This window comes from Plectropomus leopardus, chromosome 23 (genome assembly GCF_008729295.1).
Source record: "Plectropomus leopardus isolate mb chromosome 23, YSFRI_Pleo_2.0, whole genome shotgun sequence".
In the NCBI taxonomy this organism is placed as follows: domain Eukaryota; kingdom Metazoa; phylum Chordata; class Actinopteri; order Perciformes; family Serranidae; genus Plectropomus; species Plectropomus leopardus.
The window spans coordinates 11393231-11681588 of NC_056485.1; the positions used below are offsets into that span (position 1 = coordinate 11393231).

General features: G+C 38.6%; 2 protein-coding genes across 2 annotated transcripts; both read left to right on the forward strand.

Annotated features, from left to right (window-relative positions):
* The first annotated feature begins 8137 nt into the window (after positions 1-8137).
* Positions 8138-180305, forward strand: LOC121961901 (phospholipid-transporting ATPase ABCA1-like). Its single transcript, XM_042512000.1, has 49 exons — positions 8138-8203; positions 13219-13312; positions 13960-14101; positions 14213-14340; positions 16459-16586; positions 18366-18563; positions 22691-22777; positions 22900-23074; positions 33777-33916; positions 34601-34717; positions 40207-40404; positions 43782-43987; positions 45250-45426; positions 56906-57128; positions 57811-58032; positions 62451-62655; positions 62957-63073; positions 64670-64841; positions 66987-67118; positions 67830-67969; positions 69449-69586; positions 75368-75582; positions 77743-77821; positions 81625-81827; positions 83980-84028; positions 85935-86042; positions 86235-86264; positions 87711-87850; positions 91938-92065; positions 98121-98219; positions 98990-99179; positions 112689-112783; positions 113452-113557; positions 117771-117845; positions 121005-121174; positions 126773-126950; positions 128004-128119; positions 130653-130797; positions 139174-139297; positions 142175-142304; positions 142708-142828; positions 149579-149641; positions 151068-151174; positions 154134-154275; positions 157129-157263; positions 159726-159829; positions 161077-161169; positions 172952-173195; positions 180109-180305. Exons 1-49 carry the CDS (start codon positions 8138-8140, stop codon positions 180232-180234), a joined length of 6720 nt encoding a protein of 2239 aa, XP_042367934.1. The 3' UTR covers positions 180235-180305.
* A 40426-nt stretch (positions 180306-220731) lies between these two features.
* Positions 220732-227133, forward strand: LOC121962251 (caspase activity and apoptosis inhibitor 1). Its single transcript, XM_042512479.1, has 6 exons — positions 220732-220880; positions 222609-222800; positions 223722-223806; positions 224676-224733; positions 224847-224914; positions 225042-227133. Exons 1-6 carry the CDS (start codon positions 220776-220778, stop codon positions 225533-225535), a joined length of 1002 nt encoding a protein of 333 aa, XP_042368413.1. The 5' UTR covers positions 220732-220775; the 3' UTR covers positions 225536-227133.
* Positions 227134-288358: the final 61225 nt, after the last annotated feature.

The following is a 288358-nucleotide window of genomic DNA, read 5'->3' on the forward strand; positions in this document are numbered from 1 at the left end:
AATTGTCAGAACTTAAATTGGTATTTCAAAATGTATCTAGTTGCATATCTTCTTGAATAGAACTCTGTTATGAAACCAGCACATTGTTGACAAAGATAAATTGGCTTATTCATTTGAGATAACATTTTGATTGCAGAACACATTTACTTTTTAGCACTGATCCATAACTGCAAGGTGAACTGGTTGGTTAACATTTACATGCTATTGAATAATATTGGCCAATTAGCTGTAATATTATTCAAAGTATGCAGACATTCTTGTGAGTCACAAGATTGCTGATTTGATTTGTCCATCTTGGATTGTCATTTTGTAACTTTTTCGAGTAAGAGACTCCTGAGACCAAAAATAAATGCAGAGGCTAATGCACTTAGCCATGCTACAACTGATGCTGACTTAGCAGATATAGGCAAGCACACATGAGAGAAGACCCAAAGAATACTCTGTGAATTTATTATTTTTTAAAAGTAAAAAAAAAAACAACAAACTATTCAGTATTATAAAGTCATTGAGTCATTTGAGCTAAGGGATCCTCGGCCTAAAAAACAAAGAGGAAGAATTGTTTGTCATTCATTAAGGTTTGTTAGCTATGACTTTTAAATTATCATTAATATTAATATTAATAATAAATAATAATTAGGGGGGTGTGAGGAGTATCTTACCCATGGTACCAAATGTGTTAGGAACAGCTGATTCCAAAGTTTTTCAGTGACATTAAGATTTACACTCGAATGAACACAGACATATCATCTAGTGTGAGGCTTCCCTGTTTATTCCCAGTCTAAACACTCATCTCATCTACATAATTATGTCCTCCCTGTGCAGCTTTGGTATTATTCTTTATCACCTAGCATAATAAACTCTTAGCCCCCTTGTTACCAAATTATATAGTTGCTATAAAACCCTACAGTTGCACTTAGCTGCCCCCCCCCCCCCTGTGACACATTCAGTTGATCATCAACATCATCAACATTTTCAGCTCAGCCCTGTGTCACAGTGACTAAATACACTTTCTGTGATTCCATCTGGTCTCTGACCTCTTTAACTGACACCTCACTCATTTAAAAAAAGGATTAGTTTTAGGTCTAATTAGCTCATGAATAATTTGTGTTAATTCAACAGGTGACTAAATTTCAAAGTTTAATGCGAGAGACCCTTCGAGACAAACTTACACAGCTTGTGAATGCAAAAACAAGGCTTGCCAAATGTAGGGCAAAGCTCCTGTTCACCCCCTTCGCCTCATCAGGTGACTCAGACAAGACTACAAGGAGCAGACATATGTGTTCTGCTACAGGGCTAAGCTTAAGGGAACATGCTGTGCAATGTACACCACCTGTGTGCTTCCTGGCTCTGATATTACCGTGGCTACAGTCACTACGACAGGCTCAGCAGAGGTCATTTGCATAGTTTATGACTCTAGGTAAAAGAGGATAGCGCCATGAGAGGTATGCAGGGAGTGTGTGTGAGAGGGAGAGGTAGAGAGAGAAGGGGGGGAGAGATGGTAAAAGTGTGGCTTTTCGCGTGACTCATAAAGGCCGGCAGTTAAAACTGGTCAAATCCATCTTAAGGCCCTAAGATGTGCTGATGGGTGAAAACCAAACAGCTTGGAGGTAGGTTGTTTTTGACAGTTTGTTTGCTCCAACAGGACACGTTTTGTAGCCAAGCTTCCTGTGATGCTGCCTCTCTTCTGTAGCTGTTGTTGTTATTGGAGCTTGCTCTGCACTCCCGAGGCTAGCTCGGGCTCAGGCCTGGGTGTCTGTACACTTGTCTCTGTTTTCCTCTGCTTGTCTTGTCTGTAGTGGATCAAATAGAGTGCCGTGAGAACTGCTTATCTTATTTGAAAGCATTTAATAAACTGGTCTCCAGGCCGGCTGCTTTTAAAATGAAAATAAAGAAGCTGAGAAGGAAATAAAGGATTTCAATGGATACCTTTGTGTTCCACAATAGCAGGAGAAAATTAAGCTTTCAGTTGTGAGAGTCATAGCTGACTACAGATCAGGAATTTAAACAAGCTCATGTCCTTATGGCTTGTTTGCTGAGTCAGAAGGGGACTAACGTTGAACTTTAGCCCATGCTGAGCAACATTACTCCAATGCTAATGATTTACACTGAACCTAGACTGCTGAAATGAGTAGTAAAGAGCTAGAGCCACATATGGTGTACTTTTGTACTGTATACTGTATATGTAAAATCATTTCTTCTTGAATGACATGTCTTAATGATTCATTAAGTGCCAACGTTTATCCTATAATTTTTTTTATTTATCATTTGCATTTGTTTCTAATGAATGAGTAATTAGCTGTTAAAAGTGATTGACAGGTTGCCCCAGGAAGCACAGTTACCAGAGCTTATAGATATTACTTCTCTAAAACTAATTATGTGTAATGACCGACTTAATATCAGTGATGTCATGTTGACAGACTCCAATATCACAGCTTGACGTCTCTGTGATTAAAATGAGTCTTTAATGCAAAAATGTTGTATTAGTGACAGAAGTAGATACACTTATTTTTAACTTAATAGCCTATATTTTGTCAGTACTTATTCTAGACACTATTTACACTACTTGAATTTTACCACAGCTATGGTTTGATGGTTTGTGCTGCAATATGTGGCGTATTTATCATGGCCACTTATTATGTGCTTTCACTCACACACAAGGACAAAAACAATTAATTTTGTTAAAAGGCTCTTAAAAGAAATCTTTAAGCATGTGATATATAAACCAGCTGTTACAAACCCACCCAATTAGTCTACTCATTTAAGGGTCTGTGTTAAAGATATATCTAATAAGCAGGTAATTAAAGACTTTTGATGAAAGGCGGCACGCTTGCTTTTCACTCATGCTCAAAACAACCCCAGATGAATAGAGATCCTTCACTGAGTGATTTATTTGTTATTTTTGAAACAAACATGCTAACAAACTAGTGTCATGGAGTCTCACATCAGTGTGCAGCGACATAATGTTGTCTCATTGACCTTTCAAGCATGGCATAATATATTGAGCCCAAACAATTAAACAGTAATTACAGTATAGGACTATGTCACTATAGCAAGTAAATGAAAAGATGCGTAATATTTTTTTTATTTTCACGGTGCATAACACTAGTACTGCTTTTAATGAGCATTTGTTTATATGTTAATGTTGACACTGATGAGGTTCAGATCTGCATTTTAAAAAACATGTTTATGTAAAATAAATTAAAAAAGAACGAAAAAAACATTTTGGCATTAAAATTGTTTTACTGTGCCCCCAGCCTTAAACAATACTTAAGTAAGGCGCAGTTTAGAATATTTAATAAATCATAATTCAATTATTCAATAAATCATCACAGTCTTTAATCATTATAATCTCTCCCATTCAAAAGTTCACTGTAATAATTAAGGTCTGGAGAGACTTGTAATTTAGTCAGGTCATTAGATCATTAGTGATATCTACAGTAATATTGTAAAAGCATATTGGACGTGTTGCCATTTCAAAAGACACCAATGCACACTGTAGATGCTCACCACTTTTGTAGGTTACAGTATAAGGTGGGTGGGTGGAGCCCACGTTGTAAAGCAATGTATGTGTATTAAGTAGTGTTAATGGACTCAGGTCCAAATCCTGATATTTTAGTGCCAAGTTTTTAAATTCTACATACTTTGTTATGAATACGCATAACCTTTCACAAGCTGGACAAATGTGTAGCTGGAGTATACCGAGCCTTCTGTGATCCTCCCACATTGCACCAAATGGAAGCTATGTGTTTGAATGGAAGCACCCCAACACATAAAAATATACTAAGCATATGAATGAAAAGAAAATAAATACATTGTGGAGTAAATTAAAGATTGATTTAGCCGTGAAACTGGGTCAGCGTTTGAATTTTTTGTTTCCGCCTTATATTCAACCTTCAGTTGCTCCTTTGCTGCTTGTTATTACTAGGCATAAACTTGAAAAGTGATAGATTTTTCATATAGTCTTCAGATGTATCAAATATGATATTTTTATTATATCTGTAAGTGTTTGAAATTTGCATTTGTTTTTACTTTATTTATATGCCTTCTGTTGCCACCTCCAGCCATCAAACTGAGTTCAACATTAAAAGTGAACTGACAGTGAGCTATAGTGCGGCTGCTTTTCATCTGTTTGAGCCATTTCCATTTTAATCCTTGATTAATATTGTAGAAACTATGGATATCAGTTTTAAGGATCTTTTGTCCACCATCATTCTGTAATTCAGAATACTATAGCTTCCTTCCTGTCTAATTTTAGAACATTTAGTCACTTCAGATTATTGTTGAACAAAGAACTAAATCAGCACGATCAGTGGTCATGCTGGTGATTAAATTGTACATCAGTTAAATCACCAGCATGATCTTGGCAGCGTTTGAAAAAAATAAGTATAAAACCAAGTGCTCACATGTAAAACTGAATGTAACATCCAAAGAAAAAGTGTTGAGGTTTGTCATGATGTATTATCTGTAATTAAAACAAATAACACAAGTATCTCCTTGAACCTACGCACACAGTGTACATTATGACTTCCTGTAGCAGTGAGGTTGCAGAGGAGCTTATGACAGAGATAGAGGTAGAAAGAGAAGGAAGACAGATTGAATGAAGGAGCACAGGGACCATTATACCCTTCAGAGGGCTATAGTGGGCCCCCTTGTAACGGATGTCGCAGACATTCTCTGCCGTCCTCTGCTCTCAAGCTGTATGACAAATATTTGTGTACTCTTTCGATCATCCAAGGAGCTGAAATAATGCACTTTGCTGTCCCAAGTCCCCGAACGCTAGGCATGCATCAGCACTTATATCATCTCAATACTTTGCTTTCCTTTTTTATATCACTACATTCTCTCCCTGTCTGCCTTCCTGGCTCCTTTCGCGGGGCTTTCTTTGGAACTAATGATACCGTGATGCCAGTGCCTGATGGCCACACTCTTTTGAAAAACAAGCCCAGAAAGTGGAGAGACAAACTTATTTCAATTATTTTTTGTGCTCCTAGTCGTAGATTAAAATGATGATCTGGAAAACACTCTTCACAGTGTATGGTTTTTGTTCTCTGGAGAACTGTGTTCATTGTGTTTTGTAACACTGCGGCTGCAATGCAAATCACAATCATACCCTCTCTTGTTACTTGTTATCTGTTCTTTAGATGTGGAATTGAAAAATAGTCCTTGAGCTGGGCTTTTCCACAACGATCACCCACACCCACACACACACACACACACACCCACACACACACACACACACACCATCTTTTACAGACACATCTCTTTTCTCAGATATGGCCGTCTCACGCACACACATTTTTGACGTATGGGTTGAGTATATTCTTAGAGATGTTGTTTACCCTTCATGCTTGACGTGATTTCAGAGTGGAGGTGGTACCAAGCTGTCCTTCTCTTGCGCATTACATGTTTCAAAAGACAAGGCTTGAAAGCAGTGCAAGCCAATGCAGCACATACTCAATTATACAAGGATTTGATGGAGTCGAGTGTTCATGCGTATAGGCCATTTTACCCTGGTACAATTCTGTAACAACCATCTCCTTCCAAAGATATTCAAGGTAAAGCATGAAGAGAAGAGAACACTACTAGAAAAACAACTGTGTAGGTGGTAGTGTTATTATTGTGCATGCAACCTACAGCAATCTCTGGTAAATGTCAAAAATATGGAATGTGATAGCTTAACAGATTATAATGCATGATTCAACACAGTTGGCATATACAACAGTACAAACTGGAATTGCCAATAAAAAAATGTTAGAAAAGTCTATGCTTAGCCAGTTACGTCTCTCAAATATTCTGTAATAGATAATTCAATTGCCTTGAGCGCCCATTAGAGCACTTATTTGGCCATTTGGAAGTGAGGGAGCCTCAGCTTTCTCATGACAGTAAATAAAACATCCATGAAGTAGCAGTAAATAATGTAAACACACAGAGGGAAGATGGAACCTGGACAGAAAGAGGAAATGGAGCGTTAAAAGGTGGCACATTTGTCAGGACTACCCTTGGGCAAAAAGCCCATCCCCTCCTGACCCACCTTGTACAAGTACTCTAATCTTAAAGGACTCCAGAGAGCATCAGCTGAAGTGTTCTGTAACATGTTTTTATGCACAGCTAGGTAACACACCTTGGCCATTGGATATAAACAATTAATAATTATATTATTTGATTGTCTGGGGCATTTAAAAAGCCATCCTTGCATTTGTACCTGTTCTCAAAGACATGTTCTCAAATTTAGCTTTCACTGCAGAACATTATGAACATACATTCAGTCACATATTTTGAGCTAATTATGTACTTACATAGCAAAATTCCAGATTTGTTTACAAGTTAGTGCAGGATATACATTTTTAATATTTTCTATATATTGCAAGGCATTATTTAATTTCCATATACAGATATCTGCATATGTACCTGAATCTGTAGGCAATGGTACAGGATTTTGGAATCACAAGTGTTTTGGTTCCTGTTAGTAGTATGAGTTCTATTGACTGCTCAGGTTTGAGCAGGCATTGGTTGCCTGCATGTAGAGTCTGTGTAGAAAGCAAAAGAGGCGAACACATTGGCCAAAAAAGCAATCTTGGAATCCACCTTCTTGAATCTGATGACAATTCATCTTTTTATCAGCTTTTTATAATTTACCTGCATTCATGTTCCGATATCTGTTTATAGAGACTAAGTAAAATGATGTCTGGACCCGTCTCAAGTTTTCATTAAACTGTGTACAATGAGCAGCGCATGAAAGTGGAAATCTTGGCCGGAATACCCGCGAGCTCCAGCAGATCTCCTCAGATAGGGGCTATATATTAAATTTAAATTCTTGATAGGGCTGCAACCAACAATTCTTTTCACTTGTTGAATAATGTGTCTCTTATTTTCTTGATTAATAAATTAGTTGTTTGGTCTACAATATGTCAGAAGATGGCGAAAATGTAAGCGTTTCTTAAAACAGAGATAAAGTCCTCAACTGTCTTGTTTTGTCCCAACACAAAGATATTCAGTTATCGCTATAGAGGAGTAAAAGTACCCAAAAAAAATCACATTAAGAAGCTGGATTTAGAGAAATCTTTTCTTCAAAAAAAGTACCTTTGTATATATTCAGTGTATGTCAAAAAGTGTTTTGCAATGGGTTAGACTAGCCCCAACTAACTGTGTTGTTATTATTATTATTATCAATAAAGGCTTTTCTGTAACTGATGATTAAAAAAAAAAGTACTTATATGTAGTGGGGTTAGGGTTAGGGTAACCGCAACCCCCTACAGATTTTGGAGCTTCTGGTGACATACATGGACTTTAATCAGAAGACATCACAAAACTATATGAATGATTTGAACTGAGGCTGAAACTTTGATTTACTGAGAGAACACGTTACTGGAACACACTTTAAATAGCAGCTGTAAACTGGTAAAGCTCTCCATTGTCTTAAAAACAACCTCATGGGAGACTCCACGGCAGGCCACTGAATGAAATGTAGTCAACGCAGAGACTGTTAGTTGTGGAGTTTTTAATAAAGGTCATACTTGATGTAGCAGTGTAAAAACGCCACGGCAGATCTATTTGTTTATTATCTGTGTAATCAGTGTTCAGTGGCTAGTTAAACCTGCAATAAATATTTTTTACAGCAATCATTGGTCCACATAAAAAGTGAGGCAGTTGCCTGTGAAGTTTTTGTCTTTTATTTTTCTCTGGCCACTGAAAAAGACTGGTTAATTGGCAGAGCATTTGTAGCACAGTGGTGGTTAATGAGACAAAGAGCAGAGTTTACATTGCCTCATCCCCCTTTAAGAGGAAAAGAAAAGAGATTTTGGTTTTGACCTAATAGTTTTATATGCAGAACATTAAGTAAAACAACCACATAGTCTTTAATAAAGAATTTTTACACTCTAGATCCAATTTGCACAGCCTCCATGTGAGACATTGCCCTGTCCTGAGATTTGCTGAGTGTAGGTGATAATAATTCTTAGAACAGGTGCTGCACCATAAGCCCTAAGGCCTGGGGAAGTGAATGATTAGTGGCACTCCCCCAAGATGCATTGCTCCTCTGTATTAAAACCAAACTCTGCCTTTTATTCCCTCCAGGGTTTATTAAGTGGGCCAGTTGCCATAGCGACGCTTTGGCAGGATATTGCCGGGATAAGCCATAATGGGTCTCCTGACGCAGTTCACTCTGCTCCTGTGGAAGAACTTCACTCTACGGAAGAGACAAAAGGTACTCTTCTGCTCACCAGCCCCCTTTTCAAATCAACGTATATCTGCTAAAATTTGTCAGCAACGGAGGGAAAGTGAGGATATGGTCCCAGGGTTGTGTTATCAAGGGCAACTAAGTTATTCATGAGAGGGAAAGGTAATAGGAGGGAATTACTACGAAAATTGTCTCCTATAGAAGTAAGCCGCCTTTAACTCTCCCACTAGAGAACAAGAACAATCTTACTCTAATGCCGACCAATTCAAAGTGTCACCTTCAATTTTTAGAGATCTATCTCTGCACGTTATGTCACATTGCCTGTGTTTTAGTTCTAACAAAGCCAGTCTTTGGCCTAATAGAATGGGATAGGGAGTGACGAATGCTAAATGCTTTGTTTGAAGGGCAAACACTCTTTCTGACTCTTCTTACAAACTCACTGTCACAGCCTGTCCTCGGCAAAGTGTCATTGCAGTTTACAGAAAAATATTGCCAGACATAAAGGTTCAGTATGCAGTTCTGGAGAAAGAAAGTTGATTGTTGAGTGTCATTTTCAGGTTGTCATATACTGATGACTTTGTGTTGGTAGTCAGACAGAACCACCAAACCAAAATATCAGTGTCTGACAACCAGTAAATCAACTGTCTTTCTCCAGATTTATATACTGCACTGTCAAGTATTAATAATATATACTCCTTAACTTACAAATAACCTTACTGATGTTTTAACTGCTGTCACTTCTTACATACCAACTGACACTTTAGCTTTTGCACCTAAAGGGTTACTTCATCAATTTTCAACACGCTTTGTATCATAACAGTGTGGGTAGTATGTGTAAACAAACTCTAGTAAACCCAAATTTCCCTGCTCATCTCTTAGCTCAGATCCACCGAATGACGTATTCTGCTGGCTCTAGGGCTGTCGCTCAAACTATAGATTGTGCATTTTCATATGCCTACAACCACAGTTGAGATCAAACTGTATAACTAGGCAGTGCTGTTTAAATGGAAACCAAGAATTTGTTGCTGCATTGCCTATTTCACACCTATAATGTCCTCAGAAACATATTTCAGTGCACTGTTTGGCTGTTATATGAGAATTTGTGAACTTAAAGTGGGTGCCCAATTGTTTCCTGTATTGTAAAAACAAAGCCGAAAATAAATTTGATTTAAAGTTGCAACTATGCAGCGCTGATCAAACACAAACCAAGATTCTGTAATGGCTTGAAATGTTCTCAAAAACATACTTTAGCTTCCTGTTTAAATGTAATTAGATATTGTTTGTTGTCAGCCAGCAATCATATTGTTTCCTGTGTCAAAACAACCAAGCAAGCGTGATGATGACAATGACAGTGTTTATTGGACCAGTGCAGTGCAGTACATTGGTTTTTGTAGGTTTTCTACCCCATGAGCAAACAATACCACAACCCTTTTCTCTGTTTTCTCTGGTCATGTAGCAACAATTTCAAAAGGTCTTTTTAATGAAAAAAACATCTTTCCAGCAGTAAAATACTTATTCAAACTATCTCTGCCACTCAACTTAAAGTTCAAGCCTAAAGTTCAGCCGCTGTCATAGTTTATAGTTTAACTAAGAGTTCACTTAACGGTTCAACTGCTTCCACTGGTAGTGCTGAAAATATTGTACTGTCAATCCAGCTGTCCACAGGGATTCAATTTGAAACAAAAATTAAAATGCTAATTAATTTGAAATAAAATTACACTTCAAAACATCCTTCAAACCCCTTCAGTGACTCAGCCTCAGCTTATGCTTCAAATGCTGTAAGTGCCAAAAATAACAAGGAAACTCCTGTGCAACACTGCTGATTCAAACAATTGATATTTGTGTACATTTTAACCTATTTGACTTTTGATAATCAGCGTAAGCAAATACATAACATTTTACACACATAGCATTTTTTATTTTATAATTGTCTTTCTTATTTGTGTACGCCAAACAAAAACAGAGACAAGAATCCTTTGGTCTAGCTTAAATACAAGTACTTGTTGAAATTTAATGATTTATATATAAATCTCAAACTATGTTAATATACGGGGTTCCCGTGGATCCTTAAAGTCGTAAAATGAAATGAATCCATTAATCTAAAGTAGGGCCTGAATTGTTGTTAAAATGTCTTTAAAAAATCTTAAGTCTTAAAAATGATAAGAGGTGGAAAGTGAGGTTTTTTGAATTTTGTGTCTGTTGCACTGTAAAATCTCAAAATAATAAAGAAATTGATGCATTGATGTCGCCAAAAAGTCATGTTTTTTGTAGCAATAATATTTGGGCAACAATCTCCCTTATCTTTAAGTAAATGAAGCTGATTTATGTTTATTTCCTACAGTTTTGGCTACTGTAAAATTGTTCTTAAATTCAATTCTGAATGGCTTTAAAATAAATGTCTTAAAAAGTGTGAAATTCCACTTTCTTAAAGTTGTAGGAACCCTGATTTAAATCTAGATTTTTAATCATTAATATTGGTATCGCTTTTGTAGCAATTCAAGCCAGTGCAAGCCTCATTGATTAAGAACCTTTCAGATAGTATTTTACCCCTGCTGAAGTCTCTTAGGCATTGTCCCTTTACCCTGGGCAGCTCCCTTAACTGTCATTACTTCTTCATTCTCATAACAGACAGAAGCCTTCACATGATCAGTCAATGATACATGGCAGACTTTATTGGCTCTGATGTCCCCCACACTGGCCAAGAGATCACATGCTGTGGGAAGATAACAGTTACACCACGCATCACGGCTGCATTTCAAGGGTCAGAAACAGTTATCTGGTTAGCCTTATGAGTTATTTTTGGGGCAGATATAGCTGTAGATAGCAAAGAGCTGCAGTGTGTTCTTTGATTTATATCCTGGCGGTGATGACAGGAGTCACATCCACCCACTTGTTTTGTTAGGGGTTCGAACGCAGCAGTGTGCCTGTTGCCAAAGTAGAACAAAAGACATCTTCACAAAAAAATCTGCTTTCATCAAAGTTCATACTTTCTTGGAATAACTCAAGGCAAAGTCATTTGCAATTTTACAACTTTGTATCTGGGAAACATTCCCCTTGTTAATTTTATCAGGGTGGTATTCTTTTGTATCAGGGAGAAATATGCACTTACTCTTCCTCTAGAATGTGTGCGAGGACAGTGGTGGTTTTGTGCGAGGAATGTAGGATATTTGGCCAATGTCAACATGAAATATTGGTATTAGACAAAACCAGTGGGAGTTAGCAAGGACAATGGTGTTTCTGGAGGGCTTGTGGAGGTTAATGACCAATTATATGAATGCCTCACCAAGCATTTTAAGATTTTATAACAGGCATGAAACTGATTTTATGGTCCAGTATTTCACATAATTTCATAGGAGGAGATTATCTATTCACAAAGACGCTGGTGTCCAATGGCAAATGCCTAGGGAGCCAGACATTGAGAAAGTCCCCATGATCTCTGTGTTCCCTCTCCATGCATTTTCTTTGGAATACATTATGATAATTCACCCTCTCAGCAGAACTACATCCTCTCTGACACACAGACTGCAGGGAATTAAAGGGACCAAATTTGAAATTCTATCTAGTTTCTTTGAAATATATGCAATGTGATTTTCTGCAGTTTTCTCATCTGTAATTCATTGACAACATTATAAAAACTGATTTACTATATGCCTATATACCAAACTGAACTAAATAAAAATGTGTTCCACCCCCACCCCTCATCTCTGTGCTGCTGCAGAAATCTTACTTTAATTTATAAGGTTTTCATAGTGCTGTGGCATTACAAGCAATATGTATTATTGCATTTCTCTCACCTCTGCCTGCCCTCCAGTTTAATTACAAAGACAGCAACCTCAGTGTAGATGTTTCCTCTTATTTTTGGTGCTAATGTGCGTCATCATACACTAACATCCGAACATGTTATCAAAGCAGGAGCAAGGGATCGGCTGACTGGAGCTTTCTAGCTGATATCCTGGAGCAGGTCGCTCCAGCAGAGATGCTGAGAGGGATGAGCGTGCAGGCAGACCAGGTCAGCTAGGGTTAGCGGAGAGGGCTCGCTGGGTGAGTGCAGGGCTGCGGAGGAGTGGGGTTGTTGAGCGATTGTGTGTCTAGGGACGCGTAAAAGCCTGGATGGCAGAGGGTGTGGGGTTGAGGAGTCAAGGAAGGATGATCTGCAGTATTGTGAAATCTCATTGGGAGTTGTCCGCTTCTGGAAATTACTTCCTGCTGAATTATGAAGTGAAATCTACCGTTGCACAAATGCTATGTGGACCTCAGCTTTCAGAGGTGCACGCTACCTTGACTTATGTATAAAGAACCTGCGTTACTTGTGTTTCCATAGTGATAGAAATTGTAAAAACAAGCGTGTAGGTGTGTTTGGTAAATGTGGAATCTTAAACTTGGAATAACCCAAGGTGATTCAGAAACTCTAAGGTCTTAGTACTTTATCTCTAGAATATCCCTCAAAGCCAACCAAGGGGAAAGAAATACGAGAAACAACCAGGTGAAGAAGTAAAGCCTTGAGGTCATCAATTTGTGTTTTGTCGGTTTCTCTCTTCACTCATTCCCTGAGGTTGAAATAAAAGCCCGGGCATGTCAAATGGGGCGCTACCTGCTGGCAGGTATTGAAGTGGTTGTAGTGGTTGGTACTCTTCATCCAGAAGAGGATTAAATGTGTCGAGGAGATGATAGTGAGTGTGTGATAGCTTCGGCTTGGGGAGTCACAGGCAGAGGTTTCTCTCTCAATCTAGTGAGTGCCGAGAGTAAAAGGAAGACGAAAAGCAAAACATATGGACTGTGACGTGCAGACACATTGTAAATGCTCACATGGATAAGCACAGCCTCATGATGTAATTTCAGTTAATCATTAAGTGCATCTCAGCTGCAGACACTCAACTTTTCTATTTGTCTTTTAATTTGAGAGTTGCTTTGATTTTATGACTGGTGACGCATATTAAACTCATGAGAAAACGATGCATGTGATGTGAGTCATAATGTGTTACAAAGATGTATTTCATAAACAAATCGCTGCATGAAAATAAGAACTTTTATCCTTTGTGCAGGTGCGGCTGGTTGTTGAAGTGTTATGGCCTCTGTTTCTCTTTTTCATACTGGTGTGGGTGCGTTCCACAAATAAGCCAATTTATAAAGGCCAATGTAAGTACAAACTCAGCTGTAATGTTTTATTGTATTTTACATGTCACGACATGACTGTTACGAGGCATCTAGATCGTAGGGCTTGCTCACCGTCACCCGGGGTCAGACCCAAACATGAGGAAGCAGATTGCAGTTATTATGCAACAAAGATCTGGAATACACTAACTGAAGCCTTTATTTATTTATTTTTTATATTTGAGGCTTAAAACTTTTCTGTTTGCCACTGCTTTTCCCCAAGGTCACTTGAAGATGTTTCCTCTTAAATCCTTTAAATCTGCTGTTCTTGTTTGTCGATATTTGTTTTGTCTTGTTCTGTAAAGGTTCTCTTTTTTATTTTTTTTTATTTGAGTTATATGCTTTTGCTTATTTAAAGCACTTTCAATCGTCTTTGTGTCCAAAATGTGCTATATAAGTAAACTTGTATTGGATCTGAACCTGTAGAACAACTCCTCAGGTTAATGTTGTGTATTTTAAAGTAATTCAGAACTCACAGCTAATGCATGTACCAAAATTTTGAGGAATCCAGCAGGGTCATAAAAAATACAAGCCTCTGTTTTGACATCATTGCAGCTATATATTCAAACAACAATGTGTTAGCCGTGCAGTCGGGAGATGCATACTGTGAGAATTCATCTCTATTCCTTTAGGTCACTACCCAAATAAAGCCATGCCATCGGCTGGCGTGCTGCCCTGGCTTCAAGGTATGATGTGTAACATCAACAATCCCTGTTTGAACTATCCAACGCCGGGGGAGACACCAGGCCAAGTCAACAACTACAACAACTCCATGTGCGTACTGGCATTTATAATACACAAAAGGGAACCCTTTTAGTATTCTGAGAAAATATACATTCAGATTTCAGAAAGTTTTGGATTGTTTTTGTCTGTCTGTTAAACCAGAATTGCTGGGATGTTGATAGAGCTGCAAACCCTCCTGGTGAACAGATCTATTCTCAGCAAGGCACAGTTGCTGGCAGATGACCTCAACCAGTGGGATTCAGTCCTCTCACAGTCTAACCCTGGCAATGGTAAGAGAATATGAATACCAAATTGTTGATGCACTGACTTTAACACAGTAGCACTCGTCAAAAGAGGACCTTGTTTTAAGGCTATCATCATGATTATCATCATGATTATTGAAATTGGTAAAAAGCAACAGGTTTAAAGTGCTGACTGGTCTCTGTTGATAGACAAGTTTTATTTCCACTTGGTAACAGTTCATAAAGTAATAGGTATGGAAAATACTCAACCTCAGCAACATCACTCTGCTACGTCTTTTGTTAAGTACTCTCCATCAAGGAAAGTATCCCCTTCACGTGGATGACAAGTTGGAGGATTTGTTATTCCCCTTTATCCCTCAAAAACAATGGCGCGTGATTATTTATGATGCAATTTGCTGTGCAGACTGACAGATCGTTTGTCTTGATAAGTTGCTGCTTTGCATTAGGCTCATTTAGCCTGATGATATTCAGATTTTCATACGGCACCTAATTTGCAAAGAGACAAAGAGGGAGGGAAGGGAGGGGGGACTGCTGTTCAACAAACGGCTCGTGGGCCATTTGCATTTTGGGGTCGCTGGCTTGTAATATACAAGATTAAATCCATCAAAGATCTAAGCCTGGGCATAATTAATGGGATTCGCTGTCGGAGGCGAGAGCACAAAAGGTCATTAACAAGAATGGGGAATGGAGAACTATCAAAAGACAAGGATGGCAAAGGTGATTGTGTTGTCCTTCTTTTTTTGTTTTCACCAAGTGTTGATTAAAAGACTCAGGTGGTCACTTCAATCAGAAAGACAACAGTGTACAGGAAGAGTCTAGATCATGTTCAACTTCCCCATGATCTAACCCTTTCCACCCTGCCAGATGCTCCAGTCATTATGGGCATAATAATATGTGTTTAGTAGGAATGAGGAGGTGTTGTGCAATGTAAGCAGTGCCTAAAATAGCATAATTAATTCCAGACAATACTGAATGATTGTTATTTTTACCCAACATTTATCTTAATTGAACCTTTAATAACCCAGAAGAAGTCACTTCCTCGCCTCATCTTGATAATTGACTGACTTGCATGTATTACACTTGCAAAAGGGCTAATCTAATTAAATTACGTAACCCCTTCATCATCTCAACAGCACATGCTGAAGTCCCCGAGAGCAGAAAACACATGTCGAATAGATACAGGGTGTGAATATACTTTAGCGAGATCTGTGCTATGCTTTTGAGAGAGTAACAATAAACAGTCGATTGGTTCTGAAGCTGTCTCTTTTAAATCCCGACTATCTGTGGGCAGCTAATCAGGAGAAAATGGCTGGTTAACAATCTGGTACATGTTTAGCAACAAATTGTCTCCTCTCACACGCTCGTTCAACTAAAGTGTTCAACCTCTACTTGCACCAATGAAGGATTTAATTGCAACAGTCATAATTTCAACTAAAATTCATGCCACTTAAAGCAACTTTTAGACAAATCAAAATGCTATCAGGAATTTTTTATTTCATTTTTTTTCAAGGGCATGCACACATGAAAAGTGAAGGATTTCTTTTCATTATTGCTTTCTTGGTTGGCTATTGTTTCTATCAGTTAGGATAATATCATATTTCTTAGCAGCTGCACTGCAGTAATTTCAAAGATGTGTGCTTTAGCTTTAACCTTTCCTTTCAACAACAGAATAAATCATCCAGTGCTTTGATTAGACTCATCTTCCATTGCAGTAGAAGGGCTGCTGTCCTATTAGTTACACAGTAGGCTCTCCGTCATGGTTGGCATAGGTGTCCATCAGGGCAAATGACACACGTCTCACCCCTGCTTCTGCATTTTTGAATAGTAGAAATCAAATGCAAGAGGATAGACAAAGAAAGGAGGCAGAGACAGAAAGGCTGCAGGGCTGGCTGCAAAATATCTGCAGTGCAGATGGCGAGTGAGGAGGATTTATGGCTAAAACAGAGATAAAACTATGAAAATAAGACTCAGGTTAAAAACAAGAAGATATTTTTCCTTTTCAGTTTCCCATCTCTGATGTGTTGTCAGCCATGCACATGTAAATGTCCAATACGCTGCTGTACACTGTATTTATTGTGTGTTCCTTTTTGCTGTGTATCATTTTCTGATCTGCAAAAGCAGTGATTGTCCATCTTTATGTTTCAGCTCAACCAGTGATACTAAGGCGTATTCTAAGAGACAATGAAACTTTCTCCACTCATCTGAAAGGGAATTTGTCGGTGCCACCAACAGTGGTTGAAAGCCTCCTGAATGCTGGGATTAAACTCAATCCGGTGAGTACCATTTAGCTACACTGCTCGTAAACCAGGGTAATACATCGCTATTGTTTTGATATCATGACATGAGACTATACACTGTCTTGAGGCCCAGACACACCAACCTGACATCAAGAATTGATGAGTTGCAGCACACAGAACACAACCTGATGTTCAAAAATTAAAATGTATTTACTGTGCAGTAGTTCACAACAAAACAAGCTATTGCAAACCATTTCTGCTCAAGAGCTTTATGGTTAAAAAAAGATGTTTCCATATAAATAAAAATTTTCACAATGTCACATGCTTTTGCCTTAAGTGATTTTTGGCTTTCCTAACTTACATTTTTCTTCTTGTCCACTGAACTGAACTATTGATGAGAGTGATTTAATTCACTGATGGTCTCTGCCACCTCCAACCATCAATCAGCATGTTAAATTAGCTAAAAAAAAAATCAACAAAAAATGACGAGGGCGAAGTAGCACTAATGTTCCAGGACACACTGTAAAAGAAAGACAACAGATGCTCACCGACAGCCCAACGCTGACCGCTGGCTGACTGTTGACTTGGTGTGTCCGAGCCCTCAGGTTTGGGATATCGTATATTGTAAGTGTTGTTTTTTTTTCTGGTGTTAAAGGCTACATTACAGTTAAGTGATGTCATATTTTGAACTAACCAGAGTGTTGTGCTTTTACCCACTTAGTCATTTTATCTACAGATGATGATTAATCAAAAATCTCATTGTGTAAATGTTTTGTTAAAGCACTAATGATCAACCCAACAATATTGTTGCAGTCTCAATATCAAGGTATTTGGTAAAAATTATGGTTATATTTCATTTTCTCCACATCTCCCTTCCATAACTGCTTGCAGGTTGAAAACAGCAAACAGTCTCCAATAAGAATCCCAGCTATTTTGACACATGATTTTCCACCTCCTACTGTAAATGAAATAATTTATATATTACCAAAATGTTCAAAAGACTAAATGTGCCAAGAGTGTTGTGCTTGAGCATTTAAAATGTAAAATGTCCTGGCCAAGAGCTGCCTCTGGGACTCCTTGTCTTGACAGTCATAATCAAAGCAAACTCAAGCATTTGCTAGACATAAAAAGTCGTTTGAAGCCGCTTACAGTAGGTAATTTGGAATGAAATAAACTCGCAACAGCAACAAGGCTGTCTTGTCTGTAAATGCTCCCCAATTGATACCGTGGTATGTAAGTAGTGAGTGAGCTATATCAGATGAGCTGCAAGAAGGTAATTATGTTTCCCTGACTTTGACAAGGATGCTTAAATACAATGTGCACTGATTAAAAGATCCCTCCTGTGTATGAGGCATTTGGATGGTTGCAGTGTGCTCTGATGCAAAATGTACTATGTGTCCAGAAAGTAAAAGTTCCTAGTGCAGTTTGAGAGCTATTCTCTGTCATATGCACATGCCTCCTGTCTTGCTTGGTGTCACGGTATAACTTTCTGGTACGATTCAAACTATCTGTGTGTATGAATCTGTGTGAGGGGGTGTTAATGCTTATGTCTGTCACATTTTTACTTTTGTTTTAAGTCTCCTTGTCGGTGTTTGTGCATATGTAAAGTATGTTAGTATTAAGTAAAGTGTTATGTAAGAAAAACAATGCGTAAAAAAGTAAACCTTAATTTATTTCTGATTTTGAAAATGTGATTTGGTATATGATCTGCCTGCATAATGACCCAAAGGACAGGGCACATGGATAAATAAAATATGGTCCAATGCAAAGTTCTCTTGTTTGTGAACTTTTACCAAAGTTGGTAATGTTTTTCAGATGATGGGCGGCCCGAGGCCAGGCAACCTGAGCAGCATCCTGTGTGAGGGGACAGATCTGGATGAGTATATCCAATTTAGCAGCCAAGCTGAAAAGGAGGCTTTTCAAAATGTCAGCTGCTCCCGCAATCCACAGCAGCTGATTAACGCCCAGCAAGTGCTCCTGCAAAACCTGGATGTGAGGAAAGTGCTTTCTGAGGTGAGCTTTTCTCACTGTCACCAACACCACTAACAAATCTCACAACTCATCTGGTTTGAGTTTCAAGAGACATAAAGGAGTTTTGCAGAGTAACTTGGTCTCGATTGGTTTAATTTTGACAAAAGTTAGAGAGTGACTGCATTTGGGAGCTACAGTATGTTTACATTAATTGGCCTGACAGGGACGCTGTATTGTTGCAAGCCATTATAGTAATATAAGCCCACATTCCTGCACAGCGAGGTCACCCACATCTACCATCCTTACAAATTACACTGTCTGGACTAATGAAGGTGGCATTAGAAATGTAAATTTGAAACACTTGTGATGTCTCAGCCACCACTGGTGTAATTAAGGAATAACTTGGGAGGATGCATTTGAATCCTCTGGCAGGCACTTGTAAGTCAAATTGATGCTGCAGCTGTTGTGTGCATTTTTCCAGTTTTCAAAAGAGAATAAAGTTGATTTTGGGACATTTTTGTGGAAAAAAAAGCATCTAAGATTGAGGGCCTTTGGAAGGTATTTCCTATTACTTAGATTTAAGAGCTGGTGCTGCTAGAAGGTGACTTCCATGTGCACTACTGACTGGAGCACATTGTAGCATGTTATAACCCTATACAGCCTCAAGACATTGATTTTTTCAACAAGCAAATATAGCTTTGGTTATGTACTGATTTAACCTGTTTGTGCAATGGGTACCCTGTAAGTCACATTTTTAGAAGAATAATCACAATTCTATCTCATTTGGAAAGTGGACACTTGCAGACCAGGCTAATTAGCTTCCACTAGAGAAGTAGGACCACAGCTTTCTAACTTTTGAACTTTTTGAACAGTCATTTTATATGGTATGTGATTTATTGAACCTGAGTCATGGTAGCTCCTGAAAAGCTCAGGGGTGTGTTCGACACAAATCGTCTAGCTGTGATGATAAATAACCAGTCTGTTAAAACTCCCAACAAAAGGTTGTCCTGTGATCTCACCACTTAGTACTGTACCCAGTGATGTAATTCTGACACAATTTTTGTTTTTTTGGAAAAGAAAAATATTTTGAATTTCAATTCAGCTTCAGAAACGGCTACAGAAACAATCTTCATTTGCAAACTTTGAAGACGGTGGCATTTGCTTTTGCTCAAAAGGTAGAAAACTTACAACTACAAGAATGCACTGACCAATAAACGCTCCTGCTGGTGGGGGACGTGATGGGACCTTGTCCATTTGACACAATGCCTGCCTGCTGTTAACTAAGGAAACAATAGGCTAAAACATGTTTCTTTTTTTAAATTTTTAACATTTTAGGCAAGAAACAGGCAGCTAACAGAATCTTGATTCATTTGATCAGTGTTTCCTAGATTAACCATTACATCTGTTTTTTTAACCCTCTGTTTTCACTGCAGGAAGCAGTATGGCACCCACTTCTGGTTCACAAACTCTCGCTATTACAGCTAAATAGGGCAGTAAAATATCTTTCTGAAAACTTTTAAGGCAGGAAATAGGCATTGCAGTAGCATAGTCTTGATTTATTTATTTTTTTACCCTTTGATCGGACATCTAGGCACTTGTTAAATTGAGAGCAGGTTACCACAGTTCATCTTCACATGCTACCCACATTGATTTGATTCAAAGCTGGTTACAAATTAAAATGAATTATCCCTTTAAAAACATTTACCACACATTTTCCTAATTCCATCAGTAATGGAGAAATGTATTGTTTTGCAAGACTTTGTGTACCTTTACATCATTGTTCAGTGTTTTCTGACACAATCTGATTTCTACAATACTGAGTAGGCCTGAAAGTGAAGGGTTTATTAATTGTACAAATATGGTTCTGAACTGCTGAGCAAACCATTTTAAGATACAAGTTTTAGCTATCCAGTCTGCCTATTGTTGCTTAAATTGATGGCGTGGTCTTTATTTATTGGGTGTGATATTGTGAACCTTATGCCTAACCAAAAAGGAAATGCCAACGTGTATATGGGTTGTTTTTTGCCAAAATTACCTGTTCAGCTTTCTTGTGCTATTTGCTTTATGGACGTTATGATAGATACTGTAAACTGAGAGATAAATAAGACAAAGTAAGCATGGCTGCACAAGGTCATTTTAAGCATGGATATTCAGTCAATTACATACTGTCAGACCACAGCTTCATACAATTTTAAAAGTATCTTAGGAACATTGCCTGTTCTAACTATAATTCTCACATGGCTTGCAGTAAATTGAATTGAAAGACAATAATTTTCTGTGCCAGCCAATTGACTTGGAAAGATGAAGACATAGCTTTTAAAGTTAAAACTTGCTAATGCATCCACTTTAAGGTAAAACCTACGGGCGATGTGTTATTACTGCACCATTATCTTAATGTATTTTCATTTCTTTCATTTTGAGTGGGAAATTATTTTCTGTCCCATAGGGTCTAAGCTTTAAAAATTGTCATTGTCATGTGCACCTCCGTGTCTTCCAGTAATTTTACTAGAATGCGTGCAATCAGGTGGGAATTATTTATTAGAACCAATGTTTTGTTGAATTCTTTTTAAATCTCTGAGTTCCCTTTGGGATGATGAAAGCCTGCACTTTTCTTTGAGTTTATCTTTGAGAGAAAATATATGGGACAGCAAATCCAATAAATAAGTGATAAGGCAGGAAGTTCGTAGGAGAGCGCATTTGAACAATTTAAGCCCACAGGCATTTTCAGACACAGGGAAAAAAAACCAGAAAGCCCAGACAAGATATGGTGCAAAGGCTCTTCAGTGCCGCAAGCAAATGGATGGAAAAGAACATCAAGCCTTCACACTTAAAGCTTGACGCTGCTGAATGATTGTGATAGCAACAACAACATAAAGAAAAGGACAAGGGAAGAAGTCAGGGTTTATCACTGAGGTAGTGAGTGGCAGAGACAGTGGTTCCACAACTTTATTTGGTTTTCTGGAAATCATTTCAAAACACGTTGCACAGGGAAGACAGGGAAACAAAAAGCATATGTGGCACTCAGCAGAGGTCATTCAAATGCCAGAGTTTTTACTCTGCTTTGATCACATCATCTTCCCTGCAGTTCATTGGAACAGCTAATCTTATCTTTTTTAGCCTTTCAAAAAAATCTGTGTTTATGACATTCTTGTAGAATTATTTTTCTAATTAATTGTTCCTGGTTTGCAAAAGCAATGCAAGCACTGTTCAAGGGTACCAGTGAAATTTGAGTTCAACAAATGAGATAAAGAAATCTGTTTTTGTGCCATGGTTCACTTTATCTACCCCCTAATATAATATTACTGAAATATCTGCTTTCATTGTCTGATGAATTTTAGCTGCTTTGCTCAAAATTGTCTGAGACTCCTGTGCTTTCTTACTAAGTCTCCTCCTTAATGCGCACTCTACACACAGAGAGAAGAAGTGATCTGTGAATGAATGTATTTGAGACTCAATCAATAGCCAGGCTGTTGTCCAAAATGTGTCTGAATTGGCCATTATTTGAGAAAAGTTTGAGTTTTATTTTATTTCGTACATCTCTTCAAATGTCTGATCTGCCCACTGCTAGTCTTTATGGACCTACTGTATGTCTTACATACATTTCTAACCTCTGCAATGTTAATTACTGAAAAAAAACAATACAGGTGCTCCTGGTACAGCCTTTACTTGACACTTGATACATGAAAATGACAATGGTTAAAAGGGCACGCCATTTAGTTCTTGCAATTAGAGTCATACTGTGTACCTCCAGAATGTCACCGTAACACGCAATAACACTCATCATTTTAATGCAGCTTTTATTAACCCGTGACGGGGTTGATGATGTTAGGATATCATTTACAGGTCAAGATGCACAAATGAGTGTGTGTGTATTGGCATCATTTAGTTTCTTTAGTGGAAAGGGGGATATAAAAAGGCATTTTTTTAGCTGAGGTGTGGACACCACAGGTCTTCTCATAAAATCTGTGGATATGAATAAATGTGGAAATGACAAATATAACTGCAGCCACTGACTATGCAGCACAGTATTGTATCTTTCATGACATTGTTTTTTTTATAAAGAGAGAACTTTGAAAAGATTTGAAAAAATTCAAAACGGCAAAGTTTTGGCCATTCGCGTGATTGCCACAGTATTGTTCTGTAAACCAACTGTATTTAACCTCCTTTAGGTGCCTTCAGCTTTGGATCTGAATGTAACAGACACAGCAACCCTGATGAGGAAAACCACTCGAGATGCATTGCCAGTGATTGAGGGGGTAAGTGTTGCTAATTTGTAAGGGACACGAGACAGGAAACCACATCCATACTCTTTGATAAGGTTATTTTGTTGCGATTTTAAAAAAATCCCACTCTCCCACTCTCCCATTCTTGTTTCCAGATAGCCAGGTTGCAGAGCTCAGTGAACTTTAAGGCTGCTACTTCATTGGATTTCCAAGAGGACATGTTTGGCAGTATCAGTATGCTACTGTGTGGAGAGCAGCCTGACAACAGTTCAAGCTCACCTAGACAGATGAGGAACAAGAAGTCAGTCTTCATCAGGGGCAACAGTTCTGGTAAGCCTCCTTTTTAAAGCAAAGTCTTCACACAGTTCTTTGTGTCTCAATCATGGATCTACACTCTACCTTTGCAGAACTGTATGTAGTCACACTAGGTAGGAAATCTTTTTCTACAAACCAGTGATGCGCAGTATCACAGAACATGGCAACAGATTTTTGGAAACTTTGAGCCATAGGCTTACAGCATAACTGGGTTATATTTTGAAAAAAGGGAAGGACTGGGATTTATGTTGGATCAGTAGGTGGCAGAGGATGGTAATGAATCATGACGAATCAGATCAAATCAAAGTTTTTCTCCCCTTCAAAATAAGTTGTTGTCAGAGTGGTGTTTGACAACTTTACAGGGAAAACAGTGAGTCACTGTTGCCCATGGTGATCAGTCCAGCAAAGAAGCTTTGGTCTTTTGGGATTAGTTTAGTTGTTTAGTAGGTGTGTAAATTGATATTGTACTGTTTCTTTGGCCTGCTGGTATCTTAAAAGCCCTTTTTACACATATATTCTGCATTGGCGCTGCAGCAAAGACCTTTTGCATGCCGCTTTTGCTGTATTGTATGGAACCAACCAACACCAGTATAATGCCGCTCCAGTGCATTATTTGATATAGCAGGCCGACATTACAGAAACACAGACTGTGCTCTCTAAACAATAACAATGGCATAACATGGCAATAAAAAAAAAAAAAAATAGATCGCAGGCAAAGCTACAGAAACTATTAAGCTGAAACATGTTTGTTTCAGCTTAATAGTCTATTTATTTTCGCCAATATTAAATAAATGAAATTTTATGATTGTTGGTGTTCTATTTGTTCTCTGTTCTGTGATGTTTTTGCACTGTTACTACCTCCAATGCTGGCTTAAAGGCGCGACAACTCTGCCCCTCCATTTGACAATTGTACATTTTAAACAGAACGCAGAGGTGAAATAAAGGCATGACATTTCCGTCTTTGACAGGCAGCCTAAAAGGGGATCAATCCAGCCACAATTAGTTTCAATTCTATTCAATTCAGGGGCCCGCGACTGATGTGAAACCATATCGGTAGATATCCTCATTGTCTTTTTCTTGGCTGCTTACCACTGTCTCCCTGGTGCAAAGCTGCTTGTGTTATTTGAATGTTTAGGAAGGAAATGTTTTTGGAAGAAGCTAGGGGGATTTCAAAATATCTTAACGATAGTGATATGTGTCAATGTTTTTACTTTGCAGTGGTAATATTTGATCATTGATTTTTGAATTGATATATAGATCCAGATTTTTACAGCCCTGTTGTTTTATGGACATTGACATGTATTATAGCAAGTATTTTGCACAGATTTAACATAACCCCCCTAAATTCCCTGTAGTTAAAATGTGCATGTGAGTGAAAAAAAATACAGTGGTGCACAGTGCAGTAAACTGTGCGGGATGCACAGGATGTAACTACTTTTGCACAGGCAGGGACAGCCACCTGTGGCACAGTTGGCACCTGTGCCAGAGCTGAAAACTGGGTTGGATTAGGAATACATTATCAGCAGCTGTGTCAGGGGCTGGCATCAATCGTAGCCAATCAAATCAGCTCTCCTCATTCCATTTAAAAGCTGTGCAGTCACTCCCCACCCTGACATAATGATGCTTTCTTAATGGAGAGGAAAGTCCAGAGCAACTTATCCCTAGTGGAAATTGATGTTGTTGTCTGGGTGCTGCACTCACAAGGTGCAAATATATAACATCCTAAATAAGAACATATGGCAACCCAAACTTCTGGCAGAGGACAGATGGTGTCACTAAAACACTTTTTTGAGTTCTAAACTGGTATTCAGCAAGGAAATACACCCATGGCAGCCATATTGTCATGTACTCAAATTCCCCCGAGGCTGTATTGATTTCAGTGAACCGGGCTTAGTTTGTAAGAATTCTGGATAAAGGGCAGTCCTGATGGAGCTCAGCAATGTCTGTTAAAATGTCCTGGAGCTCTGTAAAATGCTGGTTCCAGTGCATCCCCAAGATGCTATTGTCTTCCATACCCCTGATCAACAGGGTGCAGAGGATATCCCACAGCTGTAGCCATCCAAGGATTGTGTGCTTTGCAAAAGCCTGGTGCAACTTGTGAAAGATTTTCATCAGGTCACCACATTGAAAAAACCTGTGGTGTATTCACCCTGCTTTGAAAGTGTGGACCGCACCACCCACCTGCGGTATGGTTGTAAGTGAATGAGCGTCCTCATGGCTGCAAGGATTCAATTAATAAAACAAGTGAGATTCAACAAGCATTTGTGGATGGCAGATGGAGTCGAGTACTGATATGAATCACCCTTTGATCTAACCAAGTACACACTGCATCAAAGTGTTTTTCTGCTGCGTAGATTTGTCTAGTGGTTAAGAACTCTCTATCAAGCTATAATACGCACACTGTACATATACATAAAATATGATTGGGATTTATGTGAGTCAGATCTTCAAGAGATAAAATGTTACTTTTTGACCATAGTGCTTGTAGTATAAGTTCTTGGTAAGTCAGGTATAGTACATGCTTACCACTGTCATCAACATTAGAAACAGCGTTTCCCCACTACTGTTACTACTGTTGTAGTCAGAGGCGATGAGGCATTCCCAAACTACTGGATGATTCTTCACAAAAGATTAAGGATGATCTTTTCAAAGGCAGTGTTTCATTTGATCAATCATCTTACTTGGTACAGGAGGCATAGTTGTGTTGTTCTTTACACAAGTGTTGTCTAACAAACCTCACTGAGCTCCCATGTAAATCAAATTTGTGTTACAGTTAGGACTTTGATAGTAACAGTGGAAAGAGATGCCTGTACAGCAGTAAGTGTTACTCTGGATTTTCTTCACCCAGTTGAAGCATTTTGAAGTTGTTCAATGGATTGAAAGTGTGAAGATGACCTCTTATAAACAGACTGGCAGCAGTCTGAAATTCTCTATATTTGTAGAATATGTTTTTTACTTTCATCTCCCAGACTTGAAAAGCCCACGGGAATATTCCACACCTGAAAGTTTAAAATGAGTCCTGACCGTGTATCTGATCTTGATGAATTATAGACCCTCTAAGACTTTTTATCATTTGCACCTGTTTAAGTGCAGCTGATTCTATTTTTAGTTATTAAAGGGATGGTAACTTTTTCCACATGGGGATAAGCACTTTTGTTTGTTGTAGCTGCATAAGTAATTTCAAAGTAAAGTTGTCTGTCCTAATTCAACAAATATAATGTTATTGTCATTATATTCTTACATGAGTTACTTGAATTAGTTCTCTTGAAACCTCTCTCATATTCTTGACTGAAAAGAGTACAATGAAAATGAAACCCCAATGCAGTAAACATTAAAAGACATAAATATATTGTCAAATGTATGGCATAATAGGTACATATTTAGATGACAAGGTTGTGTGTGTGCAAGATTTAGGGGGATCTAGTGACATCTAGTTGTGAGGATTTCAGACTGCAACTATCTGAAACTTCTTCCATGTGCCACAAGTTATTACCGCGATCCGGATTATTCACAGAGGTCTCTATGTCTCTGAAACAGACCGAATCAGCAACTTACACCCCTGAAACTCTGAATAAAGCAGTTTCAAGTCACAAATCAGTGTTTCTCGAAAGCTGTTTGGCTTTTCACAGAGGCGCTGCTAACTATGGTGACTGACCACAAAGCACAAATGTCCCTATCTAGAGCCAGTGTTTGGTTTGTCTATCATTGGCTACAGTAGAAACATGGGGGTGGAACATGGACAAAAACACAAGACTTTTTATTTCCAGGTGATTATACACTATAGAAAACATACTTATTATATTATACTCCATTTCTGCCAACACATTCCCCTAAATCCTACACGCTGGACCTATAAATATACTGAAGGACTTGTCAGTACATGTTAGTACTTTGCTGTACTTATACTTGATGCACGAGGTAATTGTTAAAAACAATGTTAAAATATTTGACAAAAGAAAATTCTTACCAAAAATATTCTAAGCATGTTTCCTACTATTGCTGTGCAAAGAAATCACTGTTTGTCACTAAATTAAAATGAAAGAAGTAAATAAAAGTTGCATAACCATTGCAGGTGGTGGAGGGGACAGCTTTGAAAATCACTCAGTGTGTTTGTTCCATAAAATCCTTGAGAATTAGATCTTCGTAACTTCTTGCAGTGTCGCGCTCATTAGAGACCATGCATTCCTGTTTCATTAAATGGCTTTTCTTTGGAGACAACTGCACAAAATTAGATTTTAATAAGAAGCCTCTATTCCCTGGAAATAAAGTAACACTGCAAAGTGGAATTGCATGCTTGTGCCAGTGCAAATTAGCAAAAACATTGTTTCATCCATACAAAATAAGCACTAACATCTCTGTTAGCATGCTAATAGCTTTTTTGGATTTGCCGTAGCATTTCATTCTGTTGGTCTATGTACACTTAAATGAATCTGGAATATGCAGCGTGTCTGCATAATGGCCAATTACAACTCCTTTATATGTGTAAAAGTACACTCAAAGGAATAGTGGGATAGCAACAATAAAGGCCAACCCTGATGTTTTGTTAATAGCTCAGCAATGTTCCCTTCCCAATTAATTGTTGACAGCAAAGGAAAACGCCTGAGTCATATTTTAGAATACTCGGGGTGCTAACTATTCTTCCATAACAGTAATTTTATGTTGTTGCCATTTTTTAGATTTGCCCAGTAGATTAGCACAAATAAGAAATGATTACATGGGTCTTTGATGTCACATAGAAAAAGAAACAGGCAAACAGTTAAAGCACTCCAGCCATGCTTGTAAAGCTGGTATTTTGACTCAACCTCATACCGTTTTCAAAGTGAAACTTTGACTGTATTTTCTGCAGACTCTCGATTCAAATGTGAGTATTTTTTGTGTACGCACAGGAAACATCCACCTTTCAAATGAACATGTCTTCTTTTGATCCATCAAAATAAGCTTTTCTCTTTCGTTTAGCATTCCTCTTTTTTACCAGTATGATTTTCACTGACATTGCTTATAACATTTCCTAATTATCTCAAGACTTGTGCTGTCATCCTCTAAGTATTTGCCCATGGGCACCTCTTTGAATAATTAGTAATTGGTACCCTTTATTTCTAGTTTTAAGCACATCCTTTTAATATATACTGGAGCCAGTGAAGGCAGAATACCTGACTATCTGGAGTGAGAGAGGCTCGTTTTACTGAATGTCAAAGCGGTCTCTCTCTGTCTCTTGTGAGAGAGTGACTTCAATGACATTTATTTAAGCTTATTTGACTTTTTTGTTGGAATGCTGCAAGACGGCACTTGATTTGTACTGTTTGTAAGAAATCTCTGCTGCTTGATTGATGCATGGGATAGTTCACTATAGACTGGCATGTCATATTCGATGTATGTGTATTGCTGAGTGTGCACATGCTTGTGTGGCTCCGATTGTGCATTGCATGAAATGCCTGAAATATGAGTAATGTGAACCCAGAGTAATATCCTTTTTTGTGTGTGCGCGCACATGTGCACATGTGATTGCATGTATGAGACAGTGTGCATGTAGTGCTTGTGTTGGTAGTGTGTATATGGCACTGTCTCGCTGTAGCGCAGAATTGAGCCCATCTCCAGGGTGCAACTCAAATTGATTAAATTTGCCAGGTAAGTTGAGGGGCTGACTTGAGGCTCCAAGCAATTATTTGACTGTAGCTAAACCCGGTGTAAAGAACAGATTCTCTTGTTCTTTCATACTGCTTCTTTGTTCAAAAAAGAAAGGAAAAAAAAAGGACAGCTCTGTCGTCCAAAAGAACTACACAGCTCACAGCTCTGGAGAGTATCTTAACATCTGTAATATGATGGTCCCTTTAGCACACATAATATCGAAAACAATCAAATATTTGAGTGATATATATTTGTCACTGCCCCATACTCATGCTGTTTTGTTGACTAGAATGATTTATTCTATATGTCTTGTGATTGGCCCGATCATGTTGGTCAAGGTCCTCTGTTTGTTTGCTAGTTTAGTAGTTTATATATTTATTTATCCTTTCTGAATCTCTCTTTGTGTCTGTGGCAACTGTCAGACAAATACAACCACAACAAAAAAGAAATACAATTAAAGACAAACATTGATTAACAAAGTGCTTCACAACAACGTCACCAACAATCGAGAATTAAATACAACAAAATGTCGTGAAAAACACCTCTTATCACCCAAATCTGTTTTCTGAACCTATACTCGAAGGTTTGAAGGATCTCTTGGTATGGTTCGTTTGCAAAGGTGGCACTCTTTGCCTCCGTCCTGATGGTAAGAACTGATAATCACCATAAAGAAGGTGTGATAAATCAGGCTTTCCCCACCACTCACAAAGCAGTGTCACATGGTCTCATTGTTGACCCACAATATTTCTCAACATATTCACAATCTTGTCAAGCATTTGTATTGCTTTCTTTTCTCATAATCACTTTAATAATACAAGTTTTATCAAATACAGCAGCATGCTGTACACACAGAAGTGTATTGCAGACACATTGAACTCATGTGAAGTGCTAAAACATGTAAGCACATTTTGGCAAGGTTAGTGCATACCATAGATTTAGATCTATGTAACATTGTAGTACATCGAGTGCCTTGGGCATTCTTCTAGGTTAGGTGATGAGACAGAGGTTGAAGTCACTCACAGGTTCAGTAGTTTATCGTAGTCGGTTTTAAAGTTGTTGTGTGAAATAGATTTGAATTTATTTCTCTTCATTGGTACACTGGCTGCAACAGGTTGTAACATTTTGGAGTTGTATATGCAGTGTACTCAACTGCAAAGACTGTCTAGCTCTTCGAAACACTGACCTAAAATATACCCTTTGGATTTTTATGTGTACATGCTGAAGATAGCCATGGCCTGAAGCAAGTCTCATTCTCGTGAACTTAATATCTAGAGAAAGCCTTGAGGGTATTTCTCCAAATTTGGCTCAAATATCCACTTTGACTAAAGGATAAACTTAGTTTGTGATCAAAAGCCAAGGTCAGTGTAAATAACTCGAGAATTCATATGCTGATCATGACAAAATTGAAGAGAAATGTCTAATAGAATAAAACCATGAAGTGGTGACATTTCATATCCAAAATGTCAACTTTGCTGTGAAATCATAATGCTATGCGAAAACACTTTTTTGCCATTATTCAACAGAAAAAAACTCAAACGGAGAAATTTGATCAGATACAAAATTGCTGACACTAATCGTAGGTGTCCACCTTGAAACTGTGCTTAATGTATATTTCTTCTGCACTGCTTAAAAATATGTAGCTTCTTTGCAGCAAAATTTGAAGCACTATCAAGTGTCATGGCTACATATGAGTCTGGACACACGTGGATGTAATCTGTAACTGCAATTTGACTGGTTTGGGGAGGCATACAACTGCAATGCAGTAATTCTAGTTTTTGTAAACAAATAAGTAAAAAGATGAATAAATTCAGTCTATCTTGCCAAAACCCAATGTGTGTATTTTTGAGGTCTTGCAAGGCTGATATCTTCTGCATTGTTAACATCCATGTTTGCTAGTCAGATGTCTTCGTCTTCGCTTATTTTCTTGGCGCATTTTCTCGCTTTGTTGCAGATTACTGCCACTGTCATAGAAATAGCATCAAACTGTAACTCGTCAAAACGTTTCTCCCTTTATTCTGTCGTGGTCAAAAACTCTTCAAGGTACCTTTTTAAAGTGGATATGAGTTCTTAACAAGTTAATTAAAGAGTCGTTTTTCCTTTTCGGATTGAAGGATTTGTCCAGGCTCTGAAGCAATGAGCGTCTTATATTTCACCAGGAAAAAAGCAGGGACTTAAGAGACGCTGTATGGACAGGACTTTGTGTGACTGAAATAAATAAATGTTTTTTTATTTTTCAGCTCTTTAATCATTTTGTGACCCCTTCAGTTTATCTTGGCACCCCATTGTCGGGGCAGACCTCCAGATTTGGAACCACTGCTTTAAGACTATTCCGCCCTCTTGTGTTCAGCCTCTTTCAGTCACCTGATCAGCCCACTTTAGCTTGTCAATCCTTTAGAAATCTAAACCATTTTGTCTTTTATGAGAGGTCTACTTTTTTCATAGGTACAAAAATTCTTGCAATTTAGAGACCTTTTTTTTAACAGCGGAAAGCTAGTGAGCTGTGTATCACACAGATTTTCTTTCAAGTGTTTTGCTTGCAGGAAGTGGCATCTGTGCTGTCTTTGGAGGGAACAGCTGGCCAGACTCAGACTAAGGGGTGGCCATTAGCTGCCCGCACACAGACCTCCCAGGAGCACCTGGTAAAGATGGCCAGGAGGCAGAAAGGCTAACATTTAATTGCACTGAAAATGGCCGCTAAAATCTCCCTGATGGGGGAAATGGTCACCCTGGTGAGATGAGAATGAGAGGACTGTGGTAGTGGTCTTGACAGGGGAAACACGAACTTGGAGAAGTCACGCATGTAACGACAGGTGTCTGAACAAAAGGGATAGTCAGCAACAGATCAAAAGCGCACACAGTTATATTGACTGACAGACGACACACCCAACTGATCAATTCTCTGATGAACTACCACACTGCAAGAATCACATATTCAGTCTCAATAAGGAGCAGGCATGAGCCAAGCTACCTCAGGCTCCATTCCTTGCAGCGCAGGTCCTCGTGTAACCTATTCAGCACTCTCCCAACCTGGCAATATTCACGTTGGCAGATAAGTTAAATTAGTAATGATCGCACCGCTGCTGAGCATATTGACTTTTTCCCTCTGCTCCATAGAAGCTTTTCTTTATACACTCAGGTCTGAACTCTTGACTTGTGTTTTTCTCTACATGTGTGTATGTTTTTTAAAAGTAATAATCTCAAACTTTTTGTACCAACATCCACTTTTCAACTTTGTGGCCGCTGATGCATAATTAAGAACCAGTAACTGACACAATATTCACTTCATGAGAGCTTTTTATTCTATTAACTTAAGGAGGACATTCAGGAAAAAGTCTTGCTAATGTCTGTAAGAAGAAACTATTGTGTGCTTAAACAGACATAATTAACCTTTCTTATCAACAACAAACTATATGAAAACAGAATTATACAGTTATATAATAGCTCACAGTTTTAACTTTAGGTGCACTTTGGGATTTTGTTTTTTGTATTCAAGCATGTCTGTTTGATGCTATTAGGACAGTATGAACCCAAAATGTCTGCAGTTGACATTAGTGCATTTTTACAAACAAAACCTTGTGTTTTTGTTTTCTGTTTTAGTTGATTTTGGTGGTTTTGTATGTGTTGAGTTACAGTGTCAGCAATGTCTTCAAAAATATTTCCAAATTCCTCAAATTTAATTAAAACACCAATTTATCCATAATGAGGAAAATGATATTAAACTTTATTTATGTAGCTCTTAACAAATTTCAAAGAACTATAAACTGACTTTAAACTGAATAACATGTAGGCAAATGAATATACAAATTACAAAGTGAAACATTAAAAACACAGAACACCCGGAGGAAAAACACATCTTTTAGAAATAAAAGAAAATATCAAATAGAGTTCAGCCGTAAAACCAGAACAAACATGAACTATTCACAAAGGCTGTCTAATGAGTAATGCTTTTAGAAGAAAAAACAGTTCAGATGTTGAACTCATGTTTAAAATCATTATCAGTTTGCTAGAACTCTAATACGAGTTTATAAAACTAGTAATTTCATGGCTTTCCTAACAATATGCTACAATAAATCAACACTTTCTACTTCTAAATGTTGGAGAGTAATTCAGTGTCAGAAGCTGCTGTCAGTCCTGTTTAGTCAAAGAACTTGTTGAACTGTTACAAAGTTATAATTGCACAAACAAACATTAACACTCACTTCTCACAGTGGCAGCAGAATGGATCAAGAATCATTAATCAAGACTGTACAAAAAGGAGTTATTAGTAAAAGTTAAGTTAAAAAATGATCTAAAGCTCTGAACAACATATTCATTTCAGGCTTTAAAGGACATTTAGGTACGCTCTACATATTCCTGATTTAAGCTTGACCCAATCCCACTTTAATAACCACCTATTCCGACTATAAATACAGATAATTTAGTTTTTTGAACAGACACAAATAATAGTGTACTCGCTCATCTCCACTTTCCATTGATTTCATTTATTTTGAATGTTACTGGTACTGTGTATTCCATCAGCATAGCATGTAGTTTTTATGCGTCAATCTTATGTTTATTTCATTTTCTTTCAATAGATATATATGTATATATTAGATTTTCTTACTTCTGTTTGTATAATGTGATTTTCTCAACATTTGTCAAAAAAACATACAGAGTTTGATTTAAGAAAAAATTGTATTCAAATATTATTTAACATGCCATATTTTATCTAAGATACAGGAGAGATATCTAAATTATTCAAACCAAATATGTCTGCTTTAGTGATACATATGAAATTAAATGGTGAAGACTAATTCTTAATTTTATGATGTGTTCATATTTGCTCACTCTGTGTTGAGAAAAAAGTATTGCGAGGGTTGTTTTACTAGCCACATATGAATTTCAAGCTCATGTGCAATATTTATCATGTTTGCTTCTTGGATGCTGCAATTTCTATGATTTGGTACAGATCAAAAGGCTTGTTTCTCCTCTTCTCTCCTGTCCCAAGAAAGAGCAGACGTAAAGTATAAAGACAGGGTTTGGAAAATTCCATATTTTCTTGGTCTTGCCTTGACTTTCCCTGTCTTCTCCCCTCTCTACTTCTCCTCCATAGATGCTTTTTGTCAGACTCTTGTCGACTCCCTGGAGGGAACACCTGGTCTGCGCTACATTTGGAGCACATTCAAGCCGTTATTGAAAGGGAAGGTCCTCTACACACCTGATACACCCGCTGTTCGCCTCATGGTGAAAGAGGTAAGAAAGCTCTAACATATTTACATGCACACTGACTTTTCATGCACTTCAGAAGTGGCTGAATATCTAGCTCATATCGCTGTATGATATGAGAAAGTTTAGAGAGAGAGAAAACATTTTTTGGGGGTTTGTGGATATGTCTGAAGAAGCCTCCAGTGGGGGAGTGGATGTTGCACAAAGTTACCACCTGGGGTAGAAAATAAAAATAATACAATAGTTAGTCAGGAGGACTGTTCATAGAACGTGGTGGATGTTATGCATTTTCATGACATGACATTTCTCCAAGATATTAGCATCATTCTGATAACTGCATGAGCAAAACAAACAACAGGCAGGCAGTGAGGATTTTGCATTGAGAATACATAATGAGTATGAGCAAAAATGTGCCGACTTCACAGCGTGCGGCCCGGTGCTGGCGCAGGGGGCCCTTTTCACACCAGACATAGTCAGATTGTTTACAAGTCAATGTTCAGGGGTAAATAACCCCATTTACATTCATCACCATGGGGGGTGGCGGTGTTACAATGTGATGAGTTCCTCCAGGGATTAGCGGAAATGTGCAGATGTGGAGTTCTTTCATGTCTGGATTGGCTCAGGGCGAGGAGAAGAGGCTCAGTGGATATGCTTTCAGTCAGGGGAAGGTGAGATAACTATATTGTTAAATATTATTTTTCTTTGTTTCAGGCAAATGCCACATTCTACACTTTGGCTATACTTAAAGAGCTTGCTGATTCATGGGAGAAACTTGGGCCACGTGTCTGGGATTTCCTTCAAAGTAGCCCTCAAGTCAATGCATTACGGGTAAGCTAAGAAGCACTACAACAAAATAACCTGACTCACTGTTGCCAACATTTTTTTTTTTTTCATTATTTTTCTTTTTTAGGTTTTCAGAAAAGTTCAATATCTAGTTCCTTTTTTAAAAAAGTTACTTTTTGGGCATCTTTGCCTTGTAAATGATAGGACCGCTGTTTAGTTAATTTATTCAAATGAAACATGAAATATAAGGTCAGATTTCACCTACAGTGCTTTTGGCTTCAGTTGCATGGTTTCAAAAAACAATAGCGTAGCATAAAAACTAAACAGGCTGTCGTGAGGAAGGAAGGTAAGCACGTAATGTAAGCATGATACAGCACGATACAGCACGATACAACGATATCTATACATGACCCGCGATAATACGGTTGTGAATATGAATAATGAGGAAGTACTCAACGAGCTTTTCATTGGTTATTTCTCAAAGTGCACCGCTGATCTGTAAGTGGTTTATTTATTTGACGTGACAGGGCTCTATTTTAACTGAGGCAGTATGGACAGAGAATGTCTGATATAATGCAATGCGACACGATAGTCTGACTACTGTATCCAGTTAGGACACAGTGTTATCAGCGCACAGTCAAGGCAGAACTCATCATTTCAGTTCCTATATGACAGAAAAATCCAGAAATCACTTATTTGCTTCCCCACCCCCACCCCAACCCCCTTAAAAAAAAATAAATCACTTGGATGATTGATCAGTGACTCATTACACCTTTATTTCTTCACTTCTTCACTAAACCTCATTTACAATAGTCATAAAACAAGCTCAATCATGGTGTCAGAAAATGCTGCAACTATTTAATACATACATTTTGTGTGAGAAATATACATCAGCTTCTTTCAAGTCCTGGTATTTTTCTGTTAAATCAGTAAAAAATGAAATTGTGAGCCTTATATATACTGCAGGTGAGAATATACATGCCGTGTATATCAATTTGTTGCACCTTCTGTTAGATATGGAAACCGAGGGAGGAAAGTAATTATGGATAAGTGCAGGATAATTTTCATCCTGGCAGAAAGGATTATCTATAGAAGTAGAGGACATGGACTCTTCGCTGCCACTTCTCTCCCTCCCTCTTTCCTCTCTCTCTCTTTGCCTCTCGCTGTATTTCCTTGACACTGACATTACTCCAGTGTCACTCCAAATGAGCTTATAGGCAGCTGGAGGGAAGCAGACGTTGGGAGCTCCATATAGCCAGGGTATTCATTACCCTAGCCCTAACCTTTACACAAATGGGCCGGCAATCCTCCTTTGTCTTCATTTTCTCCCAGCCCGGCTCTCCCTCTCCCCACATCTCGCTGCGAAGCTGGTGGCTTTGGAGTTTTGTCATCTCCAGAGGTTCCTCAAGGTCGCAGACATGTTTTACAGTGATGCACCAATTACCATCCACAACACAACCACATTCGTGATAGAAGATCTAGAGTCTAGAGGTAGAGAGAAGGACATACTGCACAGAGATGGCTTGCAAAAAAAAGTGGTTGAAATTATGTTTGACACAACTACCCATGGCTTTACATGATGTTTACACATTATAGTTGAAATTCTTATGATAGCTCTCGTGGTTGATTTGGCAACAACCGCAGTTGTTACCATAGTAACAACAAGTGAAGGTCCTTGAAAGCCAGTACCACGACTTCACTGGAAATAAAGTACAGGGCAGCCAAAGAGATTCACCTTGTTCAAATACAGAATCAATAAAGAATCTGGCTTTGTCCATCGTGCCATTAGCAATATGATTTCATGCTGCACTCGGTCCAAGTAGTCTTCCCCACAAAACAGCACGGAACAGTAAAGTCGGTTACCTTTCGGAGAAGTTGAAGAATGAATCTCTTGATTTAACGGCAAACGATGATTTGTTCCTCTTGTTCCATTGGCCTCTATAATAACTGTGCTACTGTCTCAGTGAACGATTGCAATTAGAGTAACAGTGGTGACAAATGCGCTGCTTAAATGATTTTAAGGCTCATATAAACCCTGTTTATGTATGAAAATAGATCCGTTTATTCAACTGTCACTACCCACATAATTCCATGCATCCTTCATGTTGGTATAGATATTTTCACTACATGGCAATAGAGGGCAGAGTCAAAAGTTTCTAACAACAACAAACATGGCAACTCTGGAGAAGGTCATAATGTACTTTTTAACAGAGGCGACATTGCAGACTGGAGAGGCCATTAAATACATTGCAAGATGCAGAAAGATAATTCTTTTAATTATTTTACGTATTTGTTCCGTTCTACCATTTTTTAAAAAAATGTCGCCCACAAGCAGCAACCTCCAGTGCTGAAAAATTAAGCCCTCACAGAAGTACCAAACACTTCAGTTTCTTAAATGGTAACTTGAGGCTGACTCCAAAACAGTAAATCCCCATAGCCGCCCATCTCAAAATGCCAAACTTCACAGCAGAAATAAATATGTTTACAGCCTGGTATAAAAAAACGGGTTTGGTCTCTATAGATGAATTTTTACATACCAGTTTACATTTTATTAAAGTGTGAAGTTGTGCATAATTGTAAGGCATGGCTTCTGAAGTGACAGGCTGTCTGCAAGACATTGCTACAGTCTATGAGTAAGAGCCACCCACTCATACATATGATCACTACTAGCCTCAACATCCAAGATGTGCGCCCCCCCAAAAGATTCAAGGATTTTCAGGATTCTTTAATGTCATTCAAGCCATGCCATACATGAAAAATTAAGTACTCAGGTCTGGGTGATCATCGAATAATAACATTATAAAAAATAAAACACTGGGTTATCAAATATTTAAATAAATGCATAAAAAGATAAATACATAAAGTGAGCTTTGAAGTATGTAAACCATAAAATCTTAAAAACTGAGAAGCATTTATCAAAGCGTCCTGAGAAATATAAAATGTAGAAAATAATATAGTACGTGATATTAGATATAATTACAATATCAAAATCACAATAAAAGTCCCTATTAAAGTAGCAGCAGTTCAGCATGAAAAAATTGTCAGTCTTAAAAAATAAATAAACAATACAGTTCTGAAACTGAACAAAGCAAAACAGTAAACAGTCAGGCTTTTATAAATACATTTTAAATAACACTAGTTACATGCATGGTTCCTCGAGTGTTTAAAGTAGCTTGAATCTAGTCTACAAATGGCAGACTTCACCACTAACAACAAAAACTAGGATAAAGAGAGGTAGTTACTGAATCTTACAGGACCTACAGTCTTTCCAGAATCAACCTTTATATTCTTAACATTAAATTCGATAGTTTTCAATTGAGCAAATGTCAAGATGTGTATAAATCATGTAACCTGTCACCTACATAAACATTTTAAAACATGGAAAAGATTTGATTGAGTTTTCATTTGCCATTTGCTGCAAGGATCTGACCTTTTATGGAGGCAAGCAAATACATTTCTCTTCCTCACTGGAGGATGCTCCTCTCATGACAAACACTTGACACATGCAGTTGTAGTCGGATGAAGATTTCAAATACTGAGCCGGTCGAACAGTCATGGTCAATTTGCCAGCAGCATTCTGCTACAACTATTTCAGAATGACTTACAGACTTGAAGATACGCACATTTCTGATTGGTCGTGTCCTTAATGTAGCACCCACTAAGATGGATGTACTGATTTTTTTAAAAGGTCACATGCGCCATAGAGATTTCTTAATTTGACACTTTGTCCCAAGGTTAAGCAGAATATCATCAGAAGTGTTGACACTGAAATGCCACTGAGCACACTGGCCAGAATATATCTGAATCTCAACACAGTATAGAGGCTCAACTCTCAGCTGACATGCCGCGCCCTTTCCTCCCCGAAAGTCAGACTCCACATGGTCCACCTATAAATGTGCATCATATACATTCAACAGCAGGAGTGAGTAGTTTGGAGGGTTTGTTTTGACCTAAAATGGTTGATTTATTTAAATAACTTATCTCAGTGGTGTCAGGTTCCTTTTCTCTGTGTGCATGACAGATAAATTATCCCTGTTCTGTTTAGTTTAAGTTTATGTGGTAACACTGTCATTACAAAAACAATGTCATATTAATAATTGGGCATTAATTTTACAGCAGATTGAAACTCTGAGCAAACTAGGTGGGAGTGAGGGGAATGGCTGTGGCTACTAAATAGAGGGCAACACATTAAAGCCAATAGCTGGGAGTAAAATCATCTTATTATGTGAGAGCTATTGTCTCAAGAGCTTAGATCAGTTTATTTCTGGCAACAAAAATACATATACCTATTCATGTATTGTACATGCAGTGTGTGGGGTGTAAGTACTTACAGCAAGGTTACATTTGCTCACAGATAAGCTTATCAATTTCAATAATTAATGTATTATTAGAACAATCGCAGCTTGATCCATGACCTGACTAAAAGAGGCTTCACATACATGTTTGTTATCATGTTAACAGCAGGCAGGCAGTTCAAGAGAAGGAGGATTAATATTTGCTTCTGTTTTTTGTGCACTTGTATTTTGTTTATTTGCTCTTAAGTATGTGTCCTTGTGTGTACTTTTAATATGCACTCATTTTCACGCTCAGGTCCTTAATGTGTGTTCATGTAATTGTGCACATGCTGTGTGTGTATTGTACATTCTTATTGCATGCTGTTTGTGAGCATTCTTGGCTAGGAGAATGGTTCCTAGAGCCTGAAGTACAACTGTACCATCTATCTTAGAGAAATATTTAGCTGCTGGAAAGATGGTGTTTTATAAAACTATGTCTATGCAGTAGAAAGATGCAAATACTTAAGATTGTTTACGATTGATGCCTCATGAAAAGAACTCCGCAGAGAAAAAGTGCTGTGGCATTTGCTTTTGTTCAAGAGGTAGAAAAGCTACAGCTACCAGAATGTACCTAAAGCTCCTGATTCACATGTTATCAGTCCTGCTTGGTTTTACCATTTTATCTCAGTTTTTCAGCCTTTGGTATTTACAGTAGAGGAGACAGTATGGCGCCCACTTCTTGTTCACAAAATCTCTACAGTTTGATTGGAGTGTTGTCTGAGATTGAGAGAATACAATACACTTCTGCACTGTTTTGTTCATTGTGGCTGCAGCCATACAAAAAAATGTGGAAGTCCAGTCGGTTCTGTAGCTCCAGCAACAGCCCTAGAGCTAGAAAAAGTGACATCCGGATGAGGGCGAAGGATTTGGGCAGGGAGATACTGGTGCTGTCATAATAGAGGGAAGTTTACCACAGTTCATTTGCACATACTATACAATGCAAAGCTGTTTTGAAAATCTGAAAAGTATCCCATTAACTCTTCTAATTAATGGTGTAGAAGAAGGAATGACACTGCCACCAAACCACAAAGCTGACGTCCTGCTTTCCTTTATGAGGAAATGCTTAATGAGAAACTTGTGGTTTGAAACACCTTGGTCCTCATTCAGATTCCATTGCATTCATGCCACATTTATGCTAAACCCCTCAATAGCCACCAGAATAACTATAATTCAACCCAACTCCTTCCTTTTTGAAACCAGGCTTTGCTGGCAAATCCATGGTTTGCTGCTGCGCTTAACCAGCGCCTCAACGGCACAGGATGGACAGCCGAGCTACTGGCTAACTTCCTGTACAACGGGCCTCCTGAGGATCGTCCACCTGGCATGCCTCCCCGAGACTGGCGGGATGCTTACAACACCACCACTGAAATTCTGAAGCTTCTCTCTGACTTCCTTTCCGTATGTATTTGTTTTGTCTGTGTTTTTTCATGAAATGCATAGCACCTCACGAACCTGGCTTCCAGCTCACTCATGCACAGGAGGGTTGTGTGGCTTCTTTGGTAAAGTGAGTGAGTGATTTGAAAAGATGGGCTGGTCTCTGACATTTCAGGTTTTATAAAATATAATTCTCACCGGTGAGGAAATACATATTTTTTTTTCTGCCCTCCACTGTTTTAGGTTAGTTTCTCCCTTCTGTGTTATTTATCTGGTTCACCTTATATTACCTGTGTGATTTCTTTGGTTGGAGTTGGCCTTAAAACAAGTGCAGTATAACCTTTAAAGTGCTCAAACACAACTGTCTTTTGGTAAAAATAAGTTGTTAATTTCTAATGTATCAGCTCTCTTTTCTGGGTTGCTGGTATGCTAAAAACATGACCCAGATGAGCTCAGCCATGCCGAGGCAGTGCAGCCTCACACATTAAATATAGATTACAATTTATTTTACAGCGTCAGTGGTAATTTCCCATTCGGGTATGTAAACATTTGCAGTGTCAGCTATTCAATTACCACACATAACTTTAACTTACAAACTTCAGACAATGATCTAGCAAAAGTCCTGTATTGTTAACATGATTGCTGCACTTTAATTTACTCCTGTATCTTTTTGTTCACATCTGTGAGCAGAGTGCTTTGCATCTAAGACACAATGTGTCCATGCCAAGCACAGTGCATTATGTTTCTTAGTGCTTTAGCTGCTGTGTCTGTGCTCTGCAGCTGTTCAAACCAAAATCAAGACTTTTCCACGACATGTAGGTTTGTTTTTGGTTTTTTTGATCTTCTAAGTGCTATCAGCTTTTGTGTTTTTTGGAGAACAAGTGAAAAAGGCTTTGGTCTTTTATTCATTAAAGCTGAATGTCCTTAACTTAGCACACCGTGTCACACACACACACATTCACAAGAAGTTCTGTCACTACATCACTTCCATAATAATCATGAAAAAACATTGTTATGGGCTTGACTATGGTATATCTGTTATGGCATCACACGTCTCGAAGTAGGAACACACACACAAGGTTGACACTGACATATTGATCAGTGGCACAGTTTGCAGCAAAACCCTTCTTACTTTGTGTGTGATCAAACAACTGCGCAAAGCCCACCCTTCCTGTCAGTGTACCACACACACACACACACACACACACACACTGCCACACTGACATACACGCACACATGCTGCCACACTGACATACACACAATGTCAATCCACAGGCAGGGGCTGTGAGATGGCAGGTCGGGCCCTTGGGGTTTGCCATATATGGCCAATGAAATTCTGACATAATGCAATTTATTTCCTACCTTTACTTTGGTGTCCTCTTGTCTGGGTGAACACATCTATAGGGAAATAGAGAGCTTCTTTTAGTTTAGGGCTGTATAGTTTATGGTCAAGTGCAATAGCCATGAGGCAAATAAATGAATATAGAAATGCAAATTAGGCCCTCCATGAAACATTATATAATATTTACTGCTGGTTAGAAAAGGAAGATGAAAAAAGTTTATCATACAGACATAATGCACAACAATCCCTCTTTATAGCTAAATTATTTCTTTAGCATGCATGGATAAAAATGTACTGTATCTGTGACTGCACAATATTTTACACTTGATATCTTTTTGATAGTATGTGCTCACAAATGAGTAATTTGTATCTTTGAAATCATAATCTGTCCTAGCAAATTAATAACTCAAGATCAACCCTCAACAGTCTTTGGTCATTTAAAAATTGTCGTGGCTTCTCACATTGGTGACACCGCCAGTGAAAACACTGAAGAATCAGGCTGCATCTCTCTAATAGCACAGGCCCAAATTAGGGCCACAAATTGCTGCTGCCCTACTTCATTTATTAACTGCCCCACAATTCAATAGGAACAGTGTCCAAATGATGGAATTTATGGAAAATGAATAAGAATAGCAATAGTCATGTAAACTGCAGGTCATTATAAAGGTGTTCATATCAGCAGTGCCATTGCATCACCTAATAATCCTGGGAACAACACTTCATTACTAATTTCAGGTGACACTTGTGTGTTTCTTATAGTGTTACCATACTGCAGTTAAGCAATTCTTTGCCTAAGAATTGAGGACACTTGAATAATTTCTTCTGTAAGGACGAATCTATGTTCTGTTTGAGCTATTACTGATTAACTTTTCAACTTGAGCAGATAAAGTTGATTTGTCATGTGTGTAGTAAATCATCAGTAATCACCACACTGTTGCCACACTATTAAACAGTGAAAACAGATATATTTTGAAAAGGCTTGCAAGAGTTTTGTAATTACCCAGCTGGCACTGGATGTCAATATGACATCTGAAAGATGTTGGACTCTTAAGATTTTTGGTTGTAATGAACATGAGGTTGACAATCTTTTAAATGTCTAACATTAGAATTTAATTTGGGGATTTCAGGACATTTTTAGGAATTTAAGATGTTTCTAGGGTCTTAGGACTTTCCAGGAGTGTAGGACATTTCGAGGACTTTAGGAGGTTCCTAGGCTTGTAGGAAATTTCTAGGATTTTTAGAACATTTATAGGATTTTAGGACACTGCTGGGATTTTTGGAAATATTAGGATTTTAGGACATTTCCAGGATTGTAGGGTGCTTCTGGGATTTTTGGACATTAAGGGCTTAGCTAGGACCTCTGTCAGGGAAGTTCTCCACTGACACTTTTTTTTGATAAACAAGCTTTATTTGTATGCACTCTAGTGCTTTTTTCATACTAGAAGTACAAAGACAGTCCCCACTGTGAATCTGTTTATTGTTATTGTATTTAAGTTGAGTATCACTGATACAGATTTCATGTATTTTACTCAGCACTTGCCCAAACTTTGGGCTCATATAACCATTTCACTGTAGTGATATCCTCACTAGCTTGTACAGAACAAATGCTGTTGCTATGATTTTGTTTTGTTTGCCACCATAGCTTGATATAGAATACAGACTAGAGAATCCTGGGGGAGAAATGATAAAACTATTGCAGCACTGAGATGTGTGGACAGCTGTCAGGTGTGACTGCCTCCCAGGATGGCTAGCTCATTATCGTTCCATGAAACAGGGGGACAAGGCTACAGAACTGGGAGTGCTAGCGAGGCTGTATCTCATTTGCTTGTCTCTGCTGAAGCCCAAAACATTTCCCACCCCCTGGCAGCTCCAGATAATTTGGAACGACACTGTGCGGTTTAGTCAATAGCTGAGTGATACTTTTCGCTAAATATCCATCTGCCATTCTGTCAGCGAGTTCATGCATGCCCCTGTTTTGTGGATACTAAAGATTCAGATAAAACATGACTATAGAAAAGTAACTCTTTTTTTTTTGTGATACCTCTGTGTTTGTTGACAGTGTTTAGAATTGAATAAGTTCGAGGCAGCCTCCACTGAAAGCCACCTTGTGAGCAAAGCACTGGAGCTTCTGGAGAATGATACGTACTGGGCCGGTGTCGTCTTTGAAAACCTCGAGCCAAACTCCAGCGACCTCCCTCCCTATGTCAAATACAAAATTCGCATGGACATCGATGAGGTAGAGCGTACCAACAAAGTGAAAGACAGGTATGTGACACAGCTATGCCTCTCTTTTTAATACATATATGGAACGCCTGTCACACCTATTGAAATACATTTTCTTACTGAAAACTGGAGCCTTTTTTTTTCTTTTTGACTTTCCTATGTAACATATAGCTTTTGTGAAATGCATACTTAACAGGAAATGTCAGCTACTGTAGCAACAGTATCGCCAGCAACAATGAAAGTGAAAGCCAACATGTTTACAATGATAATTGGTTTTCAATCGACCAATCTCTGTAAGTAAAATATAAAAATCTATGAGTCTATACACTGTTTTTTAGGAAAGTCCTGCACAGTATACCTTTAATGAATAATATGACATTTCTGAAAATGTACCTGTTTTCTTTCTTGCTGAGAGATACACAGATTCTCATTCAAATTTGAACGTTGAAATGAACGATTTTGTGAACTTGATATCTCGCGAATGCTTAGAGGGAATTTTCTCAAATTTGGCACGAATATCCACGCAGATTCAACAATGAAGTGATTCGATTTTGGTCATCATAGGTGAAGGGCAAGGTCAATGTGACCTCGCCTGTCTTTTTCTTGTGAATACAATATCTCAATAATACCCTGAGAGCATTTTTTTCTCTCAAATTTGGCACAAATGCCCACCTGGACTCAACAATGAACTGATTGTAATTAGGTGGTCAAAGGTCAAGGTCACTGTGACTTTGCATCCATCTCATTTCTAAATGTGATATCTCAAGAAGATCTTGAGGGAATTCCCTCAAATTCTAGTTTCTTTTTTAAACCAGTGGACGCAGCTAGGCTAGCCATAGTTATATCAACTAACAGTCCTTTCTCTAGCTTGAAGGCTAGCTCTTTCCAAGGGTAAAGAAATTGCCAGCCAGCACTATTAAGCTTTGGCCAGAGTCAAGCTAGCTGTCTTCACGTCTAATTTTCACTTTTCATACTAAGCTCCCCTGCTGGCCTTAGTTTATTTTTTACCGACTAACATAAGAGTGGTATCTTTCTTCTCCTCTTACTCTCTGCAAGAGAGCTGAAAAAGCATTCCCAAAATGTCAAAGTAGTCCTTTAAACCCAAAGATGAAGAACATGCTGGATTTTTATTGTGCGTTCTATTAACTGAAAGATCAGCTCTTTTTTTTTTCTTTCAAAGTTTACTGTGCAAAAATATGACCTCTATAAACAGTCATGATACACCGACAGTATTTCTGACTATCCCGGTCGTAGTTTACCTGCCCTTTTTTAAGACAGATCACTGTGTGTCTGCTTTTAATAAGGTTATGGTCTCCCGGGGCCCGAGACAACCCCTTTAACGACCTGCGCTATATCTGGGGAGGCTTCGCCTACCTGCAGGATATGATGGACCACGGCATTATACGAGTGCAGACGTCAAAGACTCAACCCCTCGGTGTTTTTGCCCAGCAAATGCCATACCCTTGCTACGTGGATGACGTGTGAGTACAAAAGCTTTTATCTGTCAGCCTTGTGATTAGAGGAAGAGGGAGGAGGTATTACAGCAATAAAATTCTGCTCACTCTCAGGAGTTGCCACTCACTGCCAGTGCGTAGTTGAGTTATGGTCTTATCAGTCACTTAGGGTTGTGGCTGTGGAGGCTTCAAGATGCTTCTCCTTATTTGTCTAACTTACCCTTTCTTTAATATCTGTTGCTCTTCTGCTAGTGTTTTATGCTATCTCAGAGATGAGGGGGCAAAGGCAGGGAACTCTGCTGATAATGTCAGAGTTAAAAGTCAGTAATAAAGCTGTAACATCCCTGAGGAGACATTTAATCATGAATTGAGGGTCAGCAAGGGAAAATAAATGAATGAAGGCAGCAGGAGGGAATGAGTGGGCCAAAACTATTGATTTTTGTCAAACCACAGGAAATTCCTAAATAGTTGATGGATGCTGAATTATTTAAGCAGCCACCATGGGTCCCTTCCTTGTATTTCCGAGGCATTTCACTCTCAACAAAGCGAGCACACCACGTCTCACATAGCTCCAACATGTGCATAGATTGATAACAGGCCCCCATCTGTGTTCTGTATGTATGCATTGATATCACCGGCTTCTATCATGTTAGATCAGTCACCTAGGGACAGAAATGATGCGGTATCACTCTTAATCTTCCACAGCCAAGATTTCCTCCGAGTCTTGGAAATTACTCCCATCCACACAGCATTATGATCTCCATTAATAAAGCAAAAGCCCAGTGATGCCATCAAGAGAAGAGATAATTACCAGGGAGATTTAAGTCCAACAACACAATATGCCCATTTCAGTAGACACAAAATACTCCCCCCACCATTGAAAAACACAGTTCCAGATATTAGGGATTTAATTTGAAAATATTATGTGTTTTGGATAACATGGAATTTATAGATAAGCAAGCATCAGTGGGTGTTTGTATGAACACGTTTAAAGAAGCCAAAGCAAGAGGAAGCATTGAAATTATGACTTCATATTGAAGATGTATTTGGATTGCCACTGTCTACACGTTTTGAAAAATGATGCCCTATTCTGCATCGCGTTTGCCTTGGAGACATGGGAAACATCAGTTTCTGAAAACCATATTGAAAGTAATGGCTTTATTGATGTTTCATCATTAGGGTGTTTCTATTGGTGCTTTATTAAGTGCTTTGCTTCTGATTTATATTCGCATTGTGGCTTTAAGATTAAATGCAGCTCCTCTCCTTTGCATTTTATTTTGTAGCTGATTTAGTAAACTTGTTTTAAGAAACATATTTCATATTTGTTTTAACTGCCTAAGTGGGTGCACTTGCTTTGACATGTTAAGCAATAGGATAGTTTAAGGAGTACTAATTGGAGAAATGTTGAACTAAATCTTGCGCCGAGTGGAGATGTTCATCTGAGAGGAAATTTGACATTTTGAATCTACTGAAGCGTAAAATCATCCCCCCTATACATTTGGAGGCAGACAAACTGCAGCTGGAAGATAACTGACATCCCCACTGTTGCTTTTCTTGTCCATTTTCCTACTGTACCTGTTTATTCCACTACAACTGCAAAATCCTAACGTCGGATTCCTCCATTTTCTAGTACTGCACAACACTCTCAGATGAATATGGAGCATTACTGATCTGTTTTCTAATAAAAAGCACCGATTTCTTTGCATCGTCATTTGCAGCTCATTGTTGTGATAATGATCTGAAATTAGACAGTCATGGTACAGCTTATTTGCTAATGCCAGTCCCATTGCCTCTGCTTCATCTTCCTCACACAAAGGATTAATAATTACGGAAGATAAATTGGAGCCATAAAACACTGCAATACCCTCGCTCCCTCCACCATTTACTCTTTCGCCTGCCTAGCCATTTGGGCATTTCTATAAATTATTAACACTTGAAAACTGCTATTTCATTCATAAATAATTGAGAGTGAAATCACACAAAGGGAAGATGCGCTACAACACAGAGAGGCATGATGGGGAAGAACCTTGGTGGTAATTATTTTCATCTCAATTTGTGTACTGTTGCCCGCCTAAAGGAAGGAAAGAACATTGTGCATTCAGATGAACATGTTTGCAGTCTGCTGTAACTGTGCCTCATTTCAGAAAAGAATATTCAGTTGCTTTAAGATGCGCTTTTCAGAATTTAAAAGTGGTCTCAACTGTGACCTATGGGATGAATAATACACATGTATATGCATCAATTTAAAGAAAATACCCCATTGGCCACATAAAAAAAATTGTTTGGTTAATTTTTTGTGGACAGGAGAAGGACTTTATAAAATTGCTTTTACACTTCAAGGCTTCAAGACTTATTAAAATATACACTTTTATTTAACATAAAATACAATACCTACAAAAAGTAGGTCAGTGTTGGGGAAAAAGAAGCCTCAGCGCCATAAGTCACACCCTGCTGGATGTCTGAAAAAGCACTTGACAGAAGAAGTCGTGCTTGGAGGAAATTGGTAATTATTAATGTCCATATTGTTAGTTAAAGTTCCAGTGTGTCAGATTTAGGGGATTTATTGGAAGAATTTGATTAAACTGAGCATCTTTTCTTTTATGTATTATCACCTGAAAATAAGAATTGTCATGATTTTATTACGTTAGAATGTGTAGTTTACATCTGTATGGGGAGTGGGTCCGCCATGTTGCATCACTGTGTTGTTTCTAGAGTGGCCAAGAGCAGACAAACCAAACACTGGCTCTAGACTTAGCCATTTATGTTTTGGCATTTTAACATAGGCCACCGTGGTGGTTAACTGCTGAAGCAACAAACACTAATAGCTGTTGCCATGTTACAAAAAAGTTAAGTTCAGCTATTCAAGTTATAATAGAAAGCTTAAAAGCCTATTAAAAACACACACCATTTGATTGAATATATGCCACTTACGATCCTGCCCCGGGATCATGGACAGTCTGTTCCCATCCATCGTGTACTTTTACGTTGTTTATACTTCAGATCATTCCTGTTATCCTTCGCGAACATGAAAAGGTTTCTCATTTCCTAAAAAAAAAGTTTAAGTGGGATTCACATTATAGCTATCTTAGTACAATTCATGCGCTTTCAAAAGACAATTAACTAAAAACAGAATGCGCAGTTTATATGCAATATATAACACATTTTAATAAAATACAGCTAGAACTGATCAATTTTTTGAAGTTGGGGGTAAATGGCAGTCATTTAGTTGATAGTTTTATAATTTAGGTTTGAGTACATCATTTAGATTTTGCACAACAGAAAGTGTTTTGACTGAAGCTCAGGAAACTGTTGCCAACTACACAATTAGTTTCTGTGAGAAGACCGTGTCATCACTTTCTTTTTATCTTTTCTCTATTCCTTTCAGTCTCACAAAAACAAGATTTTTCCTTCACTGATAAACTTCAGCTTGTGAGGCAGTATTATCTGCACTGACCTCAACACTCATCAACATTCCTAACATCAGACCTGCCTTTGAAATATTATCGCTTTCCTCATTTTCTCCCCGCTGCTTTTGATTGTAATGCACCCGATGAACTACAACCAATCTGGGCCACTTCAACCACAGCTGACCCTGCTGGCATTTCAAATTTGAGATAACCAAACAATATTTGCTCCCACTGTCTTCGTATTCACTTTGGGCCTGAGATGACGTTTTGGGATAAAGCTTGACCCTTGTGGGGCCTGATAACACATAAACTGGGCCTTTATCAGCAGCCTCTGTGCCATTGCACGTGTTTGGATACTGAGGGCTGTGCTCCCCATCAATAGGTCTTTCACATTCACATGAGCATGATGTGAGATCTAAGGCTGCTTTCAGCAACACCCAACATAGGGCCGCAATCGATGTGAGGACTATTCAACTCAAGGATGTGAGAGGAATTATCTTTTGTCCATCTACAGTAGCTAATTGACCTAATTTGCCCACTGTTAGCTCATAGAGTGGGTGAAATAATTGAGCATATTCTGGACATCTGAGGCTCATAGCAAGTAAAATCAGCTGTTGATGTTTTATGCGTCTCTGCTCTGTGCAGAAGTGGCATGCTGTATTAATAAGATCAGAAACTATTCCCTGCATGACTCCTCATGTGTGAAAGACCATGGCAGAAAAACGTCTCATAAAGTGCTATATTTCTTGCTTTCCAGATACCGTTTATCCATGCTATAGGAGAATAATTGAGAACAGAAAAATGTTCAGTATAGACTGTACATTGATTTATTTTAGTTGTATTCATAGCAGAATGCCCAGATACTGCATTTAATAGATGCTAAATGGATGCTAAGTGGTCAAAACGCAAAGTGAAAGTGTTAGCAATCAACATGTTGATTAGTGTAGCAAAGTGCACAGTAGAGCTGTGCATTAATGGGTTTGTTTATTGATTTGTTTGATCCAGGATGACATTTTTCAAGACCTCACATTTAATGACGTAAAATGGGCCTAATGGTGGATGCTGTAGTATACATATACCATAAAAGCACATACAATTCTGTTGCTTTTGTTGTTTGTAAAAGGTTAAAGAATTAAAATGCATATAAAATTGTGCCTGCCATTAAGTGTCAGACAAAACTTTCATGCCCAATTTAATCTCTCACTTGACCCCACTTTGATATAACTGTGAGCAAATAATGTTCTCACTTTCGTAATATGCAGTTATTAATATTTATAGAATTATTCAAGATGTATTCAGCCAGGAATAATGAAAGCAGTGCATCACTATCAATGGCTTTTCCTAAATGTAAGGCTTGATATGAACTTTAAATTTGTATAATAATCGTTAAACTCTAACTGTTTCACAAAACTTTGCTTCATTGGTTGTTCGGGGGAATATACCTTGTTTTATAGATGTGATCTTGCTGTAAAAAAAAAAAAAAAAAAAAAAAAAAGATAAAAAAACCCAAAACACAACATATGGCTTCCTAAGCACTTGTTATGCCATAGCCGTATGCACATTTTTCCTTAAGCAATAATTTGTACCAGCATTGAGATAATACACATTGAATAATAAAGTCTGTTCCCTTCAATGAATCGCTCATTCCCAGCCAGCCAAGTATATTTGCTCAAAATGAGACGGGAAGCTTTTTTTACGCCAACCTCTGGGGAGGCTGTGCTCTACTATCTCTCGATTTACTGAGAAATCAGTCTTCTAGCTTCCCTAAATTTAGGTCAGGCTGCCAATGTAACTGGAGCCCCATAACACAGACCTGCCGGGAGTTCTATTACTTAAGCACCCTTGATCGATCAGCAAATGTATAATTCAAGAGCATCTGGTGGCAAGGTTGTCAGTGTCAGACACGGTGTGCATGACTGATCTCTCCCCCTCCAGTGCTAGAAGTCACAGAAGGAGTTAACTCACACAGGCTGTCAGCTGTTAAAGAGACGTTACGCTGGAATCAGGAGGAGATAATACCAGAATTAGTATTCAACCTGATTCCTTTGCTACTTGCAGCTGCTTACCTCCTTAGAAAAGGTGCTAATGTATGAGTTAGCTTTATTTGTTGAAGTGTATTGATTTCAAGCTCTTTAAGTTTGAATTTCCAGCCTCTAAGAGGCAATTTTATTTATGTAATCTTGTAACAGATATTGCTTTGCAGTCGCTCTGGGTCTGAACTTTTAGAAACTCAGTGTCAACCAATCCTTTCTTGCTGCTTATCAAGGCCTCGTTTGAAAGTGATCCACCCCACGAGGGCAGAGGAAGTGTCCTCGAAAACAAGCCTGTCTCACTCTCATTCAAGTTCTCATATAACTGAACTTCCTCTCAGGTCTCAGTGGCACTAACTTAATCTCTTTGATGTGTTTGCAAGACCGTCGAATCCTTTCATCATCAGTTGATTTATCGACAAAAGTCTTTCTGAACAATATGAAACTTAAAATGAATGTACTTGTAGAAATATGGTATTGCCTGGGTCCTGTTAAGTTATCCACTTAAATGAAAGCTTTCTCAGTTAATTGAAAGATTTGTTTGAAAGAAAATATGTGTAAAAAAGTAATTTAAAAAATAAGAGAAATAAGCAACTTACCTTCTGAAAAAAAGCATGCATGCAGGACTAACTAGCAATTAGGAAATGTGATGATGTGTGAGTGAACTCTCTCACTTGGCAGGGATTCAATAAGGCCTTTAAAAATAACTTTACCAGATTTGAAGGAGAAATTAATTTCATGAAAATGTGCTGCAAGTGCGCTTTGATGAATTGTTTTTGTTAAATAGCTTCAGAGAGCGTCATTCTACCAATTACTGCACATCCACTTCCGTACATCCGTGCTGAACAGAGCTTTGCTTGCATTATATCACCTGTATTTATGGACTGCAAGCATAAGTGATATTTGAAATCTATACTTTGTCAAAATCTATTTGATATCTCTCCTTCGCTGTCTAATAAAGCAAAGGAAGCACTTTGTTCTATTGGCAGAGGAGAAGATATTGACATGGCATTTTGGTGGCATTATGAAGCCAGTTTAATATCGCCTTATTGTGTTGTAACAGCATCAAATCATACATCATCTCTGGCATGAGGTGCAACACTAAATGGCTTGATTGAGCTGATGCACCAGGTTTATGAAGGTTAGCTCAGTGTGAAAATAAAAACGCCTCAGTGGCATTGAGTCCATGAATATAACTCAGATTGTCTTGATTGTCCCGCATGCTGATAACACTCTCAGTGTCTGCAAAATAGTTTCCTTTTCCTTGTATTTAACTAGAACAAGTGCAGGTTTGGATTGAAAAAAAAAAAAAACAACCTTCAAAACAGAGTGTGCACGTAAAAATCTGATTCTCTTTTGTTAGATGTCATTGAGGTCATCATCTTTATTTTCAATTAATCTTTTCTTGTAAATGTCAGAAAATATTAGAATAATGCTCACCACACTCTTCCAAAGCCCAAGGTGATGTCAGTAATTTGTTTTGTTTGACCCACAGTAAAAAACCCAAAGATTTCAATTATCTATCACATAATGCCTACCGTACACTAGAAGACTTTTAAGAGACTTTTTTGCAAACTCTCAAATACATATATATATATATATATAATATATATATATATATATATATATATATATATATATATATATATATATATATATAAAAAAGTAACACTGCAAGATCCCAAGTCTTTGCAAAAATCTCATTGTCTATGAGATTTTTGCAAAGACTTGGGATCTTGCAGTGTTACTTTTTTGCAAAAGTACAGGGCAGACTTAAAGACCTGTCGTGCAGTGTTGCCTCCACATCAAAGGCAACTTCGGTTTTATACACTTGCTCCCTTTATCAGTGGGCAATCCTGACCTTTTTGATTGCTTTCTTTTACAACCAGCTTCATCCAGAGTATTGGAGGCATCTTCCCCATGTTCCTGGTTCTGGCCTTCGTGTACAGTGTGTGCATGACCATCAAAAGCCTCGTTCTTGAGAAGGAACTCCGGCTTAAGGAGGTGCTACGTGTTGTTGGCATTCAAAACGGTGCCCTTTGGTGTGCAAGGTTCACAGAAAACATTATTCTGCTTGCGGTTCCCTGCGCGCTCCTTAGTGTCATGGTTAAGGTCAGTAGAAAAGAGTCGCTCAGTGGAAAAGTATCAAAACACAAAGCATACAGTATAAACTCTAGGCTTTTCAGTCACACATTGAATATCCTTGAAAAATTAGTGCCACTAATTTAGCATAGAAAGTAGGGCTTACAGAGTCTACTAATTTCCATCAATTCTTGTGTTTCAGAGAATTGTAGCGTCCTCGATGTGGGCTGCATCCCTCTGCATAGAATAATTTGCATTTAAGCAATAGCTGTAGCTGTAATTTTAACCAAAAACAACAGAACAGAGAAAATAAACATCTGACCGAATGCATTCAGCCAAATAATCTGCTCCTCTCACAGGTGATTCAGGTCAGAGGATTGTTGGTGCTTTGTGTTTTGGTGTTTTTGCTGTAATAAATCATAATCAAATCAATGAGCTCAGAATCAAATCATTATCCACGATTCTTCAAATCAGCCTCCTCGGTCTCAGTAATTGAGCATGCAACCAAAACTGCAATTTAGTCAAATTAAAATCAAGGCAGCAGCATTGGCCCTTTTATTTCCTGTAATTGCATCACCTCCTCTTCTATGCCTAATACGTAAGGAATGCTTCCGTTATGTAATTTGAGAAATGAATGATTGGTACTGTATATTTCCATGATTGCAATGAAAATTTATTATATTTGGCCACAAGGACACTGCACTATGTTACATTTTGTCAAATAGAACTTGCAGGGTAATAACCGTAAGTGGGAGGAATAGTGGTTCAACCAAAGACCTCGAGTTCAGAGAGGAGACTAAACTACCTCTGCAGCCCTGGAGTTCATATTTTTCAGCTCTTGATTTGAATGAAAAAGTGAGATAAATTAACCGTTGGGTTATGTGAGACACATATAGCCAAAGAAGATTAATATGTGGCTTTTTTTCTCCCTGTGCTGACTAAAACAAAAGTTAACCCCTTTAGAAGTAATCTGAGACGACTCGTCAAAGAACCGTGTTAAGATTTATTGTATCGGGTATCACTGGCTTTTGAGCTCATGCATAATGTACACAGGTTTGAGCAGTATATGAGAGAACAATACTAAAGACAACCACAGCCTATCTCAGCATCATCACGCTCATGATGTATAATGCAGTGCAAGTACAATCATCTAATGGGTCCAACATCATCAATCACAGGGGAAAAGTTTGGAACAAAATGCAAAACGGAGTTGGTGTTACTCCCAGAAAAGAGCTATGTGCAGTTTGTGTTTTTCTTATTTAGAAAATGTCTACATACTGGAGATACCTTATCGGCTGCAAATGTGTTTTTAGGTGTTTATATACTTCTGTTAAATCAGTAATTGAGTGGGATGTAATGGACTTGCTTATCTATTTGAAGGATCAATGGTGAAAGATGCACAAAGCCCAGTTATCACAAAACGGAGGTCCTTTGTGCCTCAGGTGACATACCATGTAACAGCATTATTATTGCTCTCCTCTAGATCGAGCACATCCTTCAACAACTCCTTGTGTTGAAGTCGTCGCTAATGAAATAAAAGAAAGAATGGTTATTTCAGATCAGCCTAATCAATTTTTGCAGTTTAATTGGGAAATGTGGCTGGTAAATAAAAACTGATATTTGAACAGCTGGGTGAAATGTAATTTCCCATCAGCCTAATGTGTTTGCGAGCTATCAACAATTTGTAAACATTAATAACAATAAATTGAGTTAGTTGAGTGCCTTGGAGGAGCGACGGCAAACACGATGTGTATTCAGATCACAGGCCCGTTCTAAATGATAATTTCACAGCCATTTTCAGCACATTAATAATAATAGCAAATCAAATGGTAATTATCATAAGGCTGTATCTGGATTAGGTGTGAGAACAACTGGTTTTGTCATCTGCACCTGAGTCCTCTGTCATTTTACACTTGTTTTCTCTTCCATTATGGAGGAGCTAATGCATTTATTATTTGGCATCCAGACTGATCTATTTGCACTTCTCCCCACACTTTGCTCCAGTCTCCATCCAGCTGAATCTTGCATTTTGTTTTTTTTAATGAAAACTAACACTGATCGGTGATGATCGATACACGTTTCTTTTCCAAAACAGTGTGTCCTTGTTTTGACAACCACCTTCCAAATGCTTTGTCATGTTTGCACTTCGTCATTAAAATTTGATTAATTTGTTGTGCACAACAACCCTGAGCGCTGAGTAAAGAATGTAGATTAGAACATCCGAGACCACCGTCACAGTCTGGGGACAGCTATTGACATCTCATCAATCACTCATGCACACAAGAATGAAATAAATTAATACAATTAAAAATTATTGATCCAGAAATGTAAAGTAGTGGATCATTGCATTTACCTTTAGTATTAAAGTCAAGTTTTTAAGAACTTGTATTTTACCTAAACCTTCCATGCCACTGCTACTTTTTTTTCATTACACTGCATTGTAGAATTAACAGTTACTAGTTACTAGTTAGTTACTTGTTACTGGTTATTTGATATATCCTTATATCCTTATATATTAAATTATCTGGTGTAATTGAGACCACTTTGAACAGCTACAACATAAAAATGCTGCTTGCATTTGTATTTTAAGTATGTAAGCAACAATACTTGATATTTTTATTAACTTAGGGACATTTTGCTGATATACAGACATATCGACATACGTTTATTCAGTAATTATTTTTTTTTAAACAGGACTTTTAGTTAGAATATTACATTGTAAAAATACTGATTTTTACTGTTCTTTGTTTTCTTTGTGAGCTTCTTTTACCACTTACAATGGATCATACCCGTATAAAACCTGATCAGTGAGGATGTTCAACAGTTCCTTCACGTGCAAGTGCTTTTGTTATCGCCACTTTAATGAGAAGTCTCTGTTGCTGATAGACTTCCTGGTACTACAAATCTGTATCTGAATATCTCCCCTGGAAAAGGAAAAAAAAGGAGTTAATCAGAGTGCAAATGCATGCAGAGCGCATTGCAATCAGAACAATCAGAATGCTTATTGATTGCAGTGTGATAGCATCTCAGCCAGGTGTAAATGCAGTCTACACATTTGGGCCACACTCTTAAAGCAGTTATAATCAATACTTTTATAATAACAATGGGTCAAGTGACCATGTGCGTGTGAAAAGGGTGAACCCACAAAGAATGATCACCCTCCCTTCAGCTTTACAGAGCATTTTAGCATCTCTCAGCTCATTATTTGGGTTTATGGCCCACAACTTTACTGTTTGGGTTCAGTCTGGCCGCTCTCATCAGCTGCGTCTCTACCTGCAGGCAGCTGTTATCAGCAAGTAAGCTCCAAAATCACACTCTACACTTACTTTATAGGATCCAAACAGCTGACAGACAATCTTAGCTACTAGTCGGGGAATATAGCGTAGCGTTTTGCAGCTTAAAAGCCATTATTTCCCTCAGGGGTAGTAGAAACCAAAGAAGAGCAAAAGAAAGAGGGACTACTTTTACTTACTTTTGTAATGTGGCCAGAAAGGAACGTGTTCACAAGTTATTATTTGGGGCAATTGATTCTTTTGTAAGACAGTGACAAAGAGATGACAGGTAATAAAAGAGAGAGATGCAATAAAGGGCCCCTGCCAGATTTGAACTTCAGCCATTTCGGTTCTTGTGGTATTGTCAAGATTAAATGTATGAATTTATAAGTGATTTTTGAAAAGTTTTTGCAGGTTGTTCTAATTGCCCTCAAATGCCCAAAATCATTCATTAATACAGTCTTAAAGTGGACTAAGTATGCTCTTTGCTTATTTTCTACCATATATTTATTGTTACAATGTTGGGTGTTCGTATTAAATGTGGACAAATATTCAAATTTTTTTTTTTTTTTTGACTTTATATGGTCATCTGCTCCAGACAGTGTTTTCATTACGTAGCCTTTACTGTTACAGGTGTACAGACACAGATTACATTATAATATCAGATATAAATAGGGTCATTGTCCTGTCTGGTTTGGGCTTCCTCACCCTTCAGGTTCCTCCGGTCTCTGGCACGTTCCCTTCCCTTATATATGACTTTAGCCTGGATCTACTCAGTGGCCATGATCGTTAAGGGTGTCGTCGCAGAGAAAGAGGCCAGGCTTAAGGAGACAGTGAGGATCATGGGACTGAGAGGTGCCATCTATTGGCTGAGCTGGGCAGTGTCCAGTCTGCTCCCGCTGGCCATCAGCTCTCTCTCCCTTGCCCTTATACTGAAGGTGATTGCAAAATGATTTAATAATGATTCAAGGAGGACCCAACACTACTTTTGGAGAGTATCAAGTGTCATTGGGTAATGAGACTTTTGTTTAAAATAATGAAGATGTTAATCTGAAGAGAATCCTAACCACTAAAATGGGATAATTGTACTTGACGCCAGCACAGTCGTAGTTGAATCTTCATTTAGTCTTTGCCAATTTGGAAGAGTTTCTATAATAAACATTCATACAGCTTCATGTAACAGTGCCTTCTATGTTTTTTAATCATAATTGCATCCATTACAATAGCACCATTATCCTAACAGTTCAAGTGCCTCTTTAAATTAGGCTTTAAGAAGACATCATGGTGGGAGAATGGAGTGATTCACAAGTAGCTCACTAAAATTAGAGAAGGGTCCTCCTTCAAACCGGCAGAGTGAAAGAGTGACAGTTTTGATGACTTGCATATTATGTTATAGAATATCATGAAACTTGAAAAACACATGATATATCAGGTATTTTGACCCCTTTTAAAACTCTTTTACTCTGCCTACAATATCATAAAAATCAGCTTTAATAATCACATTTTATGATTCTCTTTATTTCCATTATAAATTATGTTTTAGTTAACCTCTTGTCGCAAAACTCAAACATAATGGACATGAATTCATATTTCTGTTTGTCTCCTGTCTTTCCGACACAGTACGGCAAAGTGCTGCAATACAGCGACCCCTCAGTAATCTTTGTCTTCCTGCTGGTGTTCTGCCTGGCCACCATCACTCAGTGCTTCTTCATTAGCGTCTTCTTCTCTAAGGCCAACTTAGCGGCGGCGTGTGGCGGCCTCATCTACTTTCTCCTCTACCTACCGCACATCCTTTGCTACGCCTGGAGGGACGTCATGGGTTTCCGGGCCAAGGTTGTTGTGGTAAGTCCGTCTTTAGCTCTGACATGGTTTTTAATATCTTCCCCTGCTGTTATCACACACAAGGGCTGACTGTATTTTCAGTTATATTCCCCAGTTATGTTTTTGCCAGTGTAATCACAGAATCATGTATGCCTTATTGTTTTCCTTTTAAATCCAAACAGGCACAAGTCAGATTTTATTGGTGCAGGTTGTTATGAAAGGAAGTGAATTTAGTCCCAGTGTCAATAATATCTGGAAGAGATTTGCCCTTATCTACACAACTCTACTGATAATGAGGTGTCTGCAAGATGAATTTAGAGGTCCTGTGAGTATTCATACTGTCACTGTGCATTGGTTCCCATTTTATCAGACATATTTTGGCAGCAACCTGAAAAACTTTGTTAAAACTGGACATACCCAAGTGACAGAAACATGAAACATTTACATAGAAGAAGACACTAGACAGACAGAGAGGATGTTGGGGATTTTCTCCTATCCTCCAAGGGATAAAGATAAATAGTACGCCATTGCTCAACTTTCAGTGTAGCCTTTCTGCGTGACCTTTATGGTGCTGCTGCTATCATTTGTCATCAGGCTGTCCTTTCTGCAGACAAAGACACACAAAATCTTGAATCTTCATTGCTGAGCTCGCGAGCACATCTTCCCGGATTTTCAATCAGGTCATGTTTTCTTATTTGTCAGTTTCAACAATGGCGGCATCAGGTGCGGGTGGGCGAAGCAAACACTCTCGTGTTTCTTATTCGTCAAATTGAAATGGTGGCAGTCGGTAATGTCTTACATTGGCACCTGACAGAACTGACTTCTGCTTTCATATTTCATCTTCAGACACTTTGTAAACCTTGTTTTTGCCAGAAAGCTCTGTCAACATTGCAGCGAGAACTGCTTTGAGTGTGTCCTTTAAAATGATGTCATTCCTTTACTTTAAAAAACTTTGCAGTCCATTTACTTTTACAGACTGCATGCAGGTTAGGTAGGCATTTTACATATAAAGCACTGCAAACCTTATTTAATCTCTACACAAAGTGCCATCGCTAGGTCCTCCCCTGGCGCTGAGATTTTTCTCCCCTGCTCCAACTAGATGGATAGCCCTCTAGCCCTCTAATTAGCATGAGCAATGTTCCTGTGACCAAACCACTATCCAGTTCATCCTTACACTTTATCAGAGATGTGTGTGTATGTGTGTGTGCGTCTGTGCAGAGGTTTCTCTCTCTCCCACCTCGGATGAAACTACACCGTGCCGAGGCATACAAATTCTCCCCCACATTGTCCTTGATAATGAAGTCTTTAAACGGAACAGAAATTCAAAAGATCACCTGAATTTATATGAACAGTTTTTGATTGCAGCTGTGCGCCAAAAGAGAGCTACAGGCAGTGCATCAGAGGGCCACCATAAGCCACAGCCACAATCCAGCTACCTATCTGCTGTATTTTTACTAGTTTCTCCCTCTTTTACCCGTACTTTTTTAATGAAATAGAAACAAGAGAGAACCAAGAGTTCTTTAATGTTCTGGAAAACCAGCAATATTTCAATCAATTTTTCAGTCCTGGAAAAGAAAATCCCAAGGAAAATGATAATTCCTGCAAAGCCATTCAGAATTTCATCATTTAGCTTTTCTTTTGCTTAAATCAGTTAATTGATCTTTGCTTTTGCAACATCTGGCAGCTCAATTAAGCATATGGTTTCCTTCCTTTTTTTGGCAGTAGTGTGACTCTTCTGACATTTTAATATACAGCATGTGTACTACATTAATCAGCAGCAGACAGTATAGATGGAGACAGGAAACGAGGGGGAAGAGTGCGGGAATAAAATGCAAAATGCCCAAAGCTGGAACTGAAGCATGGACTTTGCAGTTATGTGGTGTCAGCCTTGACCAACCAGCTACCACAATGCAATGCTGATTATTCTCTAAATGAATCGATGGATTGTTTGGTCTATAAAACATCATCAAATTGTGAAAAAAGACCCATATAATTCCTTTAAGCTCAAGATGATGTCTCTTTAATTTGCTTGATTTGTGTGACCAACATGTCAAAACCCAAAGATATTGAAGCTGCTAATTCTCACATTTTAAAGGCTAAAACAAGGAACTTTTTGACCAACAATTACATGTTATCGACACAATTCCCAATTTTCTGTCAACAGACTAACTGATTGATGATATGATTACTGCAGCTCTTGTTTCCTCTTGTTTTATTTATTTATTTTGTAATCTAATTCATTCTGAGAAGCATTTTCCAAGCAGACAGACTTTACTTTCACATAAAGGCTCTGACACACCAAGCCAACGGTTGGCCCTCACTCATTGTTGAGCCATTGCTGAGCAGTCGCTGCGGTGTGTCCTACGGTGTTGAGCCTCCTTCTGTCAATTCAGGATGTGGAATCAACATTGGATACGGCAGGCTCTGTCGATTAATAAAATTACTTGGATTGGCAGTCAGATTGTTTCCAGGTGGTTTGTGGTACTGTTCACTGAAACACAGTAAATATCCCAAGTTCTAACATTAGATTTTGTTGTTGATGTGCTAACTGGCTAACTTGCATGACCACAGTCTTCTGATTTGCCTTTTTGTGTGGCGATTACAGACTACCGCTGTCTGCTGGTACCGAGTTATTTCCTGATGGTTGTAGTCTATGCAGCGTGTTTATATGCAGACACATCAATCTGCTTCAGTCATGAGACTAACAACTGGCTATTACAGTTTTTAAAAGGAAACTTCTTCAGACAGAAATATATTTGTCTCTGTGCTGATCCTGTCTGTCATTCCAGCTCGACTTGTCAGAAATGTCCTGGAAATGACTTCCCAGACAGAGCTGGAACTCTGATCACTCTTTCTCTTAACAATGCTCTCTGTCTGCAGCCAGCTGAGTGGTGGCTGAATCTGCAGCGTTGACATGTGCTCAATAGAGGGGCTTGTTTTGTCTGCCTCCCAACTCATGCCCTTTTCTCAAAAGCCAAATAAGTGGCTCCTGTGGTTTTGTCAGTCGTTCATACGCAGGTCAAGGATGGGTGCCCACCAGCACTGCTGTCACCCCTCATCTACTGGCTTACTGCTGATTGCTTGTCAGTAGCTGGGCAGCAGAGGACAACACAGGAAGTTGCCAGCAGTGTTTGTAGCCAGGCTACAGGTTTGGTGTCGCTGCAGGGCTTTACAGATTCTCTGCTTGGTAATGTAACATCAGGTAGATGGTATCCATGATTGTTCATCTCGGAAGCTTCAGCAAATGCTGCTTGTGCCAGAGTGAAAATGCCGCAAGCAAATGAGGCGTGGTAAAACAGCTGGCAGGCAACATGGCAATGCAGAGTGATAGGCCATGGCAGATGATGTCTCCCAGGCAAAGGATCATTTGCAATTTCCTTCTGTATGAAAGCTCAAATCTTGGGTGTTCAGCACACATATTTTAATCTCCATCGTGTCTCTTTTGTAAAAATGAAGTCCTTAGAGATATTCGCAAAGGCAACACAGCAATTAAACCGAGTCATGCCTGTGTAGATATTGTTTCACTGTCTGCTGCAATAGTTTGTTGATCAGTTGAGTGTGATTATGAGTGGTGAGAGTAAGTCATCACCTAAATCATTTACTGAGATATTATTTGAGCAGTGATTAAAAAAAAATTTTGGTAATTCAAAGTATTTCTTTTCCTGCAGAGAATTGGATGAGCAGACTGAAATCCATTATTTTGTCCGAATGTTAATTATGTAGCTAGCCAGCAGCTGCTTAGCTTAGCGTATAAAACTGGAAATAGAGGGAAACAGCTAGCCTGGCATTGTCTAAAGGTAAAAAAAAAAAAAAAAAAAATGGCTACCAACAGCTCCAAAGTTCACAAATTAACATGGTGTATTTCATTTGCCTAATCTGCACAAGAATTGAAATGTTAAACTGACTGTTCCCTGTTACACAGGAGGTTATGTGACAGACTATTTATGTAATAAGTGGAACTTTTTAGCTTGTGGTTACATGGGAAGCTGTGTATGCAAAATGCTTGGTGTTTAAGTGGTTAAGTCATGAGAGCACTGCTGCTAGGTCATGGCAACATGGATGCCATTATCAGTTTTTAGAAGCCACTGAGGTTGAAAATTTAGCAGCAAGCTACTGAGTGGGTAAGGCATAAGGCACAGTGACAGAAACGAGATGAGTCTCTGAGAAATATCAACATTTCCTCAAAGACATAAAGTTACTCGGCTTCTAAAGTTGGAGATTTGAATCATCAGTTGGAGACGACTCCGTCGATTGAAATTGTTTCAAGTCAAACTGTTTTTTTTTTTGTTTGTTTTTTTGCTAGTCATGCAGTGTACTTTTGGCAGAGGTTTTGGTACCCAGATTTTGCTCCTCTTTCCTAAAATGGCTTACTACTCCTTTAACTATGTATATTTCGACTCTCACTTCTTTCATTCTCAGAGTTTTTCTTTCATTCTCAGAGTTTATTGTCATGTGTGGCCTTTGGCTACGGCTGTGAGAACTTTGCCAAGTATGAGGAGCAAGGCATCGGCATTCAGTGGTACAACATCAACAAGAGTCCAGAGGAGGGAGAACGCTACACCTTCATCGTGTCCATCATCATGATGCTCTTTGATGCTGTTTTTTACTGGCTGCTCACCTGGTACATTGAAAATGTCTTTCCAGGTATTAAGGAGATTAATTACATTATTTCTACAGTATTTCCCACTGTCATATCTAAAAACAAAGTAATGATGCAAAAAAATGTTCTTCTTGCATGAGCCCCCCTACTTCAGCCCAACTTATGTCAATAGCCAATGCAGCCATCCTAACAGGCTAGCCTTAATGCTTTTCTCATCGACTCTAATTAAAAGGGGAGAGGATTTGTGCCAGGCTGTCAAGAGGAAACATACACTGTAAAGTACCATATTCCCTCTAGCCAAGCTGTTATTAAAATGTGAATAATGTTCTCCACGCTTGATCCCAGGCCAATATGGAATCCCTAAGCCATGGTACTTCCCATTCACTGCATCTTACTGGTGTGGGACAACCTCAGTGACTGATGTTGACCCCGACTTGCTGAGGGACTCCACTTTACATAATGGTAAACTGCCATATTCTTTTCAGTTCTCACCTGTGCTGTGTATCCATCGTGTAACCTTCTTAGTTCTTATTAGTTGTCACATTCTCAACAGCTCAGCCAGGAACGAGAGGGAACGTAGTTGTAATAAGAAGTGTAACTTCATTGGGATGGGCTGCAAACAAACATTAGCACCTTATTTGTCACTTTATGTGATAATAGAACTTGGCACTTTTTGGAAACTGTAAGAGCGTTTCAAATTTGGAACTTCTTTAAAAAAAAAAAAAACAACTAATCCCCATGAATATTCAGAGCTGTGAGATAAAGTTAGTTATTTTTATCTTTCAGTGCCCAGTATTTTTTTCTTTTCACTTTTCAAGGCCAAACCTGTATTTTTGATGATTGAAACATGAAAGGAATTATTGAATACTTATATTCAACATATTGGAGAAGAAATACCTCCTCGTTTACATTTGGATCATGGTTTGATCGAAAATCAATATTGTGATAATAAGAAAAAATATTGTCTTAGATTTTGGATATTGTAATATCAAAAATGTTGTCTGTGTTATGTAATTTTCTGGACTTACAAGACTGTTCAAGTTTTTTTTATTTATTTGCCTTATGTAAACACCACAATCGGAAGAGACTGTTCTTATCCACCTCAACCGCAAAGGAATTCCCAATGGGGTTGAGAGAGGTAGTAAAATCCTTTGATAATTCGTTCAAAAAGCAAATATTAGAGCTTAATAAATATGTAAACACTCAATCGGATTGACTCTCTAGGTGGGATAAATGTTTTCTTTCTGCGCATGTTTACCCCACGCGGGGGTAACATTCGGTGACTGTAGGTGGGTGCATGCGCTGCACACAACATGCTGACACAGCCGTTTCTACCTGCCTCCCTCCTCTGAACACATGACAGAAAGTCATTAATTTTTTTTTTTTTTTTTTAAACTTATTGCTCTGCTAGTGCTACGTTCTGTTGTGAGAAACAGTAGCCTTATGTAACGTGAACATCTGTAAATTCTGTAAAAGTCTAGAGGTTGTCCTCGTGAGGTATTTAGGGGATATCTATAATTTGCAACTAATGAAAATAAGCTAGGTTACACTTTTGTTACTTACTACTAAATTGTATTGACATGCAGAATCACTTCTGCTTTTACACTTCATGGATTAGATAAAAACATTTTCTAAATAATATTTGGAAAAAATCTTCTTCCTCTATTATACTTTGGGCAGATTAGATGCTTCACAGTGGGCAGAACCACTTTGTGCAAGTCAATAAAGTTATATTCTAATTAATTGCTTTTTGGCATGTAAATGTGCATCTTATCAGGTCCCTTTATTTAACTTTTATAATAATTTGTAAATTCTATGTAAATCTTCTATGTATGCAAGTTTGAATCTCTGATCAGAATGATTTCATTTTGAATACAAAAATATTGTCCATGTAACCACTTTTCAAAACATTGTTATCAAAAAAATCATTGTGTAAATATTTTGTGAGAGCACCAATAGCCAGCACTACAATATTGTCCCAATATAAAGGTATTTGGTAAAAAATGTGGTGATATATGTATTTATGTGTTTTATGATTGTATGTATGTGTCTCTAAAGAGTATCTGGAGAAACCACCACCTGATATGAAAGCGGGCGTCTCAGTCCGCAATCTTGTTAAAATCTACAAGACTGGGAAGAAGCTTGCTGTAGACGGACTGAGTATGGACTTCTATGAGAATCAGATCACATCTTTTCTTGGCCACAATGGAGCCGGAAAAACCACCACAATGTGAGTTGCATTATGCATTTCTCTGTGCTTTGCCGCTTGGCTCAACGTTCATGTGCTTTCACAGGGTGCAACTAATCTAACTTGTACACAATGCCGACTGTACTGCAGCTACATTAATTCAGTGGTTACTGCTTTCCTCTGAAAGCAGTGACATCTTCTGAGAGGACATTTATCACACAGAGTCAGCTGTTGTGTTGATAGTGGGACTTATCTAATTGGTGGTTAGAAAAAAATTGTGGAAAGGTTGGAAGGGCTTTAGGATGACAGGAAATAACTGAAACCCAGTGGCCCAGAAAGAATGAGCTGGAGAGAGAGCAAGTGATGCAAGACTAAGGGCTGAAGGGAAGACATCCGCTCTGAGCAACTGTAACGAAACATAACAGAGCACAATAACAGAGAGGACAGAGGAAGGACTCTGTCACACAACGAAGCCCTGTGTGGATGCATTTCCAGAGCACAGTATCTGTCTCCCAATCTATCTGTGACATGCAGTGTTACAATTTAGTGACAAAAACATGTCGCGCTTTTGTGGATATGCAGAAATCTTGTTACATCCCACACAGCATCTCACTGCCTTCAACAAAAACACACAATATAAAAGGTGTTTGTTTTGTCTAAATTGGTGTTATTTGCTCTATTTTATCACATTTTCTTTGTTGTTTTGAGACTCTCTGCCCAGGCTAGTGAGTAAATAATACCTAATTAATGACTTGAGACTAAAGACAACTTAATAGAGATAATATGGATTGTCATCGCTCCAAATCTTCTGACACAGCACTACAGTATTGGTTCCATTTTGCAGTACTGTAAATCATTTTCCTTCTTTGTGAACATGAAATTCAAACATGTTGATAAAGTAGGATGTAATGCCTATTGACCAATATGTTTACATAGAGCTGGGAATAAATCTAATTCACCATTATGTTCATCCAGCTGCTTCTAAGTTGCAAGTGCTCTCATTTTGAGTGCTTTGAAAGCTCTGTTATTAAAATTGTTGCTTATTAGCATGCACATAAGTAACATATTGGCTCTTTATTAGTTCTTTGAAGTACTTATTAATTCCTTATTATGCATGACATACAATGCAATTATTACTGGGCCATTAACTAAAAGTTCGTTCTCCCTTTATAACACTTGCTAATAACTTCACTTTAAACTGCAATCAAATAGTAAAACAAAGCAGTGATGATTAACAATAAACCAAGATTCTTTCATTTTGTTGCCTATTTCTCGACTCAATAGGCAGCCTAGTTTTATGAAAAGAACATCTTTCTAGCATTGAAATACTTCTTTAAGTGTTCCATTAATAGAGGAGATATTTCTACTTGAGCTAAAATTGTTCTTCTATCACTGAAGGGGAAAAAAACTGTGCATCTCAATATTCTTCCATTTTTGTTGAAACTGTAACCCATCACTTTAGAGTAAAGTCTGTAAATTGCAGTAGTTGTGTGCTTTAATGGATTTACTAAGTGTGAAGAGGAGGCAACTTTAGAATATGGAGCCTGTGTGGGTTGATATGAACCCAACTACTAGTGAATTAGTCATGAGTGAGATCTCACTTTGGAATGGTGAAAAAATTTACAGCCAGAAGAAGTTAATTTTGAGTTAATTTTTGTTTTGTTACATAAGAACATACCATTATTTTTTTAAATTTTTTTTAAGGGGGGGTGATACTAGAGAGTCTTCTGTATAAGGCCCATATAAAGCAAAATAAAGAAAGATAGTAATTCAAGTACAACATATTTACTTTTACTAAGAAGTAATTAGGAGGTTATTGAGGGGAAAACTTTGAGTTAAAGGACCAGTGTGTAAGATTTAGGGGGACTTAGTGACATCTAGCGGAGAAACTACTCCGACTACTATCTGAAACTACTCCTACTACAGAAATAACTAAAGACAACAGACTTGTTATAATATATTCCATTTCTGCCTGTCCATCTCCCTAAATCATACACACTGATCGAAACAAATATCTAATGTGCTACTAATGAGAATGGCAAAAAGCAACTGCTAAATTCTGAATATATGTACTTTAATAATAAGTGGTACAAGGTTATCATGAAGTAAGAATCAACAGCCAGAATTCATCTCTGAGCTTTATGATTGGGATATTTGTGTCTTGTTTATGTCTTATTTTCTTTGTAGGTCAATTCTAACAGGACTGTTCCCACCTACATCTGGAACAGCTCTCATCAACGGATATGACATCCTTACTGACATGGACAGCATCCGAAAGTACTTGGGAATGTGCCCGCAGCACAATGTCTTATTCAGCGAGTGAGTGCATTTAGCAGATCCATCCATGTTCTTCACTGCTTATTGGTATAATCATGTTTTGCTTCTGGTGCATTTCAAAAAAAAAAGGAAGAAAGGGAATAAAAGATCATTACAGTGCAATTTAATAATATGCATAATGAGGGCTCAGTCTCGGCTTATGTTTCACATCAACACATCATTATCCCTTTCCCTTTTTCTCCTAAAAAACCAAATGAACTTTGCTCACTGCGTCCACTAGATTTCTCCTAATGGCATCATTCCCAACCATTATTCAGTGTTTTATTTCACCTTTAGAATCCCCTCTATTTCTCTCTCTTCACAAACTGATTACCTGCAACTCGACACAAGTCCTACATCATAATTACGCCTAAGCACCTGCAAATTACTTTCATTAATATTAATCCCGGGCAGTCAAAGCATCTATATTAAGCAGGGTTAAAATATTCATAAAAACATAAAGATCGATTTTTGGACATATTGTAATCCACCTGTGAGGAAGTTAAGAATGAACTTTGAGATTTTTCTTCATGTCAGTTTGCAGAAGCCCACATAGAATGGAGCTAGATCACCTTGCAAGATGCGTAAATGTGCAATTTTGAGTATATTAAACACTTGCATAGGAATAAGTGGCAGGTGATGGCCTCTTTTGTCACTCCTGCCTTCTCACATGTCAATCAAATGAACATTATGGTATTATTTCCACTTGTGCAGGCTGACAGTGGAGGAGCATATCTACTTCTACGCCAGGCTGAAAGGACGAAGCCGCGATGAGGTGAAAATTGAGATTGACCAGATGATTGAGGATGTTGGTTTACCCCACAAGCGGAAGGATCTTGCTAAGAACTTGTCAGGTGTGTCTGTATGTGCGCATGCTGACATGTTTTGGATGTGCGTATTTCACTGTCTGATTGAAATTATGCAGAGATGTAAATTTTCTTTTTGATGTGTTCATCAGTTTCTGCACTCGCTGCATTCATTTCCCCTGGGTAGGAATATCATCTGTAGATTATCCTTTCTATTCCAGACAAAGCTGCCCTATATCATTCCTCTGCCAGCACGTGTGCATGCAGCTGTCTCGACATACACATGCACTGTACCTGTGTGTCACAGGTTGTAATTCATTGTCTGGGGGGCAAGAGCAAGTCCTACTTGATAAATTGTCCCCAGTCACGGATTGCTTGTGAGCAAAATCACTGAAATATGACTTTCAAGGTTGATCTATGCTGACATTTCCACTACATTAGCACTACATTGGATGCATTTTGAAGAGCTCGCTCTGAGAGTGGAGACTGGAATAACCCGAGGAAGGTGTTTCAACTTCCCTGACATCAATCATTTTACACCACGCAAAAGACAATAAAACCTGAAGAGGTACATCTTGACACATTTGTTCCATAATCAGTCCACAATATTGTGTCCATTTTACATCTGAAACCTAATGTTGACAGATGGTGTCGAATTTTTCACTGATTACAGGCAGAGTACCTAATACAAAGATGAGTATCTATCTCATGTCAGCTGCAGTTTTTTTTTTTTTCATTTTTGTGCCTCAGTGCCAGCTGATGTTTTCAGGTTGTCTGTTCATCCGCCCCAGTCTTGTAAACGTGATTTCTCAAGAACGTCTTTCAGAAATTTCTTCAAATTTGGCACAAATGTCCACTTGGACTCTATGATAAACTTATTGGATTTTGGTTATCAAAGGTCACTGTGGTCACTTTCTCATTCTTGTAAACGTGATATCGCAAGAACAACTCAAGGATTTTTTTTTTAAAAAATTGGCACAGACGTTCACTTGGAGAAGAAGAATTAATTGATTAGATTTTGATAGTCAAATATCAAGGTCACTGTGACCTTGTGTCCATCTCATACTCATAAAAAGGGATATCTCAAGAACACCTTCAGGGAATTTCCTCCTTTGGCAAAAACATCCACTTAGACTTGAGAGTGAAGTGATTAGAATTTGATTGGGGTCAAGGTCACTTTGACCTCACTTTTTTTTTTTTTTTTTTTTTGCCAAAACTCAAGAATTCATATGATAATATGCCAAAATTTTATAGAAATGTCCAATAGGATATAATGATGATGAGGGGTTGACACTTTATATGCAAAAGATCAACTTCATTGTGACATCATGAAACCGTGCTGCTGATGGGAAGATGTGTGTGAAGCATGCAAGTTTTCACAGACATGGATGTAAAGTTTCAACTTGACTGATCCCCAGAGGCATATAGCCACAAGGCAGTAATTCTAATTTGTCATAAAAGTGCACGTCCAAGACAGATATGTATTACTAAAATGTCAAAGCTGATGCAGTGTGTTCTGTCTTCTAGGTGGGATGCAGAGAAAGCTGTCTGTGGCTATAGCATTTGTCGGAGGCTCAAATATTGTCATCTTAGATGAACCTACAGCAGGAGTGGACCCCTATGCCCGCAGAGGTATCTGGGAACTCCTGCTAAAATACAAACAAGGTATGAAATCAGTGGTAAGGGAACCAAGGCTCCACTAAAGGCTTTGAAATCCTCAGTGTTTGTAGAATTGACTGGAATGCACAGAGCGCATGTTCTATCGGTTTCAGACCGAGAAACTTTTCAAAATCGAGCTGAGCTCAAGGTAAACTTTTAGCTGTCAAGGCCCAAATGTATCCAGTGTGAAAGCTGTTAAAGTAATGAACTATTCAGAGTAGCCAGCAGAAGTTTTTTTGCCCTCTGTGACACTCAACTGTGGGAGGAGAGATATTGTAATTTGCACTGGAACAGATTGAAATGGAAGTGAAGACAAGTGAATCCAAGAAGCTTTAATTGACATTGCTATTTAACAGAGTCCCTAATTGTCTGCCCTATCAGTCAGCTTGTCACTCCATGGCCTTATACAATTTGTGGTTGCCGGTTGCTTTAACCAGGACATTATAGTAACACATAACTCTCAACAGATGTCTAAATGTTTAATGTGCATTGAGTGACATCCTGCCCTCACTGTGTCATTAGCTTCTCTCTCTAATCAAGTCCTTTCACTCCAATTGGGAGGCGGAGATAACTCTGTTATAATGAGAACACCCACATCCTGCCTGGTTGAATGAGTCATGTTTTGTGCCTCTTTAGTCTTATTTGCACAACAGTGTTACTAAGGTTTGTCATTAATGTAAAAAAAACACTGTCTGTTCGTATGAAAAAGCTGAAGGCTGAGATTGGACTAAATATTGTGATTCATCAGCTAATTAAGTGTGCAGGTTTTTTTTACATGGACTGCTGTAAGTGGGTTGTATTGTTTGGATTAAATTCAGTAGGGGCTAATTTGGTTTTAAAACTGCTCAAGGCACAAAGGAACATGGACATAATCAACATGCCCTAATAGCTAAGTTTAAATCCTCAATGAACATTTAAGATGCTTAAAATTTCAGAAGTATGCTTAATCAATCATAAATAGTGAATGCTCATCAAAATGATGATTTTTACTTGGATCTTTGCATCTAATCGGGAACTACGCCAATTTTTAAAATTCATGTTATTCTTCTAGTCTAAGACCTTCAAAAGATATCAGAAAACTCACTCCCAAATCCAAAAACTAGAGCTAAAACTCCTGCCAGCTGTCGCTTTTGCACAGACATTGATTCAGCGCTGTTACTACATCCACCGCCAGCCTAAAGCCAAGACGACATTCCCACCTTGAACAGTCAGTGTAAAAGGGGCTTGTGAGTGGAAGTACTGTAGCTCATGTTAACAAATATTGATTGGAATTTCCCTTGGTCATGGAAAAAGCGTATTGGAGTTCTGAATTTACATGGTCTTTTCCTTTAAGGTGGCTTTAATGCGTCTTTTGTCATCTGCCATTAAAAAATCACCACAGAAAGCAAAGAACTTTTGTATTATATTATATATATTTTTCGTGCATTGAAAGACACGGATGCACACAAAACATAACTGATTTTCGATTACATAGCTAATGAAACTTGTTATCCAAGAATTTCTCTCACTGACTTAATTTCTTATTTCAATTGCATGTATCAGCAGCCATGTAATCACTAAAACATTAGCACCCCTGTAGTTAAGTTGTCAGGCTTTAATTAGTAGTTATTTAGTTAAGTAACATAAACCAGCTCTTCCAAAAGTCTGTAAACAGCATATTACTGCATAAAGCGTATAAAATACTACAGAGAATTCTAACAGCATTAAGCTACATTTAGGCTGAGATTAGAGCTGACGCGTGTAGGAAGGTGATTTGGTTTGTGAGTAACATGAGATGCAAAGGACATTTGGGATCCAATTCTCATAGTTAATATACTTTCCATCAATTCTATTTATTGTAGACTCTGATTGCAGCTACACACACTTTTTAGATTTTCTCTGGCATTTATGAGAAGTTGAAATATCATACATAATGCATTTTTTCCCAGGAATACACATTAATGTAGGGTTGAAGCCAATGTTGCAGTACAAATGGCATAAAAATGCACCCAGCCTTTTTTTTCTTGTATGTGATCTTATTACATAAGTTGTTTTTATAACTTAGAAAAAAGCCATTCTGAAGAGGTTTTGGTAAAAAAAAAAAAAAAAAATGCTAATGTGTTAAAATCAAACATCTTCAATGAAATATGTTGCAGAGGGTTGAGGGGAAGACGGGAGCAGGATACAAATCAAGCATGGTGTTTGGAACATCATATAACATTTAACACTATATTCACACAGAAAAATATTCTTTCAGCCTGTGTAACCTTCAACGAAAAAGTTATAGATTTCTTGCTGTAACTTCAATGTCTAAGATTCAGCTTTTAAATTCTAACAGTGAACGTAACACATTGAACATGCAGCTGCATTTTCTGTCTGTTTTTTGGTTGCTTTAAATTGAAACAACAGGCCCATCTGTTTCTTATAAATCCGTGAACAGGCCATAAATGGCCTCAAGGTAATTCTATAATTTATTGACCTAAATTTAGTTTCAAACCTGCTGGTTGTAGACTTCCTCACACCTGTATGGGTTTTGCTCCGCTTTCTCCCCACAGTCCAAAGACAGGTCAATAGGAGACTTTAAATTGCCCATGGGTGTGACTGTGAAAGTGACTGGGTGTCTGTTGGCGCCCTGGACATAGTGTACCGCCTCTCACTCAGCCGGGATCGGCTCCGGTCCCCAGCTACCCTGCAAGGGATGAGCACATACAGCTAATGGACAGATGGATGCATGATTGCCACAAACAGCAGTTAATACAGTTTTGTCCAATAATTCATCTTACTTCCGATGCACATTATATCTGTACGGGCTTACTCACCCACTGTGAAATCCATTTCTATCAACTTGATTTAGAGGGAAGGAAGCTAAATAACAGAAACCAGATTCCCAGCCTCACTTTGCTGTACGTAGTGCGAGTACTACCAATTTACCTGAACACAGAACTCCATTTGATATATCACTTTGTGCTGTAATGCACCACAACACACTATAAATCAGAATACCTTTGTGGGCCATCTGCAGTCCAAACACATTTATTTTTCTCCCAACTCACGGATGATGCAGTGCGATTTGATTTTTTTTCTCCTTGTAAAGCACAACAAATCCCCAGGAAAATCATCTGTGAGTTTGAGCATCCCATACAAAATGAGCTGGCTCAGTCAAACTAAACCTCAAGCAATATCCTCAGCCCACCCCCTTCATAAGCATAGCTTTTTTCCCCATATGTTAAATTGACTGGGTTGTGGGCATTCATTCAACTTGGGCATTTTGTTGGAGTTTGTATTTAGAGGGATCCAGACTTGCTTGGCATAGCATAAGGCAGCAATACTTAACTGAGAAGGGATGGATTTAGCAGCTCAGCTGGTGGCAGGGCACAAAAAGTGGGGGAGGTGGGAGATGGGAGGAGAGGAGACAGAGTGGAAATAGTTGGCCAAGCGAATGGCTGCATTGGGCTGCAGCTAATGACCTCTGAGTGTGTCCTTGTCCCCGGGATAATGTGACCTGCGAGGATACAGATTTAACTAGCTCAGTGCAAAAAAGCAGCCAAGCTCAGCAGAGCACCTGACCTTTTGTAATAAGCACCAAATTCAGTGTAGAGTATGAAACCTACATCCAGTCAGCTGTTTACTGAGATTGTCGTGTTTTGAGATTGATACACTTGATATGGCACACCTGTGACATCTGAGAGGAGTTGATGTGATCTAACACTTAAGAGTCCACAGCCATGCTTTGGAAACTGTAAGGCTGTACCGTAGATGTTTAAAGAGAAATGGAAATATAGTTGGAGGCGGGGCCCTTTCATTTCTACGAAAGTTGCTTAGTGACACATGAAGTCACAAAAGTTAAACTGCTGCATACAAAATTACCCCGATGATCAGCACCGCTTTTGCACTGTGTGGCCTGTAGAGCAAGTGAGTTAAAGATTTTTGCCAGACAAGCCAGACAAGCCGACTGCCTCCAGGTTACAAGCCACTAACTTAAATGGAGATAAAATGATTTAACTGTGCAGCTCTTCTTGACTTTTCCATTTCCATTGGACCAAAGAGATCAAATTCTGATAGTGAAACAAGTCACTAGTCTATGGGAAAATGTCTTCTTAGGCCAAATGACAACGCCTGATGAATGTCATTCCACAGTTTGTCCACTACAAAAGGGTGAATTGTGTGACTGTGTGACACTGTGACACAAACTGGACCATTCGTTAATTCAGGGTGCTGTTGGAATTCACTGTTGGGTTATTGACAACACTGTTCATCAATTCATGTAGAAGCAGAATGCTCCGTTTCTTCACACAACAGCCCTCTTGTTTCAGTGTAGAGCATCAGATTAGATTTAAGAGCACACCCAATATTGGCTTCAAAGTCCGGCACACTTGCTGTGGGTGGAGGCTGTACGAAGCATAGCAGTGCTTTGAACTAAAAGCTAATGTCAGCATGCTAACACACTTGCAATGACACTGCTAGCATGCTGATTTTACAGCCTCATACTAGCTTTAAATAAACTTTGGTACATGTTTTTGCACATAATGAGGGCTCTAGATTTCCCTATATCATTGAGAAGAAATCTTTTAACAGCCAGTAGAAACAGGAGGTTGTTCACCATCTTAATTTAGGATGCTAGCTTACTAACTAAGTAGACACAAAGTGAAGCTGAGGCTGACGGATATGTCATTAGTTTCGCAACCACAGTATTGGCCAAATTGAAGTTTTGACCCGATAATGGTGATAAAGAGAGCATTAGCATTACTCACATGGTGGTGTTACTGATCAGTTAAGTCATCCTCTGGGCAATCTAGGAACCCATCAGCAATATTTTGGGGTTACAATAATGTTCTCTTCCATACAGCTAAAAGCTAAATCATTGTCAGACAATATCCACTGTGTTTGGATATTGCATTTCAGCCAATGCATTCTCTTGTATGTAATTCTCTTGAGCTGTCTTTTCAAAGTGACTGACTTCTAAGCAGGTTTCTTTCTTTCTCACTTAATGATAAAGGTATCAGGTTAAATGTTTTCTGCTTTAAAAATGACTGGATCAAAAGTTACCAAGTGCTCTGTGATACTGCTTTTGTGCCGACTGCAGAGACATGACCATGCTGTGACTTCATTACAGATCCAGTCCTTTTTTCTGATTTCTGGGGTATGTGATAATTAATATGTGTTATCTGATACAGCATGATATTAAAGGGATTAGAACACCTGTGAATAACCTTGCAATGCATGCTGTAGTTGTCATTGCAATTGTGCTCAGTTTGATGCCTCTCGAATCAAAGGACTCGCAGCACAAAGGAGAGAGCTGGAATAAAATGTGGTCTCATAGAAACGCTGGAAAGTAGGCTTAGGGTGGCCTTTATCATAATTTTAATTTTGTCCCAGATTCACGCCCACGCTCTCCTCTGGAGTTTGCTTTGTTGCCATGCGGATAAGCATGGGTAAAAAACACTGTGGAATTGGCAATAAGGAGATAAGTGACTACCATGCAGAGACAGATTGTGATATTGGCTTGATTTGAACACTTTTGATCTGTGGCATCTTTTCTTGTCGGGCTTCTTTTTTCATAACGACAGTTGTCAAAACAAACAAGGTCCAAAGAGAAAAAAACGCCTCAGAAGTGCTGTTTATTTTTTAAATTTCCTGTCTGTGCATTAACATTTTTACATTTGCAGTGTTTTTATTCTTTACTCTATTACTATGACTCGCAAACAAACAAACAAACAAACAAACAAACAAACACAGACACTTCTTTGGACACTTTATTATGGCCAATCAGGTGACACTGGTTGAATCTCTCTTTCCTTCTCCCTTCAGGTCGCACCATCATTTTGTCTACGCACCACATGGATGAGGCAGACATCCTAGGTGATCGCATTGCCATCATCTCCCACGGGAAGATGCGTTGCTGTGGCTCCTCACTGTTCCTAAAGAAATGTTTTGGCAGCGGCTACTACCTCACTCTGGTCCGAGATGGGACTGAAAAAATGACAGTTCAGCGTAATGGAATCATACACAACCACGGCAAAGAGGTACGAACAAAATGCTTATGAAGTTTCTGTTTTACATGGAACCTAAAGAAAAATAGCCAATAAAAACATGTTGAAGAGAAAATGCATTTTTTTCTCTTACCTGTAATGCTTTTTATCAATCAATATTATTTTGGTGTGAGTTGCAAAATGTTAGAGATATTGGCCGTAGATGTGTTTGCCTTATCTCCAATATAATGGCACTAGATGACACTCGACTTCTGGTGCCAAAAAAGGGCCAAAGATAATCCATGGACTTTGTGTTGTGAGCAGTTTCATGTGGGAACTATTTCTTTTTCAACCAAATTAACCAACCATATCACCGTGCAGGAGGTGGCGTGCATCTACTGCTAGCTCCCCTAGCAGCAATGAGATAGCTTACAGGGTGGGCCTGTAAAATATTTTCAAACCCGTTAGATATTATGCCAAAAACCAGACTGGATCGGTATACCTAATTTTGTCAGGTGTCAAACTTGATTTAGCAGCTGCTCTGGAGCGGAACAAAATGACGCTAAACTCCAGCTGCAAATAAGCATCTGACTATTGCATTGCATCATGTAACATCAGAGCTATTTTTCCTCACTGAATTCATGTTACCACTTCAAAAATGTATGAGTAACCTTCTTGATACCTTCCTTCACTTTAACAGAAAATACATTTTATAGTGTTACAGTTACTAGAAATAATATAAAATGAAGCCTAGCTTACAGTGAGTGGTTGTCGTTTATCTTGCCAGAAACTCTCATCTCATCATATAAGCCTCTCATTCATAAGAAGTTGCATGCTTTCTTTTGCATGTTGATATGGTTAGCATGTGTCTATTTTGGTAGAAAGATAATAGTCCCTACATGAAACTGCTCACAACAAGGTCTGCGGATTGTCTCGAGTAGCCGGGTCATGATTTCTGGAAAGAGACTGTTGAGTTTTTCTAGATATGTTTTTTTTTCTGCATTAAGCACCACAAGCTGAGTGCCATCTAGTTCCATTATATTGGAGTCATACCTCCAGCTGATCTCTCCAGCACTTTGCAACTCACACCAGAACAACCTGGATTGATAAACAGCACTACACATAAGAGGGAAGCTATGTATTTTTGATTATGGGGTGAAATTTTGCTTTAATATTCTTTAAAATCAGTGTTTTGGTATCCCAGAGGAAATTTCACCAATGCACATGGCTGCTGACTGACAGCATTTGCTGTGTGATCCCATTATCTCCAGATAAACACAAATTTGTTGATCAGGGTCCCTGCCTGACCAAGCAATTACCCTTGTGTTTTATCCCTACTGAAATAACTTTCCATAAAACTGCTGTAATTGGAAGGGGATCATTCCTTTTGACTCCATGTATCAAGAAAAGAACTTCAGCTGCAAGCCCCTTTGACACAACAGTAACCTCTCTCTAGTCTATTATTGAACATGGCTCCCTCTGACTCTTCTGAGTGCTCTCTTTCTCTCTTACCGCCCTCCCCCTATAATGATCTGTGTTTAGTCTCTCCCAGCATGAGAATTGGCAAACGCCTTCGTGCTGGATGATACTAATTGTCGCCGGGGAGAGGGGTGCTTCTCGCTTTTGCTCGCCAATGGCGCCTAGCACACTTACAGTTTTAATCAATAGGAGCAAATGAACAAGATGCACTGATGCCAGCAGGGCTAGAGCAATTACCATTAGTCTGCAGGCTCTTTGAGGTGAGCAGAGTCATTTGTTTGAAACAAATAAATACACATGCAAACACCTTTTGTGGGCAAGGTAGAACAGTACCTTTCCTCGATGACGACTTTGTAATTCAGTGGAAGATTTTGCAATTACACAGGCAATATAACTGGGAAACAGAGCTGCATGCAGTTTGATTGTCTTGATGTCATCCAGTGTGATTAAACTCCATTTAATAAATGTCATAAGGTCCTTGCAGTGACATTTATTGTACCTTTGTTAGAATTAAAATGCAATTGTAATTTGTGTTTATTGTCTTAGCCTGAAAAGTTACATCACAGTTTGACCACAGTGTCTCATGCACAGTTTTGTTTAGAGCAATTAAATAGAAACTCGTGGATGGCATCCATTATTCCATTAATGTGAGAAAGGAGTTGTCGTGGAGGCACTGTTCATCATTCTAAGTGGTAAGGCTTGATAAGGCCTTTCTAATCCAATTCTGATTAACAGGAGAAAGACCGTCCTTCGAGGAGCGGTAGCCCGGATGATGGCATCGGCAGCCAAAGCTGGGGTGACACTAATCCCTCAGGTAGAAACTTTATCTGTGTTACTGCCAGACATATTTTAGGATGAGCACCTAACCTGCAAACCTTTATCAAAATGTTATATATTTGGTACAGCATGCAGTTAAACAACAATTTATTTTTAGTAGTTGTGTAAATATTTAATCCAAAAGTGAAAACTCTTGCATTATCTACAATAGATCAAAACTCCAGTAAAATGTGTAAGTTACCATTACACTCAACAAGCAAGGTACTATAGCTCAGCTCCATGTCAGCCTAAAACAAATAAAACAAACACAAGATTCTGGGAACAGATCCAAAAACAGGCAAACAATAACCATACAATTTCCCCAAATAGCATGTGTGCTGAACATCCATTTGCTCATAGATTTTTTGTTCACCTCTACAATACCAGAAAAGGACAGCATGGGAGTAGTAAAGTAGCTGCAGCCTTTAGATGCTGTTGAAATGTTCTAACTACTGGTAGAGTGCACTTTAATGTCCCAGTAAAATGGTTGGTACAAAATGGGAAAGCAGGATTTTTAGGAGAGGAGAGAGAGTGAGTAGAGTTTTAAAAGTGCAGAAAAATGACGTCAATATGGACAATGATGGACACTTGAGGATGAAAGTACAGTGAAGTGTATTTTTAACATGATATTTCAGAAATTATGACAAATGTCCTGCAAATGAATGATCCCTTCTAGCAGTATTTTTTTTATATTAATACATTATGTCAAAGGCACTGCTGATTGTCAGCTGATGGCAAATTGATGTGATAGGTTCAGTGTCTGGTAGCTGTTGTTCCTTCTTTCAGACATTTGTGGTCTTCACTATCAGCTTTGACCCCAGGCTTTCACCAACAATAATAGATAGTAGCAGGGTTGGTCCTTTAAATTCAATAAAACATTTCTACGAATTAGTATTTTTTACATTTGAGAGGGTTTTTTGTAGTGACTCTAATCATAAAAGCAGCACCAAATATGCTAATCTTTTAGTATTGCAAGACTGATTAATTTTCCATTCACTTCTCTTTTTAGTAAAGTTTTAATTCAATCTTTTGAATATGTATTAGCTATCATCATATACACTTCTACAATCAAAACACAAACTTAACGACAGCTACAAAGACACTCACAAGCCCATACCATGTCTCATTATTGTCATATGATGTTATAGGATTATTGATCTATGTGAAACATAAATTTCAAACATCGATTGATAAATCTTCCCCTGTCTGTGCAAAACCAACTGATAGTGAAATATTTTGATCACTGCACAGAGACTCTGGCCTCATCATCCTATCTGACATCCTAAACGTTCAGATTACCAATATAAAGCAGACTTAATCAATATTTTAATAACAGTGTATCAAATGTGAAAACACGTTACTCATAGTGATGAAGCGATAAAGAACTTTGTAGTGGTTTTCAGCTCATTTTTTCATCTATCTGAAGGCAACTTTACCATTCTGGTTCTCTCTCAGTGCTTTCACAGCTTAATTTCTGGCCACAGCAGGCAACTGTTTTCTCAGGAAAAGCTCTAAAAACCACTGTACATTACCTGCTCAGTACCAAACTGCAGAAAGACAAGCTGGCGCACAAAGTGAAGCATTTAATAGCTTGAAGTAATACGTTACCCGCAAAACGATCATGTGTATATCTACAACTCACTGTTTGTTACCTTGAGTTCATGAAGCAAATCTGTTTTTCTTACATGTCTCCACGGATAACAGAGAATCCTAAAAAGGCTAATAATCTTTAGGAATAAAAGTAATCTATTTCAGAAATCTGTTTGCAAACTTTCAGGCAACTTTTGCAGTACAAGCCAAATCTCATTTATCTAATGGAATGATCGGTACTTTCCAAACACATACATTGTTGCTAAAACATTAACATTCAAAGCACATCAGTACAAACAGTTTTAGGTATGCTTGGGCCTTGTTACTTGTAGGCAGAAGTAAACTAAAACTACAATGTTAGCCGTATCAGCTTAAAAGGAGAAGGTATATTGTGTTTACAACTTGTTTAAAGTGCGCTCCAGTGGCCAAAAAAATCAGTTATTGCAAGTTGAAAGTCTAGCGCTGTGTCCTAAAACGAATATCTCCCTTAGTACTCTGACTTTTACTTCATTGCGTACACTATGAACTGACTTTTGTAGTGTGCGGCAGGGTAGAGTTGTCTCAAATCAAACCCTGTTCTTTGGCGTGCTATTTTTGTGATTGTTGTGATCTGAAATGTGATTTCATGACAAATTCTAAATAATTGTGCTGCATGTTGCAATGTTTATAGGCAGCTTTTTTGCAATGATAATACTTGGGCTGGTGAAAAAAATAGTTGTTCAGGGGTTATGCACATTCAGTGTTTCCTACGGAATTGTAAACTCATGATGTATATCAACAGTGTGGTGGTAGTACAAAATATATTTGTACAATGCTGAGGTTTTCACAGCGGTTGGCGGCTGACATTTCAGAAGACTAAATTGTGTTTTGTATCTCAACATTACTGTTTGTAGGCAACAAAGCCACCATTGAGAGTATGACACTCAACTTTTTGAATTTATCAATGCACCATATCATACTGCAGTGTACCTCATTTTGCCATTCTTCACAGTGTGAGCACACTCATACACTAAAAATAGCAAGTATATGCACAGAAGTATCTGGTTTGAGATACATCATGGAATTTTGTTATATGGTGTGGGTGTATTCTAATTATAGCACATTATCTTTTTTTTGCAGTGCTGTAGAGTAATGTTGTAGAGTAAACTACATTTTTTACAATTGAAGATGTTACATAGGATTCCAAAACCATCATGGGCCAGAATCCTCATTGAAGTTATCATCCAATTATCCATTGAGCTTACAGTAGAGTGTGTTAAGCAGATGATCAAATTGTAATATTCCTGACATTACTTTAGTTTTTCTTGATGGAATTATGTAAGTATAAAAAAATGTAGAGACACAGCAGGAGCAGATATCTCCCAACTAGAAACCTCGTGAGATGCTGCTGACTTGATTTGTTTTGATCATTTTCTGCCTTGATCAAGTAAACAAAAGTACTCATGCAAGACATGATCTGAAGAAAAATCTTAGGTAGGCTCCGGCTTATTATGCACCTAAAAATCAATCAATGCCCATACCTTCAAAATGATTATATACATAACGGTTAAATATAAGATAGAAAATGCCATAAAAGTAATCACATTTCCACAAGTGACAGCACATTTCTCTTTATTACCACGCACACACACACACCAGCAAACAGGCAGAAACACACACACATTTTCACAAATAATTCAGTCTGATGTGTGAGGCAGATCCATTTACTTCTTCATAAAGCACCAAGCCGCTGGTTGTTAAGCTGCAGTAATTATGTATGAGAGGTTCTGGATCAATAATGGATGCGATGCGTTCTGCAACACTGTCCTGATTGATTCTCACTAAGACCCAGCTTCAGAATGGATGAGGCAGGAGAATTATGTCCACTGATCTGTTTCAGTATGTTTAAAGGTCACATCAGGTATGTTGTGATCTCCATACATCACACGGCGGTAGTTAAATTTTTGCTTACATTTTTCTGATACTATTTTGTTTCAGTATTAGGTTTTTAGATGCTTTGAAGGCTCTTCTTCTGGAACCAATCGTGGAGGTTGATCTTGAATTCTCCATCTATTAAATCACTCTACCAAAGATATTAATTGAGAAGGATGGTGCATAAAAGGGGGAAAAGAAATATGTATTTCTCACAAAGCTCTGTTGTTTGAGTTTATGCATTTTTGCCATCCTTTGGTGTTTTTTACTTAAGTATTTTTTTGGCTGTTTGTCCAGCAGATTTGGCAGCTCTGGGTCAAATTGTGCTGCGCCACGTTCCTGAGGCAGTCTTCTTGGAGAGCATTGGTCAGGAGATCACCTACATACTGCCTTATGGTGGAGCCAGGGATGGGACCTTTGCCCTGCTGTTCCAAGAGCTCGACCTAGCCATGACTGACCTCGACCTGACCAGTTACGGCATCTCTGACACCACGCTGGAGGAGGTATACTAAGCGTAGGGTTGACAAGCCCCCACACATAAAGAGAGGCTGCCTGCATACACACAGAAATATGAAAGTACACTTTAAAATGTTGCCCTTGTTTTTTCCTTTCCTTTTGTTAATGGTGCAGTTACATTTTATAAGACACGTACTGTGTTTTCCTTCTTGTCTTCCGCTTCATTTATTGTCTTTTTCTGCTTCTGTAGAGTCTGTGCATAAGCATACGGAACTTTGGTGGACAGTTCTGTTCCATTTTTATTTATTTCATGTGACTCAAGACCACAATCGCATGGTATGGAGCACATACAAAACATTGGTTAGAAACATATGGCATACAGCATGACTAAAGCAACAGATGTTACTTAAACAAAAGTAAGGCACTCTTCAAAAGGAAACCAGATTTGCAAACAACTTGTGGCATATCTGATTGTCATAACAAAATTATTTTAAGCATAGCTGAAAGGTTTAAATAGTAATTTGGCATATACCTTTTTCTATAATCCACATTCATGGTTTACACACTTTTGTTCAAAGAAATTATTGATTTCCCAAACCGTTATCATTACAAAGGTTACAGATTTCTAGAGAAACACATGTACTTACTAGTCATTTTGCATATTCATAATTTACTGTATACCAATCGAAAGATAAATTCACAAACAACTATACTAGCAGTGACAACAACAACAGCACTAAAAAACAAACAGCAACAGTGCATGCCTTTATTACCTTCCAAAATCTTTAGGTTTTCTGCTGTTGTTCACTGTAAAATTACGAATAGACTGCCTGTAATTTTGGTTTTCATACTTGTCATACTTCTGAGTTCAAGACCCACGCTAACGCACACACACCCGGACTATGCAGGCTGAGCAAATAGTCATACATAATTTGATGGAGTTAAAGAGTTATATCATCATCTCTCTGTCACCAAAACTTTCCCTTCTAACTGTGATACAGAGTGGTTATCTTCCCAGCTCCCTATAGGCCATATTCTAACTGGCATTTTAACTTAAAGGTTACAGCCCTCCCATACTCAAGAAACACAAATTACAAAGTTGGTAGCTTTATGACAAGAAACTTTATATTTTAGTAAATTTATGCATTATGACACATTTTTCAAAAGGTATTAGTTCCATTTTACTACAGTCTCTGTAAGCACTGACCCAGTTTTCAAGTAGTAATAGTAGAATTATGATTACACATACAATACGCTGTTTTATTTCTCCTAAACAAATGACTCACACAGTAGTTTGGCATCCAGACTCGTCTTGGATCATAAAGCTGAGTGACTGTTAGTTAAAGCTCTACGTGTAACTCAGTCATGAATCAGACACTCATGGCCTGCAGGCAATGTAAATAATTCCTTTTGAATTTCTAAAATTCAGACACGACAAGGTTATTTCACTCGTCCGTGTCTGCTTTTGAAGTGCGACTACACTTCAATTGAAATACACAGTGATTTCCAATATACGGCAGTAAAAACAAGGGCTGATAGATGGGATGCTTCATGGAAGTTGGTCATATAATAACAATCCTGGTTATTGTTCTGAATAGCCTTTGTGAGTACTTTTGGACTGTTTCATGATGTCAGTAGTTCTATTTTATGTTTTTGACTGATGTAATTCACCACATAAATTCACAACCAGGACAAATTATAAATGTTGTAGGCCTGGCTAGAAGTGTGCAGAGACTTTTAAGAGGATAGATGTGGAAACGGGGCTTAACATGCACAGCAGAATGAAATAAGAAAAGGTCATTTTGAAATATTTCACAAATATAGAGATTTATTTATTCTGACATATGGCCTGAATTAATAAATTAAGTCAACGAGGGCACTGCTCTCAGAGAGGCCAATTGGCAGGTGCTCAAGTAAAGGTTAGGGTCTCTGTGGATGCACAGCCCTGATCTGATTCTGAGCAGGAACTTGACAGGGATAACTGGCCTCGGCAATAAATCTGTATACACTTATTGAATATACAGTATATTTAGTGCTGTGACGAAAAAAAAAGATATGATAGCAGCTCGGTTAACACTTGTGCACTGCAGTATCATTAGTTTGCATTAATCCTACTTGTATGTATGCTTTTAAAGTGACAGGATGCATACTATATATTTTATTACATACTGTATTGATACATATTTCTTGATCTTGCAGATATTTCTGAAAGTGGCAGAAGATACAGGAGTGGATGCAGACATACAAAGTAAGGTGACAATATAATAATAACGTTAACACGTGGGGAGAAAAACAGTACAATGTATAGCATCTCTGGGACACAATGGTGTCACTAACTATTCATAACTGCATGGAACTTTGTACTTTCTGTCGATCTTGGGAAAAATGCATTTATGTCAGAGGACATATATCACTGGGTTCACATTGGATGCAATCTATTTTTTCTGCGAGCCGCCAGCAAACTTTACAGGAAAACACACAGAGAATCTGTTATGAACAATATAAAGGCTATATTAGATATTATATAAATGATTGGATAATAATGAATGATAAAATGTCCATTCCATGCTTTGTCAGAATAAACAGAGAGGAGAGAGACAAGTGGACGCACACAGAAAGTCTATGAGACAGACTAGTGCACACACACAGACACATAAGCAAGCAGAGACAGAGATACCTGCAATTCGATTTAACGGCCAGACGACTACTGACAGGCAGCTGTGCAATAATTAAAATATTGGGGGCCTTTGCATCCAACATAAACCTGACGTCACAGTACCAGGGTGAGCACCACAGCTTAATGTGATCAACTGAGATGCATCAAGGTAACACATCTGCCAGCTTGTTCCACTGTAAATCGATAATCTTTCAGATTTTTATTTAAAATAATGTCTTTTAAGTCACTACAAATCACTGAATGGGATAACACAATGGGGATTGAGCTCATGACCCACTGATGAAAGCCTTTGCATGTCTATGGTGATATTTCTGTGAAAAATAACAAGTGCTGCACAGTGAGTAACGCGTTTTCCATCACCCAGCAGTGGTTGGTGTGCTCGAGCAGGTAGGCTGAACTAATGTGACATACATGTTATTCAGCCTACTTGTGTATGAAGTGGAATATGGTTTTACTTTCGCTGCTAAAGTTGCAAGTGAACAGCCGAACAAACAGAGAAAAGAGCGATGACTACAGACAAACAACTGCAAACTATCTGACATTACACAGGCGACACTGTTTGGATCTCTGGGATTTGAGATCGAAAAATACACCTGCAATTACCAGTTATAGCCATAGGTGCTGCAAAAGAAAACAAAACTGAGGTCTTCAATATTGTATCTTTAAGCCTTTAACATCATGGTACAAACATTTTTCTACCATTGCTGACATAGCTATTGACAATCTTAGCCTTTTGTGAGAAAACACCCTCTCATTTCTACATTTCACTTACACAATTGGTCTTGGAGCTAGAATTTGGTGGTAACACAAGGCACCTGCAGAGTGTTGCTTGATGGTATTGCACTGGGTTGAATTTATGAGCTTTAAAAAAAACAAATACAATCAGCACTTTGATAGTTGAGAAACTATCTGAGTTTGACAGTGGCCGTTTTATTTGTGTCCACACTGCAGTAACATTAATCAAATAGAATAAAAACAAAGAAACTAAAAAAAAAGCAAGAATCTTAATCATTACAATAAATGCCCAACACAAACAAATTGCATCAGAAAAGATGAGTTAATAGCAGGTAAACTTCATGGCAGTGTTTGCAGTAGTGAGTTAGTTATTATCTAGCTATTTCAAAGGGAGAAGTATTTTTTCTTAGGTGCTTTTCTTGCCCCCATGTGTACTCACATTGCATTTGAGTGTGGAATGATATTGTGTTTTCCAACCAATTCTCAAATATCATTGATGGATCTCAGTGGATAAATAGCCCACTCCCTTATTTGCAGCATTTCTGTTTGTGTCTCGCGCCGAACAACTTAATTTTTTAGTTTAATCTCAAAATCCGATTTCCTCACGTTCATAAAACACCTGGGTGTGTGCTATTACAGGGAATAATACGGCGTCTTGCAGGGCAGGTAGCTTTTTTTATTGTTATTTATAACCCTAAATTGGGTCAGGCCAAAACAACATATCTTATTTGTATTCCCACAGCAACAAAGGAGCTGTTGGTGAAAGACTGCAAAAGAGGCTCCCCCACATCCAAGCGGAACAGCATCTCCAGCGTCCACATGAAAACAGAGCAAGTCTCTGGATTGAGAGGCAAGTCTTCCCAAATTTATCATACAGCTTTTTTTTTTTTTAATATGGTAAGCCCAATTAAACTTTTGCTAATTTACTTAATAATACAGGAACTTGAATGATTACTAAAAGTTATGTGGTCTATTTTTAATAGAAAAGTAAAATTAACTGTTATTCATGGTTGAGGCTTGTCTCTTTCTGTTTCTTTTTTAGACTTTAAGGAGATCACAAGTAAAGTGGAAGGTAGGTACTATATTTCATTCTTTCTTCCGACAACCTTTGTTTTCTGATAACAGCAAGTGTCCGTTTTTTTCACACTCCTTTCAGTCGTCTTATTAACTTCATTTAGTTTGGCTTCAATTTGACTGTTTCACCTCAGTGGCCATTTTGAAAAGAGGGCATAAACAAGAGCTCTGTCTTCAGAATAAGTAATTTTCCAACAGAATTTCTGTCCAATCCATACAACACTATCTAACCTGTCTCTTCAGCTTTTCAATTTTGCCCTAATGAAAGAAATAACTTTCAGACAATGTCTTTCACCATGAAAATAGTTTTCAATCAGAATATGCTTTATTCTCTTAATGACTACAGTGACCGTATAGTTCTTTTTTTAACTAAAGATATTCTTGGATAGTCTGAGATATAAAATAAGGTGTCAATAAAGCCCTTGTTAATCACATTTCTCTCTTGAGAGTGGATATATTATTGATCTGCCCTACCAGGCACAAGCCCAGAGGCCAGTACTGTCAGGCGCCCCCTCCGCCTTACCTGCAAAAGGTTACTCAAATTGATAAGTATAGTACAGGAAGAGACTAATAATGATCATAAAGAAACACAAAACAACCACAATAACACAAAATGACCAAAGTGATAAGAAGACCAAATAGACCTAAAATGAGTTCAGAGAGACACAGTATGACCAAAAAGATCTAAAATGTCTTCAAAGAGAGAGAAATAAACCAAAAAAGACACAAAATGACTTAAAAGACACATAACAACCAGACCAAAAATAACTTCAGAGATACGAATTGTCTTCAAAGAGACACAAAACAACCAAAAAATTGACTTCGTAGATATACGAAGTGACTTAAAAAACACACTTAGCAGACCAAAAAAACCCAAAATAAATTTCATGAGGCACAAATTGACTTCAGACACAAAAAGATGTGAAATTGCATTAAAGAGACAGAAAAAGACCACAAAGAGAGGTAAAAATATCACAGGCACAAAGCGACCAAAAAAAAGGCACAAAATAACCTCAAAGAGATACAAAAATACTACAAGGAGACACAAAACGATCACATAGAAAATAACAACAAAGAGACACGAAACCTCAGAGAGATGCATAACTGCTAGAAAAACACACAAAGTAACACCAGCAAAAGGCAAAACCACCCAAAAAGTCTGTGTCTTGTAGGACAGCTGGTGGGGTCTTTTTGCATATCTTCGCCTGGGGGTCCATTGTCTCATAATCCGTCCAAGCTCCTAAATTATGTCTGATTATAATTTCACATTGATGATATATTAAATAAAATAGTTGCTACACTATGGAATGAGCTAGTGCGGCTGGCAGGTTTAACACTTAAGTTATATTTGATCAGCCCATTAGCTGCACTGGAAAGTGTACTCAGCAGGTTTTTTACATATGCATAGATGATAAATAACACTGCGGGTTAATGTCCACTCCAGACTTAAAGAGGAATGCCAGTGTCAGCGGGAAGGGGTCCACGGTCATCATGGGATGGGAGCTGATCAGGAGGCAGTTCCTGGCGCTCTTTATCAAGCGCTTCCACCACGCCCGAAGGAGCCGCAAGGGACTCATTGCCCAGGTAATGGCCTCAGTCTGTCATATTGATGGATTGAAGGGTTATACAAGGAGGGTTGCATGGGAGGATCAAGGTAGGATTGTGTGAAATACATGTTGGCTTTCAAAATCAGTTAATGACAAATATGATAGAGTAAGCTCGTTTAGAACCTGGAGGGAAAAGTCGTGTCATCCATCTTGATTTAGTCAACAGTTGTGGAATTTAAGTTGTGGGAGAAGAAAACGAGACAGAAGGTAGTATATAGAAAAAGAAAAAAGGTTTGAAAAATGTGAAGAAAAGCAGCGAGAAATGAGGTCATATTATCAGTAAATCGCAGCTACAATAATCATTACTCTCAAAGGAATACTGGAGGGACTACAGGAGCAGAGTGTTTATTGCTGCAGGCGAGGAGATTTTAGTTTTCATGAATCACTTTCTAGCATCAAAGTGTCAATACCTAAGAGGAGGATACTCTCAGCCCACATAAAGCTGATTCTTTTTATCTCATCTCTGCATTTTGACACAAAGTAGTGCCTAGTGTGGTCAGGAAACTGTTAATACATTTGCGTACGGGATGAGTCGACGGCAGGTGTTTTTCTGCCTTCAGAGCACCGTCAGTTACACCTGATCACTGTGATTGTCACCAGAAAGCCAAAGTGACACCCATGATTTGTTTTTCCTTCATTTTCCTGCGCGCTAATCATGTGTTTTCGTTAGCTATGTATTAAATCTGATCGCATAACAATTACCGAGATGACAGACTGCTATTAGCCTATTAAGTGTACGTCTATATTATTTTGCTCCTCATAAACATAATTTCAAAAGTCAAAGCCAATAAACAGGCGCAATTTAAACAAGTCAAAACCAATTTCAGTAAGTAGCAATTTTCAAGGGACTTAAATGATTTTTGTTCCCCCAAGTTCTGAAAAGTGTGTTCTGACTTAAATTATATTGACACGCCACCCATCTAGATTCATCTTGTGTGTGTGAATATCACGTAATGCCATCAGTTATGACAGCTGCCATGATGCTGAGATTATCATAACTGGAAAAGCTCACTGCTTTTTGCTTTGTGTGCATGAGAGAGAGAGAGGGAGAGAGAGAGAGAGAACAATGTTTCACCTTTGCGAGGTTCTTCTTGTAATTTGCTGCAGTACCAATCCCCATTAGTCACTGTCAATCCTGGACGTCCCTCTTTAGTGGGGACGCAGAGCAGGATGGAAGGATAAGTGTGTGAGTGTGTACGTACAAAGGTGCACATTGTCTGCAAGGGCGCACTTCCTACCTCTCCCTCTTTATTCATTTGGCTAAAGGTTTTTTTTTTCTCCCCCCATCATGTCAACAGCTCCCATTGTCAGCAGATATGATTGTGTGGTGAGGTAATCTCCTCGAATACAAGCGGTTAGGGGAATATAAAAGAGATTATGGCATGTAACACAAAAGCTGTGATTTATGGGGATGAAAGTTGGGGACGGGCGAGCGTTGGCAATGTCAGAATCAGGGAGAAGCAGTTAGCGGTTGTGCTACGGTGGATGAGCTGAAGGGTTCTGGTGTTTGGAGCTCAGACTGAGCGGACTACAACTCCCCTTTCAAGCTGCAGCAGCAGATGATTTGTGATGTGTAATTCACAGTTTTTGTTGTTTTTAAATCTAATTACTGCTACAGATGGGTACAGGAAGTGTTTGTTTTTTAGTATTAAAGTTTCCGTATTCCTTTTGTTCACTGTTGTGGATTTTCCAATAGAAATCACAATATGATTACCAACTATTTGTTGTGTTTTGTCTGAGCGGTGTGAAAAGAAAGAGACCACATTAACACATCAGTAAAAATATCCGTGCCGTTGCTATTACCCACTCCAATGCAAGCCGCAGCAATAAATTCACAAACAAAATAAGATAGACACGAATGTTTGTTGAGGAAACAAACTAAGTCTAATGAGCCATTTGACTTTGCGGGAAATAAAACACATCTTAATTGTGTTTTGGTGTTTATACCCAGTTTGCATATAATCCTGTCCTCCTCTTTAAATCCTCACTAAACTTGAGAATGCGCTAAACTCATGCATTGTTCATGGGAGTGCCTTGGCTTTGTGAGCATAATGACTTCTCCCCATTTTTTGCAGATCTCTCTCAATGGAAGAAGTACCAGCTGTCACCTGCAATTACTGTTGAGAGAGAAAGAGAGAGAGAGAGAGCAACAGAAAAAGAATAGTTCTTTCTTTTGCAGTCCGCCATTAAGCTTTTCAGTCTCATTGCTGCTCTTTATCTTTCCTCCAAGCACATTTCCACGGCCGTAGCTCCATGCAGTAAATTCCGGATTTTCAATTGTAGCATCTTGAATTGGCCTGGCAAATTGCATGCCCCGCAATTAATCAAGTGTACGCAAACCTCCCCCTGCTGCCGAGTGCGCCCCAACCTACAAGTGATTAAACATTAAAGATAGCTTGCATTTTTCCCACTGACCTTTTTGTCAGCTCTAACAATGAAATGAAAAGAGAATTACATGACGGAGAAAAGAGGATTGGAGAGCGAGGTTTGTTGGAGAGGAAACGGGAAGCGTGGCAGCATCTGGTTAAAAAACAAAAGACAAGAGAATAGTGAGAAACTAATTATATCTGAGTGGCCAGATGATGGTGGCAGTGCTGGAAGTGTTTAATCAAACTCATAAAGCGTGCAGAAGAGCCCAAACAAGTTGGTGAGGAGCATATTAATGTGCATGCGTTATCGCAGCGGTCCTGCGTGGTTGTTGATTGCATCAGTCTTTTTTTTTGTTGCATGTAATGACAGTGAGGCGGCTCTGGGAGGGGAGTGATGAAATTGATCTTGCATGGAATCTTGTGCCGTCGTGCTTACACACATAAACATCTGTATCAGCCTTGTAGATGTGTATTGTTTTAAGGAGGACACCATTAATTGTATCCCTTTTTAATAATGTAATCGTATGTTGTAATATTAAAATGATCATAGAATTAACACAGCCTATTTCCACAGTTAATATGATGTACATACCGCTGTGCTTAAACACTATACAGTAGCTTCGAATAAAGCTTTGAGGCAGATAATTGGAAGGATATTTATTCCTGGATTAACTCAAGTTCCTTGAGTAATTGTTGTAGCCCTAGAAGCCGGCAGCATGCCTTTAAAGAGACAGTTCATCCAAAAATCACACAAAAAGAGCTAATTGTTGATCTAGATTGTCTTGGTTTGAGTTGGAGTGTTGGAGATATCAGCCATAGAGATGTCTACCTTCTCTACAATATGATGGAGCTACATGGCATTCGGCTTATGAAAAACTGAACAGGGATGTCTTTTTCTCTTTCTTTCTACCAAACTACACCTGCCAACCACATCAATGTGCAGAAGCAAGCATGCTTTTACTCATTGATGAGAGGCTCATGCTTATGACAGTGCGAGATGTGAATAATAATTATGTCCTTCTGAACTAAGCTGTAACGCTAGCTAGTTGAGTGGTGTGAGGTCAGTTAGCAGTGAATGCACGTTTCCCTCTGCAGAGTGATACAATTGTCAGGTGTAGAAAAACAATTGTTACTTCAGGAAACTGCTTACAGCGAGGTCTGTGGATTATCCTGAGTAACCGGGTCTGATTTTTGAAAAGAGACATTGCTGGTGAGTTTATAAAGTAAAATCTTTTGACACTTTGAGTAACATTTAGTTCCAATATACTAGAACGAAGGCAGACATCTCTATGGCTGATATTTCCAACACTCTGCAACTCACACCAAAGCAATCTAGATTTTTTTTTAATCAACATAATACATTTAGGAGGAAAAATATGTATTTTAGATTTTTGGGTGAGCTGTTCCTTTAAAGCTGAAAGTGAAAGTATAAAAATTGTGCAGTTGAGTTTGGCCCATTGTGATACTTTTGGGTTTAATAATAATAATATACTGTTTTGTCAATTTGGTATTGGTGAACAGCATCAAAATTAATTTGCTTTCTTCTTTGCAATTTCTTCTCTGAAAAGTACAAGATATAATCAAAATCTTTTTGTGCTTTTATTAATTTCGGTATGATTTTACTACAAAGGACTTTCCAGAAGGAGCAGGATAAAAATCTAAATACAGATTTTGGCTTTTTCACCCTCCTTCTAGGTGGTCTTGCCTGCTTTTTTTGTGTGCCTGTCTCTGATCTTCACACTCATCGTCCCACCGTTCGCTGAATATCCGAGTCTGGAGCTGCAACCCTGGATGTATAATCTGCCTCAAACCACCTTTTACAGGTAATCACATATTGATATAGCATAGAATGAACTCTTTGTGTTGTTTTGTATTGGTTTTCATGGCATTTAACCCGATTTAGCACAGGTTTTAATTTATATTTGGATATTAACAACAATCTGTAATACTTTCCATAAAGTTTAATTGCTGTTCTGTTGCTGAATTATGTTATACACACAATAATGTAATTACTCAGAAGCAGCATAATTTTCCCAGTGAAGAATCCTCTAGCAAGTAATGTTTACTGTTATCAGAGGCAGAGTGTGTGAATAATTTGAAGAACTGGTTAGTTCTACTGGCAAATGAACAAAAGGCTAAGAGAAACTTAAACTTCAGTGACAGAAAATCAAAGGAAAAAGATGTCACAGTGCTGCTCACACTGTTTGATCGCCAAGAGATTTTTTTGCACTGCTGAGGTCATCAATCTGGACGTTGTCCCCGCTGTGGTGGCAGCTTGCTATTCTGTCACTGAGAATCACAGCCATACGTGGTGACAGGGGATGGCCCTGGTGGACTTCAACACCCACTGAATACAAACTTGAGTTATTGCAGAGGGTGTGGATGAACATAAAAACAACACATAGATGCACTGCTGTAAGAGGCTTTTTTAAAAAAGAACCTCACCTTATGCAATATAGTGCTTAATGAACACCTCAGACAGAAACATTCATCCCTATTTCCATGTCAACATTTACTGTATAAGGCAGAGATAGGATTTCTTTACTGTCTGAAATATATAGAGCTATCTCCATATTCACACAAATTAACTAAAAGTTGCTGCAAAATGATTCATCCTTCACTCTAACAACAAAAGGGCTGTAAGGATGCCAGTTGAATTCTAATATGCATCACTCATTACAGCATCTGTCCAAACCATCAAACTAATCTTGACACTGCATTCATACTCTGTTCTTTTGACATGAAGCTGTCATTGCTTATCTACCCGGCAGGTGTTTCATTTCCCCTGGCAGCACTTTGTAGAAATTCACTTTGAAGATGTCAGGACACAATTAACTGTAACCTGAAAGTGGTTTATTTAAGATACCATCTCACCACTTGGTCCAAGGGGGAGTCTCCTCTATTTTTTTTTTTTTTTTTTTTGCAGGTGTTGACATATTTTCTGTACATACTTTTGTTTGCCTTTAATGTGGTGGTGAATATTTTTAAAGCCTTGCTGAGTATTACTGTAGAATTGCAGAGTCATATTTTATGTATTTAGGTATATCCCCACAGTATCAGTCCACTACAGTGATAACTGATTGTGTGCTTGCTAGGCAACTCACACTACTGGCATTATTAATTTTGTGCACTTTTTTTGCTGGACCAGTCTTATCACAGTTTTGGCATCGTATATATACATACCAACACGTCTATCATACATAATAACATGTGGCTCATTGAGGACACTGGTAGTATTACCTTTGGTAGTGATCCATCCACAAAAATTTTATAACATGACTTTTTTCTTCTTTGAAGTTGAAGCTAGAATCTTGAAACAATATACTACACTTGGAGCTTAATTGCACTGAAGAAACTTTCTCAGTACTTTTTGTTCTTCAGATAAAAAGAAGACAAGAAGTTTGAAATTCCATGTTATGCCTTTCTTCCAGACCTTTGCTCTGTGCTGATGCAGAGAATGCAGCTGAAACATTTAAATGTATTTCTGTGTCTCTGTCCATGGTGCTAAACCATTCAAAACAGTCTCTTTCTCTCTCCATGGTACTGAAACAGTCAAGCCCTGTGTATTTAGTTTCAATTACTACATTTCTGGTTTAGCGACATGCATAATTAGAACTTAGTAACAACCATCTAGTAGTGTGACAGACGTATACTACCAATAAACTCATGAAACTCAAGAAAACATCTGCTACTAACCAGTAGCAGATGTTTATAGCAATCTACCTAGATACTAAGGTTTTTTTGAAGCAACACCCTAAAGGCACCTATCTATAAAAGATAATTGTAGTGACACAATGTTGCTGTGTGTTTTTACAAGACTGAAAAGACCTTTACATGACACTGTGATAATATCTCGCACTGTGCATTCTCTTCCTTATGTCAACACAATACAACTTGTGACAAGTGGGAATACAATTCTAGCTCATAAGTAAAGGTTCAAGATTCAGCCATGGGATTTCAGAGCTGCTTTGCCTACTTTTTCACATCGTCTCTTGTCACAAAACTTGAACTGCACATTCAGTTTTCTTGGGAATTCCTGGTAACAATTCCTGTATATTACATAAAAAAAGTGGAGTTTTCTTAATTTCTCTGACATTCCCTCTGGCCTGTTACTAAATATTGTCTTTTCTCTTGAGTGACTGTAAAACATCCTGCCTGATGATGACAGTGTGAAAGTAGTGTGCCTTTTCATCTTAACGGTTCATTCAGAGGAGCATTGCAGGGCTATATATGTCATGAATGCAAATGATCTAATTTAGCGGAGTGATTGAAGATAATGATTGATCTCATTTAGAAGTTGAAGGGCCTCTGAACCCTGCTCATTAGTGCATAATGTATAACTGTGGCAATGATGTGGATTAGTTACTTGTGGCTAGCTGAATTTTTATTTTAGAAATTGAAATAAGATTTCTGAATATGAAAGGTTTCCACCAAACACTTTCAGTGTAGAATCCATACGTACATGAACCTAAGTTCAACCGTAGCTGTAAGTGAAATGGCTGCCAGCTCCATGGTGTAGTAGTTAAGTAGAGATCAACTTAAGTAGTGTAGAATCAGTGGTGTTGTTAGTCCTGGGTGTCCTGAATATTTTATGAACAGTCCTGGACTTTTCAGTCTCTTTTAGAAACTTAACGCTCAAAGTTATCTCAGTCAGCGGCTCCTCTGTCCTCTGCACAGCATCTCTTTCTCTCCCCCTCCTCTGTCCGCTATTTGCATGCAGGAATTGAGGTCAAGAGATAATTTTGATATAAGCCTTTGTAATGTAAATCTATGTGACATTGTTTGCAAACTAAAGAAATGAAAGGTAATTTTTGTCTAGTTTTTGCTGAATAGTTGAAGGCAAACTGTTACATTGATGTTGGTATATAAAACTGTAGCATTTGTACCTTTATATTCTTGAAATTATAAATATTTTCCCGTATTTTGTAATATTATCAAAAATATTGCCATCACAAAAATGCCCTGAAATATTCTGATATAATTTTAAGGTCTTATAGCCTTCCCTACACTCTTGATGAATCAACAGACTGCAGTGTTTTTAGTTCCAACTTTTAGTATCACATCAGGGGGCTAGGTACTTCAGTGGGGGTTGCCAAAAACAGGACACAATGAAATGGTTTTATTGGTACCATCTATAGCTTTTGACGATTGAAATGCAAAAATAAACTTTCTAATGTAAGAACTGAAGTGAACCAGACTGCTTGTTGATATAGTATATTCTGCTGCTTTGGCAGTCTTTAAAGGGGTTATATAATGTAGCCTTCATTTGACTTTCTTCTATTGTCTCAGTTCTTACTTCTGTGATATTTGACGAGATGAACTACTCATTAGTTCCACTATTTCCGTGTATATGCACAAGTCTTCATTTTGGAACTATCCAACAGTTTTATTATCTCAAATAACGTGGTAACCCAGCCATTGTTAATTGCAAAACAGATGGCTGCACATAATCCATTTTTACAATCGGACCACTTCAATTGCGCTCGCTGGTGGCCAAGGAAATGACCGTATGACCTTCATGGAGACGCCTCTAAATGAGACAATGAACACTGTATTAATCCAAATGGTTGGCTGGGCTGTGGCCACCGCTGGCAGAAAGCCATCATGATGGTCTTTATGAAACACTGTGTTTTAACTCCCACGGTACCCTTAAGATAAAGGGCAGAGTGTGTGTGGTTAGTAATGAGAATGAAATTGGAATGGGAAGATTGTTTAACTGAGACACAGGGCGTAGATATGCACAGGACACTCAGATGATAATGAACGGCTGCGAGGAGCCTATATTGTACACAGAATCCTGAACAGGCTCATTACAGTGCGTGCTCGCTGGACTCAAACTTTGTGTGATTTGATGTTTTGATACTTGACCCAAACAAAAAAGGTGGTACATATAATGATTTCTCTCTGTCTTGATTAAGGCAGCCCCAACTGATTGAAGCATTGCTTTTGAGTATTTATTTGAAATGCGCCACGGCGGGTCCCTCTAGTGTACATGTCTCATTTCCTTTCACGCCTTCTTTGATGTCAAGATATGTTCAAGATTAATGATCATCTGAACTCCTGTGCTCTGCTAATGTGCAAGACAGATTAGATGACTTGGAAAATCCTAATCAGTTGCAACTGGAGACACATTATAAAACAAAATCCAAACCAATTGTGATGGATTAGAAAATTTAGAAAACCCTTACTAATGGTGACAATGTATTTTGGTCCCAAAAATAATGATAGATTTCTGATATTTTGTTACTCAGTCGTAGTTTAGACTTGTCACTTAATACACACTGAAATTATTATTCTGGCTCGATATGTCAGTGCCTGTCATCTCAGATAATCCCTTTTGTCCACTGTGACAAAAGCCAAACCTGCAAGAGAGGTGCAGATTCAGACTCAGCTTACCCTGCTTCACCTTTCTGTACACTGAGCTCATACTGACTGTTGGCAGTCCTCTTTTTTAAGGCAGACAGTGATCTCAACACAGCACAGAGCCTTCAAAATGTCTGGTTTCGAATATCAGGCATTTCGATTTTATCCAGGCTACAGAGGTAATTCTGTAAATTGCTTCAGCTGTTTAAGATAGACTCCATAATGGTTCCCTATCATCTGATTCAGTGATGGATCTTAGGTGATCGCTGGTCATGACCACCAAGACCATGATTAGTATTTTTATTTTGATTGTCTAGAGAGGCAATCCCAGTTTAAACCAGAGGTTGTCCTCCTGAAACTTTCCTTGAAGCACTCCATGCTGCAGGACTTTTGATAAGCCACACCTCATGTCATTTCAGACTTTAACCTGTTAATTCACATTTTTCAAGTCTAGTTTCTAGTAATGATAGTTATACTCTGACTTCACCAAAGGGGGCTTTTTCTTTTTGTTTTACTTACTTAGGTCACAAAGTAAAATCCCAGCGACAGTTTTTAGTCTGTATTTATTGACATTGTGACACATTGATTGATGCACATGGATTTAAGTGGAACTTCACCATATAGGGGTTAGGGGAAAAATCCTTACAGCATAATATTGTGATACTCTGCGTGGCAATATTGTATTGATACATAGATGCTGAGTGAGTATCAATTTTTTATTATAAAAGTTATAAATATTGTAAATACAAATTAAAATTTTGGTACCCAAGGATTGGGCTTAGGGGTGATTGGGTTGTGGACTCGGGTTAGAATCAGACATACAAACATTTTACTGCACAAGAATGACTGAAGTGAGATGAACAGACTGAAAACTTTATCTCATTAGATAAAATTAATGTTGACAAATCTATCGTTATGTTATTCCAATACTCAGCATATGGAAACGTATTTAAAATCACAACATTATTGTATCATGACGTAAGTATCGTGATGATATCATATCATCTGGCCTTTGATTATTCCCATCCCAGTTTCGAATGGTTCAAAGCCTCACTTTATTCATGATGTGGACATTCAAATTCTGAATCATGTGAATGCTGCACTTTTTGTTTTTCTATGTTTTCTGCCTTTTCATGTCTACATTCTGTTTCAACCTGGTATTTCTGTCCAATGGCAGATAAAGATGAGTACTATTATACTTTTTGTGAAATTAGATTCCAGAGGTGGCTGTGTATGATTGTTTCCAACTTGTGTGATCCAAACAATTCCAATAACTGCGTGCTGTGAAGTTGTAAAGGCAAAATTTGTTGAAAAAAGACAGATGTAATCAACTTACATGTTTCTATCAAACAAAAAATGTTTGCATCAGTCTGCTTTTGTTGGTGTTTAGCCTTTAAAAAAACAACATTTTCACTTTGTTGCACACAAATGGAGGCACACACCTGTATTATTTCAGCAGTCTGATTGAATGTTTGAATGTGTCTTTGTATTGATTTTTTTTCTTGATATTTTCAGCAATGATGTGGCAGATAATGTGGAGGTGTCTAAGGTGGTAGAAACACTGGTGAACGAGCCTGGCTTTGGGACACGTTGCATGAATGGAGACCCAATACCGTGAGTGTTTATACACCAGAATCCAAAAGAATAGCCTTAGTGTGTGCACATGCATTCATGCCAAATTATGCTTGTGGAGTGTTAAGCTTTGCAGGCTGTCTGCGTGTGGCTATTGGTCACATGAGTGCATAAGTCATGCATGTCTGAGCATGTGTCTCTGCCTCCTTTAAGAACTCCTGCTGCAGAAATAGAACAAGCTGTAAAATCACCAAGTAACCCTGAGCATTGGAGAGGAGTGCTCTGCCTGATTTTTAAAAGCAATTTCTAAGAACAAACTTGATCAATAAATAATTAGCTTTTCACACGCTCTCCAAATCATACTGATCAGAATAAGCTGAATAATGCATACCTCTTTTTTTTTCTTTTTTTAAACTTGAAAAATGAAATGGAATTATTACTGAGCTCAGAGCCTGCATAGTTCACAAGTGCTTGTGCATCACAAATGCTGGGAGCGGCTTACTGTGCTTAAGTTCTTCAAACACAAGCCACACATCTCTTAAGTCAGAGGTATTACCCAGCAGTCTTAAAAATACTGCTTATGACTCATATAACAAGTGTACCACCTATCCAATCGCAGGCAATATCCAGTGAATATAATACCTTTTAATATCTTAGTTTGCTCTCTTTATTCTAATTCTCTGTTCCCTCTCATTCTCTTCACTTCTTTTCAAGTTTTCTCTTGTTTAAACATTTTTCTGCAGATGTCTTTGGCGAGCTATTAGTTAAGCTACCAGTTAAGCACTCATATGTCCTCCTTTGTTTTCTCCCAGGAAGTTACCATGTTCTTCTACTGGCTCTGATTGGTTCACTCCACCTGTGGATCAATCCGTCATTGACATCTTCCTCAACGGGAACTGGAGCATGTCTAACCCCTCCCCCTCCTGTCAGTGCAGCACACCTAAACGGAGGATCATGTTACCTGACTGTCCACCCGCTGCAGGAGGGCTCCCTCCACCTCAGGTTAGTCTCCTGTGCTGCAGCAGTAGGGTGGAGTGTCATGTGTTCGTGACTTAAAGGTAATTGATTTGATGGCCTGAAACATCCAGTGTGTCAGTCTGTGTCTGAGGTCGCTTGAGCAAGAAAGATAAAGACATTTCCTAACTGGAGAGATGATCTTAAAAAAAAAAAAAGTCTGTCTATGCATTGAAATTTGTGCTACATGACCAGATAAAACAGGAAAAGGGCTGGGGTATTGGCTTTTGCTCAAGAAGGTAGAAAACTACAACTACCAGAATGCACTGCCCTGTTCCATATTAATAACCGCTCCTGCTGGTAGCTGACATGATGTAAGCTTGTCCATTTTGACACAGGACATTTGATGGTGGCTGGCTAGTAACAAACAATCTTGAATTACATTGAAACAGTAAGCTAAATTTGTGTCTCAATACAATGTGGCAAGAAATAGGTAGTAATATAGTAACAGAATCTTGGTTCATATTTAGTCATCACTTCTTCCTGTTCACAAATCTGTATTACAGCCATACAGTGCACTAAAAAATGCTTCTGAAGACATTTTAGGTAAGCATATTTGATCAGCGCTGCTCAGTTTTAATGTCTGCTGTTTGTTTGGAGAGTAAGAGAGAGAGAGAGGCGGCTTTTTGTCTGGATCTTCTCCTTTGCTCTTTGTGTCCGTGGTGGCAGGCGTATGAAAATGCAGAAGTACAATCTGTAGTTCAAGCAACAGCGCCAGAGCCAGTGATTTGTGCTGAGAGATGAACAGGGAGATCTGAGCTGAAAAAGGAGATCTGGGTGCTGGTGAAATGGAGGGAAGTTCACCACAGTTCATTTACACATAATACCTACATTGGTATGATTCAAAGCTGGCTGAAAATTGGCAGAATATCCCTTTAACTCCCCCCTGAACCAGGGGTAGTGCTTCCTGTGCACCCTGGACTCTGCGTGTGTGTCACAGTGGGATATACTGCAGCAAGAGAGTGGAATAGTCTAACTAAAAAAATATAAACTAAATCAATGACACAACAGTACAATAAAAAATGCTTATCATGGAAGCTTTTGGCTTGCAGTCTGAAAGTCCCAGTCAGCACCATTTTTGATTTGAAAATGTAAAGGTACTTACTAACAAGGAATTTGCATTGCATTGCAAAATGTAAATCAGCCTTTTGTGCTACCTCCCTTTTGTGAGCTTGCGTGCATGCATGAGAGTGGGGCCAAAATTGATTCCTCTAAAAATACACTGAATTGGCCATTGCCCGTGATTTAGCTTGTGCCCCATACCTGCTAAAAATCCAGTCAGAATATATCCATCATGTGTCCTTTTACTCTTTCAGGTATATACCAACCTTTCACCTTGTCATATCTTTTAGGACTTTGTATTGCAAGAGTAGACTTTAAAAAGGGCCTCACCTTTTCTGCTCACATCAGTGAGTCCTGGGAGGTGTGCATGTCTCATCCTCCAGAAGTCAATACCAATCCTTTATAGGCCATTACTTTAACAAAATACACATGGCCAAATGCAGCTAGGGCGAATGTTGCTCGTTCTGACCTGAAGAGACTTGATCCCGGCCGGGATCGATGGGCAAGATAGAGACCCTCGTATCCCTGCCTACCAGCCACCACCTGCTGACTGAACCAATCACAATACAGCGAAAAAGAAGAAGAGAAAGAAGCTCATTTGGAGCTAAATGGTTTGCGCTGCTGTCTCCCAATGATAATGAGAAATCTAAGCTTGAGAGAGAATAGAGGGAGAAGCTGCCACCTTCACTCCAATGTCATTTTATTAGAGATGGCTTTGTCTGTTTACTCAGGCTTTGTGGCATGTGGCTGCATTTTAAGGGATTTGAATTTGAATGTCTCATTCCTAACCCCACCTAAATCTGCCAATATTTTCTTCCTCTTGGAGTCTCATGATGGTTGAGAATTTGTTTGTGATAGTTTGCCGCAGATGGAGGAAGGAAAGGAGCGGAGGAGTTCTTGTGTCTGATACCTGAGATTTGGCTGCAAAACAGCGCTGCATATCCAGAAAAGCTTATTCACGATTTTGAACTGTGAGCTTCATTTTCATTCAGACTAACCTCTCTGCTAATTGGTCCTGCAAGCCTCGCAACTGGTGTTGGTGGCATGCATGGGCATATATAAATAGCATGTATTCTGTGATATTGCACAGCTATGGTGCATCTTGAATAGCTTTCTGTTCACATGCAGCAGTAGTTAAATAGCTTTTCAGTAAATTATTTCAAAAACTTTATTTTCAAGAATTTGAGGACATGAGGTGATAAATCTCACAGACTGGATTGGACTGCTGTATTTGTTGTGCCTGTGACAATAAAGAATCTGTGGGTGGGTGGAGAGCTTTGGTGCAGTATAATCGGATTGCAGAAGTGGGAGGGCGTGGCAGCAAATCCTGTGGATGCAGGTGGGTTTGAAACAAAAACAAAATCTGAGAAACAGTGTATAGTTGCATAGAAATGTTGGTAGTGTTTTATAACTTGGGTGAAAATAGTTATGTCTGCGCACCGATTCGTCACCTTTCAAGTCATTTGATTTATTTTTTTCAAAGCCAATGATAAATAGCAAATGTATACATTACGCACCCCTTTGTGCCCATAATTACCCAAACAAGTCATGCATGCACATATTATATAGCAGATGTGTCTAATATATGTATTAACATATAGAAACATTCAGTCAAGGCACAGTGAAGGCACACTGCCTCCAAACCTTCATTTTATTAAAAATGCAGGCAACAGACAATATTTTGGAGGTTCGGGTGTAGCCAGCAGATATCTGGGCCAAGACTTCCTCTTGTGACAGTCATTTCAGCGGATCCCTACTAACAAATATCCACATATGAATGCAGATGAATTACAAAAAAAAAGTAAATATAAAACTGAAACATTTTGAGATGATAGCCGATGGGTTCCAAATTGGTTGGTCATTTAGTCCTAATTGGTCATTACTATTATGACCACAAACAGACTACAAACAGAAACCAGAACACTTCAGATACCAAAATATTGTCCCTTTGCCTACAGATTCTGCATACATATGCAAAAAATGATTCTAGAGATTTGTGTTGCCTCTACATGTCATGTGCATTATAACTGTTTTCTTTATAGTGTTTTGTAACATGCCCATTCACAGAAGTCCTTGATATGTTCTTCTACTTTTAAATGGCTATTTAAAAAAAAAAAGATCTTTTTTTTATGCTCCAGGGGTGACCTCTAGCTCATCTGGTAGAGTGTGCGCCCCATATAGGCTGAGTCTTTTACTGTGGCCCGGGTTCAATTTCAGCCTGTGGCCTTTTGCTGCTTGTTAGTTCCTTTCTCTCTTCCCTATTTCCTGTCTCTTTGCAGCTGCATTATGATGAGGAAAAAAGCCCCAAAAAATTTTTTTAAAAATGTTCCATACATCTTCCACTTAAGTGAATTAACTCCAATTACAACAATCACAGTAGTGACCTTTCTTTAAAAAAATATATAGATTCCTGCTGTCTGATTATGGTTGGTTTTAAAGCTTGCAGTTGTCATCATGAGCGCTTAGTACATTCATATATATTTGAACGCATATCTCAACTGCACATAAGAGCTGACAGTCCCATCAATGCTTCTTGCTCACACCTAACCGACACATAATCCCACCGCTTAATACATCTACTTCTCATCAGAACAACAATATGACTAATCACACCTTACAGCCTTTACTGCACACCTGCATCTCTTACATACTGTAGCTATAGTGTAGATTGTATGTGGTCCTTGTCACAATGTTAGATCTTCACAAGGTCAAGTTACTTTAGCAACTAGATTATACAGTAAAACCAGTCAAAGAGTTTGCATCAGTTTTCATTTGCACTTAACCTTAAAAGAAGGGAAAAGTAAGTACGTCTCAACCACACAGGGGTAAGATGGAGTTTTAGATTTCAAGTAACAGTACGAAAAGTATATTATAGTCATGTGGATATTTATTCCATACATGATCCAGCAACTGAAATTTAGGGCTTTTGACTTTCCAGGGACACTCTTAGTGAAAAATTATACTTTTGTTCCTTCAATTAAATGGAATGATTCAAATTAATAATGTGGCCTTAAAAGCCTTTTGTGTAAATATAGTTTGATTTATAGTCTTTAAATACCATTATATCAAATAAATATGCCACTCAGTGAAAAAGGAAATGCTGTGAGGGAAATCTAATGACACAATAGACAGTTATGAAGTTATGCTTCACTGTGGTTGAAAAAGCCTTACAACTTTTTAAAAGTGTCAGCTCTTTTATGTCTATGATATAAGTTTCAACAGTCATTGTAAGTTCAATTTGCAAAGCGTTTATGAAGTAGCAAAGCGTCTTTCAGCCTCGGTTCGTAAGGGAAGTGAGGGAGCGTTAAAAAGAGATATTCTGGCCCAGTTAAGAAAACACTCATAGTCACATACAGATATATCTAAAAATGATTTTGTCTCATAATTGCCATGGCACCCCCCCTCAATATTTGATGTACTTGGGAGATGTCATCTTGGAAGGACAAATGAGACATGTTTTAAAAGAGACACTCTTCAAAGTGATTGACTTCCAATAAGCAGGACATGAGAGGACACAGTTTTAAACTGCTGGGTTCATGTGCCACTACTTTATTTTCCTTCCAGCCTTCTATACCGCCCCTATACACTATCCCACGCTATTTAATGTGCCATTTCACACTCTCCACAGATCTGTAATGCCTTGTTGAACTCGTGCGAGTCCTGTTGTGTGCTCCTTCCTGTGACAGGGCCATCCAGGGCCACTTTAAAGGAGCAACTGTCCAGGTATCGTGTTATAGGATGATTGTTGAGACAGTCAAACAAGAGAGGTGCCCTTTGTGCGACCTTTTCTTTTCCCTGACGTTCGGTCCTAGCTTATGACAGCAATGTCAAGGAGTCCCCCATTTGTTGAGGCGCTGCTTGTATCTCTGTATCTTCCAGGTACCCTGCTAGGCCATCAAGGTCTTTCTTTCTAACCCTCCTTTTTGTCGTGCTTTTTCGTCTTCTGTGCTTGCTTCTTCCATTTAAAAACAGCCTCACTCTTTTTTTCATTCATCTCAGCCTGAATCTATTTGTTATTTTATGAATTGCTACTACTTTGCCACTTTACTGGATTTCTGCTTTATTGTGTCGTTTTGTATGTAGCTAGTACTTTTAGTACACTTAGCCTCAATAAAAAGACCATTTACAAAGGCCAATTCTTGCCTACATCTTGTTACATTCGCTTGCATCATTTCTCCTTTATTTACAGCATCTTATTTTCTTCCAATCCCAGATCCTGTAAAAGGATATTAAATTGACTCTCGTTTTTGCATGGAAACAACCTTGAGGACATTGAGTTATTATCATGCAACAAGATTATTGCCAGTCATCTCCCGCTGTGTGCTAAAGGAACTTTAAATTTAGGATAAAAAAGCTGCTCCGAGTAAAGAATATTGCAAGAGACAAGTGAGAAGAGCAGAGCATTTTTATGCAATACACATGCTGTTAACGGTCACATTTCTCTGTTCATCACACTCTTTTTGCATAATGGAAGACTTTATTTATTTGGCAGGGGTCAGTCTTTGTAACACAGTAAGCCCACAAGCTTTGCAGCTTTTTATTTCATCATATGAAATCATGAAAGATTTATACCACAGGAGGAGTGTGTGAGTTAATGTGGTGGAAATATACAGTAATACAGTATGATTATGGGGTAAAATAGTTGATCTTAGTCCGTTTTTGGTAGTACTTTCTATGACCGCTATCTCTATAATGCATTCTAAACATACTTAGGATGTGTTATAATTTGCTTCTAAACACATATAGTTACAGATATAAGCACTTGTTATATTCAGTGTTTTGTAGCAATAAGCACAACACATTATAAAGCATTTTATGATGATCAATTTAATAAATGTATTAATTCTATGTTTTGTTTGTTTTTTTTCTGCATGAAATTTAAAATTTTCCTTTTTTCCTCATTACTTAAAGCAAACAGTGGCCAGTTATAGTGACGTTTATCCACTTGTATTGTATTAACTACCTATTCCTTAGGGATTTCATTACTTCACTTAAAGCATCCAACTGACACTTAGAGTAACTTATAATCACATTATAATGCATTATAAAATGATTATAATGTATTTAAACCCTGAGAAGAATAGGTATGATCTTCACAGAAGAAATTCAGGGAGTGACAAGCAATTTTGTATTATGTAGTATTATGATACTTGACCAATTAAGTCAATACAAAATGTTTTATAATGTGTTATGATTGTTGCATTCCGGATATTTATGAGTGCTTATAACTAATATACTGGGCTACAAGCAGATTCAACCCAATCTCATTCCCAACTCATCAAATACTGGCACTAGAGTAGTGACCATTGGCATCAGATACTGATGCACCGATGCAGTGTCGATATGAGACCCACTGGGATGCGTCATGTTTTGATGCTTTAAGCAACTGCTGTAATATATACACAGACAAAGTCTGCATAAGGTTGGCTGGATTTGTCCAACAAACTCAGGATTTTCACCCAGGAACTGTTCCTGTTTTGTGTGAAACCAAAGCAAGCTAATTTAATAACAATGGTGTATAATATGCATGTATGTCTAGCATACTACGCTGGTCACTTAGTTAAACTGATGTACAGTATGTGAGGTTGTGTTAGTAACAAATGTACTTAATTTAAGCCAAACTGTGATGTAAATCTAGCCATGTCCTTTTGTTGTTTAACCTAAAGAAGTGAGCCTAAAAATTAAGTAAACCTAAATAAAAGTAAAGTAAACAGTAAATAAAGTAAACAAGGCCTATAATGAGCAGAAACTGTACATTTTTCTGTGAAAACGTATTTTGAAAGACACAATGCATGGAACGAGGAAACTGACACGCCCTTCCTGACTGTCCAATACTGGATCCAGAGCATCATAGTTTGATGTGAACGGCACCTGACCGAGCGTTTGTATTTGACAAGTTGGGAGTGAGAATGTGTTGGCAGATTATAAGGCATCATAAGTATGTTATTAATGCGTTGTAGACACTGGCAACTCAGAAAGTGTTGCCTTTTTTTTCAATCTACGTGAAAAGACTAAACCCTTAATAAATAGCATTGACTGAAAGTATGTAACTGTATACCACAACCCTTCTCACCTCTACAACTTTCTTTGCCTCCCTACTGTTAACTATGATCCACCAGTGGGCCATAACCAATAGTTTCCAGTTTGAAATGTAGTGTAGTGCATAAGGTCATGAGATAGAAACATATATAGCGTTATATAGCGGGACTGACTTGCTCAAATATACCATGTAGACGCTGAAGAGAGAATCCTTCCCTCAGATTGAGAGAACTGTTTATGTGGTAGGTTACATACTGTAATAGATAGGAATATAATATAAACGCTGTTTAATGCTATGTACAATGAGTATTCATGTGCGTGTGCATAGGAACATATATGCTTATCATCATTGCTTACCTGTGGACTGCTGTCCATGTTAGGGACCCATAAATGAATGCAAGTCCAAGGCAGAGACCACCCACAGAAGCTGAGCACATTGTGAGGATGTATTCCCTTTGACCTGAAAGCTTCCCCCGCTGAATAAATCATGACAAAGTGTACCAGCTTCACACTGGTTTTCTTTTTTATCTTTTATCCTGCCCATCCTCCCAATATGCCCTTGAGAAACTAAAGAAAAGACGAGAAAGAGGGAAATAAAACATGGACGCATCACCACAGGAGGTAGTGTGAAATCATTGTTTCCATGGAAATGGCAGGCAACACTAAGCCCATTATCAATTCTGAGATATTGACTCTCGTTCACTGGTGATATTTAACCTTCATAGATGAATAGGCCGTCATGCGTGCAGAGGAATTGATAAAGCCGCCACGTTCACCGAATTACGATTGATGTCTTTTTTCATTTGGAGATTGGCCTAACTACAGCCTGCTTGCAAATTACTCTCCTTGGCCTCATCTATCAGGGTATTGAAGTTAGGCATTGGCTTACCATTTGTGGAAAAAAAAATAGTTCTTCATGGGAAATACAAACACCATTATCTACTTTAGGTTGTTGGTTTGGGAAAAAAACAGTCTTAAAAAAGTATTTCTCTGCTGGAAATGATGGCCTTTTCATAACAAAAGAAGCACATTCGTTAAAATTGATGCTACATGACCAGAGAAAACACAGACACTTTTGCTCATGAGGTAGAAAACCTACAACTATCAGAATCTCACTCCCACTGGTAGGTGACGTAATGCAAACTTGTTTATGTGTGATACAGTGGCAGCTGGCTGGCAAGACATTGTCAACAACACGGTCCTGCAGAAGTTTCACAGTAAAATACCATATCAACAATTGAACGGATCCTGTCAACAAAAAGGTTGTCAGCGGGCTTTTACTTTGAAACAGAAACAGGAAAGGTTGAGTAAAAAAAATATATTGTATTTATTCAAGTCTTTGACAGATAAAGACATTGAAACTGTAGTGGAAGGTTATATAGAGTATATTTAATTATCAAAATAACATTTTTACTTCCTATCTTTGCTGAAAACCACGGGTGTCAAGCAGAAGAAATCAGAAAGATTCAGTTTCTCTTGATTTGCCACGCCTGAGCAGCGCTTCTTATGTATTCAGTGCGGCTGATATAACCTGTGTACAGTGCCAAAATAAAAAACAAAGTTTCCGTGACGTACACCCCCTGCTCACGCAGCCAATGTGGCTCAGGCATAAATTTTAGCTCTGTTTTGATCTCAGTTTTTTTGGCCTCTGTTTTCACTGCGTAGGAAGCAGTATGACGCCCACTTCCTGTTCACAAAACGCTCACTATTACAGCTAAACAGTGCAGTAAAATGTATTTCTGAAAGCATTTTATTAGAGAACTATGCAGTGCAGACATCATGATCATGATTTATATTCGGCAGTGCCCAGTTTTACCGTTTCATCGTATTGAGATCCGAGTTTGAAAAAGACAGGGAGAGAGAGGGGCTGGCAGGCAGTATCTCTTAAAGCAAGTTTTTCCAAAAGAGTATTTGTTATTTTATAACGCAGTTTGATCCCAAAGCTGGGCTTATGGACCTCTGTGTGGTCTGTTCATTTAAATGTACAACATCAAATCAGCAGGACTGACATATTATTGCTATTTTATGTTATCATTTATTCATTTAAACCATAATGAATCTGTAAACTTTACATCAGAGGGAAGGTTTTTTTTTTTTCCTCCAGCACCATCTGTTGCCAAAGAACAAATTCAACTAACCTCAGATCAGTTTCAACTCCCGCCAGCCCGTACTCAACCTGGCGAACACAACAGCCTGACACATCCTTTCTCTGCTGGGCCCTGTTGATTTGTCACTTTGACTCCCAACCCCCGCAGATCCATTTTAGTGTAAAACTACCTGTCCAGAGCTGCCCTCTCAGCAGAAGGCATGAGATGCTCGAAAAACAAAAGCAAAAAGGTCATTGAATTGTGAGGTGAGGCAAATGGTGGATGTGGCAGTGCTTTCCCTTTTGTTGTGGCTTAAACAGAACAGAAGGGGTCTGGATGGAAATCTCTCATCGGGGCGTGTGCAACTCAATCTCTTATGATCCGGGACAGAATAGCCAGAGTGGCCTTTTGTTTTGGTTAGTAACTGCATGTTAGTAACCCAGCGAGTGCTTTCACACACCACTCCAGCTATTATCTAATGGTATCGTTTGGCTCGGTTAAAATGGTCGCTGTGATGTGATCATATCGGACGTAATCGCACAACACAATAAAATGTGTTGAACTGAGGAGCAGCTTCTGAGATACATGACTGCACAGTGGGCCACCTGTCACGTCCGTTACAAAAACATCATGTTTTAATGAGCTAAATAGTGTTACTTCACACATTTAAAAACATAGAAAAAAACAATTAACCTGATCATCACCTGCAAGACTTCAAGTCAGAGGACATGTGACTGCACACCTTAACGTAACATGTTTAATTATAGAAGACTCTGCCTTTCCCCAAGATTGCTTTTCTTTGTGCACACTAGATAAAATTGGAATTTTACCTTAGAGGTACAGCACGATATAAACAGTGCCAAGATTAATATGAACACAGCGCAGTCTCTTATCTCTCCAGTGCTCGAGTATGCCAGCTCATTCAACAGATTTGATTACTCCTTAGTTTACATTTCCCTCACCCCTGTTTGCTTCCCCAGCTATCAAGCTACCACTGTGTTGTGGAGAACTGATGTCATGTACAGAATGCCAAGCACTCTGAAGCTGTTCACAGGTAATGAGCAAGAGATACAGGCCCAGGTACTGCACACATCACATAATGTCCCCATTTCAGTCTTTTTGATGGGGGATATGGACCAAGGCCAAAATAATTAGACCCACACTGACTGTATGCTGGTGTATAAACTCATTGTACACACAGCGGAGTGTAAAAAGCCCCTTATTTTTTTGGTTTTGTTTGTTTCCGAGTTCCTGTGGCTTTTCAGTAGAGAAGCATGTTTGTTCAGAGATAAGCCAAGGTTGCTGTGCCGTTCGTCCTCCTTATCTCTGATTCATAAGCCAGATGGGTCCTCTTCTTCCTCTGCTTTCTCCTTCTGTTTGTTCTTTGCTGTGTGATTCCAGTTCTCCTCCTCCTTCCCTTCTCTTTCCTCTTGTGCTCTCTTCTCCAATTTTTGACTTATGTTTCTATCCTCTATCCGCCCCTGCTCTGCTTTCTTATTTATCCTATTTGTTTTTAATCTGGCTTCTAATCTGGTTTTATTCTTCTCCTCCCTCTTGTTTTACCCCAGCATATACTCATCTGCTCTTCACTTAACTGCTACTTCTATATCTAATGTAGCTATACTGCCATGTACTGTAAGACCCATTCAAAGAGCTATTTATCTTTAAACAGAAACTCAGGAATGAAAGAGATACAAAAAAACAGCCCTTGCAGCTTATAGCTGGATATCTATAGATATAAGGATATCTATATCTTGTGGACATCCACTGTATGTTTTAAGGGACTGTGTTTTATTTATTAGAGTAGGGGGGTGGCTATGGTGCGACTTTGTCCTTGACCTTGACCCTCCTCAAATCTTCAACTATTTCTCCTTAAATCTCTTAGAGTGACAGTGGGGAAAATGCATGACCTTCTCACTACCATAAATGACTATATATTTTTTTGTAATAATCACACTTGATGTAAACTGTACAAAACAGTGGCACAGTAGACATTATAAGATCTTAAAAGCGTACCCTTTACTTGTTTGAAGGTTAAAAGTTGAAAATTAAATTCTGGAGTTAAAAAGAAATATGTGGTTAGTGCAAACAGTTATTACAGTTATTACAATAGGCTTTGTCCTGCATGATGTGACCATTGGCAATTTCAAACTGTGATAATAATTTCTGTTTTACCAGTGTTGTAGCATTAACGTGTCTTTTGCGATGCGATTAAGGTTTCAAACATTTTTTTTTTTAAATTGCATTCGTCGTGGGCTGACGTTCCTGTCTCAAAGAGGTTGTACTGGACTGAGTTTTGAAGCTACTGTGATGATACAGTGGTATTAACCATGTCATGCTAGTGTCTCAGGAAGGAGGCTTAATAATGCTCCAACCTTTGCCTACATTTTAGACTTCAAGATATCTGAATGAAAATGGATTCTGTGGGTACCCATGAGTCTCGCCTTTACAGACATGCCAACTTTATACTAGTATCATGCAAGTTTTTTATCTTATTTGATTCCTGGTCTATCTGGACAATCTGGTATGAATTGCTTGTTATTGTGTACTTCAAAACAGTTTTGAAATGCAAAATAATGGGAATTGTTAACATGCAATGAATAATATGGTTAATTGTAATTAACTATTGAAATTCTCTGATTTAAAAAGTCAGTATTTGACAGCCCTAGTTTAGTTACCCACGAGGTTTGAGGGTGTTTTAAATAAATACAACATACCACAATTTAAAGATGTATGTCCCTCCCCTATACCAAAATAAAACACGTGTCTCTCCACAGTGCTTAAATTTATTTTTGGCATGCCTCTCCAGTTTTGTATCACCCCCTAATAAATAATCAACAGTCCCTAGGTGATAAAGAATGTGTATACACACAAAGGTAACAGATTAAACAACACACCATGTGTGCTCAAAGCTTGCACATCAAGCTGTTTGTACACAGGGGTAGATAACCAGCGTAACCAGGGGGTACGTTGGCAAATTGCGTTGCAGTCGGGGGTCTCAATTGCACTTTTATCAAGGATCACTCTGCTAATTAGCATAGTGGTACCTCTCTAAATAAGCAAGGCTAAAGCAGCTTGGTGTCGGAGTGAGTGTGTGTGTGTACTGAGAAGTATCATTGTGGAGTGTATCTGTGGTTGTGTGTCTCACCCTCCCTTAATTGGATGTTTGAATGTACCCATTTATCCACAGAAGGGCATCTAATTAGGGTTCTTTGACATTAGACACAGCTTTTTGCAGCTTTGGCGGGGGTCTAAAATTCAGCCAGGCTCCCCATAGCCAGGCTTAATTGACTATTATGATAAGGGTTGGGTGAATATGTTGCACAGAGCTGTGGACAGATCACCTGCAAAATTTTCTTGCTGTTAAGTTTTGTTGATTTTGTATCTACTGGATACGTTTTTATGGGTGACTGAGCAGTCGGTCTGTGGTCAGCTTTTCTGCTCATGAGGTTATACTACACACACTTTATTGAGGCCTCTTCAGAGCCAGGTAGTTTTTGTCAGGAGTTGGCAGAAACCAAAAGAGAGCTAACAGGAGAGTGGATGTTGAGGTTATATTCATCAGGTGGCCACCTGATAAATCTAAGTTACTCCAAATTAATTCAAACATCGCTTTGTATCTGCTGGATGCACAAATAAGTAACAGTTTGCTGTATTACCAACTTGTCATGCCGTCCTCAAGAGCCCCCCAAAAATTAATCACCATTAATCATTTAACCCTAAAGTCACTATAACAAAAATAACAAATGGTAGGGATGTCACGAGTATGTCATTGAGTATCTGCAGATACGGAGTCCTGATCCGATACTTGTATTTAGCTGGATAATACAGCTGCACAACTCACACTTGAACTACTTTGGAGTCATTAAAACCAATACATTGTATATGCTTGACAGTATAACAGCTCTGCAATGCAATACAATTTTATTTAAAGCATTGTTACAGCTTAACTTTAATATACCCATACAACAAATAAACAGCGGTCAGAATTCCACCTATTACAGCATTATAGTAAAACTAATTCACTAAAAATGAACAACAAGTATTTCAGTTCCACTTAAAGTGGTGTAGCAGCTTAGGAGCAATAAATCCTGTATACCTGCCACAAATCGTGCTCTCCGTTCAAGACACCTGTGTGGTGGTGGGCGTGAATGAAGGATAGGGTGAGGTGTGTGCTCAAAATTACAAATCTCGATGTATTGACTTGGCCTGATCCTGATCCAATTGGGACATTCCTACCAAATAGCAAACCTGTAGTGTGCATTTTTTTCAGTGCTAACATTTCAACCTTTTTTGCCCTTTTTCACAGAGGATCCAGAACACAACAGACACATTGTTGGATTTAACTGGGCGGAACATGACAGACTTCCTGGTCAAGACTTATGAGCACTCGGGTAAAACAAGGTAATGCACGTCAGTGTAAATGCTGTGAATATCGACATTTCTCTAGAGTTTTTTTTTTTTTTTTTATGCTGCAGCATTGAAGTTTTTTTATAACAGTACATTCATGTATGTGGTAGCACTTTAGAGACTAGTGACTTTCCTCAGGCACTTTGGTTTCAGGGTTGTTGTTTTGTTTTTTGTTGTTTTCTTTTTTTGAGAGAGCCAAATTACTACCTGGGCTGCTGTTGTAGTGTTGCTGCATCCACTTTTTGAAGGTCAGTTGAGTGTAATATGAATGAAAGGACAAAATCCCACACACTGGGCTGCCTTTTCCATCTACATGTTATGCAGTTGTCACACTATGACAAGTCCTGCTGGGCCTCTCTTTGATACGCTTCCCTTAACCTGTCATTTTCCTGTATGAAAGCATTTAGAGCAAACTGTCAGGGAGACAAATGATTAATTGTAAGCCTTAGGTTGATGTGTTTGCTCAAACATGTAAGTTGTTGCTCATGTTTCCACAACACATTGCCTGTTTTATACTATATGTCTGTATCTCATGTCTGTGTGTGTGTAGCTTTACAGAGGAAGCTTAAAAATCTGTGGCCGTGGGTATTCTTTGGTATTACTCATATGCTCTTATCTCCACTTGAACCTCCCTCTTGTTCTGCTTTTGTCTGCCACTCCAGGTACGGAGGCATCTCTGTAGGGGCAGTCAACTCCCAAGTCCGTTTGACTGAGGCAGCAATAGAAGCCTCATTTAGGGATCTACGAGGTCTTTTCAGTTCGTTTCAGGTATGTAATAAATATTGGCATTCTCAAAGTCAAGCCTGTTGATACCACAGGGTTGATTGATTAGCACAGCAGCATCTACAAAACCTAGAAAGTCTTAGAATTAGTTTATCTGCAACATATAAAACATAAAAAAAACATATATAAAACCAAGGATGAATGCACCTTCTTCAAATCACCATCTTTACATGTGTGTTTTTAAAAAATCTGTAAAATGGATATTTTGTTTGAAACTAACAAAAGCTCTTGAGTTTAGAATATCTCCATGTATACTCCAATATACATTTTTTAAACTGTAATTTAGATTCAGTCCCAAGATCAGAAGATCAAAGATGAGCATTTTTCCACTAATGTTGGTTACAACAACAAACCACAGTCAGGTCAAGACCTTGGTGAGGACAACAAGCACACAGATAAACATCCCAGACAAAGTTTCTGACAGTTTGTGCAGAAATCCTTTAGTTATTCAACCCAACTGTTGCATCAGCTGTTCGGGTGGCTGGTCTCAAGTGAATCAGAAGCCCTGATCTGCTCTATCCTGCTCAGATTTCATCTTTTAAAAAAGAAAAAGCTATGATATAGTAATGACAAAGAACCAATTATATCATATCATATATCATATATTTGATTATTGATAGAGTATTGATAAAGAATAGGACCAAAATGTAGTATCAATTAATTGTTGCAATTAAATTGAATAGTATAGTAATTAGAGTAGTGCTATCAATAGAGTCCTAAAGATGCGCATCCACACGTTTCAGAGAATGGTCATGCAAATTTGCAATTTTGGTCATTAATTTGGTAAGTAATAGAAATGTATTGGTTAAAATATGTATAAGTGATGAAGGTCTGCAGTTGTGAGGCTGGTTGGATGTACTGCCAAATTCACAGAAACGACACTGGAAGCTGGTTATAGTGGTGAAATGAACTTTAAATTCACCGGCGTCAGCTCTGGTGGACATCTCCCTCAAAACATGGGTCAGCTGTGGTGTTGTGTTGTATTATCAAAGTGCACATTTTAGAGTGGTCTTTTATTGTGACCATCCAATGGCACACCTTTGTAATATTGATGCCGTTTAATCAGCATATTGATATGCCACACCTGTCAGGCTGATGGATTATCTTGGAAAAGGAGAAATGCTGACGTACGCTGATTTTTATCAAATTTGTCAAACAGAATTTGAGAGAAATTGGTTTTCTGTTTGCATAGATCTTAACTCATGTAAATAGGAAACATAGGCTTGCGTTTAAGTTTTTGTTCTGTATAGTCTCTCAGCCATGCTAGAGGCATCTAAAGATGGCAATGTTGTTCGGTCGCTCTGTTACATTTGAAGTCTTTCTCCAGCACTAAGTGTTAGGACTACTTTTGTGACTAAAGAAGTGGTCCTGCTTTTGTCACGTCAAGGCTGCAGTTTGCCAGTCTTCTTTTGATCGAGCTGCTCCTAATTGGAGCGTGGCGTTCTTTGTGCAGTTAGCTTTGTATCTTAGGTACAGGTGATTTTGTAGTGGACTTTTGGAACCCGCTGTATTCTTGAACGATTGCGAAAGAAGAAAGATGAGAGGAGCTTTAGACTCTTCAAATCCATTCTGTTGAGTGTCCATGGCAACAGGCTATGATTGTCTGTGCATTGCTTTGAATAAATGGAGGAATCTGGCTCCTCACTGTGCAAGAGCATTCACACACCATCCTGCAAACCCTTCTCCTCTCACATGTATTCAACTTAACTTCTGACACTTTCTCACTTCATGTATATACATTCATATACTTTTACTCAGGCACAGTGTTTCTTGAACTACATACCAACTCACTTGTCCCCTTCGTGTATCTCTCTCTATCTCTCTCCCAGCCTCTGTCTCGCATACACACAGTCTCTCATTAACATTTCAAATTTTTGGACGTTCAAACTGCTTTGAGATCAGCACATTGCTTTGCCCTCAGGCATCTCCGGTTCTCATCCCTACCCAGGCTCCATTCTCTGTCTCCCGGATCTCGAGGCTAATGTGACTTTAATTCGTGCAGCAGCGATGATGTAACCCTAATGGCCGGGCATTAGCCGTCCCAGCTCTGCATCTCGTGTTATTAAAGTGCTACACTGTCCTTGGGAAATGTCTGGCTCTCTCCTGCTCGGCAGGCATTGTGATGTGAGACGGTAACTGGAAGTAGCGTGTTTTTGCACTCGGGTCCACCTGCGCATGGGGCTGAAATTTCTGTTTAATTGCATTTTGTCTGTCTGTCACGTAGAAATATGGTTTGGTGTCACATGAGGTGACGGGAACACTGAGAACAAGAAAGCCTGTGTGCTGGAAATTGTATAATTAAGCTAAAAAATGTATCTGAAATGGCAGTGTCATATATAGATGGTATTAATGACATGACTGCTCCCTGAAATGTTTTGAAACCTTCTGGACAACATTTTTTTCATTTTTTTTTTCATTTCATTTCATGTTTTTTCAGAAAAAATAAGCCCCTGAGATAACAAACCACGAACTCCTTTCTGGCAGGTTCTCAATACACACACACACACACACACATTACCACACTGTCCCACAGACCATATGACCACTCTGTCACATAGAGCACTTGACCACTGAACTGTGCAGGCCACTTTGGAATACAAGCCAAGGAAGTCACCACACACTCGAGTGGCTTTATTGCTGTGTCGTTAGCCGTGGCACTGGCAGGTCCACTGGCCAAACCAGCCTTGTCATTGTCCTTGAGCGGGGAGGAGTTTGTCAAGGATTAGGCCCAGGCAGCTGCTGGCCCACTTCTCATCTTGTTTCAGCCACCACTAATCCTCAGTAAGGCCGCCTAATGGCGCTGCCCGTTGCTGCTTGGCATGATGCAAACCAGAGAGAAGTAAAAACACAAAATGCTGTAAAGATTCCCTCGCTTTTTTGCTGGAGGAAGCATTACGGACAAGAGTAGGAGTCTTGTTGTGTGCCCGGTGTATGCATAGGTAATGTCTTGGAACACAGGGGATGTTATTTAACACAAATACTCCTGTCAGGGTAGATGGGGGCGTTTTTCTTGTTTTTTTTTTTTCTCTCCCTCCTCTTTCACACGGTGATATGGAAAGAGATGAAGAGTTCATGCTGCGTTACTGAAATGATCTGTAAACATTTTGTTATCCCAAAGGAGCAGACCGGATATATGGCAGGGCGAAAAAAAGAGCTCTGAATACATTTTTGAAATGTTTCCAAATTTCTGTAATGTTACGATTTGGCTGAATGAAGGATTTTGGGATAGAAAAAGTGACAACAGCCGTGGTATGATCCCCCAGTTCCCTGTCCTTAGGTGACTGTCTTGGGGGCTTGAGATATCTTTGGTGTGTTTTCCCTTCCACTCTCCCTCTCTTTCCGAGCAGACGGGCACTTGCACCTGAGCACACTCCCGCATTTTCGGGATGTCTTTCTTGATTTTTCTCCTCTTATTTTGTCTACCCCCCACCTCTCTTCCCAGTTGTCACCTGCACTTTCCCTCCGCCGACCTCCCCTCACTCCATGTCACATCCACTCTCCCCTCCTTTCCCCCTTGTCTCCCCTGCGATAGGCCTGTGAAGGCAGGGTCCAACAGGAGGTCCATTTGCATTTATATCACACATGTAATGTGCTCAGTGCTCTTATGGTGGAGCTGAACAGCATGGTATCAACATGACACTTTGGAAATCGCTTGCCTGTCATCTCAAGCCCTCATCCCAAGGCTCATTTCACATGAAACATGAGTGGGGTTGAGGAGATGTTTAATACAACCTGTCCAGTCTACCCTCTCTCTGCCATTTTCATGTCTTCACCACCGAGCATACACTTTGTGGAAAATACTTTCCCTGTTACTCTCATTTCCATCTGTTTCTGTTTACACTTGGACACTCGCAATCCAGTCACACTTAAATTTGACTGGTACATAAGGTAGAATTCTTTAACTTTGTTTCATTTTCTCCTTTTTCCTTTTATGACTTTAATTATTTCACCCTATTTATTCAAAAAAACGTCAAGAGAGGAACAAACTCGCAAGCAGGCCAAATAGCGGGGGACACTTTTTTCCCAAGTCTGTAGGAAATAAGTGGCTCATCACACCCAAGTGTTCCCCGGAACTCTTATTTCCTGTCTCCCTCGGCCTCATGTTTTGCATTTCAAAGAGTAGTGGTGGTTTTCCAAGTGTATCCAATTAAATCTCCAGCTCAGCTTTTTTTTGTCTTGTTTTCTTCATCTTCATTAGGATAATGTGACTGATCAGATCTTCCAGAGTGCTGAGACGCTGCTGAAGAAGCTGGGAACCAGGAACAATGTAAAGGTATCATTAATTGCCGGGTGCACTTTTGCTCTTCTGTTTGATGCAAACCAATGAGATGAACATTAAATGATCTCTGAAGGGACAATTAGGCAGGTGAAGTTTGGTTTTTTTGGGATGATGATATAAATCCATCTAAAACTAGTCTACTCTTCTTTGCACTTGCACAGTTTACTTAAAGGTGTACTATGCAGGATTGCTACCTTTATTAATCACACTCGCCAGCAAAAGTGAAAGTAAAAGCCAACCAATGCTCCCATTTGACATTTCACCTCACTTTATTTTCCCCTTTTTTGCCAGTGCATCTCCTGGATGCCTTTGTTTGTTAAGAAACCTTTAATTATATATCATGATATCATAAATTCCTAATGAACATTTTTGTGGTGCAAAACCTATATAGTCAAACGCTACGTAAGTCAGAGGGGAAATTGGTTGGTTGATAATGACACAAGGTGAAAGTAGGCTGGTACGGTCTCTTTCAGCTAAAAGATGTAGTGCCAGTACACAGTACTGGGAAGAGGGGACAGTAACCGCCTGCCAGAACCAGTTCAGTAAAGTTGGAAAAATATTTATAGATTAAAACTTCAGATCAATAGCTTGCACTGCTCTCTGTGTGCAGCCGGCTGTGAAACGAGTGCGCAGGGACCATCTACGAAGAAAAACACTGAAAAGAAGTACCACAAAGACATCCAAAAACTTCATTTTTTAAGTGAAACGTCCCCAGAATCACTTCACATATCAATGGTTTCCTATTGGTTACAACACAAAACTTAGTTTGAATAAAAAGGCTTTTGTATATTTTTTTGGTGGATATTTTGGAAAAAATATTCAATAACTTCACTCTTATAAAATGCAGTGTCCCCAAAATCATTTCACACATCAGTAGTTATAGTACAACATTTAGTGTGGAAAAAAAAAGTGTTTTTGCATAATTTGGGAGAATTTTCATTAGGAAAAGATCTTCAATAACATCATTCTTACACAGTGTTGTGCACCAAATATTGAATAACTATGTGCTCAGTGTTCTGAAAAATTGAAGACAAAACTTCTAAACTGTTCAACTGTAGTAGATTAATTTACTTGTAATTTTCTTCTAATCGAAAACCTAAACCAGTTTTTATGATTTTAAAAGGCACAGGGGGCATGTCCCCTTCAATATTTAGAACATGTGCATTTGTTCCACCTAATAAGTAGCAGATGAATTTTCTCTTAACAAATTTAGACATTTACACCATAATTTGACTGCACAAATAACTGCACAAACTGGTGCAGGAACAATCACCAGAATGCAAGAAATGAAGTGTTTGATGCTCAAATCTTTTCTGACAGAGAAGGACCCCAAACACCACATACCATATCCCCTGCACTCTCAACCCCTGCTATGGTAAAATGAAACCTTCACCCTTTACTTAAACTACAAAAAGCAAAAGATTTTATCCTGCAGAAAAAATGATGGCTCTTTTTGCAATTTTATCACATTATTGTTTTATGTAAAATCTTAATCTTAAGAGTATCCACAGCTGTCCGATACAAGTAACGGACACCTCAAAATGATTTTCATGTGCATTGCTAGTGTAATCATATTTTTCTTAACACCACTGCACTACAGTTGTAGTAAATGTTGAAGTTAATATCTCATACAGGCTGATATATCTCATACTGAGACTAGAGTTTTGCTCCTCCCCAAAACAAGCTGATGTTTAAAGTAGTTTCAGAAGTGGAAATGAATCATATCATATCAAATATTTTTCACTCCTTCTATACCACCCTCATGCATTTAGCAGACATGGTTGTGCTCCTCACTCTGCTTATCTTGAATACATTAAATGATACTTTAGCTGCAGACCTTTCAGAAACTACAGGCTAAAGAAGATATAACAGTCAAATAATATCAAGTTTGGTCGATCTTTGTATCTGAGATGCGGCGAGAACAGAGAGAGAACGAGACAAGAGTGTTTTGTGCGTGCACATCTGTGTGTGTGTGTGCGTGTGTGTGTGTGTGTGTGTGTGTGTGTGTGTGTGTGCGTGTGTACTCAAGTTTCTCCATATCCTCCTCTGTGATGCAGTGTTATGTTAGGCTGACACTCAGACACCATCCACTCTTAATTAGCGCTGCACTATCAGCGGGGAGTCCTCTCTCACTCCCACTCTCTTTCATCCATTCTTTTTCTTCTACACCCCAGCAGCCACAGACTCAGAAAATCACTAACATTAAAGGAAAGTGTGCAAAAATGTTTTTCTCTCCGTCTCCGCAGCTAGCATGCTACAGTCCGCCACATCATGATTCGGCATTCATCGCAGGCTTTTATTTCCCGTTGGATGAAAAAGTAACAATTGTCAGATCTGTTCCTCATCCTTATAGATCAGTATGTAGCCCCTCGAATATGTTTGAGAGATTACTTGACCCCTCTCTTCGAACACCTTTTGTGCATTAAGTGGACAAAAATTGATCGTATCTCTCACTCTAACAATCACAACACACAAAGACATAAACGCACTCAAAAGTATAAAAATATATAGGGCCATACACAATAGCACAACAGTAAGAAATTATACTGTACTATATGTTGAACAAGAATGCGGTGAACCTTGGTGCATTTTCAAATGACAACAGCAACTCATTGTCACTGGCAATGATTTCTTCAGCTGGGGAAAAAGCTGGATTTTTTAAGTGCTTTGACATACTTTCTGGTGGACATACTGGTGGTTCACAGGTCTTAAGAGCCCTTCACAACCCTGATTGTAACAACCAAGCTGTTATAAGTAGCAGACAGATTCTGTCCAATCATTCTTTGTACCTTTCTTTTATGACTAGTTAGCTTACCAACAAAACAAAGCAAAAAAAATATTTTTAGAAAACTGAGATGACTACTAAGTTGCGACTCTGTAATATTAAAAATTGGAAGATACAGGTCAAGTTTTGGTAACCTTTGAAACAACACTTCATCTCAGAAAAAGACAATTTCATCTGCAACTGGTCCACACTCATGCACTCATGACTTATTTATGTTTTTGAAATGTGTCTTCTTTTCTAACCCATGTGTTAAATCTTTTTCCATTATTTGTCCACAATCAAATAAATTGATGCCAGACGTAGTTGCTAGGAGACATCTGAAACCCCTACTTGCTTCTCTTTGTTAATGCTCGTCTCTACCTCGGCAGGTGTGGTTCTACAACCAGGCATGGCACGGCGTGGTGTCCTTCCTCAGTGTGGCCAACAACGCCATCCTGAGGGGGAATCTGCCAGCAGGACAGGATCCCCGTCGGTACGGCATCTCCGTGTCCAATCATCCCCTCAACCTCACCAAGGCGCAGCTCTCCTATGTTGCCATGTGAGTTACCAGACCGAAAAAAGGGGTTAAGGGGTAGATGCTGCTATGCCTCAGCTTTGTAGAGCACAGGCGCAACATGAAAATTGTTTGCTGTTAGACATTCCGTTTCATGTGCCTTGTGATGGTTTAGGTTGGATAAAACAGGGTAGGAGTACGGCCTCTGAAATGTTATTCAGAAATGTAACAATGCTGATAGCATACTGTATCTACCACCTTACAGATGATTTGCACCAACAGGGATTAACTCTTAAAGCTGATTAAATTATGGTTTAAGTTTAAAGTCTGTTGCACCTACCTTTAAAACTATCTTAAAATTAAGAAAGATCAAATTTAAACCTCTCTTTAAATCTCAGTATAATTTTACTCCAATCCTAGATTAAAGTATTCTGTTGCAGCAAAACTTTAAATTTACAGCTGAGTAGTCTTAACTTTTACTTTGACTGCCTTTCTTGGATGGATTGAGCAAAATAATCCTCGAAGAAAGTTAGGAGACAGACTCAACCCAGTTGACGACTGTGATGATGATGAATTTTAATAAAGATACCACTTTACCAAGGAAACTTTGGAGCTGAACAGGAAGACTGTTCAAACATGGCAGTGACAGAAACGCATGATGAACATCTCCCGTCCCTCACTTGCCACAATCTTTCTGCTTTTGTCTTCATGTTTTTTGAGCAAGCTTTAAGCTGAGCAACATCCCTTTTTTGTTTCAGTCCGCTCAATCTGTTCGATCTCTATGTATGTTTGTATTTTTTCAGTTATTAATTATTTTGATTTCAATGTGACAATTTTCCCTATTGATTAAACTCAGTTTAAATTCTGTTTAAACATGGCTTTTCTAAACCGAGATTAGTTTATAATGGTCCAACAGAGCTCTGCTTAATTTTAAATCTCAATTTATAAATTTTAAGCCTAGTTTTACTCTGATTAGAGCTAATCTTAGATAAAAATAAGCCTTGATGGTGCAATCTAGCCAACATTTCAAATCTGTATAGATAACACTTGTGGTCAATGTGTTAAGGATCCAAGTGTTAACAGTGGCAATTTTTGATTTTCTTACGATTCATCCTAACATGCAAAAGAGAAAGACTGATGGTGACTGGGGAATTGCAAGAGATAAGGCAGAGTGAGAGGGACAGAGCAATGGGGTGGGGGAGAGAAAAGCAGAGACAGCATAGACAAAGGGAGAACAGATGAGTAAGAGACAACACAATAGAAAGCGTAAGACAGATAGATCAATGGGGGATTTGTATGCACAGATTTGGAGGCCCTTGGGAGCCCCTTACGAGGATATACCTTTTTTTTTGCTCATGCTTTATCCCAGGGCTAGCAGGCGAGCGGCTCCCCATGAGAGTCAGAGATTAATGGTGTGCTAAATCACAACATATGGATCTAACTGCTCTGTGTGTACTGTGTACTGTTTTGTTTTGTGATTATGACCGGTTATTTTGATCCTGTGTATTCCTCAACATTGTCTGTTGTTGATATTGTGCATTTGGTCTGTTTGTGATCAGCGCTTGTAATGGAAAGCAGTTGGAATTCATCCCACTGCAGCAAATTGCCGCACAGTGCTATAACCACAACTCCTGACATTATAAAGGCAATTTAGTGGCTGCTACCAATCACCACATAGAAGCACTTTTATCCCATACTCCCGCCGTTGCTCCAGCCCCCGTCCTCAGTCAGGTATTTATGTAGTGATCAGGTGCTGACGACAGCCCTGAGTTAGAGAGGGAGACTGCGCCAGGGTTAGGAGATAATTACGATGGCCTGCTTACGGTAGATTCAGGATGAGCCTCTTCTCTCTCTCCACCTCTCGGTGCAGAGTGTGACGGCTGCAATTTATGAACTATGATTCCCAGATTAGCTTGGACACTCCTTCATTGGTGAATAAGTGTGCAGGTTGCAGTCAGGAATGGGGAAATGGGCAGTGACTTCTTGAGCAGATGACTAAGCACTTGTGTTTCTTAAAGCTCCACTCTAATATTTTTCATGTGAACGATGGATCAAATGAAAATGTGTGTGTGAATTGTTTTGGGTTTTTTTGTACCTTTTTATGCCTCTGCCCCAGCAATAGCCATGGCAGGAGATATTATGTTTCTGATTGTCCATCCATCCGTCCATCCGTCCCATTTTTGTGAACGTGATATCTATAAAGCGCCTTGAGGGAATTTCTTCTTTGCCGCAAACGTCAGACTCAAGAATGAACTGAAATGATTTTGGTGGCAGAAGGTAAAGGTCACGTTGACCTCACAAAACATGTTTTTGGCCATAACTCAAGAACTCATACGCTAGTGGCAAAAACAGCGGAAAGAAAAATAAACCAGGGGTGCATGATATTGGATTTTTGCCGATATCCAATTTGCTAATATTTTCCAGCTCAGTTTGGCTGATTGCTGATGCAGATGCTGATATATGCAAGTTTTTCTACCTAACTACAGAGAACATCACGTCCATCCTCCAGGATGTGATGTAAATGTGTACATGTACACATTCACTGGGCAAAACAATAAAACTATTTTAACCCAGGTTACATGTAAAACATGCCATAATTATTCATAATTAAAAGTGTAAAATTCCCCCCACTTTCACAGGCTTGGATGATGCTCTTCCTTAGACAGTCAAAACCAGGGCAAAGTTTTCCTTTTTTTGAATAGGTAAAGTCACATGATTTAAGTGTCACCTGACAAAAAAATTTTATTTCGGGCTCATGTGGATTTTTCATTTTAGAGCTGTGCATCCCTTAAAAAATAAAAATAAAAAATGCTGCTTTAGGCACATTTTTAGTCTTTGCGTAATTCAGAAATTGTTATTTGAAGGAGAATAACATTGTGTGGTGGGCATGGTGGGAAGGGTTTTTCGGTTTTATCTTGAACTCACAAAAAATATCAGCACAATGGTAATGTGTAATTTAAGGTAAATACCTACATTTTTTGCTGTCATTGTGTTTTTTATGTGTCCTATAATTTGCTTGCGAACAGCCCAAATAAAGCCCCTGAATTACAGAGAGCTAAGAGAGCCACCGACTTCCACCTGTGACAGAAAAGTCTCTCCCTGTTCTCTGAGGGCAAAATCAACCTTAAAATAAATTGATATTTCTGATTGACACTTCTTTCATGTCATGGAGAGCCTTTCTATGGATAATAACTCATCACCAATGACTTGTTCCCTCGCTATAATTTGGACACCAAAATTACACTGCACCATCCAATTTGAAGTGGCACTCCCCTCTAGTGTGCTTTACGACTAATTTCAATGCAAGTGATGCCATGAGCTGCAAAACTGTGAAAGTATGTGGTTGGAAAGACAGGCAATGCTTACACAAACCGAAATGACCACTTCACACACAAGGTCTCTGTGCTTCATCTGCTTTGGCACAAAAATAGAGCCTCCCAATTTTCTCTATCTCATCTCCAGAAATGTCAGACTTTGGCACCATTTCACCATGGAGACATGTCGTACATATCACTTCTTAATTGCTCAGGAATATCAATTTGGCATATCTTCCACTCTGTTGAATTTGATGCGTAATTTAGTTACTATCAGCGAATTAATATTGTCTCTGATTTGTGAACGCTATCTGCAAAAGTATTCCATTTAAAAACCATATGCGGTTGAGCTACCGAATTAATTGTAATATGCTTCTATCAAAATTGAAATGGTTCTCAGCTTTATCTACATAATAAAAATGACAAGCCAAATGTTGTGCCAGGAACTTTAGATTTGATAATTATCTCATGCTTTCAGCCCCTCTCTCACTTTAACATTTAAGGCTGTGCCCTGCAGCCCTTGTCATTTAAAAAAATTTAAAAAATAAGGAAAGAAATAGATCTTGTAAAAGCTTTACTCCCACTGGTCATCTTTCTTGCTCTTTCATTATTAGTTAATTAGCAGATTGCTTGTCCTCCTCTTCTCAGCAATTAACCAGCTTCAAGCATTCAGGGTTAGATCATTCACAGCTTTGTCCCCTACATTATCTCCCCACCTGACCAGTGCACGCAGCCCTTGAAACCTGTTGAAATGTCGGCTGGCACCCACTGCAATAAATTATTTCATATTTATGTGTCCTAATTGCATCTGGTTGGCGATGATAAATACAGCCCTGTAGCCACACAGGGTAACTTATTTAATATGCTAAATACACAGCATGGAGGCATGTGAGAGATTATCCCAGGCCGAGGGTGAGGATGACTTGGGGGGGGGGGGGGTTAAAAAGAATATACCACAGTTTTATCCAACGCTAATTGAGCAGTCACAATGGAGGACATTTCAAAGCTAGGATGGCATTAATGAAGATACACACAACAGTGAAGCGAAGGTCAGCGTCTCGGAGGAGAAAGGGACAATCTGTTTCCATCATAAAAGAATGTTACATATACAAAGTCTGGTCAAGATTTAAAAAATTGTCCTCTGTCCTCTTTACCTGCTGGCTGTGTTGCCAAGAGACAAACAGGAGCTGGACATGAATGCAAGCCTGACATAATAGCTTATCATGGTTTCAGGAGACCTTTAAAAGCTTTTTGATTATGCTCAAACAGCATTGCCAGTACTTTCAATTCATGTAATGCTAATGTCATCAATACTAACAAGCTCAAGCCTGAAACATTAGTTATATTGATCATTCCTGTCCCAAAATTTGTTTTAATGCATCCTAACGTGGCGAAGTAATAAATGTAATGTGTTTATTGCATTGCAGGAAATGAGCAAAATGCTGCTTCAACATTCTTTATGTATCATTTGGCTCATTTTCTGGAAACAAGAAACAACCACAAGCTGGTTCTCCGCCCTGAGAATCTCTTCACTTTTATACAGTCAAAATTTCTTGACAATGACAAAATCTCGCATACAATTTTTCCACAGCACAGTGTAGATTCCGTCATCTCTAACCTGCTGTGTTACTCTCACTGACGGCAGTTCTGTGGTATACAGCAATAACTAGTGCCCAGTGAAAATGAAGTGAGCCATTATTCCCTAAGAAATATATTAAAATGCAGTGAATATCACACTGGAACTTTTCCACTGGAAGCATGAGACCATTTAATTTCGATTTCAATTGAGTTAAAGTTCTGTATTTCATAATCTCATATTCCTATTCATGTGGACGGTTTGATCCAAAGTGCTTCACAATACCCTGAGGTAAGGGCGTACATATTTTAGCATGTGTAAATGCAGTGGAAACAGTATGATCATTATCCAGTTCACCTGTGTAGGAGTGCTAGTAATAGTTAATGGCTTCATCATTTTAGTTTGGTTCTTTTTATCAGTTTTATTGAAATAAGACTTAAAAAGTGATTAAATAACAATAAGGCAGTAAATTGAAAGGAAAAAATAAATAAATAGAAAACAACAACAAAAATTACCTGTTGTAATGAAATAATTTCCTGCTTTGTGCCAATGCTTTGTTCGCATCAAAAAAAAAAAATGATGCCAGACCAAAAACACATCTACATCCTCATAGAAATAAGACATTTTGTACAGCTTCAGAGGAAAAAGATTGCTCTGCTCCTATTTTTGCATTTTATTTTCATTGTCCTGGTACACTCAAAGAGCTCTCCACTCAACTTCTTGTTTGCTGTGCTTCTATTCTTCCAATCACAGGGCCACAACCTCAACTGATGTGGTGGTGTCCATCTGTGTTATCTTTGCCATGTCCTTCATCCCTGCCAGCTTTGTCCTCTTCCTCATCCAAGAGAGGGTGAACAAAGCCAAGCATCTGCAATTTGTCAGTGGAGTAAACCCAGCTGTCTACTGGTTGGCCAATTTGGCCTGGGACACGGTAAATACCACCTTCCTCAGGTCACTGCATCACCTCTTAATCGATCACAACTTCTTGAGGTACAATTTAGTATTGCCACTTATTAAAATGATGCATAAAATGAAGTGAAAACTATGAGACATGCATAATAATGTGATTCAAGAAACACTGCTTTCAGTGTCGTAGGCCTCATATATGTAAAAAAAAAAAAAAAAAAAAAAAAAAAAGAAAAATCCATCCACTGTAATTGATAATGTAGCTTTGACCACTGCTGGCTTCTGGGAAAAAGCTGCACCGAAGCAACAGTTATTGGCTGAGGCGTAATTATCGACTGCGGCTGCCCCCGCTGGTTTCGCTCAACAGGCTTACAGGCAGGTTCCCTAAGGTGTAATGGAAGTAAACATTTTATCAGGTACCTTTTGGTAAAGAAATTGCAGCAGGATGCTCATCATTATGGTGGATAAATGCTGTCTGAGTGGAAGACAAATATACTTGCAGAGTCAGTCTAATGATTCTAGCCTGAAGCTCTTTGCATTAGTATACATGCTCCATCGACAGTAGACATTATAGGTAATCCAGGTTGAAAATGTCCTTAATATTTCAGTGTAAACTTATTGTCCATGAACTGTTTATAAGCATGATTCATTGTATTAATTTTATCCATAGTACATAATTTATTCAACACTAGACATATAGGTCTGCAGCCAAAAGGAAGCTTTTTCCCTCAGCCCTCTTTTGATATTGACTGGATTTAATCAAATGTTGAATAAATATTAGTTAATAAAGGTATAAAATGATAGTTCAGTTTAATGTGTCATTCAATCACTTGCCTCAAACACAAGAGAATCATATACGTATGTCTGCTGGTCACTGAATTAAATAGAAAATTAAAAGGGGGCGTATTTGAGTACTACTTATATTGCAGATTTCATAATACGTTCTTTAAGTCTTAAAAAATTATTAAAAGCAAGTCATATCTTTATGTTGTCAAGCACAGTTTAGTAATTATGTACTGGCCTCTGATGGTGGTAGCTGCTTATTTGTCTGTTTGCTTGTCTATGTTTGTCCTGACAGTGTAACTACATCATCCCATGCCTTATTGTGATTGTGATCTTCCTCTGCTTCCAACAAAAAGCCTATGTTTCACCTCCGAACCTGCCTGCTTTGATTCTGCTGCTTATTCTGTATGGGTAAGTAAATTAAAAACTCAGTACTATCAATACCAAGTTAAAGGAATGTTTGATTCCCCAAATGACCATTTACATATGAAGTACTCACCAAGCATTTTAACTTTTTTTAGATTGTTAATTTGGTTTTAGTGCCCGTAACTTCAGTGTTTTTAATTCGGTCTTACACCTCGGGTCAGTGCCAAAGTCCTTCGTTTCCTGCAGCAACATACAGCTATTTAAAGGAAAACTTCACTCTCAAAACAAAAATTTGCACCGTGTATTACATTATAATTTGTGTGTAACATTGTTTTTTTCTTGCTTGACCTCAATGAACAAAGAATCCAAAAACAGAGAAAATTCTTGAATTGAAGTCATCGGGGTCCGCCTTCATCAGCAACAAAACTATATCAAAGCATTTGCTGACAAACTCTCACACAACTCATGCAGTAATCCGAGTCTCATTTATCCAGTCATATGCTCATATTTCCCAAACACACATTCATTTCAAACTGGGAACTGAACTCTAAGTAAACATTTTCCATGCTCTCATCAGATCCAGACTCCATTGATAAAACCATTTTACCTCACTGAATACAGAGAAGCTGCTGGTCTACCACTGCCTCAACCAGTTAGTGTGTTTGTTATTTTTTGTCTTTGCTGAATCTGAAGTAATCTTTTTAAACGGGCATGTCCAAAGTCTGGCAAAAACAAGCAAGTTACCTTTGCTTTTTTCATTCACCTCACCATGGCAGGACTATCATACAGTTTGTAGACATGCTCCGCAAGTTATGTTTTCATAAACAGACAAACAAATGTGCTAGCAGCAGGCAGACATCTGCTAGATAGCAGACATGGGCTCAGAAAAGAAGTGTAAAGTTGATAAAGTGGACCATCACTTTCAGCAGTGGTGGAAAGTTGGATACTGCTGCTTTCAGGTATTTTTACATTATCTAGTCTGGCCTATTCGAAAAGTTTGGACACTCCTGATTTAAAATGCCTTGGTGTTTGTATTCCTTTATATTTCCTGTCAAAAGTTTATTTTCAGTCAGTGAGAAAGTGTTAGCAGGTCTTAGTTCTGGTTAAAGTTTTGGTCTTTGGGTTTTCCCTAGAGCATGGGTTGTTCCTTATTAGATACTATTTCAACTTTTTTTCACACGTTCAACATCACATATACTGTATAATTTATTCTGGCACTGTGAAATATTCAGATGTAGACAGGAGGAAATAATACTTTACCAGGCAAAAGTTCTTGGTTAAAAATAGATATATTTATCTTCATTTAGATTTTAAATGACAGCAGGTTGTCATTGGCGTTATCGGCCCACTTTCAGATTTACACGGTTCCTACAGTCATGAAAAACCTGGCAAAGTCCTGAAATATCAAACTAACTATTTTCAGGCCTGGAAAAGCCAAGAAATTATTAAAAACATGGTTTTGGAACAGTGATGGAATGTTGTCAGGTGCACTGAAATTGTTAAAGTAAACTTTCGTGTAAAGTAACAACTGCAAATTTATTTTCTGTAGCTGTCGATGTGAATTAAAGCCTTATATGTATCAATGTGTGATGTTTGGTTTAACATCACATATGTTTCTCCATTTTTACTGCATTCCCTTTATGTATGCCAGATAGCTGAAATTATGTTTGAATAGAGTTTGAATGTGAAAAGTTAAATAAAATGCTAAGATGGTTTTTTGAAAAGTCATGGAAAAGTTGTGAAATTTTGTCCATGAAAACACTCTCCATGTGCAGCACACTGACTGTAGCTGATTCATATTAAGTAGGTAATGGTGTTGATCAGAGCATGACTACAATGTACCGGCTGTTGCATCATTATCTGTCTTAATCCCCAAGTGGAAGCCAATGAAAATCAATATGTTAATGAGGTGTTACATGTACAACACACAATATGATCAGACATATCATAAAGCATATAGTAACACAAAATAAAAAGCCAACTTGAAGAGATTTGTAGAATGACCTTTAAATACTGATGGCTTACCAATAAAGCATCATTAAAACACTTAAAATTCTGTGGCCCATTAGATATTTTATTCTTGCCTGCAGGAAAAAAAAATCCTAATAATTCCTGATAATTACACTGAACCTATTCATAAAATGCTATTTGAAATATTGAACTGTTTTACTACTTCAGTGATCACTTTGAGCAGAACCTCTCCTCTGCTGCCTCTAATACTGAACTTGAACTACAGCAGGCCAAGTGTGGGTGGCATTTATTGCTCAGCTGTGTTTTACGGGTCACTTACTGAACATGCAAATGATCGGAAGAGGCTGGTGGGTGACGCCATGAAACGGTACAACTGACCTGGTAATCTGCATTCATGAATAGAAAATAGCATAAATTCTGCGAATATAACGTTGGCCACCGCTGTCACATAAATGCCGGTGTTGTGTTTAATGAGTGTTAATTCTCAGGATAAGTGCTTTTTTTGTTATTTTGACTTTGTTCTTGCAGTAATTTTGCTAAATCAGGTCAGAGGGTCCTTGTTTGCCCTTTTTGTCTGCCCCGTTTGACAGTATCTTGTTGTCTGTAGGTGGTCCATCACCCCCATGATGTATCCTGCATCCTTCATCTTCAGCGTGCCCAGCACTGCCTACGTGGTGCTGACCTGCATCAACCTCTTCATTGGTATTAACGGCAGCATAGCAACCTTTGTTATGGAGCTCTTTGATGATGACGTAAGTGGCAGCCCCACACAAACACACACATATTCTACAACGTGCTATAAAACAAGCACGTACATATGCACCATTTTAACACAGACACAGACGCGGTTCTTGTAAAACAGCAGGCACAGACACTCCGGCTCCCATAGCTGCATAAAAAAATATATTTGGAAGCTATAGCAGCGGATAGCTAATTGACTTGAATCATAGATAAACGATCTGTGTTTTCGAAGCAAAGGCTTCCACGCGCACGTGGGTGGAGTGTGTACCCACCTGGTATAACTTTTAATATATTTCCTTTATCCTCTCAAGGATTTTTCAAAGGAGTTATTTTCCCTATTCTCTTTAATGTTTAATCGTTTGGTGAGAATTGGGTCTTCGGAGAACTTTCCTCATCCATCTTTCAGCAAGTGTTCATTTTAACTGCAAGCTGCTTCAGTCTCGGGGGAATCAAAAGACAAAGACACCAAAAAAGACCTGCATAAGAAATGGAGAGCTTAGGAAGAGAGAGAAGGATGTTGACTGTCAGTCATTTTTGCTTTTGATTAGAATTTAAATCACATTTCATTTTTAAAAAAGAGAGAAATTGGCCTATTATGACGGCCTATTCTGACTGTGTCACAGCCCGAGCTCTTAATAGGACCTCGTTGCCTTACAGGTGGTGCTGGTTGAGACAGTTTTCTTCTTCTCTCTGTGTCTTTTTCTTCTAGTCTCTGAACTAAATATGTCTAATTTGATTTGTAGACTTAATTGTTGTTTGCATGATTTGCATACATCACCCGCTCTTGGGTTTTTCTCGCTTCACATTTTTAGCCTCGCACTGATCACTCATTCCTTGTCAGCAGACACAATGTCGTTTTGCTCTCTGACAAGCTGCTTATACATCTGATGCTTCGTCAGAATGTCTCCCACAGCTCTGATCCGACACTTCAGACTAAGCGTAATGTTGTCTCAAAGACTTTGCCTCTGCACACTCTGTCCCCTCCGACATGCCTGCCTCCAACTTGATGTTTCCTCTGGCGCCACTCGGCTATGGCATGGGACGTCTCCTGTCTCCTAATGAGGCTGCCTCATTTGCATCGCGATTTCATTATCACCGCCGTTCATTATCAATTTGAATTTTTCAGCTGGCGAGTCAAAGAATGTCATTGTTGCCATTTTGTTGTCTCTGCATTCACTTTATTTATTGATACGGTTCTGGTGGAGCATATCACTCATAAAGAGTGTCATTGGTAATAATTCAGTGGACAGCATGTTGCCCAGCGGCCATGTAAAGGGACGGATTTATTGCGCTCTTCTCTTGTCCAAGGCATTAGGGACAGAGATAGTGTTTCTCTGAGACTTGACGGGGACAGAGGTCCACGGTAATTCTGCTAATCTGACTCGATTTCACTGCCGATAAGAGAACCTGATGGGCTGACATCAATCAACAGATGTTACAACTCTCCAGGTTTCCATGTGTCCCCTGTTCAGAGCAGATATCTCTCGTGATCAGACTGTTCACAAAATAGGTAGCGTTGAGACGTCGGTGCCCCGGTGTGCCCCAGTTAGGCAGAAAATGGTAGATCCTAGACGTGACACCTCAATCCAGTCTGCAGCTTGTACTGTTTCAAAGCGTCGTCTGATCACTTTTTGACTCCTCAGCGGTGGCGTTAGTTAAATAATGTTGCTCAAAAGTAAAGCTACAGGCTTCAGACTGTTCTCTGTTTTCAAGCACAGGGTGAATCTAGATCCCTTTTGGGCATAGCAAGTATTATTCTGAGAGAGGAAGCAGAGCTGCAGTGTTACAGACTTGGTGCCCCAGTTTTGTCTTGAGACCAATGGGAGATTTTCTTCCCCTCAGGACTGTCCAGCTCCCTGCGGATTGCATCAATCCCAGCCTGCCTTGTATGCTTGAAGCGGTGTCTGAGTCAATACCTCCACCACGTGCCACTCACAGATAACCACAGGCACAGATAGATTTTCCAGGTTGAACATAAAGGTGTGGCAGTGTAGTAGTATAGTCACAATACTAGAATTTCTAACTTAATGCCAATACACAGAAAAATACTCGATACCATGTTTGATACCACAGGAGGAAAAAATGACAAAAAATGAATAGCTTTAAAAAAATATTTTTAATGAAGATAAGAACAATACAAACAGGAACATCAATGACAACAATATATTTACGTTGCCTCAGGTAGTGGAAAATACCCTGCAAGCTTACTATAAGATTTCAATGACAACAATATTTATAGGTTTTCTGTGGTAGTGCAAACAAAATAGCAACACTGACATGCATTTGCACTCTGCTACAGCCCTGTTTATTATCTGTGCTTCTGGTGACTTGGCACCATATTTTCGATGCTGATCAAATAGAGCTGGTAAAATGGGCTGTTTGGTTTAGCTTCAGGTTGACTTTTCTTAGCTTCAGTCTGCCACTTTAAAAGAAACATAAATATTTTCAGACACAAATAATTGCTTTGACTTGTTAAATTACCACTGCTGATTAAAGGTACAGACAGGCAGGACTGATGGCATTGGCTAATTTTTAGTATCTGATTTTTTTAATTTGTTTTTTTAAAACCCTCCAATTTGGGCATCTGCCTCTTATAGTGTAATTGGGGTTCACTGTATGAAATCTAGCATCCTTTATTGACAGGATATTTAAAATAGGCAGTCAGTTGCTCCATCTCATTAAGTCTCAAACCCTAAAATAAATAAATAAATAAATAATGAGCATAGTCTCTGTTCAGAACCCAATTACATTCCAAACACAAAAAATATTATAAAGATTGATTTCTATGCTAAATGCACTCTCAGTAATTAGCAAAAAATAAATAAATATCCACAAGGATACTTTATTGTGTTTATTTCCCATCCATGACGAATAATCTCAGTGCAGAAATCACCTAATGGGAAAAAAAATAAATAAATGGTTTTAACAGACTGTTTCTCAACATAAACACTAGTTTATTTTTTTCATGAATGGTGAACTTATACAAAGGAATGAAGTGATGCTTTAAAACACATATATTTTGCATTCTATTTATCAGTAAGACTCAAAATATCCTTAATTTCTGAAGTATTTTCAGAGAACAGCATGTTGATATTTTGTTAACGCAGTCAGTAAAATGCAATATAAGGGCATTATTAAAAAATTAAATCAGAACAATATACATACTTTTAAACTACTATACATATATATAAACTGTATATCCCTGTTACATTTAGACACCTTTTCCATTGCACTGGCCGGATGGTTAAAAAAAAAAATCCTGAGGAAAAGTTAGAGACCTGTCATAGATTTATTTGGACATGTGTAAGCAATAAAACATCACACGTTTACTTCTAAAACAGTTTAAACAAAAAAATGTACTTTAGCAAAAATAATTTATAGACTGAAATGGCCTTGCACTTAAAAAAGGGGCGTGTCTCTACTGTTGTCAATTGTAGATGATGTGGAACACTGTGATTGGCTTCTAAACATCCCATCAAATACATCTATGCATTTGGGCGGACTAAGATGACAGTAATAGTGGCTCTATATGTCCTAGAAAAGTAATGCCCAGCGGAATGAACTGGGGATCTGAAGGAGTTAATTTTAACTGCCTTTCCATAAGTGCTACAGTAACTCAAAAAAAAAAACATGAATACCATCTACAGAAAAATATCTAACAAGACTACTTGAGCCATATTTTGTGTCTGTCTGCTCTCATTGTGATTTCCAGCATTATGAATGAAGCCGTGCTGTGGGAATAAGCACAAGTGGTGATATGGGTCAGATAAGCGTCTCGCAGACTATACCACCTTCAAAAGCATTTGAAAATGATTTATGGGCATAAAGAGCAAACGTAAGGAGGAAAATTGTCCAGCATTTCATCATCCCCCCGACTAAGAGCCTCTTAGATCTCCTTGATGAACACCCAGTCAAGAGAAGATGTGTTATTTCATGTATCGATCTCAAATTAGGTCTCGCTTTCTTCGCATTCCTCTGCCAGACAGATGGGCTGCATTCAGTCAAGGTCATAGCTGTTGTTTATTTGACTCTCTTTATCTCTCTTTAAGTAAAGTGTTGAATGTAAAGCACAAAGGTGCACTCAACAAACCCCAAGACCTTTGTATATGTATTCAAACATTTCTGTACATTAGCAAGCATGAGGGATGAAAATATATTCAACATTATATTTGGGAACAGTAAGGAAATATAGTGTTAACATCATCTTTAAATTCTTCTGTAGCTGCAATGATTGTCCTCATTTCTCATATTTAAATAGAAATCTTGCTTGCTTACTGTAATAAACAGGACTAATACAACTGGATAAAAGTCAGCCTAAAAAAAGTTTAAGTCCACCAGAGTACATTGTTTATTTGAATTGCTAATGTAAATGAATGTTCCTGAACGCACCTCAGCTCCCCTTAGTAGGTAGTTTACTTTATTTGATATGGACATCACAGTCACATTACAATTGCACATTTATGCATAAGAACCAGATGTGCTGTGTTCAGTGTGTGTAGCTAATTTGCAACACCTGTCCACTGGAAGCTTTGTAAAAGCTCAAATCGTAAAAAGAAAAGAAAATACATCAACAAATCTGTAGACAAAAATACACCCACCCAAAATGCAAAACACTGGTGTGTCAAGTGTGGTATTACTTTTAGCAGTGACATAACTAAAAAATATTAAAATTGTGTTTTTTCAGTTGTTTCCTCTCATTTACATTCATACAGTCTTTTCAAAATGAACTTAAGATGTACATTAAATACTTTGTTTTAGGTTTTTCCCTTAAGTTGAGCAGCAAAAGCATGTGGTAAGTTTTAGAAAAAAAAACATCATGGTTTGGCTTAACGTAAGTACAGTTATTTATGACATCATATAACATCAAGTGACGTGACATGTGACCGCCGTAGCCTGCTACACATTTGGGCACATTGTTTCTTTGCTTGTTTGAAGAGTTTGGACTGAGTTGCTTTATAGCTTGTGACCAGTATGATGATGATGTGTGAGACTACCATATATACATATAGATGCCAGGTGGTATTTTTTCATGAGCCCGAAGCAGTTAAGTCTCGTTTTAACTTTTTTGCAGGTATTAGCTTGTATAAGAATTCAACTTTTAAACATAAAAGTCAATATTATGCTTTATTGGCCTCATCTCGACATGCATAACCCTTATTCTGAATGTTATGAATACTGATGTAGTGATTTATCGAAGGGATACATTTTTTAAACGATGTCCCTTATTTAACTCTTTGCTATGAATAGTGATTGCAGTCCTTTGTACCTTTTAGCCTTCAGCAAACGTGTAAATGTAGATAAAGGGAGTGATGAATTATTGTTGAAGACATTGCCAGGCATTGAAGGTTTGCTTTGACATTATGATCAATGAGGCCTTTTCATCACTCTTTCAAATCTGCTTTAGAGAAACTAGGCCAGTGACCACCTACTTGAGCGAATAAAATCATCTGACAGTATGCATGTGCTCACTTTTGATCTTGAACATTACTGTATGTTTTGCCACAAGGGAAAGAAGATTAAGTTAGATTGCTTTCTTCTTTTTGAACTGAAGCCCCTGTATAAAGTTGTATGAACAGTAATATATAAATGTTTAAAAAGGCAAGATTTTGTCACATAACACTGATTGTTTTTAAATCGTTCTAATTTTAGACTATCAATTATGATGTTTCGCCAAAAAAACTTTGCATACAAACTGTCAACATACCTCTTAACTTAAATTTGGAGCTGCTGTAAAAAAGTAGAGGTGTCACAATTTCGTTTCTAAATTGAAAATTGATCAAAGTGAGCTTCCAATTTTGTTCATGAAAATGGAAAGTAGGTTCCTGACGGATTGGTGAAATTAGTCATGGTTGCATTTGGAAAAAAAATTAATTATGATCATATTAGGTTGTTTTTTAAAGGGGAGGGGGTCATTTTGTTTGGATTAGTTTATTCAGTATAAAAGCTGTCAAAAATGACAATTAGCAAGTCCACAGTGGAACCAGCAGCGACTCCAGGAAGTTACTAGCTAATCAACCCTTTTAAACCTGGATCAACATCACTTTTTTGTGCCGAGTTCAGACATCATCTCACAAGTATTGTAACCTTTGAACCATGAGCTGTTTAGTTTTCTTTTGTTTTTTTTTTTTTTTTGTTTTGTTTTTTTTTAAAGAATGCAATGAGCCTAATTTTAAAAAAAAAATGTATTTAACCTCTATTATCCAGGTCGGTCCTGTTGAGATACAATGACCTCTTTTTCAGGGGAAGCCTGGCCAAGACAGTACAAATATAAAAGTTGCAACAATTAAAGACAAACACCAGCTCACACAACAAAGCAAATAAGATACATACTAGTTAAAAGCAACAGGATTAAGACTCGGGATTTACATTAACACAAGGACAAATGCGATATGTAGCTGCTTTGTAGCAATATGTAGCAAAGTCTCTCATACCGTTTTTAAAAGTTTTCGGGCAGCAGGTGCAGAGTGCTTAAAAGAGTGCTTACCAAATTCATAACTAACTTTGGGCACGTTTATTAAGTACAAAACATCGGAATGTAAATAGTAATTGCTCTGAGTTTTTGAAAAAGGAAACAAATAAATAGAAATAATACATTGAAAATTCTCTGCAAACTGCAAGAAATTACTGGATGTAGAAATCTTTTTTTGTGAGAAAAGCTAGGTAAATGTTTGGAAAAACATATTTATGATTATCATAATTATATATTTAAAAACATGTAGCAGAATTAGCGTTTTGTTTATCACTTTTTTCTCTTAATGTCCCTGCTCTACATTTTTTACTTCCCCTTTATTCCTAAATCCCTAAATTTCAGCAATTTTTTTGGGCCACTTCAAATTGCTTATTCCCTTCCTCACATGTTTTTAAAGGAATCAAGCCAATTTACTCAGCTTTCAAAGGGTCAATGAGCATTAGAGGTGCTGGCTGGTGGATATCGTTACCATCGGCCAGAGCCAGTCTTGCTCATTCAGCATGTTTGCACTCTTTATGTTAAGCTAGGCTGACCAGCTGCAAGCCCTGACTGCAAAATGAACCATATAGACATGGAGGTGGTATCATTCTTCTCATCTCTCTGCAAGAAAGCAAATAAGCTTTCTCGAAATGTGGAACTATTCCTTTGAAAACTAGAAAGAGATCCAGTAAATTCACTTGACAAAAGTATCCTTAAATCTGGCATTTGGATTGGTTTTATTTTTTAAGGCTGACAGGCTTCATGCACTCATCCTCAATTGCCAATCGAAAGCTTGCTCAGTGCAACTCATAAATCACAGAACAGTTACACGCATCCATGAATAAATTCAGTGACAACAATGGCCATCATCTGGAAATCTTGCACATGGCTTCAACAAAATGCACTGCCACCCCCGCCCCACCTACTCCTCGCTCGGGCTCGCCCAAAAACAGAAATGATGAATTTATGGTCTCTCTCCATGTATGCAACAGCTTTGAAGACTATGCTGCAATGAAGCAGCATGCATAATGCATGAACTTGCTTTTGAACGCCATGCCGTGCCAAACGTCATATTTTCTCTTCCCTCCCTCTGCCTTCTCCTCTCCCATTCCTTCCCTCCTCCCTGACTCACTGTGCTTCCTTCCTTATTCGAGCCAGTTTGTTAGAGTCCATTGTGTCGCCATTTAATTAATTATTTCTTTTGTGCTTTGCTAGGCCGCCATTGAATTGTAGCCTCGGGGAGGAGGAAAGCAAGAAAGGGACAGTGCAATTTTGGGGAGAAAGACAAGTTGTAGCCAGGAAATGCCCTGTCAAGATAAGACTAGCTGTTTTTGTACACCTTGTGAAATAGTGAAACAATATGCTTTGGTTTTGTTTGTGTGTATCTGTCTCTTTGTTCTTCTGTATAGTATCAGAACAAAGAAAAAAGCCAAACTCACAGAGAGTGTCTGTAGTTGTTTTCACAGTTTTTGTTGTTTGTCAGATGTGTCTTTTTGGTCTCTGGCTGCTCCTTCTACCTTTAGTTATGATTTTAAGGAAGAAACATCTGCTCAAATGAACACCACCTCATCAATTTGTGTCTACACATACTATATGTGTGCTACCTCACAGATCACACAGTATGTCCCGGGAGGCTTGCTAGATTCAAACTTCAACAAGGTAGATGAACTTAGATGCTCTGTGCTTCCTCAGCGTGCCATTTGAAGCCCAGCAACACAGCAGCACACAGCATGCAAATGGAGCAAAGGATGTTTGTTAATTATCCACACTTGCGTCAGGGTGTTACACATTGTCTTCCAAAACTCACATGCTGCCGGCCCTGCTGGTTCAAGGCAGCAAATCAACATACTGGACTTGTCTAATTCCCAGTCAGGGCTTAAATATTCCAAACTTCTAATTTATATCTTGTATGTGTGATTGTGTGCATTTTCCTCCACAGAATGTGTCCCGCATCAACGACATAGTGAAGCAGGTGCTGCTGATATTCCCACATTTCTGTCTGGGCAGAGGGCTAATTGACATGGCCAAGAACCAGGCAATGGCCACCCTCTTCAGCAGTTTTGGTAAGAGGCCACAGCCACAATGACAGCATGACTAATCCGTGGGAAAAAATCTCAATGATGAATTTTGTGTAAGATTTTATTTCCCTCAAACAAGACAGAAAACATCTGCCAAGTGAGTGAGATAATTTTGTTTTTTGTAATGTAACAAATGTTCAACCTTTTTTCTGATTGAAGTGACATTACAGAGATACCATTTTGATAGCAATAATACATGCATGAGCCCAAACATGCAATTTTTCGCTGTACCACTTTTCTTCCATTTTACCAGTGCCAAACCACAGTGCTGTCTTTTAGTAAAAAAGGACAAACATTTCCTGACTGCAGTGACCAGAAACCTCTAGTAAATATCCACGGTTATGTTTTTCTTGCCATAAAATATTTGCAAATTTGTGAAATTTGGTACTTGCATTGTTCACACCTGCGTTTCCTTGGTAGATGTCTTCCTCCTCACTACTTATCCTGGTGCATTGCTGCCTTTCTTTCTTCTTCCTGTAGATCAGCGGAACAATCTGACATTTTTGGCAGACAAGTGTATCATGTGTTATTAGGCAAATGCACAAAAACTAACAAAACACTTCTACTTCTGAAAACATTTCTACACAGCACTACTAATGATCACAAACTCCATGGGATACCTTCAATATAAAAAAGCAGTGAAGTACTAAAAATGCTTCCAAAAACAACTTCATTCCTCTTACCCATGTGTCAGACCCTTAAAAAATAGTCGACTGGATTTTAATTAAAAATTATTGTTATTTATTAAATTTATGTGAGGCCTGGTTTTATCTGTGCAGAGTTTGTTACTAGAGAGGTGTTTTCAAATTCCCCTTCTCAAGGAGGCAATATCTGTGCATTTAAACCCATACATACGCAGTGGTTTACTGTAAAAGTAAAAAGTAACAATACTTCATTACAGTACTTCAGTTTTTTTGGAGTTTCTGTAGTTTATTTGAGTTTTTATATTTCTGTCCACTTTCGCTTAGAATATTCTTTTACTACACTACATTTCCCCTAAGCTTTTTAGTTACTTATTACAAAATACAGAAGGAAGGGAGGAGAGAAAAACTATATTAAGGAAGGTAAACAAACGGCTTAAGTTCTGTTTTCTTTTTTCATCATTTGGTCTTTCAACATCAGACTTGACTGGTTAAGCTAGCCTCAATAGTGCTAGAAAGTGGAAAGTGAAATGTACCACATACAACGGTAGTAGGTGGGGCGGAGGCCTGATCCAGAATTTCTTAATGAGGGAGAAAGAGAAGATTGGCTTCCAGCCCCTATACGTTTATTGAAATGTGTTTGAAGAGGGACTTTAAGTAGCCTACTTTTCTTTTAAAGTGACACTTTTCTATTTCTTTCAAAATGCAAGGTCTTTATCCCACCAGTAGGAAAACAATTTGACCAGTTACACATCTCCCAAACCTCCTCTCAAGCTTTTATTCTGCTCTGCATGTGTTAAATTCACACAAGAGACAGGGAGAGGAGTGGAACATGGTTGTAGAGGTGGAGCCAGGGTAGAGGGGGCCATCAAGAGGCAAAGAGGCACATGAAAGAGGAAGAGGAGTCTTATCTGTGGAGAGATGGAGCAGGAAATAGTGGCTTGAGGAATCATTTGCGACGGTGGCAGAGAGCAGGAAGAGAAAAGCAATCACAGCCTAAAAGGGCTAGTGTGGAGAGGGGCTATTTACCAGAGAATGAGACTGAAAGCGCTTTCGTTTTTCTTGTCTACTTACTCTGCCCCCTCGGGGCTCAAGGGTTGTAGAATGTGAGCGAGGGAGGAAAGAGAGAGAGCGGGATGATTAGAGCTGGGGGCTGTCATCGGTTTGCTTAAGTGTTCATTAGCCAAAAAACATTCAACATGAAAAGTACAGGATATCAGTGATTTCCTCACATGATGTAGGTGACAGCATTTCTTTTATTTTTAAGACTAAGTGGCATTTTAAACTGCTGGCTTTCACCAATGAATACATCTCAAAAACACTTCAAAGGGCTGACAAATTTCAGCTCTCCCCTAACATTTGACAAAGACACATTTGGCTTTCCATTAAAGAAAGCACACATCTGGTAATTCCTTCTTTTTTTTGGTGATGTTTCTCCTAAATCGTAGTCTGAGCTTATAGATAAGGGCTTGATATTAACATGAAATGACACACAGTGATAACGCATTTAATCACTTACCCTTTTCTTTGTGTATTGACTTTGTTTATCGCTAGGGATGTCCCGATTAAGTTTTTTTAGCCCTAATCCCAATCCGAGTCATTTGATATTAAGAATCTGCCGATACGGAGTCCCCATCCAATACTTATATTGTATTTCCCGGGATAATTCAGCTGCACAATTCACACTTTAAGTACTTTGATGTTATTAAATTCAAACCAGTGTGTGTGTTTGTCAGTTTAATAGCTCTGCAGTGGAATACAAGAAAAAAATGTCTGCATCCAAACAGTTTCTTAAGGGTGATTTTATTTTATGTTTTACAAGATATTAAAGTAAACAAACTTAAAAATATTTTACATGGCTTTTATCATAACTTCACTTAGTGCAGCAATTGTTTTTTAACAAAATGATAAAGTAAACAAACTATGGATTGCTCTCAAATCCACTTAGTGTAGCATTGTAATAAAAGCGCAGAACACTAAAAATGAGTAATAGTTTCTACTTACTGGAGTAGCAGCATTACAATTAACCTGAATATCTGCTGCAAATCGTGCTCTCCGTTTACGAGACCTGTGTGACAGCAGACATAAAGGATCAGGCAGGGTGCGTGCTCAAAATAGCCGCTCCCGATCATATAAAAAAATGTGTTGATTGGACCCAATGCCGATCCTTCTGATCCAATCGGGACATTCCTATTCATCACATTCTTTTTTCCTTTTTCAGGGGAAGACCGTTTCAAGGACCCACTCAGCTGGGACATGGTGGGAAAGAACCTGTGCGCCATGTCCATCCAGGGAGTCGTCATGTTTGCATTCACAGTCCTCATCCAGTATAAATTCTTCTGCAAACCACGGTAAAAGTGGCTATCCACAACAGTTACATTAACTCAAAATGTTGTTGTCCATGTTTTTAATAGAGTTGTTTATGTCCATCCAGTTTTTGTTTCACTCAGTTTCTCCCCCATTTAAATTAGCAGTGTACTTCCTATTCATTTTATATAAAACATCTGTTTCACTGTGAATCTGTTTGGCAAACACTACCCCGTTTTGTTTTGTTTTTTTTCTTCTTTTTTAGTTTTAACTTACTCCAAAAGCCATGTTGCCATGGAAACAAATGCCTGTGGCTTCTCCTATTTATGAAAATTGCCCAGATTGTTTCACTGAGCTTAAACTTTGACCGAGATAATTTGTCATGCGCATTCATGTTAATTTTAATGAAGGGTGTTATGCCAACTGCGGTTGACTTCTCTCTGCCAGGCTTATTATGGGGAAGTCATTATCTGCAGAGGAAGAGGATATTGATGTCGCACGGGAACGTGAGCGGGTGTATGAAGGCAACGCCCAGAAAGACCTTCTGAGGATCTGTGACCTCACTAAGGTACTGTGCAGTGCATCTTTTAGCTCGTATGAAAGTATTGCTCTGATTGTAGTGCATACTTCCCACTTTGTCATTCTGTCACTTCTTTTATGTGTTTTTGGACAGAGATTGTTTGATTGCTTTATTTGTTTGTATGTCCTTAATCATTGTTTTAATTATGTTAAAAGTCCAACACAGAGAGACTCTGGGAGCTCTCCCCTCTTATGCCATCATGATAATGACCTCTGACCTCTGACCTCTGTATAGGCTTGGCCTTGTCTTGCCCTCTGTGAATCCCTGCCCTCTATATATGCATATTTGCACTCGAGCATGTACAAAGTCTTGTGATATATGTGCATTTTACATTTATATATACTAGAATATTCCACAGTCCACCTCCACACAAGGCACATATCCACTTCAATAGATACTTCACTGATTCAACAGCTTTTTATCAAAACAATGTGGGTAGTATGTGATGATAAAATGTGGTAAAATTTCTTCCATCTAACAAAAGCTGACATATCCCTCCACTGGATGACATCAATGAATGCAAAATAGTTAGTTAGTGTTGCATATTTCTTGCCTCAAATGTTTTCAGAAAAACATTTTAGGTTACCATTTAATTGTGATACGAGATCTTTTCTTGGCCGCTAACCATTGTTTCACACATACAAGTTTGCATTTCATCACTGACCAGCGGGAAATTTTATTGGTCCGGTGCAGCACAGTGCATTCTGGTAGTCGTCGCTTTTTTACCTCTGGTCATGTAGGAACAATTTCGAAACTATCTGCATATTTCTACTTCATAGACATCCTAGTTTTATTGAAAGGCCATCTTTCCAGTAGTGAAATACTTCTTTAAAGTATCTAAGTACCTTTTTCACCTGTATTGTTCTGTCCTGTAGATGTATAAGTAATTCTTATTTTTACCCCTATTTTAATTGGGTTTTTTTTTATATATATATATATATATGCTTGCCTCTTTATCACGGTATGCATCTTTGGATTTCACTGCACATATTTTATGAGCAAACAACATAGTAGTTTTGTTTTCTTAATCTCCTGCAGTTAACTTCTCTGGTCAGACCCAATTTCACACCTTTATGGCATTATATAGTAAAAACCTGCACTATTTGGAGACTTTTTAAATGGCAATAATCTACTTTATCTGTACGCGTGGATGTGTATGGGTGGGCGGGAGGAATTTTTGCACTTTTTTTCCCTCCACTTGCACCTGCGGAATTCAGTTTGCCAGGCAAACGGGGAAGACAGGTTTTGCAGCTGCAAACATTCACAAACATCATAAGTGGGCATGAGAACCAAACAAGATAGCATTTCAGGGTGTAAAGGTCTGCGCTCCTCCATAGCTCTGGCCCTTCCCTCCTTGCAGTAGGTGAAGTCAAGCGTGCTGCGACGGTGCGTGCCTCAACACCACTGAGATTAACGCTTCATCCGACGGCAGATGTTCCCTCCCTGCGGGTGGCGTGGCAGCAGGAAGTGTCACCACAGCAGCCTGCTTTGCAGCTCTGGTGCTGACAGCTGGACGATCTAACAGCCTTTTGCTTCTTGCCACCCTTCTTCGCTCCTTTACTCCCACGGTCTTCGCAGTCTCGCTGTACTTAATCTTTCACTCATTGCTCACGGACACAGACGTGCGCGACACTCCCTAGGGTAATTACCGAACAAGTGCTGGGTAAAACAGTTGGATGGGTTTACAAATCATTTCGCAAGGTGAAAGCGTGTGAAGAGGAATGTTTCTTTTCCAGCTTGAACTTAAAGAGAGAACTTTTTTAATGCACTAAATATGTAAAAACACTTCATCTTCACTGTAAATACATCTTTAAAACAGTGTCAAACGATATTAGATTTCATTCGATCCAGCTTGTCTGCTGCTGACAGCCTGCCATTGTTCATACACACCTTGATGGTTGGCAATATTTTATTGAGATGAAACACAGTAGCCCATCATCGCACAAAAACAGCAGTGCAGTGGCAGAAGTCATCAGGATTCTTCCTGCAGTGCCCTCATTGACTCCCACCACAGCTGTGCCCCATCCATTTGGGGTGTAGATAACAGATTGATCAATGGGCGCATGGCTTCGGTGGCCGTACGCCACAGGCTGAGCCTGTCATAAATCTGAGCATGCCTCTGAAGCGATCGACAGGCCATCAATCATGTGTCAGATTCCTGCTCCTCCCCTTCCCTTTCCTTCTGCTCTAAACAGGAGTGTTTTGCTACATGCTCCACCTGCTAGCCTCCACTTAACTGCTGCGTTAGCGCCGGCAACGTAATCGATGGAGACTGTAATGGAAGTGTGTCCGTCTGTGAGCATCTTCCGGGCCCGATGCTGTCAGTTTAACCTTCCAGTCACTCACTAAGTTGACAGAGAAAGTTTTAAAGAACCTTGTGACAGCTGTTTGAATGTAGGGGACTAATGAGTGATAAGTGGCTCCTTGGCGTATACTACAGATATGCTCATGTGATAATGTGTACTTTGTATTTAGAATGAGACTGGTTTGACAAGAGCTGTGTGTTTTGTGGTTACAGAAAGGCTGCCTTTGTGGGCCAAAATATTTTTGGCGTCTGCTACAAATTATCCTTAGAATATTTATAGGTACTGACCATAGCTTTTTTATAAATTGTATTTTCTTGGAGTTTTTCCCAGCAATATTTTTTTTTTCTTTCTTTTGCAATTTTTGCTTTCTCGTCCTTTTTTATTTATTTATTTTAATGCCTCTGCGTGGGCATGGCTGGAGGCATTATGTTTTCAGTCAAGAATTCATACCCTGTTTATGACAAAATTTCCCACAGATGTGTAATAGGATAAAATAATGATGTGATGACATTTTATATCCTTCATTTTATATAAAGGTCAAATGTCAATCATAATGCCCCACACACACACACACACACACACACACACACACACACACACACAGAAACACACAATGATTAAGGTGAATGCATCTAGTTCAGTCATATTCATGAAAAGGTAGACAGCCAATATCTCCAGCAACACTTGGGAACTACATTTTTGATTGATAAATAGCTCCACTGGTAAGAGAAAAAAAAAATGCTGTTTTGATTTGGGGTGAATGGCCTCTTTAAGTAACGTCGAGTTTAAAATATGTTATAACTTAAACCTTTGTAATGTGATGGGTGATGCTGAAGAAGGGCTTTCTGAGATTTTCCGATAGGATCGCTGGATTCGGTTGTACAGAAATGGTCAGAAATTGCTTTTAGGTACCTTGGGATAGCATCTTACACTGCTGTGAGACATTTGTGAAATTAATGGACCGTATATTGGCAAAAGCTTTTGAAATAAAGCTTTGTCGGTGTCATGATTTACTACCTGAGCTATAGCCTTTGGTGTTTGTAGCTTGTGATTTTCAAACCTAAATCTATGTTTTAGGTTTACACAACTGCCGCCATCGCATCCTGTCAACTGTCTCATCTGCTTAGACATCAGCCTGCTTATTGTGACAGTTGCTGTGGCGCTCAAGTCAGGGGGGAATTATCCTTTAATTGCCTTCCTCCATACATGGATGTGCTGCTTTGATGTGGCTTTAGCACCGCAAACTACCAGTAAAAAGTAGTATGTGTAATCCAGGTTGATATGTACTAAGTGCAGCTGCCAGATGGCACTGAAGGAGTGATGGATCTATGGAACTCCTGCTTTTATCAAATGCTTTTGATGTGCCAACTGTGTAATAAATGCAATGTCATTGTTTGTCAGGCTTGAAGTGGCAGCTCTAAATTTACATTTGCCTGGTAGCGTTGTGAATGCAGCTGGGATATCCGAGTCTTTTTAATGGTAGATATTTGGTCTGGAGATTCTATACAGGAAATGTATCCTTCATACTGAGAAGGATTCTGTCACTTTTCTGTTTTAATGAACATTCGCCGTTTCTGTCTGTGGCACTCACACACGGGCACGTAAACACACACAACACTCATCAAAAACTATGTTTTCAATTTTTAAAAAACGAAAAAACAAGCCAACAGTAGTCACTCTTTCGTAACTCAAAGGGGCACAGTGCTGTCCTTGATTTTGAATTTTAAATGTCTTAACTGTCACACTCAGCAACAACAACAAAGGCCTTGTCTTGTCGTTTCGTGCTAGAGCAAGACAACGCTGCTTTCAAACCACTTTGAAAACATATCAAACCCCTAACATAGTCTTGGATGTGGAAAAACACCTCATGCACTAAATACCTCATTTTGTCGAATGTTCTGCTGCTGTATTTTTTGTTTTAGATTGTAACAAAAATCATGTTGGCTTGTGGGAGTTTCTTTACCTCCTCTGGTGGGATTTTCAGATGATGCAGACTTGAATGCAAATGTGAATGGATGTGGCTGGTCAGCGGGGGAGGATGTGGATGCAGGATGGAAAGTTTTCGAGTGAGATGTTGTGAATTGTCAACCACCTCATTTTTTCAGTGTCGCTACATGACTTTAGCAGGATACTGACTCACAATCAAAATGTGAGAATTTTCTTCTGTGTCCTGAGGATGGTTTCTGCATCTCTATTTATCTTTTGTAGCGACGATGAGAGTCCATCTAAGGGTCTGTCAGTCTTACACTTTGGTCAATATTGGCCAGATTACCGTCGAATTTGGCATCCATGGTTGCCAGAGTTTTCATGTTGTAACTGTGAAAGTAAATTAGTATGAAACATTAAGTCTTCACTGTATATTTTTTCCAACTCTGATATTGGTGGAACCGTGTTATGTGATCTTATGTTATACAAGCATGATGTTGTAACTATAACACATGTAAGATGTGTCTTGCCTTTATTCGCTGTCTTAGGATAGGTCATTGACCTTATGTTAGCAGCACAGAAGCAATCCTGTTAAGACTTATGTGCTCTGCTTTACCCATAAATAACCACCGACTTACTCCTCAGTGAGAGGGAGGGGGGTCATTTTCTTCGGTTTATGTACACAGGTATACTCTCTCCATAATATACTGTATATATTAATCTTTTAACCCATCAGATCCTCCTTGTGTTTATTCCTGGGGTGCTTGGTTGGAGGCAATTTCCACCACTAAACAGGTCAAAATCTGACCTTGTGCAACACATCAGTGTTTGATATATATGTCTAAAGCTTATAATCCCTCTAATTCTTGTGTATTTTGAATAATGCTAACATATCATGGTAGTGTACTTGTGACAAATAACATGTTTAAAAAAAAACATGTTATTTGTCAGTTCTTGAAGCTGCACTTTTCAATGTTTTTATCTAAATGATGAGACTAATTTTAAAGGGATTACTCATGGTGAAACACAGAGACTTTTCACAAATACTCCAGTTCCCCTCTGCTCTCTAGTACATTTTAGCTTCTTTAAGCTCTTTTTTTTTGTTTTACTGTACATGACTTCATGTAACTCAGTCTTTTTGATTCAGTCTTAACACTCTTATCTATGGTAGTGTCATTCGTTTCCAGCAGCAGCACACAGCTGTTTAAAGGAATACTCTATCCCCCCATTTGTATGTCAATTACTCATCCCATGTTATGCTGAATTTGTGACAAAAACATGTCTTTTTCACACACTGCCGCAGTGAACAAAAAATTCAAAAATGGAGAAAATTCTTGAATTGGATTAAAAGGGTGCACATTGAACAACAGCAAAACTATATCAAAACATCTGTTTACAAACTTCCTCACAACTCATGTAGTATAATCAAAGTGTCATAATCCATCTGTATCCTTTGTATAACACATTCATTTGTGGTAAAACATTGCTATTTCAAACCATTCTGTATAAATGCATGGACGAGCGATACACCTGGGTAGTCACATGCTTTCTATTGAAATCCTGCCTCTTAGCTTGTTCATTAGCCAGAACTTCTGCTGTCATTCATCTGCGCCTGTTGCTTCCTGTTTAGACTGTTTATGCAGAAGTGTTTAAAATGATGGCGAAAATGCATGTTTAGGAAGTACTGATGTTGTACAGATGCTTTGATTTAGTCTTGTTGTTGTTAAAGCCGGCCTCCATCCACTTCTATTTGTCAGTAATTTTCTCAATTTTTGTTGTGGTTCACACCATGAAGGCATGCAAAAAAATCAATTTTTTCTTCAAGAATTCAGTGTAGCATGGAGTGAATGGTACATATACAAATGATAATTTGGATGTGAAATATTCATTTGGTATTAACAAGCATCACATCCTTTCACTGTCTCTGGTGGGACTATACATTTTTGGGCTAGTTATCTACTTCTACCATGTTTAATAGAGTCAGATTAGTACAGGGTGCTTTTAAGCTAAAGTCATCTCTGTATATTGAGCAGCTGCAGTAAAGCTGGTGTCCATACACAGAATATTGGGTGACTTGTGAGTGTGTTGAAGGTTATTGAGGGTACTGAAGTGGCACTCAAAGTGGAGACAGATTTCCTCATGAATACTGTCACTGCAGTCACAAATACTAATGTTCATGTCCTCCTCTTCTCCCCCCTGTGCAAGTCTCCAACTTTTTTTTAATACCTTTTCCCATCTGGCTGGCTCTAAATGTTGCAAATTATCCCTTCTTGATAATTTCTTTTCCGTCACTTTCTTCATTTCTCTCACTTCATTTTCCACCTGCTTCTTCCATCTCCTCCTCCCTGCTGCTCTGCTCTATCGCTCCATATTTTGTCATACTATCGTCTCTGTTGTCTCCCTCACTTTCAGCTCCCCAGCCTTCCCTGCCTCCTGCTTCCTCACCCTCTTTCTCTCCCTCTCTCTAGCTGGCTGCTTGATTCATTTTATTGTCTGCTCCCTGCAGGTATACTCTCGGAAGAGCACCCCTGCTGTGGACAGGCTATGTGTGGGAGTACCTGCCGCAGAGGTGAGCCAAATGCTGCTGAATCACACAAGCACCTCTTCAAGCCTACAGTCTGGCTGATGACTTTCTCGCATTAGATTACTTTTCAGCAACACCCATATGAGAGAAATCTTCATTCGTCATTGCCTTAACATGAAATCTGGATGTGACTTGACTTAAATGATAAACGCTCAAGTAAAATTTGAATATTAGTGATAATATTTACAAAATATTGACATATGAGAGCAGAGAGCAATGAGCTGAAATTCTCTGTCTGGGCTTGGATTTCCAGTGTAGTTATTTCTTGAAAATTTGAATTGGTGTTTGGCAGTTTCTTGCCTTTCACTGCGTCAAATCAAAATATCTTTTAAGCGCTGCTTAGAGAAGGCGTCAGGAGGAACACTAATCTTCTTATCGGGCTTGTTTTCTGCCATTATGTTACTGCCAAGCATGTGTGTGCTAAAAACACACAAGCAGCCTCGTAGAAGAGCATTGCTGGAGCAGCCGAGTCTGTGAGGCGAAGGCATGAGGAACCAGTGATGTTTAGCTCAGCCAAATTAACAGTGGGAAAACAACAACTGAAAACAACAAAGTGAACTTTCACACCGTTTTTGACTCAGGCACCTCATTGTAAAGCATCCTTACTCATTCTATAGCATGTTATACAGTACACATATCCCCACACACACACATACACACTGGAAGCTTGATTTAAACATAATCTCAAATGCTGACAGGCAGTCGTGCTCGATGGGCTTTCCGGTGGTATCCATCCTCCCTGCCACTGTTTACTCAAAGCCCAATGTAAATGCCAGTGGAATATTGTGATTCACAGGGCTCTGCTGATCACACATTGCATTTCCATGCATTATTTACATCAAGCTTAGCCTTCCTCTATGCATTCACAAGCACAGGTCACAAACAAGCAGGGATCAATGAATGACAGAAATCAAATATTTATGCTGGAGCACCTAAGGCAGGTCACGTGACCACGAGGGCTCCTTGGGGACGACTTCCTGCCGCATGCCCTCCAGAGGGAAGTCAAATCAGCAACATTGGGGAGAAACGACTCAGTGAGAGGATTGTGTTTGTTGTAGAAGTTTACAGAAGCAGGAAGAAATGCTGCTGGGAATGGTTGGGTTTTTACAGTATTTGTTCCTGTGCGCCTGCCGTGTTGATTTAGTGTCTGTTGTTTTGTTTGTGTACAGAAATACATCAATTTGTTATTTTGCTCAACACTGAACCACTCATGCATCCTCTATAAATTGTACTTTCAATTATACTGTATGTATCGAGCAAATATTTGCACAGTTTATACATAAACATCATTAAAGAGGTTAATGTGTATTCAAAAGAAAACTGCATACGGGATATTTGAAATGTCATCCAGCACCATTGTCTGCTGTCTGTTTTCCAATGAGGCTACATAATGTTTCCCCGTTTCCCTCAGTGTTTCGGTTTGCTTGGAATCAACGGGGCTGGGAAAACCACCACGTTCAAGATGCTGACAGGAGACATCCCAGTCTCCGGTGGAGAGGCCTTCCTAAATGGATACAGGTGAGGCGCTAACTCCCACTAGTGCACCAAGTAACTCATCATAATTAGCCACCCAAGATGGCTGCTCATATGGGGATTGAGGTGGGGATTTTTATAGCTCAGAGCCTCTCTCTCAGCTTCTTTTGTTCTGTGTAACTCGTCTTTCTATTCCTCTATCTCTCTCACTCTCGCTCTTTGTTTTTTTCTTGGCTAGGTAGTTTTCGATATCTCTTATACATTCTGCCATCTCTGCCTTTTCAACTTTGGTTCTCTCATGTCTCCTCACTGCGATATTCTCAGAAACGCTGAAAACCCTGCTCTGGCTTTCTTCCTGCCTCTTGCACATCTTGCACATATTTCATTCCTTTTCACATCCTCGCCCTGTACCTTGCTGTTTTTTTGTCTCTGCCTTACAGAATCAGTCATAAGAAATCTTTGTACATGCCAAAAAAATAGCTTGACACCAGCAATATGAAACTCAAGCACTTGAGCGAAGGAAGGCTTGCTCTTCCTTATTTTTAGGAACAAACAACTGTGTTTCTCTGCCTCTGCATGCATCTCTAAAGCAGCACACCCGAGCATAGTTGTGTGTGAGCTGCGGTTGGTTTCACGTCACAACGGTTGCTATAGCTGTTCATTTATACATCTGGTAATTGACTTTGTGTTCAACAAAGAAAGAGAGCTGAATAGAGCAAGGCCTAACACAGCAGTGTTAATGCTGATTAATGTGGGTAACCGAGATCAAAGAAAAATCCGAGAGACCTTTAGGGGAAACAAAAACTGAAAAGAGAGAAAAACAGATGTATGTACGCCCACTCTTCTGTTTTCAGCTCATTACGCTTTCTGTGCATTGGCAAGAAAAATGATCGGCAGCAGCTCTTCAATGGAAGTTCTTGCTCTCCTGACAACTGCCTCTCTTATCTGTGGTTCTGTGCTCACAAGGAATAAGTGTTGATACCTGCATTCAGCATCTGAGCTGCTGGGAGGTTAGTGTCTATGGAATGCAAAAGACAAAAGCTAGACTGCTAACAGCCAGGAGTAGTTCAGTGGCTGTCTGTTGTAGAAGACTAAGAACAAACTGATGGTACCAGTGGACTACCTCTGTTTGGATTGCTATTAAAAGAATTTTTAAACCATTTGTGTTGGTATTTGTTGTAGCTTCCTCTCAGCTACACCCACAAATGCGCAGTTATTGTTTTTCTGTAAAGAATATGAAGAAAGAAAGAAATATGCACATTCTTTCCAAAAGAATAGGAGACACTGGTGTCTAGAGCCCAACCGATACTGGATTTTTGGAGTTGATGCCAATACCGATATAAGGAATTAAAAAATGCTGATATTGATATATTGGCTAATAAAAATGCTATGCAATTATCCCTCGGATATGGTTTTTAAATACTTGTGACAAAGATATGTAACTTTATTGTCAAAAATGACATCAGTGCACTGAAACAGTAAACTTCATAAGGGAATCCAGTGACCCAGCGAGGACGTTTTTCTGTTGGCTGACTCAGAAGTTAGCATCACCCTTTTAAAATTAAAACGTTTTTGTTTGGATCAGCGATATATTTTAATGAAGATTCCCATCAATACAATGTAGAGACATGTTTAGTACTTGTTGAGGTAAGTAAATTTCAAATGCAAATGTTAAAATATGTATTTACAATTCTAGTTGTAAGGTTATATCTTAACCTTTTGGTATCGCAAACTTTCTGGTTTGCATCACGTTTGAGCAGGCTTTGGTTGCTTGCAGGTAAATCAGTCAGGTCAGTGTGGAGAGCAAAAGATGCAGAATGCTTTGGCCAAAATCCAAACTCGGAACCCTTCGGCTATTCTCTGATGAAGTTTTTACCTTTTTATTATTTTTTTCAAATGTATCAATGTTCATATACAAGTATCTGTTTATAGAGATTAGCTTAAATGTCTCAAGTTGTTAATCCAACTGTAAACAATCAGCGGCACAAGAAAGAGGTAGTCTTTGGCTGAAAAATCTGTGGCTACACCTGATCTCCCGTCATATTAGCTTTTGTCCCCAAATGCTGTATTGTCGTCAGCCGATTGGTGCTGAGGTTAGACACACAGCGACAGAATCTGTCCAGCTGGTGCTAACAAACTAGAAGGGTGGAACTACTTTAAAAGCTGGGGACAAGCTGAACCAGCTGAAGGCTATATGACCTTCTGTTATCATGACCCTGTATCAAAGCTCAAACAAAACACAATATTAGATCAGTAAAGCTTTCAGTCCACTATGGCCTTGTTGAGATCCAGTAGCCTCTAGACACATCAAATCACATTTAGCCTCCCTTAGGCTGGCCGTTGCTCTTAGAAAATAACATTTGAGGGGAAAAATGGGTCTAATATTATCTTTAAAAAAAACAAGCAGCTGTTAAAAGAAGACTGAAAATCAGCTGCAACATTTGTTGTCTGCGGGGGGTGAAAGAATTAATATTATAGATGGCGAAAAGGGGCCTGCCTGCAACCAGAGCAGCTGCTGTCATTATTTCACTTGCCTCTAGAGGGTGCACATTGTTACCCCTGGAACTGCATGCCTGGAAAAGATTGCAGAGCTTCTTTTTTTTTTCTTTTTTTTAAAGTTTGTTTGCTTTTCTGTTTTGGGGACACTTCCTTGAGACTATGAGTACAGAATGTGAAATGAACCTCTCTGCTGCTCTATATTAGTTTGGAAGAGTTTCAAAGAGAAACACAGGCCCTGACACACAGGCTGCGATCTTCTTTCTTATCGAGGTATTGTGGAAATGTGATGAATCTTTCCAAGTAAATCAATTTTAATCTCTGTTCTCTTTGTGATACAATAGGCAACATAAATTATGTGTGTACTTCTTGGCCTTCTAACTGTTCTTATTGTATATTTGATATCCTACTCTCTGTCTTGCTAAGTCATTTAATATAACCTTTAGATCTGTGATCTCAAACATTAATGACCTCCATTGTCAAATCTTTATTATGTTCTCTTCTCCAGCATACGGACAGAAATGAGGAACGTGCACCAGAACATGGGCTATTGTCCCCAGTTTGATGCTCTTGATGAACTGCTGACTGGACGAGAGCATCTGGAGTTTTACGCCAGGTTACGAGGGGTGCCAGAAAAAGAGATCGCCATGGTAACCATTATATCCCTCCATACTCTCTTGTCCTTGTCCTTGATTTAATTTGTTTACTCTGACACTGTCAGGCACAATATCTTGAACGTAAATAGCCATGTAGATAAGTTGCCGAGCCGTCATGATTGGAATATCTAAAAACATCGAAAACACTCAAATGTTTTACTACTTCCAGGCATGTTTATTTCATTTCAGAATGTTTTATTTTTACCATCAAAATACCACAACTAGAATGCATGTAGGCCAAGCTTGAAGTACATGTCGAAGTGATAGATAACCTCAATGGGAGAAGCCATACATAATGAAAAATGGCCGGTGGTAGAAAAGCAGCAGCTGTGGGTTATGGCTCTACATTATTCACTATGCCCAATGGTGTGGCCGGCCTGATGCGGCCTGCCTGCACTCCCCTCACAACGCCCGCCTCTACAACAAGAAGATCAAAAGAGGAAGAGGCTGGCGGCGGCTATAGGCCTCAGACCTGGCGCCAGGACTTTGATCTCTTAGCTGCAGTGTGAAGGGACCCAGTTCTGCGCTGCTAGCAGAACTCTTAATTTTACTGTGGCCCATTGCACTGTAAAATCTGAATAGTTAGATCTTACTAAAATAATCTTGGAAACCAACTGTTTTGAAAAAGGAGAGTACATATAACTATAAATCTCAATTAATGTTTACTTTATATCTAAGAGTTAAGTTCACTTGAAATTTAGCTGTATTTACTTAATTTTGTAAGCTGCAACTAAATAAAAGGCAAGTGAAATGACCTTTTTCTTTTTAAGTGTTGAGTGCAACTTTAGTAAACCGAGTTAGTTTGACTGGAGGATTTTGCAAATAATGACGTTAGAAGATCTGCGAGTTCTGTTTTTTAAATACGTTTAAGAAAATACAAATATGATTGAAGAGTATGCAATAGCAGAATACAAATATATAGCACAATATATTTTGTTTAGTAAAGTTGCTAAAACTTAGATTGATTTAATTGAACTTGTCATTTTTTAAGTTTCAACAACTTCACAAAATTAAGTAAATCTGACTAAATTTCAAGTAAACTTAACAATTAGATATAAAATAAACAAATATTAAGATTAATAATAACACTCACTTACATTTTTCAAGGAAAACATGTTTAAGAAAATACAAAAATGATTGATGAGTATGCAACCAGCAGAATAAAGCTATAAAGCACAGTAAACTTGGTTTTTACTGAAGTTGCTTAAACTTTGAAAGATTGATTCAATTAAACTTTTAATTCTTACAAGTTTCACAAAATTAAGTAAATATACAAGTGTCACAAAATTCAGAAAATATAATTAAGTCTTAAGTAAACTTAACAATTAGATAGAAAGTAAACATAAATTAAGATAAATAGTTACACTTACTGTCATTTTTTGTGGGTTTGCTAGATTTTTTACAGTAAAATCAACTTGTCAGATTTTACAGTGTGTGATGTACCTTCTTTGGGTGACAATTCTTGATTCAAATTGAGCATGTGTAGTAATATTTGCTTGATCAATAAAAAGACACAACCACGTGTATTTTCAAGAAGTGCCCTGGAAGTGGTACCAAAGCCTTGGAACACCAAACATGTCCTTTGAGACCTGCTGATATTCTGCACTTTGGCGACGCTCATGATTGCTGGCGTTTGATGAGACATTTAAACAGCAAGGTGTAAAGTACCTTAGCAGTCTGTGATAAAAGTCTTACAGTGATGCCAGCATTCAGGTCTTGTCCTTGAAAACCACAGAGCTTAAAGTGGGTATAGAAAAGGTTTTTTGCTGTATTGAGGTAAGATGTCTGTGTTAAGATTTGTCCCCTCACTTTCACTATGCAATCCTGTCTGTCTACTTGATATCCCAGAAAAAGTAAAGGCTCGAATTAGGGAACAAAGGAAGTGCATCAACTTTTGCACATTTACCAATAATGAGTACTGATCCTGTACTTTTGTTTAGAACATTTTTTTGAAAATTAGAAGTTGTATACCATTAACCCTGTATGGATGTGAAATGGTTGTGATCATCATCTTTGTGTGGCATGACTAATGTCTAACCTTTGTTAAACATGAACAAATAAGAAAATGAATGCCATTGAAACTTCAAATTTCAGCAACTTTACATTTGTTGTAATAGAAAAGCTCCTTCTTTGATAGCTAACCACTGGCACCTACCTGTTGAACAAAAAAAGGGCAAGTCTGTGTCATTTTTCAATTTCATGCTCAACTCTAGTGCTCACCAGCAAACCTGAAAAAGAAAGCCTAGATTTGCTCTTCTCTCAAAAAACAGCTTCTTCTGCTTCATGTTTTGCATGCTGTATTTGTGTGTGTGTGTGTGTGTGTGTGTGTGGGGGGGGGGGGGGGGGGGGGTTATGGACCGGGGGTTACACACAACTGCACAAAAAATGCAGCCCAGAAATGTCCCAAACACAACAAAAGGAAGAAAATAAGAAAATGCAGGCAGAGGGCAGAGTCTGCAGATTAATACCCTGCCACACACTCAGTGAGTCATAAATGATGATTAAGAGGGATTATTTGTGTAGTCTTTGCATTGTTTGAGGACAGTCCTCCCCTTTAAAGATAAGTTTGTTAATATTTAGAATTGAAATCCAGATATTAGTTACTGTTTGCTAGACTCTGAGGGAAACGGAACCCAATCCGTTTTTGTCTCCGACCACGATGCCAACAATAGCATCGCTTGGGAAAAAGGAGGCAAGGGGAGCTGAAAAGTTGTCTGTTTCCACTTTAAATACATTAGAGTAAAGTCAAAATATAATCCATCATGGAAAATCTGATGATGTGGTTTATGTGAACACTCTTTTTAACACTATAACGGGTTTGCTCACTTTGATTTTTGTCTTCAATAGGTTGCCGAGTGGGGGATCCAGAAATTGGGGCTGGTGAAGTATTCCAACAAGTCAGCAGGAACCTACAGCGGTGGGAACAAACGTAAACTTTCTACAGCGATAGCCCTGATCGGATGTCCTCCAGTGATTTTCCTGGTGAGATACATCTTTATTGATGTGTTGTACATGGTGAAAATGTGATACGCTGCTGTTTTATTAAGACTTAAGAGTGTAATACTTTAAATCAATATTGATGCTGTGCAGATGTTTTGATTACAGCAGATGAGTTCTTTTTCTTCCTAACAAGCACACAGAGACTCAACTGTAGCAGGAAGATGATAGAATAGAGAAATTTAGGATAATGTATGCTTTCAAAAATAAGTAGACAAAACAAGCTTTCGCTGATCGATGTGGTAAATCCTTACTGAATTTCCCAAAGGATTACAAGTACATTACTTGTGGATAAGAAGGGTGTATTTTTCAGAGGTCACTCACTGGTCATATTTAATTTTTTTTTCCTTTCTTTTTTTTTAAGCAAGAATCAGAAACGCAAAGCACACAGCAGTGTTTGCACGTATTAAATTCCTATTTATCAGGACTTAAAACTGATGGCAAAAGCATTTTCACACTGATGGAAGATTAATGAAGGCATGACTGAGAATACACAGCGTCACATGCTTTCAATTAAGTGGCTTTAATGCGCATTAGGAAGTTGTGTCCGTTTTATTATGAGGGCCAAACTTTAATGACCTTAAATCCCTCTTGGGGCTCCCTGTGGGTGCGAGCCGAAGTACAAACTTTCATTAAGATTATTGCAAATTTTACTTGTTATCCCATCCACCACATCACATGGTCTAATAAAGCAGAAATATCACATTATATAAATAGATTTAATGTCAGTTCATACTCATAAATATCTTCAAATATGCAACATTACTGCAGTTTAATTTGCTGCCTGAAAACTGTAACAAATTCATTACTTTGCATGGTTAAAAGCAATACATCAGATTATGCTGCTAATCACAATTTTAGTCAGGTTATGGGTAATCCATAATAAAGCACATTTACAGAATAATCTTCCCAACCGTGTCTGTTCTCTGGCTCTGTGTTCAGCCTGTGGAGCTGCACTATTCCAAACCTGCCTATTTACTGGCCTGAGCCGTGCTAGCCTTCACTCTGAAGCAGCGGGATAATGTGTTGTCCGTGTCTGTGTCAGTTTCAGTATTGTGTGCGAGCCCAGGGAGTCCAGGCGGCCTTGAGGCAGTGCCACGTAGGGTTTGCACAGGGACACATTGGGCACGGTGATGGAAATATCCCACGGGATTTGTAGGATTCTGCTAGTGAGAGAGAACCAGGCCTGGAACGAAACCAGCCAATGGACTGAGTACTGTCACTCTCTAATCATGCACGGACAGACTAGCCCTGAGGAAAAAGAAACAGCAAGTCACTGAGACTCTGTGTGTGTGTGTTGTGCTATGTTGGAGAGCGCTTCAGTATGTGTCTCCATTATGTGTTCATGGGTATATTTAAAATTTACCCAGGTATGTCTGTGCCTTTATACGCCTCCTATTCTTTCCTTACACTTCTCTGTCTCCAAAAGCATGTTAACACGCACATAAGGGTGACAGAACAAGTGTCTCATTAATGTGTTTGGTTAGGACCAGCTGCCAGAACAGCTTCAATGCGCATTGGCATACATTGGACACGTCTCTGGGCCTTTGCTGGACAGATGGAACATCATTCTTCAAAAACATGTCCTTCTTTTGATGTTTTGTCGATTGCTTTTGGAAAGCGCTGTCACACACATCAGTCCAGAAATCCATAATTGTTTATTTGGGTTGAGATGTTTTGAATACTTTATGTTGCTTATTGCTTCCCCACTCAGCTATTCAGTACAGATGTAAATTGCTAGTTTCATCAAGATACAATAATATATCGATTCTTTGGACAACGTTTTTTTTGTTTTGTTTTGCTTTTACACTGTAGACATTTCAATATTACAAAGTTATTTCAGTTGAAAGTTATTGAGTCCCCATACCTATCCCTAGTAAATATCCTCATTACCTTATCTTGTCTTCTCTCATTATCTGCCCGGCGCTATTTGACAGTGACACAGACTTGCCTCAGGAATTTAGAAAATAAAGGCATATCTAAAAGATGACGATATGTACCAGTGATTTCACATCGATAATATGGGATCTTAAATCACTGAATTAATATATTGATTTAAATTAAGGGATCTTTAAGCCCCTACTATCCTGTTACTTCCCATTATTTGTCACCGATCCAATTTTTTATGCTCTTTAAATTGCAAAGCATGACTTACTTCAGCCTTTTCATTTCAACCTTTGACAGTTTTTCACTGAAGTTCAGCTGCCAAGTATAAGTTCTGCATTGAAGCTTACAGGTTTTTCATCACTGTAGTCAATGCATTAGAGCTTCTCTATCTTTCAGGCAATTTGCTTCATATTTCTGCATTTTCAGTAATGCTTTTAGATTCATTTCAGCTGTCAGCATTCACACGCATTTTCTGCAGGACATGCATTTTCTTGACTTAAATGATGTGCTGATGTGGAAGACAATGGGAGCTGCTTTTGAAAAGGTTATATTTATTGCAGGATGAGCCAACCACTGGGATGGACCCCAAAGCCCGGCGCTTCCTGTGGGACTGCATCCTGAGTGTCATCAAAGAGGGACGCTCAGTCATTCTCACATCACACAGGTGCAACATCACTCTTTACTATTGATTTCTGAGATATATTCACACTGCAAAGTCAAAATAATCTTCACCAGGGAAAGCAGAGACACCAAACTGTCCTCAAAATGAACACGAGTTGAAAATACTGGAGTTATAATTGATTGGCGTTACACTTTAGTTGTAAGATATTGTTTCCTGCGTGGCAGATAATATTGGCTGCCAGAACCACACTGGCTGCCATAAAGCTTTCATGAAGTATGAGGGCATATTGACTGACTGGAACTTTTTTTTCCCCTCCTTGAAAAGAGAAACTGTCAATATCAGTGCTGGAGTCTTTTCATTATCCAAGACTTCCTGGAGCAAAGTTAGTCCCAACTTTTTCTCCTCCAGTATTTGCCAATATTGGACATTTTGAGTGAGGAGGAAAAGATTAAAAGCTGATTCTTTTTTTTATTTTTTTGGTAAAACTTGATGGCCCCAGTTGATATGGAACATTTAGCAATTTACATGCCTATTCATTTTAACACTTCCCAAATTGACTGTGTTTTTGAATCATTTGTCGCCCCTGGCAGTGCATGTGAATGATCTGTGCTGTTGTTCCATTTGAAATATATTATCCCCATCACATGTTTTCCCTTCATGGAGAAATAAAAGCATTTGTTGTCGTCCATGTGGCAGTGTGGTCGAGCTGCATCCAATCGTCCATGGCATGACCAGGTGGTTGTGTTTTGTTAAGTGGCAGATTCACCAGGTTTTACAAAGTCATAATCCTAATTGCACCATTCCTCAGAAAGGCTTCACAGGTTCTGCCTCAACTACAAATGACTCCTGCTCCAGCCCAACACTGAAAGAGAAAAAATGAGATAATAAGAACTACAGATGGTCCCTTCCTCTCCCTCTAATTACCAAATTTGTCGTCCGTTTAAGGTGTCAAAGTAGACATGTAAAATTGTTCTAATCCAAACTTTAACTGTGAGTGAGAGGTCTCAGTAAATCAGTAGAAAGCTTTAGCAAAATAATGTGAGTTGACACAATATAAAACTGATTCTACTGTTTATGAAAGAAAAACTGATCAATTCACAAGCCTTGAATACAGAACATTTTTGTGGTTGAATGAGGACAGACATGACACAAATCCCTGAAATACCCGTATTATACTAAGCAGACCAGTTTCAAGATGTCATTGTCTTTCATCTGGGATGAAGAGACTCAAGCGTCTGGTATTACTGCCGCTTTTCATTTATGCAACACTCACCTCTTTCTTTCAACAGTATGGAGGAGTGTGAAGCACTGTGCACACGCATGGCCATCATGGTAAACGGTCGCTTCAAGTGCCTTGGGAGCATCCAGCATCTGAAGAGCAGGTAAGGGTCCTTCTTTCAACACTGAGTTTGTTCGACCAAGATCAGAATAAAAAATACAAAATCTCCTTGAATTGAGATGAAAGAACTCTTTGTGTCCCACTGAGGTGTTCTGTTATTTATACTGTATATATAAATAACATAAGACCATGTATATTGGTAATTAAAAAAAATTGGATTTCTTCAAGGGAGGAAAGGAAATTAATGCACTTTTTTTCTTAAATCATTTATTGTTACAGTAAAAGAGGACTCTGTGGGAGATACACAGAGAACACAGTTTATCAAAAGTTTGCAGTTTTAGTGCAATCTGGAGTAAACGCCACAATGCCATTATCATTATTATTAAAAGACTACTTCAATATTTTGGTATGTACGCATTAGCTTTCTCTCAAGAGGCTGAAGCCAGTTAGCTTAGCTTTGCATAGAGACTGGAAACAGGGGGCTAGCCTGGCATGTTTTTACACTTTGGTTATGTATGGATTCAACAAACAAGATATAATCTGTTCATCAAACCGCTGGTGGGTGGACTTTGTTATCTTTGGATGGATCCAGGCTAATGTCTTCCTTACTTTTCCAGTCTTTATGCTAAGCTGAACTAACCAGCTGATTGCTCTTGCCTCATATTTGATGTACAGACAAGAGAGCAATATCAATCATCTCATCTATCTCTTGGAAAGAAAACTGTGTGTAGTTTGTGCCAAAAAATGAAAAAATATTCTTTTAAAGTCCCTCTCCAGATATGTTCAGAAGTCTTATATCAACGCTAGTATTGTGTTTTTACATAGCTTTCCCATGTACTGTAGTAGTATCTGCTCTTCCCCCCTCACTGAGAAACTCTAAATCTTGCCTCCATCTAGCCAACCAGTTCTGCCTGCGCTTAGTTTTGTTATACACTTTCTCCACACTGCTTGTGCTATTTTGACTGGTGAAAGAACAATGTGCATCAAGATGGCAAGCATTAGCATTAGAGGAAACACCAGAGAGTTTAAGCCATTAGTCAGAGGAGATGACTACCAGACATATCAGAATGTATGGCCTCAATAGCATCCTATATTTTTATTATGTTGTTTTTTTTACCTTGTTAGCATGCAGGCTAACTGCCAGTGGCTGACACAGTGATAGTGGTCCTGAAACACAATAATATCTGCTAAGGTGGGGTGTTAGTGGATAGTGGAAGGAAGCTCTGCTGTCCAGTTTACATCCAAAAACTGCATACTCGACCATGTATGTTGTCAGAGCTTTGACTATTTTAAATCTGCTCTCTGTACTGACAAGTCCACTCTGCGCTGAAGGTTTCAGGTTTCTTTGCCTGTGTTGTGTCTGTTACGGATATGTGTTTCTTGTATTGGACAGAGATTGGCTCTCGAATCAGTGACCTAATAGTAACAGTAAACCTAATCTAACTGTATTGTGTACATTTAAGTCTCAGATTTTAGGTTAGTGCGCAGATAGATTCTCTCTTTTAAATGCAACCTCTCTATAACAAACAGATATAAGTCCCTGTAGTCAAGGTTGGACATATTAGGGGACATAAATATAAGAAAAACACATTTTCGAGTGGAGAGAGACTTCATTATTGTAGACACCTCTTGTTTCTGTATGGTTTGGAGTTTCAGAGTCTATGTTATGATAATGTATTCATTTTTCTTACTTACTGAAAGGCTTGTTGTCTTATTAAACCCACATATACTTGGTGCGCCTTAAGTGTAGACTCATCAACACTTTTGCATTGATTTTACATGAAAAGATCCATATATGAGGCAAATGTGCAGACAGTCAGGTCTGTTAGCCTCAGCTTAGAGTCCCAAGTCTTTCACCCTTATCTCACTTTCACATGTGTTTCTCCACAGACCCATAAATTCTATTCCCACCATCCTTGCCATGCACACCCCTAATAGGCTTTGTGCATGTCTCTTAATGCGTTCTCTTACGTCGCCATAACAGATATCCCCTGCCCCTAACTCTTAGCACTCAGGCCTGCTCTCTGATATTCATCTGACATTTCCCAAGGCCAGCACTTATGCCCCGAGCCCTGCATGTAACAGTGAGACCGATCCATTACCTTAGGTACAGTCCGGTGACATTATTACCACTCCACTGTGTGATCTTGTGAGAGGAAGGACATTCCACACACACTCGAGAGCTACACACTCGACAGGGAGATGTGGTGGCAATCGTTGGGTGGAGAGAAAGATCAATACACATGGGATGAAGGGAGGAGCGGGCCATTTTTAAAGTCGTGGCTTGGATTAGGGGAAACGCCTGGAACTGCGATGAGGGGGCAACGGTGTCAAGGGTATTTCACATCAAGTACGTTAAAGTCATGTCGTTGGACAATGTCTAAAGGAGAAGTGGGAGATTGCGGATGGGGCTAAAAAGAGCAGCAACGAGGGACAGTTGAGAGGCGAAGGGCTGAAAGCAGGAGAGCAATGTACCAATCAGTCCCTCCCAGATGTTAGGGTAATTGACAGATCCTCTGTGTCAATTACATCCTGTCTGTAGGGGGAAGAGCAGGGTGGTGTAAATAATTTATGAAGCACGCAGGAGGTATAGGATAGGTAACAGCCACCAGAGCGAGGGGTGGAGGCGCAGAAGCGGCAAACAAGGCAGGAGAACAGAGGGTTAACACATGTCCTACTTCACTCAACATACTATCAGGTAAAAGGGAATCACACTTCACAAGACAGTCAAGTGAGAGGAAGCCAGATAAGCATAACGTCTACACAGATTTTTTTGCTGTGCTTATTTTAGATCTCACACGGACAATTTACATGCTGCTGAAATGCTATCGCTCAGTTCTCGCCACGCAGTGAATAATTTCTAATTAAGCATCCCTATCTCCTCAGCGCTTGGTGTAATTAATGTTTCATGAGGTGTGGGACCCTGTTAATGACTGAAAAGGCAATTAAGGACTGTCTTCTCTGTTTTCTTTTCTCGTCACTATCCCGCCACATGTTTGTGCTGCTGCGTTGCCCCCCCCCGCCACACACACACACACACACACACACACACTCCCAACCCAGGTTTAGCATGTGATCCACAATCATTTAAGTCGTCCTGAGCCTCATCAATCCAAGTTTGCAGGGTAAAACACTGAGTATTTTGTGTTTGCTCCACGTTTGAGTCCATAACGTGCAAATGTGGCTGATGACGCACAAGCTGTCGCCAGTTTCGAGATAGGAAGAGTTCCATCAGACAGCAGGGGTTGAGGTAGAGGCGGGAGGCATGCCGATGGAGCCAGGTGGTGCACGCCATTGTCACGCGGCGTGAGCGGCTGACCTGCAAGTCAGTGGGGGGTGCCGCTTCCTCAGCTGCCTCCCCACACCCCCAAACATCTCCATCTCTTTTTCATCCCAAGCCCCTGGAAGGAGTGCAGAGGCTCGCGGCAGGGGCAGCTCTCACATTTTGACCCCCTATTGCTCACACCCTCCTCCCCATCGCCTCCTCCCCCTCTTCCTCTCCTTCAAAACCCTCTCACCATAATACCCTTATTTATTCCTCCCTCTGCTACTCTCAGGTGGCGAGGCTTCCAACCCAGCCATCCAAGTGCTTGTTAGTGCTGCCCCCTTTAGTTCAGCGCTGACCCTGTCTTTATCACTGAGATGCCCTTCTGCTACTTTAACAACCCCGCCTCTGTGTATCAATCAAGCCCCAAATGAGCCAAAATAGCCCATTTAAGCTGCTACAGAGGTGGTCAGCATGTGAGAGGGGCTGACGAATTGGTTTGGGCTGTCAATTCTGAACACCGAGGGCGGCCATTTTAAGAAGCCCCTTCATTATAGTCCTCTGCGGCTGCTAAAAACATCCTCCTTACCCGACCTGATATTGAGACCCTCAAATCAATCACACTTGTAGGAATATATGAAAGGCTGACAGGGAGGGGAGAAATAAATAAGTAAAAAAAAAATATGCGAGAGGCTGTAAATAGTGCTTTAGTACAGCGATGTGCTGGTGTGAAAGCTCCCAGGTGTTAAGTAAACCCAAATGAAGTGGAGGAACCAATAAAAGCAGCTTCAAAGCTCCCCTATAATCTTGTCAGTTAGAAAGGACACCCACTAGCCGATGCAGGATTTCTCACTGATTGATATCATTCATATCCCGTCTTCATAGAGTACCCGCAGTAAGTACACACAGCAGCCCGGAGCCTTATTTTCTCCTTGCTTAAAGCACGTCATGATATAAAAGTAGAGGGTAAAGTGCCGTTAATGCACTAAGGTAATACGATGTGGGCGCTGGAGAGTTTTTACAAGAGTGGTGTCTGAAAGTTTGGATCAATCCCCCCTCCGAAGTTGACGTTGAGAAGTCCAATAAACTCCTTCCCGCTCACTCTGCGTCAGCTCTGCAGGTGTGCCATTAACTGAATAGTTTACGACTTTTAAGTGCGTGTCACCAGCGGAGATGGATGACAAAATAATTCTCTTTACGGTTTACGGCCCATCAGCTAGTAGGTATAATTAAGACGGCTAAAGCATTGACAGACACAGATGGTGTACTGTATACTGTACATGTCTGAGAGCTGTCTGCACTCATAATCCTTTCTCTCCTTGATAGTTGGTGAGAATCTTTAATGCAGGGATTTATGTGGTATTGTGGTTCTTGTATAGACATTACTTTTATCATATCTTATGTTTATGCTTGCAAGCAAGGCAGGCATCTGCATCTACATTTGATTCCTCAAGGTCTGCAGAAAGTGCTACGTGGCTCTAGGCTTTTTATTATGTCCGCGTTGAACTGTGCATGTTTGAAAATCCTGTAGTAATAATTTTACAGGCCAGATGATGGCCTTCATGTGAGATTACTTTTGAAACACATTATTGGATGCCAACACCTTGTAAAAATGGCTTGACTCAGAAGCAGGCTGTCATCACTTATCACTAAGCAGAGACTTAAGACTTTTATTTGAACACAATAATCTTCACTCAAGGTCCTATTGCTGCCTTCTATCTGAAGCTTTCAACTGCAACTAACTACTACTACTGCAAAACCACTATTTCAAAGGTCACAACTGAACTTCACGCTTAAAGAGAAAGTTCACCCCCAGTCAAAATTGAATATTTTTTCTATTACCTGTAATGCTATTTATCAATCTAGATTGTTTGTGTTGGAGCTGCCTAGAGTTGGAAATATAGGCTATAAAGGTGTCTGCCCTCTCTTGTACATAATGAATCTGAATCTCACTTTGAATGTCATCATCACAGCACACGTTACAGTGAAAACTTCTGATTAGCAAGCACATGACCATCACCAGCTAGTTTTCACATGCATTTTAGATGAGTCAAAGCTATAATATATCAATTTTATGTTTGTCTTTCCTGATTGGCCAAAGATCACCTATTCATCTATCCCTCTGTCAATCCATGCACCCATCTGTCCTCACACTGCCTGCAGAGCATCTGCCTAGAGCTCCGTTAGCTCCCCCTCTAGGAACTGAGAAAGTTTTTTTTGGATGACTTCCTGCCTCATCAAAGCATCAGACCACCCAAGCCACACTGTGACCTCTTGCCCCGCGTCCGCCCTCCCCCCCCGCGGGCACAAATACAAGGTTTGGCAGTGGCGAGGGTGACCTTTCTAGACTCCCTCAGATGAAGGAAGGCAGCAGAATTATTTTTCTGCCTGTCATGCCCTTATCTGTGTCTGGCTGTTGTTTGTTTTAAATTACATGGAAGAACGACTTTCCAGCGGAGTAGTGTGGAGGAGAGGATTGAGGCAGAATAATGAAAATGAAGAAGAGAGAACTGCGGCGCAGACATTACAGTGTCTCTGCCACGCTGTGTTGAGCTGCTGTATCATATCTCTAATGTAAAATATTATGAAAGGATTAGTTGTGACAATGTGGTGCAGTCATGACTTTATCCATTCATTATGTTCATCTATGCTATATTCAGCCCCAAATTGTAAAGATCTTGCTTTTAGCTTTAAAATCACCAGTCGCCAGTTAAATGCTAATTGTTTCTGCGCCATTGTTATGAGCAAGCAGTGTAGTGCAGGCTCTGTTTAAAGACATCTAAGCCTACCTTCCCCTACGCAGGCAGAGTTTATTTAAGGAGAGCCTAGACAGACAGTGTATCAAAGATGAAAGAACTTGTTTTGTTGTGAATACAGAGGCAGTAAAAATGATGAATATGAAAGAAAGATATTTTTCCCAAAGTGCTGCACAAAGGCCCGGTATAGCTGCAGACAGAAGGGAAATAAAAGTAAGGTAGGCAGGGAGAGACAGTGAGGGGAAGCTAATTGATAAGCCTTTTTACTGCCACTGACAAGCAGCATTTCATTACCAATGTACACCCCAAACCATTTTGCCAAACCCTTTAGCCACAATGCCTCCTGGCATTATTGGATTTTTGCAAAAATGTTTTTGCATCTTGGCTGAGCTTGGCAGTGCTTGGACAAAGCGCATTTCCTGAGCCGGCAGCTATAATAAACACAAGGGGATTATAGTCATAGTCTGGATTGGATGATGAATTGAGCTTGATGTGTGAGGATGGCTGTGATGTTGTGGTGGTGGTGTCTGATTACAGACTGTGTAGTCTGTTGCATCTTGTAAAAATCATCAAAAATTATGCGGCTCTACACAATGAGATATGTTTTCTCTGGCTGTACTTAATATAAAATGTGCCACTCATCGAAGATGGTGCTGTGCGTGCACATCAAAGCAGATAAGGGAGTTGTGTGTCTTTTGGTGACTGCAGCCATGGTGATAATATTTAACGTAATGTAAGAGAAGCCATGCGGATAGGCTGAGGACAGTAATTTTTAATATTTCATTTTTACTATTTCCCAATTATTCATAATTTTGTCACGTTTGCCCATTGTTGTTGAGGGTTGCTGCTTTCAACATTGCCCTTGGATGTTTGAAAGCCCAGAGTCTGCAAAGTTTTCATTATGAATAAAAACCGTGGTGGTAAGATTCTAAGGGATGTAGTCATTGTTTTGTGGACTCCTGTTTTGAAGCCTGTAGAGTTTTTCATTTTGTCCATTGCTCTGTTGTGTTTTTGGAGTCAGTACAGCCCGTACAGTTGTCATAAATGGGAAAATTAGCTATAGAGTAGGCATGGGCAGTATCAAAGTGTTGCCTTTTAGAAATGTGGATGGTATTATTTTTAATACCATATCAAAAATACAGATGCTCCTCTTTCTTTAAAACCCATACAGAGATGCTATATTGAGGATGTACGGTATGGCGCGCACATCATGTACCACCAGAGGGTAGTCTCTAATTGTGGAACAGGCGGCTAAGCGGACAAATATGACGACAGGTCTGTAAACAGCTAGCAAGCAACTGCATAGAGATATCAGAGGGAAACAAAGGGGGAGAGCGGTAGATAGTGCTTCACAAATATGCTGTCATATAATGTATACCCCACTAAAATTTCAAACAAGTATGAAGAAGCCTATAGAGATGAAAACCATTTATTACCACACTGCAAACATCAGCACATCTGCTTTGCTTAATTTTTAAGCCCCAGAGGTTGGCGCTTGGTTTGCATTTCATGATTGTATCAAAACATGTTTTATTTAAAAAATATTTAACACTCAGAGAGCTTCCAACATAGCACATCATACCCCTGTACCTTACAAAGAGCCAGTTTGAACTCCAAAGTTTAAAAAAGGAGATTTGGAAGATAAATTCATTGTTATAGTCATTTGAACTCAGCACCTGGCCAAGACAGATGTGCACGTGTTTTCACTCTAATTGTTAAGTATTAAACACCTAAGTTTATTCATGAACCTTGCATACTGAATACGGGCAAATGAGCATATTACATTAACAAGTACCCATTAACAAGAACCAAGTCCCTCTGTATAATATCCCTGATTATTAAAATCCTTGTATGCCTAATTTAATTGGCAAATATGAATCATAATTATATCAGGATGGAATGTAGTCATGAAAATAACAAATTAAGGAGTTTGAATACTAACTGAACAGAGCTTTTTAAAGGAGAACAAAGCAGAGCTACTATGCTGTAATTTCTATTGTGCTAAAATATCAGTCATTGAGACGCCTCTTCCTCTGATGATCATAATAATCCTGCTTTTCCATTTTCACTTTGAGCTGATGAAGCTCTACACTATACAATACATACAATAAACGCCTTTCAAAAGAACAGTTCATAGCAAGGTTGAGCAGGGCTAAGGTCAGTGTGGAGTACAATTTTGAGCAGTTGAAGGGCTGGCGAAAGGGCAACTGCTTAATGAAGCACTAACATCCTGATACTTGCAGGGCATCCATAGTTTTATCCACATGATGTGTACGACATAACACATCTTAGAGGTTCATGGGGATGCTTTTGATCACCCGTGGTGTGCAGCCCCTGAGGAGATCACAGTGCCGGCACAGTTCTCAGATCCTCCCAATATAGTCGGCTCGACACAGATACGGTAGAGGAGGGATAGCATGCCATTTTGTCAATTGCATCATGAAATGGGAAACACTAGTTCGGGCTGTCCTGAATACCATTTTTTAGGCTCTGGAGATTTGGTAATGATCAACAGTGAATTTTCCAAAAGGTTTGGTGTCTTTTGTCATGTTTTTAATCCACAGGGGTTTGCGTTGATCAAGGTCCAATCTATGCACTTTTTGTGACATAATAACAGCTTGTGCCAAATATTCTTTTTGGGGATAAATTATAGACCTACAAAAATGCTCATAATAATAGGCTCCAAATCGGAGACAATGACTGACAAAGTGCTTTGAAACAGAGGCACAGAAACAGCATACTAGCTCCAACAAATTTAGGGTACACTATACAGGATTGTCAGTTACTGTTGATAAACTCACCATTGGAAGTGAAAAGAAAAACAAGAAAATACAGGCAAAAGAGCCTCTGCAGATAAATCCACTGCCACACACTTTTAAAGGGTTGTAAATAATTAATAAAAGGTATTACTCACAATACTTTGTAGTAAAATGCTGCAAAGTGCATTTTTAAGATTTGAGATTTAAATGTATTTATCATAGTAAGAAAAAATAATTCATTTTATTCATGGGTGCCTTTCTGGACACTCAATCAGACATACGTATAGTTTCTTTATTGTCATTTAAAAATAAATAAATAAATAAAACATTTAAAAAACAATATCTTTTTCCCCCAAAAAAAACAAATGTTGAAAACCAAATACCTCTCCAACAACCAATGTCTAGATAAATATTTGGATCTTGTCCTAGAAATAGTACAGTTATTGCTGCACATTGTCTGCATTGTGTCTCATTTTGATGTTTTATTTCTCCCCAACAGTCTAAGTGTGTGTATATTTTAACATTGTTATTTTTGTTTTGAACATTTCCTTCATTGTGGCATCAGACCACAATGCTAATATCTTAGCAAAACCTTCTACTCTCCTCACCTGGGTGTTCTGGCAGTACTGGCTGTACATGGTGTGACAGGTGACAGGTCATGGAGCATGGTTATAATGATGCAGCAGGTGATTGGTTCACATGACAGTTCCTGTAGATTTATGTCCATATACTTATGGCATCTGATTGCAGTCTGGCCTGTCCAATCATAATGCAAGAAAACTCCAGCTAAGCAGTTCAGACCTGCCAGTCATTGTGCCTTAGCATGAGCATTAAAAAGACACTCATGCATTCTTAATGGGGAGAAATGTTTGATAAGCACTCCCATATACAATTTATGCTAAGTTACACTATTCTTGCACTGTGGCTCTTCAACTTGAAGCAGTCATGTTTTAACTAAAGGGACTCTGCTACCCATGGGGTCCATTCATTGTGCATCTCAGTACCAGCACTGAGCTTCACTTCCTCTCTCACTCCCTTTGGGATCGTGTAGGCTTGCAGTTTATTCACCATATCTCTAATTGCCACTAAGGGAGCTGCTGACTCTCGTTGCATGTTGCTCTGTACTAGCCCACAATGGACATTTCCATGAGTAAATCCAACATTAGGGAATTAATTAGGCAGAAAACAATGGGTCATAAGAGTGCTAACGACAGAATAACAAGGCAGTCTTATTTGGTGCTCACCAGACGTAGCATACAACCGGTAAGTTGCAGAATGCTAATTAGCTTTAGAGCTTAGTTGTGGCGTATTTTCATCTGTGACAATATTTTATGTTTAGGAGTATTGTTCATGTTGTAAATTAAGCCAGTAGAGCATGTTGACATATTTTTAAAACTGTGGCTGTTAAAGCATTTATATTGTCTCTGCATTACCTATTATATACTACCACTAATGCAGGAGGTTTTGTAAAAGATTCCTTAGGCAGAGTTTTTATTTTCAGATTGTTAAAGCAGCAATAATTGATTTTTTTTTTTTTTAACACACAAAAAGCTTGAACACAACACTGTCATATTACCGCCTTATCATTATGAGCAAACAGTTGGCTGTTAACACATCCAGCAGACACTGAGGAACACTGATTCAGAGTCGTCTTTTTGGCGACACTTCTTCAATCACTGCTTCAATCTGTTCAACAGATAGTGGCTAACTTTGTCTGTTTGCTGTGAGCTGAGCTGAGCTGAGCTGAGGGGAACTGCAGAGTTAGATGTTCACTCTCTGTGAGTTTGTCACTACTCGGGCCCCCTTTCACATAACACATAATAATTTGATCCACGGTTCATGTAAAAAGCTTTTTGTTTGCAGTTCCAGTATGTTGGATTTAGGAGGCTATGTTGGTAGAAACTGAGTAAAATATATTAAGTATGTTTTCTTTAGCGTGTAATCATCTGCAAATAAAGAGTGATTGTTTTTTATTCTTCAGGATAATCCATTTCTGTCTACACAGGGAGTGGGTCCTCATTTATAGAGATTGCTATGTGGAGCACCATGTTTTGACAGTTGCCTAGAATGGACAAACCAAACTCAGGCTCTCAATCGGGCTATTCAAATTTTTGCATTTTTGCATTGGCCACTGTAGCAATAAGCCCATCTGCAATGAGCAGCATCAGAAAAACACTGCAATGTGCAGGCCTTACCATGAGACAACACTAAATCCTCATGTATCTGACACACTTAACCTTTAAAGCAGAAAATAATACTTTTTTTATCAGTTGTCGGCCCACTGTGGCACCAGAGGGCAACAAATTAGGCGTCATTCTTGTAGGACAGTGCTTCTGGAACTCATTATGTATTATGTATGTAGCAACCTTGCTTGAATAACTTACAGAATATTTCCCATCCACTCAAGCACATGATCCATCGCTTTTTAGAGATCAAGTAATTTATTGGTTGTCAGATGAAGCTAAGTATCTAGCGTGCCTATTCAATTATTACATTGCATGTCCCAAACTGGATGTACTGTTTAAATTTTGTTTTGTTGCTATAGCTGTTTCAATCCTGCAAAGGCCTCTTAACTACTATCCATCCCTGTCTAAAAGCAATTTCTATCTCATCTCTTGCAGCATTTTTGCTTGAATCAAATTGATGCTTTCTTTTACATTCGGTGCAGAAGATTGTGTTGAAACCTACTATTACCTGAAAAAGTTGAAAAGTTTATCCATCAGCTAGAAACGTTTTACAGTTGAAGTCGAGCTGCTTTTGCTTTCAGCTTCTTGTGACTCACCTGCTCCTCCAGCTCACCACGTCCGGGAAGCTTGAAATGTTTGGGAATATGAGACCAATTATATTTTGTCATCTCTTTTGCTTCCTGTCTCATCTCTTTCTTCCATTGCACCATCCTATTATCCATCGCACCATGCCGTGACCACGGGAGAAAAGAAAAAGTTCATTATTTAGATGACCAGCCGTGAGCAATTTGGCACCGGCACACTTGTTTGCAGTTTTTTTTTTCTGTGTTGAAAGCTTAATTGTCTCCTCTTGTTCTAGATTTGGTGACGGCTACACAGTGATTGTGAAGGTTGGTGGCTCTCCCCCTGCGCTGAAGTCAGTCGAGGACTTTGTCCAACAGTCCTTCCCAGGCAGCGTCCTGAAGGAGAAACATCACAACACGCTGCAGTATCAGCTGCCGTGCACACAGGGGGCTTTGGCCAACATCTTCGGCCAGTTCACAAGTCAGCAGCATAGGCTGGGTGTGGAGGACTACTCGGTGTCCCAGACCACGTTGGATCAGGTAAATGTGATAATGGCTTGGCTTCAAGTTAGATCTGTGCAGCCTGACCATATACTTCTATATCATTTGCCTTCAACTGACTAAGTAAAAGGATGACGGACAGCTCTTTGATGCATTTTCATAAGGTACATTTCTGCTTACTATGGTGAAATTTCTGGGTGAGTATATACAGCCTCTTTGATCAATATTCCATAGTATCATTCTCCAAGGTAAAGGTAAAAATCAATCAAAGGGAATCTCTTCATCTCCATCCATTGTAACCTCCACAGTATAGAAAGCCAGCAATGTGTTTATTTCAATCTCTTGATCTTCATCTTTCATCTCCACCATATTGCTACCAGACATGGTTGCAATATATTTGCAAAACACATTCATAAAGCAGCCCCCCCCCCCACACATGGTCCACACAACTTGTAAACATGCTTTGCCTTGTTGTGGCTATGCATCAGGAACCTTGCGGAGCAGAGGGAGCAAAAACAAACCGTGCACAACATAAGCAATTACAAACAGCCTCCATAATGTGTGAAACTTTCCCATTTTGCCTTGGGTAAAGGCGTCTAAATTGTAGAAACTTGATTATTTCCAAATGTTTGTTCAAGGCACAGAGTTGGTGATAATGCCTTTTCCTTTATCCAAAAGTACTACCAGTGCGGGAGTGCTTCTGAATCTACTGTAGTCAGGGAAAGTTATTCTGTGGAGTTGAGCATGGAGTTGTTCAATAATTCATTCTTGAGAGCAAAACATAAGTTTTAGCTGGTTTCAGCTTGTACAGTAGCAGGGGATGCACAATTTGACTCCAAGTCTCACTTCTGACATGGCAAAATTTAGACAGACTTTAGAGCATCTGGGGCAACTTTATATTGTCCTACTGTAATTCTGTGAAGTGCCAGCACAGTTTAACAGATCATAAGGTCATTACTCAATGCATTCAGCATTTTCAGCGCTCTCTTTTAATGCACATCTGCTCAGTATATGATAAGATTCAGAGATCTGTCATTTCCTACATGCTGTCCTTTCCTATTTAGGCTGTCAGACTGACTAATGAGAATTACACTGAGTTTGTGTCGCCAACATACTTCAACCATCAGGTCCAAGTATCGATTAAGAATCTGGACTGAGTTTAATATATATATATATATATAGATCCCTCATCCAGCATCCTTTTTATTCCAGCCAGTGCAGTAGCCAGACCCCCTGATTGGTGAGATAACCTGAGCCCTGCATGTTATGGTCTGGCTTCACCTTGTGTTTTCCAAATGGCCCCAGGGACCTGATGCAATCAGGCGCTCGGAGGTGAGCGCGAGTGTGTCTGGTCTTGCAAGCCCGCCATTAGCTCAGCAGCAGAAGACCAGGTGGGAGGTGAAGTTGACCTCTGAGGGGTCCAGACAGGTCATTGGACCACCCCGCTATGCAAGGTGGGGAAGCGTCTCTTCTTGCCTTGAAAAAATACATCCTGACAGAGATGTGAACGAGTTACTGAAAGGAAGTTGTCCGTGCATTCATTTGTACTGTAGCACAGTTGCATTTAAATCAAATTATGTGATTTAAGGAATGTTAAGCATTTCATTATCAGCATGATCCCCCTGTGGATAACCCTTAATTCGAGATAAAACTATCTTTTGCAGAATTATTTAAGTAGAATATGCCCTTTATGGGGCAATTAGCCTAACACTAAGACAGGGAAGGAATTTATTAGAAGCTAAAAGCTTTAACTTGGTGTGTCTTACACTCAGATTTGTTTCTTTGTAATGATTTTTAGCTTAACCCTGTTTAAACTTCACAGTTAATTAGTGTTCAGCCATACTACTAACTCCAAACCTTGAGTAATTTCTGTTTTAACTTTTTCATCAACTTGCCCCACATTCTGCACTGGTCAATATTTACCAGATAAGAGGCAGTAAATAAATCATACTCGGACCAGGAGGTCACGGTATTAAAACACAGAGGGGAGGACTGGAGAACCTGTGGAGGCCCAGACTGTCACCTTTCAGCTGGTGATTTATAGAGAGGAGTCTTGACCTATAGTATAACACCAGACTTGCACTACAATTAATATTGATCCACGCACAGCCTGGAGCTCAGGCGTGAACACTGATGGCAGAGACAGTGCCGAGCAGATGGAGCATTTGAAAGGAAAATGTGACTTTCTTAACTGCATTTTAGAAGCAAACTGTTTGGCAGGAATGTGAAGTATTTGCTACTTTAAGTGGACAATGATCAGCATTCAGCCTGGCCACTACTGTACCACTGAAGCACATGGCCTGTGTGCTCCTAATTATCACTTACATGTCTCCAAATTTTGTTTTTAATTTCAATATACTTTTTAGTTTCAGTTCACAGAATACGATTAAAAGAATGCAAAATAATCTGACCTCTTAGGTCACGCATTACCCTCTCAGAGTTTACGTAACACAAACTCTTCCTGTCTATTACTTTTTTAAATACTTCACTTTTCTGGCCAGAGGCACCAACATGCTCTTGTACAATGTGACTATTGTATAGGCAATTAATAGTCCATCCAATTACATCTTAATTATAGAAAATTACACGCAGCCCTGATAAAGATGCCTAAATAATACATTTTCCAGAAAAAAAATAAAAATACAACAATCAATTTTGGGTAAATGATAATGTGATGCTCACATATAAATAGATTGTCTACTGATGTTTTAATAATTCATAAAAGCCTTTTACTACATGTATTACACTTATTTTGGAGCATAATGAAAAATAGAGATATGTGATTTTTTTAGTGGGTTACTTTTATATAATACTCAAATCTGCACAAGTCAAAACTTGTATATTAAATGGACAGTTCAATCCAAAATCAAAAATATGGATTTTTGCTCTTAGCCATAGTGCTATTTTTAAATCTAGGTTGTTTTGGTGTGAGTTGCCAAGTGTTGGAGGCACTGGCTGTAGTGATGTCTGTCTTCTGTCCACTATAATGGAACTAGATGGCATTAAGCTAGCAGTAATCGAAGTGCCAAAAAAAAAAAACAAACTCTACAGCAAAATCATGACCTGGTTACTCAAGATAATCCACAGACCTTGTGAACAGTTTCAAGTTTGATTAAGCCACAGATATGTAACATTTCTACTTTTCATATGTTCAATTTGTAGGTTTCAAATGTAGCGGATTTGCTGAAATTTAACGGCATGTTTACATCATGCTTTGACTTGAAATATCGAGTTTGATTGCCACAGACAAAGCTGGAATGTGTTGTTAAAAAGATATCCTTTTTTTGTTGCAACAGACACGGCTAGAGATGTTGTTAGTAATACCTGCTTTTGTTCTTGTTGGACTCAAACAGTTGTCTACTGCTTGGCAGCCGTCTTACCATCCCCTCCACCTCCTGATGACAGACTCGGCTCATGTACACAATCTGAACTATATCACTTTAGAAACACTGATATGATATGTATGAAATGTACAGATGTATTATGTGCGTGATATGCGGCAAACGTACACTGTCAACATTTTATTCAAGCAACTGGGCTGTAAGTGATGCCTTAATGACATTCAAGGCATTTACTGATGCTTTATGATGAGTAGTGCAGTTGTTTTTGTTCGCTCTTAGATTAACCATCTCAAGCAAAATTGTTCACGGCTAAAGAACATTTCAAAGTCGGTTTGGTTTCATCGCAGAGCATGGCCATGAGGATGACATGTACGTAAAAATAGCCGTTTTGTATTCTGCAAGGACTCCTTTGATATACAGAGGAGGTTAATTGGGTGATTCACGTCCTTCCCCTCCTCTGTTCTGCCTCAACGGGCATCAAATAAACACCCAAATGTACCCTCTGCAATGTAATTAATGCCTGTATCCATCTGTTATTAAGAAAATGCCACTCAACAGCACTGGTGCATGACATTCAGGTCATGAATGGTTGGTTGGCTAAATACAGAAAATGTGCATTATGAGGAAAGTCACATCACAAGCAGGGCATGGATGTACCACAGTCTTCTCAGTCAGAAATGCTGTCAACTGCACTGCTGAAGCGCTTTTTTTTTTAACCATACTTGGATTTTTACAGAAAGTTAAATACAAGCAGTGCTAAGAAATTCTTTTGCAAAACTATACAGCCTTGACGATGAATATGAGATTCTGTGCATGCCTCAGCACATCAAGCCAATATCAGCCAGTGGCAGGGTCAGAGGCCGGGAGAGATGGGCGGAGGCTGTATTTGTTGCTACTGTCATTCTTATCCTCTTACTCATTCTCCCCTGATAAGATGCCTTGACAACTGTGACCTTGATACACACTGCTGATGGCCTGACATCACACACACACACATAAGCACACTATAGCTTCAGGCGATCAGCAAGCACAGCTTGCTCCTCAGTTACAAGGTAGTCTGTTGTTTTATTTATTCTGCTTCAAACTAGCCACCAGCTTCACGAGCTTTGAGGTCAGGAAGCTTTACATATGTAGGTAATGCATTCCAATAAAATTGCAGTTTTATTGTCTGAATAAAAGTTTTCTAATGCTTCGGAAATAGAGTATATGAAGTGGCAAAAGCCAATTTTACCTCAGAGTGAACAAAAGACTTTAATCCGCTCTTGTAGAATCACAAATTCTTACTGGCAGCGTAGCAATTTGAATCCTTGAAATCCCTAGTTTAAATAATCTGACTTATTAGTTAAACTAGTTCAGAATAGTTAATGAGCAGAATTTGCCACTGTTCATTTCTGTCCCCAAGCTGCCCTTGAGCAAGGCATTTAACTCCCAACAGCCTCAGCTGTGCAGCTGCTCTGAGGCCAGCAACGACAGTGTGGCTGTGTTTGTGCTGGGTTGCATCCAAGTGTGACAATGGAGCAGGGTTTTCCAAGAAACCAGTATTTGTGCTCGGTAAGTTTATCCTGAATAAATAACAAAGAAAAAAAGATAAATTCAGGAATTTTCAGCTGTAATAATACTTAAGGTTTCCTGAGGGGACTAGAACCATTATATCCAGTTTGTGAGGAGGACTTTATGTCTGATCATCAGAACTAAAATAGTAACACTTTGACCCATGTATTACTCAGAGTGCACTTGTGTGAGATTGCATCAAAGTTAATTACAGCTGCAGTTACATCGATGATATTTCTTCAATCTGACTGACATTATTCAGATTTGAGTTTCCAACCTAATTGCTTACATGGTCACTCAATAAAGTGAACTAATAAGATGTATGTGAGCATTTAATTGGAATGGAACTTTTTGATTTGTTCAAAGTGGTTCAACCTGCTATGAAGCGTCTTATCTGTCAGAAATATAACATAATAAGAAGGGGTTTCTAACCAACTTATTGAGGAAAATTCTGTTAACTCATTTCATAAAGTACAAACAGACAGGAAGTGGTGTTGTCTGTGAATACAGTGTAGTGGTAATTAATGTAATGTGTAACCTGTATTATTTTCTATAGCTAAAAATTGCAGATGTCCCCTAAACACCTCACATGCAGACTGTCGGTAGACACTATTTACTGATACTCCCGAAATGTCTCATATGCAGGCCACTGGTAGCCATAGATGATTGTAACATCAAGCGACTCCATAATTCAGTGAAAAAACAAATATGCGTTTCTTAAAATGTCAAACTGTTTCCAAGGTTTCTATTTATATAAGTTATTATACCATGGTCTGAGTGAATACTGAGTCTGATTGGCTACAGTGTGTCCGTTAATTCCTGATAATCGACACCTAATGGTTAGTTCCAGTTCTGCTCTAAATGAATGCGCTGGCTACAAAGTATCACTATCATTTGATTTGGGGACAATAGCATAACTGGATAGCTAGCTTGTTTTGTTACTAAACACATTGTCAAATTAAATTTACTGTTTGTCAACCATACTGATATTATTGACTTTGAATCTTGCTCGCATAACATTATTCTCACTTAACTGTACATGTAACCTATTACAAGAGCAGTAGAAATAACTCCTGCCCACAAATATTACACAGCAGTCAAAACAGAAAAAAAAAACATCAGAGTAATTGGCAAAGCTCTTCCTTTGTTGAAAACAGAATTTACTAATGTTAGACTTTTTCTCTTTATCTGTAACATTAAATTACAAGGCTACATCTTATATAAATTACCTAGTTGGAAAAAAAAACAGAAGCTAAGAGGATACGTCTTTATTACTCTGTCTACATTATCTGAGCTTTCAAAACAAAAGCCCATAAGGGCACATTGTTTATTTCTGTCCATTGATGCTCTCACACATGTACTTACTCTCTATCCCATTTAATTTATTGGCGATGTAGCTATGAAAAAGGATTTAATTCACAGGGAGTCTGAGTAGTTTCTGATGGAATTGCTTTGGATGATTTTATATTTATTTTCTTCCATTGAGATTTTTAATACAATCTAGTAATTCACGTATCCTTTTATATTCGCACAGCCTCTGAAAATCTTTAAATGAAAAAGCAATGCTCTTATCATTTTATGTGATCCTCTTTGTTGCTTTTTCCTGCAGAGTAAAAATCACTGTGTAGCTTTATCACAACAGACAGCTAATGCTAAGAGAATAAAAAAGCCCGGACTACAGCGATGTTTACAGCACAATGAAATACACACCAGCTTTTTATGAACGCCATAGGATTGATTTCTTCTGACATTAAATGGGCATCACAGAGAGAAGAATGATTGTTTTATTCTCTTTCTCAGCTGGTCAAAGATGTCAAACTGACATTCACTGTGTGAGCCTAGACGCTTACTTGATGCTTCATAGCCCTTGTCTGGCAACTCATTCACATGCGCCCCGTTGTCTGTACCGCTATTTCTGTTTGTTTTAGAGGCAGAGGGTGGGAGGAGAGCAAAAGCAAGATGGGTAGAGAAATGTCCACAGGCTCTTCAGAACAGTGTATATTTTAAGTTTTTTTATCTAGCATCTGCCTTTAAGTATTGTCTTCTCATTTATATTCCAGGTCTTTGTGAACTTTGCGAAGCACCAGCATGGAGAGGGTGACTCTCAGGCCTATGACAATGCAGTGGACACCTCAGACGAGGTGCTGTTGGAGACTCTCAAGACCCCCCAAGGAACAGAGGTTTAGCACCCATGAGACACATTACAGCAGTGTGATTTGCATCAGCAGAATGATAATTATTACAGCCTTATTCATTCCCAAAGCACACCACATCCTGATAGTGGGAAATAATGACATGTACTTATTTTGACGTTGTCTTCCATAATGATTCCCACCCACGCTTAAAAGAAAACGATTTTAAACCTGCTCTGTGTCATTGCACTGTGTGCAGCATGGTTTATACAAGTGTACTTGAAGTACTTGATCATAGCACTCAGAAATTCAAGTACTGGAATACCTTGAAAATCAAAATGTTTCACCTGGGCCTTGGAAAAAGTACTTGAATAAAATAGAGAGGAGAGCAGAATGATGAATTGTTCTAGAAAAATGTTCTCTTTAGTAAGAGGATGAGAACAGCCATGCTATTTTCTGATGTGGTTTGAGCTCTGAGCGCCTACAGGTTGGAAAATAAGCAGCCGTGTGTGTCTGACTAAGGATCGTGGAGCTGTTAAATGGATTTCTGGAATCTTAACTTAGAAGTTTTAAGATTTAACATTGATGATCAGTAACTGTGTGCTCATAAATAGTCCTTTAAACCCTCAAAATTCTGCTTAAGAAATGCAGGCTGTAGAAAAAAAACAGATTTCTAAATAAAATTTTGTGCACAAATTATATCAACAAGGAGAATTCACAAACACTGAGTCATCTAGTAATCGATGTGCCGTGGTCTGTGCTCCGTAAATTTTTCTTTGCCAATCACATGCCTGAATAATAACAACCAGTTAATTAATAACAAGCTAATTTTCGACCCTGAAAGCATGTTTGTTTCATTATGAGTTAGTGCAGTTCACTGCAACAGATGGTGATGGAGGAAAAAAAAATCAACCTTGAAAATAAAAATGAGCGCTTTAAAAAGAGTTGAATTTACTTGCCCCTGTCTGTATGAACCCTGGTGTGCAGATAAACGCTGTTTAACCTCCCCAGTGTACCTGGAGCTGCGATGACACTGAGCTGGTTGAAAATTGGCAAAGTAACATGTTAATCAAAATCTTGAGTTACATTGAGTATACACTGCAAAAAAAATCCACTTCATCAAGTTATTTCTGCCTGTACTTTAATACTTAAATATGTATTTCCTTTTAACAAGTAGGAATATTTGAACTTTTCTCCAGTAGAAAAAAATCTTGTTTCCAAACGGGAGAGACAACTGATTATATTTTAGAAAATACATGACATAAATAGATTTGCATTTATAAAATGCTGAAACTATCAGGAAGGACTGGCAATCAACAATAGCTGGACTTGCAAACATGACTCACAGACACAATGAAACTATATATATATATATATATATATATATATATATATGAAAAAATGTATATAAGTCGGTACACAGGAGTCAGTCAAAAATCAAGGCAAAAGAAAACATTTGGCAGGAGACGGAAGTCAAAATACAGAATAATTGTCTAATAAAATCGAGGATAATTAATATTGGAATGGAAATGGTAACTAAATAAAACTAAAAAAAAACTTTGAAAATTACCTTTAGCAGGGTGAACCACTTTGAACAAAGGCCCAAATTACAGAGAAAAATGACTTGATGGAAGGAGATATTTGCAGTGTACAATACTGTCAACAATTGAGACAATGGCAGTTTGATTTTATTTGGGGTATATTGCTGACCTTAGCATAGTGTAGGAGAGTGAAAGCATCAAATACTGCACAGCACTCAGGATATGTCAGGACTGAACTTCATATTTGATCATATTTGAGATTTGTTTACATTTTTTACTGTAAAACTACAGTGTGTAACACAGAGGAGCTTGCCCTGATGTGATTGGGTGGGTGTAATCAGGTCGAATATTGGAATTACTTGTCTTGATACCTGTAGACATATCAATGAATATCAGGAAGCAACTTATTTAAGAATTCAAACCACAGTTTGTTCCTACCTCATATTGTTTTTTTCTGACAGGCACTTTAATGATTGCCACTGATAAGGAATGACTAATAACAACTCTGTCAGATGTGTTGGCATTGAATGTCTGAATGAGCCTCCAATCAGCTGTAGATGGTGTTTAATTAAAAGACACTGAGGTTACAGCAGTGGGACAATGCAGAGTCAGTCAGAGTCAACCAGCTGTCAAACATGTTGCGTCTGCAAAAACGACAACTCCCAAGTGTGCACCAGCCACAGCTTACAGACAACTGCTATTCAGAGCCTGTGTGAATGTAAGTGGACGCATATCAAAAACATTTCTCCAGAATATCTAATGAATGTATGAGCAACAAGAGATTTATATTTTATGGGATTTTTAACGCATTGCCTTGTGAAATCTATCTGTTTTATTTATCACTTCTTTTTTGCAGAATCTAAATAAACTATCACTAAGATTTTTTTGTCATAGGGCATGCTGGTGTTGGCACTGGTGTGTATAACGCTCCCCCTCACACAACTTCACAGTTACAGTGAATATATTTCCTCACAGTGGGCATTCTGAAGTGGAAACAGACAACTGCTAACACCCAACTTTTCATAGTGATATTTTTATTGGCATCGCTGTCGCAAAGGCAACCACTGTTTTTCTTCTTGTTAGCCTCAGAGCCGAGCACTGGACATCATATCGTATACTGACCTATAACACATTTTTCACATTTGGAAAACCTTTGCCAATCATAATTTCTAGATAGTAAAATGCCCTTTTGACAATGTTAAGTTGAGTAAACTATTTTGTAATGTGTGATGTACTTATGGGCTGTAGACCACGTCATTGCAACTGCTTGCGACCACTGATGTTCTAAGCCCCGCCCTTTTTAGTTACTGTTGCTACACCTGTCAAGTTTACCATTTATATACAGTTTACAATGATAGCAGGAGCAAATTTTAAAAAAGAAAAGAAACAAAACCGATTTTATACTGTAAAATCTGTCTTTCTTTTTTTTTTTTTAATTACATATGTGTACATATATGTACAAATATTATACTGTAAGCTGAGCAGAGAACACTTTAAACTGTAAAGTGGTCTATACTGCATGTATCACTCAGGAAGGTTCTGACTCAGGCATAAATGCATGAAAATAAGTTATTCATAGCCACTTTTTTATGCTTTTCAATATATTGTTCTGGACTGTGCAATATTGAGAGACTTTAAGTATCCCGATGATAAAAACCTGAAAGCTATCTTCTTTTGCCGCTTGCATTACTTGACACTCACTTAAGAATGTAAATACTTCTTCATTTTGCCCCTCACAGGCGCTCTGGTTTACTTTGAGAACTTGACATAATTTGTATGCTGGGCTAAGTCCTCACATGACTATCATGCTCGTTGCAAGAAATAATGAATCCTATTTGTACTGAGTATTGCTTCATGCCAAGACAAGTGATTAAACATTTGCACAAATGGTAATGCGACTCTGACTGTAATGTTCGCACATTGCTGTATTTATCCACAGATTCACTGGAGCCCAGATTTAAAGTTTTGGTTTTTTTTAGGTTCAACTTTCAACATGCTGTTTTATTGTCATGTCCTTCTTTTCAGTCCGTCATGTCTTTCTATTTAAGTGTGGCTTTCAGTTGCAGGCTCACATTTGTTGAGTTTCTCATACGTCTATGCTTTAAGTGAGACCATGGGATGCCAGAATACAGACCGCACCAGAGTGGGTGAGGCATTTTATTTCACATTTAGTGGAGTGGAAGAGACATTTTGTCTGCCAGATGCTGGAGAACGAATTCATTTTCTTGTCAAACTACCACACAGACACTTTTAGTGTGTTTCTTTTTATTTATTTTCCCCCTTTTCCAGCAAATTCAAAGCTAGTATGCCTTAAGGTTAAACCAATTGTTTTATCAATTTCATTTCAATATCACAGAATATGGAGCTCTTGTTTTGGTGCAGCCAGTCCTCCAATAATTCATTATACCGTCTCATTTTGATGTAAGTCTTAAAACATTTTCAAGACCAATTTCCTGTTTTTCCTCCTCTGGATAAGTCAGTCAAACCTCGACTGATCTATTTGAGTGTCTGCTCTACTTTTTGGTCTAAATGATAGAGATGCGTGTATATGGATTTTCTGTTTACTCCCTCAGCTGCAGATGTATTTGTTTGTCTTTGCTTGTGAGTGGCAGTCACATGAAGGTGAGTACAGCTGCATCTTGTAAGTTTGTGTTTTCACCTGCAAAAGTATTTACTGTTTGTCTTCTTGGCTTGCAGAAACATCTGGAAAAATGAAGATCCACGTTGACTCACAGCCTTAGTTGGATTCATTAATTCGGTTAGTATGTACGTCTCATGTCGGTGATTCAAAGTTTTAATTATTTACCCAATAGTGTAATTATGTGCAAGATGTACTTAGCTCCAATATTAACAGAAAAAAAAAAATATGTGAGATATATTAATTCTGAAATACAAATGCAATTACTTGCATACAATATAATTATACTGAATTTGCATTATAATTAATTTTACTTGTGCCAAAAGACTTTATTTAGTCTGATAAGGAAAAGTTCCATAACATTTGTTCTGTTTGGTCTAAAGTTTAGAAATCTGGTACTGATGTACTTTGGGCAAAGAAGTAAATTTTAAAAAAATGCTTAGATCAAGGGAAATGTTTTTTTTAAAACTGCATATGTGTGCACATCTTTGATATTCAACTTATTATGAGTATATAGATACCAAATACTTGAGTCTGCTCCTTGTAGTTTGTGAGATAATTTCATATTAATTTCGCAACAATTTTGTATGTTGTCTTTGCACACATGGAGCCAGGTTTGTTTTTTTGGTTTTTTTTTAAATACAAAAAAACAATCTATTTCAGCTTTTATTGTTTGATTTTGCACACATAAGTATGCCGAGATCTAAATAGAAACAACTAAATTGAAATAAGCAATAAAAATCAATTATTATTAGTAGTAGTAGTATTAGTATTATTATTATTACAATAATGCACCTGACATGTAATGACATATTCATTCATTCAAACCATTATTTATTTATTTATAAAAATCACAAATAAATTCATGCCTAGTACTGTGTGCCCAAAAGACTAAATATAGTATAATATGAAAATGTGAGCTTTCATGAACTCTGTAGTTCTTCAGTGGTTCCCTCAAATCCACCACTAATATTTCCCACATATAGTAAGAAGCCTCCATCTTTGCAAACTCTTGCTCTTATGTGAGTATGTTGAGTTAATGTTTGGCCTTTGTGCATGTATCTGTCTTTGCTCATTAGAACGCCGAGCTCTGGGGCACGCTGCCAGAGGCAATCAGTCGGGTGGGGAGAGGCGATAAAACTCGTGTCTTAAGGTAAGATTACTTGTCACTTTCCACCATTATTCCCCCGCACTTTTAGTCCCAGTGTAATACTGAGAAGTTTATGAGCAGAGGTTACATTACAGAGCAGGGGAGTTGTGTGTGCAGGACTAAGCGTGCAGGCTGTTAATTCATTTAAGCCATTGATTCTCTGAGTGCAGTGTCTTTGGTATATATTTTTGAACGTACAGAACCAGGCCTGGTTTTTGCAGCGTAGACAAAACTATTTAACATGGCGACTGCTTTTAAAAGAAAATTCCTTTCTTCTGTGCAGTAGTAAGCATTTTAATTTGGTATGAAGTGATAGAAAGCGGAAAAATACATTCATAAAAGGCATTTTCCTTTTCAGTGATCTGAATGCTACAGCAATACTTTTGGAGTGAAGTTTGTCATTGCTTTCCCTGGCAGTGCATCATTTTCAAAAATGACTTGGCTTCGATTTAGTTTGGTCCACAAGTTCGCAAACAACCACATATCACGCTGATGATATGATTTTTTTACAGCTCATATTATACATACAATACTCTTTCCTATGACTCGACATTCTGCCAGTCTCGCTGTCAAGTTACAAGAATACAATGAAAGTCATTGTCAGCCAGAATGGGAAGATTACAGGAGTTAGAGGAGATTCGATGATCTGCTCGACAGGCGAGCTTTACAGAAAGCTCCTGCCGCCTCTCAGACTGTAATCACCCTCTGTACTCTGACTCTGTTGTTCTCGCTTCGGGCTACCTGTTATATAGGCTGCCTAGAATAGGTAGTAATCAGTACAATGTCTCTCTTTATCTCACTGCAGTTAAACTACGGTAGACACGTCAGAGCAACTTGTACTACTATTGGATGTTTTATTTTTTAAATAATGATAATAATACTAGTACTAATACTGGGACTACTACTACTACTTCTACTACTAGTACTACTGTGACTGCTATTATTATTATTATTATTATTAGGGGTCGACCGATATTGGTTTTTAAAATTTGTAACATAACAAGCTCTGACATAAAACTTTGTTCAAATGCCTTTAGCAAATGTTTAATCAAAACTGAAACATTTAGCATCAACCTTTTTAGCAGCAACGTTTTTTATAAAGTCAAGTGAAAATTTAATAAGAAATGAATTAACAAAAATAGCTCCCAGAGGTTTTATGAAGTAAAAGTTCCTCCCATGCTGACACTTTCTTTGCATGTTTTGCAGACCGGTCGGATGACATTATGCTGTCATGGTTCACACATTGGGCCAATAAAAACCTGCTATTTTTTGGTTCTGGCTGAAAAGCAACTTTTCTGGTTCTGAACAGTTAAGTGGGTGTACCAGAAGTGAACTGGTTCCATGTTTGTGCAAAAGGGGTGAGAAAGGAACATATTAGTGTATGATGCAATCCCTGCCTGTCATACCAGCTAGATTATCAAAGAAAATGTCCTGAAAAAATCCTAGAAAATGATCTTGGGATAAGTGGGGACCCTGAAATGTATTGATGTATTACTTTGTTTATCTTCCACGTTCTACACAGAGATGAAAAATGCTGCCGCTGTCCATCATTTGGTCACTCTATTCCTCCACACTAGCATCAGTAAAAATGAATTATATTTTAAAGTGCACAGGTTTAGTTTGGGTTGGCAAAGTTTATAATCTACTTTGAACTTGTGCTAAAGCAACCTTCATCATTTAAATACTACAAAAACAAAACAAGGACGGCAAACTTTGAAAAACACCTTGAATGTCATACTGGCAGTCCTTGAGCTGATTACATTTGCAATCATTGAAAAAAGATACATGGAAACATCTCTTCAATTCAGTAATTGGAGGTTCTCTACAGTGCAGGCAGTTAATAATGTCTCAGCTGGCCTCATGCTGTTACAGACGAAGGTGCTCAGCAGACATGAGGATTTGAATATTAACCTTGCTGCTGTTCTTGTAGATGATTTTGGCAAATACATTACAGCACATTGTTATAGTGAAACTGAAAAACAGGATTGAGTCATACTCTTAAAGTAGGAGACTTTGTCCAATATCCAGATGGAAAATCTTTGCAGGATACAATATTAATTAAAATAGTTTATATATAAAATAGATATTTTACTGAATTAACATAAATCACCTATGATATTCACATGGCCTGTAGTTACAACTATGTGCTGCCTAAAGCTGTTTCTTATTTACAGTGAGAAGCTGATATTTGGGGATTTGGGGATTGTCACCACAAGTGCCCCAAATCTGAGCATTCAAAAAGTCGCCCTTTTAAAGCCTTTGTTGTGATCGGAAAGCTATTTTGAAACATAGTTATGGTTCTGAGTTGCTTTTTTAAAAAACTTTAAATTAAGTAGTTTTTTTTACTTCTTAATATCCATAAAAGTGTCTAGACCTAAAGGGGGGTAGACCCATTCAAACACTAATAATCGTTAACATGGCCTTATAAAATGTCCTAACATTATGATTTTCTAATTTGATTTGATGTTTTACTGCATGAAGCAGGATGCTTGGATTCAATTAAACACCAGGAGGGATTTGATTTGAATATCAAATAAATTACCATTTAGATCATTTCCAGTAGAAGTACCCGTTAGCTGCTGTTATTTCAAGCTTAAAAGATGTGGGGTTGGCCTGGGCACCTTTGATAACAAATTGGATTACATTTAATTGGGAAAGAAAGGCATTAGACTTTGATTTTGCAACATAGTTAGGCATTTTGTTACATACACTTGGTAAATAACAAGAACATCCAAAGACTCAAAGTAACATCACAGGAGTTGCATGTAGATACACAAATCCAAAGTGAAGAACATTTCAGTAAGTTCTTGCTCCAAACTTCATTCTAGGTCAAACATTGTTACTAAACCATCATTCATTTTGTATCCACCATAAATGAAAGGTAGAAAATCATAAAAAATAATCAGGCGATTTGGCTGTAATCAGTGGTGATGTGCATCATATATTTGGGTTAGAAGGGGCCTGCCACACCTGCTGTTAGGTTGAGAAGGTCATGAAATAAAAGTTTCTGCCAGAAAGGGCTTTGATGGGACTTTTTCCCATGTGCAAGAAAGTCAGTATATAGAACAGGTGAGTTAAAACACAGGGCGTTTAACCCGGGGGACTGCATTTTGAGTCCCAATCGAAACCAGTATTTGCTCTCAATCGTGATCTTTTCCAGAATCTAACCGCGTCATTTAGTGTCCTAACCTCAGGAAAGCCAAAGCGAAACCTAACCAGCTGGAATTGACTATTAAATGAGCTGATAACAGTCTTCTGAACCTGTAGGCCCCAGTATGCAGAGGATCAGGGTAGTTTTATACCCGAAAAGACATAACTTTTGTGGCTTGATGTACAGTACCACTGGGCAACTTACTTATCCATGTCTTTTCTCTGCTAAAAAACAAACACGCTCTCTGCTGTGGTCTCACTCTCTTCCACTTAGTGCCCCTCTAGAGTCCTGGAAAAACTCCAGTGTGACTGGATTTTGTTGTTGCTGGTAATGCAAATGTTTTGTCTCCTCACATGTAGTTTTGAATTGGCATCGTTTCTGAACCCGCAGCACGTTTCTCCTAATGGAAATGTTTTGGGCTGCTGAATCACGTTTGCCCTTGTCGGCCACCGTAGTACAGTAGGCAGTTTTCCTGATGATGAATCTTCTCTGTAACCAGACAGGTCATATGTTTTGCATGTATTATATCCGAAGCTCAATATGAATTAACAAGTTAAATCTGTGCACAGGCAGTATATTTGCTGTGGAAAAGAATGTCAGCAGCCTCTTGCAGGCAAAAGAATAGGGGAAAACTAATGCTGTATTGACTTTGGACTTTTTGGGCAGTACCCAGTGTGTGGTGTTGTGTGAAATATCACATTTGCTTCTGTTGCCTTGTGGAAAAAGCCTCCCCTCCTCCGTTTAATAGCCGTTGTGACATTTTTATGCATACATGTCACACTAAAGCCTCCGTCTTGTCTCTTGGTTTGATTTAAAGTATGAAAATATCATCTCCTCTTCATTGCTTCCTTCCTTTTCCCAGTTTAAGATTACAGCTTCCCAAACTATTTTTTCACGGCCTCTCTTTTATGGCAGCCATTATAGTGTTTGTTAGTGATATTTCTGGTTTTATTAAGTTAGGGTTATTTCCTTAATCCCCATGCTCCCCTCTGACATGTTGTAGTCGTAGCAAAGCTCACACTGACTGGATATTTAGTCATTTGTATGCAGTGCTGCATTGGACTATTTTGAGCAAACTCTGAGCTTCGTACTGTCTGCTACTATATGTGGCTGTTTGACCCCGGTGGGAGCTGGTGTTGAGGTACCGGGGGGTTTTGATGACACATTCTGTGACAGAATTCAGTTTAATCGAATCTCTAATCTTTAACAAGGCTGTTTCAGAAATAGCTATGATGACCGAGTATTGTCCAGGGCTATTTAAGTTACAGCAGACGCCTCCTCTCAACAGCCACCCACCTCTCCGGGGCTTCACGCTGAGGGATGATGAGGGTTCGAGCTCGCTGTGTGGGCCTCGACTCCCTTTTGATTGGTGTTCATTTAGGATCTCCTGCAGCGATGAATGCTGCAACACCGCTGCGGAGTCGCAGACATTTCCCAGCATCCTCCAGCGATTCTTTTTCTGTGCGGGCGCCTTCTCCAAAGCGCTGCTCGTCTTTGAAGGTGGGCTTCGCTGTCACGGCACCGTCAGGCATGAACTGTCTGGTGCGCTGACTGATTATGTCCATTTTAATTATTTAGCTTTCCTTAAGTCACCTTTGCAATCAGTGGTGAATTTACTGCCCTTCCCAAGTCATTACATCATGTCTCCTTTGGACTTGCGTAGCTTATGCACATTTCAATTGTCATTTTTGGGAGGGAATTCGATTATTACGACTCTAGAATTATCCAAATGTAAAATGAATCATTTGCAGACACCTTGAGGACAAACTTGATCAGCAGTTGAATTGAACCAAGTACTTAACCCTTTGAAACCTAGAGTGACATCACTTATCTTGTGCTGCTTTCAGTCGCCTTTTAAAAGTACTTTAACCTTTGAACTCTGAGCAAATTGATGTGATTTCTTTCAAAAACATGGAAAACATGAAATGTGTGGCAAAAAAAAAGAAATGAGTAGATTTAGACAATTATTTTTTAAAAGGTAGGGTATGTATGAAAATGACAAAAAGATTGGGAAAAGCTATATTTTTAGTTATCATAATTTTATATTTTCATTTATATTGTTAAAGTAGTCTAAATTTGTAAGTACTTTTTTTCAAAGGCATTTTTTAAACTAATTTTTGGGTTTTCTTATACTTTTTACTAATTTCTTGTCTCTTTCGTTGCTCATTGCCTTCTTCCCACGATGAATATTGAGCTAATTTGCTCAGATTTCAAAAGGGTTAGCTTATTCTTCTTGGATACATTTTCTGAAAAAACTAATACCCAGTAAATATGATTTTGTAAAGTTTTTTTCACTCTGCATTTTCCTCCATTTTCTTTCATTCCAGTGTTTCTCAAGTTGGCCAGCACTTAATACGACAAACATATGATATATAAGGGTGAGTGAAAGTTCAAAGTCATTTTGCTTCTACAATACAAGCTTGTTGCCTTCACATGTATTTAATCTTTTTAAAAATAGAGAATAGAAAATTGGAGAACGCTTTTTCTGTTATTTATAAAAGGATGTTAAATGACGTTTTCTGCTTGTTCTTAGTACATTTGCCGGATTGCAAATGTATAATATATCAAGGAGGAACAGAAGGAGCAAAAGTGACATACATACAACTGTATCCTTACTTAAGTTTGTGAATTTATAGTAAAATGTTTTTTTTGTTTGTTTTTTTAAGTGAGTAAGTGCACTTACACTCTTTTTGGCCTCCAATAATTTTGCTCACTGTTAAATATTTTGGTTTTTGATTAATAACTCTGGATTTGTTTAGAATTCATAAGTACCCTTTAGGCAGTTTAAAGAGCACATCAAAAAGCTTTTGATAGAAATAACTCATTTTCACCCAAAATGTCACTTACTGCCCCTCTAGGACTGATTAAACTTCTCCCACTTACTAAAACTGATATTAATATACTTCTAATGCAACAGCAGACACATAATAATAATGTCACCTAGATTACTTTTCATAAATATAACGGAGAAACATTTCATGAAAGCAATCTGTAAAAACATTGGAAAATACGGTCCAGGTTTAAAAATACTGAAGTTTCCCATTCCCTTTTAAGTTAATAGAAAGATTGTCTTAATAAGATATTGAAAAAAATGTTTACTCTTTGAATATTTAACCAAAACCACAATAACAGCTCCATGTCAAATTCCTGAGCTTTGTATGTCAACCATCCACGGCAAACTCCTCCTCAAGACTTCCATGTAAGAATCTAGCATTTCGTGGGCCAGAAAAATGTTGCCAGTTAACATAACCCAGGCAGCAATCACATTTCCTCAAAAACATATCAGATGAAAAAGTTTAGCAGTATATAGATGTAACTTTTAGGAGACTGTTTAAATATTCCTGATTTATTTTGTTTTTGCTGAAGTGTGAGAAAATAGTTTTTTTATCTGTGTTTGCTTCAGTTCACAAACGCTACAACTGAAGCAGGGCTCAGCGACAAATACCACATAATTAATTCATTTGCTGGACAGAGATTGTGCAGCTTGTCGTCCGGAAAGGTTAGAGGCTTTGGCAGCTGACTTGAGTCAGAACAAATCTCATTGTAGTCCCTGCAACATTAGAAATGGATGTCAGACCTTTGCACGCTGACATCCAAGCTAGAACATGCAAAGAAATCTCAATAAATGTACAAAGAAATAATCTTTTCAGGCAGGTTTGTGGGTTTAAACAGTATTTTGAGCATGCAAACATGTACTTGGAATAGTCCTCTGACAGCCGCATCCTTGTTTTTCATCCCAACATCCTCCTCAATCATCTAGTTGGGTTCGTTTTATTGTTTTGTCTTGTCCACTAAAGGGTGCTTTGAAATCTCAGTACTGGTCCTGACTTTGTATGTAATCTTGTCAGGAAAGTGATGCACTCGCTTGAAAGGGCACCAGTGATCTCGTTGACAATAGAGGCGAAATAACGAGCAGGCTCTCGCCGCCTCTTGCCACTTCAAAACCTCACTGTCTAATGGGTTGGTGAAGAGGCTCAGTTTGCCAACAAGGTTTGCTGGAGGAGGGGAAGGGGAGTAAAAGAGAGGGAAAAGAAAACTGAAGGAGAGTTCGCGGCCCAGACACTCTCACGCCCGGCTGTTTCTCGTCTCTCTCCTCCTAATGCCTCCCAGCGCTTTCCAATCTGTTTTGTAGCTGGGCATGCTACTCCACTCCTAGTGTTTATCTGACATCATGAAGGGTTTCGGCTTCCCCCGATCCGCTGACAGCCCCAAACCCTTCAGAGTGCACACATAAGCCAACGCGGCAGATGACAAAGCGCCGCTGAGCCTGTCGGCAGAACCATGCGGCTCCCAGCATGCTTTGCCCTCAGCACGTCACCTACCTGGTCTGGCACAGACTCAGCCTTAGAGACCGCCTCATTATTCACTTTGACAGGGTTGTATGACCCAGCAGCTACGCCCAGGCTTGTTCTGGGAGCATGAGCAGATGCTTGACTCCGTAGCTGTGGCACTGTTATCAAACTGCAACGGAAAAACGAAGCATCTTCGGAACTTGTACAGTAAATAAACAGAAACAAATTGGCTAGTCGGGGTTGTGATCTATGTTTATTTGAACAGGATCCTAGTAGGTGGGATGACACAGTAGTGAAGGCAGAATTCACAAAAATAACCCACTTAGGGGGAAAAAAACACAGTTTTACTCTCAGTTGAATTGTTATGCATTGCAGGGTTAGGGGTTAAAAAGAAAGTCAGGAAAGAACCTATTAATGCACCACACACATCTGCCTGCAGGTGCATACTGATCAGCAAAGCGTCATTGAGCTCAGGATGATTCACACAGGCCTTTATTTTGATAGAGCGATTCAGGGCCACACTTGAAGAGCCACCTTGGTCTCTCTTTGGTCTCGAGCCTCCTCATGAAACACAGGCAGCAGCCTGTTGCTAAGGCCCGTGGCAACACCAGCCCTAAATTTTCCACAGGCACAGGAGGGATTTTTTGTTGTAATATATATACATGTATTTTTTTTCTCCTCCCTTAAATCAAATGAGGTTTGACCTTACCGTCGTCGGAATACAAAGCAGGCAGGACAGAGTGCCCCTGCTTAAAGCCAGATCTGAATGGGGTGCCACAGCTTGGAAACTAACAGTATCAGCACCCTGCACTCTTGCAGATAAGCGCAGTCGGCTAAAAAAGAAAGAGATACATATGTTTACCATCACTATACTTTGCTGCATCAGGGAAAAAAATTAAGGACACACAAAATGGCTGACCTTCAAAATGCTGCAGCAGCTGGACAAACTCCCTCAAATAATCCTCATTTTCTTATGAAAGGCAAAATCTAATAGAAGTCAGCATTGATACTATGACATAATATTGCTGTATCAAAACCAGTGGTGGATTCAGTATTCAGGTCCTTTACTTGAGTAAAAGTACTAATACAACCCTGTGGAAATACTCTGTTACAAGTAAAAGTCCTTAATTGAAAATGTTACTTAAGTAAAAGTACATTTTAAAAGTAAAACCAACCAATGTTGACAACTTTAATAAATACCCCAAAACCTCAAAATTGTTTTTTAAAAATCTGAAAAAAACACAAAAACCTTAAAATTGCTTTTAAAAAAATTAAAAACTAAAGCTAAAGCTGTCATAAATTTAAGGCAGTAAAAAGTTAAAAAAAAAAAATTAAAAATTATTCCTCTGAAATGTATTGGAGTAGAAGTATTAAGTGGCGTGAAAAGAAAATACTGAAGTAAAGTAGGACCTACAAGTATCTCAAATTCATATATGAGTGCAGTGGTTGAGTAAATGTACTGTGTTACATTCCACTACTGACAAAAACATCAAAACTTGGATGTGACAGTAACCTAGTGAGCAAAATTAGATTTCAATTTCATCTCAGGATCAAGATTTTTTCTGTGTCAGTCATATGATAGGAACAGAGAAGAGAAAAAAGTAATCAAGATGTGTGGACCTGTATGACAAATTTGTGCTTTGCCAGATTGAATGATGGCTCATTCCTTCAGATGAGCGACTCTACGGAACATAAAAAGTAAAATTGTAACTCATGTTAGCCATTAGGCTGCATATGCATCACTGTAGCTGCCGTTGTTTCTGCTACACAACTTATTTCACCAGATCCCACTGAGGTGAATTACTTGAATATGTGATTAGATGTGGTGTTGTTGAATGGTATCCATAGCAACACGTGTCACTGAGTTGGGTCCCTGAGCAAAGTAGGTACAGAAGTCATTTTGACATGTGTGTGCTTGTGTCTGTTCATGCATGTGTGGTCGAGAGAACAATATCTTACTCTGTGTGTGTGTGTGTGTGTATGTGTGTTTGTGTGTGTGCTGTGTACAGTGCTAGTAAAAGGCCAGGCCAATCGATCAGCAGGGGCTTAACAGCTTTAGTCAAAGAGCACATTTCGGCTTGCTGCTCTACGCTCTGTGGGCCTCCTGTGCTGCGGTGTTCTATCGCTGCATTCAAATATCCAGACTCTGGATGCGCAGGCTGAGCCCTGCCGGACTTGGATTTCGGGAGTCTGACAATGAGTGAAGTGCTCAGTGTGAATACATGAGTTTGCAGGGCTGTTCAGAAAGGCGGAATGGGACAAGAATAGCCCTGATGAAGGTCAGGAGTTTATAGAGGAGTTTGAAAATGTCCTTTCTGTGGTGCTTGCATTCCAAGAAAAATATAGAGTCATAGAGTAGTTACACAAAGCTGTCTAAGGCAACATTGAGTATGTTTACATGCACAAAATAGTCAGTTTTTATGTTCACATTCCAAAAAAGACAATATTGCTAATAAGCAGTTAACATATCTAATGAATATAAAAATTATAAAAACACTCCTTGCTTACATGCAGGAAAAGTAGAACAGCTGGAGCCACTTGTCATTTTGCTTTTTTGCATCAAAATAGGATTTTTACACAATTTCCTGGTGGTGGCAGACTTGTTGGACTCTCTCTTTCCTTCCGTCACCTATTTGAAAAGGTCTGTGCTGCAATATTGGCACATATTCAAAAACCTGTTGAAGTCTTTCATAATCTTTGAAAGCAGGTGTGTTTCTCCTTCTGACCTGATATGTGGGATTTTCGTTTTCATGCATCTGTACTACACAGTTTTGCAAACAGTTGGCGAGTTGGTTTGTGCTTTGTATCCATAGCAACGCACAGAGCCGTCTGTAAACAGACGAGAGGCCGTTATGTCCCTAACTGCAATCGAAACCCCAGGTGTGAGACTCATATTCCGAATTGGCTCTATACATGTCCAAATAATCCTCCTAAAACCTGAATAACACAGGCATACCCCACATGTCTTAATCAGAAAATGCAAAATTCGGGAAAATGGCCTAATTTGGAATATTTAAACAAAATATGCTGTTTTATGACCTGCATCAAATTCAGAATACAGTCATATTTCGAATGATAGGAGAATATTGATGTGCATGTAACCGTAGCCTTTGATTAATGACTCAGCAGCAGCTTCCCACACATTTTGATTTTAGACTTTACACACCAACACAGGATAGAGTTATTAGCTCCCTGCTATTACCACCGGTGAATTGGAGACCTTGCTCCAAACCTAAGCCCCAAGACAAGAACAAGCCTCTGTTACCTGATGTCTTTTATGATCACGTCAGCAGAGCAGTGAACTGTAAGGAATCTCGCTAGTACTGTCTACAGTCGAGCAGACTCTGTGGAAGTCCTCACAGAGCCCACACCAAATATTCGCATGAGAGGCCGAGCAGACTAAATGAATTTTGGCAAAGGCCTGGCCTAACCCCTCCGCAAAGCCCGCAAGTCAGCAAGTCTGGGCGAGTGTGGACTTTTGGATTCAGCACATCTTCTCTCTTCACCCCCTCGAGGTTGTCTTACTGCATCTGAAGCCAGTAAGAAAACAAGAGGCCTAACAGAGACGCACAGCTCGAGCGAGTGACTTTAGCTTGGTAGCCCAAATCCCAGCATAAGTCGGATTGACGAGTTCAATGTTTTTGTTGTTGACACCCCATGCTTGAGTGATTTATTTATAGAAGAAACATTTTCATATATGCCTGCAGGTACAATAAAACAAAAATCAGCAGCAAGTTGTTTTTTGCAACAAAAAAAAACAACTTCCCTCTGCTAATATGGGTAATATAGGTGCACAAAAATAGAAGAAATAAGCTAAAAAAATGTAATTAGCAACAAATTGCTTTTCAATTATCGCCAGTAATTGATTGCCTCTCAGAGCCAGGTCATCTGTTATCAACCCAAACCACATTTTCAGAGTCATTCACCGACTGTTACAACCTGCACATGTTCTTATCTTAACCTCACTATTAGACAGTTAATCAAACCACTTTACTAATCAAATGGATCGTCTGAAAGCGAGCACAATGGCCTCTCGGCTCGGAGGGAAGAGAGCTCTGCAGCGCGTGCATGTGTTTGGTCTCAGCTTCACAGCTGGTTGTTTGTGTTTCCAGCAGCTTTGATTACCGTGCTCCAGCCCACTTGGCGTCCCACATCGCTGGAATACATTGACAGTGGAGAGGAGGAGGCGATGCTCCTCTGCACGCAGTCGTCTCTGAGGATAGGGCTCGCTGAAGGGGGGGGCAGAGGAATATGTGGCGTTCGTACTGAGGTCTAAAAATAAACACGCTGGTGGCAACATGAGGCGCAAGGCAACGACTTCTCGTGAAGCAGTTCAACCAATCCATGTCCACACTTAATGGATAGCTGTATAAATGTTAACTTTCAATATTTTTTTAATTTAAAAATGTTTTATCAGGGTGTGTTTTACAGATAATTAAATATGAGTCTTACTGTGAATAAATTGGAAGCCTAAGTAGGGAAGTGGAACAGCTATGCCAGCAAAAATGTATCTATTTTTCTCACAAAAAGAAAAAAGAAATGAATAAATAATAGTTAAAGGAAGCTTTTGCTTTTCAGTATTTCAGTGAAAAATGAGTACTGGTTTGTTCAAATGTATGTGTATTTGCTTTCTTCATTCCGTCTACAATGTGAAAGCAGCATTAGATGGATTGGAGGAGACAAATGGGGCTCATTTGAGGATACATGTAGATGAAAAATAGAACCGGCAAAGAAAAAGCCTCTTGAAAGCAGGAAGTAAGTTTCCTGATTATATATATGTAATGTCTCCAGTAGTCAGTTTGACCAGTAGAGACATTATGAATTGTACTTCACAAGACAGAGATGTTTCCATTTTGTTTATTATGATTGCAGTAGGAAAGAAAAATACACTTAAGAGCAAAACATTACAGAAAAAATATTTTCCAGGACATTTCCTGTTTCTCTCTGAAGAAGGAAAAAATAAATAGGATTTATTAATATAAATGTTATAGATGCTCAAACATTATGGAAAACATAAATGGTTGAAAAAGTCCATGAATGACAGTTGTTACATGACCTCTAATATTAGGCTTAGCAAACCCACGTATATAGTAGATGTTCTGTAGCTTGATCATCCTGTCACTGATATGCATCACTAATGCTTCAAGATTTTTAAAAACTAATCTGTACACTGGACTGTACAATTAACAAAGTGCAGACGTTCTTCTATTTGGTAAAAGATGAAAGGATTAAGTGTGTCGCACTGGCCCCGTGCAGGTGCATGCTTCAGCTGTGTCTCACGGGCATAAACAGCACCTTAAGCCTAAACTTCTAGTCTTAAAGTCTATTTTATTGACAGTATGTCCGTAATAGCAAGGCTAATACCCAGTAAAAAGGCACTGAAAAAATATATCTACATTTTGCAGTCAAGGCGGAGCAGAGCTTGCTGTTTGTGGTCAGAGCCAGAGAGCAGCACACTCTGCCCCGGTTTGTTCTCCCACAGTCTCGCCTCACTTCTGCCCAGCAGCTGGGAAGCAAGACACGGGAACTTCATGGGTATTGAGGAGCAGCAGTGTTTATCAAGGTTTCCGTCAGTGTATTGCAAATCAGGCGGCCCACCTGGCCTAAGTTGACCCCCCATCTGGTTTAAGCATTGGGGAATTTTTTAAAAATGTGTTTTGAAATGTTTATAAACCACAGTAGCCTGAGAGTAAAGAAAAACACCCCGCTGAGGTTACAATGAACAGGGATGAAAATTAAACTGACTGCACAGGCACACACACAGCGCCGCACAGAGCCGCCAGCCTCTGACCTCATGACAGCCTTAGCTAACCCAAGTCAGTTAGGTAAGCTTGCTCGTATCAAGGTTAACTTTAGCAGTTAGCTAACATTAAACCGTCAGCATGCTAACCAGTCAGCGGTCAACGTTTGCATTTACAGTGAGATAGTTAGCGATGTAATGCTAACTAGAGGGGACAAAACTCCTCAACAGCTTAAATCATCTTACTAATGTTCACCACTTACTCCTCTTCATCCCCTGTAGGACATAAGGCTGCACTGAGATGTCTCTGTCGCATGTTCTCTTTGGCAACATGCTGCGTCTCTTTCTATGACAGTTGCATCCAATCTAGAATATGCACCAGCTAGCAGGGCTGTTTGTAGTTTTTTAAGGACTCTATGGAAAATCTTGTCCTGTGTTTAAATCACTCATGAATAGATTACAAATCTGTGTCATATTCAATATGTAAATGAGACCAAATGCTATGAATACACATACAAAATTAAATTTAACTTTGTGGATTGTTAGATCAGACTCAAAACAAAGTCTGTTGTTGCCCCCCCACCATAAAAGACATCTATATTGCAAACAGCTTTTCTTGAGAAACCTTGAAAATGCACACCATAATTTTTTGAGCCTGTAGCGGACACAGAATTACTCAAAACGTGCAAAAACATTTTTTGCTGACATTAGGTATCAATAAAAACCAGTGAGTGTATCCTATTAACTCGGTGTGAGCTGTAAACTCACCACTTCTTTACCTTACCGTGCAGTCTCTCTCTTCCTCTGTGCTGCTGCCTGCATTTCTGCAGCTGCAAAGATTAGCTTGACAGTAAAGAGTGCTCACTCGGTAACAAAATTTGGGGACCAAAATGTGCACAGAAGTACACTGCACAGACAAAAAAGACTCCTCGACTTGAAGCAATCTCAGTCAACTGAGGGCCCTGACTGATGATAAGAGCCTCTGACTTTTAAGGGGAGCCCTGGTAAATTTACTGCCACTGCTCATCTTCATTGCTTAACTTTCCCTCTGCTCTGATTGCAAACACCTGCCCTGCTACTTGACTCTTTAAAATTTGTGGACAGTTGCTTCAGTATAGCATAAATGCCTTTGGTACGCTGACATGACGTTTGCAGTCTAGACATGAGGTAACTGCTGTAATATGGATGACTGCTTTTATTAAATGAGGGTCAGTGTCGCAGTTTGCTCTACACAAGGAAAACATGAAAATGTATGAATTAATTTCCGGGAAAACTTTTGTCTGAGAAAAACTTTTGCAAAGTTTGCAAAGAAAAAAAATGCCATTGCAAAGAAGTTTGTAATTACATGTATACCCATAAGAGACAGGGGTCTTCGTGTTGTCGACCACTCTTCAAAATCAATATCAGTTTTAATCTTCTCTGTAGGCGACAGTGATATTGGAGGTTAAGTTCTGTCCCACTCTGATCGACTTACTTTCAGTGGGGTTATTTTCTGATTTCAGAACCCACATAAACCTCTTCTCAGACAGAATTGATTGTCACAAAGATGAACGCTTTAATTTTTAAAGGGTGAGAAGTTCAGTATGACTTGCATCCTCGGTACCATTCAGCTTTCAGTCACCCCTCGGTGGCCTCACACGCCGATTATCCCGCTCTGCCCGTTGCTCATTCTCCTGCTCTTGCTGGACAGAAGGGGACATCTGGAATGACATTCTGAAGCAGATGCAAAGAGTCCATTACGCTTGCCCCCCAGCTCCGCAGCCATATTTCCTCTGTCAGCGTAACCACGGCAATGAGATTCTAAGGGAGGTGACCAAGAGCTTGGCCTCGTCTCCAGTGCAATCTGCTTTCAGGACGGCAGAGCAGACACGGCGCATGTGCTCACACACACACACACACAGAGCGCCGTGCCATATGGCCACGCCACGTAATGAGGGTCATTAATGTGTCAGTAAAACGTGTGACTGACAGGTGGCGGGGTGCGCTGAGTGGCAGGTCCATCCACAATCTGAGAGATAGAGATGACGGTGTCACGGCCACACAGGCAGAAGCACACCACTACAGTTTATATTATGATGTGCCGGTGGCAATGTCAAAGCTTTTACCTGGCATGACCGCGTCATCCGAATGAGACTCCTGATGAAATTGTTTGGATATTTATGTAAAAGTCTAAGAGGCTTTCCTATCCTCCTTGAGCTAGAATATTATTGATGCCATTTTAGTCTTGTCTCTTTTGCTTGGTTTGAAGTACTGTCATGGCTCGATATGATTATATTAGGCCTTTTTTTTTTCCCCAGGCAAAGGAATGAGCACTGTCTGAAGGCAGATACCTCGAAATGTAGCAGACTTTCAAGGGACTTTGCTCCGTGCACCCAAACTGTTACAACAATCATAAGGATGAATGGCAGACTTAGCCTCCTTCTGAACTTCAGCCTTCACTAATTGGCATTTTTTGACAGCAGCTCATATATTACAAAGACTATTCATACATTAGTAAACAGGTGGAGCAACACGGCATAAATATATTGACTTTTGAATCAACCCCAAAGCAAAAGATTGAGCAGTGTAAATGAAACAATGAGAGTTCATCTGTGCAGACAAACTGAAAGGTTTATGACTTTAAGATGGAATTCATTCATTGTCAGACGGGGAAGCTTTTTGCCACCGAGGCGGCATTTTCTTTTCTGACTCTCAGGACAAAAGAGCAATCACAATTCATGAGGTGGCTAAAATAACCGTCACCACATTCAACTGGAACACTGAAAAGCTTTTTGGATGGTTACTTTATATGCCAGTGGTGATGTGCAGATGAACCTAGCCTTTGTCTGCAGACAGCGAGTGTTAAAAAGACAAATAAATGCTTGGTCTTTGAGGCCTTGAGCAGAATTTGTTGAACTCCAAAAACAAAATAAAACTGCTTCTGCATTCACTGGAATTAAACTTTTGAAAATATGTTTGTGAGCATCAGCTGAAAGTCCAAACTTTTGTTGATTCTGACTTGTCCACAGTCTAGTTCTAGGTCAACACTTTTATTACTTACATAACGTTTCCCCAGTTAAACCCCGAATATTAAAATTTCACTTCTAATATTGGATGCTTGTATTTCCAGCTTTCAGCATACCAAGCAGTAATAACTTTTGCACCCACATTTAGCCTTGCTGTTTATTAGAACTGCAAATCAATGTCTGTGTGAGCGTCTGGCTGCTCTACCTGAACTTATTAGGCTTCGTCTGTTATGACAAGTGGCAGACTGATGTTCTAAAATGTTTACAGACGTTGATAAAATGATTGAGCTGTAATAAATCCTATTACTTTAGGCTACATATGAGGAAATAAATAGATGCTTCAGTGATTATATGCAGCAAAATTCATGTTTCTTCTTGTCAACTCGCAGGGAAATTGGAAAGCTCATAAAAAATAAACAGCAGGGCAAAATCAATAAGACAACAAAAATTGGCCTGCATTTGGATTTGGATTATTGGACCATTTCAACCTGGCAGCTAAGTTTTACTGTGTTTTTAAGTTTAGTTTATGGCTGACTTATTCTGTAAAACCACTTACTTCTTTATTTAAAAGTATGTGTAGTACAAAATCCAGATTTTTTTGGTTTCCTAATAATCTTCTAATACTTTGTTTAGAGGTTTTCAAGAAGGAACTAATTTAAAGGTATAATTTGTATTTTTTTTTTGCATTAAAACAACTACAATCATATCCTTTGTTGAGTTGTGCACTTCCGTTATCCCAAATGTTTACAACACTGTTCAAACCATAAAAATCTAAGTTTATTCTAGGTAATGTTGCGTTTCATGTGGTCACCTGTCAATGGTGTCATGTCTAAAGCAGTATAAAGCGATCTTTAAAAAATTCACACTGGAAACTTCATATATCTTAAACTGTATGCTTGTCTGAAGTTGAAAGTCATATTTTTGTATGTTCAGCAGACCTGCTGTGCACTGGCCAGAAGACATTTTCCTTTTGTTTATAATTATTGCCAAATTACATGGTTCTTTCAACTCTTTTGAAATTATAGATTGTTAAATAAGGCATCAGCTTTTCTTTTCTCCTAATGATTCCTGAAAAAATGTTTGCATTCAGTTTAAAGGAACAATTCCTTGACTTTGTAAAATGTGCTTATTGCATTTCTTACCCGGAGTGAGGTGAGAAGATCAATACAACTCTCAACTCTTCTCATTTGATGTCTTAATTATCTCAAGAAAGGGAATAAGTTAATTTCCCCAAATGTCTGCCTATTCCTTTATTTATTTATTTGTTTATTTGAAGAATGAGCATAGCCTTGAAAGTTTGTCAACATGTGTTTTTTAAAACTGCAACTTCACTGGAGAGTTCATCAGGGTGGCAGGTTTTCAAGATTCTCAAAATTGTTCTAATTTAACATCAAGCTAAGCTGCTTGAAAAAAAAGTGTATTGAGGTGCTTTTGATTGCAAAATGGTTGCAGGGCCGAGTTAAGTTGTAAAGCTCAGGTCCCAGCATGTGGGGCCAAGGGCACATGATTGACATTTCCGAAGACCTCCAGAGCCACAGCCAGGGCCTAAAAGCTGCCGGATCTCCAGCCGTGTGAGCGACCCCCTCGAATGCCCATCAATGCCGAGGCTGTGTGTGTTCCACCCACATTAGGCGTCTCCTGCTGTCAGGGAGACATTAACAAGGCAGGTTGTGTCCTGTCCTCTGCACTCAAACTCCTGTTTTTTCCTGTTGACTGTTGACTGTTGACTGCGTCCTCTCCATGCACTTCCTGGGAAGAGGTGAGAGACGTGATTTTGTTGCTTCGGGGTGCTTAACAGTAACAATTCCTATTTAATACACGTTTTCCAATCTTGTAGTGATTGTGGACACTGCATTTAAAAGTGAAAAATGGAAAAGTATTTTTCTACCTGGTGACGGTAAGTCTTCCGCCGTGGACTGGATTGAAAACAGTTATCTCACACTCTGATTGGTTCCCACTGGTCACAATTCAGCAGCGACAGTCATTTAGCAGATTAAACATTGAGTAAAAGTAGAGTTGAAGAAGCAGACCTCACCCCCGCAAAGTCAACCTGATGCCCAAAGTCTTTTTTTGTTTTTCTCTCTTTGTCAGAGAGCCTATGGGGAAATTAACTGATGAGATCATGCTGGCAACAGGGTTGCTATAGAAACTTCACATATAAGACTTAGGCTTGAGTTTGTCACCGGAGAGAAAAACAGGAGAGAAAGAGAGAGACAAAGAGGTGGCTGTGTTGAATGCTCACCGGAGAGGCATCAAAGGTGGAGTCATTTGCAACACAACATTAATGCCATGTTTTATTTCTTCTCTTCTGTAGTGCAACCGAGCTGCAGTATCCCCATCAAATCAGCACATCCTGCTGCAAGCGTTGCTGGAATACCTGAGAGGAGGGCTTTTCATCAAGTATGTAATAAATAGTAAGGTAGACACCATCATTTTTTGTTATGACATTATGAACAGAATTGGACAATAAATTATACATCTTACACATCAGCGGAACAGTCCTCGCTGTCAGTGTGCTTTCCAGAGAATCACTTTAGAAACAGTATGTTTTTGGAGACCTGTCCACCCATGAATAGCGTTCAGGTACATTCTGTATTGTTGAAATGCTTTTTACATATTGATCAGATGTTCTGTTACTGGCCCCTTGTGGTTCAGGTCAGGAATAAGATGCAGTAAAACAAGTGTGAAAACTGGCGGATCATTCTGTAATCCGACATGGGCAGCTGTCTCAGGTGCCACTCAAGTTTTATTTATTTATGTATTTATTTTTACATTTTAGAAAAGTCAAATATAAGGGAAACGGTGGTGTGGATTGTATGTGGAGAGCATTACAGTAAGAGAAAAAGAAAAGGCAGAAGACATTGGGGAACAGTACAAAAACAAGACTACATTTGCAAATGAGCGCAATGTTTTCTCTTGTTTGTTATGTATTATTGTTGGTTGTTAGCTCAGTAGTTTATTTGTGTTGACTCTCATTAGCTCCAATAGTAGGATCCTGCAGATCTTTTTTTTTTACTGCTGTTGCATTGAAAAATCTCAAAATAATTGGACACATTTTTTAATAATTTGGTTACTGTAAAATTGGTCTTAAATTTCATTCCAAGTGGCATTTAAAAATCTTTAAAAGTTAAAAGTTGAAATCCAACTTGGCCTAAACTGTAGTGACCTTGTAATAATAAGCCTGTGCCCGACTCAAAATTATGTCAGTTGAATCAGATTTGGCTGTCTAAAATACTGTAAATATTAAACTATTTGTTCTTTTTTTTCTAAACATTGTTTGGAATTATACAAGGTTTGGCTGAAAGTCCAGGGGAACAGTAACATTCACATAAGCTAATAAGCCATGTTAGCCCTCCGACCTAGTCCGTGCTAATTTCACCGACAGATTGGAAATCTAATTTTTTTTGCAGAAAAGAGGCATCAAACAAAAGCCACTGACTCTATCATATTGAGGTGCTATGAGCTGTAAATTCACCACTTTTAAGCAGAAGGCAGATGATAATGTTATCTTTTCTCACCCTGCATCTGGGTTGGCAGCTGCCTCCGTCTCACTGAGACTCATCCCGGGTCTGGGTTGATCCAAACTGCTTTTTTACGTGTACTATCTTGGCCTAATATCTGTAAAGTATAGCAAATCAGTCATCTTTGAGGTTCCACAAACTGTCTCCACCAAACTGTCCTCAGCCACAATCAACACATCAGGAGGCAACCCTATTAATAATAATAATAATAAAATCTATAGCGGTGGGTGCAGGGGAAGCTTGCCTTAGGCGCCAGATGTGCTAGGTCCGGCACTGTGTGGTATATTTGGTGTGTAGGGAAGATTATGTCAATAAATGAAATCTGTAGCAGTTGTTTTTTTTACCTGTCCAGCTAAGGGAATGTAAACTTTTATTCTACTGGGAAATCTATACAGCAATTCTGCTACATAACCAATACATTAAGTTTATGTGAAACTCTAATAGTTTATATTGCCGATGATTTAGCAGGATATGCTCACTGCACATGCCAACAAAGGACAGCTTGTTCTTCTCCCTACTTCTTTTTATACTCACACTAGCATTCAAATCTCTCATTACTGTGATTGAAAACAAATGGACATCACATCTAATGGGGTGAGGAAAGGAAATTGGACTCTTCTTTAACAGCCCTCCTTTACTTAGATTCTTTATCAAATCTATTTTCAGTTCAGGACCAGTTGAGAGAAGATGTACCTGTAGAGAAGGGAGATTAAAAGTGATTAAATGGCGAAATTCATTTATAGCCACAACAGTTGCCCCTGATTTATGACTGTCAGAGCCCATCTTAATTTCAGTCAGGGTGACACATGAGATGAGCGTCAGCGCTAGTCAGGCTTCAGGCTCTGACAGGAGAGTTGCAGCACTGTCTCCCATCGCTCACTCTCGCCTCCCACCACTCTTGATCCTCCCCTTTCCATACCTCTCCTTTGTCTTTCTGTGTGACTTTTAGAGGAGAGGAGAGAGCATTGTCATGCTGAGCTCTGCTTGCACATCTCTATCAAGTATCAATGCCCCCTGGAACAGTGTTTTAGGGAAAAGAGAGATATTTTGAACATCTCTGTGCCCATCCTCGCCTCCCCTCCCTGTACACTCTGCCAATGGGTACAAGTAAATGTGCACAGGGAGCCCATGTTCACAGAAACGCACAGTGAGACGTTCAAAGCCAGCTGCTGCCGATTTGAGACTCTCGTGGAGACGCACTCTCCCCTATTCTCATTGTAAACAAACACACCAAACTCTCCCCACCTCTTTTTGTAGTCAGAGCTGGCAGTGCGGAGCCTCTCTTGGATCCAAGCTTTCTCAGAATAAACCCAAGCAGGAGTTAAGTGGAGTTGGAGTTGTGTGAGAGAGACAGAAAGTTGGAATGTCACCTTCTGCTCCTTGGCACCTTAACTGGGAGGGCCACGGAGAGTTCAACAGGGCACAGTGGGGGCCCCTCTGAACCTTAGCCTCGGGACAGATGGCAGGTTTGGACCCTTGGACCTGCTAATGAGCAGGTCGTGCCAAGTGGTGTAGGACACGGGGACATAGGTTAGGCTGCTCCATCAAAGCCATGATCTGCCATGTCAATGGTGTGATGCCCCGCCCATCTGCTTAGCTAACAGAAACATACAGTACTACAGCTAATTGGTTTGTGCTCATTCAGAAAAAATGACACTATTTTGTAAAGCAATACCTTGTAGCCTAAAAATGCCAAATTGGTCAGTATTGCTGCATGGCTGCTTTCAGCCTTTCTGTGTTTGTTTCTCTGGGTTGAAGTAGGCAGAGCTCAGTTGGAAAAAGCTAATGTCATGTACTTATTTGCATGTGCCAGTTAAGCAACATTTAAATCAAAATCCCATGACAGTTTTGGGGTTGTTTACTAATGCTGCCAGGTCGCTGTCAGTGGTCTGTTTTGTACAAAATGTCCTTTTAGTGTGACCATCCTTCCACTGCAGCTCAGCAAGGAAACTCTGCCCAAGGACTGTTTTTCATATTTTTATCAAGCAGCGTGGTTAACAAGCAGATAACCAGTGTGGGAGTCATTACTAAAAAAAATGTAATTTACTACACATCACTCATCATTCTTTTCAAAAGTACTGAAATGACTTTACTCCCTGGCAACAGTAATTAGTTACACTACTCTTTAGGTTATGTTACAACCCACAAAATTGGTAATTGCATCCTTTCTCCTAAAAATGCAGACAGGTGCACCTCTGTGTGAATGTCAAGGTAATCTCTGTAATCTCCTGTAAGCACAGCGAAGGCTAGAAAGCTTGAAAATGATTTTTGTTGCCTGGGGGTCTTCTGTTGCCTGTGGCTGGTATTTTCTAATGCTCTTCAGTACCTAAACAACAGAACAGCTTCATTTCCACTTCTTCTGAAATGACTTAACTGACCAACCCTAAAACATCATAGATTACCACTCTAATGGTTACAGTTTCAAACACATCTTTATCATCATGAAATGATTACAGCTATGCTCCAAAACTCTTTAGTTAGATTTCAGAAAAAACTTCATAGTTTGGCATTAAATTAGACCTTTTTGTCACTAACGTATTATGATGTATGTAACGTGACATACATCACTGAAGACATGCCACATACACATACTCGCATACTCGGCTATATTGTTATTAAACAAAGGCAATGTTGACATCGGGATCGTGTCATAGAAAATGAATATGTTAAAGTATGTAAATGTAATCATGGCTAACTGTATGGAGATGTATGATTCACACACATTAACGGTTTAGATCCCCTATCAACAGCAAGTCACGCAGTTAGGAAACATGTATATCTCGAGCAAGTGTTGTTTCGTGACAATCACAAAGAATTCATTTTTTTTTCTAAGACACTAAAAATACATCCCAACCAGAACTTATCCTTCTGCTGATCTGGTGTTAACTCAATTTTGGAAATTGGCACCATTTCTGTGTTTTAAAAAAAAAGTGTGTTAGCACCACAGGGAGTATCTCTGCCAGGAAACATTTTCACACCTTAGACATCTGCATTTTACGCCTTAGATGTGCCTCTAAATTGGTCACTGCAGTAGATTGAAACTTTCATTGGTTCCATGTAGGTGCAGAAACAATTTCCTCACAGCCTTAACTTTTATCCTTGTGAAATGTATGTAAATGTAAATATGCATATTTTTTCTGTCAGATAGATGTGCAAATTTCTAATCTGCAATTCTGATTAAAAAAAAATCAAGAAAGGTCCAGCGAGAGCCCAAATGTTCTTTGTTTGCTTCATTTGTGAGGCCTTTCATTTTCACAGCGAAGCAAAATCATGATCTGCATTCATATCCGCCCCAGTTATCGATCTGACTGTTGGGCCCAGATATAGAGCTGTTTTATCTGAGGAGCTAACACTTCAGCTGCACCGTGAAGAATAGTGTGAAACGGCTGATATTGGTGGGATAGACGGGCTGCATCCTGGGAGCTCATTTGTAAAGAGTACAGGTGTAAGGAGGAAGAGAAGAGACAGGTAGGAACTTGTGATGGATGATGAGGGTACACAGTGGACCAGTGACAGGAGAACATCAATAGTTAAAGCATCAGTGATGTATTGCATTTTGTAGTTTTGCAGCTCTTAGTTGAAGTTGAAAGTAGTCTGGGGATTGCAGCAGCCCACACCCAACACTCTGCTTTGTCATATTTAGGAGGCGTGATGCTTTTGAAACGTTATTGTCAGGCATAATCAGTCATCAGCCTGCTCACTGGAGGCTTTTTTGTTCCTCCAACCAAAGAGCTGAAGGGCGGCTGATTGACAGCACATGACAGTCCCTCACATTGTAAGCCAAAGTCCCAGGTCCTGCTCATTTGCTATAGCCCTATAATGTGTGTGGCTTCATGTGTGTGTCTGTTTGTGTGTGTGTGTGTGCGCGCGCGCGCAGGCCCAGTATGTAGACTCCTTCAGCAGCAATCCCCTGCTTTACCGTCGCAGACTTAAACTGCTCATATCAAACGGAGCCTCCAACTATCGTCACAGAGGGTGACCCAAATGCCTTGCTCAAGGGCACCTTCAAGATATATTGTACTTTTTTTTTTTTTTATAAAAAAAAAAAAGAAAAACAATGTATAAACTCACACAGAAGTAGTTTCTCTCAGTCACCACTTTTGACCCACTAGGAGTGTGTGGCAGTGTATTTATCTGCACAGACTCTGCTGTCTGCCTATAGCTTCTTATTTTCTTATTTTCTGTATTTAGGACATTTTTGGGGTGTATAGCCTACCCCCACAGTGCTCAGGTGAGTTTGTGACTTTGTAAAAAAAAAAAAAATAGCCACCAGGTGCCAGACCATATGGAGCAAGCATCTAAGTCACACAATGCCAAAAAGAAAAAAAGCAAATATAGCTAGACAAAACACCAAACAACAGTGAATCGGGGGGTTGGCTTTTACTTTCACTTTGCTAGTGAGTTTACAATACCAACAATAACCGACAACCTGTGTAGTATACCTTTAAAAGACCTAGTGGTTTTGAGAGTGGGGACAACTCTGGGCACCTATTATATAGTTATTCCCTTTTTAAGCAACAAAAACCCCACAAAAAACCAACATCTCTATATGCCGATTTGTACATTGATTGTTGGACTTACCTGAGTGCTTTTTTAATTTCTATCAGATAGGCTATGATGTTTTTCTCAGCAAAAATAAAACATCACAAAATGTAATTAAACAAGAAAAGAAGCAAATTAGTTAAGCAAGCCTTATTTAATTACTGCTGTTTTTAATTTGTCTCAGAATATACAACAATCAAAAGTAGTATATTCATTTGTATTCAGTTTGTGTCAGAGTCTCAGTTTTGTAATTGTCAACCAACCCATTTTTCACAGAGAAACATAATCATTACTCATCTAAATTGTAGATGTAGATATATTATTGCTAATGTTACCAGTTCAGTTAATGTTAATGCTAGTGGTGTAAAGCTAATGACTTTCTGGCTGTGCTTAGACGGTGCTTTGAGCTAAATGCTAATGTCAGTATGCTAACATGCTCACAGTGACAGCAGTGTTTTTGCAGGTGCAATGAATCTTTACTTTAGCATATTAGCCATATTTTCTAATTTGCACCAGACACATAGACCACAGCTGAAGCTAACTGCCTGAAGATGTCTATAATGTCAACTGAAAAATGTCACAAATACATAAATGCTTTCCCTACAAAATATTTCAGTCAAAATAACAATGATCCAGAGTGCTTTTTTACGTGTACTATATTGGCTTTATATCTATTAGTAGTCTCGTATAGCAAATCAGTCATCTTTAGGGTTCCACAAACTGTCTCCACCAAACTGTCCTCAGCCAAAATCAACACATAAAGTAAATCAATTTACACCATGATTAAAATTGTTCTACAGCTATTCTGTGCTATCAAAATTAAATTGAGAATGATACGCTCAAGTTAATATTCAGTATTGAGGGTCTTTAAGATGCACTTGAGACTCACAAAAGACAATTTTGTCCAGACGCTGCCCAGACTCCTGAGCGGTTACTCCCTCTTGTTTCCTTTGCAGAGCCTAATGGGAGAAAAATAATTATTCTTTTCCACTGCCTATACAGTTCTGACATTTAAAGATTTAAAAAAAAAAAATCATATTTAAGGTTCACCTCACAAGGAAGATATAAAAGAGCCTCATTTGCATCCTGAAGAGGAACAAAACACAGAGAAAAACTGTAAAACCACTAAATTAGGCACTAAAATACTTTTAATATACACACCAGATTTGTTTTTTTCCAATATATATTATATACAACACCTCATGGACCGGCAGAAATTTTGGGTCGATGCTTGTCACAGCATGACATCATACTCATGCTGAACTGCCGCTGCATCATTGTTTCTGGGCAGCAAAGAGCCAGTGTGTTTCTTCTGCAATGAAACAGTGCCATCTATGGAAAGACTGAGTGCAAAACCTGTATTCAGTGCAGACATACCTATGGCAGTCCTGTTAAAGCGTTTATACACGTCGTCCTCTATAGTTATACTAAAGGGCAACATATATACAGTGTGCTACAATTTCTTGTTTAAAATGTTTAAAAGGGATGCCGTTTGGAGGTAGTGTTCTATATATTTGTTATCTGACTTGATTCAGATTTCCTCTTAGAGAGAATTTAAGAGATAGAGTGAGGGGAGAAATTGCTCCAAAAATTAGTCATGGCTAAATCCAGGGCTTATGTGACTGTAAATATCCATCTGACAGTTGGAAATGGCACTAATATGTCAGGCTTGGCTGCTGTCAGTCATACTTAAAGGTTGCTGCAAAGGCTTGTCCCTTCAAAGCTACCTTGGGATGCTTCGAACTTTTCTCTGTTTTGTGTAATATATGTTTATATGGGGAATTATATCCTGATGTTAGATTATTTTTAAACAGATGAGGCATAATTTAAACATAAAGGTAATTGTGACACAGATTACCATTAACCATTTTTAGGATTTGAGGATTTTTTTTTAACCTTTTAAGAGCAAACCGTATTTTGATGATTTTCTATGCACTCTGACACCTTATTTGCCCCTAAAAACTGTTTTGGATGTGTTTTTTTTTACTTTCCAGATCATGAATTGTGATGAGAAAAATAATAGGTGTTGGTTATTAGTATTGAGTACTGGATACTTTGCCAATGCTATCATTAAGTATTTATATACCAGCATTGGAAACATAGTCAAATGAACATATTTATGTAAACATTGGTGAAATCTAAGTTTAAGAATGAGTGTAATGCCAATTTGATGGGCAGCTTTTTTAAAAATTTGTATTAGGCTTATTTGGCATTAACCATTGCAACAATGCTTTGCAGATCATTTCATTTTGTATTTTTTTGACACAGGGAGCTTGATTATTAAAGATAACAAGAGAACAAAAAAGGTCTGCTTGCTCTGCTACTTTAAAAGGAGAGTGACCATGCTAAATTATACAGGAAAAAAATAATCATGCAGTATATAGTATGTCTTGGCTTAACGTGGAATTTCCTTAATTGAAAATTATCTTTTCACAGTTTATTTTATGAAATGAAATAACACATCATAGTGTAGTTCTGCAGAGGGATGAATAGCAACTCCATGCAATGCCATAAACCCTGCAAAACTAATGACATCCCCATCAGCCTTAGCTCTACTTTATGTTCAGTGCTAATTACCAAATGTCGCTGACATGCTATACCGAGATAGTGAGAATTGTAAACATAAGCAGTTAAACATCAGCATACTGTGTATTAGCAGCAGTGTTATCATGGCTTGTTCTGGGAACTGTGTGGCTATGATTTTTTTTTCCAGAAAATGTACTTAAAAAAAAAAAAAAAAAAAAAAATACAATGTTTTAATTTTTTGTTGTCTCCATTCATAAGCCAGTTTTGTCTTTTACTGTAGGTATTACGTTCCTGGAAACTTGCTCTGATTTTGGGTGAAGAAGGCAGCCAGGTGGTAAGTACAGCCTCAGACAATCCCCAGGCAAGCAGATAACAATGAGCTCATCTCTCTCCATTTCTGTTCTCTATTAAATGAGAAATGTATGGGCCCAACCCAGGCTGAGTGTCCTGGGAGTGAACCAGTGCCTGAGGATTCTCAGAGGCTAGGGGTTGGCCCTTGAGGGCCAAGAGTCTGTCAGTTTCTCTCCCAATCTTAGCCCTCAATTACAGAATCAAAGGCGAAAGGAAGACCAAATCCCATCCTGTGCCTGGTCCTCATCTCACCCTGCTGGACCCGACAGGCTATCTCTCTCCACTTGTTCAACTCTCTCTAACTCGAATGCACACGGAGCAGAGCTCCTGGGAACCTTGCAAGTGAGCTGCTGGTTGTGCTCCAAAGAAGCTTCAAAGTTCATTGCTCTTTCTCGGCAGGAGTGCAGCTGGGGTGAGTTCCCAATATCTCCTTACCTTTTTCCCACACACTCCTGTACATGTTGCTTCTTCTTCTTAAGCTGCTCCCACATGAGTGTGTGCAGATGAGACATGTCAGTGTCGTTTTCATTCCTCTTCCACTGTGTTATCTTCCCGCCTGTCCTATGAAGAAATGCACTTTTATCTTATTATTTAGTAAACAATTTCAAGGCTTATGGTATAAGTAGTGAGAGGCTTATCCCAGTAGAAAAAGTACTGCAGTGACAGCTGGAATATGAGTATGACTGACATCACTTGACTGGTTTATGTGAAATACGCACCGGCTGTGAAAAATGCCTCTTTTTTATTTTCCACGGGTACACTGTAGATTTGAGAGGGATATTCTCCAGATGGTTTCTGCTTGGGATGGTGGAATGATTCATGAATTTGCTCCAACTCTCATGAGAAATAATACAAGCCAGTCGCAGTCAAAGTAATGCATTATGGCATTTGGCAAACCATTTTTTTTTAAAGAGTAAAGCAAGAACATTATGCAAAGCCATGTACATGCAAAGTCATACACCCTACTTATCTGTCGGATATTATTTATAAGTCTTTTTGTCGCTAGAAGTGTTCATAAAAGTTTAGAAAAAATCATTTTGTGACAATAGCTTCTTCATGAGTGGGCTACTGTTTATGTGTCACAGGATTTAATTACACAAAAACAAATTTAAATGAGACTGGAATTTAGGTAAAGTAAGCTAGGGTAGAAAAATTATGACAAAATGACACAACACCCAACACCCAACAAAATATGATTCAGTATTAAGCTTGAGAGCTCATTCTTGACCTTGGACACAGCAATTGACTAAAGAATCTCAATGTGGGGTCAATTGACTTTCATTGATCTGGAGTTTTTCACCGTATCACACAGTCATCATCAGCAGATTGAGTTTGCTCAGTTGCCATGGAAATTTAGATGTGAAAACTTTCTATGATCCGCCTTGCACCTCTTATCCACACTAACTTAAACGCTGAGCTTTACAGGTTATTTTCGGCCTTAAAGTTGCAATCCTTAAGATTCAGTTCTGGTTGATACAACAAGTAGGGTTTGATATGACAGCAAAAACTCCTTAGGGAGGTACTTTGTCAGAAATACAACAGAAGAACAACGGATGTATTTGTTTACAGAGCAGCCAAACAAACTCTCATAGTTTTAGTAATGAGTCATTACTATGTGCATCTGCAAACTCAAATCAAATTTATAATGCTGGATTTTACACTGGGTCATTTCCTGTGAATTTGTTGTGCATTGGCAGACATTTTCCATCAAGTGTAGGAATGGCGGACCCCGCCACAAACAAACAAACAAAATAGAATACATATAGAAGTAATTACAGAATGTAAATACATTTAATGGATATTGCTGGCAAAATCTCTTCCCCCCTCCTTGTACTACTTAACAACATCTACCAGACTCACTGTGGGCCTTGAGATAAGAATCCTTTTAAGGCATACAAATTTGTCCTTAACATCTGAAGAGCTGCCACTTTTCTGCAAAGTGTTGCATACTTTAATTTACTATTGATGCTAGTTTTTTACTTTCACACGACACCGCTCAACGGTTGGAATTCATTCTGCCTTATTTTATTTTATTAATATTTTGGAATGCCTCTACGCTCTTAAGCAGCTTCTTGAGTAATTTAAAAATGTTCTCTTTAGCCCTTTTATTCAGCAGTCATCTCACTGAGATTCACACCAACCAAAACGGACCACACCAAAAGTTAAACACTTAAGGGTTCGTTTCAGTTGGAAACAGACAGTTGACGATGCAGTTTTCAATCAACGTCCAGGTGCTTACTTAATTTCCTGGTCCTTAAACTTTTGACAGTTTGACGTGGTCCTCAACATGATTGAGAAGTCTTAGAGGTGCTTTGCAAAGTTTTAACATTTTCATCTTTCTTCTTTTTTTTTTAACTGAGTGGATTTTTTTGTACATTATCAACTTATTTCATAATATTCTTTTAGACTTTCTTCAAGACCCCTCATTATGTCTTTATTCATTTATTCGTTGTAGATGGATACTTCATCCAACAAGGGCAAAGTCTAAGTGGCTTGAACTACTTAAGTTATATACTCTTCATTTACTCTAACTGCAGCTATATCTTGGAAACCTCTCCTAAATGTTCTTTAGACAAAAATGTCTGACAGAATTTTAATATTGACGATCCCTCAAAACTCCCACGTTTGTCTTACTCCAACGAGGCTGTGCACTTGGCGCACTTTAACATGTCTTATTCAAACCTCAACAGGCTCATGAATATTGTAACCATGCCTCTGCTATAGTATACACTGACAAGTATGAGCCATGAGGCAACAGTGGAAGAGTGTTTCTCTTTTTCTGTTTTGCCTGTTTTGAATTTCACCCCATTCTAAAAACCTTCACTCAACAATGATCGCTGTTCTTGATGAGCTACAGTTCTCCTGGAAGTCAGTGTGAGGCAATTAATAGATTTTTAATAGACTGGCTTTCATTACTCAAGCCAACAATTGCGTAAACACTGGCTTGTTTTTGCAGTCCCCTAACAAGCTGCCTAGCAGCACCATGGAGAAAAGCTGCTGCTTAAGTGAGAACAATTGATATTTAAGTTAACAACATGCTGAATGAGGGAGCAGGAGAGCTGTTGTGTTGCAATTTTGAGCCAGAAAGAGAGTGATTGGTTGTTTAGTGCCATTATTCAGTGTTTTTTATGTAGCTGTTTTTAAAGGGAAGACTTAAACTGTTGAAGACTGTGAATATTTAGCCAATATGTGCAACATGTGCTATCTTCTTCTGTAATTGTTTATGTATACATAGCAGGATTATTTCCAACCATATAATCTTTTTCAGTGCAAGGTAGGCTTCTTAGTCAGCCCTATAAATGTAAACAAACAGAAGCATTGCAGCTGCATTTGAGACATTGTTTACCTCGTTGTCACTGGTGTAGGGTGAAAATATAACTTGAACAGAAATATTTCATTTTTTGAATTAATAGAGTATTATCAACATCAACAAAAACATTCAAAACTCCCTTGCCTGCCTCAGCTTTTCAGACTAATAAATACACAATAGAAACCCCCAAAGTGTTAAGAAAAGTAATACTCTCTCACTTATTTTCCTTATTGAACAGAGAAATAAAACCATACATCTTTTGAATTCAACTTTCTCTCGGTCATTGAAGACTGACAAGGCCTAAGTGCCTCAACTCTTAAATCCACCCAATCTGTCTCGGTTACTCTTGCTAGTAATCTAGTTAGTAAATCCACTGTTTCAACAATCACCAGCTCCAGTTGGCTCAAAATAAATCCTTAATTCACCAAGTTAGATGTAAAAACTTGCCGTTGCTGGCCGCTGTTCACAGTCCTGTAACTTATCCCTCCACCACGAGGTGTCATGGTGTCTTTCAGTTCAGCTGCCATGTCTAGCAGTAGAGACTGGAGAATGAGCTCTGGTGGTGCGTGCTGTGAACTACCTACAATGAGTTTAATAGAAAGAGGAGCGCCTGTATTTATGACAGTATTGACAGTATTTGGGATTTCTAAAAATCCTGGTATCCTGTAATACACAAGCCAAGATGGAGCCTCAAACTAGAACGAGTTTGTTTTGTTAAGAGAAGTTAGCTGTAGACACATTGCTTCATATTAAAAGAAGAACTTCTAAAATGTGGAGAGGAGTAGTTATTAAGAGAAACTGTTATCCACTGGTTATAATTTTACAACTACTGACAACTTATACGTTAAATTTAATTGGTGACAACTGTCAGCCCGTTGCACAGAGCAGTGTAAGGATAATTGAAGCTTATAAAGCAAACTGTTATCGGGGATGACAGCTGAGGATACTTACTGAAAGTGTCGTTAGGGACACTGGACAGCCATTAAAATGGGCTGAATTAAGACCCCTGCTCGCAAAGATTTTCTTGTTGCTTTATTATACTTTTGCTATGAAGCTGCTGGGACTCTGTGGTCATAGAAGGGGATTTCTGCAAGACCTCTCACTCCAAACCCTTCAGTGATGGACTATTATCTGTATAGCTTCATCTTTGGCGTCTCAATGTCAATAGTCTCTCGAGAGACTCAGTCTCAAAGGACCAGATATGAGAAGTTGTTAAGTAGATATGGCTTTTGTTGGATTTTTCTGCCACTTTAAGCGGTCAGTGGACTTCCAGTGTACTAATGTACCACTGGTTCACTATAGGAGGCTTGCTTTTATTTTTACTTGAACTTTTATTGATTTCTCAGTAAACAGAAAAGAGAAACAGCAGACACATATTCAGGGCGAGGAAAAAAATAATTTAAAAAAGTAATAATAATTGGGGGATTATGTAGCTTAGTGAGATGACAATCTAGAGTATCAACTAAACAAAATAAAACAAATGTTTTAGACATTTATCTAATAAAGTAAGAAATAAAGTAAATGGAGACTGTTCATGTTGGAGTGTGTCTTGGAGTGTGTCTCAAGATTTGTTTTTTTATTTTTTGGTATTTTACAAACGGTGTCCAGGATGACCACAATTGTTGTTCTTCACTATAACCTTTAAAAAACATTTTTAAGTATCAAATATTGTACCCATAATCCAAAACGACATCATTAATTACAGTTTAGTATTACTACTTGAACTTAATTTGAATCTTCCATAATACTTGTTGCATGCACTGACTTGACAAATTGTTCTCACAGTGGTATTTTTTATATTTATGGGTAATTCACTGTTGGGTTGTTTGAGAGAAGGACATAGTCTCGGATATGTGTCATGTGATTCGGGGTAAAAATGCACACCTTTCTAAGTGCCTTGGTTGGCAGAGAAGTTGTTATTCAACACCAAACAATCCCACTGTCAATAAGTGTTGATTTGTCAAAGACAGGTGTTGATTGGAGACTTGTCTTTTCACACATGGAATTAATATAAGCTCAAGAGAGGTGTTCAGAAGTGCTGGAATGAGGAAATGTGAGTGTGGGTATAAATAAGCACGAGAAACGGGTTGATTTGTGTGCTCCAAGTTAAATTAACACTGATTTCCTTTTAAATTTGGCTTGAAAATGTACAATGGCTTATTAGTGGTGATAATGGACACAATGCTGTATATTTAGATATAAGATGCTAATTTCAAATAGAAACATTTTGGCAAATAATATTATGTACTTACTTCTTTTCAGCTGTAAAATCATGAAAAAATATGGCCCGAAAATGCAGGCTCCCCCACAAAACAAAAGACATATCAACTTCATTGTTCTTCCTCCTGAACTAAATGCACTTTGTATTGTGTTTGTATTTTTCTGTGCGTTGAGTTTGTTTTCATTCTTATCCACTTATGTTCTTGTTTTTTTTTCTTGTTTTTGTTCCCTTTGCAGTGAGCTCCTCTAGCCTTTTAAACTCACTTTCAGTAATTTAAATCATGCTTCTTTTTGTGATTCATCATTTTACTTGCATTATGCAACTAAATCAAATGAGAAAAAGAGCAAAAGCATTCAACTCACTGCTGTACATCTCTTGATTAGCCAAATATCCTCATTAGACAACAGAGCCTTGATGTGTATTCTACAGACAGTCTTTTCAAGACAAAATGAGAATCATAAAACACAGTTTCTGTGAGTATAAGATAATTTAAAAATGCAACAATACATTATGAGCGGAATAGAATTGTATCTTGTCGCAAAACTTTGCAGCATACTTTTAGAATCGGTTTGGCTATAGGTCACCAAATTTACACACACACACACACACACACACACAGATACATACAGAGTGTGGTTGTTTTTCTGATCCTTTTCATGGCTCTGTCCCCTTCAACAGTGCCAGCTCCATCATTGCCCTTTTAACGAGGTGATATCCAGACACATGGGAGCAGATGTTGCAAAGAAAACACATTGTGACGTGATTGTGATCGATGCGCACCTCCCACCATATCCACTGCATAATTTGGCGGATGGCATCAGGATAACAACCTGCATTATGTGGAGACAGCTGTCGCCATGGCGCCCGGGCAGCCATTGCATTGGCTCCCGCCTTATTTCAGGCAGAGGCGGGGAAGCCAATTAGGGTGATTTACAGCTTGCTTGTGTCGTCACCACCTTGAAACCTGTGTCTCTGTCCAGCTGGAGAAAATGCATGGCTACCTGGGTGGTAATAAGGAGGGCATACTGAAGAGAGTTGTTATTGGTGAAATATATTGTAATTCTGCTCCTAATGTTAGCTTATCCTTTAAAGGTCCAATATTGTCATCATTTTCAGGCTCATATTTGTATTTTCTGTCTCTGTAATAATGTTTTATTATTAAAAATATATATATTTCCCATACTATCTCCCTGAATATACCTTTTTTCACCCTCTGTCTGAAATGCTCTGTTGTAGTGCCTGTCTCTTTAAGCCACCCTTCTAAAAAGCCAAGCCTGCTCTAAATGGTCAGTGTTTCCAGGTCTTCCACATTGGTGCTATTAGCATGTCTGCATCGTCACTGCAGCAAAGAAATTACTGTAATGGCACTCTGTCAGCAGTTTTAACCTTTATATACCATTGTTGTGAAATCACAACTTCTCCAATGTTCTGACGGCTCATTTAGAGGCAGATGTTTTGTAATACAGACTGTGCGCATTCCTCTGTCAACTGAGCGTTTTGATACTTTAATAGAATTTATATAACACTATATAAATAATCATTTCACTGTTTCCATGTCACATATTTTTAAGGGCCATGCATAATGCACTACAGCCACAGACTGCATTTTCATATGTCTCTCTGTTTTGCTCATTTATTACCCTAAGTTCTGCAAACATTTGTTACCTATGTTTCATTATTATGCGACCCCAAAGTCCTTTGTAAATTCCTTTGAAACAAACATGCATTACCAATGAGGATAGCTCCGTCTGATTGAAAATGTGAAACCTGAATGATGTAAATGAGCAGCGGCAGCAGGTTTGAAGGTTTCTGCAGTAATGAATCCGATACACTGTATTTGATGAAATGGTGAGGCAGATGGAAATGGGGAGATGGCGAGACCGTGTGAAATACAGGAAGAGGACTTGTGATTGACTGTCACTAGTAATCCGAGCAAGCTTTGAAGTGTAAAATGATGATGGGATACAGTTTGAATGTATTTGCACTTCCATCAACAGCTTGAAGAGGTCACAGGAACGGTACATCAAGGTTCAGTCAAAATACAGACGCTTGTGCAACTATACAATTAACAGAATATGATATAGCATCAGGCTGACGGTCTTTGTTGTTGTGGCCAGAGGAAGACTTGTCAGTTAGAATGTGGCAACACTCACAAATGATGGACATAAAGTCTAGCACTGCATTACTCATTTGAGTAGTGTGGCAGTGAATGCAATGCATTTAAAAAAAAAAAACAAAACTTAACCACAGCTTTTAAACATAATCTGTATTAGTGTTGTGGAAACTAAGATACAAGAACAAAGTCAAAGCTTTGGGACAAGAAATGATGTAATGTTTATTGATTACATTAACTGACAAGAAATAAGTAATGCAAGTAAGAATTTTGCTTTTTTTTCTTTCTGTTTTCCTTTCTAAATTTAGAAAACAAAAAGAGCAACGCCACCCCAGACCAGTAGGTGGCGGTAACCAAGAACAACACGACTGCCTCATCCTGAAGAAGAAGTCGTCGCGCGCGAGTGACACACTTTCCCCGCGACATTCAATTCAAGCAAACCAGCTCGCGAGTAAACAGTGTTCTGCAGAAGCGCCGGTGGATTAACCGCAAAAATGTTAAAAAAGAAATCGAGTACCACTGAAAAGAAACGGAAACACTCGCAGTCCGAAGAACGACATGACAACAGCAAACGCAGAAGCGCGGAAAACATCGTAGAGGTAAGCTATTCAAGCTAGTGTCATGCTAGTATGTTTAGACGTTACAGCTGTGGTAATGTTGACTCGGAGGATACAAAATTAAAGCGTCTACGTCAAGTTGTTAACCGAAACAACGAGGTTTGAAACTTATACTAAAGTTAAGGCAGGCTGTGGTGGTACATTTCTGTCAATAAACCCCGTATAAGCCTCAACACTAGCAGTGAAAGTCTTAAAAGTTTGTCGCGTTGACATCATAATGTTTCAGTGCAACATTACAGCTGCGTGTTTTCCATAATTTGCCACATTAAAACATGTACGCCCCGTCTGCTATTTAGCACAATAGCCGAGTTGTTTTGTGACTAACTTATCCTCAAAAATAACGTGGGTTTTCCTAACCGTTCACCTGGTTCTGATACTGTCGGTGCAGGAAAAAAAACGCTCGCTAGCTTAATGTTTTGTTAGCCTACGTTTTTCTAAAAGTTGTTAAATTTAATGTAGAGTTTTGTAAAGCGGTGGATGAAGTACCCGGAAGTCATACTTGAGTTTCAGTGCAGATATCTTAACAGAAAATAACGTTTGTAGAAGTTAGTCCCATATTGTGACTGTATTGTGATTTAAGTCTTGTTATCAACTGCTTAAAACATTTATGCAGATAATACCACTGCAACCTGCTGCTGACTAGTAGGTTCATCTATTTAAAATTAATGCAATAAAACAACAGCCATCTTATGAATCATTTCATGAATGTTACAATGCTCAGTTTTGAATTTTACTGTGTAGAAGTAACAAATTTAATTTTAGGATATTAAATGTAGCCTACTCAAGAATTGAAAGTAAAATCACCAGTAAACGCCAGGAATGAAAAGTTAAGCAGTCAGAATTTAAAAAAAAAAAGAATTAAGGAAGAAAAACGAGGTCATTTTTACAACTCCGAGTATTCAGAAAACAAAATTCAGTTTTCCTTGTATGAGCAGAAGTATAGCTTTTATATAGGAAAAAAAATTAAGGGCCACAGTAAATGATCATTACTTTGTCACATCACACCACTGATATTCTCATACTTTTAGTCGTGGCAGCCTGTTGTCAAAGATTTTTGAGATATGCAAAACAGGGCAGAGAAATTAATCAGTTGTCTTATAAACCAGGGGTTCTGCATTAAATTTTTATTTGAGAGTGATCTATAGAATATTTGATAAACATAATAAAACTGTATATTAATGGAAACAGTGAATTACAGTTAATTGTCTGTTTGAATTATTGTACCACAGTGCCTTAAATGAAAGTAAAAATTATGATTTTGTTCCGCATCGGATTTAGAATTTCGCATCCCAGTTAAGTGAAAGATAAAAGATTTATATATTTCTTAAATTGTGAAACTCAAGTAGGTAAACTGATTCAAAACCTTGACATGTCGGAAAAAGGCATTACTGTTTACCAACATCACAAACTGTTAGGTCTGCATGGCCATAAAGTTGTATCAACATCTTGCTAAAGTGATTTGCTACAAAAATTGAGCATTGTAACATTCATGAAATGATTCATAAGATGGCTGTTGTTTTATTGCATTAATTTTAAATAGATGAACCTACTAGTCAGCAGCAGGTTGCAGTGGTATTTTCTGCATAAATGTTTTAAGCAGTTGATAACAAACCTGTCTGCTAGATAACAGTTTAAGTTTTTTGAGACTTTTTAAAGCCTGTTTGAATAACAGAATAACTGTCTCGTTAACTTATTGGTTTCTTAAATCAGGACTCAAAGGATGACCTCGCTGACGCAGAGCTGGACAGGATTGGTAGTGACATTGAGGAGGGAGGGCTTGACCTCGGCCAGCCGTTCCAACCCATCACTGCTTATGTCGCTGACAGGCGGGAGATGCTGGACCAATGTCTCCGTGTGCTGGGGGAGAGAAAGCTACGGAAAATGCTGCCCGATGAGCTCAAGGTGATTGTATGATCATGTAAACAATATGTCATGTGGTAACTCATTATCTTTTTTTGCAATAGGACAGGCTGAAGGTAAATGTCATACATGTTTTAAAATTTATAACCCATATGTTTTTCGTTGATGAAGACAATATGTGTCTTTCATTAATAAAGTGGCATTTGTGGGTCAAAGGGCATTTGGGTACCAAAGAACAGAGGCTTAAACAGCTGAGAAATTTGCCTAATTTCTCAACAATCGCAATGATGTGTTTCATTTCCTTAAATGTTGTCTTCAAGACGTCCATCCACCACTGACTCAAACAAATGTCCTTTGCCGTGACGGTGCATTTTTTACTGCCATTAATATGTGGTTTTAAGGACCACATTTTCTGCTTTGGCAAGTGTCGTCTTCCAGCATATACCACCATTTCAACTGTTGGTTACATTCCAACAGCACCAGCTTTTGCTGAATAAGCAACGACACTTTGAGCAATAATGATCATTGCATGAAAAGGTTTGTTCCATCTTTTCAGTGATATATATTTTATTATGTTGCATATAATTAATCATATTTCATTTCACTGCAACCCTTTGAAAGTCACCTTATCCACATTTTAATTTTGTAGATCACTTAGAAGGTCACTTTAAGTTAGATAGGGAATTGTTGCTGTTAGTTATTTTACTTTTTGTGTTGTTAGTTTCTGGTAGTATTTTAATCTATAGCTATAAATTGGCTATGGAGCTGTAGACTAAAATAGAAAATAAAGTTAAAACGTACCTATGTTTTTGCTAACTCAAGAAAGTGTATGAAGTTTTTGCTGCAAAAGTTATAATTGATATATAATATTGAGTTAAGGCAATAGGCTTGTGCTTGTTAGCTTGGGAGGCTATGAAAGCCACCCATTATCATAGATACTATTTAACACATTGTCATTCACAGGACTGTAGTTTAGAGGAAATCAAAAAGATGTGCTGGGAGCAACTGGAGGTGATCTCTGAGAAAAATCTTTTACAAATCTTGGCAGGTAAGACATGAGGCCAGTTTGGGCAGTTTTTTATATCCAAATATTTTCTGAAATAGTACAATCCTGAAGGGAATGTTAATCCCCCACATCAGAAGTACATATTTTTCCTCTTACCTGTTGAGCTATTTATTTATCTAGGTAGTTATGGTGTGCGTTGCCAAATGTTGGAGATATCGCCTGTAGAGATGTCTGCCTTCTCTCCAATGTAGTGGAACTAGAGGGTCCTCCGTTTGTGGTGCACTAAGCTCCAAAAGAAATACATAAACAGCAATGTCTCTTTCCAGAAATCATGACCCGGTTACTCAAGATAATCCACAGACCTGTGAGCAGTTTCATGTTGAACTACACCTTGCAAATGTATCACCAGAGAAGTGTGCATCTGTTGCTAGCTCATTTAGAACCTCGGAGCTGGCTAACATCACAGCTCAGCTGAGGAGGATGTCATTAATGTTTACGTCCTGCTCTGTCACAAGCACGAGTTTCTCGTCCATGAGTAGATGCATGTTTCCTTCTGCCAATGATACAATGGCAGGTGTCGTTCAGTAGAAGAAAAAAGTTCTGACATAAAACTGCTCACACCAAATTCTGTGGATTATCTTGAGTAACCGGGTCATGATTTCACTGCTGAGTTTTTAGCAGCACAAGCCGAGTGCTATCTAGCTTCATTATATTGGGGAGAAGGCAGTCATTTGTATGGCTGATCTCTTCAAAACTCAGCAACTCAGCAACCAAAACGATCTGTATTGATAAATAGCACTATAGGTGAGGGGAAAAAAAAATCTGATTTTGGGGTGAACTCTCACTTTAAAACAATCTCGTGTTGCAAATATTTGTATTTTCATTCACTGAAAACTGTTGCTTGTTTCTAGGGGAAGAGCTGACATCTGGAAATGGCAACAAAAACACAGAAGAGACTTCAGAAAGCCAGTGAGTGAACAGTATGATAACTTATCCAGGGCACATTTACAGAATGAAAGTAGGACATTTTCTTATGCTTTTCTTTTACTTTTATGTGTTTATTTCAATATTTTTCCATCAAGGCAAGACAATAATGTGGACTCTACATCTTGCCTCAAAGAAACTGCAAAAACTGAGGACCCTAAGCAAGGTAATTAATATGTAATGCACTGAAAGAACATCCCTCAGGCACTCAATCAAAGACTTCAAAGACAAAAAAAGCTTTTAAAAAGGGACCATTTTACATTTAAAATCTTGGTGTGATTTTCTTTACAGAGGGTGGCGGTCAGGCGAGGAGAGCGACGTCCTGAGCATAAATGCAGACACTTACGATAGTGACATAGAGGGACCCAAAGAGGAGCAGACTGTTAAACCCATGGAGGGGGCAGTGAAAGTAGTGGACAGCAGCAGAGAAGGCTCTGACCCAGTTGTAAACCCTGACCCAGCAAATCCTGAACCTCCCACGGGCGCTCAGCCAGGGGAAGCTGGAAAGAAAGACATTCAAAGTGACATAGACAAAAGCGTCAGCGAGATTTTAGCGTTTTCATCCTCTTCGAGCAAAGAGGAAGTTAAAGAACAGAGTGCACCTCCACAGTCCACAGATGTTAGTTTACCTGTTCAAGGAGTGTCTGTTTCGAGTCGTGCACCGGCAGCATGTCGGCCGTCAATTCAGCAATTAGAGCTTTTGGAGTTGGAAATGAGGGCGAGGGCCATAAAGGCTCTGATGAAAGCAAGTGATGGGAAAAAACATCTCGTACCAAAAAATGTTTAACATGTTGTTGGTTTAATAAGAGAGTCGACAACATAGGACTTGAATACTCAGATTATTGAGTGTGCACCATTCAAACCGTGTTATTTTAGTGCTCCATATTGGAATGATGTTGCAGAGAAAGTTAAACACATCACAGCCTGTCCTACGCTTACTGAATGAACATCTGCTATGATTCACACAATAGTATCTCCAAATGTATTTATGTCTTTGGTCACTAGATGGCAGTGTTAACCTGCTGTAGTACTCTCATGGTAATGTCCAATATGTGCAGATGTGTGCAAGAGATGATTTATCCAATCACATTACAGTCAAATTAGCATAGAAGTCATGTTTCTTCGTAATAATGTGAAGTTATACAATTGGGGTAAAGATCTGTCAATTTTTAGAGGACGAGAGAATATTACATGTTTTGTTGTGTATAGGCTGAGCTTTGCCAGCCAAAAAATGTGGCAGCAGTGTTGTGTTGTCATTTATAGTTGACACACCTGTGATATTTCTTCACTGAACACCTGTTTGACTTGACAGGCTGAAGTGTGCACTGCCATCTCTCATATTTGCATTGTCTGAATGTCAAGGTTAATGTCTAACAACAGGTTAGGCAAAGACAACAACAACAAAAAATTGCTCCCATGGCATTACAGACAAAATACAGAGAAACCCAAAAGTGAAATAAATCAAAGATAATTAGACCGGTTGTCCTCAACACATACATCAAGTTAAAGAACCTGCCACTTCTATCCTCCGGAGTAACTTTAAAATTTTGTCTTTCTGGATGTCTATGTAGCAGCTGGAATTAATAGCATCCTCTCCCCTAATGTAGTGTTTTTGCTGTAATTTATTCTGAAGCTGCTTTGTTCCTGTATGTGTGCAATTACATGCAGATGCAGAGCAAAACAGCTCTCAACCTCACTACCCCAAAGGAGACAATGAAATGTATGATAAGAAGCCAGTTGCCTCCTGGGTATTTGCATTTAAAAGGGTTATTTCATGGGAGGAACGAGGGTGGGGAGCGTTAAATGCGACTTTCTCTATGCATGCATGTGCAGGTATCTTTGTACTCATTGATGATTTGAAGAGGAAAACGTCCACTTTAGTGAAAAAGAGATACAACGATTCTAAAGTGCTCATAGTGGTATGATTGGTGAGTATTTATCTGTGTCATTTTAGTGCTATTAGAATGCCAATTATGATTTGGTTTGAGCAGATAAATGGCTTTTAAAGCAGACATCAAAATGAGTAGGCTGAAAAATGGATTGATGGAGGTGAGATGATGCTGTTTTTGTTGAGAGAGTACTTTTTGATGTCAAATGAACCTTCTGATCCATGTTAAAATATTGAGGTGTGACGCTTCCATGATTGCTGCTATTATGAAAGTCAAAAACAAGGTTTTGCAAAAAGTTTCTGTGCTCATTGGTTCAACTGTTTAATAGCCGCACCTGTCATTTTCCTCAGTGTTGTGAACAAGTCGCTGGTTCACAATGCTCGTTCGGCAGTAGTCCTCAAAACTTTTAGGGTGAATTATCCTCTCAACTATGTTTAACTTTTACTGTGTGACAATTGCTCAAAACCTGAAGAGATTTTAGGTTTTGAATTTAAAAGACAGAAGTCATTGTACATTAACCATGTGTGTATGTATATATATATATATATATATATATATATATAGTTATATAGTTATTTATTTATTTCCATTTCATTTGGGTACTTAAAACAGAGTAATTGTTGTAGTGCCCTTATGGATAAAGTATAAAAGTTAATTAGTGGTTTATAAGGCCAAATAAGTTTAACTTTCTGCATATACAATTGCCCAGATCTTTTGCATAGTTGGGCCCAAAGAGCAAGCGCACTGAAGATGAAGCTGTGTGGCAAATTTCCAGCGTAGCCCTTCACTAACTTGAGTCAGGAATGTAATGCTTTAATTTTGTGGCTCCTTTAGACTTGAGAAATGAAAGAAATTACATTTCAAGAACGAGTTGTTTTGCGGGGCTTGCGACGCTGATTTACAGACATCTCTTTCAAAATGTAAGCATGGAACTATAACTCAGTGGATTGCCTTTAAAATTTGTTCTCAGACCACAAATAATTTTGACACTTCTACTTTTCATCTAACATTACCAATAACAAGTGAATTGACATGCAAGCAAGCTAAATGATATCACATATATGCAAACATTAACATTTAAAACTACATAGTATCTTGGCACTTTGATTTTATTTTATGATTTTATACTTCAATCCTGCAGTGTAATTATGTGTGCTTGACATGCTAACATGTTAAATTACAACATTCACAAACAATAACATTTAGAATTACACACTAACTGAAATATCCTGGCACCTTGATATTAATATTTCAAATAAGCATAGGCTACATGCTAACTGTAATATAGCTTAACTGTACTTCAGTCCTACTTTATAGGCAAGTAATGATGTGCTTGGCATACATGCTAAATGATAGCTCTCACATACAAACATTGACATTTAGAATTACATGCTGGCTGTAGTTTCCTGGCACGTTGATGTTCGCTCTAAACACTGCTGTTTAAGTGCAGCTGAGGGTGAGGAAAGTACATATCTGGATGCTAAAAGATGACAGCAGAAGCTGCTGGATGTTGCTACCCAGTATGTTGGGCTCACCCCTACATTATCTGGCAATCTGAGTATAAGATGTTACAACATGATGCCACACTGAATTTCTTTTGGTCAAAAGAGTGGAAGGATTTAAAAAAACAGAGCTGTCTTTCTCATTGTTATTAACACAACAATTTAGTTTCTTGTATGTTGAAAGCATTACAGCCTTGAGCCTAGGTACAAACACTTAAGTGTATTCACTCTTGCTAAGGCAAAAATGGGCCTACCACTTTCCTCCCTGATGTTTGTTTTGGTGCACATTTCTGTTGTTTTTTTTATTTCCAGTGTTATTTTTATTAATATTTAGAGCACATTTTCATTAATGTTTTGTGCTTTCACTCATATGCTTTAGTTTTTGCAGTACTTTTGGATTTGGGGCACATTTCTCCTAATGTTGGTGCTTACAGTTTGTTTTGTTCCTTAGTAGCCACTGGGGATTGTAAAAGTAGCACTCGAAGCACAAGAATGTTTGTGAAAGAGAGGACCTGTCAGTCCAATATAAAACTCTAGATGTTACTTTAGCACCACAGAAAAACCCACAGGGACAAAAAAGGTATGAAAAATGTTGTCACTTTTTTGCATAAACAAAAAAATGCTCTCCAAATTTCCTCTGTAGCGTCTCTGTTCTTTCTGCAGCGAGAAATTAAATTGAACTAACAGCTCATGCTGACAGGCAATAAATAACTTAGCACCTCTGTATGAGTAAATGAATTGATTTCCCCAAGCAGTGACTCATCAGACACATTTCGTTTTCTTCAAGTTTTAGACAGTGTTTTCCTGAACAAAGTAGAAGAGATGTTTAATGTCAGATGCAGTTTGTTTTGATTAAATGTCCAATTCTCTAATAGTGCTAATTGCTGTTGCGTTGACATTAATCATGACTGCCATCTTATGGAGACTCTAGAAAAAGTACCTAGATAACTTGTACATATGTTCATTTCTGGCCTTGATGTTTTAGATTTTCTGGACTGACTGTTTTGTGTAATTTGAATGGTGGCTCTCTGTTGTCTTGGAAAAAAAACAGATTCTTCTGTTTCCTGTTGAATTCTCTGCCATTGAAGGGAAAAGATGACAATTGCAGTGGTTTCATCTCAGGTGCGCTGCACATCTGTTCACTATTCACTTCATTTGCTTGCATTTTTTTGGCCAGCTTGGCCAGAACCCTTTTGACAAAAATGTGAAGTGGATAAGTTTGGTGCTATTAGAAAGAGAAGAGCTCCTGTTTTTTAGTCACACTCCAAAATCCCTGAAAGAGATTTGAACATTTGATATTCCACTCCTGTGTAGAATCTGCATTTTGAGAAAATTCCTCCCCTCCACTGACTCCTCTGACATCTGACTTTCAGATTCCATGCATGCTCTCTCCACATGGGTTTGCCCCCCCGCTTCAACTTCGGGGTCTGCATTTAAATGGTGCATTAATACCATCAAACAACCATTGAAATTCTGTTGGGGAGACCAGTGAGGCAATAAAGCAAAATGCTTTTGAAGGATATCAGAGACATCAGGCGGGATGGATGACCTCGCACAATCAAATCAGCATAATCAAATGACATATCACAATATTACATCAAAGCTGACTCCCACCGCGACAGCAACTGCAACACGATCAACAAGCTCAATCCTACGGGTATCGGTGCTTTCTCACTGAAACATTGTGCTTGATGACCTCAAGTGAATATATTTTACAACTAATAGAGTCGGCTCAGTGTAAAATCGGTAATATTGTGTGTCTTTTAAATGTGCTTATCTTCAATCAGTAAACAGGACTGATTTCAGCTGAAATGAGTATGCAGACTGCAACCCTAATCTATAATAGTATGCAAAGATTTAACACTCCTTTGAGAATTAAGGGTGATAGCACCCCAGATAATTATGCGAGCATCAGATTATGTTTCTTTCTACATCAATAACGCAAAAATGCTCTGAAGCTCATTTGGGTATAATAACTCTTAAATAAGCTTTCATGTCAAATTAAGTTCACACTATTTTTTAAAAATTTATGTCGCCACACAGTGGAAATAAATCTCAGCACTAAAGACCTAACGTGCAACAATTTAAAGGTCCATTGTGTAGGATTTTAGGATATATATGGGCAGAAATGGAATGTAATTTACGTAGTTTTCTTGGTGTTTAATTACTTCATAAGAATTATGTTTTTAGAGTAAGTCATTTGTAAAGGCAGCATGTCCTCATCCATAGAAGCCACTGTGTTATTATTATTATTATTATTATTATTATTATTATTATTATTTCATTAATTCTACTCCTCCAGTCCTTTCCTGTTAGGTTACATAGTTCATTGTATCTAACAACTTGATTCTGCCATGACAATAGTTTCAATTTGGCTGAAATTGAAATATATAAATGTGTATGACAAAATATATATATATATATATATAACACACACGCACACCCACGCGCTCAAACTGCAAACACGTCAGATCACGTACACACACTCACACACGCACACACACACACACACAAAGAGCCACACAAACATGTAAACCTTGTCACTAGTCATGTGTCCTGTAACACCCTTGTCATTTGTTAGTTAAATCTTACTGAAAATGCTGTACTATAAAACAAGGAACCCTAAAACTGTACATTATGAAAAATCCTCAGTGTGCAGTAGCGGAACACACACCGATCCTAACTTAATGTGGCTCAGAGTAAACATTTTTAAGACCCAGAACTGTGAAGAATAAACTCTAAACCCTTTCTTATATTTATGAGTTTCTTTAAACTAATCACACTTTCTGTGAAGCTAAGCTTTAAACAGCTGCACGGATATAGTCCCAGCTGTCCTATGAATGGCAATGGACCACCAAAGTGTCCCCCAGACAGATGATGGATCACAGCACGCAGCCCTGGTAACTCACACTTTTACGATGCTAGGTTCAGACTACACCATTTGTGCTAGGGTTGGAAGACATTGAACTGTCAAATCCTGGTGGGGTGCCATTTATTTATTTTTATTTTGATGATTTATTTCCCACAGAAGCACAAAAGGATTGAGCCAAGTAAATTACTTTTGTCAAAGTTGTGATAAAACTGTCAAATTGCTTCCCACCACCAGCTGGCAAGCAATTGTATTACATAAGTAATTGTCAAAAGGAATGTCAAGAGAGGAGTATATTGCTCGATGAGTTTCTGTCTGTCTCTCCATGAGGGTTTTACGTCCCCTGCCTTAGTTTTATGGCCTTGTCATGTGTTTTAACTACATTGCAGCATGTAGCCCTCTGGGGTAAAGTCTTACTGTAGATGCAAGCTTCAAAATGAATCTTAACTTTTTCATTTACAGTCTAACGCCAACAGTCTTGAACACAGGTCTCTCGTGGTGTCTTATTCAGTGACACCACTCCAGTTGCACCTTCTTTTTACATTCTAAAATAACACAAAGGGCAAGTGTCATTTATCACGTTTTTTTGATAACTGATAAATTGTATGATTCTTTGTAGAACTCAACAACCTTCAGATTCCTATAAGTTAAAAAGTTATAGATAATAATTTAAGACTTGTGAAGTGTTGTCTAAACTATTATACAATAGGCTTGAGTCACACAAAAGCTAACCCCCACACCGCCACTCCAAGCCCAACATCCAAACTCCCCTCTTCTTCATCACATCATATGAATGCAGTGCTATTTCTGTTGCACTTCTTGACAGCCAATTAAGCAGCTGGCGTCTGCTTTACGCTTCCCCAAACCGATTGCTTATCCCTTGCTCTGATTGCGAGGGGTTATACAGAAACAGTACTTTCTCAACTTGAATGGCATTTTGATGTGAAAACAATCTGAAGAATTGGTTTTACTGGCGGAAGTGAAATGTCAAGTGTTTCAATGAGTTGAAGAGGAAAGAAAAGAAATGCTAAAAGCCTAAAGTTTATCCTGAGAAAGTTTTATTTTTCTCATCTCCCAGACTTTCCCCATATGCATATGCTTAACTTAGATGTTTAAATTTTGTCACTTTTTCACATCATACATGTTTAAAAAATGTATTTTTTATTATAATTAGTAGATTTTATTATTAGGGTTGATTTTGTAACATTATGATATTTAATTATGCTAACTATAAATATAGCTTTAAACACCTTTTAAAAAATGTGATGCACATCTCAACCCATTGACTTGATTTCTTTCAGAAACATGGGAGGAAGCCAATCTTTTTTTTGTTTGTTTTAACAAGACAATTATCCCTATCTTTTTAAAAAAGAATTTTCTAATAATTATCTAATTCGTGAAACATTTATTACCAAGTTTTCCCATGTTTTTGACAGTAATCACACCAATTTGCTCAGAGTTCAAAGGTTTAAATACTTAGGAAAGGCATGTGAAAGCAGCATAAGGAAAGTGATATTGCTCCAGGTTTCAAAGGCTGAAAGACAGTAATGTCAGCTTCCAATTATTTTTGCCAATTGTGTTGTTGGGACCATGGCCCCCTATGCCCCCTTTTGGGGCGCCTCTGTTTTAATATCCTCCGGACTTAATTATTATTAAGTTAAGTATGGCATAGTTCCCTGTAAAAATGTCAACAAATGAGAAAAACAAATATACTATTGTATATCCTTGAGGTGTCTCACTGAACAAATACGAACATATTGTCCTGTTTCAACACTGAGTGGTAACATGTGACAGTTCCTGTGTAATCACTGTGCCCTTGATTGCAACTACAGTTTTTGTACTGTTGGATAATGACGGCTATTTTTGCTTGCTTAATTAATGAACCTCTCAAGTTTTGCCTTTGAGAGAGAGGTCACCATACCTGTGATGTTTAAAGTGAGCACAAATTCAATAACGGATTCGGGGACAGATGTTAAAATGTCATTCCTTATATCTACCCCAGCAGGAACAGGTGTTACTGGGCCCTGCTGGTAAATGGAGCCTGCATGCTGGGAGGAAGAGGTTGCTGTTCATCTGTGTCCAAGTGCCTAAAGCTTCTCCACTGGCTCCAACTCCTCGGGACCTGCTCTGCCTGCCTGAAGCGGTAAGTTTGCTCAAAGTGTGTCTGCACATTGTCATCTGTTTGTCGATGCCTTGTGGGAATAACTCAGAACAATGTTGACATATGCATTCATTACAAATGCGATAGCAACCATTTGGTGAGCAAAAATGTCATTGTGAAATGAATTTGTGCTGTGCGTGGTTATGAGCTCGGGAAATGAACTATTTGTTTATCAGAGGCTAAAACAGTCGGCACACTAACGATTTCTGCGGAATTAATCAAGGTGAGTTTGAAGCGACTCCAGCATTAATCAACATTCCCTCGCCATTCAGTTTAATCTGGTCCAACCCAAACTAATCAGCAGCAGGCAATGCAGCCCCCTTAAGACTTCACAGTTGAGCTTTTATGCCATTTTTCCCCGCGAAGATGAATCGACTATCACTTTGCGCAATTAAAGGTCATATAGAAGTGATGAGTCACTTCAAAAATCAACATCCTAAAACCTAAAGATCCATCATGAGTCATCCTGTATTCACGGCAAAGGTCCACCCATGATAGTGCTCCTCAGTATTGATAACCTCACCTCAGCTTATTCCTAGGTGACTCATTAGTCACAGAAGTAATGATGTGTCATAACAGAGCAATCAGTGTTGTGGATGTGAGTGATGACTGGCTTGAGACATGCGAGCCGTGATGTAGTCTGCGTCTGATCGGACTAGGGCTGGTGTTTGCAGGAGATGCCCACCCTATCTCTGTTTCCTCTGTTCCCCCGAGGCAAACAAACAACATCCTGCCACAGAGAGTTAGACTCAGCATTCACCAAAGCCTTTTTTTTTGTTTATTTTAGATAGCTGAGAAGTCATAACAGCCACGTTGGATGTTTTATCAAAGCTTTATCATCCTCACGCCAGACTCATTACACGGGTGCAGAGACGGCATAATAAAACGTGACTTAATCAAAACCAAGCAGGCCTCCAGAATAATGGCTCCCTACAGCTGAATATGTGAAACAGTCGGGCAGGGGCTACTGTTGTACTTAACCTCATCAAGGGCCATTTAGGTGATGGAGGACACAGATGCTGAGGCAAGGGACTGCTAGGGGGTTGTTTGTTATTTTCAGTTTACGCTTGATGAAATAAGTCAGCAGTTTAGAGGTAATTACACTAGTACATTTTATTATATTATGCATTCTTGTTCTATATTAGGGAAGAGCTTTGTGATATTTGTTTTTTTACATTTTGGGATGCCTAGATGAATGTTTGGTTTTTTTTTTTGAGGTTTCGGCCAGCAATATTTGATTCTTCCAGATATCCCCAACTTTTTCTTTTAGTAAAAACTATGTGGACAGATTTAAAGGGATAGTTTTTTAAAGTGGGGTTGTATTGGGTACTTATCTATAGTCAGTTTATTACATGTATTATTTGGAATGTCCCCAGTTTGGAGAAGCAGGCTGGAGTCCAACATGGAAGTTAAGCAATGTACTGCTGTGGATGTGGTCAGCAACAAAACTTTTATTTTAACCACCTTAAATAAAGTCCCACCTAAAAAATCCAACATGTTTAAGTGTACGCGATTTTGAGAATATTTTCACAACTTTAACTTTCTGTCAGACAGGGAAGCCTCTAATAGCCTCAGTTCCCTGTCTGTGCTGTCATCAAGCCGTCAGACTCCATTCACAAAAACAGTCAATTTAACTCGCTTAGATTTAGAGATGCTGGTCGACCACTGCTTCAATCAGTTCGTTTCTGTTATTGTTTGGCTTTGGTGAATCCAAAGTCAGGTGAAACTTAACCTATGAAATGCTAAGGTCACACAGTAACACAAAGAAACTAACTTAAGTGTGGCAGTGGTATACCAACAGCTCCAGTGTTCAGCAATGTTAAATCACAGTTTTTCTCGGTGGAGACTGGCTTTGAAGATAGCGATACAACAGCTTTATTGTTCCATTGCAAATGCAAGTCAAAAATTACAAAAATCAGAGAAAATATTCTAAATATAGCATACACCAAAGTGATTGATTTTTTTTTTTTTACGCTATGATTTTTTTTACTGCGTCCTCCACAGTAGTACATTGCTGAGTTTCCTGCCTGCTTCTCCAAACTGGAGCCTGCCTGCCACCTTCTACTGCTTGTAATGTACTGTCTATGGATAAATACCCCAAACAACCCCTCTTCAAAAATCCGAACTATCCCTTTAAATGTTGAATAGAAAACCTTAAAATAAGCTGCAACAAAGTGTTCCACATAACCTTGCACAGGTAATGCAAGATTCAGGTTTAAAGTTTGAGCAAAAGACAATTGCAGTGTTTTTTACACGAGGGTTGAAGTCTTCCCCCGAAAGCTTTTCCGAAGTGATGTGTAAGTGTCTGTTTCTGTAATGGGCTATGTCATGGGAATGTTTCCATGGTAACATGGCAAAGGCGCTAGTACAGCTCAATGCCGCTCTCTGGGGAGTATCTGGGGAGCTTCTGCTTAGTGGGAAATGATGATAATAGCGCAGAGTGTTGGATAAAACTCAACTGGGGAAGACTAACCCCTTCATATTGCAGGGAAAGGAGACGACGTTCATCTTCTTTTGCACAGTCTTTTGCTGGCATTTTTTCTCTCTTTTTAACCAGTTTCCCTAGTTACCAGTGTGTTCCATATCCATCGCCTTCATTTTTGTAATTTCATATATCACACTTTGACAGACAGTAAAAGTAACTCTTCAAGAATAAAGAGTGCAGAAAGACACAGTGGTGCTGGTCAAATCTCTGGCATTTTCATATTTTATCTTAGTTTTTACTGTCAGATTTGTGAATAGTGCTCTTATAGAGACAGAGAGCGAGAGAAAGCCTTTTGAGAGCTTCACCTATTGAGAAATATGCTGCAATATCTTAATTGTGAAAGCCCTTCTGTGATTTTTAATTAAATTTAGACAGATAGTGTTTTTATTGCAGTTGTTGCATATTTTGTAGGAAACAGGTGGAAATTCTCATACAAACTGAAAATATCTATGCACAGTTGCTCACACAGCCAGTGTCTGAAACACTGTTTGACCCGGTGACTCCTTTTGCAGTGTGAAAACCTCTGCTAAAATCAGATACCTGTTTTTTACCCCACCGGCACTCTGTTGCTCTTTTCCCAGCGCTGATATGCGCGCACATGTGCGTGTTGTTCAGTGTTAGATGTCGGATTTTAGCAGCCTAGAAAACACCGCTTTGTATTAGATCACAACTGTGCATAAATTACATGCACAGCGAGTATTAGGCGCGGAGAAATAACTGAAGACCGAAAACTCTTTGGAGTTGAAAATGTCACATTAATTTCAAACACATTACCCCCTGCTGAAAGACTTAATGAAGAAGCCCATTAGAATGTCATACCTGCTTACTTGTGAATTTTGTCGAAAGTTTATTTGATATGTCTATGTCAATTACCCAGAGTCTTTGTGATAAGGAACTGCTCAGTGAACCTGAACCCCCAGTTCTACTCGGGGAGCACTTGGATATTTTATACACGCCTGTGCTTTGAATAATTTCCAGGCGGAAATTTGTCTTTGGCAAGGCACTCTATTTTCCCCCTGCCAGCTTAAAGGTTTTGTCCTTGACGTCACTTTGCAAAGTGTGTGCAACTGATATCGAATAAAGACTTAAATATGTATTTTAAGAGGAGCCTGAGCTGCTTTTTCTAGACCCTGCACATAAAGAGGCTGACAGGGTAAGGCATAAAATGCAGGCGAGTCATAGCATCATGACTTTTAAACAGAACAAAAAGCATTTTTTACTTTTCCTTTAAGCTTCCTTTTATGTTTTAATACAAATTTTATTCTGTGATGCCACACTGTGGAATTATTTTTCATGGAATAAAGGGACACCCTGGCAATTTAGCATTGCTCTTACTTCAAGTTGGAGGACATGCAACAGATTTAAGAAAACAGAGGAGTGGTTAAATACCAGCAGAGGCAACCAAACACTGGAGCTTACATTTCCCATAATGCAGCTGAATATCCATGAACTGTTTTCATAGGTACCTGTAATGACAAATTGATGTGGGAAATTGGTGGGGTGCCCCTTTAATAAAGTGCTACATTTATTTACTTTGGAAAAGTTTTATAAACTAATTTATTTATTTATTTATTTTTATATTAGTTTATGTGATGAAAGTGCCACTATGCAGTGTAAAGACTGCTGTACTCGTAGACGAATAGGGCTGCTTATCATTTAACAAATAATGATACCGTTATCAATACCAGTATCCTTACAGTGATACCGGTACATTTATTTTCTACTTCATTTCATACCCATCATGTGACTGGAGGCATTTAGTTGCATAAAATGCCAGCACTACTGTAACTGTACGAAGAAAGCAAAAACCATACAAATAATTTCCCCCTAAATCTGGGTGCAAAAAGGATTGAATGCAAGTGTTATTTTGCTGGAAATGTTTTAATACTAGTTGTCTCTGTGTTATTTTAGTGTACTATTAGCTGTAAAATGAGAAAGTTGTGACCTGGCCACTATGTTTGAATGGTAAAATGGTGAAACGGTAGTACCAATCTCCGGCCATTTGCTAGACCAACTTTATCATTTTAAGGCAAACTAGTACGGTGAAAGTTATAGTTTACTGTTTTGCTGAAAAATAGGAATTTGGACCAGCTAGTTGGTGGTGCTTGATACCTTGGTGCTCTAATGCTGTATCCAACATATGTGACCTGGTCAACAAATTTTCGAATTTTACAGCTAAATAGTACACTGAAATATGTTTCTGAAATTTTATCAGCGCTGCCTATTTCGGTAGTTTGACCGCAGGTCACAAGCACTGACTGTAATGATTGACAGCTGTGTTAGAGACTTCCTCAACTCTGATTGGTTGCTCTTGTTCACATGCAGTAAAACCATCAGAAATGCTGTGAGGCAATAAAGTAGGCAGAGGAGTATATTAATTTTCACAGATTATCTGTCTCATTTAGTGATGTGTGACTATTGTGTCAGTTTTAGCAAATATAAAAAAAAGATTTTTTACCAGCTGTAGCCTTAAGGTATTGAGTACAGATAACCAGCCCTACAGACTATCGTGAATATTCTTCTTAAAACATGAGCACACATATTTGTACAATATTTGCGTTTAAATGTTGTGACAACTGGCCTACTTGTATTTAAACTCCACCGGAGTCGTTCATATTTGTCAGCATTCTCACACTGGATTTTGTCTCTCTGTGGACGCAGAGCGTTTCATGTCCTCCTCCGACACATTGCAGGAGCGCTGGGACAAACACCGGATGAGTGACTAAGAAAACAATTCCCCTGGATATGCCTGTTGTCTCGCTCTTCCTCTCTTGCGCGTTCTTTCTGTGTCTCTTCGGGGTTGAATCACATTTCTCTTGCTTCCCTCCAATGTGTCTCTGTCATATATAGGTGCATGGGCACATGCACATGTACACACAGGCATACACTCGCTCCACACACAGAGACACACACACACACAGAGTCTGACAAATCCCCCCTTCTGCCAAAAAGTCGATAAATAAATGCATTGTCTCTTCACTTTCTGCTGTTGGCATCAGCCTGTCTAAATTGTCTGAGAAAGCAGTGGAGTGTGAAATTGAGTTCAGAACTGTACGCTGTGTGAGGGGGCACAAGATGAGCGTATGTTTGCTTATTTATTCATATTGCAGCAGTATTCAGTAGCAGTTTTGCAAGAAAGGGTCAGTTAAACACGCAGAGGTGTTGTTGGTGGAGATTTGACAAGTTTAAAGGAAGAGTCTTAGGCAGTGGCATTTTGCCCTTGCTCGGGGAGCAATAGGTTATTCATCAAAGGGGTAAATGAAGCTTTAAAGTGAAATTGTGCAGTTACTGTGAGTCCAGTAAGTTTCTTATTTCTGCAGTCCCTGGGTGCTGTGAACCAGGACGACTTCTTTTGACAGTCGCTATCATTGTTCTAAATGCCATCCACACTGAAGCTCAGTAGTTGCATACAAAGCAAAAAGGTAATTTTACTTGAATCACTAGGTAGTGATTGAATAACTTCACAGTGATTTGCTCTCTCCTATTTCTGAAAAGATGAATTTCTTTCCCAAAGCCACAGAGTTCATGTGAGAATAATAGCACCTGCCCACACTAATTTGCCAAGAACAAATGATTTTGCTTGAGAATGTAACTTTTGTGCCGCTTTCCCGAGATTTAATCAGAGGTATTACGCAAACCTTCCCTTCCTCAGCTCTTTTCTTGCCATTCTGTGATGAATGTGTTGTTGCTGGATGATGTATGTTTATAGATTGCTGCGGATAACTGCTGTTTTGAAGAGTTATAGCTTCCCCTCACATCACAGAAAGTGCCTCTTTGTGAAAATCAGTCAGGGATTTCAGGTTTGTCTCTCAATTTCACTGAGCAAAACACATGATAAATGTGCATTTGTTAAAAAAAACAAAAAACAAACTCCCTAAACTTTGTTTCCAGACTTTTTGACAAGGCTGTTTGAATGTCAATCAACACCACAGAGCCAGTGGAAAATGATTCAGGTATTAGTTTTTCTTTCTTTCTTTCTTTCTTTCTTTTTTTTTTAAAGATTAGCGGTGGTTGAAGTGTCCTTCACTGTCACCAGAATCACGAATATGGAGGTCATCCTCTTGAACTTTTTTATGTTAGACTGACAGAAATTGTAATGGCAGCATGAATTCCATCAAAATGTTTGCATTCTCAGCACTATCTGTGAGAACTGTCCAGAGGTCAACTGATGGTACAGCGTCTGTCTTTCAGTAATGCTTTTCATTTAGAAATGAAGAAAATACAATAGAAGGTAACCACTTTATTTGACTCGTTTCTCCTCATCTGCATTGAATTTTATTGTCAAAAATGGAATGTATTTAATGTGAGATACTTTCACAGTATACTAAATAGCACTAAAATAATATGTAACAAAAATGTGAAACTGCTATGAAGTTATATTTACATTCAGCGGTCCTCACTGAAGGCTTTTTGTGTCCTTGGAATGGATTTCCCCTCATTAGATGTTTTGCACATCTTAAATTGTGCAGTGTTTACATCCATGTGAGTAGTTGGCAGTCTTCTTCGCTGTCTTTGGAACATTTCTACAATTCTTTTCTTGTTACTGCCAACAACTGTTTATCAGGACTGTTTATCATGTTCCCTGTATGCCCTTGTGAACAAAACCTTACTCTTTAAAACCTTGCTTGACATTGCCACTAGTAATCAAAAATCCCACAGAGTACATATTAAAAGGACAGCTTGCCCCCAAATCAAAAATTCACATTTTTTTATTACCTGTAGTGCTATTTATCAGTCTAGAAAATTTTGTGTGAGATTGTGTTGTAGATATCAGCCGTAGAGATATTTGCCTTCTCCCCAATTTAATGGAGCTAGAAAGCACTTCGCCTGTGGTGCTTAAAGCGCCAAAAAATACATTTGAAAAACTCAACAGCAATGTGTCATGAAATCATACCCGGTTACTCAAGATAATCCACAGACCTTATTTTGAACAGGAACTATTTTCTTCTGATTGAACAACACCCACCAAGAAGTATGCATCTACTTAACATAATATATTACTTAACAGTAACAAGTGAGAATATATACATACGCACAGCATATACATGCCTATACACGCATAATAAGATTAAGTAATAAGAAAGTATTAAAATAAACATTCAAAAGAATTTTTAAAAAAATGAAAAGAAAAATAAATGCCCCCAACCCCCTGCATCTACTCATGGATGAGAGGCTGGTGCTTGTGAGCAGCTCTTTAAACTCCACAAGCTGAGTGCTATCTAGTTCCATTATTTACAAGAGATGACAAACATCTCTGCGGCTGATATCTCCAACGCTCCGTAACACGCACACAGGCACGCAAGCAAGCACGCACGCACGCACGCACGCACACAGGCATTGACGCACACAGGACCGTAACAGTTAGGGCTGCATGATATGGGAAATATTAAAATAATATTAATAAAAATAATACTTGAAATAAGTATAAAGAGATAGTAAAGTGTTCTCAGCTTTCTGCTGCATTCAGTATAATGCTAACATACAGCAAACTGATTACATCCAACATCCTGTTTATTAAATAAAGTGAACCCTTTGCATTTAGATTACTATGTAGAAATTGGAAATTTGACTAAATGTGGCTACAGGTTTCCATTCCTCAAGCATCACTCAACATGTGTTGTTTTTTGCTATTATAACTTTGAATACAATGTATTTGATCACCATTGAGACTCATAAACCTTGATATGGTATGTGTGACCATGCCTGACTGGAGGAAGAAAGCCTATTTATGCTAATCACGGTACCTTTAGGACATATTGGCCATTATCTACTTTTAAGCATCTGCACTCATTAACTGTGTAAATACACAATTACTGTCATCCTAATTAACGTGTCATTTGGCCCTGTCTTTAATTTTCACAGAGCCACCATCTCCTATTAGCACGTTACAATGACACGCAAACTACCAAACAGATTGCACTTTATACCGTAGAAGTCGTTTGCCCTTTTCTGAAATGCAAAGTCATTTTAATGTGGTTAATGAGGTAATTAGTTGTTCTTGGGGGGGGGGGTACACTCTACATCCCAGTCTCTAATGCCTGTGCCTGTTTGATTTCCATAAGCTGTCACACTGAATGGAGAATATATTCATCTTGACTGGCTCGAGGCTTGCTTTTGAGGTGTGAACTCAAAAAGTGCAAATGAACACAAACATGAAAAGCTGCTGGGGGGGGTTCTTTAAACGTATCATATACTTTGATCTGATCCGTTTACCGACCAGCGCATGCCGTTATTGTAAGAAAATGCCATCAGTTGGCAAGCAAAGCCCTGCCTGTAAATGTCACACTCTCTCCAAAACGATTGTCAGTGTTCAATTTAACCTTTTAGTTTTGTTTAAACTAGACTACAGGCTTTACTTAGACACAACAGGCAGAATAGTGATTAAAGAATGCCAATAAGCAATTATCAGTACTTTCTTCCCAAACACTTCTGGTTACGTCCACCTAACTTGCTAAATTCACGGTCTATTTTGTCTTATATCTACAAGTCTCAGAAAGCCATTAGCTCCATAGACGCTGCTATTATACTAGTTACAGCCAGCGACTTCTTTGAAGTTTACTCAAATCAATATTTCAGTGCTGTATGGCAAGTTTGTCCTTAAACAAAAATAATTTTCCTTGACAACCTGAACAAGCGTTAAGCCAGTTGGAGGAGGTTTGCCCTCCTCAGAGCCCATTAAAAGGCTTTTAATGAGGTGAGAGTGGCAGGCAGCAGCAAGACCCCCCATTGGCTTTTGATACAATGCACTGTCACCTCATTAAATCCTGATGACGTTCAGAGGTATTCCAGGACAGTTGTGGGACCCATGTGTTACTCTGCAGACGCTCGGTCGCCACGGGGGCACCGCCGGGAGGCTGCGGGTACCAGCTGGACTTGGCACCACATTTTGGCCCCAGACAGTGGAAATGGCCTTGCTCCTTCTTGTTCACATCACATGCTTTGTCACTTTAAACTGCTCTGTAATGGCCTTTATAGGCTGCCATGAATTGTGCAATAAAGTGGAGGCAATCGAAACAGAATAGTAAGCAAGCTGAGAAGTTTGCAAGAGAGGCACAGTGTTTGAAAGATTGTTGGTTTGATATGCTGTACTGACAGTAGGGATGGGAGATATGGATGAAATCAAATATCAGGATATTTTTGGCCAAATACCTTGATTTTGCTATTGCTGCAATATTGTAAGGTTGACTATTGATGATTTAAACAATCTGATTTTTGATAAATTATTTTTAGTAATGTCTATTGTGACTAAGTAGCACTACAATAAGGCTACCAAGTAGATCTTGAATTAAGAATATTTTGTGATATTTTATGGCTTAGAGGTTATTAAATTTATATCAGTTATTTAGGGTTCTAGGTATTCAGAGCATTATTGTAGCAGCAAGCCACTATTTACTATGTAACGATGTAATGGAGTAATGGCGTCCTGAGGAGAGAAACTCTGCATGCTAGTCCATCTGTGTGTTTCACTGCTTAGCTCTTGCTGCCTCTTTGCCCTGCCTAAATGAGCTGTTTGCCGCTGATATCAGAACAGTGTTGTTGCGAAAGCATAGCACCCACCTTCCTTTACCCACTGGTTAACACTGTTGGCTCTGTCACTACTGTTGCAGTTGTTAAACGTTGTTTATGGCTTTAGGACAGTTCGCTGTCAGGTGCTGTTTTTTTTTTTATTTATGCAGCCTTGTCGGAAATTGCTACAGATAGGTAGTAGGTTTGGGCTGTATGCAATATGTCATTCACCTCCCTGAAATGTCACCGGGGAATACGGTATATGATGGTATAAGTGTGCGGCCTTAATGGCCCCCTTCCAACAAAAAGTAATATTCTGACAACTAATTTCCTCAATAAACAACTGTACTTTTAATACAACTTTCTTCCTGTCATGGAAGACTAATGAGGCTTAATTGTATCGGAAACTCATTATAAAAGACACTTAATTAGAATTCAACAGAAACAAAACAAAACAAAACTCACCAAAACTGTCTTGGTTACCTTAGTTAGTAAGCCCACTCTTTCAACAATCACCAGCTCTGGTTTTGTTAAAATGAATCCTTAATTTGCCAAGTTAGATGTAATTAACATGCCGTTATTCCCCACGATCTCTCTCCAATAGCTGGTGGTTTCTTTCAGCTCAGCTGCCTGTTCCCCGAGTACAGACTGGAGACTGAGCTCTGGTGGTGCGAGCTGTGCACTACATACGCATGATGACTGTATTTGAAAGAACATCACCTGTGTTCATAATGGTACTGAAAAACATACCTTTGGGATTTCTAAATACCACAGTTTCCCGTAATACCTTAATACCACCTAAGCCTAATAGGTGGCACGTGTGGACTATTTTAAAAACCATTTCCAGATAACTCATACATGGTGAGTTTTACATAGAGCCCCTTCAAGTGCAGTCTATCTGTTACTGTTGTGGTTTTATGATTATTTTACCCAAAACTGGGGTTGGAAATTTGATTGATTTTTTTTCTTTACCTTTCAGTGATTTCTCAGTGATGTGAAAGACATCATGCAAGTAACATAAGTGCCAAAACTAAAAAAAAAAACCAAACAAAAGTAACTTAATGCATGTTAGATAAACTGCCTCAACAGTGAACACAACTCTGAAGAACTGATTTCTCTCTGAATATGACAACTGAACTGATGGACAAATTAAACACAATTTTCTCCTGCTGTCCTCTGAAATTCATCATTTCTAGCGGAAAAGCGTTTGATAAATTGTCGTCTGGGCAGAAGACGGCATTTAGTCTGCTCGTTTTGTATTTCTGTTCTGTGAACAATATAATGTTTTTGTTTGAAAATATGTAAAGTGCCCCAGCTCCTCGAATTAAGACATGCTCAGCTCTAAGCAAAAGCCATCGCTGAAAACAAGCATGAGCAAATCATGTCACCGTTCTGAGCCTATATTGTTTTTCAATTTGAATTAGTGCCTAAATGAAGCATTATGATACATGCACACAACCTCTTGGTTTATTATCCCAGCCTTTTCTGCCGTTGCTGTTATTTTAATCACATTGAAGCATGGTTTAAACAGAATAATAAAAGGAAAGGGGAGGCTCATTTTAACAGCTTTTATTTTTCATTTGACTCAACCAGGAAGCCTAGACCAGAGCTGTTGGTATTTCATACATATGCTGAATATAATGGTATTGAACGTCTGGAGACACTCGAGGCTTAGTAGCGTCATACTATAGACATGATGGAAATGAAATGTAATCTGTCTTCAACCGTCACACTATGAGTTTTTCAATACAGAATAACATATCAGCTCCGTTTGTCTTTGTAGTTTTACATGGCCCCAGGTTGTATACATGAGGATATCATAATGAGGTATTGAAATAAAGCAGGTGGGAGAAAAGTAATGGAAACACAAGGCAATATACTATTTGAATATTATTTACCTAGCGAGGAAACAGGCCACCCTTTGCTTTCAGAGCAGCCTCATTCTTCCTTGTTATGTAGTACAAGTGTTGAACTGTGTGTAGTGGGAAGTTGAAGCATCCCTCAGGAAGGAAAACCTCCAGTTCTTTGAGTGATGAAGGAGGCGGAAATCTGCAATGCACTCTGCGCTCCAGAAATTCCCATAAAGGATTATTCCGGTGTGATTAGAGTGTTGGCTTATTTCCTGCCTGCTTTTACTGGTTTACATCACTCGATTTTTTTTTTTCAAACTTTTATCATATTAACTGTGGTTTACTGGTCTTGAGTTTTTGAAAGTGAAATAGTCAGAGCATACCTTATAGAAAATGATAACCAGTTCATGCTAGTGGTATGAAATGTATTTTTTCTTGCAGATTTCATGAACTACAGCTTTAAGTGGTTGACTGTGTTGTGATTTGACATAAAAGTTTCATTTTGGAGATGAAAACGTGAAAATCATACTCTGAGAAAACTGTCGATGTGTTTCTCAAAATCAGGAATACTTTATTGATCCCTGGGGGGAATTTTTGATTTGTTGCAGTTGTTCTGATGTAAGCATAGAGAATTATAGAAAGTAGAAATAAGAAGTATGAAAATAAGAATTGAGCAAAAATATAAAATAAAATAAGTGCATTTGTAAAAATATAAAATAAAAATACATGCATTATGCTTTACTTCACACCAGTATCTAAGAAACTTGATTGTATGTATAATATGCTGTGTATGTTAAGTATGTAAAAATATAGAAATATAAAAATCTATGCCTTATGCTACATTACAATGCACAAACTGGTTACAGTAGTCAAGCAATTATCATGTAACAACAATCAACCTGTGTATTAATATAAAAAAGGTTTATGTTATTACGGCACGTAACAGTAATTTAGTGAAGCTCACAAGACACATGATATATTATGGAGACTGTATCACAGAGTAAACTAAAGAGAAAGGAAACCACCCCCTTTTTTTCTTATCTTATCTCACATATACATCAGGGCTATAATATCCCACTGCTGCAACAACAAATAAGCTTTAATTGATGTCTTACTGCTAGAGGGGAGCCAGTATATGCTATAGAGACCAGAAAACAATCTACAGTCACAGCTAAGCCATTCTCCACCATTCCCTCTCTTCCTGTCCCAAGGTAAAACTAATGCTGCTCAGAAGACAAAGAGGTGCAAGCCTCGCAAAGTACTGAGGCATCACAGATAAAGTTAAGGCAACAGATAAGGCACAATTGTATAGGGGTGTAACGATCCATTAATCTCATCAATTTATTGATTAAATGAGCAACGGTCACATAACATCGATGCAAAGTGTAAACATCGAACCATATCATCCTCTTTCAGGCGCACCCTTATTTTGAAAGTCTATGTCACCATTACACAGCGTCCAGCAGATGATGGCGAGCAGCCAAGAGAAAGATGATGAGGATAACGCTGTTTACTCGGGAATATATCATCAGTGTGGAAATGTTTTGTTTTTGGAGAAACTGTGAGTCAACAGATAGAGCATATCATATGTAAACAAAAGCCATACTGAGGAAACATGACACACCTGCCGGGCCACTTCACTGACTTCTTGCTAACTTTTTGCTTATAATAATACTTATAACCTACAGACACCCGTTTAGACATTCATCAGATATAGAGGCTTCATGTTTGTGTCCACCTGATAAAAAAAAAGGCTTATTTGAATATTCTCTCTGCTGTTAGCTCCTTTTTTTGATTCCACCATTGTCTAAGGTTAATTTCTGGCTCTTTAGCTGCTAAGTGCTCTGCTGGCTAATTCCTAACTTTTGTCTGTTGTTTGCTGTTGAGCAGTTGGCTTTTAGAGTGTTTGCAGTGAAAACAATTGACTTCTGCAACTAAAAATTATAGGGGTCGACAGATTATTGGCCTGGTCGATTATTGGAATTTTGCAGATTATTGGTATTGGCATTTTATTTCAACGATTGCCAATAAAATGAATAAATTCTAAAATGCAAAGAAAGTGTCAGCATGTGAGGAACTTTTACTTTGTAAAACCACTGGGAGCTATTATTATTTATTCATTTTTTATTTAGATTTTAATTTGACTTTATAAAAGTAGTTTCTGGGAACTGATGTTAAAAGTTTCAGTTTTGATTCAACATTTGCTTCAAGGCATTTAAACAAAATTTTGTGTTGCAGTTTGTTATATTTTGCCCAAAAGATTTCCATTTTTATTTTAAATGCATATAGGTTCCAAATATCAATCTCATTTACTACTAATGATCAGTGTCGGTATTGTCCCTGAAAAACCAAAATTGGCCAACCCCTAATAAATGACGCTACTCAGAGTGGTGAGATGGACCAAAATGGTAGAAAAGCAGGCCAAAAAAAAATTAAACAATGAGCTCAAAGCAGGGCTTGGAAACATGATGATATTATATTGGTATGGTGATATGAGCCAAGATATTGTCTTAGATTTTGGATAATGTAATACTGTAAATGCCGTCTTTCCTGGTTTTGCACTACAATACCATAACTTGAACTTACCAGACTATTCTAGCTGTTCTATTATTTGACTTTATCTACTGAGTCATTTTTCACAAATTACTGATGATTATTTATCTAACATCTTTTCTTCGTATATGAAAGCACCAGTAGGCAATTCTACAGTATCGCCGCCATATTGTTATAGAGGTATTTGATCAAAAGTATTGGGATATTTTATTTATTCCATATTGGTCTGTCAGCGCTAAAAGATGCTGAAATGCTCCGTGTAGCTGAGGAGATCACAACTTCATCATCACAAGCGACCCCTTTTACATTACACATAGTTATGCGATTCATTTTTAATAAAAAAGTATTGATTAATTCATGTTTTAAATATTTGTTGGTGATATGCTTTCAGCTAAGTGGGTTAGTGTTAATAATGCAACAGGTAACAGCATGACAAGTTCAGAAAATCACATCACTGTTATGTAAAGCAGCCTTCAAAACCACGGAAAAGACAACACTCACAATGTTAACATATGCAAAATCTTGCACGATATCTTGTCTCACATAATAATATTGACGTACGATTGTTATACTGCCCAGCTCAACTGTCAGCTTAGACACTAATCTGCCTTTTTAAAACTCTTTTGCTTCATATTTCATTAAAACTCCTGTATATATATTTCATTTTTCAGAGCTCTTTTACAGCTTGTACAGAGCCCTATTCACCTGGCTCGCAGCCTTCAGAATTGTTATTGACTTAATTCGAAGCCTTTTCCAAATAGTTATTTTGTCCTTCATGTGTGACTGCAGTGAATTGCATATGTTTTTGCATTTTCTCAGTTTGTAACGATTTTTCAATGACTGTGAAACTTATTAATCGATGCATACAGCTTGCAGATACTTTTTTTTTTTTCCCCACAAGTGAGTTGAGTCAATGAGCTGTCCTCTGCCTAATTCCCCTGTTTACATGTATAAAACTGTCTCCATTTTGACAACAGCCATTTGCCACTTTGGCATTTGTTTCAGCAATTACATATGACTCTCCTTTTTCACTGCCATTGCTTTTCAGTCATCTGGACAAAGACAGAAGGAGCAATTGTTCATAGCGTTCAGCATGCCCACTTACTCACTGACAGAGGCACTGTTTGTAATTAGACTACTATTACTGTCTGCCAAATTACTGGTTGTTTTTCCTTCAGAAGCTCCAAACCACCATATGCCTATATTTGCCAGTGAGAAACTGAAGCCGCTTTGTCCATACTGGGAGAGATCCATAATTGATATTGTGAATTTCACTTGAAATATGTAACTTGGCTGAGAACCTGTTCCTGGCTGCTGGAGATTTGATAAGCCTCCTGCCCTTTTGTCAAGTTGAACAGACTGTAAAGGCAGAGAGATGTACCCCGGGGACCAATGAACAGCTAAACAGATGACATGAATCCGAGCAAGAGTTCCAATGAACTTTCCTTGAACTAGAGAGGACCGGTGATCCATGGCCATATCTCTCTTCCCCCTCTCCCTCTTTTTCTTCTTTTCTGCCTTCGTCCATAACTTCTCTTTCTGCTCCACATTTTTCTTTCTTTTTATTCACATTCCCGGCTCTCTCTGCTCTCAGAAGGAGCCAAATGCAGTAGTAGTTCTTAAGCTAAAGTTACTAACAAGGCGCTGTCACAGTGTAGTGCCACTTCGCTGCTCTCCCATCATGTGGGATTTTGGTTTGAAAGACAGCAGTTCATTTTCCGATGTGTGGGCTTTCACTCCAACCATCCCCTCCTCTCTCGCTCCCATTGCGGCTGACCAGGAGTGTTCCCAGGCCATTGGTTTGATTTATCCGCTCTGCTCGGGCAGTAAGCAACAATGCACCACATGAAATGAAAATTCCCTCTGAAGATACGCTTTTTGCCTGGAGTTTGCCAGTATTACACAACGCTTTTGAAAGACTCCTATGCTTTCAACAAGCCTGTGAATGTTTATATTAATCTCTAAATGACAAGCAAACAAATCTTGTCGCTTTGGAGCCAGTCATCCAATATTTGATTTAAAGAAAAGACACTGTGTGCACAGACATGTGAATGATATCATTTGCATTGCAGAGGTTAAGCATTTACAGTGCTGCATGTGGTCTTAATATATTTCCTCTTTTTACATGGCATAATCCTCATCCAGCCAGCCAGCCAGCCATTTTCTATAAGCGTTTAACCAGTTGAGGCTTTTATCTGTGCCTCACTGTGCATGTCTGTGTATTACCAACAGGGGGCAGTGTAGGAGTTCAAAACAATGGTGCCTCTTTCTTTCTAGAGACGGCCACAGCCTGTCTGATACACAAAGGAGAAAAGAGGCATCCATTTACATACATCATCTGTGTCTTTAAAATACTTTTCAAACACTCATAATCTCACTGTCTCTTTGTGTCTGTGCTTTGATTTCAGCTGCCTTCTTTATAAAATTGGCAAAAAAAAAAATCTTCTGTTAAAATGTAGGAAATACCTGTTGTTGTAATGCAATGAATGCAGACTCACTAAGATGCACAAAACAACCCCCCAGATTGGTTTAAAACATACTACTAAAACAAGTTATGCACTAAATCTACTGTAATATCAAATTTATTGGACAGAGGTTTCTTAAATGCTTTCCACATATTCAAACAGTAGACCCTTGGGCCAGTGGGCTGTGAAGATTACATGTTTGTAGTTTGCCTCGAGGCAGAGTTGATGTCTGCTGTCAAGATCTCCCCCATTCATCTTACAGTGTTCCATACTTTTAATTTATTGGCACCAAAATGAAACATCGACTATCTAACCTAATGACACTGACACTCCTGTACAAGATGAAGCACATCAAAACTTTGAAATGAAGTCCCAAGTCATTTTAAGGCATTTTCTTGCACTTTTTTTATTGTTGTAGACTGAATAAATTATGGTTATTTTGGCATTTGGGCATGATGGAGTGAAACTTTCTCTACGTTGTGTTGTAATCACGCCCCTTGCCTAGTTTGCCTCTTGCATCAGCTCCTTTGGGATATTGTCTTGTTTTCCTGCAAGAGTTTCACAGATCTATTGCTTTTCTACCTGCTCCACCTCTGTTTATTTTCTTCCCAGCAATATAAACAATTTACAGAGTGCATTGAGTAATTTATAGCTTTCATCAACCTCTGTTGCCAACCACGGAATTGGCAACGGTATTGACATGCCTGCGGCACGGCTTTATATGGGTTTAAGATGGGTGGTAATATAAAAGTGACGGTTTAACAATGGAACAAAGAAGCCAGTTGATTTGACAGAACATTCAACTGAAACATTTAGTGAAAATAATAATGCTACTTTGTCACATCTTGGGCCTGTATGATGAGATATTCATTGGTACTGGTCAACAACCCAAAGCTTTACAAATGTGTTGAGATCATTTTGTGCTATGAGACACTACAAATATGCTTTATTATTATTACTTGGTGCCCAAATGTTAAATGCTAAAGGATATACAGTAGTATAGCAGGGATATTCAAATTGCTCTCCTCGGATGCCACTTTTAAAAGCCAGGGGCCAATCGCAACAGTCCCATACATGTTTCTAGTATTTTAGGACATTTCTAGGACTTGAGCACATTTCTAGGATTTTTAGATATTTCTGGGACCTTAGGGTGTTTCTAGGATTCTATGATATGATTGATTTATGATTTATGATATGATTTTTAAGATTTTAGGACATTAGGAGCTTTGCTAGGACCTCTGTTGGTGGGTGTGAGGGACCCTCCGCTGGCACAAGCTCTATTTTGATGCTGTTTTTGTGCACCATTCATATACTTAAAAAAACAGTTCCCAGTATGAATAACTTTTTTTTAAACTGTGAATTAGAAATTGGTTAGGGCACCCTGTCAGGGGCCAGATTTGGCCTGCGGGCCGTAAGTTGAGCATCACTGTAGTATGGGAATACAGCAAATTTTCATATATTTTCCAGCCAAAAACTTTATTTTTGTATACTTTAAGGAAAGGGATGAGCTGTTTTTGACACTTTAAGCTTGACTGATATTCAAATTCCAGTGGTCTCTCTGGTCTCAGTTTTGACTGATCGTGATACCCAGCCTTGATCCAGAATCGACTGGACCTGGTTGAGTGACTTGCACATGACTAAGGTAGATATTTTGGCTACAGCCCTGGCTCCCAAGGATGTAGCAGAGTGGTTCCCAAGATGATTTTTTGGCATGAGAAATCTTAACCTGTCAGTGCTAATATTTAATGTAAGCAGTCCCTCAGGGTGAAAATGTCATACTTGTTTGCAAGTCCCCAAGTGTTTCACAGTTTGCTGAATCCAAAACGCAAAACCCAAGAGGAATATTGGACTGGTGCAATATTTGGTCATAATACTGCCTAACAGGCCCAAACAGTGTATTAAGTGAGATACTAAAATGTTTAATGATGAGTAATGAATAGATAATGGAGTATTACCTTAACGTCTGGCAAGGCATTCAGCCTCGCCTGCACTGGAAACTCACTGCAATTATTAATCTAACATAATTGTAATTATGGACCGAGTATTGAGTCAAGTTTTCTGGGTGGCACAGCAGGCAGATTATCCATTACCTGCCCATTAGAGATTTAATTGTTCTTAATTGTTGTCAAGTAACTTTAATTATCTACAAACAAGCCATTGCACACATTAAGCTGCAACCCTAGAGGAGCTTTTTTTCTTCTTTTAACATTTGCAAGCTTTTTTTCCAGAGATTTAAACTTTTTAAAGGGGCACACTCAGAATACAAAGTGCTGGAGTACAATAATAGACACATAATTGGCCCCTGACATATACCATTTGATCCACCATAACAGGTACAAATTTTGGCCTCTTTACACTGAACTGAAGTTACAGTTAGAGAATGTCCTCACAAGAAAAAGTTTGAGACTTTGTTCAGACACCTAAAACAAGCATCAGTTCCTGTCCTGTATTTTTTTGACAAGGACCTTTTGGTTTGTGGACTTCTGTTTTGAAGTGTAGCGTTTGGCATTTTGGCTGTCGCCATCTTGGTTTTTTGGAGCCAGCAGTGACCAATTTGGATGAGAGGTTGGCACTGTGGAGTGGCGAGGGGTGGATCTGACTCGCAGACTGCAGTGAGGCCTTGTATACAGCCTGTCACTCAGGTGTACCCGCCCCTAAATATGTATAACTTTGGGCCTAAATATAATGTGAATGGGTGAGGAAAATTTTTTTACCCTATCTGCAGTTGTCACAAATGTTCCTCCTCAACAACTACTCCCCATACTGTCTTCATGAATGGGGTAAACATGTTTATTTTTGCTGTAAAGTTGGGCATTTTACAATGGGAGTCTATAGGGATTGACTCGTTCTTGGAGCCAGCTCCAAGTGGGCATCTCAGGAATTGCTTCCGCATAGGCTTCATTTTTCAGCCCTGGAGATGGCGCTTGATTATTTCCTCCGGAATTTAGTGAGGTACGAGGATTTACTCGTTTCTGGAGCCATCCTCAAGAGACCGATCAAGGAACTACAGTTTTTGGCATTTACGTTTTGGCTTAATTTTTCTGCCCCAGAGGTTGCTGCTTGGTTTTCACCCTCCATATTCCAACAGGGCGAGTAAGCTGGCTAAAAACTATAATATGCTCTTTCAGAATTCTGCCCTGAAGTTTCATTTCTGATTTTCCTTTTTTGTGAGTTTATTAGCAGAAAGAAAGTTCTTATGCCATTAGTAGAACTTCTAAATTTAGACACGGGACACTTGCTGTTAAATGCAGTTCTTCTAAACCACCATATTGTGAATTTTTTGGACCAAAATACATAGCTGAAATCGTGCAGTGTGACAAACTATTAATGTCACTGTAAATAGGAAAGTGTTTCACCTGCACTGTAAATGTATTCCATGGAAATTAATTTGCTGTTGGCGATGAAAAGAAGTGATATCTTGAGGGCATTTTTTTCTAAAGATTCCCTCAACACTGATGCTCATTTTCTGCTGCTTTTTAAAGTGATGCTTTAAGACACATTGGAAATCATTACTGGTCTGTTTTGAAAATAGTCACCAGTAAGCAATTATATTCGGAATTGTGATTAGACCTGGAGCTTTCTCTGAGCGTTTTGTTTTCATCACTTTTTATCAGGCATTTACTGGCAGGATGCCTCATAAAAAATTAAGCCACAGCAGAGTGATATTGTAGGGAGGGAGTAGTGGGTAGACTGGCTGGAGCACCATTTCTTCTGACTTCCTGAGGACACAGGAAGCTCCATTTGGGGGATTAAGGTCACACTATTCCTTATCTATAGTGCAGAGTCCCCCCTTCAGCCAGCTGGTACTCACAGATGAGATCTGGACCTTACTCCATACCTCTTATCCTGGGCCTCCTCATAATAGAATAGAAAGCAACACACTGGACATACTCAAACAACTTGTCTAAACCCAGAATCCCCATGTTATCACTGCGACACAGCCAAAAATTACAATCCTTGCTTTCTCAAGTATGGATGCGCAACATTGGAAAAAGAAAACTGGTTGCAGGACTTGAGGCGAATCAGGACTCTCAGTACACAAAATGAACTTTTGTGTTTCCTTTTACCTCAGCATTGTTTAGAGGCGCTGCCATCAATTCTTGCTGTATCAGGATATGGTGAGGCATACGGGCACTTTGAATGCACATTAAAATGGGCTTCATTAAACAAATGCAAAAGCATTATTCATTTTTCCAAAGCGCTGTATGTGCTGGATCATTAAAACAGCATTTTATACAATGTACAATTAAAGCTTTTAATTGATTTTGCAAGCCATTAATGCAAATGAACGCATTAGGAGTAACACTGAAAACAAACAGCAAGGAAGGAATGTTGGAAAACAAAGGTGGATTATCTTTCTTTGCTTTCATGTAACAGTGATGTGATGCTAGTTTCCACCAGTGTTGTATGAAAGGTGTCTAAATTGAAATGTCAATAATGGATTTTTGAGCTTATATTCAAAAATATGAAAGTTGAAAAAACATTCTAATATGTATTCTTAAAAATAAGACACAGGCATTTTCAAGTCCCCTAAAATTAGTTAGTAGCATAATTTTGCTACCAATGCCAGTATGGGAAATGTCTTCGAAGTGCCTAAAATGTTAGATAGTGTATCGCTTTATCAGTGTGTATCAGTTTTAAAACAGTAGCCTAAACAGCAAGTATACTGTTCTAGAGCATCATATATATTACCAGTAAATAGTGTAACATTATTAATTCGCTAAATGTCAAATTAGATAAAAAATAAAGTATATGGCATTAATTATCTGAATGTATTTGTTCATGCTTTACACAGGGCTTACTTTCAGCCATGCCATACAACGATGATAGCAATCATTTCACATCCAAAGAGGGTTAGTGGTATACAGCTTATAATTAAAAAAAAACAACAAAAAACTAAATGGTATTGGATTGTACTTGCCATCGGCGGATATGCAAGTTTAGGAATTTGAATTGTTATCTTTAAACAAATAATGGTATTGGACAACCATCTTTTAAGCAGGGCATTATATCTAACATTATAGCATATCCTTGGTCCTTTCTGTTCTACAAAATGTTGTTACTCATGACACACAGTATATGCAATTTTTATAGTACGCTACTTTCTGTAAATATATTACCTGGCACAGTTATCAGTCTAGCTCTGCATATTACAGATTTTTGCCCTTCTCTGATAAATTTGGGAATTTTGATTACTCAAATTATTCATATTTTTGGCCATTTCATGACTTTAGATATTGATAGTGAAGAGATGACAGGAAAAAGTGGAAAAGATAAATGCAGAAAAGGTTCTTGGCCGGATAATAACAAAGGGCGTTGTAGTTCATGTTTGCTGTCTTATCCCCTAAGCCTTGAGGGCGCCCCTGAATGAGCTATTTCACCAGTGTTACAGTTAACGTGTCACCACAATTACTTTGGCCATTGATTTTGTAATTTTAATTTGTGCTGCTGGTTTTTAACCTGTACTTAAATTACAGGAACCTGGCTTGATTGTGAAACAATAGAAGCAACTCCAGTATACAAGACAGGCATTGTGGTGTCTAACTTCCCACTTCAGCTACTGTAGCTATTTATAAATGTTTTTTATAAGTCTTAGTCATGAGATGAATGTATACTTTAGGCTACTTTACAGTATCTTCCCTTTTCAACCATTCTGGTTGCTCCTCTCAGCTGCTATGGAATTTACCTTTTGTGACTAAATTTAAGCTGTGATGCCAGGACGTCTGTGACTCCCTGTATGAACAGGTGGCGGGATGTAGACGCAGCATTTTCCTGGCACTCTCTTGCACAGGGCCGTCCTTGGGTTTTCAGCCTCACTGCTGAGCCTCAGATGTTACTCTGTTGTATTTATGTTTCATTTTTATATATGACATTTCTTTGTTTGATATTTTACTAGTGCTGACAGTTTTCCCAGTCAGTGGTATCTGTTCTCCGCATCTGACTGTTCAGACTTTATATTTTCAATATTTCTCTTGTGCTTCATCAGTATTTACCCCCACACTTGTTTTCCTTCATGTGAAAAGCCAGTTTAGGCACAAGGTTTTCAGTTAACCACAGGAATTGTCTTTGTTTACATCAAAACTGTTGCTGCAGAACGTTTTACTTTGACCTTGCAAGAAGGTAACAACCTGACACGGAGTAAATTTGTTTAGACAGATATAAAAGTTCTGTTGTTTCAACCGTTGCTTCAATATAGTAAACTAAAGTGTTAGCCAATTGGTCCAATAAAACTGTCCTTCTCTCTTATTTATCTTTAGAACATTTTTTTTCTCTTAGATGTGTATATCCAGTAAATGAAACCCACCAAGGTTCTTCCTGATTTCTCATCCCTCAAAATATCTGCAAAAATATTTTAACAAAGACAAACAAAAACAGTGAAACATACAGTTAAATACTCAGGTACAGTGACGGAAAGAGTACAGACAATCTATATTAAATTAAAAGTACATGTAATTCCATAAAAATGACTTAAGTACAAGTGAAAGTTAACAGTTCAGTGTGGACTTGAGTCACATGACTCACAAATTTGATGCCTTTCCACTGAACTTGGAAAAACAAAGACAGAAAGAAAGAAACCGCCTCTGTCAGAAACCTAATAAGTAAACGTAAAGAGTGAAAAAACAGCGCTTGTTGATGATTTTTAATTTTTAAATGTAGAGTAGGTAGGCTAATCAGTCAAATGAAATACAATTGAAATATGAAAAATATCCCATGCTCTCAATCTCCAGATTCTTACCACTCTCTTCATTAAAATAATGTCAAAGACTAACATTGCACTTGAATGATTAACAGAGCCAATGTTAGCTAGCTAGCTATATTTTCAAACAACAGTATGTGCAACTTGTGGTTTTTTTGTGAGGCACAACAAGCACTTCATTGTGTTACTGTTGTCTTTTTAGATTTTGGTATAAATACAGTAGTGTGGACAGGGATTGTCGCTGGAAGCTCACCAGAAGCCTCTATGTGGGTTTTGTTCAGTCATCATTGCATCATGGTAAAAAGACAGCTGGTGCTTCTTTTTGACAGCCGCAACTTGGTATCTGTAGTAGAGGCGCTCCTCGTGCACTCTCGCCCCTGCTGTCAATCCCCACATATCAGGCAGACTTATAACTGAGGTATAAATGGCAAATCTGGTGAAGTAAAAAGTAGACTGCTGGCTTAAAACTATACTCCAGTAAAGACTAGATGAAGGAATTTAAAAAAGGAACATGAAAGTACTTGTTCCTAAAAGAAAAACCCTACCTTTCCACTCATTTGGGTTACTTTGCGTTACTAAACATCCCTGCCAATATCTCACTTTGGTTTTTCATTTACCTTCAAATGCATTTAACTTGTTTCACTGAAAACTCACTGATCGTGGATTACATGAAAATATCCTAGCATTATATTTAGCTCCTTACCTAATTCCCATTATCCAGTGTATCATACTATGAAAAGTGTGTGGACACATAATTTAAGAGTTCCACTCAGAGACATAATGGGGATTATCTGACTCCCTCTTTGTGGTTTCTGTATTTAAAGCTGTGTGGACAAGTTCATAAATCACTCACTTAGCTAATGTGGATATCCTTTTTTGGAGAAAATGACTATGGATTTGGAGGTGATAGCGACTGCAGAATGAAAGTAAGCACATTTGTCATTGTTATCATTCAGACTGGTGTTGGCCCACTGAGGATGCTATTCAGGAAATGATGACACCGGTGGATCTAAATAGGCCGAGCGAGCAGGATAAATGGGAAATGCACTTAAATCCGCCCATTACATCTGTTAGCACTTTTAAGGCGTCTTCTATGCAGCTGGATAAATGGTTATATCATAGAGCATGTGACGAAAAGGTCAGTAAATAATTTTAAACGCTCTGTATCCATAGGTACCAGCAGCACAGATATCAACAAACCATCTTGAGATTACACATTTCAAAGAGCACTGGCTTCAGTCAGAGCTGCATCACCCGCACATTGTCGACTTCATCCAAGAAGCTTTCAGATTTCCTACTTGAAAGAGGCTGGTTGGAACCAATGTATTTGACAGTTGGGTCATTTGAAAACTAGAAAGGGCCGACTGCTCCAAACACATCCACTGTCAGCGTTTTTTAAACACTTGCCTCTGTTGCCTGTGGCGAGAAATGATAATGCAAAGTTTACCAAGCGCTCTCATTTGTGGTATCAGATTGATAGAGCTCCATTAAGCATAGAGAGGACGCAGGATGATTTTCTGCAGTAATGGGTAAATATTTGAATGCTGCATCAGCAACCGTAGAGACACTTATCAATCTAATCAGTTTCTCATTTGATGGCAAAACAATATCACCTTAAGGTCCATTTGATAGCTGTTGTGGTGCTCTCAATCATATATTATCTTTGTCAGCAGATTGAGTTTTCTCAGCTGTAATGGAATTGTAGATCTTTACATTCTATATTTTAGGAAATCTTTCGATCATTGTTGTCGAAGTGCTGGAATTTCTAATTTTGATACAGTACCTTGAAAAAAAATTGATATTCAATGCCATTTTTGATGCCACCTGAGAAAAAAATGACATTGAGGACACACAATTTAAAATTTTCATTGAAAAGTGAATTTAGCAATGCTAAACAGCAGAATGACTGTAGTAAACATTAAGAGAGAATGAGAAAGGACAGCTAGCACAGGTGTATGGACACTGCATAAAATGTTGAAACCTTTTCAAATATTAAGAAATCAGTATTCATCTTTCAGTTGATATATTCGACAAAACTACTTTAGAAATGTCACCATTTCTGCTTAAAAGGTGAGGTTCAAACTTAATTGTTGACATTTATTTTGATTCATGCACAGTTTCTTATTCAAGATTAGATACAGATCACCATCATTTCCATATCTTTTAATTATTATAATAATAATAATAATAGTATGTATAGTTTGTTTCATGAGAGATAATAAAAAAAGGTCTCAAATTAAACAGTAAAATATTTAATTGCCCCACTTTTGAGACATAGTGTTCTCTGATGTGACACTTTTGCAGGAAGGGCAACATCTTTTGTCAGTGCAAGCAGCGGCTTCTTTTTTCAAAAGTCCAACTTTTTGTTGACCTATCCATCATCCCCAGCCGCATCTGCACACTTTGTGAATCTATAACAACATCGAACTACTTCCTCCTTTCCTCCTGGCAGACAAGTCATAATTCTTATGACTGCTAAGAGCTTTGTCACTTTGTCACTGCTGTTTTTCTCGGTTCGACTGTCTCAGTAAATAATATGAGATCTTTAATTTATCAATATGCCCTGTCACGATGAGATAGCTTCAATTATCTGCCGTGCACAGCAGAAATGAAACATCATGCATAGCTTTTGATGAGCAAGATAAATATAAGATAAGATGAGATACTTTATATAACTTTAATTAAGCACACTTCAGTGGGTGTGTGATTATTTCACAATTCAATTTTCATGATACAAATGTTTAATCGTCTTTCCATTTTTCTTCACACGAGGTAACAATACAGAGTAAAGATATTGCTCTTTTACTGTACTATGATAATGACAGTTGATACTCCCTTTCTGTCATCCTGTATGTAGAAAAAAAGTTCACCCTTTAAAGCCATTCCCATGGGCCACTGGGGGAAGGAGGAAAAAAAAAGTTTTGACAAAATCAAATTTGAAACAAATTGCATTTGCTCCCAAGGAGGAGACATTGAAACCTTTTCGCAAGAATAAGCTGACAGTGATTTCATTTGTCTAAGTAGATAAATCATACATATTGAACTTGTCTCTCACGGCGTGTCACTGCTCAGACCTGATTTAATTTGCCACTTTCTGCTGGAGCAAGAAGCCAGGCTTAAACATAGAAACTCTGAAGGTTACACCATTTCAGCATTTTAATTAGTTGCATAGTCCCCCCTCCTTGTCTCCATCCTTCAACCACATGAGTTAGAAATTTCTTTTTCTTCCGGTCCATGGAGCTTATTGTCTACTTTTCTGATGTCTTTGAATTACAGATACCCAAAAAAATGAGACAAAACAAATTCTTGTCATTGACCTTTTGGGAGTTTGGACATCTGTGGTGTCTTTGTGCTGCTCACTTTGAAGGCATTGCATAAAATCAAATGAGAGAATTCAAATGGAGCCCTGGCAAATGCTCCGTAAATTGGGCGGGGTTGGAGGGTTCAAGTGCACCTGATGTGAGATCAATTGTATTGGAGTGCGGCGGTAACACTTACGATGCTCTTTGCAACGGGGTGGGGGCGGTGGGTGCCATGTCTGACAAGAGGACAGAGGCAGTCACAGGAAAAAAAGCGGTGATGAAAGACAAACCATTTGTGCCCACGACTGAATACTGAAAGCTATATTTTACGGCTGCTATTCTACCAAATTGCTTTTGTGCGTTGGGGTGGCTTTTTAAATAATGCAATCGGTTAAAAGCTCTCTGTAAAGGCTATGCGTGTATGGCGTGGGAAGCTGGAATGGAATTGAGTGCATTTTTAGGAGAGAGGGTTATAATTTATGCACCATTGAAATATGGCCACTTTGTGTTTTTCTTTGCCACTTTGATTCAACAGGGTTCAACATGTACACAATCTGTTTGAAGATGAGTTCACAGACCCTTTGGTCCAGTGTCTTTAATAACAGTCATTCACACGAGTCTGGACTGTTTTGATAGCTGGGTTTTATGAGTATTATGATATGATGATGGCAACATGTGGCCTTTGCTTCATTTTGCCTTTTTCATACAAACTATTAAAATTCACACCACTGGTAGAGAACCATTACTGGCACAACAGTTTTTTGCACAGTGCATCTCCTTCACCTCTGCCTTCTCCTCTGATGTAATTAAAAGCTGTAAGTGGCAGTTGTTAGCATGGTCACGCATTCATCAGAGAGGCGTAGCTTGTTGACCCTCCCCACCAACACCACCGCCGCCGCTTCTCATTGGCAAAACACACAGCTCACCTCCTGGATTCTGGACAATGGCTGACACAATGATGGATCAGTTCTTCCATATTGGCTTGTTGATCCATAGCCGCCCCTCCCTTTGCCCCCACCGACAGAGTGGATATTGGCATTTGCCACTCAGGCGGCCATGCCCCTGAGTCCCGTAACTGCTGATTAGTCAAATGAGTCCCGGCTTGTGGAATAATTAATGTTTAACATTGGGGTCTTCCCTCTGTGGATGATCGAATGGCACCGAGGTGGAGCGGCGGTGGAGATTGGACGACGGGGGCCCAGCACCCTGTGAGGAGGGAGGCCGCAGCCTGATCAATGTTAATGTTAGCCCAAGTTAACCTTAACGTGCCTGTGAGCGGCGACGTGGTGAGGGTGAGGGAGAGATTGGCACCTGACATTGGACCTAGTATTTAATTGTCTCTTAATTCATTTGTTTATTGCTTATTGAATCAACGGGGGCTCTTATAGCAGCATGAAGGGAAGAGGGGCCATGACTGTTTGTCTTTCATAATGACTCTCAAATGTCACAGAGACTTTTTGCTGTTAGATGTTTGCTGTGACAGCTGCGCTGCAAAGCGGCGTGGCTCTAGGGATTGCAGTGTGGGTCTGTTGGTCAGTCAGTCCACTTTTTGGTCCAGACTGAAATACCTTGACAATTACTGGATGGGTTCCCATGTTGTTTATCAGACATTTGTGTTCCTAAAAGGACATATACTAATGTCTTTGGTGATTCGCTTGACTTTTCCTCTAGTGCCACCAGGAGGTTTACATCTGTGGTTTCGTTTTTAGGTTCTCTACAGCTGTTAGACTGATTATCATGCAGTTTGATGCAGACACTCATTGTCTTTGTGTACTTCGGTGATCTCCTGACTAACAGCAACATCAGGCCCAAATTTCACTTATTCCGATACATTATTTTATAAAACAGTTTTGTTTCTTTACAACAAGCTGCTTCTCCTCTCCTCAGAGCTGCTACTGTTACAGTAGACCGTTATGCCTGTTTTGAGTACTTCATACTTCATACCTTTACCGTATTATTATTACCTGTCAGCATTTAGCCTTAATCGCAATGTGATCTAAGACTTTAATCAGCGCATTGAATTCTTTTATCGCGTCCCGTCTTTAAGAGGTTGTACCAGGCTGACTTGTAAAGTAAGAACAATGATACTGGTATCATATGAAACTAGCGACCTGAGGAATACAGTGGTACCAACTAGGGGTGTAACGATCCACCTATCTCATCAATATATCGATTAAATGAAGCCCCTAGGCCCCTAAATTGAATTGAATCGAAATAGTATCAAGGTAGACTTTGTAATATCGGCAAATATTGTATTGTTGTCCAAAGTATCGATATAATATTGTATCGTGATGAAACCAGTGATTTACACCCCGAGTACCAACTATGCTAGCTTCTCAGTAAAGGGGCGGAAAGATGTTCCAAAGTTAGGCTAAATGTATGGTGATGGAAAATCAGCATGGCCATTTCACAGGGCTCCCTTGACCTCTGACCTCGAGATATCTGAATTAAAATTGGATCTGTGAGTACCCATGAGTCTCCCCTTTACAGACATGCCCACTTTATGCTAGTCCCATGCAGCTTTTTGCTGTCATTTGATTCCTAATCAAGACAATCTGGTATGAATGTCTTTACTTTGTCAATATTAATATTAATAACTGTTTTGAATTGCAAAATAATGGAATTGTGAATGTGATTAAAATGTGATTAATTGTGATTAACAACTAAAATTCTGTGATTAGTTGCAATTTAAAAAAATAGCATTTGACAGCCCCCCTCTGTTTTACTAACCTAAGCAGGCTAATTTTTTACAACTTGTGAACTTCACCAGAGTCACCTTAATGTGATCCATTCATTCAAGGCATACCAATGATGAATCACATCTCTTTTGCAAGGCTTATAGAGGAGAACAAATAAGCACAATGCTCTAAACAAGGTTAAAAAAAAGGCAAAAACTCAGCCCTGCTTATATTGTAAACACCGCATCTGAAAGCCTGTCTGAATGACTTGCAGGTATGTTTGAATTGGATGTATTATTTTTCATTTTGAAGTAATGAAATATTTAAGGGGCAGACAAGTCTGTGCGACATGCTTGACCTTCAAAGCAGAAAGTCTGCCCTGTTATTACAGTATTTATATGGCTGTCCCCACCCGCACAAGCAGGGATATAAAAATATTTAATTACTCAATTAACTGAGGTGGGATATAACCCTGTAGGAAGCAGGTGAGGGAATAGTACACACGTGACCATATTGAACAATAGGGAAAGCCATAGAGGAATACAGTGTAAAGGAGAATGTGCTTTTTGTGTGATTTTATTTCATTAACTAAATTCTCATGGTTGCATATGAGTTGAGGCAGTATGAGGTGACATTAAAACACGGTTAGATTTCAGTCATCATCCTGAGACAGTTCCACATTTGGATGACACCTCAGAATGACATTGATGGAGGAATAATGGTGGGCTCAGTGGATGGATATCAATGGATTCCTAAACGGTTGAGAGTGCTGTATTGTTTTCACTCTGTGGAAAAAAAAGCTCTGTGCACTGAGAGCATATTCTCTCATTAGCTCTGTCACTGCGTTTCACCCGTGATGTTATGGATTTATGGGGGGAAGAGAGCATTCATATCCCAGATGGGGGCTCTAATGTGGCCAGATTCAGTTCATTATCGATTGTTCCTCTTTTAACTGCACCGAAAGCGTTCAAAGGAGTGATGAGAAAGGGATTACCGTCAGCAGGTTGGAATAAAACTTTCATAGGAGCAGTTTGCTATTCCTTAATGCTCGAAGCTACTTTGAAAGTAAGATTCCGAATTTACATTTCACGCCGCTCCAGTAACCGGTCGGAAACTGCCCAGTCCAGTGGGTAAGAGCTCGACTGAGAACTCAGAGATTGAAGATATTTTCTGATGAAATATTTTACATGTTTTTTATTTTATGGCCACTGCAGTTGTATATCAGATCAACTGAAAAAAGGTCACAAATGCATGTTTATTTACTCACTGCCAAATCAGGAAAAAACAAAATTCTGCAGATCAGTTTGATTACTTGAACCTTGCAAGTGAATATAATCACAACGCCTAATCTGCTTTGAGTATTTGTTGTTAATTAATCAAACGACACATTTTCTTCAGGCAGCTTCAAAGTGTCCCCCTGTATTTCCTCTGAGATGTGAGGCCACACAATGCATTACTAAGTAACATTTCTATTGTAATTCACAGTTGTATTTGACAATATGTTTGTCAAGTCATGAAGGTGAACACAAAGGCAGAAGGGGAAGAAAATGCTTTTAATTGTTGTTTTGCAATTCTACAGGGGAACTCATTAGAATCAAGGCTGACAAAAGTTACGCATTCTCCTTTTTTTCCATCTTTGGCAGACATTGATTAATCATCTCTTGAGGAGTTTGAAGGTCCATTCATAAAAAGAAGGAGGCTCCATTCCGCAGACTTTATGGGAGACATTAATCATGTTTTGATTTGTTAAAAGACTGCTGACTTGAAGTTGTCATAGAAACCAGTTTGATCTTTTTTGCAGTTAATAGTTTTCTGCAGACAAATTCAAACAAAAAATAATCTATTTTCTTTCCCCCCTCTTGTAGTAAGATAACACAAGTGCATAGGGAAAGAACATAAGGACTACAAGACCAAAGTACAATGAATACCTTGCAACATTCTAGGCTGTCGTGTTCATTATACTGTAAGATTTGTAAATATTGGACATAGAAAAACAAAATATTAATAACTTTTATATTCATAAAGTCTTACCAAGAGCGGATAAAAAATACAACAATTGTCCGTATAGTGGCACTCAAGGAACTTGAGTGACACCGTTGAAAGCCTGCCATTAGCTTTAGATATCTTTAGTACAAAGTTGAAACAGGATCTCAAGTTCAAAATTGATCATAAATATGAATGTGCTTGGTAGTTTATGTAGATATTGCTTGTACTTTAGCTTCTTCTTCTGTGCATGTGATGCGTTTAGTGTATGCCTCATCCTGAGGGGACCAGGAGTATCCCTAGCAAATTCCTCGAATAGAATTTCCCTTTGACGTTGTAATTCTTATGCTTTCAGTGGAATTGGCGACCATGTGAATCAGTGGCAGTGAGATGTTTCATTTACATTAGTAATAACTTAATAAACCTATGACACTGAAGAGAGCAAACAATAGCAGTGAGGCTGTTACCAATGAAAAAAAATTGCATACTGAATCATTTTCCTGTGAATCCCCTGTGCATGTGAAGGCAATCTGAACCAAGTTCAGGAAAGGCAGACTCCGCCACTAACAATAAAAAAACAATTTATTGAGAACTAATTACAGAATGTAAATACACTGAATGAACTAAATTGCTAAAAATTGTCCAAAATTGGGTCTGTTTTCAGCAAAACCAGCCCAGCTGCTAGAAGAAAATGTTGGCGTTGTATGTTTCTGCAAACCATCAGTACATTACATTTGTACATTTCATACGTATCATATCAATGTTTCCAAATTCGCATAGTTGTGATTACATGTTCATAAGCTGACTTTGTTGTCGAGAGGTGGAGGGGATGGTGGATAGCATGACATCTAGGTGAGGTGGCTGCCAAGCATCAGGCCACTGCAGGCCACTGTTTGAGATCAACAAACAACGAAATGGTAGTTTTTTAGTGAGAAATGAGCAACATTTTCAGCAGTGACTGTGCCACCAAAACCAGTTCACTCAAGTCATGAGTGGTATTTCAAGCAGCGATTGTGCCACCCAAGCTGGGTTTTTTAAGCCAAAAACATGGATCTCTCCCCACCCAAGTGGTTTTTGTGCCTAAATATAACAACACCTTGACCACAGCATGGTTGAAACATGAACAAATGTAAAGTTTCAACCCATACATAGTAAAATGTTACATATCTGTGGTTGCAGTAATATCCAATGCCAAAATTTATTCTGGCAGTTAGGTTGGAAAATTTTAATCATCACATCCCAAGTGGAGATTTTGGCCCTGGACAAAAACTTGTGGTCACCAAAATGATTGTAATATATTGTCTTCGACCCATGAATATCAGTTCCAAATTTCATTGATATCTGACTCATTGGTGCCTAAATGTCTTGTCCTGGACCAATGTGTTGGATAGGTTTTTAGACTGATCAGCTTTGACAACTATAAGCCCCGCTACTGACTGAAAAAACTACATGGTCGAACAACGTGTCACAACGCAAACAACACATGCATTAATGCATGAAGTGCTTCCAGTGGTTTCCTTCTGTAGCTGCGAGGGCTTTTTAACACCGTTAATAGCTTGCATTAGCTAAGACATATATTCCCAGCTCATCATACAGGAAGAGCATTGCAGTGTCACTTAATGGGAACATGCTAACTCCCCTTCTATATCATGTAACCCTGGGCTTTGCACGGGATGTCTCAAATGACATTTCATGAGCATGTATCAAACCACAGAGCATTAAATCCCAAGGAGATCCCATGACAGAGGCATGATCAGGAATAGATTAACACTGTCACCCCCATATCCCAGCAGACCTTAGCACATATAAGACCTAAACTCATATTAGGATGTAAAGCCAACATCTTGCATATTGATAGACTTCCTAGAGTGTCACCCATTACTCTTCACCTTGTCAATCTTCAGTCAACCTGCATGACGTGCGGTCGACACATGACCTTTCTGAGCATAAAGTACAGATAATACTCTAATAGCACAAAAGAATAATAAAATGTATTGGTATATTTCTGCAAGTTAAGGCATTGATAATCACCGCAAAAGCTAGAAGCAAACCAAAAGGAGATTTTGTGTGCATCATACAGTGTCCTCACTGGTAGATTTGGAAGGCAGTCTTCCCCAAGCCAATTTGTTTGGGAGGACTAATGCCAGACAGCTGCGCAATTACACCTCAGCACAAAGCTAAGCCAATCTACTATAGACAGTAATGGCTTGCATTGATATGCCTGTGTCTGTCTGAACAGTACCCACACACTGAATTGTCAACATAATGTCACACTCACATCTCAGGTTGAGCGGTGGAGCAGCGTCTTTTTCTCCCACCCCCCTAACCCCCCCTTTCTCCAGCGCTTGTTACTTGATAATGAAAGCGAGATGATGGCAGCGAAATGCACCCATATTAATCTCTCAGCATTTTCTACCATGACAGCACAATTTTCAGTGCCTCCTCGAACGATCAGCCGCCTCAGTGTATATGTCTCTCAGAGCAGATGCACACTATGCTCGCATCTCCCAGATCCAATTTGGATATAATGTTTAAGGTCTGTCATTGTGGCGAGAAGGGGGCGCAGGAGAGAGAGTCTCTTGACATTAAGCAAACTTTTACGTTTTTTCTTTAAAGTTATATTGCACAATTTTGGTAACTGTTCCTAGTTTTGAGTATGTTGTTTCAATGCATTGCCCAGATCTGAGTGACTATGGATATAAACACACAGCAATAGGGAAATAGCTGATTGAGGATTTAATCTGCTCAGAAAAAGCAAGCCATTTCCTGGTCTGTTCTGGTTACTTGCAGCTTCATTATTTGCCTCCACAAAATTGAATGCCGTCCAAAATACTGCTGCTCTCTTTCAGCGATGTTCATCTCCTCCCTTTTTAGATTGCAGACGTTGTTCAGATTGAATTCTTACGGGCTTGATGGCCGAGGTTGCTGCATCTTTTTTCTGCAAGACCATATTTGACTGAGCCGGAAAACTACACTGTTTGGTGATATTGTAGATTTTTGTTATTGTCAACTATTCTTCCAAAAATACCAAAATTCATAATGAATTGAACCTACTAACTAGGTATAGGGAACAATATCAATATGGCGTGGTATTACAATAATTTGCATGGCAAGGCAATATTCTGTCGATATGTGGATGCCAAGTATTGATTTTTTTTAAAAAAATATATAAATTATTAATATTGGAAATACAAATGGAACTTTTGATAGCCTAATGGAATATTACAATCAATTTCTTTTTTTCAGTTCACTGGATATATTTTGCTCCAACATCAATGATTGAAATGAGATGAACACACTAATTTACTCATAACACATAATTTTATTAGACAACACAGATGTTGTCCTTCTGGGACATAATTTGCAGTTGAAAAAAAGCTAATAAATCATAGAAATTATGGCAATACTCAGGATGTTGCAAACCTTTTATAAACTGCAATAATATTGTATTGTTACTTAAACATTCTGATAATATTATATTGTGTGGCCTCTGGTGATTCCTATTCCTGTTTTTTTTGTGTATCCAAAGCCTGATATAGCTTATTCCAATATGCCCCACTATGTTCACTGGCAAGTAACTAACTCCTGTCTGTTAGTGCTGGGGGCAGCTAGCAGTGGGTAAATCAGAGCTTTTTTTCTTTTTTTTTTTTTTGCTGAAAATTACTGCCTGCTACAGCTTGAAATGACAGCAGAGACAGGTGATAGTTTTCTGAGGGTTTGTCGCACCAAATCTCTCACATACCATGTTTTTCCATTGGTAGTATAAAAATATTGATTAGTGTAATTTTAAGAATGTAAACTCTTTTATTTTTACTTTCTGTTTGGATATTTCAAATTATTTCTGTACAACATGCAATGTTTGCAGTAGACATAAAATGTATCAAGTTTGCCACTAGGTGGTTTATTGTCAAGCAGTGTTGCAGACTCTTACTATAGTGCAACACAAAACATCATTATAGCAGCTGGTGAGATACAGTAAGTGGCTTGCAAGCGCACAAGGAAGCGTGTGTGCTTTCTGAGGTAGTTTGCCATTATTATTAGGAATGTTAGGTTTTTTTTCCCCACGTTCACTTGCTTGCCATGGATTCATTTCTCCTCCAATTGTTGCCTTTGTGACGAGTTTTGAATGGACTGAATGCTGAATTTTTCAGTGCAAGCAAAACTAATTACAGGAAGCTTCCACCCTCCATAGGTAGCTGAATGCAGCACAGAAAAAAAATGTTTGATAGGCACAAAACCAATTATATGACACTACACAGCAAACATATGCACCCAGTTGTGACAATGAGAAATACACACAATAATAGTAAAAGTCTGAGGAATTCAAAAAACCCTGTAACATTTCCTAGTACAAATACAAAATCAATGTACATCCTGTAGAAATGGAAATAAGTCATAATAAGATTCTAAATATATTTTCTTTTTAAGTGTCTGGCCAAGTTATAAAAAGGAAAATTCTTTGTAATAAGTTGGTGAAGATTCTCAGTCACCCAGGTCATGGCAATAATTTGTAATTCTTTTAAAAGATCTGTCTTCATAGTCTGTCTTGACATTAGATTTCTATAAACTGGAAATGACTGAGGCTTTATTCAAAGCTGACCTTTCTCTGTGACATCAAAAATAGCAACAGGCTAAGGAAGCACTTTACAGCTTTGTCAGTTTGGAGTGACATTGATGCCTTGTATGGAGTAATAGCCAGCCACAGTGTCTCCTTGAAAGGCAACACGTAAGTAGCAGCTGCAGAATTATAATGCCTTTCTGTTTGCTTCCTCTGTCTCCTACCTCCAAGTTTTCAAAGAATCAATAGGAATAAGCCATTTCGGACTAACAGCCACTCAAACAATGTTGCTCTGCTCCGCTGTGCACACACACACTGAGGTTGCGTGATTGGCTTTCTGTCTTACTCACAGACAGAGAAAAAAAATTGGGATGAGACTGCAGATATAAGGGGAAGCAACAATAATAAAACCACTGTAGTTTAGACTTTGGGTAAAGACTGGACTGTGATATTTCCCATAAAGGTTGTCTGCCTTTCTCTGTTATCTCCTCTTCCCCTCACTCAGTCTCTTATTCGCACTTTAGCTTTCTCTCCCTCTCCCACACCCTATTTCCCGGGACCGTTTTCTGACAGGAAACATTACCGCCATTACAGATCACTAGATACTGTTCGCTAGATGTCAAAAGAATCAGATTGATCACATGGCACGACAGAAGTGTTGCACTGTGGCAGAGGGGGGACAGTCAAATGGCAGAAAATAATAGGGTGCTTGCCAGGCCTGACAGATAACTTAGAGGCAGCCATACAATAGGCAAGCAACATGGCTGAGCTCCACAATGGAACAAGCAGGAAATGGCTTTGCATTTCAGCCGTCCTCTCATTTCAGCTGACATCCCAGATAGCATATGTCACACTGTGGAAAATATCTATGCAAGGGATATGGTGAATCACAGCTGCAGGCAGCCAGCAAACTCCTATTACAGCCCAACCTGCAAAATGTGCAGATATAAGACCAACTCAATGGTTATTTCTGGTTGCTTCCAATACAAGACGATTTCCTGATTTATGCTCAATTAGCTTTTAATTAGAAATCAATCTCATTTGAATAAAATCATCAATCCTCATTCAAAATAAGCAATTTATCCGCAATTACAAAACCCATTAAAGCATAATTAGACTTTCACACTAAAAAATCACATCAAGATAAAATAGAGCATTTCTCAGGGTATATCTTCAATGCAGGGGAGTGTGTTTTTTTCTCCGCTGAAGGAGAAGGCGATGGTGAAACCTCATTGGAACCAAAATGATTAGTTGATTAATTGATTTGTAGATTGACAGAATATTAATCGGCAACAATGTAAGTGATTAAGTCTACAGGTTATTTTAAGAAGTGACAATGTCAATTGGGTGATCCACAACTCTAGTCCCACTGAAAAATGAACGAGGCAAAACAACTACACTTGGGGAAAGCGATTATATTTTACTAAATATTATGAATAAATATATACATATGAATCACACACAAACTTTGTCTTTAAAAATGCCTGACTTTGTGTACTACTTATTCGTGGATTTGTGTATGTGGCCCTTACCTTCCCAGGCTCCTGCACCCAGAGTAGCCCAGTTGCCAGAAGAAAATATTGCCATTGTAAATTTCTGCAAGCCATTGCATTACATGTGTACATTTTACATATCATACTAACATATTCAGAATTCAGTAGTATTAATTATAGATTTATGAGCTGAGTTTCCAATCAAGAGGTGAAAGGAACATTTTGTGTTAACTGAGTCAATCGAACCACACTGCACCACACAAGTATAAAAGCTCTCAATAGCGTAGGCACTTTCCATAGCTATGGCATAAGCTCTGCGTACAAGCCCATGTACAGCTCGGCCTGTAAATTAGCCTTAAGTGCAAAGAAACACTGTGCTCAATACAGCCTCACAGAGCAGCTAGCATGGCTGTAGACTTGTTTTTTAACATCAGACATGTAGTGATTCCACGTGAATATTTTTTCATCTGTAAGCCATCAATGATAGTAAAGTAAATATCTCTTTAAAATGTTAAAATGTAAAATAAGCATTTTGAAGAATCCAGTTTCGGCTTCGAGAAATTGTGTTGGGTATCGTAGACATTTGTAGACCAAATGATTAATAGAGAAAGAAATGAACAGATTAACTGATAGTTGAAATATTCTTACGTCTCAGCCCTACACGTCATATTCATTCTTTCAAAGATGATTGTCAGAAGTTTGACATTCAAGATGATTTACAACATGACCAACTGTGAGGATAAAATTGCATAAACAGTTGCCAAACCAAGCAGAAAAATAAAGGAAACAATTCTTAGCTGGTAAAAAGTAATGACCATTGATTTCTATTGAAATGCTGATGGTGAAATGAAAGAACACATTGCAGAATGCTTCATGCGGTAACCACAGTCAATTCGGCGCGGAGTATGAAATTGATCATACTGTACACTCTGTCTTCTGAATGTCTCGGCCATCACCCCCCATCTTTAAAGCTCCTTGTGCGGAGCGTTGTGTATCAGAAGCTGCAGTGTGTCCTGCAGTAAAACCCACAGGCTTCTCCTCCCTGTGTGGGCGTTGGCGTTTCACCCCCCTCCTGTCATAAAGAACGCACTGCTAGCGCCATTTAACCTTGAGCTGTTGCGACTGGAGCACATATCACCTTTGCAGCCCCCTCGGCTACTGATATCAATCAAAATGTCTGTTGCCGTTTTAGGATGAATCAGCAGTTTTGGGGGATTGATTGAATTTTATCTTGATTTCATAAAACATTTAGACAAACCAATTAAAGAGGTGGCTGACTGCAGCCACCAGCACTTAATCCATCATGCTGTCGAGGGGATAAAATCAGATTGACACTAATGTAGTCGATATGTTGGTGCATTTGCAATCTGGTACAATAAAGTGGAAGTTAATTAGAATAACCCGAGGAAAGAGTCATGATTGGTATGAAAATGGCGCGCGCCTTTGACAACAAGACGCTATTATTTAAAGCACGAGGTGTAAATTTTTTAACCATGTTGGTTTATCACACTTCGCCGTCCCCTTGACTCCATTCATTTAATTTCCAATGTATTCCACCTCACAATGCAGCAAATCCATTGCAGGCCGATGGTATTATACTGCAGTGCGGTCCAAATATTATAATAAGATGGATGGCTACTGCACATTTTCCTGGAGGACTGGCTTTCTTGGTCTTGTCCACCAACTGCAGGTGAAATACAGCATGCCCATTAACATGCAGTGGTTCTCCCCGGAGTTAACGGCGTACTCCCACAGAACTCCTTCTCCCTTTGTTTTAAGGCAGGCTTCTTAATTACTAGCTGTCCCATTCAGGTAGTAAATGGCCCTTTATTGCCATTCTGTAATCAGAATAAATCCTCCATCCTATTCACTGGCCTGATGCCCCTCCATTGATTTACAAATGACCCATGTATTATTAATCCAATGTTTTTCCCCTTTTTACTTCATTATGAGCCCTATCTGCAAGTAAAGGGCACCTCACCACAGCGTTATCGCACATGACGGTGTTTTCTCTAGAATTCTCTCCGAGGATGGTTTTTTCGATATGATACTGTGTTGTGTTGTTAACAAAGACCAGGCACAGAAGTGTGGCGATATCAACGCTTCCCCCTACAGTTAATATGGAGCATATCGCTTTTATCTGTGATGTTCCTTTGTGCGTTTTCTCCTTTTTCTTTAATCTTTGTCTTTGTAGAAAAGACAAAAGTACACGGTGACATGGAAAAGCTGTATAAAATGTACTTAGGCAGGAAATTAAAGTTTATAGCCATCTGTGTTGGCGCAGGGGAGTTTCTCAGAGGATGTTTTTTTAGAAGGAACAAACAAAAAGAGACCTCAGCTGCTTTGATGAATAATGTTAGACTAAAAGCTTGATGTAGTGTAATTTTCTAAGATATATGTTCTATGAAAAGACCTTTTGATACATCTTCATGCCAAATACTCCTCCAAAAGTCTACTGTCATTTCTATGTCAGGTGGAACATATTTAGGTAAACTTTAATAGTTTTTTACAGTGTTTACTATGTTATAAAAAAATCTTGTAGCCATACAAAATCTGTCTTATACATGACCCCGAATGCAACATTTAATATGCCAAGAACATGCTGAAAAAGTGCTATAACACAAGACAGAAACTAGTGCAATCCCTAGGGACTTGTCATTTAAAACTAAGCAAACATATCACTGCAACACAGCCTGTGGAAGCAGCTATCACCCGCTCCTAAATGAAACTGTAGATGCTTATCGTAGAGATACACATTTTCAGTTCCCCGAACCACTGAACCGGCCAAATATGGGAATTAAATAAGACGTCTTTATTGACCCTTTAGTTTCACATTACAGCCTGAAATGAGATCACAGGAATGATAGAAGCTCTGATCAATGCCTCAGTGGAACACTGATATTAATAAAAGTCATGGCTGTATTGATAAAGCTTTGGCAGATAAAGGCTGTCTCGAAGAGAAACACGGTAAATATAATTCACAGAGTCAAGATTTTATTTTTCTTGGGGAAGCTGGTAACAGTTTTGCAGAGCAACATACACTGACTCCACTTTCAAGTACTTTGCTTATATTTAATACTTAATATAAATATATATATAATATATAATATATATATATATATATATATATATATATATATATATATAAAAATAACAGTAAGCTATGCCAAATTGGGGACTTTCAGCTTCTATAGAAAATTACCATGACAACAAAAGGCTATTGTACAATATGTTACATAAGTTGGATAAATGCCAATACAATAGGATTAAAAATGAACTTTAAGGAGCATAAATGTTCACTTTTTCACCGTTACCTCATAACCAGTGACGCTCTACAATTGTTTCATTACACAAGAAATGTAAAGACACTGAAAGCAGTCATCAATTCTAATCAACATGCTGCCTCAAGTCCATTGTGCTCACAGTTTCATCTCCTTCAATTACCACGGCAAATTGGCTTTGAAGCCAGAGAGTCAACTGAAGCAGTTAATTTTTAATCAGCATTATGAAAGTGGGTTGCAGTATGTATTGGTGACATTAACTTATTATCTTTCATTATAATGTATTTGAAGGGGAAATGTTTCTGTATTTAATATTACCTGCAGCAGATTTATTCTTTAGGAGTCTTTGCATTTAAGAGGGGGAAGTGTTTGTTAACATTGCACACCACGTCTTGGTGTTGTTCAAACAATGAATAACAAAGAGGGCTCAAGGAATTTTTTCCGTACGGAAAGCAAAGAGAGCAAAGACGCTTTGCATATCCACAGACTGTCATAGAAATAAATATATTACCCCAGCGCTTCTTCAAAAACAAACAGCTGTCAAAAAGTCACTCAGGGGCGCCTCACGCACACCTCTTTCCCCCCGGAAATCAAATCCCAGCAAAGAGGATTCTTTTATTGTATTCCACTTTTTTATTGCTCCATTCCTTTGTATGTTTCCATCTAAGAAACAAATCAAGCAAATAACATCCTAGGAGGTGTCTGTGTTTTAATGCGATGTCTGCTGTGCCGGTGTCTCACTACAGAGTAATCCTTCCTTAGCCCAAGGATGTGCCTATGATCTCCGCTTTGAGAGAGCCAAAGAGACTTAGCAATAAAAATGACATTATTATCATGTAGTACCGCACACTAAATGCAAATAACATAAATTTAGGGAGGGAGCAGTTTCTAGACAAATAAAACAGTCAAAGATGAAAGCGTGCAAATGTTTCCCTCCCTTGTTTTCTCAATAGTGACGCAGGTCGATTTGCATGTCCTTTGCTTCTGAATGTACTGACTGTATGACTAAAACAGGGGGACCAGCTCGCTTTTGTTGACTGGGGATTATGTGCACTTTGCTGATTCAATGATAAGATTAACCTGCTGCTTTTGAATTCTTAAGCAGCTTCACAGAGTTGACATTCCAGTAGCTTAAGACTTACATTTTTACATGCATTACAATTATGCACCGTTTAATCTAAAACACTTTATATTTTCTTCATAATGCTTCATAATATACTTTACTTTTTTTTTCCTCAACATTTCAATTCTTTGCTACGCACACTGTAAAATCTGACAAGTTGATCTTACACAAGTCAGCTGTGGTTGTCCACTAATAGGAAGATTGGCAATTTGGTCATTGTAAATAATAATAGTAATACTTCTATAATATACTTATACTGTGAAACTGCAATATTTTCTGAGATGGTTATTGTACCGTGAAAATCTCATGCCATTGCAAACCTCCTTAATATATCGTAAATGTAACTTGAGTCCAATTATTATATTTACTTACCTTTTTAAGGCAACTGGTTTCTTGCACTTACTAGAAGTAAGATCCCTCTTTCCATCTTCTCCTAACCTAAAGGAAGTTGTTTTTGTGCCTAAACCTAACCAAACCTTGTCTATGTCCATGGTACAGCAGAAACCAACCATATAGATCATTTTTGTTATGTTGTATCAGTTTTGGAAATCAGGCACTAAGAAATTATGTGACCTACCAATATGGGCATGAAATTAGAAAATAGGTTTTTGTGGAGGGGAGTGATGAATGACAGTTTTGTCATTGTTGTTTATATCATGTGAATCCAGAGGATCTTTAAGGACGGAGTAACACAGAGTACATAGGCAAATATATGAACAACTCCATTTACAACGCAGCTGGCTATCCACTTGAACATGTGCTTAAAAAGCAAGCATATCTCCAGCCTTAGCGACAGAGGGAATTATGACTCTTATCCATCCGAGGAAATACTGAGGCCCTATTAAAAAGCCGTCTCACTTAAATACGTGAGAGAGCTGCTGGCTTCCCAGTTTCAGACTAACAGTCAAAGATAGTTTCTTTTAATCAAGTCTACAATAACTTCCTCACCTTAAATAAGTGGTTATTGTAACCGTGAAAACCAAGGTCCCCTTACCTTAACGAATTAGTTGTTTGACTCAAACTGCAGTCTTTGCAAAAACTTACGTAAGTAGGTAATTACTGTGTTTGGAAACGGTATTGGAAGGCACAGAAAACCATGCTGTCCTGTCAAAAGAGGCGTCAGATCCGAAAAAGCTGTGTGCTGTTCTGGAAAGCATGGACAAACAGCGCAGTCTGTTGTTTTGGGGAAGTTGTGGTGCTTGCTTTCATTTATAGCTAAGTTTAGATAAGGTTTGACATTTTTCCTGAAGTTAAAATTATGGTAAATTTAAATAGTATAATTTCATACGGTTGGACTAAATAGAGAATTATTAAATTTAGAATTGGATTTGAACATTTCTGTACATTAGACTTATATCTGTCTCCACTTGGATCACATAATGTATTTTAGCAGTTGTAATCTTACAAAATTTCAAATAACTCAGCTCGACAAGTATATACTCTCTTTACACAAACTAATGAGCTAAAATAGAAAAGACGGACCACATCCTCTTATGTGATAATGTGGTACAGAATTGTGCTGCTTACACATCTCGATTAAAACATATTATGTTTGTTCACTTTTACATAATTGTAACCATTTTGTAGATGTGTTCATGTCTGAAAGGTCAAAGAAGAAGCTGACTACATTAAGCTGTCTTGCAGGCAGGTGTTCTGCAAATATCTCAATCCAGACTGACAGCATCATTTTCATCTGACATCAAAGATGACTGCTGGCTCTCAGCGCTTCACACCTCCACTTAATGAAGTCACCTAACCACATAAATCTAGTTTAGGCAGAGAAGTCGCACGTCTTTAAACCTCTAACACAAACTGCATGGAAACATGCCTATCTGTAAAAATAGGAATAATTATGAAACATAAATGAGTGGAGAGGTCAAACAGCAACTGAAATCTAGTAAACCCACAGCTGTATCATTTTAGCAACAGAGTAAAATTAAATGATTCCTATTTTTCTACAGTTTTCATTCTTGAAGCAAGTAGTAAAAATGGAGCCTTGAAAATAGGAGAAAAAAATAGATTTGGACATAATTCAGTTTTGAGCTACTACTACAGGGACTGTTGTTGTAACTGTAAATATAGAGCAAATTAAAGGGATAAGTCACTGATTTAACATTATTTGGCTTTTCTCCCCCTCAAGGTTAAATAAAAGTGACAGAATACAGTTAGCAGATATTTAAGCCCTTGGCAGATAGAAAGCATTGGACCCTCGTGTCAACAAATGCACCTATTGTTCCAAGTGGCTGCAGAAAAACCTGAGGCATCGGCGCATCCCCTGATGCTTCCTGTCAAGGGTTTTTAAGGGTAAATCGCCGCTGATTTTAAGCAGGTGTTCTCCATCAGCTGTTAGAGGCAGAGCACCTGCTCTGACATATGATTGGGGCGTGGTGAGAGGTGCAACATGCTGGAAAGTTTTGACGCCTACGGAGCAGGGCAGCAGCAGTTTTCTATCCTGTGTGATTCAGTGTTGATTCACCATTTATAGCCGTTTGGTGGTGAGCAATAGGGTGGACACTGTCTGTGTGTTTTATTTGATTATTTTAGCAGAAAAGGACACATAAGACAAGTGTGAAATGTTGCAGATTAAATACAATTCATAGGTTGAAGTACATTTTATAGAGAAGGTCAGTGTATATGTGTTGTTTTATGTAAACATGACCAAAGATTTCTAATTAAAGACACAGCTATTTCTGGGTGTTGATAATTGAAAATCTAGGCTCCAAACCCATAAATGAATCGCTCTGAATGCTGGACCACAATAGAAGATTATTAACTGAGCGCCTTGCCAATTTACCCCCCAGATGATTCCCTTTCAGTTTCCACACATTTTTATATATCTTAAAACTGCCACAATTTGAAATTCAAATTGAGACTCAAATGAAATGTACAAGCTATTTCAAATCTCGAGATAAATATGAGCTAACCCTCATTCAAAACATCCATAACAAAAGCTGACCTCTATTGTATCTAGTTAGTTAATTACAGCTATGTAAATAGGAATGTTTGATTACCAAATCCAGTTCGGTGCATTTTCCTTGCCATCTTTATCTGGATTGAATTTCCATCTGTAGAGAGGCACCAGAATGAGTTCCAAAACCCAGAAATCAGTAAGCATTTTACCAATATTGTTTCCTTCATCTCACAGTCAGTGGATTTTCTAAATGTGTTTTTGGTTAGATGTCTAAAATACGGTCTGTAGTTAACACACCACTCGGGATTTTTTAACCCTATGAATATCTTAAAAAGTGGTTGACAGCTAAATGACTAAATGAGACGACAGAATGTCATCATGCCGAATACGGTTTTACAGTCCTGTTATGGTGGCGATGTTTTGTCATGTGAATGCAGTCTAGTTTGTTTATAGGCTGATATTAGCTTGTTGTAGGCAATTACATTTAGGCTTAAAAAAATTAAAGTGGTGTTTATTTGTGAAGATCACTTTGCTGAACAAAACTTGTAAGTATCATAAAATTTAATCCCATGGGTTTTTTGATGAGAAACAAGGCAAAGCTAACTTTGGCGTTGGTCTTCAAAATATTGTCATCCCTGTATCACTCTATAACTTTAGCAGCAGAAATGAACATGGTTACAGTTTTGGTCTTTTTAGCTAATTTTCCCATTCATAACAGCAGTATGAGGAGTGAATTTTTTCATAACTTGCCCAACTCACTTAAATTTTGTTAGGACTAAAGGTTGAGCGTGATTAGGATGTGGCAGCTTTGAGCGACAGGCTGTCTGTGGATAGTTGCTGCATTTCATTTACCTTAGAAGTGGGAGTTAGGAACGATGTCATAGATGAGCTGGCTGTGTTCCAGTGGTACAAGTCAGAAAACCACAGTGTTGTAAGCAGCACCAGTTTAAGCCTGGTTAGCCATTTTTAGTAGTTGAAAACAACACATTATGCTGCATTTTGGACACAGTTTAGCAATATGTCCATATATAGAAGTTGGACAGTACTGTGTATATAGCTGTTTTAATGAGAACCAAATAAGTGCTAATAAGCTGTAAAATGTAAAGCTTTCACTATGGTTGATGTGTGGAGCAGCTATCTTATATTTTGAAGTTGGGCATGAGGTTCCTCATACTTTCTGACTTGAGAATTTGACTCCACGGGTGCGTTTCAGTTGAAATTTCCAACTGGGAACTGGGATATATGAACGCACCAAGTGTCCTCAGGTTCTCAGTCAGATCTACCCCTCACTTCTCCACAGCTCAACCCTCTCACCCAATTAAGGCCACATCTGGCTCCAAAAAAAGAAGATGCCAATGGCCAAAATGCCAGACTAGAGGCTTCAAAACAGTAGTCTAAAAATCAGTGGGTGACATCACGGAGGAGGCTGTGTCCATTTTTTTTATACAGTATATGACTACAGCACAGCATGCAATACAAAGCAATTCCCAAGAGTCACTCAGTCATGCTGTTTTCCTTGCCGTGTGCTCAGAGCGTCCCCAGAAATCTAGATTTCTGGGAGCTGGTTGTACAGGGAGGCATCTTGAATTATGGATTTCCAACTCTATTTGTGCCTGTTTCATGAGTTTAGGCAATCTAGGGGCCTAGTGCTGAAAGAAAGTTTGCATTTAATTTTTAGACATGAGTAGGAGGGTGGCAGCTGGGTTGGCAAGCTCTCTTGGGTGTTGCACACCGTTTCACCCATTACAACCACCCCTGCAGAGCAACAATGATTACCAAATCACCAGCGAGGCTTAAATGACAGCAATGCATCAATCCAACTGCGTTTTCCAATGAAATCCAATGTTCAACAGCATTAATTATGTTGGTTGTGAAGCACAGATGAACATCACATTTTCTGCACTGCGTGAGAATTTCAAAGCACAAGAAACAAAATACAAACCTCACAAAATAGTGCTATAACATAACTGACTAATATAAATCATTCTTGGTATAGGAAAGATTTTATTCTATATATACCAAGAATGTGTGGTTTCTGTAGGTTGGTTTTGGACTGAAAAAAACTTACATAACAGCCTCTCAGATCTGATGTTGGCTTCCATTCTCCCTTGCTGTTACTGCCCTGAAGCTCACTGTCCTCATCATTAATGGTAAATGACCTGAACCTCTCAATAAGCTTCCTTTTGCCTCTTTAGACCTTAAAATATACCAGTGTCCAGTCTTGGAAGCAAGTAATAATACATCGCCAAAACTTATTTTACATCCTAATAAATCTCAATCACTGAGCAAGGTATTTAACTGACAACAACGCCTTATGGTGACAAATTGAAAATCACTGTTTAGGGAGACATGCATTATCTCTCTAGTATCTGTTCCATTCCTAAATGTAACATTACATGCACCTTAGTTCCTCATTTGATTATTTAGAAAATAGTCATCAAACATTAAAAAATAAAATGTTAATATTTATAAATGGGAGGTTGTGAGGACACTCAAGACTCTCTGTTGTCTCATCACAACAGTATGCAGTCGAGGTTTAGAGGTAGATGTGTGTAAGATTTATGGATATTTTGTGGAATCTAGTGGTAAGGATTGCATTTCGCGACCAGCTGAAACTTCTTCTGACTGAAACAGTTTTTCTAAGCTGTTGAGCACATAGCGCTTGTTAAATGTGCTTACCTAAATATGCGCTCACCTTATTTCTGATCCAGACATTCAGAGGGTTTTTGGCGTGAGCCAAAATATCCGCAGAGATCTCTTTCTCCCCAAAACAAATGGACCCAGTGATTCAAACCCTGTAAAAAACACCAAATAAAGAAGTTTCACATTAAAAATCTGTGTTTCTCCTACCCTTTTTGGCATGTCAGAGACAGCTGCTGTTTTTATGTGCGCTCACCTTTTTTTTCTCTGGTAACTTAAGACCCAGACATTCAGGAGGTTTTCAAAGGGAGCTGTATTATTGACAGAGGTCTCTTCCTCTCCAACACAAACAGAACCGATGATTAAAACACTGAAAAACATTGAATAAAGCAGTTTTTATGAAACAAAACACAGCCTCTCATGCTGCTCGTCATGAAGGGGCTTCTAACTATAGAGGCTGACATCTAACCTCTGATGGCAAATCTAGACACAAAGTTTTGTTTGTCTGTTCCAGGCTGCTGTTGAAACATAGTGGCACAACATGGTGGACTCCATGGACGAAGACCTGTCGATGTAAACAGCTCATTTTAAGGTGAGTAAAAGACAACTATTCTCATTTTTAGGTGATTATACAGTAAAGAATACACACTTATTATATTATATCCAATTTTTGCCAGTATGTCTGTCTTAATCTTACACACTGGACCTTTAGGAGATACAGTATACCGTGATTTAAAAAAACAGTAGCAGCCTTAAATAAAACCCATTTTGCCCTGCTATAGAGAAAATGTTAAAAAATAAATTATCTTGTTTATTATCTGCAAGCTGTGTTCTGAACCCAATCTTTATTTCGGATTTTGCAAATTAAATTGTAATTGTCACAGTGGATACTTAAATGCTGTGCTTGTTACCACAGCTGCTCGCTTTCCATAGCAATTTGAACTCATGACCCTGCATATGTTGTAAATTTTGAACTGACTTAAAGGGACATAGCAATAAATACTTGACTACACAGAAGAAGAGTAATTAGCCACCATGTTGCACTTCTAAGACTAGTCATATAGAATGCTAGTTGTGGTATTACACCTGAAGATTGTATGCATAACATATGGTATTTCTGAACCAATGCAATGAGTCTGGATTAAATATGGTCATGGAAAAAAAAAATTTCCAGGGCTGTGGAAATGATGGGAGAAAATCAATGGAGAAACTGTGAGAAAGAGAAAGTGCAGGGAAGAAAAATTCAAATAAAGTGAAAAAGTTCTGGCACATCAATCCTTTCGGCCAGCTGTCGGAGGTGACATTTCATTAGTACACTTTGTCAATAGAGAAATCGTCTGCAGAGCGAGCGGTTGGGCGCGAGTAACAAGGGAGGACAGAGACACATAGAGATAGAGGAAGCCTATGAAGATGAGAAAAAGAGCACAGTCCTTTTTCATTAGACCCATCCTGATTCCAGCCACTGGAGATTACGGACTCTGTGACTATAGGCATGATGAGAGAGAAGGTGGGTGTCCCCTTTCCATTTTAAGTCTCTATCAATCATCCACCCTGTGCTTTTTACCCCCTGCCGACGTGGCATTGCCGGCCCACATGCCTTTACGCCTGTTCAGGGTCCAAGAAAGTTGTCGTTCATCCTTCCCTCCACCAGCCAAGTGGCAGACACATTTGAAGGAAAATCACAGGCATATCGTCTCCTGCCATTTCCCATAACGTCCTCATCCATCAATTAAGAGGTTTCCAGTAAGTGGGAGATAGATATGGCAGAATAGGGCCAGGCTTTTTGATGACTATAGACCGGGGGGAGGGGCGGCACTGTTACCCCTGTGTAGGCCCATAATCACAGCATTGACTGCAGGCAGTTTGAAGCAAGATGGCTACTGTCGATCACAAAACTCATGGACTGAACACACCACCAACAGTAGCTTGTTGTAACTACTAAATGATCTGAGTAGAAAGTAGTGGCTTTTCACTTCAAATGTCAAATGCTGAAATAGTCAAAGTGACATTGCCACTCCTGAAATGAATGTTTTCCAGCATTGTAGTACTGCTGGTGGTTGTCGATGCTGGCATTCCAACAAATGAGTAATGTTGCAGGACAATGCAAATGGTCTTCTGTTGAGGTGATTTTGCTCATGTGAGCTATATGCATCCTTTGGTGGTTGTCAGGACATCAAATAATAAAGAATGCTGCTTCATTGCTTGGGCCCTAGGGGCACTCTGTAGGCTAGTAATAGCAACCGGTGCTTCTACCCTGTCAGTCTGCACAGATTTTACAAGTGCAGCAACTTTGCCTCTGGATTGACGTTTAATTTGTGCCGTCATATGCATGGCCAGATTGTCTTGAATAGGAATGAAATGACACCAAAAAAACTGCATAGGACTAGTATAAAGTGGGCATGGTTTATCCTTGCCAAAATGTAGTTTAATTGTGGAGTGTCATTGAGCCCCCTTCTTGAGAAGCTAGTGTGACATGGTTGGTACTGCTGGATTCCTTCTATTTTCATATGATACCAGTATCATCACCGTGTCATTGTAGTACTGTGACAAAACTCAGCCCTATACAGCCTCTAAAGACAGAAATATCTGCCATCAATTAGTACAATTAAACAGCCCTATTTTAAACAAAGACAATATGATGACTTTTGATGGTCTTTATTAACATAGAAAATATATATTTTTGGGGGGTTACTTTTGTTGCATGTGCAGCTGTCTTGCCAATGATTTCTCACAACACCGCATTCCTAACAAGAATCAGGACACTCTGCCCCGAGCCACCAAACAGAGGAAGTAATAGGGGAAGGTGGTGTACTGAGATTGGGCCCTTGTCACTTATAATTAGTTTCTCTGATTTTTTATTAATATGAAACTTGAACTTTTAGTCCTTGAAGCCTTTATATTCTCCATTTCAGCCACATCAGTAAATGTGTGATCAAAAGAGGCATACAGTATTTGCCAGCTGTTTGCGCCTATAAATTGAGCCCTTCCTCATAAACGGAGACAAGACTTGGTCTCATAATCTTTGATCAACTATGCAGTTTAATATAACTGACTGTAATACTCTGAATGACTCCATCTTTCACACATTTATAACCATCCAGATATGTAAATGGCAGCGTCAACCTGCCAGATTCCTCTTCCAAGTGTTCCAACCCTTCACAGCCCACTTAGCCCATATTCCCCCAGCACTTGAGCACAGCCTTTGCTGTTACTAGTTCAACAGCGATCCACTGGGCTTCTCGTTGACTTCTCCTAAACTGCCTGCACTTAGAAGCTCGCAAGATGCACATCATAGACAGCAAAAGGAGAGAAGTCGTCAGTTTTCAGTCTTTTCAAGTGCTGAGCGGAATACCTTGAGGCTCTCACCATGTGAGACGGCGTTGAGACATTCCTTCTCACTCCTCGCCTTTTATGTTGGTCCAAGATGTTTTTTCTTTTCTTATTTGCCCATCGTGCTCCACGGGGTCTGCATCACGCTGGGACACACAACAAAACAGATAGCAGAAAGTCAAAACGGAACAAAAAAAAGCTGTGTCGAAAGCTTTAGTTTAATTGTTTAAGGTTTGGGGCTGCGGGAGGGGGGCTGAATACAGAGTCTGCAGATAATTAGACCTTTTGGGGTAAACAAACAGCTCTCCACTGTTTTGAAGCAATTGCTGCTGTCTATTATGTTAATTTGCATCACTTGACAGTAGATAAATAATAATTAAGTGGCGATAAGCGGGATGAGTAGGGAGATTTGTGTTGTCCCAGAAGGACCCTCACCTCTGAGTATTTATGTCCATTGGCAAGCGCTCTTTAGCTTGTTGCTTCTACCAGACTCTTTACTGTTGAGAGAGAAAAAATGATAAAGTATTCAAACAACAGGTTAGTATAGCATTTCAAGTTGTCATCGTTTACCTCATTAAATTAATACAGCAACACAGTGTTTTGTTGTTCTCCAGCAATTAATGTGACAGTTGACAGAGAAAGAGGAGAGGGTTTATTCAATTATTAAAATGGAAAATTCTTAGATTGTTGAAGTCTCAACAAATTATTTAATAGCGGCATTAATTAAGAAATAGCTGTCAGGCCCTTTTATGGCAGCGCATCAGCACATCCATAGTCAAGGTATAAATCCCTTTCAACTGAAGAGAAAAGGCAGCTGAAGGTGAGCTGCTCTTTTCATATTGCTAATGAAAGTTGTCAGGAAGGGCTCTGTTTCAAAAGGATAATATATAGTATTTTTGCAATGCTAATAAGAAATGGGAATGTGCCTCTTTTAACAAGTGAAATCTACTTGAGCGTCATCTGCTAACGCATGAAGTTCATCACAGCTCCTAAATACAGCCTGTCTGTTTGGGTTCGCCATCAAACCATTGACCGTGCAGCCTTGATGGCTGAGTAATCTCTCAAAATCCTCAGATGTTGTCTGCTCTCACACAGAAGGGAAATCAGAAGATTGGAGAAGACTGGGCATTGTTGGGGTTTTAGCTGCCAATATGGCACTTTGTTGTTGGGGTCTGACATGGGCTGAATTCTTAATTGAATTTACGACAAATGGTTTTCTTTCGCAAGATTTTGGAGTTTTTGCCATAAAAATAAGTTTGAACCCTCTTTGTTTTGTTATCACATTAGCCTTGATTATCCAGACAGCTCCCCTCATGTTTTTCTCAAACAATGCACAAGAATGGCCTGACAGAGCCCGTTTTCAAGCTTGGGCAGTGGGAAAAAAAAAAAGCAGCTTGTGCTGTGTGATTATCATGGCACTAAGCCCATAATGGGATGACAATGACCTTCCAAAATAGTGCTGAAGGGAAATGTGTTTGTGTTTGAGAATGGCTGAAAGGTGGTATTGAAATTGAAGAAACAATCTGGTTATTTACAGCTTATTTTATTTATTTTGGCCATTTCAGTCAGTTTTTATGACATCATATGCACTAAGGTAATTACTCTATATGTGAAAGGAAGGTGATATTACTAAAACAAAGTCAGACAAGGCAAGAAATATAAAACAGGTTGCAAACAAAACACCAGTTTGGACAGATTGTCTCAACCACTTTGTTTAGAGGTAAAACCTAATGTGATTGCATCTGAAACGTAGGCAGAGTCAGCATAATTACAAATAATTACATAGAAAATGATAATTAAACTACCATATCAAAATACCAATTCTAAGCAGGTGTTCACACAGCAAAAGTCACAATATACTAAAAAGTGAGGCTGCTTTTAGTCAAAGAGGTGCTTTTAGTCCAATGCTAAATCACCTGCTAACATGCTCACAATAAAGCATGATTTATGGTAGGGTGCTTGACACTTTCAAAATTGTAAAACTTTTTCTGCCAATTTTATGGCAATTTATCCAATAATGGTAGTCACTCAATGCCACAAATGTCAACCTTATGGTGGTGCTGAAGAAAAACTCAGTGTCAGTTTGAGGACCCAGAATGTTTTGGGCCAATCTATTAAGTGGGCTAGATTTTCTGACATTTCTCATGATAAATGGAAATGTTGACCTGCTGGTGCTGATGCATAAAAAAGTCAAGAGATCACCAGTTGGTAGGATTTATCCTCTGGAGACATGAATATCTGTGCCAATTTTCTTGCCATGTACGGTTTAGTTTTGTCAGCCTGGGGATCAGCCTGGTTTATTTTCTTGAGAATTAAAATTTTTATTAGTTGTGATATCTATTTAGAGCTTTCATCCATTTTAATGTAACCTCAGAACAACTCCTAGGGTGGCACTTCCTCCACCTTATCCCCTCTTATTGTCCTAAGCATACATAAGATGCTGTTTATTGCACTTACCCATTTTTTTTTTAGTTCTGGGCCCTTTGTTTGCTTCCAGTGTCTTAAAATAACTCGATAGGCTATTACTATCCCTGCAATAATAACAGAAAATGCACTGACCAGACTACATTCCTATATTCAGTGCAGGAAAGGTCATATTTTAGTTCAACATTTTCCAACACAAATTATTGTTCACCAACATCTGTGGAGTTTTGATGGTGTGTGATAGTATCTATGCAGTATATTCTATCATGTGTGCTTTCTCCTCACTTTCTTCACACATTTGAAGACAATTTCAGACCATTCATTGCATTTAGTTTCTTCTCCAGTGTTCCTCTGCCGTACTATTTTTACATTAACAGACTGATTACTCATGAAGGAGTCAGTTGTTTAATAGATTTGTTAGGCTTTGTGGCGTCCAGTGGTAGTTTCACATAGTTCAGATTGTGTTATCAGAAACAGTATCAGACTTTGACATAATACAACTTGTTATCTGTAAGTACTCTAAGAAATGTCCTTTTTCTACGAGGTTAAATCGCTTTTCTATGACAGGAACACGCTGTCCTTAAATAAATTGGCAGTAGTGCTTAAACCAGGGGAATGCCACTTTTTCCAATATACTGTATTTTACAGGACTGTGCCATAGTGTGGAGCATCTTTGTACATAATGTTTAAGTTTGAACATTTTATCAAAGTTTATGACCATTACACTTTTTGTTCAGTAGGATAATCTTCACAAATAAACACAACTTTATGATTTCTAAAGCTTAAATGCAATCACCAAATTTAAAAAGCTAACGTTAGGCTATTAACAAACTGCGCCACAGTTGCAGTACTTCATTGTTGCCACCACAACAAAGCTGTAAAGCCGTATTCAGTGTTTCAGTGCTCTGTAGTCTCATTTAGCCACTTTTTAGCAAATGCCTTTCTAACCAGCACCTAAAAGCTTAAAAATTTGCAAATGGGGTATTTACTGACATACTTACTTAATGTCGTAGAATACAACGTGAAAGCCTCTCAAGATTGTATTAACCACAGACCTTTAGGCATTAAACCAAAAACCCATTCAAAAACCCCAGTGTTGTCGAGATGTGGGAACCAAAATTGCTAAAATGCTAACTCATGTCAAGGTTTTAAGGGCTCATTCCTGCACTACTCTATTGTCACAAGAATATTTATGCAGCAAGTGTCCACTAAGTCAGACTTCAATTGCACTAACTGTCTCTGCCTCCTGATTTTGATTCTTGAGATGGACATGTCATGGTCCATTATGGCAATTCAGTAAATTCTGGATGATGCATGTATGATTACTGCTGCTCAGTGCTCAGTGAGGCCATTTATATCATGGCATGAAGAACAGATTTAGATTAACTTTCCTTTTAAAACTCACTCCATTTCTGCCCCGAGCCCTCTGCAGAGAACTTCAGTCTCCTGAATGAATAGGCTTTGTCTTTGAAACAAATGTGCAACGGGATAATGGGGGAACTGTGAAAAATGTTTCCAGAGTTTGCACATTGTGTTAAGCCACCATTTAAAGTCCTGTCAATACCTGCAGCGAAGTATTGATCTCCTGAGTCTTCTTGAAGGCCCAAAGCTTTGCAGCGTATTGATAGATTATGTAGATTCACTTTGCTGTGCTGGGATGAGCTGTCTGTGCCATGATGTAAGACCATGACAACGGTCTCATCTATTTACATGACTTGAGTTGTTATGAATTTCAGAATGGGATTCTGGGCTGCCATAGGCAAACTGCAAGTGCATTGTGATTTTGGAGAAATGGCTAATAAAGAAGGCACTGTATACAGTCCATGTGACTATATAGGTTTTAATTTACAGTCATAAACCAAACCATACCATCAGTTATATACAAAATGCATTTAAAGTACGTGAGTATA

What these genes read in the sequence shown, in the direction of transcription:
- LOC121961901 (XM_042512000.1), top strand. Translation starts at nt 8,138, where the DNA reads ATGGGTCTCCTGACGCAGTTCACTCTGCTCCTGTGGAAGAACTTCACT. An exon ending in TCCGGGCCAAGGTTGTTGTG is followed by an intron (nt 58,033 to 62,450) that starts GTAAGTCCGTCT and finishes TTTCATTCTCAG; the next exon opens with AGTTTATTGTCATGTGTGGC. An exon ending in CCTCAAACCACCTTTTACAG is followed by an intron (nt 92,066 to 98,120) that starts GTAATCACATAT and finishes TGATATTTTCAG; the next exon opens with CAATGATGTGGCAGATAATG.
- LOC121962251 (XM_042512479.1), top strand. Translation starts at nt 220,776, where the DNA reads ATGTTAAAAAAGAAATCGAGTACCACTGAAAAGAAACGGAAACACTCG. An exon ending in GCGCGGAAAACATCGTAGAG is followed by an intron (nt 220,881 to 222,608) that starts GTAAGCTATTCA and finishes TTCTTAAATCAG; the next exon opens with GACTCAAAGGATGACCTCGC. An exon ending in TGCTGCCCGATGAGCTCAAG is followed by an intron (nt 222,801 to 223,721) that starts GTGATTGTATGA and finishes TGTCATTCACAG; the next exon opens with GACTGTAGTTTAGAGGAAAT.